Source organism: Mustela lutreola, chromosome 7 (genome assembly GCF_030435805.1).
Source record: "Mustela lutreola isolate mMusLut2 chromosome 7, mMusLut2.pri, whole genome shotgun sequence".
NCBI lineage: Eukaryota > Metazoa > Chordata > Mammalia > Carnivora > Mustelidae > Mustela > Mustela lutreola.
Window position 1 is genome coordinate 109,266,644 of NC_081296.1, and position 288,358 is coordinate 109,555,001.

General features: G+C 40.3%; 4 protein-coding genes, 1 long non-coding RNA gene and 1 pseudogene across 9 annotated transcripts; 3 read left to right on the top strand and 3 right to left on the bottom strand.

Annotated features, from left to right (window-relative positions):
• Positions 1-4,686: 4,686 nt before the first annotated feature.
• LOC131836599 (mitotic checkpoint serine/threonine-protein kinase BUB1-like) lies at positions 4,687-8,134 on the top strand. Its single transcript, XM_059182159.1, is given in 2 exon segments — positions 4,687-6,773; positions 6,776-8,134. Coding segments are annotated over 2 exon segments (3,252 nt in total). The 5' UTR covers positions 4,687-4,738; the 3' UTR covers positions 7,993-8,134.
• A 5,650-nt stretch (positions 8,135-13,784) lies between these two features.
• FBXO34 (F-box protein 34) lies at positions 13,785-148,095 on the top strand. Of its 5 annotated transcripts, none has more exons than XM_059182165.1 (2): positions 13,785-13,803; positions 144,856-148,095. In XM_059182165.1, the coding sequence occupies exon 2, from the start codon at positions 144,866-144,868 to the stop codon at positions 147,002-147,004; it is 2,139 nt and encodes a 712-aa protein (XP_059038148.1). In that variant the 5' UTR covers positions 13,785-13,803; positions 144,856-144,865; the 3' UTR covers positions 147,005-148,095. The 5 variants fall into 5 exon arrangements, with proteins under 5 accessions (XP_059038148.1, XP_059038143.1, XP_059038147.1 ...); XM_059182160.1 differs by lacking the exon at positions 13,785-13,803 and adding an exon at positions 64,273-64,414; XM_059182164.1 differs by lacking the exon at positions 13,785-13,803 and adding an exon at positions 64,693-64,888.
• Positions 148,096-153,977: 5,882 nt separating this feature from the next.
• Positions 153,978-158,577, top strand: LOC131836602 (uncharacterized). Its single transcript, XR_009355688.1, has 2 exons — positions 153,978-154,344; positions 157,818-158,577. It is a non-coding gene; the product is annotated as an uncharacterized LOC131836602 (long non-coding RNA).
• Positions 155,258-192,573, bottom strand: ATG14 (autophagy related 14). The gene is made up of 10 exons (XM_059182166.1): positions 192,324-192,573; positions 179,434-179,496; positions 178,207-178,249; positions 175,441-175,522; positions 172,402-172,639; positions 169,509-169,738; positions 167,663-167,780; positions 165,968-166,058; positions 165,804-165,889; positions 155,258-158,216 (listed from the first exon to the last, which is right to left on the bottom strand). The coding sequence occupies exons 1-10, from the start codon at positions 192,542-192,544 to the stop codon at positions 157,910-157,912; spliced, it is 1,479 nt and encodes a 492-aa protein (XP_059038149.1). The 5' UTR covers positions 192,545-192,573; the 3' UTR covers positions 155,258-157,909.
• On the bottom strand, positions 164,058-164,175 carry LOC131837312 (U2 spliceosomal RNA; annotated as a pseudogene).
• A 2,175-nt stretch (positions 192,574-194,748) lies between the features above and the next one.
• On the bottom strand, positions 194,749-220,377 carry TBPL2 (TATA-box binding protein like 2). Its single transcript, XM_059179691.1, has 7 exons — positions 220,324-220,377; positions 216,346-216,806; positions 215,438-215,525; positions 213,324-213,415; positions 209,234-209,401; positions 204,140-204,234; positions 194,749-194,825 (listed from the first exon to the last, which is right to left on the bottom strand). The coding sequence occupies exons 1-7, from the start codon at positions 220,375-220,377 to the stop codon at positions 194,749-194,751; spliced, it is 1,035 nt and encodes a 344-aa protein (XP_059035674.1).
• Between the last annotated feature and the right edge of the window lie 67,981 nt (positions 220,378-288,358).

The window sequence follows — 288,358 nt, forward strand, 5'->3', positions numbered from 1 at the left end:
AAATCCTTTGTCATATATATATGTATTTTGAATATATTCTTCCAGGCTGTTGATTGACTTTTTCAAAATAATAAACTTTTAGTATGATTTCAGATTAACAGAAAAATTATAAAAATCATAGAGTTCCTGTAAGTCCCACATCCATTTTCCCATTACAGTTTCTCAGAACTTTCCTTGTTTTTGGTAAACTTGACAATTTTGAGGAGTACTAATCAGATATTTTGTAGAATGCCCCTCAGTTGGAATCTAATGTTTCCCGCATGATTAAGCTGGGGTTATGGGTTTTTGGAAGGAAGACCATAGAGGTGAAGCATCATCTCCATTATATCACATCGAGTATGTAATATCAACATGACTTATCACTGTTAATGTTAAGCTTGACCACTTTTTTTAGGTGGTGTTTGTCAGAATTCTCTACTGAAAGATTACTAATTTTCCTCCTTTCCAGACTGTTCTCTTTGGAAGGAAATAACTATGGACAGCCTACTCTTAAGGAATAGGAGGTTATGCCCCATCTTCTGAAGGACAGACATTTTAAACATAAGCTATTTGGAATGGTTTGCATGGGAGATTTGTCTTTTCTCTATTATTTATTTATTTAATCACTTATATCAGGACCCATGGATATTTATTTCAAAGATTTATTTATTTATTTTAGAGAGAGAGAGCATAGTGAGAGGGGCAGAGGAAGAGAGAGTGAGTCTTAAGCTGGCTCCATACCCAGCACAGAGCCCTACATGGGGCTTGATCTCACGACCCTGAGACCATGACCTGAATTGAAACTAAGAATCAAACGCTTAACTGACTGTGCCACCCTGGTACCCCATGGATGTTATTTTATACTCTAACACTACTTTATTTTTATGCTCAAATGTTTCTAACTTTGGCCATTGGTAGCTTTTTCAGTTTGTTCTTCTGTCACTTTAATATATCTTCATGATCGAAGAACTTTTTTTTGGTTGTTTTTAATTTGTTTTTGTTTATTTTAGTAATTCCTTACTTTCTGACTCTGCAGGATGCTCTGAGCATACCTTGGATTTTCACTGCCCCACTACTAGGTCCAGTCATTGCTCTAATGAGCCTTGGTTCCTCTTATTGGAGAATGGTACTAGAAACCAAGTTCTGGATATGAGATGGGCTTCTTGCTACTGGATAGTCTCTCAGGTGACAAAAGGAAGAAATATACCGGTTTCTATTCTAAGGTATGCATATTTGTATCTATAAATATTTCTATACATAACCACCTGTATCTATATTAAATTAATCATGAAGTCATGCTGATGTCTCCAATTGTAATCCACTACCACATAAATCATTCTAGTTTTCTCCCTTTGCTTATCTGTAATCTCCCATTCTAAGAACAGAAAACTTGGAAAACCAACTCTGTTGGTTGCCTTTTCATTTTATTCATAGCATCATTAGTAGATAAAATGTTTTCAGTTTGATGGGTCTAATTTATCAATGTTTTTTTTTTTTATCTTAGTGCTTTGTTTATTTAAGAAATACTTGTCTACCACAAAGTCATGAAGTTATTCTCCTGTTTTCTTCTAGAAATTTAGTTAGAGCTCTTATATTTAGGTCTGTGATCCATCTCAAATTAATTTGTGTGTGGTATCTCTAATCTTTTTTCACTAATCTCAAAGGTCCAGCACTACATATAAATGAAATCTGTAAGTATGGCCATTCGGGCGATTTTTCTTAGTTAACTAAAACTGTAGTACTTTAGTGTATTAAGAAATATAAAACAAGGGCACTTGGGTGGCTCAATGGGTTAAAGCCTCTGCCTTCAGCTCAGGTCATGATCCCAGGGTGCTGGGATCGAGCCGCACACCAGGCTCTCTGCTTAGCAGGGAGTCTGCTTCCCCCTCTCTGCCTGCCTCTCTGCCTACTTGTGATCTATGTCAAATAAATAAATAAAATCTTAAAATATATATAAATATATATATATATAAATATATATATATATATATATATATATAAAACAAAGCATGGTATATGGGAAGGACACAACATTGCATGTTCAATCCATTTAGCAACAAGGAAGAGATTGGCAACTTTGGTGAGAATAATCTCAATTGAGATTAAAGGTGGCAGAAACCATAGTGGAATGAACTAAAGCTTCACTAGGAATTACTGAAACACAGGCAGAGAGTGTAAGTAAGAATTAATGTTTTATTGATGGAAAGGACTTTGAGGACTAATGACTTGTGTTAGATCCCACAGCTATTTAAGTGGCAGATCCACGACTCAAACCAAGGTATTTTTATCTTCCTAGCTGAAAATACGGCTTGTTTCAATGTTAATTTGAGGATGAAAAAGCACACGGGCTTTGGAGTCAAATAGATGCAAAAATTGCACCTTTAGGGGTACCTTGGTGGCGCAGTCAGTTAAGCCTCTGACTCCTGGTTTCATATCAGGTTGTGATCTCAGGGTCTTGAGATTAAGCCCTGCACCAGAGGCTCAGCGTGGAGGCTGCCTAAGATTCTCTCTTCTTCTACCTCTGCCCCTCCTCCCACCCCACCCCTACAGGCACACTCTCTTTCCTTCTCAGGTAAATAAATATATATATTTTTAAAATTGCAGCTTCACATTGGGAAAGTTCCCCAATTCTCCATGTCCTTATCTACCTCTTAGGAATGTTGGGAAGATTAAATAAAATAGTTGTAGTTCTGTTTCCTACCAAGATGCTGACCAAGTAAAATTGCTGCCTCCTTCTTCCAAGATCAACCTCAAAGGAGCTACAGAGGGGGGAAAATGCCAAGTTACCTAGTAAACACCCAAATACCAAGGAAAGAGGAAATTCTGGGGCAATGTGGCTGTTCTGAACTGGTGTTTATGGGAAGATGGATATGGCTTGGGACAGGAGGCAGTGGAGAGTAAAATAGGAAATGGTAAAAATTTGGCTTTCACGTCTCTGCTACCATTCTCTTAGGACAACAGAGCCTGTTCCTATATAGCAGCAGCTGAGAGCTCCAGGAGATTTAGAGAGGAATATAAAAATAGGTGTTTGGGGGTGCCTGAGTGGCTCAGTCGATTAAGTGTCTGCCTTCAGCTCAGGTCATGCATGATTTCAGGGTCTGGGATCAAGTCCCACATCGGGCTCCCTGCTCAGCGGGGAGTCTGCTTCCCCCTGCTTGTGCGCTCTCTCTCTCTCAAATAAATTAAAAAAAAAAAAGATTTTTGAAAATGAACAAACACATTAGTAATGTTTGTTGTTGTTTAAAAACTGCTAAGACCAGAGGAAAGATAACATACATTCACAATGACCTAGAAAGAAAGTTTCTAGATAATATCAAGATAAAGAAGGTAAGAGTAAAGAGAAAGCAAGGGATAATAGGGTGTACTCAAATTCTCATCTGATAAGGGGCTTTTACATATAATACTTTTTAAAAAGTAAGAAATAGAAAATGTGGGAGAAACTGAAATTACAGATTAAGATGATAGAAAATTTTATAAATATATCAACAAGTACAGGAAGTGTAAGTGGAATAAATCTCTAATCAGAAGATATATTGAATTTTAAAAATCCAAGTATGTGTTATTTATAAGACATATGCCCAAAGCACAGACATGAAGTGAAAAATAAATGGATGGTATAAATTATGGCAGGCAAATACTAGCCAAAAAGAAAGCTGATACATTGTTAGGGATGAAGAGAGTCACAGTGTCATGATGAAAGTTTCTATTCATTAAGGTAGAGTAATTTGAAACATGTATACATCTGATAAAATAGACTCAGAATGGATGAAGCAAAAATGTATAGAACTACAGAAAAAACTCCGTAAGTCCACTTGATTGTCTGTGATTCATCGCACCTCTGTCATTACTGATAGGCCAAACATACAGAATATTAGCAAGGATATACCAAGGGTCTGATCAAAACAATTCACAAACTTGACCAGAAGAACAAGGACCAATAAGAGAATCCATCTTTCTCAAGCACACATGGAACAGCTACAAATGATCACATAGCAGACCATGAAGAAATGTCAACAAACTTCAATGAATAGATTCCAATGAAGTTAGATATTAAGACCATAATGATAAATTAAGAAATTCCTGTTAAATAAACAAACAAAAAAATCTTCAGTAAATGAATAAACTTAAAAAAATTCCTGTTAAAGAACTCTTGCTTTAAAAAGAACTTATGAGGGGGGTGCCTGGATGGCTCAGTGGGTTAGAGCCTCTGCCTTTAGCTCAGGTCATGATCCCAAGGTCCTGGGATTGAGCCCGACATCGGGCTCTCTGCTCAGCGGGAAGCCTGCTTCCCCCCTCTCTCTGCCTGCCTCTCTGCCTACTTGTGATCTCTGTCAAATAAACAAATAAAATCTTAAAAATAAAAATAAAAAAATAAAAAGAACTTATGAGGGAGATTTTGAAATGCCTAAAACCAAACGGTCATTTTAAAAATGCAATCAAAACTTGTAGGAGAAAGGAAAATTGATGCTTTGAGGGAAATTTTGAGCCTTAAATGTTTAAATTAGAAAAGAAGAAAAAATATCAATATTAATAAGCTATGTGTTCCTCTCAAGAAATCAGAAATAAAACAATAAAGCCAAAGAAAATAGAAAGAAATGGGGCACCTGGCTAGCTCAGTCAGAAGAGCATGCAACTCTTGATCTCGGTGATGAGTTTGAGGCTCACATTGGGTACGGAGATTAATTAAAAAATGAAGTTTAGGGTGGCAGCTCCTCGCCGGCGACTCGGGTGGGCGGTTGCTGGCCTGCGTCCTCTCGCCATGGATAACCCGGAAAATGTCTTTCAAATGTTTGAAGCCCATATGCAGAGCTACAAGGGCGATGACCCAGTTGGTGAATGGGAAAGTTACATGCAGTGGGTAGAAGAGAACTTTCCTGAAAATAAGGAATACTTGACAACTTTATTAGAACATTTAATGAAGGAGTTTTTGGATAAGAAGAAATACCACAATGACCCAAGATTCATAAATTACTGTTTAAAATTTGCTCAGTACAACAGTGATCTTCATCAGTTCTTTGAGTTTCTTTACAACCACGGGATTGGAACCTTGTCATCTCCTCTCTACGTAGCCTGGGCAGGGCATCTGGAAGGCCAGGGAGAGCTGCAGCATGCCAGCGCTGTTCTTCGGAGAGGACTTCAAAACCAGGCCGAACCAAGAGAGCTGCTGCAACAACACTACAGGTTATTCCAGGCACGCCTCACTGAAACGCATTTGCCAACTCAAGCTAGGACTTCAGAACCTCTCCATAATGCTCAGATTTTAAACCAAATGATGACTTCAAAATCAAATCCAGGAAATAACTCAGCTTGCATGTCTAAGAATCAGGGTTCAGAAGTTTCTGGGGTAGTATCTACAGTTGGTGATAAAGAGTCAAAAAAGGAACAAAGGGTGATCGTGATTTCTAAATCAGAATATTCTGCACAAGCATCTTCAGCAGCTAGAGCTGACATTCAGCAGGTTGTCATGTATTGCAAGGAGAAGCTTATTCGCGGAGAATCAGAGTTTTCCTTTGAAGAGCTGAGAGCCCAGAAATACAATCAACGGAGAAAGCATGAACAGTGGGTGAATGAAGATAGACGTTATATGAAAAGAAAAGAAGCAAATGCTTTTGAAGAACAACTATTAAAACAGAAGATGGATGAACTGCATAAGAAGTTGCATCAGGTGGTGGAGACATCCCAGGAGAACTTGCCTGTTTTCCAGGAAAGGTCTGAGTTTAATCCAGCATGTATGGGACCAAGTGTAAGCTCCCAGGAGGACCTGAGAGCCCTGTCTCTTCCAGCTATCAATCATCAGACCTCAAAGAACATGGGAGAGAAACCCAGAGAGACAACTCCTGTTGTTCCTCCTATGGCAAATGCTATCACTGCCACTTTGGTGTCCCCGGCCATCAGTCAGAGTGTATCTCCTCCTGGTCCTTTGGCAGCCCAGTCAGACACAGACTCCATGTTTGCAGTGACCAGAAAAGATGACAGATGTGTGACTAAAAGTACTCATGAATTCAAGCCACAGAGTGAAGCCGAGATAAAAGAAGGATCTGAAACACATAAGGTTGTTAACACAGGCTTTTTTCACACAACTCCAAACACGTCGTTGGGAATGGTTCAGGCGACCCCATCCAGGGTGCAGCCGTCACCCACTGTGCACACAAAGGAAGCATTAGGTTTCATCATGAATATGTTTCAGGCTCCTACACTTCCTGATATTTCTGATGACAAAGATGAATGGCCATCTCTAGACCAAAATGAAGATGCTTTTGAGGCCCAGTTTCAAAAAAATGCAAGGTCTTCTGGGGCTTGGGGAGTCAATAAGATCATCTCTTCTTTGACATCTACTTTTCCTGTGTTCGAAGATGGAAACAAAGAAAATTATGGATTACCACAGCCTAAAAATAAACCTGCAGGAGCCAGGACGTTTGGAGAACGCTCTGTAAGCAGATTTCCTTCAAAACCCAATGAAGTACCTCACGCTGAAGAGTTTTTGGATGACTCAACCGTCTGGGGTGTCCGCTGCAATAGAACCCTGGCGCCCAGTCCGAAGAGCCCAGGACACTTCACGGCTGCCGCACAGCTTGCATCCACACCTTTCCACAAACCACCCACGGACACAGGGCCTTCTCTGGAGGATAAAGAAAATGTGGTTGCAAAAGAGTACGTCCATGTGACTCTGGATTCTTGTGAAGAAAACATGGGAGAACCCTCAAAAGACAGAAAGTTCAGCTCAATTCAAGAGAAAACCCCAGAACCAGCATTCCCTGCAGACATATCTTCAGCATCCTTGCTCTGTGGGAGCCAGCTGCAGCAGGTGGTGTGCTGGCCAGTGAGGTGGCACAGAGCCTTGAGGCTTGTAAACTCACAGACACTAACCTCACCGTCACAGAAGATCCACCCGGCGCTGGTGCCGGGCATCAAGCAGAATGGACGCAGACTAGTTCATTTGAGAATGTCAACGCTTCAAACTTGACTGTTGAGAATCCATGGGATGATACGTTGATTCTCAAACTTTTATCTGGGCTTTCTAAGCCAGTGAGATCCTATCCAAATACTTATGAATGGCAGTGTAAACTTCCAGCCATCAAGCCCAAGACTGAGTTTCAACTGGGTTCCTTGCTGGTCTATGTCGATCACCTTCTTGGAGAAGGGGCCTTTGCCCAGGTCTATGAAGTTACCCATGGAGAGGTGAATGATATCAAAAATAAACAGAAATTCGTTTTAAAGGTCCAAAAGCCCGCCAACCCCTGGGAGTTCTACATCGGGACCCAGCTGATGGAGAGACTGAAGCCAAGCATGCGACACATGTTCATCAAATTCTATTCCGCCCACTTCTTCCAGAACGGCAGTGTATTAGTAGGGGATCTCTACAGCTATGGCACGTTGCTAAATGCTATTAACCTCTATAAAAACACCCCAGAAAAAGTGTCACAAGCTCTGGTCCTGTCCTTCGCGATCAGAATGCTCTGCATGATTCAGCAAGTGCACGACTGTGAGATAATTCACGGAGACATTAAGCCCGACAATTTCATACTGGGAAACAGATTTTTGGAACAGGATGGTGATGACAATGATGTATCTGCTGGCTTGGCGCTGATTGACCTGGGTCAGAGTATAGACATGAAACTTTTTCCTAAAGGAACTACATTTACAGCAAAGTATGAGACCTCTGGTTTTCAGTGTATCGAGATGCTCAGCAACAAGCCATGGAACTACCAGATTGACTACTTCGGAGTTGCTGCAACAGTGTACTGCATGCTTTTCGGCACTTACATGAAAGTGAGAAATGAAGGAGGCGTCTGGAAGCCGGAAGGTCTTTTTAGGAGGCTGCCTCATCTGGACATGTGGAGTGAGTTCTTTCACATCATGTTGAATATTCCCGATTGTCATTATCTTCCGTCTTTGGATTTGTTAAGACAAAAACTGAAGAAAATATTTCAACAACACTATACAAACAAGATTAAGACCCTACGTAACAGGCTGATCATACTGCTCTTAGAATATAAGCGTTCTCGAAAATAAAATACGGACATTCCTTAAAAATCACTTCGTAAATGCTGGCCTGCTCACTCTGATCCTTGAGGTTTTCCATATTTCTTGTTTATGTAAATGTTTCTTAAAAATAAAGTCCACAAAAAATAAAAAAATAAAAAAATGAAGTTTAATAAAAGAATATAGAAAGAAATAGTTAAAGAAAAATAAGAAAACAATGAAATAGAAAGCAAAGATACATTAAGAAAATCAACACTGTTAAAAAAAAATCAACACAGTTAAAACTTGGTTCTTTATAAAAATTATAATAGAGGGGCGCCTGGGTGGCTCAGGTCATGATCCCAGGGTCCTGGGATTCAGCCCCACATTAGGCTATCTGCTCAGCAGGGAGCCTGATTCCCCCTCTCTCTCTCTGCCTAGCTCTCTGCCTACTTGTAATATCTGCCTGTCAAATAAATAAATAAAATCTTTAAAAAAAATTAAAATAAATAAAATGTTAGTAAGATGGATCCAAAAAAGAGACACAAATAATATCATGAATGAAAATATACAAGGGGGATTATATCAGTTATCTACTGCTGTGCAACAAACTATCCTAATGTTTGTAGCATCAAACAATATCCATTTTACTTGCTCTTGATTCAGTGGTTTGTGAATTTGGGCAGATATCAGTGGGACAACTCACCTCTGCTTCATGTCTGCAGTCTCATCTGTATTTCTCTCTTTTTTTTTTTCCAGCTGTATTTCTTAAATGTTTTCCTTTGCACAGATCTAAGTGTAGAGAAGTGTTGGTGGTATCTTCAGTGGCCTGAGACAGCAGCCCAGCATGGTCCATCTCATTCTAAAGTTAGTCAAACTTATGTTTTTCCTTAAAAATCATATTGATGTATTTTTCTCCATAAAATGTGAATTCTATATGGAATTTATTTTAATATTAAAGTGTTATGTTATTCTCAAAATTTTTAGCAAATGTAGATACCCCGGGAGAAAGCCCTGTAATTTCCTGTGATGAGGTATAGGAAATGTTTATCTTTAGCCAAATCACACCTGAACCTTCATGGTTCTGAAGCTTTGTCTTCCCATATACAAACCATGGGAGTGATCATGTCTACTTACATACACACTTGATAGAGTTGTGTTTAAGATGACATGGAAATAATACATGTGAAAATGTTCTGAAAACTGTAAAGCTCTGTATAGATAAAATCTGCTGTTGTTGTTAAAGTATTTTTTGATTGGCAAGAGAAAGAGAAAGCAAGAAAGGAAAGGATGTTTAGAAATAACATAGTCTGTATACACTATTTTCCCAAAATTACTAATTATGTTCTGATATAGGATCTTTGGGAGATATATGTTTTGTTTTGTTTTGTTTTTTAGAGATTTATTTATTTATTTTGAGAGAGAACAGGGATGGGGATGGACAAAGGGAGAGGGAGAGAATCTCTAGCAGTCTCTCCACTGAGCAGGAAGCCCATCAGGAGGCTCAATCTCATCACCCTGAGACCATGACCGGTTCTCAGATGGTGCCACTTTAGAGAACTACCCTGTGACCTCACCACCACGCCCTGGTGATTAAGGTCAGGACTGGGCAGAGAATAGGGCAGAGGAGGCTGAGTGGATCATTTGTCTACTGGATTTCCCTCCTGTCTGTAAGTTTCCCTGGATGAAAGTTTCTAAACAGTACGGAGCGGCTTGCATCATTTTTCTGTCTCAAAGTACTTTCTCAGTTTGGCAGATACACCACCTTTAATAGGGAAGATGGCGGGGATGAGCTCAATGACCTACAATTAACCAAACTGTAGTATTAATTTGTATTTATTTATTTACCTTTAAAAACATCTGTTATAGAAGCCACCAATGGTTACCTAACTTTTAAATCTTTTAAATCTTTTTGTAGAATTTAGTTCAACAGTCATTGAGCTGTAAGAACTATTTAAGCACTGGGGACATCATAAATGAGTAAGATACAGTTCTTGCCCTCAAATCATTCTTCCAACGGTGATCTTATAAATAAATACCTCGTATCAAATCCAGAGGAGCTAGGGAGATCCCAGTCGGCACTAATCACCTTTTTTAGCTAAGCAATCACTTAATCAGCTAACCAGAACTGCTTAGTGAAGGCCTGCTATTAATGACTAAACTAAAATTAGTGAGGTTTTAGTTACTTTATTATTTAGTTATTATTTTAATGTATACTAGTAACCTCTGAACATTGTGCTATTTTCAGTCTTTTAAATCATAGTAGTTCTTTTATGTTATATTATTATTATTTATTTAGGTAGTCTTCACACTCAGCTCAGAGCCCAACGTGGGGCCCAAACTCACGACCCTGAGATCATGACCTGAGCTGAGATCAAAAGTCAGATGCTCAACTGACTGAACCACCCAAGGGCCCCTAGAAGTTCTTTAATATTTTATAGTAAACATTTTTCTTTAATGAATACTATCTCAATTAGATACTGGTGAACTGTCCTCCATAAAAATCTCAAAACCATTTTTCCAAGAAGAGGATTCTGCTGCTACCGTGAGCAATAGTTTTATCAATGAGGCCTTAAAAAAAAAAAATATGGGAAAGTACTGTTAAAATAACAAAAAGTTTTTTTTTAAAAAAGCAGAATCCAAAACTATATAGTTTTAATCCAGTTTTGGAAAGTAAAATATCTATAATTATAGTGGCAGTCACTGTTTTGAAAGAGTTTTACCCATTTAGTCCTCACAAGAACCTTAGGAGGTAGCTAGGGTTAGGAAACTGAGCTACAGACAGGTAAGTGATGCCCCTTAAGGTTACCTGCCCTGGGTCACTCAGAGAAAGTGGACAAAGGGAAAAGGAAATGTCAGAATTCCAATAATTCTTAGATCTAGAGGGTATAATAAGAGGTAGTTCTCATTTCCTATTTTTGGTTACACAATTTCCTAATTTTTCTACAATGAACCTAAATTGTTTGGTAATCATAAAATTGTTTAAAAATAAAATATTCAAGTTTTATGGTCAATAAAATTGCTCAGTAAAGTAGCAAATATGGTGCTGTAAGCCAAGTCATCGCAATCATTTCAATGAGCATGCAAAGAGCATTTTTGTTTTTAAGAGAGTGAGCAAACATGAGAGTGGGGGCACATGGTGGGGGGAGGGGCAGTGGGAAGAAAGAGAGAGAGAGAGAGAGAGGAGAGAAGAGAAGATCTTAAGCAGGCTCCAAGCTCAGTGCAGAGCCTGTTTCAGGCTCCATCTCATGACCCTGAGATCATGACTTGAGCATAAACCAAGAGTCGGTCACTAAACTGTCGGAGCCAAGTGCCCTGCAAAGAACATTTGTATTGACTCTGATGACATTTTCTTATGGTTTAAGTGGGGACATGAAATGATGTCAGAATGTTCCCTACAGTGACTGTAAAAATCCTTAGGTTTGCATTTTGAGTCTATTGCCTGGTGCACACATACTATATACAATGTAACTTTATACAAAACTTCTTCAGGATAAATCTAATACATATTAATTGAATTCTGACCTAAAGAAACAGAGAATTGCAGACTCAGCAGGACTGCTCCTATCTGGTTTTTGACTCCAAGTCCCCTTGAAAGCCATACTGCTGAGCCATGTTAAAGGGATAGCACTTCTTCATGCCTTGATTACTTGACAGATTTGAATCTACACCTCTGACCTCAATGTTTATGCTCTTTCTAGAATACCAGGCTGCCTCTCAAAATGATCTTACCAGTGTTTCTCTTTGGTTTCTTGTATTCTGAAAACAAAAGATGTTCATGCAACATTGAAGCAAATATCAGAGTATACCTCAGAAAACCTGCTGATTAAAATTATTTACCAATGTTTCATAACTAGCCAAGGACAGAACTGGAACATGAATGTGGGTATACTTTTCCCCCATTAAGTCATCATGAGTTACACAAATGTCTGATCTCTGAGGCCCTATCTGCAGAGATGGAAGTAGATAGGAGGGCTGCCCACAGTCTGGCAAAACCCTTCAATGCTGACTCAAGGCACTTTTAATCATTTCTGTCCCAAAGAACCTAAAGTGTATCTTACTTGTAATGGCATCTAATTTCAGGAAGAGCTTTGAAAAACTTCATAATTCCTTTATGCTCTTAGGGACGCACTTGGAAGAAGTAAGAGATAATGCTCCTAGTTAACAACGATGAGGGAATCCCTGCAAAGGGGAGGGAACAGGGCTGATCAGGAGCCCTGAGATTAAATTTAAGGTGACCTAGCCTGCCCTGCAGCAGAAAAGAAAAACTGGAATCTAAGAAAATTGAGTTCCTTTAGTGTGGCAGAGCATTTGTGAATACAAAAAAGAAGGGATTAGTGTGGGGTCTCCTGATTGGATGGGGGCCACCAAATGTAGGGCAAACCTAGGTCTGGAGCTACTCCATTCCAACACGGTGGAGTGGAGGCCAGCAGCACAGAAGGAGAAAGAATTCACCCAAGGCAGAACAAAAGGAGATGGAAGTTTATTGAAAATACCTTAAGGAAGCAGCAGGCAGGATAGCAAAGTTGACACTGTCAAGAGGTGGGGGGGGGTATGGGAACCTTTGGAATTTTTCTTTTTTGGTACCTGTGTCTGGTGTAAGTAGACCATTGGTCAGCTAGGACTGCCCCCCAATGGGCCTGTTTGGATTCAGCCCAGTGGTCATGGGGGTGGGTGGCGGCAGAGGGGGGACACTGTGGGGGTGTGGGGCTGGGGGTGTTGGGGCTGACTTCTACTTTATTCAGGACTCCATTGTTCAAATTCGTTGCCTAAAAGAGGCCTCTACAAATAGGAGAAAAAAAGAACTAAGGATAATGGTGAACCTGTAAAATCTGCTTTTGTTAGTTATTGTCAAGGGCTTGGTGATGAGAAAATGTATTCTCTAAAAGCATACATACACCTGAGCTGTCCAAAGTGGTTGCCACCAACCACCTGTGGCTACTGAGCACCTGAAATGTACCTATGGTGACTAAGGACAAATTTTTTTAATTTTACTTAATCTCCAGTAGTTTAAATTTGATTCAGTTGTTGGGAAGCTTTTAGGTATATTTGTAACAACCTGGGTAGGTGGATATACTTTGCAACTCTAGATTTTATGATCTCTAAATACAGATCAAGCTTTCCCATGAAAATCTAAGTCCAAATTGAGATCCACTGTACTGGATTTGGGAGCCATGTTACCAAAAAAATAAAATATATAATATAATATTTATTTATATTCTGTGTTTAAATATTTTAGACAAATTGTGGATATATTGAGTTAAAACTCATTACTAAAATGAATTTCACTTTTTTTTTTCTTTTAATGTGGCTATTAGAAAACTTTAAATCACCTGTGTGGCTTGCATTACCTCTCTGTTGGGAAATGCTATCATCGTTATGAGAAACATTGCCATTTGAAATATCAGTGACAATGGAATGTCTCATTCCTACTCAGAAGATCTGAGTCCTGTGGGTTACTTTAATACAGGGAAACAGAATCCATTTCTAACCAAGAGCTTCAGATAAGAGGTTCTTCAACTGCAGTTTCCAAGGAAACAGGTAATCAGAGTAGAATATTCCTAGGAGAACTTCTAAAATGTTTCCAATGTAAGGCCAAGGCCATGTAAACAATGTTTCTCCTCTGGCTATACAGACTCTGTCCTTTGGAATGATTACTGACTTTTCTTTTCTTTTCTTCCCCCCTCCCCTTTATCAGTGATATCTGTTGTTCTGCTCTGTTCCTGTTGCCTCCAGAACAAAAACTGCAGAGAAACCTCAGTTGCTAAACTGCTCCTGCTTCATGACATCACCATTTCAGAGCCGATCCCCACTTGTCCCAGGCCCTTTTCAGAATCCTTCGGCACAGGCTCCAACTTTGAGGTAAGTCCCTTTCAAGTCTCTGATGCCCAGACATCCAAGGTCCTGGAGAGGCCTTATGCTCTCTGTCTTGCAGCAGCAGGTAAATAGCCCCAACTTTAACGAGTGTGTTCCTGGTGGTCTTCATCTGATGGACTTCATCTAGGGACATCTGAAAATGAAGTCTTAAAATCTTGAAATTGGATTACCAAAAAGGAGCAAGAGGAATTATTCATTGATTCCAGAAAAATTTGAAATGTAAACAGTGGAAAGCAGTTGTAGAGTCTAACCAACCTGGGTTCTAGTCCTGGAGCTACTCAATTTCTATTTTTAGACTTCATTAAACATCAAAACATCTATTTCAGGGGCGCCTGGGGAACTCGGTCTGTTAAGCGTCTGCCTTTAGCTCATGTCATGATCCCAGGGTCTGGGGACTGAGTCCTGCATCTGGCTCCCTGTTTAGTGGGGAGTCCGCTTCTCCCTCTGCCTCTCTCTCCCCACCCTGCTCATTCTCTCTCTTGCTCTCTCAAATAAATAAATGACCTTTTTAAAAAAATCTATTTCATAAGGTGGTAAGAATTTAAGGAAATACCCTACTTAAATTGCAGCTGGCACAGTGAACACTTTAAAATGGTAATTACCATTAGCTGCCCACAAAGGGGAAAGTTAGCAGTAGGACAGAATCCTGTGGGCATTTCTGAGTTCTCTGGACCAGCCCGGTTTCTGGCAAAGCAGGAAATGTGTGTGTGTGTGTGTGTGTGTGTGTGTGTGTGTGTGTGTGTAACTTAATTCATTAATTAATCAATTTTCCTGAACAGTTAAAGCTAAAGGAAGGTAAAAGGAGCTCTAAACTTTCCTTTGGAATCAAAAGATGAAGGAATTGCTGATAAAAGATTCTCCTTTTCAGAAATTTGTTCTGCTTTTGCGTGTTTTATTTTTAATTTTTAAAGATTCATTTGAGACAGAATGAGAGAGAGAAAGAGAGAGAGAGCGAGCATGCACCAGCAGGAGGATGGGACAGAGGGAGTGGGAAAGAGAATCCTCAAGCAGACGCCCCAGTGAGCGTGGAGCCTGATGCAGGGTTCACTCGTAGGACCCGTTATTAGGACCTGAGCTGAAATCAAGAGTTGGATGCTTAACCAACTAAGCTACCCAGGGGCCCCTGCTTTCCCTTGTTTTAAAGATGCTTTTATTTTATATGCCTAATAAACTTTTAATGTTTAGTGGCTCCAGAGTCCCTGTAAACCAAGCCTTGGATTAACAGGCTACCACAATGAGAATAGGATAGTGGTAAAAAGAGAGTGGGCTTTGGCCTCATAGAGACATGGGTTTAAATTCCGGTTCTGCCACTTTTTCAATCCATAGGTACAAGGCTACATATGGCCTCGGTCAAGAGATTTACTTCTTCCTCAGCTTCCCTTTGATAACAATACTTTCCTCATGGAATTTTAAGATAGATTAAAGGATTTGACAAATATAATAACAATATCCTTGGATCTTCCAACAGAAACTATGTGCATATCTGATTAAAGTATTGAGAAATGAAGAGCAAAGAGATAATGCTGTCAAAAGTTAGTGAAAATGGGGGCACCTGGGTGGCTCAGTGGGTAAAAGCCTCTGCCTTCGGCTCAGGTCATGATTCCAAGGTCCTGGGATTGAGCCCCACATCAAGCTCTCTGCTCAGTGGGGAGCCTGCCTGCCTCTCTGCCTACTTGTGATCTCTGTCAAATAAATAAATAAAATCTAAAAAAAAAAAAAGTGAAAATGGGAAAATTTACTGTTAATTGGTGACAACTATAAACTGATAGAGCTTTCTAGAAAACAAGCATTGAAGCTGTTTCCCAATCAGTCTTACTTGTGGTAAAGTGGGTAAGATTTTCCTCAATCCACAGCACTGTAAGCTTTGGAGCAGCATATCCCCCCCAACCCCCTAAGTCCATTTTGAAATTTAAAGAAAGTCAAACTCATTCAGATGTTTTTTCTCCTCCACTTATGGCTGCTTTCTTTCACCGATCATTAAAGGCTGTTGATTCTTCCCTCAGAACTAGTCTTAGAAAACATAGCAGAAATGTAAGAAATATTGATTGACATTTTTATTATGCAGATGTTCTATATAAAGTGACAAGACTTCATTTTTTATGCTGCTCTGAACTCATTTCAAAGTGATTGAAACCCCTTCTCATAATTTTCTGTAAAATTTAAGCACACACCTGCAAAATTATCTGTAAAAATATATAAATACAGAGTTGACAGATTGCAATTATTTAAAAGTTACATACATATTTTGACAAATCCTGGGTGGAACTGTGCAATGTGGTGAGATTGGGTGGAGCTTTCTTGTATTTTAATTCCTACCATATTGTATTGATAGTTTTTGTACAATAAATTATAGCTTAAAAATTCCTGCAAATAGTTCAATCTAATTATATGTCCTTAAAGATCTAATTTAATGTTAAAATCTTCAGTTATTTTTAAAAAACACATCTATCTTAAAAACCCCACATCTTTCTTTAAAAGAAAATGCTTGCTGAATAATGTATTATATTTTATATACGTTATAAATATCAAATTAATCATTCTCTTCTTATTAGCTAGCTAAGCTATTTTTAATTTCCCTATTATACATAATCTTTCAATTAACACCTTTTAAAATGTCAAGTGTTGTTCAAGCTTTTCTTTTATATCTCAACATTTTTTCTTTATTTGCCTCGTCTTTACAATGGGAGAAAGAGCAACATAATTTTTAAAAATTATTTTTAAAAACTGAAGGAAGTAAAAATACCTGTTAAAGCAAAATGTATATATTTACATCACCATCTGTCATTTCCCACTAGTGGCACCTCCTTCTTTTTTTTGTTTTTGAAGATTCTATTCATTTTGTGGGGGGAAGGGGCAGAGGGACAGACTCTCAAGCAGACTCCTAGCTGACTGTGGAGCCTGACACAGAGCTCAGTCCAGGGCTCAATGAGGGGCTTGATCTCCCAACTCTGAGATCATGACCTGAGCTGAAACCAAGAGTCAGAGGTAAGCCTCTGGCCAACTGAGCCACCTAGGTGGGCCCCACTGCTACCTCCTTCTGAGTGTGATCTCTTTCAGTGTGAAAGGGATCTTTAGGAAAAAAAAAAAAAAATATATATATATATATATATATATATATATATTTATTTGAGAAAGGGAGAAAGAGTGCAGGGGAGGGGGAGGGACAGAGGAAGAAGAAGAGAGAGAATCTCCAGCAGACTCCCTCCTGAGCACAGAGTCCTGCATGGGGCTCAATCCTGACCCCAGTTAAAATCAAGAGTTGGACTTGTGGGGTGCCTGGGTGGCTCAGTGGGTTAAAGCCTCTGCCTTTGGCTCAGGTCATGATCCCAGAGTCCTGAGATCGAGCCCCGCATTTGGAAGGGGAGCCTGCTTCCCCTTCTCTCTCTGCCTACCTCTCTGCCTATTTGTGATCTCTGTCTGTCAAATAAATAAATAAAATCTTAAAAAAAAAAAAAAAAGGAGTTGGACTCGCTTAATTGACTCAGCCACCCAGGGTGACCCAGTTTCTGATTATTTCTTAGGAGAGAATCCCAGATGGCGGTGCTTACTAAGTAACAAAGGCTTCAAGAATTTGGAAATTACAGAAACATTAAAGGAAATTGTTTTTGACAAGATAGAAAAATTCAAATACTGTCTATGTAAAGTGAGAAACATTTGTACAAAAGAAGACAAAGTCAAAAGGAAAAACAATGGAGTGGCAAAATGTTTGTAATTAATATGTTAGATGGAAATTTGTGATCTAAAAGGGAACTGATGATAAATTTCTCTGGACAATAACTAGCATCCCTTGGGTAAGTAAATATTTTTTAAAAATGAGAGCTAGGAATAAAGGAATTTTCCCAGTTCCTGAAGGAATTTGTACTCTGATACCTGTGCGAAGTCCAATTTCTTAGTGACTCAGTATAAACTTTCTCATATTCAGGACCGATGTGTATGTGTTATACATACACATGAGATTTTGTGACTAAATATATAATGTAATTTATATTGATTGAGAGTATAGATAGGAACTGTCGTTTAATTTAACAGTGCTAGAATAGATTATTAGAAATAGTTTTACTGGATGATTTTTTTGTGACTCTGATAATGAAATGTTTGGATGATTTCTTCTTTTGAGAGCCTGTGTACTCATTAATACTGCTTTGTTCTCTTGTTAATTTTTATTAGTGTTTTTCCTTCCAGTTGTTTTCCAAGTGTTTCTTTTTGGGTAAACTATTTGTGCATCCATATAAAAACAAGATTTGTTTTATAGTGTGGATTACTTTTAGCAGGTGTTTATAATATGAGAAGGAATTAACCAGCAAATTTTTAAAATAAAGGCCTAGTGTCCATAGGCAAATTTTAATGTGTGAGCTCTTTATTAAATACATCATAAATATTAATGAGACAGTGTGTTTAAAATAGCTTCATGTCTTTATTTTTAATTAATCTGTTTTTTTTTTGTTAGAAAAGAATTGCATGCACATAATAAAGAAGTTAGAATAAAAAAGCTTAAAATGTCTTTAAAGACTTAAAAAGTCTCCCTCCTCTCCCCAACTCTACCCTCTCCACCAGAGTCCCTAATTCATTTCCTAGGAATCACTCTTGTTAATAGCTTCTGCTTTTAGTTTATCATATTTCATGTCTTATCAAGTCTACATAGGATCTATCGATATTCTGTTATGAAAGATTAATTTGTTATGAACCAACTACCCTTCTACCTCTGGATTTTATTGCTTATATTTTCATATTTCTAAATGTCTTCTAGTGGCTGCCTTATTTACTTATTTACTTTAATAACACATTTAAATGTTTAATTCTGGATTTCTCAAGTTTAATGTGGCTTGAAGACCCATAATGAAAAATGAGAATATTACCTATCTTTCTACTTCTATCTACCTCCTAATTTTTCTTAGCTATATTAATGTGCCTGAGTATTATTGTATACTATTAATTAATATTTTCTCTTTTCCATTTTTCCATTCAAGCAAGTAAAGGGCTCTGCATTCTATCCCTTCAGGGGAGACTTTGGACAGGAAGGAAAGCAGAATTAACTTGTACAATTTTCCCTGGCTTTTGTTTTCCATAAGCCTAAACTCACTGAGTTGCATTGGAGTTGGAGAAAGGGAGTGTGATGCCTTACAGAAGCAAGAGACGGGGAGAGGCTTCTCCTGGAGATTTCATGAGGGTGGTGGTGAGAAGCTGTGTGAGACTCAAACTCTGCTGCATGGTGAAGCCCTTTGAAGGGGGGCAAGCTCAAAAGGGAGCCGTGTCAGGTATCTGGGAAGCATACTGGCACAAGCTTCCCAACCTCAGCTAGGACTCCCATATCACATGTGGAACCCCAAAAGAGCAGAGATCTGCTGCAGTGGAAACAATCATTTGTTGAGGCTCTCAGTGAACTGAGCACAGATTACTGATGACTGGAGCCCCCCCCTTCTCTCTGATGTTTTGGTAACTGTGTGCTTTGGGACCCAGGGAGGGCAGAGAAATCCCAATAATGTTTGTGTTTATGTTTCCCATCAAGCAGGTCTTAGAAGAGAGGTAGAGGGATAAAGGGACTATTCCCCAGAGGCAGACATTAAATTGAAGAGTAGAAGATAAAGTGATATTTCTTACATACTTGAATTTGTTGGCTGAGGTTTATATCCTGCCACATAATTTTTAAATTGCCAAGGTTTATGACCTCCATGCTACCCTGTAATAGAAATCTCCTACACTTTGGGCATTATTTGATACCCCAAAGTGAAGCCAATAAACCGCATGTATGATATTATGATTACATAAGTATTATTTACTATAAAGCAAATATTATGATTGGACTAATTTAGAAAGAAACCAAATCTTATGACATTAAAAATTTGTTGCTTAAGTGTGCCTGGGTAACCCAGTTGGTTAAGCATCTGCCTTTGGCTCCAGTTATGATTTCCCAGTCTGGGGATCAGGCTCCTTGCTCAGCGGAGAATCTGCTGCTCCCTCTCCTCTGCCCTCTCACTCTTGCTTGCTTTCTCTCTCTCAAGTAAATAAATAAATCTTGTTTTTAAAAAAATTCCTGCTTAAATCTTTCCTTTATTTTTTCCCCATTCTATTTAGTTGTCATCATTATTGTATAACCTGATGACTTGGGTTCCTATTTCTGTGCTGAAGTACTTCCTGTAGTAATTTTTTTCAGGTAGGGAGTATGAATGGTAAATGTTTTATTACCAGATGTCTTTATTTTGCCCTCATGCTTAATCAGCAATAAGGCTAAGTTAAAAAAAAAAACAAACTCCCTTTGGACCTTTGAAGTCATTAGTCTACTTTCTTCTATATTCTTAATTTTTACCCACTTGCTCTAACAGATTAAGGGAAGTGAATTGAAGTCTGTATCTTTTAGTGTTTCTATTGTTTCCTTGTATCTTCTACAGTTTTTTTGCCTTATGACTATTGATGCTATGTTATTTGGTGCATAGATTTTATATTTTCCTTGTGAATTCTGCCTTTAATATTTTCTTTCCTGTATCTTATATAAAGTATTATATAGTATTAAAAAGTATCTTGTTTATAAAGTATCTTGTTTATAGTATTATAAAGTATCTTGTTTAATGCTTTTATATATTAAGTATTATCAAGTATCTTGTTTAATCCTTTTTGGGCACAAATTCTTTTTTTTTTTTAAGATTTATCTATTTATTTATTTATTTGAGAGAGGGATAGTGAGAGAGAGCATGAGAGGCGAGGAGGTCAGAGGGAGAAGCAGACTCCCCATGGAGCTGGGAGCCTGATGCGGGACTCGATACCGGGACCCCGAACCGTGACCTGAGCCGAAGGCATTTGCTCAACCAACTGAGCCACTCAGGTGCCCACAAATTCTTTTTTTTTTAAAGATCTTATTTGTCAGAGAGATAAAGAGAGGGAGATCACAAGCAGGGGGAGCAGCCAGCAGAGGAAGAAGCAAGTGCTCTACCGAGCAAGGAGCCTGTAGCAGGACTAGATCCTAGGACCCTGGGATCATGACCAGAGCTGAAGTCAGATGCTTAACTGAGACTGAGTCACCCATGTGCTCTGGCACAAATTCTTAAGTTACTACAAGTCTGGCTTTGATTTTTCTCTCAGGCCCCAATAGTCTCACCAGGAAGCATCTTGAATAAATGACACTGAGAGTTGTTGTACAGCCAACTTTTCTCTTTGAATTTGCTGATACTGACCCTGGATCTTGTCTGAGGCTTTTTAGAAAGAAGTGGTTGGCCTATGGTATCCTGAGATGCAATTTCTTCTTTATTGATTTTTTTTTTCAGGAAATTCAAACCCATTTGCTTTCTATTTTCTAAGTAGTTCTCAAAATTTCTGATATACTGATGATACTACTCTAATTGTTTTCTACTGATCAGGTTTTGTGCTTTTAAAATGATTTGTCTTTGGAATTTCAGTGGGCTGTGGGACGGGGCAGGAGGAATCATGTGTCACAGTCTATACTTTGGTATGAAATCTTTCTTGTAACAGAATCTTAATCTCCACATTTATTGGAATAAAACACTTTTTAGTGCCCATCTATTTTCTTCTTCCCTCTCTTATTCTTCAACCTTCATTTGCATGCTGAAATTATTTAATCATTTAATTTATCATCAGTACACTTTTCCTTAATATTTACTAAAAATCTCAGTGCTAGATTTCTGTTTTTTCCCCCATCCTGAATATTTAAAACATTAAAAAGACCCATTTGACTGATGGGTATCTAGCAAGCATTCAAAAATTTTAGCGTACATTTTAAGGTGTTAGTGTTAGGTAGCCATGATAGAATGGTATAATTTTAAAGGGAATTATAGCAACTTGTAGTCAGAATATAGTACAATAATAAAAATATATATCACTAAATTCGAGAGCTTGAATAAATTACTTGCATGTAATTTTATTCTTTTTTTTTTTAAGATTTTATTTATTTGACAGAGAGAGAGAGACAGCAAGAGAAGGAACACAAGCAGGGGGAGAGGGAGAGGGAGAAGCATGCTTTCCTCCAAGCAGAGAGCCCAATGTGTGGCTGGATCCCAGGACCCTGGGATCATAACCTGAGCCACAGGCAGACACTTAACGACTAATCACCTAGGTGCCCTATTCTTTTTTTATTTTTTTAAATAACACTTTTATTTGCCCCAGAAACAAACTTCTCATGACAAGAAATCCTTAATCTCTAGATCACAATTTCCCAGTGGTACTTGAGAGGACCCAGGCTGTGTGTGATTAAGTGTTAAAATGAGTGATACCAAAAATGAGGGCTCTAGGGATTCAGAGACAGTGGTGCAGTGGATTCTAGAGCCTTCAGCTGGACCTTACAAGGGAAAAGACACAGAGGGCCAGAAGGAAGACAAAAAGCATACACAGGCCACATGAGGGTAGCGAGGTGACAACTTCTAAGTTCAGGAGAATCAGTACAGCATCATTGCCCAAGTCCAGCCATGGCATCTGTATAATGATACAGGCACTCCTCTGAGATAGTGGAGGCTCCATTCCAGACCATAGTCACTTCCCTTTATGGAAATGGGCAAGAGGCAGAGCACAGGAGTCAGGCCTGACATGGGTCAGCAGGAAAGGACTACACGGTCTGGCTGGAGACAGAAGACTCTGAGATCATTCTCCCTCATGCTAGGACAGGGACCAACTCAGATCAGGCTCTTGTAAACAAATGATCAGATCAGGCCAGCAAAATCCTCTCTAGATACACCCAGGGGCAAAGAGGTCACGTCTTCCTCATCTTTGGATCCTAGTGTTATGCTTTGAAGGACTGGGATGGGGGAGTCAGGGAGGAGGGTTGTAATTTTATTCTTATCCTTTCTACGCATTACCACCTTCAAGGCATTTCATAACTAGTGGCTAAAAGTATTTGTAGTAAGTCATTTTTTTCTTTATATGGTAAATATTCAAGCAGAAAGTTATATACTCAGTTTAGCTATAAATGATGTCATTATCTATATGATCTTAAATCCTCCTTTTTGAAGATGAATCTTTTTTTTTTTCTTTAATAGAAACATTAGCTCACCTACTTTAATGGTTGGCCTCATCAGAATCTGTGTAATTACTTTTCATTTTAGGAATCTAATTGCTTGAGTCCTTGTTTGAAAGAATCTAATAGCAGTAAACAGACTCACCACATGGTGGCAGCCAAAAGCCCGGAAACCAACATCAGGCAGGCTTGTATTAGGCATGTGTCCAAAAACTTAGGCAGACAGCTGCCTTGTGGGAATGTAAGACAGTCCTATTAAAAGGTTGCTGGAGGGGCACCTGGGTGTCTCAGTTGAGCCTTCAGCTCAGGTCATGATCCCAGAGTCCTGGGATGGAGTCCCGCATTGGGCTCCCAGCTCCACAGGGAGTCTGCTTCTCCCTCTGACCTCCTCTCTCATGCTCTCTCTCACTCTCTCTCTCTCAAATGGATAAATAAAATCTTAAAAAAAAAAAAAAAAGGCTACTGGAAATGTTCTCTACCTTGATCTGGACAGTGGTTCCATAGGTATATTCATATGTAGAAATTGATCAAACTATTTTTTTCATCAAACTAGTTTTTCAAACTATATTTAAGGTCAGTGCATTTTCCTATATCTATACCTTAAAACAAAATTTAAGAGACCATTAATGACAACCATTTTACATAGGTCATCTTCAACTTCACCCTAGTACTGTACTCAACAATAAATTTCAGAGGGGAGTACTCGGTATGGAAATTCCCCTAACCAGTAGAAAACTATTTTGTGACAGTTATTTTAACTTATAATAATAAATTTAAAGGATTCCAAGATTGTTAATTTAAGTGAAAACAGCACCATTAAGAAAATAGCACAAGGGTGCCTGGGTGGCTCAGTGGGTTAAATAAAGCCTCTGCCTTTGGCTCAGGTCATGATCTCAGGGTCCTGGGATTGAGCCCCACATTGGGCTCTTTGCTCAGCAGGGAGCATGCTTCCCCCTTTCTCTCTCTGCCTTCCTGTCTGCCTGCTTGTGATCTCTGTCTGTCAAATAAATACATAAAATCTAAAAAAAAAAAAAAAAAAAAAGAAAGAAAACAGTGCAATGGATGGATAACTCGTGGGCATAATCACATTTTGAAACATTATTTAGCAAGGAGGATTAAGCACAGCTGCATAGATAAATCTCACACGCACGGTGTTGGGTGAAAGAAATCACAAAGAGCATTGCCTGGGTGGCTCAGTCGGTTAAATGTCTGCCTTCAGCTCAGGTCATTATCCCAGGGCCCTGGGATCGAGTCCCACATGTCCCATGTTTGGTTCCCTGCTTAGTGGGGAGTCTGTTTCTCCCTCTCCCTTCGCTTGTGCTTTCGCTCTCTCAAATAAATATATAAAATCTTAAGAGAAGTCACAAAGATAACGGATACATACATTTTTATATAAAGTTCAAAAGCAGTCAATATATATTGCTTATTGATGCATACAAAGGTAGCCAACCTAAAGAAACACTAGAGACTGATAATAAAAGGGATAATGGTTTCCCTCGAGGGGCAGGAGAAGGAAGCCGTTAAGAGGAGAAGAACAGAGATGGCTTCTAAGGTACTGGCATTGTTCAGTTCTATTTCTTAACCTGGGTGATACTTACACAGGAGTTTACTTTGTAATTGCTCTTTAAATGTAAAAGAGGCAGATTAAAAAGTGAAAATCGAGCTATCAGATATTTTATTCTCCAGGAATTCCAGTGATTGACCCTTTGGCAAACTAAAGGAGTCACCGGCACTTGGTATTACGTGTAGGGGTACCAGATTTAACAAATAAAAACAAGAAACTATAGCAAATAAAAATATAGAATGCTTAGTTTGTGAATTTCTGAGAACAAATGACTTTCAGTGTAAATGTATCCCCATGGGGTATTTCGTCCCATGCACTATCTGGGACATACTTAGACTGAAAAATAATTCATTGTTTATCTGAAATTACATGTAACTGAGCATCCTGTATTTTGCCTGGCAACCCTAATTATGTGGCCAATTGCTCAGGCAGAAGCTGTTTTCTTAGTGGAGTATCCAGAGGAGGGTCAAAGGAAGAGGAGGAAGAAGTCTTTTTTATTCTTTGGATGAATTAATTTTAATTTTTTTTTATTTTTTGGAAGAAGTATTAAAATAAACTAGTCTGACCCTAAACCCCTGTTTGAAGAACAGAGTAATTAAATTTGCTGAGTTTACCCATTATTGCAGTAGTTTAGGAATAATGAATCCACATGATGTATTGCATAATTTCTATTAACAAAAAACAGCATCAGCAAATGTTTAAAAGAGGCATCAGTGTTTCCCGTAAAACTTGTGTGTCTCTCACTGAATCAGTCCTTCTTCTGATCACTTTAGTTAAAGATACTGTGAAAGACACCTGAAAATGTTCATTCTGTGGCTAATGTTTTTCTAGTTAGTAGCCAATGATTAGGAGTGAAGTTGAAAGGCAGGTTGCTTGGTTTTGTTTTTATTCTCAAACATTCTGACAACCTACCATGGGCCAGGAAACCATCTTAGACTCAGAGAAGAGAATAATGAATGACACAGACATAGTCCCTTTTTGTGAAGCTCAAAGTCTAGGCCCTAGGGGATGAGAGATTAGATAGATGGATAGATGATAGATAGATAGATAGATAGATAGATAGATAGATAGATAGATAATGTGCACTTGGTAAAACGTTACCCAGCAATAGTGGGTATTTGCTCTTTGCTGCCCAGCATTCCTCTTTATTTGGGGAATTCAGCCAGACCCCCTTCTGTATTATACGGTTTGGGCAGAATTGACCCCAAATCAATTGCCAAAATGACAATACTTGAATAAAGGATGGGCATATAATCCAATTAGAATTGATGACCCCAGTATGTAGAAGCTTCTGGAAAAGAGAAGCATTCAGTCTTGCCTTAAGTTATGGTCACCACTTTGCTAACGTGAAGGGAGCCATCCAGATGACCAATGCATCAGGTATGTTGCAGGGATGTCTTGGTGGCTTAGTTGTTAAGCATCTGTCTTCAGCTCAGGTCATGATCCCAGGGTCCTGGGATCAAATCCCCCAATAGGCTCCCAGCTCAGTGGGAAGCCCATTTCTCCCTCTCTCTTTGCTCCTGCTTGTGTTCCCTCTCTTGTCCTCTCTGTGTGTCAAATAAATGAATAAAATCTTTTAAAAAGTTACAGATTAATTGCAGCTTCTTCTATACTGCCACTAATCCCATTCCTGTCTATCTTTCCCCAGAGGTAACAACTACCTTGAAGGTGATGTGCTTGTTTTTGGAGACTAGAAACCTGAAAATTCCCTCATATGCACCGAAGGTTTAAATATTTTCTTGTCTCCCAGAAAGAAAAATAAAAGGCAGCAATAACAAATGGACTGTTAACAGTTGTTCTCAACTAAGTCTTCTCAACTAAGTCTCAACTAAGAATCTGCAGGCATATTTCTAAGAGATGTTAATTTCACATTATTGCAATAGGAAGGTTTGCAAAGTTCCCATGAGAAGCTGTTCACAAACTGTGCCAGCCTTCTGATTAATGTTGCTAATAAAGAACAGAGGAGAATCTGCCCATCAAACTTGCTTCAAATGAGGTCACTGCATTTTTGACAGGGTGTGCTAATACTATAATTTATTTTTAGCCCAGAAGAGGTTATTTTTAAAAAGGCCATCATACCTCTTTCGGCTCACTTTGGAGCAGACATTGTTGGGGTCAAAGACCTTGTGTCCATTCCATAACAAGTGAGCTTGTGGCAGTGAGTGTGTTCAGATCCCCTTGGACATATGAAAAATGAAGAAATTTCATAAGTAGAGTGATGAAATCAATGTGGTTATGCCTGAACATTGTTGCAGAAAGAAAAGACTGTTAAACATTCTTTGAGTAATCTCTAGTCTTTTGACTGAAACTTATATCTTCACTGTTAATTTTTAAAAGGACTCAAATTAAGCTTTGCCTAAACAAGGGAGTCACCTGTGATTTTGACAAGCACCTTAAATAGTATACTTTTATGGTTTTACATTTTTTTAAACAGATCTATATTTCTTTAAAAATTGTCTATAATATAATTTTGTAAAATTGCAAAGTTTATATAAATTTCATGATACTGTGCATAGCATTCTGCAATTTGCCATAGTTGTTCCAGTGTGACTTCCAAATTTATCCATGTTGATACATATAGATTGATTTTTTCATTTTAGCTAGTGCATACTATTCCCTTTCATGAATGTATCTATTTTAAAATTAACGAACATGTAGATTATGCACCTTTATTTCCTCTAGTAAAAATAATGCTGCATTGAATGTATCTCCTTGTGCACACATCTGAGAATTTCTCTAGTGTATCTGTTTAAGGGGGACATTGCTCGACTCTGAGTCCTCTGTACCTTTTAACTGCATATTGCCAAATTGCTCTTCAAAATAGTGTATCATACAAGTTGGACTTTCCCCAGCTGTAAATGACTGTTCCTCTTAGGAGGATTCTCATATCCTTTCTGTCTCTGGTATTTTTGCTTTGGGTTTGTATGAATTTGAGTAATAGCAGAATGTACCAAACTCTTGCCTTGTGGCCTCTGTGTGGGATGAGTGTGTTCTCATGTTTAGAGGGTGTTGGGGTTATGTTTAGTTGGGGCAATGAATGGTTATTGCTGCTTACCTTGGAAACACGGTGATGCTGTTCATTTTGTTTCAAAATGGTAAAGCTGAAACAGAAGAGCACTGATAGTCCAGGAACCTAGCAATCCTGCAGCACGATTCTACCCAGATCATACAACACTTTGCCTTCTGCATATTAAGAGGGGCTAACAGTAAAGTTATGTAAATTTTAAAAAATTGTGTTGGGGAAACCGTGCTGATCACTGTGTGTAATAGGCAGGTGTTTGTTCATTGAGAGGTTTTCCCTCACTGCACAGAACTGGGTTATGTAATTGTAGTGTTAATAACTGTATCAGTCCAGGGGCGCCTGGGTGGCTCAGTCGTTAAGTATCTGCCTTTGGTTCATGTCATGATCCTGGGATCAAGCCCCACATCAGGACTCCCTCTCCCACACCCTCTGCTTGTGTTCCCTCTCTCACTGTCTTCATCAAACAAGTAAAGTCTTTAAAAATAAAAAATAGAATACATTTAAAAAAAATAACTGTATCAGCACGGGGTGAATTGTTAATCTGGAGAATTCCAGGGTTAATGTTTCTCTTTCCCCATCTCCCTCGTCCTACTTCTGAATAGTAGTCACATTCCCTTCCTTATCAGATCAAATCTTAAAGTTTCAGGGAAGTCCTAGATATAACAAAGTTCAGGCTAAAAATTTTTGTGGCCTAAGCTTATCCATGGTATTAAACTTTCTTATACCATCCCAGCTAAAAATAAACAAAAACTCCAAACCAGTAGGATAACCAGATGTGACATCTGCTGAGCTGTCCTGTATAAATAAGCTATAAATTACAGAGTGAACAAGGAATTTGGCAGGTGTGGTAAATCAGGAATGGCTTTGTGACATAAACTGGTATTTTTACTTCTGGAACAATTGGAGGCATTTTCTTATTTTACATGTTCAATCTTATTTTTTTTTTTTATAAAACATATTATTTCATAGCAGTATAAAACCTAACAACAGTTTTTGATACTATCTCTGGGTGTGTGGGGATTTTTTTCCTTTCACCATCTAAATGTCCCTAAATGGAAAATTCTTGCCTCAAGATGTACATTCTTCCAATTACATGTGAAATTTTTTTTGAAAAGAGCCCAGCTGCTTTAGGAAAGTTTAAATTCTATGTAAGCAAAATCATTTTTAAAATTTATTTTTATATTTTTTTAACTTAAACAAAAAATTTTTTAAAGATCTTATTTATTTGAGAAAGAGAGAGTGAGAGAGAGCATGAGAGGGGAGATTGTCAGAGGGAGAAGTAGACTCCCCATGGAGCTGGGATCCTGACGCAGGACTCAATCTGGGATTCTGGGATCATGACCTGAGCTGAAGGCAGTTGCTTAACTAATTGAGCCACCCAGGTGCCCCAACTTTTAAAAAATTTTTAAGTTATCTCTATATCCAATGTGGGGCTCTAACTCACAACCCTGAGATCAAGAGCTGCGTGCTCCACCAACTAAGCCAGCCAGGCACTCCTTGTTTTGTTTTTTTTAATATTTCACAATTTTTAGAGGGTGAGAAAATCCTTAATCCCCTTTGGCCATATCTGAGGGTTTTTTTTTTTTTAAGATTTTATTTATTTTTTTGACAGAGAGAAAGAGAGAGAGAGCACAAGTAGGCAGAGGGGCAGGCAGAGGGAGAGGAAGAAGGAGGCTCTCTGCTGAGCAGGGAGCCCAACGTGTGGCTTGATCCCACCACCCTGGGATCATGACCCAAGCCAAAGGCAACCACCCCACATACCTGGGTTTTTAATGAGAGTTTAAGGAACTCAAATAAATCTTCACTCAAGACACATGGAAAGACATTCCTAGTTTACAAAACCTTCTCAGGCTCTTAGGGTGCTGTATTTGTAATGTCAGTTCTCTCCACAGCTATGTGTTGACAATAATTGTATTATAGTATCTCCCATTTATTATTACTTTAGGCTATTTAATTATTGGAGGTCATTGTTTCATAAATCTGTACCTGCCATTCACCTACCATCTGACTCCCTGACTGCTGACTCCTACCTTCCACTTACATCAGCTCTCAAGTGAAATGGGTAAACTCAGACTCAAAGAGGGAAATGGTTGTTGCCTTAGATGATAGAGATGCCGGGTTTAGAGCAGCCTCTGGGGAAGCAGGCATTTGTTTTGAGAAAGAAGGCCAAAGTTCCTTAAGGCAACTACTGTCACGGCCTGCGAGTAACATTCCATGGGACACTTAGATTGGTTCAAGATTGACTTTAATAACTATTTTTTTCCTGAATGTTCAGACTCCATCATTATTAACCCACTGTCTTTTGTCCCCTTTATTACATTATTTTTTTTAAGATTTTATTTATTTATCTGACAGAGATCACAAGCAGGCAGAGAGGCAGGCAGAGAGAGAGGGGGAAGCAGGCTCCCTGCCGAGCAGAGAGCCCAATGCGGGGTTTGATCCTAGGACCCTGGGATCATGACCTGAGCCAAAGGCAGAGGCTTAAACCACTGAGCCACCCAGGCATCCCCCCCTTTATTACATTCTTATGGAACTAGTCAAAGATTTAAAAAATCTTTTTAGAGAAGATGAAGTTACCTATAATTATTAATTCAGTTGCTGAATGACTACTTTGAAGAATACTACTGGACAAGTCCTGAAGCCTAGAGCAAAGATCTGGATTCAAAGAGTAACAACTGGTATAGCAGTGTTTCTTCTTTGTAGTTCCTACTAGATGCCAAGTAGCCAATTTATTAGCTTAAGAAAGTACTTTCCTGCATTGTAACTGTCAAGGGGTGAAAATGTTGGCTAGAAGCATTGGCTGAGCGGTGTGCTGCTGTGAACTCTTCTATGTATGAAACGTAAGTGAATGATCCTATTATATCAAAAAGGCACAAAGTCTTTTATGCAGTCAGTAGCGATCAAAGGCAAAAATTTAAAAAAAAAAAAAAAAAAAAAAGGGCGGCTCACTCAGTTGAATGTCTGTCTTCGGCTCAGGTCATGATTTCAGGATTCTGGGATCGAGTCCCGAGTTGGGCTCCCTGCTCATCCGGGCATCTGCTTCTCCCTCTGCCTCTCCCCCTGGCTTGTCTCTCTCTCTCAAATAAAGAAAAATAAGAATTTTAAAAAGACAAAAATCATTTAATGTGACAATATATGTATTAAGATACAAACTGAATTAATTACTTGTTCCTCTTTTGGTTACTGCCCTGAGTAATTTTTTTTTTAATTTTTAGATGCATAGTAACTATATTTTGAAGGAAAAGGAGTGTAACATAAACTTTTGAGTCCTGAAAAGAGCAAACTCAGTCAATACATTTAATTCCTTAAGCTGCTTGTAACATCATCTTCAGTGGTATAAGAAAAAATCCTCTTTTTCACATCTGGAACTTACAAATCAAACTTTTTCAGTAGTATGTGTCTCTCTGTACTCACTAGGAGCTCCTAGCAGCTGGTGCTTGGTATTAATCTCTTCTAATTAGAGAAGCATATGCTATAAATTTATCATTCCAAATGAGAGCAAAATGTTTCATCAGTTTCTCTGATCCTTCTTGCTTTACTGTCTGTTTAAGCACTGCCTGACTATTATGCAGCTTGTCATACAGGGTATGGGGTGATAGAATAATATGGGAATGGAAGGTTTATTGCTTTGATTGGAGTCTAGGCTTCTAACTAGCTGTGTAACTTCTGACATATTACCTAATTTCGCTGAGCCTCAGATTCTTTATCTGTAAATAGAATTATTCCAGTTATCTCACAAGACAGTTTCGATGATTAGATGAGATAATACATGGGAAAGCGCCACAAAAATATCTTTTTTTTTTTTTAAGATTTATTTATTTATTTATTTATTTGACAGACAGAGATTCCAAGTAGGCAGAGAGGCAGGCAGAGAGAGAGAGAGAGAGGAGGAAGCAGGCTTCCCGCTGAGCAGAAATCCCGACATGGGGCTTGATCCCAGGACCTCGGGATCATGACCTGAGCCAATGCCAGAGGCTTTAACCCACTAAGCCACCCAGGTGCCCCAAAAAACATTTCTTTTTTTTTTTTTTTTTTTAATTTGAGAGAGAGAGAGAAAGTCAGCATGAGCAGGGAGAGGGCCAAAGGGAGAAGCAGACTCCCTGCTAAGCAAGGGGCCTGATGCAGGGCTTGATCCCAGGATCCTGGGATCAGGACCTGAGCCAAAGGCCGACGTTTAACAGAATGAGCCACCCAGGTGCCCCTTAAGCTTTTATTTATTTAATCATTTAAGTAATCTCTGCACCCAGCATGGGCCTTGAACTCTCAACCCTGAGACAAGAGTCCCATGCTCTTCTAACTAGCCAGCCAAGAACCCTAAAAATGTTTAAATTATTTTTTAAAACATGACTGTCAAATCATTATCATATTTAAAAATGGGCAAATATCCAGTCAGTGTCCATTTCCCCATTTATGTCATTAATTTTTTTTACAATTATTTTGTTTGACTCAGGATCTACATAAGTCTCCATATAGCATTTGGGTGATCTTTTTGTCTAATCTACAATTGCCCTGTTTGATATGGTAGTCACTAGCTACATGTGACTCACTTTAAGCATAAACTAATTAAAAGTGAATAAAATTAAAAATTCAGTTCCTCAGTTACAAATAGCTACTTGGAGAGTGTAGATATAGAACATTTCCACCATTGTACACAGTATTATGGGATAGTACCGATCTACAAGTCTCTTTTCCCTCTGTTTTATTCTTTAAAATTTAATTGTTGAAAAAAACCAAGTCATTTGTCTTACAGAATTTCCCACATTCTGGATTTTTAAGTTGAATTCCCATGGTGTCATTTCACATGTTCCTCCATCCTCTGTATATAATTGATGGTTAGAGCTAGTGACTGAAATGTTGTTCACCTGGCTTGTGAGCTCAAGTTCAACTGTGTGACCTTGAGCACATAATCTGACCTATGTAAATATCAGTTCCCTCCTATATAAAATGTGAACAATAACAGTCCCGATACTGAAGGGCAGTTGTGAAGACTAAACAAGATCATTGATATAAAGCGCTCAGCCTGGCGCATGGTACATAGTATGGATTAAGTATATATTAGTTATTACTTGTGTTATTATACTTATTTTTTTTTAAAGATTTTATTTATTCATTTGACAGAGAGAGATCACAAGTAGGTAGAGAGTCAGGCAGAGAGAGAAGGGGAAGCAGGCTCCCCGCTGAGCAGAGAGCCCGACACGGGGCTCGATCCCAGGACACTGAGATCATGACCTGAGCCGAAGGCAGCGGCCCAATCCACTGAGCCACCCAGGCGCCCCTATTATACTTATTTTTAATCAGTGATTCTCAAATAGTAGTCCATGCCTTGGCTGCATCAAAATACTCTATAAACTTAAAAAAAAGTTCTAGAGATTTTAGTTCAGGAGGTTTCAGTGTGGTCCAAGAAAAATCTGTATTTGTAATAAGTTCTTGATGATTCTGATGAAGTTATGACTTTAAAAACTGATGATTTTGTGATATGTTGACTTGACCAGGCAGAATTTCAGTCCCCAGAATTTCCGTTCTAGTATGCTGCCTGTTAGAGTGGATGACAAGAGATCATCTCTTGCAAGAATTGGAGGAGTGCAGGGAGGCAGCAGTCATTTTGTAGCATGCACATATCTTCTTCTAGTTATTCAGTCCAACATACTTTAGGTGCTACTGTAAAGAGATTGTGTCATTGTAATTAAAACCCCTAATTAGTTGACCTTAAATTAATCAAAATGGAGATTATCCTTGTTAACCCTGACTTAAATCAATTGGAAAGCTCTTATAAGAGGGTTTAGGGCATAGTCCAGACCAAGCTGGCTTCACTGGTGAATTCTAGCAAATATTTTTTTTAAAGATTTTATTTATTTATTTGACAGACAGAGATCACAAGTAGGCAGAGAGGCAGGCAGAGAGAAAGAGGGGGAAGCAGGCTTCCCACTGAGCAGAGATCCTGATGCGGGGCCTGATCCCAGGACCCTGAGATCATGACCTGAGCCGAAGGCAGAAGCTTAACCCACTGAGCCACCTAGGTGCCTCTCTAGCAAACATTTAAAGAAAAATTAATACTGATTCTGCACAAACTCTTCTAAAATATGGAAGAGGAGGGAATACTTTGCAATTTATTCTATAAAGCCAGAGTTAACATGCCAAAATCAAACACATCACAAGAAAGCAAAATTAGAAAACAGTACCTTTAATGCGTATAGATGGAAAAATCCTTAATAAAATACCAGCATACTGAATCTAGCAACATATAAAAAGGATTATATACCATGACCAAGAGAGCTTTCTCCCAGAAATGCTAGGTCACTTTAATAAGTGAAATGAATGTATTATTAAGAGAATAAAGGGCAAAACCACCTAACTATTTCAATAGATGCAGGGAAAGCATCTGATAGAAATCACTGATTTATCCTAAAAGCAATCAATAAACCAGGAATAGAAGGGAACTTCCTCAGCCCGGCAGAAGACATCTACAAAAAACTTTCTCTGGGGAACTCATGCTTTCCCAGAAGGGAAGGTGGGGAGTTCTGGGATAGCCAAGTATCTGGGTCTAGGCAGGTGAGACTGTCTTCTCAGTGGGGTTCAGTTTTAAGAAGTCCACCTGCTCACAGGTGTATGAAATATTATCCACTGTAGTCTTTATTAATAACAAAGGTGATACTTTGCTGGCTCAGTTGGTGGAGCTTACAACTCTTAATCTCGGTCATGAGTTCAAGTCCCATGTTGGGTGTAAAGCTTACATAAAAAAATAAAATACAGGGCACCTGGGTGCCTCCGTCTGCTGGACATCTGACTCTAGGTTTCAGCTCAGGTCATGATCTCATGGGTGTGGAATCAGGCCCCACAATGGGCTCTGTACTCCGTGGGGAGCCTGCTTGAAGATTCTCTCCTTTTTGCCCCCGCCTCCCGCTCCAGCACTCCTCTCTCTAAAGTAAATAAATAAATCTTAAAAAAATAAAATAAAAAATTAGAAGTAAAAATAAAAATATTTAAAGGTGATACTTTGCCTCCCGCTAGTCCTTAATGTTTTAAACTTTATATTCTCAGCTGATTCAGAATTAGGGCACAAGAGAGGGATGGTAGTTGTTGACACCCTCAAAGACTCCAGCATGAAACAATGGAAGAAATAATTTATTGAAGTTTTAGACATGTACAATAGTAATCCTTGTAGTAATGATTAGAGTCTTAGACTTATTTTAAAAGTTGGAAAAGGTCTAGAGATCATTTAGCAGCTAGATTCTAACCCCAGAGATTAAGAAATGTGTACAAGACTACCTAGTCCTCTAGTGACATATCAGAACTAGAACCCAAATTTCCTTCAACCTGCCACACTTGCCACCACACCCTGTTGCTTCCTTAATATGTGGAGATAAAACGTTTTTATTATCTGCTTCCCCAAAGATCAGAATTTTGTCATTGCTATAAATGAAGAAATAAATGCAATTAAGTTAAACAATTTTCCCGTGATAATGGGACTTATCAAAGTAGCCCTGGAAATGAGAAATACTCCTCTAATTTTAGTTCAAGGCTGTGCCGATGAGATCATTTTCTCTGTCAAAATGCCAAACTGGAATAAATGGATGAGTGGTAGGTACATCGTGGAAACACAATTGCTATGGCAGAGTTTCCGGTTCACATGTTAATTCAACTGGTGATCTCTGGTTCCTTTTCTAGCATGATGTCATAGTATGTTATGGTATTAAAATTTCCTCCTGAAAGAATAGAAGGAAGTGAGTAGAATGGGGTGTTACTGCCTAACTCCAAAGCCTGTGATCTTAATTAACCATGATGTTTACTGCCTCCCCAGATCTGTAAGGTACAAAGGCAAGTGTTTGGACAGTAAGATGAAAGTTTAGTTGAATTCTAAATGTAGGTAATTTATGGTATGTGTGAAAGTAATAGAACCAAGCACTTGGCTCTTAGAGCTTTCTTTAAATAATCATCCCTGCAATTCTATTGGTGGAAATGCAATCACGTGAAAGATACACATTAAACCACCAAAATAACAGCGGATGTGCTTTATTAATCAGGCTATTACTGTTTAATTTTCTACAAAATCTACAAATGAATTTGACTTTGCTTTTCTACAACAAGATCTTTAATCTTATATGCTTTCCACATTGAGAAATCATTCATTCGTTCATCAAGTAGTTTTTGAGTGTCTATTGTGTATCAGGCACTGTTTTAGGTACTGGGGGGTAGAGTTATAAATAGAACTAGGTTCCTGATCTCACTGAGCAGAGGGCATTATAAAACAGTAACATCCTTTATTTGTTGCTGTTAGAGATAGGCATAATTCTACTTAATAAAGTTGTTATATTAGTGTTTTTAGAAAAGAAAAAATCAGTTTAGAAAATAATGCAATGATAACCTCTTCTTAATGCTTGAAATTACACACACTTATTAAAGGTCCAAGGATATTAGACAATAAAAATTTCTGCTTAACACTGTTTTCCTGACTTCACCATTTAAACTTTTCTTCCTTTCTCTTTCTCTCTTTTTTTCTTTTTTTCATTTCTGGAATAGTACCTATTAACCTCTAGTGGAATTAATATTCCAAAGAAGACAGTTTTAGAAAATGACAGACTGTAAGCGCTCTTTGTGTTGTTTCGTTTTTATATATGTTCTACATTTCTGTGTCAGTTGTAGTTCTTATTTTATATGGTTACATTTTGGAAGACACAAATGGACCTGAACTAGCTTAAATAATAATAATCAACTCTATTATAAGGGTGTATCTACTGCATGTACTTCTTTCTTACCATTTTCAGGTTGATTTGTCTCCTAAACCACTGTAACTTTTTAATACTTTTAAATTTTGGGTTTTTTTTTTTTTTTTTGACAGAGAGATAGAGAGCACAAGTAGGCAGAGCAACAGGCAGAGAGAGAGGGAGAAGCAGGCTCTCTGCTGAGCAGGGAGCCCGACGTGGGGCTTGATCCCAGGACCCCAGGGTCACGATCCGAGCCAAAGGCAGATGCCTAACCAACTGAGCCAGCAGGTGCTCCACTTTTTAACACTTTTAAATTACAAAATAAATAGAAACACATAGAAACAGGAAACTAAACAAATGTAGAGCTTAGTGAATAATTGTACGGTGAATACCCTTGTAGCCACAACCCATGTCAAGAAACAGAACTTTTCCAGTCATCTCGGGAGCCCCCCAAAAGCCCTAGACAATGCACAGCCATCCCTCTTCCTCCAAAATAACCTTGATCCTGACTACTAGCAATCACTCTCTCACATTTACTTACACTACAGTTTAGTCTTGCCTGTTGAAAAGAAAACACCTTGTTATTTTTTCACATTTCCTTTGATCTTCACATTCTCCTCTACTGTTTCTTTTCCTTATACTTTATCTGTGGTGGAACTCCCCTGTGACACAGAGAATTTCTTGCAGTCTGGGTTTTGCTGAGTGCACCCTCGTGATACGGCTCAACATGATCCTGTGTCTTTCGTGTGTCTTAGGAATTGGCAGGTGGAGCCAGAGTCCCATCAGGTTTAGATTTGATTCCTTTGTGTTCTTTTTTCAGAAGTCTGGTTTTCATTCCTTTTCTTTTTCTTTCTTTTTCATGCTAGCAGCCATTGATCTTCAATATTTAGATTTATTAACTGAAGCTTGCAAAAAGATGATATTCTGTTTCTACCATTTTGCTTTCATGTATTACTTTGAGATGCATCCCATGCATCCCAATGAAACAATTTACTACAGAAAAGGCAGGAAAGATGTTTGAGTTTTTCCCTTTTATTTCCCCAGGTTTTAAAAAGATGTATTTATTTGAACAAGAGAGAGAGAGCATGCACAGGGCAGAGGAGCAGAGAGGCAGAGGGAGAGAGAGAATCTCAAGCAGACTCTGCACTGAGCATCGAGCTGAAGGCAGGGCTCAATCTCACAACCCTGAGATCATGACCTGAACCAAAACCCAGATTCTGACCCTCAACTGACTGTGCCACCCAGACACCCCTCCCCAATTTTTTTTTAAGATTTTATTTATTTGACAGACAGAGATCACAAGTAGGCAGAGAAGCAGGCAGAGAAGCAGGCAGAGAGAGAGGAGGAAGCAGGCTCCCTGCTGAGCAGAGAGCCCGATGCGGGACTTGATCCCAGGACCCTGAGATCATGACCTGAGCCGAAGGCAGAGGCTTTAATCCACTGAGCCACCCAGGCGCCCCGTTCCCCAGTTTTTGATGCAACAAATTGATTCCCTGTCACCTTTCACAGATTTAGATTTTTAAACTATTACAATGAACTTAAGGACTTAAACATATTTGGGGAATTTCAATCCATTGCAGTTCTTATCTTTCTTTTTTTAATATTTTATTTATTTATTTGACAGAAAGAGACAGCACAAGCAGGGGGACTGGCAGGCAGAAGAGGAGGGAGATGCAGATTCCCCGCTGAGCAGGGAGCCAGATGTGGGACTTGATCCCAGGACGCTGGGGTCACCAATTCTTATCTTTCTTGAAGCTCCAACTGTCCCGTCTTTGGCTGTTGGTACTCTTCAAATTACCTCCTTGGATCTTATCCTAATAGTTTTTTTTAAATAGCTTTCTTGATAGCTGATATGTTGAGATATTCCATTTTCCTTCCAGACCTCAGTTCCTGGAATCAACCATTTCTCCAAGGACCCCGATCTCTTTCGATGGTATGTATTTCAAGATCACAATGTAATTGCTGTTTCTAAGCCTCTTTAGTGGAAGTGGATATATATATTACATGATGAGTTCATACTAATATTTCTGTTTTAAATTCAGAACTACCAGGTTTGTACTTAACCTCTTTTGTGTTATATCTTTATCTCCTGTCTTTCATACCAACAACCCTGTTTCTCAAGGTAACAGGGAATGGTAGAGTTAGAATAGTCCCTATTTTTCATTTACTTCTTTCCATATGACACCAACAATAGTCCAGAATTATAACACTAATACTACTACTGATGGTTAATATTACTAATATCACCACCAATTACTAAAAAAATTAAAATATGTGTATGCTATCTCCATTTCTCTCCATTTTAAAAATGGTTGTGGTGTGTTTGTACCATGCTGTATATGATCTACTTGGTGAGATCATTTAGCCATTGCACACTGTAATCTCCTCCTTTTTCAACTATTGTCTAACTTCTGCAAACAGCTGTATGTTTAATAATCACCTCTTATCCTTATATTAATAATTCTGTAGTCATTTTGGTTGGCTGAAACTCTCTATTCAATTTCTTAGGAAGAGCACAGAGGAACAATATTTTTTGAGATTTATCAAAAATAATTTGTACCAGGACACCTGGGTGGCTTAGTTGGTTAAACAGCTGCCTTCGGCTCAGGTCATGATCCCAGCATCCTGGGATCGAGTCCCACATCGGGCTCCTTGCTCCGCAGAGAGCCTGCTTCTCCCTCTGCCTCTGCCTTCCACTCTGTCTGCCTGTGCTCGCTCTCACTCTCTCTCTCTGACAAATAAATAAATAAAATCTTTTAAAAAAATAATAATTTGTACCTTTTATACATGCAGGTCAGCTTTGCAGGATATAAAATGTTTGGCTGATAATTTATTTTTCTGAATCTTGTAAAAACAGCCCTTACCTTTTTTCTGGCGTAATGGCTGCTGTTGAAAAGTTTGATGACAACCTAGTTATTTCTCCTTCGTAAGTCAAATGCTCTTTTTGCCTCAGTACCCAAAACTTTATTTTTTTAAAGTCCAGTAATTTTAGGGGCGCCTGGGTGGCTCAGAGGGTTAAGCCTCTGCCTTTGGCTCAGGGTCCTGGGATTTGGTCCTGCATTGGGCTCTCTGCTCAGCTGGAAGCCTCCTTCCCTCTCTTTTTGCCTGCTGCTCTGCCTACTTGTAATCTCTCTCTCTCTCTCTGTCAAATAAATAAAATAAAATCTTAAAAGAAAATAAAAAATAAAGTCCAGTAATTTTAGTAGAATACATCTTGGTCTTGGTTGTTCTGATCAATATTCTCAGGTACATAAACTGCTATTTCAATATTAATTTCAAATCTTTTTTTATTCCAGAAAACTTGTTGTGAATTACAGTATTTGTTTTGTTCTTTCTGTTGGTTTTCTTCTTTGGACCCCTTTTGTCTGCATGTTGATCTTCTTTGACAATCTTCCATATTGTCAACTTTTGAATCCCTTTTTAGTCTCTTTTTTTAATTTAAAAAACATTAATTTTGTTTTAGCTTTAAAATTGTCCATTTCATCTTTTATTTCTTATAAGGCATTATTTGTCAGTGTGTGTGTGTGTGTGTGTGTGTGTGTGTTTTGCTTTTATTTCTTCTAGTTTAGCATTTATTTCTAAAATGATTTTTTATTTTCAAATTCTCCTTTGAGAATTATTACCTAATTTGTAAATTTTTCTAATTATGATTTATGTTGTTTTCTCATGTCTTGTATTGTTTATTAAAATTCATTTTTAAATACTACGATTTGAACTACCATATTTATCTGTTTCTTGAGTATAGCCTTCTAATGTGCTTTTGTTTCTTTATAAGGATGCTATTCTCCTCCTTATTTTACTTATTTTGGGGGGGCAGTAACTGTGAGATTTGACCTTGATACTTCTCTATTGCTTGCTTTAAATAAAATTAGTTTTCCTGAACTTTCTGCAGGAGGCTTGGTTCAGTCAGATAGCTTTTTAATAAAACTTGACAGTGATGCTACTTCATGTTTTTGTATAATATTTAAAAAATAGGACTGTTTGCTTTTTGAGATTTTCTTTTTCTAATCTTTAACTTTTTTTGGAGATTTTTTAAAAAAGATTTTATTTGTTTAATTGAAATAAAGCAAAGCCAAGAGAGTGAGAGAGTGAGAGCACAGAAAGAGAGGGAGAAGCAGACTCTCTGCTGAACAGAGAGCCTAACTTGGGGCTCGATCTCAGGACCCCAAGATCATGACCTGAGCAGAAGACAGCCACTTAACTGACTAAGCCACCAAGGCGCCCCTCTTTCTGAGATTTTTCTGACCATTTCCCTCAACCACTCCCCCCTCAACTATTTTTGGTATGGATCTTCTCTTTACTTCTATGTTGTCCCTGACCTGATCAATTTTTATTACATGGCCAGTAGTTTCTTCTCAGAGCTACGTCCTAGAAGGGCATTTTGGTTGGTCAGTATCAAGAATTCATAGGGACGAGACTATTCCTACCCCTTTGGGTCTTATCAGGGCCCCCTTGCCCTTATCTGTTATAGGAATGGGCAAAATCATCCCAGGTATAGTCGTTATTCTCATATTGACCTAATGGGCTTTCTAGTAAATATCTGTTTCTTTTTGGGACTCTTCTGTTCTCAGGTCCATCAAACATCCCATTGATTCCCTCTCTTCTGCCTTTCATAAACTCTAGTATCATGGCCTTGTGGTTGTTAGTGATTTTCCTCCACCTGCTTATATTTGTGATTTGTGGAGACACCTTACTATCTTGTTTTGTTGTAAATGTTATCCACGAATTCTTAACTTTACTTTCTAATTTATTTTTTTATATGTAGGGATTTGAGAAGATCCAAACCTTATGTTGTCACTTTTTAGATGCTGACTATAATCTTCAATGAACTGAGAAATGATTATTTTTATATTATATATTACTTTTTTAAATACAACTTTATTTATTTATTTATTTTTAAGATTTTATTTATTTATTGACAAAGATAGAGAAAGCACAAACAGGGGGAGAAGCAGGCAGAGGGAGAGGGAAAAGCAGGCTTCTCGAGAGCAGGGAGCCTGATGTGGGGCTCAACCCCAGGACCCTGGGATCATGACCTGAACCTAAGGCAGATGCTGAACTGATTGAACCACTCAGGCACCCCAAAAATACGCTTTTAAAAATTGTTCCAACCTTACAGAAAATTGCAAGAACAATATAAAGGATTTTAGTTTACCCTTTACCCAGATTCTCTAATCAGTTATTAGCATTTTACCATATTTGACTTATCATTCTTTCTGTCTCTTTCTCTCTCTAAATTATTTTGTATAGCATATAGTAAAATCATTAAAGTCAAGTAATTGGCAAAATATTAAAATAAAAAAATTAAGATTGTTACAATACTACCATCCAATCCATTGGCTGCATTTACATTTATCTAATAATATGCTATGTAATCACTCTTTGCTTTTTAATGCAGGATCCAATTAAGGATCATGTGTTGTATTTAGTTGTTACATGTCTTTAGTCTCTTTGGAGCAGTTCCTTGGTTTTTCCCTGTCTCTAATGACACTGACTTTTTTTGGAAGACAACAGGCTAGTTACTTTGGAGAAGTTCTCAATCTGAGTTTACTTAATTCTGACTAGGTTCATGTTATTCATTGTTTGGGAGGGATACCATAGACATGATGCTATGTTCTTCTCAGTGTATCATCAGGGAGCAAATTAACAAATGTTAATTTGTCCCATTTCTGTCAGTGTTGACTTCTATCACTTTGGTAAGGTGTAAAATTAATTGTAACATTTGTAAGTATTACATTGTTATTAATCAATGAGTTATTAATATGTTTTTTTGAGAACTACTTCGATATTTTGTTAATATTTTGTTTCTCAATACATTTTCACTCACTGTTTTAGTGTCCATTGTTGGTTCTGCTTGGAGTCAGCTATTACTGTAACGGCTGACAAATGGTGGTATTCTAAGTCCACCATTCATTCCTCAGTCATTAGTCGGCATTGTACTATGAGGTAAAGCTTTCTATCTTTCTTCTTATTTATTTATTCACATATATTTATATCAAGATGGATTCATGAATTCCTATTTTATTCAATGGGTCATAATTTGTTATAATTTTTCATTTTATGTTCAATTGTCCCAGAGTTAGCCAATGGGAGTCCTTCAATCTGGCTCTTGTCCTTCTAACATGTCCTTATTGTTCCTTGAGTACTTCCTTTCATACTTAACAAGATGTTCCAGGAACATGTTGTACTTTCCCTGTCCCAGTTCTAAATTCAACTATTTCTCCAAGGAATTCTAGATCCTTTTAGTGGAGAATGATATTCAGAAGTTACCATCTGGGTGTAGGTGTACTCATTGCTACTAGGGGATCACTTCCTGTGGGTCTAGTTTTCTCCCTTTCCACATTGATAATTGGCAGTGAGAAGTCTGGCTCCCATTATCTTTTTTTTTTTTTTTAAGATTTTATTTATTTATTTGACAGAGATCACAAGTAGGCAAAAAAGCAGGCAGAGAGAGGTGGTGAGAAGCAGCCTCCCTGCCAAGCAGAGTGGCTCGCATAACTACATTAATGTAGTTACTTCATCTTCCTATATGTAACCAATCCCCTGACCTACTAGCTGCCTTGCAGATCAAGACGCCCCCCCCTTCCTACTTCTCCCCATTGAGGCTACTGTGTGGTGGAAATAAAGACTTTCTCAATGGGTCAGGTCCATTACTCTTCCCATTATAACTTATAAATTGCATCATCCAAGCAGATGAGACACTTAAAAAACTCATTTCTACTCTTTACAAAAAAAAAAAAAGAGTATATATGAAATTTGAGACTCTGTGTATGTAATTTATTACAATTCTAAATATTTTACTTTGCTGTAGAAATTAATGCCATAAATATTACAACTGGAATCTTTATGTGAAATTTCTGTCTTTGTGTTTAGGAGTTTGTTATGGCACAGTGGGAATATTTGCTCAGCTACTTTCTGGATGCACATCTAACAATTTGATAAATAAGACCTGCCTAGCAGGGAAGAAAACAGTGAGAATTTTTTAAAAAATTCAATTAACCACAAAACTCAGTTTCTTGTGTTTAAAAAGTGTTCTTAAAAAACTAATGAAAGTCTCACATATCATTTTTACCTCAATAAGTATATTTTACAAAATTAACCATGTTACCGTAAGCCTCATTATAATTAATAACAGTTTCATCTGAAGGAACATTATTGCTCACAAAGCACTTACCAACGATTATTTCAGGTCATCTTTTTCCAGTTTGGTGAAGTAGTTGATTTTTATCTCAATTTACAGATATCATCACAGTCTTCTAGAAGTTAGGCAATGTGTCGAAGATTGTGCAACTCTTAGATGGCCAAAATGGGGTGTAAACACTGTTTTTTAATGCATAATTTATTGTTTCCTTTTCACTATTTCAATCCTCTGAATTGGGATTTTTCCCCCTTTTTACCCCTGTCCTGTTTGCCAGATTACACATGGATAATTACTTTCCCAAATAATTTATTCATTAGTCATGTAGCCTGAGATCATTCAGTCAACTCCAACAGATCTTATTTCTTCAGAGTAGCAGAGAGTTCTTGTCCTCAATATTCATTTCCCTTCATTCCACAGAAATGGAATGGTTAGCCTGGAAAATAGTCACCCAGGATAAAGTTAATTCTTGTTATAGATGTGTTCCTTTGCCCCTTCTTTGTCACTTTCTCCATCTTGCTCCCTGGAGCAGAGATCCTCCCTTGGATAATGAAAATTAGGGCCTGCACCCAAGAAATGTCCCCAGGGTGGTGGGCTAGAAGGAGACTCCTGGGTCCCAAGGACTTTCTTTGCTCACTTCTTCACTTCCTGAAATGCCTTGCCCTTCTTAACATAGTTTAATCTCATTTCTCCCTTAAAGCTAAGCTCAATTTCTACTTCCTTAAGGAAGTAGTTTATAAGGTGGTGGATGGAGGTCTCCTTTCTACCTTCTTTCTTTTCCCTCCTACCTCTTCCTTCCTTCCTTTCTCTCTCTCTCTCTTTTCTTTCTTTCTTTCTCTCTCTCTCTTTTCTTTCTTTCTTTCTTTCTTTTTTTCTTTCTTTCTTTCCCAGAGTCAGATACATGTCTGGCCAGCTAAACAGAGGACACCTAGTCTTTAGCAAACCTTTCAGCAAGTTCAGCAAACACCTATAAGATGTTTAGCCTTATCCCCGCGCAATCTAATTACTGTACAGAGACCACAACCTGAGGGCAGGCCACTAAGAAGGACTCTTTTTTCTCTTCCCATCTCGAGTCTCCAGGGTTAAACCCCAACCCCGTCTGGCAAGAAACCTGACTATGTCAAAACACTGGCATTTGGGATGCCTGGGTGGCTCAGTCGGTTAAGCGTCTGCTTTCAGCTCAGGTCACGATCCTGGAGTCCTGGGATCGAGTCCCGAGTCGGGCTCTCTGCTCAGCAGGGAGCCTGATTCCCTCTCTCTCTCTCTCTGCCTGCCTCTCCATCTACTTGTGAGTTCTCTCTGTCAAATAAATAAATAAAATCTTAAAAAAAAAAAAAAGAGATAGAACGAGAACAGGGGAGTCACTCTGTATCTCCAATTCTAGAAGCAAACATTCCATATATTCTTTCAGAATGTGTGAACTTGACCTGTCTCCAAGTGGTAAGACTTTTTGGAGACAACTACAGTACCATCTCCTTTCTAGAATATGAGTATGATGTATCAGAGTCCTGGCTGGAAATAAAAAGTACACTCAATGGGTTTAACTGAGGAGTTTAAAAAGGGACTATTCCCAGTGGAAAGCCATAGGATAAGGGAGTAAAGGGCATGCAGTTCTTGGAGGTCATTTTTCTAAGACACAGAAAACAGGATGGAGAATAATAGACAATAGATCTGTGGTGAGGGGACAAACCCAGAATACCTAGCACAATGGAGCTGTAACTGTTCTCTCTTCCAAATCCCATAGCATTTACTGCTTATACTCTCATTTCAATTTCCAACAAACATTTCCTGGGTGCTTTGGGATGATATACAAATTAACCAAACATGGGGTCCCTTTAGAAGCTGAAATCTGGTGGACAAGCACTGGACACAGAATTCGCTATACTTTTGGTGGGTGCTGCATGTTTTCACGCTGCAGGTGCAGAGATGTGTTCAGGTCCTTTCTTATGATGTGAGTTTTGTTTCAGGTTCTGTATAAAACTAGAAGGTTGGTGCAGACACTGTGGCAAATTCTAGTGACGACCCAATGGGTTTTGCAAGAGTTGTCTCTGAACCAGGTGGTTGTGGCTCTTGGTTCCCTGCTCTTGTTCCTTTCCATTGTTGTAGCCCCACTCTCTCTGCTAACTGTTGACCTCTCTGTATGTTTCACTCTCAGATTGTATTGTCTGAGAGGATTAAATTGGGGCAGTTTGTCCCTCTCTGTCCCTATTAGAAAGGGTTCATCTATAAGCCACCTCCAAGGGTACCTATTTTTAATATGCTCCGTAATAGATGATAAGTTATGCCTGAATAGCCAGGTCATGTGACACAAGTATGGGAACTGTAATGAGTATCCATCATTCATGGCTGTTCAAAATTTTCTGAGCATTCTCTCCCCATAATTGTAGTTCTTCACGGAGGAAATCCTGCCTTCCCCATGTAGAACCGTTTCCCTTCCTCAGCTTTCCTTCTGGTTAGGGTGCAGACATGTGATATGGATTATGCTCATCAGATTTAAGACTTTCAGAATGGAGGGGAAGAGGGAGAATTAGAGTATATATTTTGCAGGTGCAGATCCTGGCAAAGATGCTATGGTTGGAGCTTGTGAGTGAACCAGAGAAACAGAAGAAAAGAGCATCTGTATCTGCTCTTACTCTATGTCCCAGTTCCAAACAGCCTTTTGTCTCTCTGAGGATGAGAACTTCATAGGAAGAAAAGAGAAGGCCATCAAGGCAGTTGTGGACATCTAATAGCCAAGGCAAACTTTATAAAATGTAAAAGGTCTCTTGTGCCTCTCCCATTGCCAAGGGATGACATGACTGAGCTTTTCTGCTGTCATGGGAGGAAGATGAGAGATGGATAGGGAGAGCTAGTGCACAGCTGGGTCCAATCTTCATCAGCTGATTCCCAGCTGACCCTTCGATACTTTGAGCTTGTCTAACCCAGCTCAGTCTACATCAGCTGACCCCAAAGCACATGAGCAAATCTAGGCAAAATCAGTAGCCCTGCCCAGATCAGCTGACCCCTAGGTAACCTTGAGACATGTGAACAAAGGCATCTGAGGTCAGCAGACCTACTCATTGCCTCCCTTTTAAAAAAAATCAGCCAATTCCCAACTGACTCACAGTTTAATTGTCAACAAGATTCAGCTGGACAAGGCCAGCATTCCCCACGCACCCGCTATGCTCAAGGACCAGGCTCTACGTTGAAGAGATGATCACATGGCCCAATACTCCTGCCACAGGGAGGAAAGCTCCATCCAGCACCCAACATCCCCTAAGATTCTCATTCTGAATAACAGCACCTTGAAGGGCCTCTGTGTTATCCAACATTTCACCACTATGTGCAGGAGTAGTTTGAATGTCATACATTCCTTGCTCACAGGTGGACTGCACAGTCTTGAAATGTGAAGACCTTGAAAATACCACTTGCTTCTTCCTTAGTTTTTAAAGGTAAAGTTAACAAAGTTAAGTTGAAACCCATTGTGGGTTCAGTAACCCCTATAGTATCCCTTCTCTCCCCCACCCACCCCTACCCACCCCCACTGCCACACACATGCAGAGGCCAATCAGGTATAAACCATGAGGGGAGCTGAGAATGGTTTTTAGTGACCTTTGTGGGCAGGACAAGGCCTCTAGGTTCTCAGAATTAAATATTTATTTAAGAAAGGGAGCATGATTGACCAGTGTCTTACGGTCTCCCTTCCCCACCTCCATTGAGGTCTGTGCCTGTTGCTAACAACTATTTGGTTCTGGGCTGTATGCTCACCAGTGTTCCCTGTCCTCCCAGCAGTGGCCTGGCATATTTTTTTCTTTAAATAAAATTTCATTTATTTATTTGAGAGTTAGACATAGTGACAGAGATAGCAAGAGAGAGAGCACAAGCAGGAAGGAGAGGAAGAAGCAGTCTCCCCGCCAAGCAGGAAGCCTGATTCAGGGCTCTATCCTAGGACCCTGGGATCATGACCTGAGCGGAAGGCAGAGGCTTAACTAACTGAGCCACCCAGGTGCCCCAGAGTCTCAGCATCCTGAAGGGGTCAAAGTAATAGCCATGATGCTCCATGTTATATTGGTCCTGGAGACACTGGCCAAGTGGTGGCAGCACAGACAGGAGACAGCAGATCAGACCCAGATCTTCATGGATTGTTGTGGGAAATGATGTATTTATATTCATAGTCATATTTTTAACTATTAAAATTTAACTTTAGGGGCACCTGGGTGGCTCAGTGGGTTAAAGTCTCTGCCTTCGGTTCAGGTCATGATCCCAGCGTCCTGGGATTGAGCCCTGCATTGGGCTCTCTGCTCAGCAGGGAGCCTGCTTCCCCCTCTCTCTCTGCCTGTCTCTCTGCCTGCTTGTGATCTCTGTCAAATGAATAGATAAAATCTTAAAAAAAAAAATAAAAGCTTACTTTAGATAAAGAAAAAGAATTGGCCACTGGAGTTTGTGCCCTTCTGTAGAAAGATAAACCAAGTTTTTGACAAGCTTAGCTTGGTTCAGTAAGAATAGAAAAGGCTACGTGCTGTATGATTTCAGCCACAGGACATTCTGGAAAAGGCAAAACTGTGGATACAATGACGAGATCAGTGATTGCTAGGGACTGGGGGGAGGGATGGATAGGTGGAGCACAGAGGATTTTAGAGCTATGTATTCTGTATATACTACAATGGTGGATACATGTTATTATACTTTGTCAAAACCCATAGAACGTATAACATCAAGAGTGAACCCTGAGTGAACTATGGACTCTGGGTGATAGGTCCATGGAAGTTTATCACTTGTAATAAATGTATCACTTTGGCGTTCCATGTTAATAATGAGGCTGTTGTATATGTGTGAGAGCATGGGCTATATAGGAGCTTTCTGTACTTTCTGTTTGATTTTGCTGTGAACCTAAAACTGATCTAGAAAACAAAGTTTATTAATTAAAAAAAATCTTTAAACTACAGAGAAGTTGCAAGTACAATGCAGATAACATTTGATCTTGAACTATTTAGGAGTAAGTTCTTTTTTTAAAAATTTTTATTTTTTATAAACATATAATATATTATTAGCCCCAGGGGTACAGGTCTGTGAATTGCCAGGTTTACACACTTCACAGCACTCACCATAGCACATACCTTCCCCAATGTCCATAACCCCACCCCCCTTCTCCTAACCCCCCTCCCCCCAGCAACCCTCAGTTTGTTTTGTGAGATTAAGAGTCACTTATGGTTTGTCTCCTTCCCAATCCCATCTTGTTTAATTTATTCTTTTCCTACCCCCTTAACCCCCCATGTTGCATCACCACTTCCTCATATCAGGGAGATCATATGATAGTTGTCTTTCTAGGAGCAAGTTCTTAACCTGTTGCCCCACACCCACAAATACTTAGGGGGTATATGGAGGACATTCTACTACATAATCCAGATATCACCTTCAAAATCAAGAAATTAACATTGATAATACTACCTACTCCTGAGACTCCATGAAATTTTATCATTTGTCCCTATAATATCCTTTATAATTCAGGAAAAGAAAAAAAAAAGGATTTAGAGGCCTTGACTCAACTTTGAAGGATGTCACATTTGAGGAAAAATAATCAGAAATATAAAAAATGGAGACCACTAAAAAGGGCTGAAAATTTCCATCTCTCTTCTTGGGCTTAAAATAAAGATTCTGAGAAAGGAACTAAATGAAGAAAAAACTGTTTAAAAGAAGTCAAGCTGGTGATTGACATTATAAGATTCATTCTTTAGAAGATGCATCAGAACACATAAGATTGCAAGTAGCTACAACCAAAACAGCCTTCAAAATACATGACAAGAGTGAAAATCAACTTTAGAAACACTAAAAGATGCGTTGAATAAGAGATCTGATATTTGGGGAAGCTTAAAACTGTACTCACAAAAACTCCTGAAGAACAGAAGGGAGAGTAACCAAATGAATCCAACAGAAAGAAAAAGTCAGAAAATGCTCAAGTGCACATGGGACAGGCGCTAAATCGTAAAGAACGTTGCAGCAAGCCTCTGGTGAGTATGTGCTGAAGATGGGACATGGGGCTGCCCTTCTTGGAGAAGAGAGCAGCGATGGTGGGAACTTGAATCTGGATATAGTGACTGCATTAGAAAATGACCACCTCCTAGAAGATGAATGAAAGGAGAAGATGAATGAAGAAATGAAATGAAACAGCTGAGTCAAATATTTATTTAAAATCTCTCAAGGAAAAAAAAAAACCCAAATGTCCACTAAATTAACTAAAGGGGATAATTAATGCATTGAAAGATCATGTTAGAAATCTCCAAATGAGTGTTTTGCATTTAGGGGGGAAAAAAAAAACTGAAAGGGAGAGGTCAGAGCTCTGGCAGAAATTTCTTCCTGAGTTGCATCAAGAAAATGAAATAAATTTTCACCAAATAACCAATGTGGAGAGAATTTACCCTGTGAAGATAGAGGAGAACCTTTTAAAACAGATGTGAAGATCACCCATGAGTATGGAGAGTGGAACACCTATAAAATAGAAACAAAAATTCTTCCAGAAAAATTCAAGAGAATTTCTGATTTACAAAACCTAGTTTACTTCCCCATGAAAGAAAGGCTCATACTAATGGTTGTTGAGAGCTCAGCTGGCAGAGATTAAACCTTGATAATATAAGAAGAGAAATATATGCATTGAGAAATTTTGGGGAAAATCCTTATGTTCCTTACATTCCAAATGAGGTGTTTGGAGAGGCCTGAGATCACTAGGGAATCCTTTTGATGACCAGATTCCTTAGGAAGAAGAACCATTTGTGATGTTGTGGAGATCCACGGTCCCAAGTTCTATATGGACTTGATGCCATTCTCATGGAGTCAGGATTCCAGAAAAAGGATCCTTCCATCAGATCAATTCCATCAACACAGATCCCTTAAAGGAGAAAGACAGAGCTTGTCCTCGTACTCCTCACACTGACAGAAGCTCAAGATCTTTTTTATTGTTGTTCAGTTATCTACCTGAACTGGGAGACTCTGACCCAGGTAATTTCTCTCTTATCCTCCTGTTAGGGGTGGGTTGTTGTAGAAGGGACAGAGGGAAATTCTTGTGAAGTAGGTTCCCCGCTTTTCCCCTTATTCTGGAAAGTGAGGCTGAAGGTTCTCAGGAATCCCTTCTACCCTCCTCCTAGGGACTTCTGACCCCAGGACATCTTCTGTTGGCAACAAGGCTAGACTCAGTCTCTTGTCCATGTAGCCTAAAAACAATGTGAATCACCTTCTGAAATGAACCTCCATTCCTTAACCCTACTTCTGAAGACCCAAGACTACAGCATGGTGCTTTTTTTCACTCAACTACAGTAAATCAGATTTTTTTTCTTTTAAGTGATTATACAGTGACTCAAATGGAAACTTGATAGGATTATAAATTCTTGGGATAATGTATGACAGTTATAGATTTTTTAAATGTGATCTTGAAAATTAGTTGCATAGTTAGTAGTCCAGTGTTTTTGTTTTTATTAATAAGTTCAGTAAAATAAATCAGAAACACATGATGTTTTATCTTCTAAAATAAACTTTTTGGGGGACACCTGGGTGACTCAGTTGGTTGGGCATCCAACTCTTGGTTTCAGTTCAGGTCATGATCTCAAGGTTGTGAGATCCCATCTGCCTAGGGCTCCCTGCTCAGTTTGAATCTGCTTGATTCTTGCCCCCCTCCCACTCCCTCCTCCTCTGCTCCTTTCCTGGCTTGTACATATGCTCTCACTCTCTCTCCCTTGCTCTCAAATACATAAATAAATAAAATCTTTAAAGAAAACAAAATAAACTTTTTCCCTCTTTTGGTTTTGTTGTTTACTTGATTAAACAGTAGCTTGAATGAAACTTAATAGGAGTATAATTCTTAGATAGCTTTTCTAAACACACACTACATAAGGTGCGAACCTTGTTGTGGCGCCTCTGAGGCTCCTTTGGTTAAGCCTCTGACTCTTGATTTCAGTTAAGGTCATGACCTCAGTGTTGTGAGATTGAGTGCCACATCTGGCTTGCACTAGGCAGGGAGTCTACTTAACAGTCTCTCTTTCCCCTTTCCTCTGCCCCTACCCCTCTAAAAAAAGGTGTGTATCTTGTTAGTAAACTATTTCCATCTTCTTTGATTTCTAGATAATGTATCATGTTTTGTGTTGCTAGTTAAGTGATTTTGAATTTTCGCTCATTTATCTTCTCTGCTATATGTTCAGTGATTATACAATTGCTCAGATATAAGCTCAGTAGGATTATAATTCAAAGGATAGTGTTTTTTAAATGTAGTTTATTTAAAAATGACTTTTACAAGTGAATTTTTTTCTTTCTCTTCTATTTCTAGAGGATATTAGGATAATATTTCAGCTGATGCTGTTTGAAAAGTCTCCCGTAACATGTACTCTTCTGACAGTGGTCACAACCAGAGACCAGCAATAAACTCAAAGTTTATTTCTATATACCGAACACTGAAGTTACTCTCGTTATAAGACTGATATGTCTAAGTAAATTTTTATTTCAAAAATGAGCTAATTTTAAGTATTATTAGTAAAGTAGAAAAAAATAATAATTCTATTTATGAGACTGATATTTTAAAATAAATTTTGGTTTTTAAGAACAGTGGAACAAGCGAAAGCTGATGAATGATAAACAAATCATTGATGTTAGTTTTTCCTTATATTCTCTGAGGAATTGAATCTGTGATGTGTAAAAAGACTAGGAATATAATGTATTGCTTTCTTACCCCTTCACTATAACTTCCTCACCCCAAAGGTGGTGCTGGAATGGGCACCCAGAAGCTCCTGAGAGCTGACTGCACACACCTCTTCCCATTAACTCCACATTAGCTAAACTTGGCTTTGGTGGGAGTATTTGAGCCACAACAAAGGCACACACACTAGCTAGTCAGAGCTCCAGGAGTAATCCAACCTCATCCCCAAGAGTCAGTTTACCGACATATCCCTGGCTCTAGGGCAGTAATTTTTAACCTTCCCTGTGCAACAAGATCACAAATGCCTCGGGTCCTCTTCCCAGAGACGACGATTCAGTGGGTCTGGGCTAGTACCTAGACATCCAACTGTTCAAAAGCTTTCTAAATAATTTTAATGTGTGCCAAGCTTCAGAACCACTGCCTGTAAATACTTTCAATCAGACTTTGATCTGTTTATTGTGGAAGAGACCTTTAGATGTTACCTTCATAGTGATTCAAGGAAAAATAAATCAACCTCATTAAGTTCTGAGTTCTTATCTTCTGGGGCTTCTCCCCCCCCAGGCAGTAAACAACAGTAAGTAAAAAAGATTATAGACTGTCTGGCACAGAGCTACAGGCATTTCATAGCTGGAAATCCCTCCTGAGTATATTTGGGTGTTACTAGCTCTTCTTGCCATGGGGTACTTAATAATGATCACAGAATGGTCTCTTTAGATTGGATGCTGCTTTTGACATAGGTCTCTGGCACTAACTCATTTGAAATAAGTGGCGGGACTTCTTTTTCTCATAAGATTTTTATATCTAGGCAAAATAAAATGTTTGAATTATTATTCAGCTTTTTGTTTAGAGCTTTGCTGAGTAAACAGAGAGGAACAACATATTTGAAATTTATATGAAGCATAGGGGTCAAGAATTGGGTACTTGATGTGGTGACCAAAGACAATGGCTTTGCCACAGCTCCATTAAAGACACATAATGGAATCATGTTGGTTTCTCTATATGTATGCCTTGGCTCCTAGCATTCTCCACTGCGGTGGGTCATTGAGTGGTACTGCTCTGTAACAGTTTAGCCATATATTTCTGTGCCTTCTTTGTGTACAGATCTGGAGGGTATGGAACCAACCACAAATTCATTAATGCAATTTAGTAATTTTCTAGAAGATTCACATCATTTATCTCAGACATCGGTGTGCCAAATTGCAGTCCAGTCCAGGATAAGGTCGAATGTGTTAACTTGGGCCATCAAGGTCTCTTGAGAGAACCTGTAAGTCATTTCATGTGAGCCTTTGGAAAGACCAGCAAGATCCATTCCAACAGCATCCCGGCCACAAAGACTAGTTCTAAAGAACTCATAAAAGGATCACAGAGCTGTGACTGTTGGAGAGTGTCATGTGCTTTAAATTAGTTTCACTTATTAAAGTTGACAAGTTTGGTCATTCAAATATCATTGCACTTGATGAAAAGGTAACTTTCCCTCTGAATGTTTTGACATAGTCACCAAACTCTTCTTAGAGATCATCTATTCTCTGATTCACTAAATCTTTAGCTTGGGTCCTTAAAGAGCTCACAAAGAAAGAAAGTAAGGTCTGTATATAAATCACATTAAAATATCTAAAGTGCGAGATGGCTGGCTGGTTCAGTAGGTGAAACTTTTTTTATTTTTTATTTTTTTAAGATATATTTATTTGAGAGAGAAACAGCAAGAGCAGGGGTAGGGGTTATGGGAGAGGGAGAAGAGTCTTTAAGCAGACTCCCCACTGAGCACAGAGCCAGCCAATGTGGGACTCATTCTCATGACTGAGATCACAACCTAAGCTGAAACCAAGAGTCAGATTTTTAACCAACTTTACCACCCAGGCACCCAAAGGAACATGTGACTTTTGATCTCGAGACTGTGAGTTCGAGCCCCATGTTGGGTGTAGAAATTACTTAAAAACAAAATCTTTAAAAAATAAAGTAGGGGTGCCTGGTGACTCACTGTTACGCATCTAACTTTGGCTCCAGTCATGATCTCAGGGTCCTGGAATGGAGCCCCTCTTCCGGCTCTGCATTCAGCGGGGAGTCCACTTGTCTCTCTCCTGCTACCGCTGCCCCTGTACAAGCTCTCTCTCAAATGAATAAAATCTTTAAAAATAAAATGTCAATTTAATAGCAAAAGTGCAGCAAAGTACCATGAGATGATATGCGATGGGGGTGAGTAATTCTGTTTACTTTTAGGGAAGAATATTACAATATTCTGATGATATTGTGGTAGGTGGATAACCTGTTTGTGTGGACTATGGTGTTCACCTCTTCTCTGGACAGCTTGATAGCTACCCATGTATAAGAACAAGCGTGGAAGCATAAAAAATGAAAATGACCAATTTCATTCATTTTATGGTTTGTGTAGCTTTTTGAAGGAAGCAAGCCTCAGCCGATAATTTTGGAGCTTGAAAAACATCTCTTTTTCTGTGATGTTCCAAAAGGGCTTCTATTATCAGAGCACAACTTCCTTCTCAAAGCAGGAGATTGGGAATCAGAAATGACAATAACATATGTAAAAACACAGTGAGGACATGTTTGAGATGTGTTTAGTGAACTTAACTGTTACCACACGTATGGATCACACGTGGGTTTTATTCATAGTGGAGGCTGAGAGCCTCGCTGAGCCTAGAAATGTAAAAAAAAAGGCAATGCACGCTGCCATGTGAAAGTAGCCTCTGAGTAGCAGAGAATGCAGGAAATGACTTAAGGGGAGAGGGCTCAGACCTGCACTCAGGATGCGGAGGCTTGAGTGGGAGTACGTGAGGATCAGGAGAGCCTCACCGAGAGGAGTCCGTGATCTTCAGCTAGTGATGCCTGTCAAAGTCAAGCTGTTTGCTAAGAAAGTCAAGATATATGGGAGGAGGAGGAGGCACAGAGAGGAGAGAAGGAACGCCTACAAAAGCTAGAGAGGTGTAGCAACAGCAAAAGCAACATATGGTAAAAGCCGTGGGAGCAATGAAGCCTTAAGGAGCTTGGAATCAGAGTGTGGAAATGCAGACTTTAGAGTAGCTCTGAACAAGGAGGAACAGTCAGATGCCCCTTCCTTTTACAGGGTCATCACTCTACCACCTTGAAGGCACACGCTGGCTTTGTTGAGGGGAGGGACATCAAGAAAAAGGACAAAACAGGTTTAATTTTTTTTTTTTTAAAGGAGAATTTATTTGAGAGAGAGCGAGCATGAGAGAGAGAGAGAGAGAGAGAGAGAAAGAGAGCATGAGTAGGGGGGAGGGGCAGAGGGAGAAGCAGGCTCTCCACTGAGCAGGGAGCACTCTGTGGAGCTTGATCCCAGGACCCTGGGATCATGACCTGAGCCAAAAGCAGCTACTTAACTGCCTAAACCACCAGGTGTCCCAATGTACTTTAACAATACATACATGTATTACTTTTCAGATCTTGCCGGAGGTGTCTTGCTGGAGGCACGCATACACACAAAAATTACACATAGCTCAGCAGTCTCAGAAGGCGGCAAGAGGGGAGGTGTGGTGAGATCAGTGGGATTCCGTTAGAGCAACAGTAAACTAGAGAGTGGAGGGACAGAAAGCATGCGGTGGGCATTCAAAAGAAGCCCAACCACTGTACACATTTCCAGGGAAAATCCAGTTTGAATACACTACTTAAATGATAAATGATTTTTGCAAGGAAATGCTGGTAACTGAGCTCTGTACTTTTTGATAAGCATCTTTGGTATTTCAGAGCAAGACTGGGCATGAAAAGCATAGCTATACTTGGTAGAAAATGTCAGCAAATCATAAAACTGCAGAAAAACTTACTGGCTTTCTTAAGAAACTCAATTCTGAGCAAAATCGATCCCCTGGACCAGGTTAGCAAAGCTGATATAGCTAGGTTATTTTAGCCTGGCTGTCTCTCCTCTGCTATAGCAGGAGCCTGTGAATTAGGTATATAGAACTTAGGAAGAATAAGGACAGACTGGCTAGTCCTAGGAAGACAAGCTCCCTCAAATTAAATTTCAGTGGTTGGAAAATGTCATTTTCTTAAAGATTTCAAGGTGTCATAAAAATTCTCTTCCTTTATTTAAATAATTCAAATATATTCATTGACAAAGATTTTGTTCCCACTGATTTTTATTTACTTCTGATATCATTAGTTTGATTACTCTGAGAGCATGGTAAAATAAAATTATTTTATAACAGACTATTGTAAAGCTTGTTCCCAAAGAAGTAGGTTAATGTCTTCACCTGCCCATTTTATTTCCTATACAGGCTCGCCAAATTTATATGTGTGTGCATGTATAGTGAATGATGTTTTCAGTTACTTTCCTATAAAATAAATGACTTAGATGGTTACAACATTGATTATCTTACATAACAAGGGGACTCAAGGGTAAGTCAGAGGTGCAGTGATGACCTCAAGGATGTGGGTTACTTATACCTTTCTGCTTGGCCATTCTCTTATGCTTTCTTCAGCTAACAACTCTCATGGTCCCCAGACAAACTGTAGTTCTAGACATTGCACACAGACATAATGACATCTAGCCACACAGAAGGGACTCTTTCTTTTTGTATGTTTCTCTGTCCCATTCTTGGTAAATATGGTTCTACTTAGGAAAGTAATGCATTGCAACAGAAAATGAGTATCTTCCTTTAATGGTAAGAAAAACCTTTCCAGAAGTAGATCAGTCGATTTCTCATTGCATTTTATTAGCTAGATTTGCATCACACCCCCATGTCTGAACCAATCCCTGAGAAGGAGATTGGGACCACACTGATTACCTTAAAGCAAGGTCTCTGAACCTTGGCACTATTGGCGTTTTGGAACAAATAATTCTTTGTTGTGGGGGACCAGCTGAACTGTATATTATGGGATATTGAGGAGCACCTCTGGTCTTTTCCTACTAGATCCAATAGCATTTCTCCTAAGATGTGACAATCAGCAATGTCTCCAGATGTTGCTGAATGTACCCTGGGAAAAAAAGTCATCAATCACCCTATTGAGAACTACTGGTTTAGGTCAATCATAATTCACTCCATGAGTCTGGGCTCTCTTCCCCTGAAGCACAGAGAAGGCCTGAGATCAGGATTCTGTTAACAAAGAAGAAAAAGGGAATTGTTATTTGAGAGGTAGTCAGTGGTCAGGGACACCCTACCCCACCCTTTTCCTTTCTTGCCATTTTTCAACAAACAGATCAAGGACTTATTGAAAATATGAAAGATAGAAGGATGAATTATCTGGTATTACCCAGAGAATGCTCGTTCCTGTCTAAATGCCAAGAGATAATACAAATATCCTTATAACCAATTGGTAATCTAGAAAATATAATCAAGGATAGTGTGTGTTGAAGCACCCAAATCGTGACTGGTAGGTTGGTTGGGTTCTATAGGTCTCTGACGTTCTTACTTTTGGTTCTGTTCTTGAAGCACTACCTTCGATTCTCCCTTAACTCAGGTCCTGTTTATGATGTGTAAGACTTTCTACTCTTGTAATTTTTGTCATCCACTGATGTTAAACACTTGCATCCTGAGTTAATTGTTTGGGGAGAAATAGTATGAATATTTTGATTAATTCAACAGCCATCTATTGAGTACCTTTTTTTTAAGATTTTATTTATTTGACAGACAGATCACAAGTAGGCAGAGAGGCAGGCAGAGAGAGGAAGGGAAGCAGGCTCCCCGCTGAGCAGAGAGCCTGATTCAGGGCTTGACGATCATAACCTGAGCCAAAGGCAGAGGCTTAACCCACTGAGCCACCCAGGCACCCCTAATAAGTACCTTTCATCAGGCATAAGCACTATGAAGGAAAGTGACAAAGCTGAAATACCATAGTTAGAAAGCTGAGGAAGCAACATCTCAGCCAAGAAAAGGGGGAGAATGGAGAGAGATTGAGGGAGGGGACATGTCTGATTATATAATGGGGTGTAGGAAGGAGTTCTGATTTTATGCTAAGGTCAGCCAGAAGAACTGATGGACTTGGGGATGCTGTGTGTGTGTGTGTGTGTGTGTGTGTGTGTGTGATGAATTGTTTTCCTTTTGCCTGTTGTGTTTTTGTACTTGGAATTTAGCAAAATTCTTGGCTAGGTTTAATTTCTTCTGTGTTATAATAATTTGTGGGATATGCAAACCTTCATTCTCTTTTTGTGATTTTTTCCCCCCTTTCTCTTTCTTAAGGCAGCATTGTTATTCCGCTTTCAATCTCCCAAGCAGAGTTTAGACCTCCTTGTTCTCTCAGAAGCCCCGCCCTCTAGCTTTAGACCTGATGTAGCTTTAGACCTGATGTTCCCACATGAGTGGCTTCAGGCTATAGGTCTATGGCCTTATCTGGATATAAGACTTTTGGTCTTACTCCACTGGCTACGGAGAGAACATCTCCTGGGGAAAATTTCACTAGGAAAACTCTTCTAGGAGCAGTGAAAATTTCACTAGGAAAACTCTATTTTTTTCTGCCCCACTTTCAAAAACGTCTTCTAGCTCTCATAACTGCTGGAATTAAACCATTCTTAATATAGATCACTGCTGTCCTTGCAGAAAATTAGTTCTAGGATTTAAAAGAGATCATTGAACCATTACTTATTGAGTAACTTCTGTCAGACACTGGGCTTAGCATTAGAATACGGTAATGAATAAAGTCCAGTCTCCATTCTTTTGAAGCTGCCCGCCTGCAGGGGATTATAATAATAATTATTTAAAAAATAGTGTAAATTGTGTAACACAATTTTTGAAAGGATGGCTAGGGACATCCTGGTTTGAAGAGGCTCTACCCACTTCCTCATGTCACCCCAAAGGAAAATAAAATCTAAGGAAAAATTAGACTTGATAGGGACATGATTCCCCAGCTTACCTCCTTCTTTCCCTCAAGACCCTCCTGAATATAAATTCCAGTGTTTCCAGTGCTCTGTGGAGACTTCAAGCCAATACCTAAGATTGTGTCAGGGCTAAGCAATTGCAGAGAGAGGAGAAGAACCTTCTAGGCTGAGGGACTAGCAGGCCCAAAGTCCTCGAGATGGAACAGAGATTGCCTGATTTGATAGAGTTAACAAAATGCTTTCATTGTCTCTTGCTGAACTGCATGACTTGGATTCTACGGACTACATGGAGTTTAAATAGAGGAGCATCTAGAATATACTGTTTATGTATAGATTTCTAGTAAAAAGTCAAACGTTAAGAAGGGACTTGGAATCCCTTATGGCCGGGTATCAAATCTACCCACGTGTTAATTATGATGATCAGAATACGAAGAGTTTGGCGGGGGAATTGCCTCTTTTATATGCTTCAGGAAGTGGGATACACAGAAATTGCTGTGGACCATAGGGTTGGTGTTATAGAAACCGTCATCTGAAATGTCAAGGGTGCTGAAAACAAGGAGAGCTTCTAAGGGCAATAGTACAGGGGGAGGAGAACTTGGGACCTTGACTGGGTTTTGCCATGGCATTTCACTGGAGGAGACTGTCAGTCACCACCCTGCATTTCTTTTACTTCCTTTCATAAGCATGCAGGGCATCATAAAGTAAGCTATTTTAAAGGACTTTTTTGGAGAAATTAAAATTATTTAAAAAATTATCTGTGTATCTATCAATACGTCTCCCCCTCAGCTCCGCCCCATAAAGAGTCTCTTGGTTTTTAGCTTTTATCAGATTTTCATGGGGCCACAGACCCCCCCCCAAAAAAAGGATAAGTAATAGGGTTTTCTGATTTCAATATTCAACTTTATGTATATCTCTCACAATCTACAACTCAATTGTGAGATACATTCATCTGTTGGCAGTTTGCTGCCTTTGTTCTTCTGTTTTTCCTTAGTTGTTCTTCAGTATATCATGAATGAAGTCATCTCTCATGACTGAGTAGCCTCTGCCCAGCTTCCCGGTACCACCTCCATGCCTCATACATGCATATGGGCTCAGAGCTTTAAGCATGCTCCAGTGACTTTTCCTTAGGCCTGTTTAAGTGCATGCCTTAACTTGGTGAACTTGAAAGCACTTTCCCTTTTTTTTCTTTTTTTTGACAGAGAGCGAGGGAGAGAGAATGGGAGTAGGGGGAAGGGGTAGGGTAGAGGAAGAGACGGAGAGAGAGAATCTTAAGCAAGTTGCATGCCTAGCATGGAACCCGACACTGGGCTTGATCTCACGACCCTGAAGCCATGACCTGAGCTGAAATCAAGGGTCAGATGCCTAACCACTGAGCCACCCAGACAACCTTCTTTTTTCTAATTTAAACTTCATAATAATACAGTTAAGTAGGTAGGGAAAGTGACCTAGTTCTATAGTGAAGATGGACCTAGAAGCAAAGTCTAATGGAGTCTGTCTCTGGCTTTCTTTTTTACTGCAGTGGAGGCTGTAGATTTGGTTAAGGATGAAGAGTTTGGGGGAATGGAGGGAGATGAGATGGTGTTTTTCTTTTAGAGGTAAGAGTGAGCTTGTTAAGGAATGGGTGGAAGGTTCTGAGTTTTATTTTGTTTTGTTTTTTGTTTTGTTTTTTATCTGAGCAGAGAGGAATAATGAAACCAAATAAAACCAAATAATGAAACCAAAAACAACGAAACCAAATGGGGCTACAAACAGCCCCATTTGATTTAATATGTTTGATGGCTTGAGATAATTGTTTTAATCATTGCTAGAATAAACAAAGTTGTATAAAACATATATTTAGGACTTTTCTGCCACTCTGCCATCTCAGGCCAACTTCATCTTGTTCCTCTTTCAGCTTCTTATCACTCACTGTGGCCTCACCGTGCCACACTGTTGCCTTTTTTGGGGAGCTCCCTTAGGAGAGTGTATCATAGGGTCTGTCACCTGATGGACTGCACTGGCTCTGGTAGCTGTGTTTTTGGGGATCATTCCCACTGTGTAAATGGAGAAAGAGAATCAAGGGAGCAACTAGCCTAAAATGGTTTCACTGCCCTCTCACTTAATCTTATTTCCCCCAAACTAGTCCTATACGAAGTGTGGCCCACTGGCCAGCTTTAGGATGAGTCTGTGATAAGAACAGAAATTAAGGGGGTGCCGGGTGGCTCAGTGGGTTAAAGCCTCTGCCTTTGGCTCAGGTCATGATCCCAAGGTCCTGGGATCGAGCCCCGCATTCGGGCTATCTGCTCAGTCGGGAGCCTGCTTCCCTTCCTCTCTCTGCCTGCCTTTCTGCCTACTTGTCATACCTGTCTGTCAAACAAATAAATAAATAAAATCTTAAAAAAAAAAAAAAAAAAGAACAGAAATTAAGAATGGGTGCCTGGATGGCTCAGTCAGTTAAATGTCTGACTCTTGATCTCAGCTCAGGTCTTGATCTCAGGGTTTCGAGTTCCAGCCCCATGTTGAGCTCCATGCTAGTTATGGACATACTGAAAAAACAACAACAATAACAACAAAACTTTGAAGAACAGAAATGGAAAATAAGTTTTAGAAATTTTACTGGCAATTTGACAGAGTAATTTTCCATGTGCTGAGTTTAATAATAAAGAATTTGGGCTTTTATTTTGTCTTTTTTAATTTTCATTTTTTAGTAGTTTTATTATATTTTCAAAACAGCTCACAGTGTATTAAGAAAAAAAGCAAACTGGTTATTAACCACAGACAGTTTGAGAAATTAGACCACAGAGTCTCTAATAGGACTTTTGAAAATGAAGGTGTGCTCTCCACATACAAACCATTGTCATTTTAGTTTGATGATCTCTCTGTAATGCTTTGTCATTTCATTGTTTTTAACTCATCTGAAATTCCCCCAAACAGTACAGTGACATGGTGAAAATGCTGGAGTCTTTACTAAATTTGGCTCTATGCCACCTACAATCCTGGGCAAATGGTTTAAGTTTTCCAACCCTGGCCTCCTCATCTGTAATATGAAACCTCAGAGAGGTGTTTTTCAGATTAAACAAAAGAATGTATGTAATACACAGAATAGTATGGATCAAACATTGTCAATGCAATAAATGTTGGGTATTAATTAGCTGTAGTAAATACTATTATAAAGTGGTGATCATACTTATCTACCATCATGAGAAAAGTACAGATTAACATATTATAATTACTCATTAAACATGAAACCATATCAAGTACAAGATCTTTTTTGGAATGAGGATATAATCTTTGTCCTCTAGCAGCTTAGAGTGCTGTGAAGTGTGTAAACCTGGCGATTCACAGACCTGTACCCCTGGGGATAAAAATATATGTTTATAAAAAATAAAAAAAAAAGAATCTAACAGATCTAACAAAAATTGAAGGAAATCAATTTTTTTGATTCCTCCAAGGAAGCAAAATGTTTAAACAGGACAGTATTTGCGATGAGCCTGAAAGGATGGATTTACATTTTAGAACTTTGAATCAAATATAACACAGAGGGCGCCTGGGTGGCTCAGTGGGTTAAGCCGCTGCCTTCAGCTCAGGTCAAATATAACACAGAGTAGTTTCAAATGATCATGATATATTAAGCTAATACTGATCGGATATTAAATCAGACATTAAGTTTGATGTCAATATGTACAGTATGATTCCTTCCCAATTTTTAAAAAAATTATTTGTACAGGGATGCCTGGGTGGCTCAGTGGGTTGGGCCTCTGCCTTCGGCTTGGGTCACGATCTCAGGGTCTTGGGATTGAGTCCTGCGTGGGGCTCTTTGCTGGGTCGGGAGCCTGCTTCCCCTCTCTCTGCCTGTCTCTCTGCCTACCTGTGTTCTCTGTCAAATAAATAAATAAAAATCTTAAAAAAATTATTTTACAGATAAAGGCCTAGGTGAAGAAATTAAATGATTATTTCTTGGAGGTGAGATTATGGGAAAATATTTGTTTTCTTTATTCTCTTAAAAAATTTTTTGGTACTTAAGGATTTTTTTTAAAGATTTTTATTTATTTGTCAGAGAGAGAGAGAGAGAGAGCACACAAGCAGGCAGAGTGGTAGGCAAAGGCAGAGAGAGAAGCACTCGCCCTGCCAAGCAAGGAGCCTGATGCAGTACTAGATCCCAGGACCCTGAGATCATGACCTGAACCAAAGGCGGTGGCTTAACCCACTGAGCCATGCAGGTGTCCTGATATTTAAGATTTTATACATATGTATTTTATCAGAGTAGTTTTATAATTGGACGAAACTACTTTTTTATTTTTTATTTCATATTTTACAAAACTACTTTTTAAAGGGCTGGCTCAAATCAAAGCCGCTAGTTTAAGTATAACTTGGTACAACCTTTAAAAAATCATTTTTTAAGTAACTATAAATGTATGGATAAACTTTTACCTAATGATTCCATTTCTGACATTAGTCTTAAAAAATCTACATTTATGAATGTCTTGTGATTTCTTTGTAATGGCAAAGAGAGGGGAATAAGTTATGTCCAAGAATAGAGAATTCAGTAAATTTTTCATGTCCAATTAATTTTATTCAGCTGTTAAAATGCTTATGAGGCTTACATAAAATATGAAAAACACTTATACATGTGAAAAAAGAGGACCCCCCAAATTGTGTGCACTTTATGATAACATTGTAAAATAAATACACACAGGACAAAAAGTCTAAGAGAAGATACACCAGATGCTGAGAGTGGCCATGTTTATATGAAAGGAATTTTTCTTTATTGTCTTCATGTTCTTTTTGTGTGTGTGTGTGTGTTTTGTTGTTGTTCTCATGTTCTACTATGCAGTTAAAATTATTTTTACAATGAAGGCAATGATCATTTTTAAAAAAATGATTTTATTTATTTGACAGACAGAGATCACAAGTAGGCAGAGAGGCAGGCAGAGAGAGAGGGGGGAAGCAGGCTCGCAGCCGAGCAAAGAGCCCTATGCGGGGCTCAATCCCAGGACCCTGGATCATAACCTGAGCTGAAGGCAGAGGCTTTAATCCACTGAGCTAACCAGGCATCCCAAGGAAATGATCATTTTAAAGCCTGGATATAAAAAGTTTCCTCACTGGCACTCTGATTTGAAAGTACTAAATTAATTTATTATTACCTATTCTATATATTCCTTTATAATTTCGTGAGCTTCTACAGACCACATTTTGAGGTTGTCAATCTCAAAAGTTTATCTATGTGCGGTAGTCCTGCCATGATGAAATCCAGCCTTCCAAGCTGGTAGCAGAACTAAAATTGGAACCCGAGTCTACGAGGATATCTAATAGCACTTAGTACCATTTGTAGCTCCAGATCCACCCATGAGTTCTAATAAACTGGTCCTGGCTGCAGACTGAACACTGGCCATTGCTACCTTTCTGACTCGCCAGCGGGTTTGATTCCTTTCGCTACAGCACGTCCCCGAGCTTTCGCTCTTCTCCACCACTTGGGGGCCCGCAGTACTTCACCGTTTTTAAGTCCCTCAGTCTTTCTGTCCCCAGCGTCCGAAGTACCGCAGAATGCCCGGCAGGAGTCGCTGCAACCCTCCCCCGGTACGGAGGCCCCTCCCCTGGCCAACCGTCGATTGGGCCGGCGCGTGACGTCACGCCGTTTTAGCCAAACAAATGGGTTTCGGGGCGAGCGTTGGGCTCTGCCGCGCCGTGCTGGGCGCTCGGTCCGCCTCAGCGGTGGGGAGCGAGCCAGGCCTGCAGCTGCCGCCGCCGCATCGGGGTGTGCAGCCCCGGGCCAGGCCCCGGCCGGGGCAGGAGCGCAGGTGGGTTGGGGCCGCGGTGGGGCGTGGCGTGAGGGCAGCGCGGTCGGGGTCCTGCGGCGGCGGCCACGGTGGCCGCTCCCCGCCCCCTCCCGCCTGCCTGCGCTCCTGGGGCGCGGGGCGGGTGGGGGCGGGGGCGCCGCCCGCGGGTCCCGGGCTCGCGGCGCGCTCGGGCGCGTCTGGGGCAGGGGCCGAGCGGCCCGCGCCTTCTCCCGGGCCGGCCTCAGCCAGCGCTCTGGCCGGGCGCTGAACGCCCCCACGGGCCACGGAAGGTCGAGCGGGCCGGCGGGCGACAGCCGGGTCCCCGGTCCAGGCTGAAGCCCCGGAGATCACGGATAGGCCGTGAGGAGGCGCTGGACCTGCTCTCTCAACCTCCGTGACCCGTGGCGGGTGAGAAAGTCGGGCTCTGGGTGGGGGTCGCGTCGCCCGGTCGCGCCCGCCTGGGCTAGCCACCCTGTCGGTTCCGCCCCGGCGCAGGTGAGCTGACGCCTGCCCTTAACCTTCCCCCGGGATTGGGCCGGACGGGGGCTCGGGAGCTTCTCTGGCCTCGGAGCAGGCGCGAGTCGACTGCGGGTCGGCCCCAGTCAGCCATGAGGTCATAGTGCTCTGGGTCCTCGTGTCTGTGACGTCAGAGGTTTCCAAGAGATGGGCTGTGATGTCACAGCAGGCCCGGGCTTGGACCTTGGCGCGCGGAAGGGCGGGGAAGACCGGGAGGGGAGAAGAAGGAAGTTCAGTCTTCTGTCGACGCCTGGAATCGCCGTGGATTTGAATCAAAAGTGGTTCGATACCAACATTTCATAGTTGTAATAGTTGTCAAGTTCTTTAACATCATTTCAAGCAAGTATTGTTGGTACAGTTCAATATAAGACACATTTGAGGGGCACCTGGGTGGCTCAGTGGGTTAAGCCACTGCCTTCGGCTCAGGTCATGATCTCAGGGTCCTGGGATCGAGTCCCGCATCGGGCTCTCTGCTCAGCAGGGAGCCTGCTTCCCTCTCTCTCTCTCTGCCTGCCTCTCCGACTACTTGTGATTTCTCTCTGTCAAATAAATAAATAAAATCTTTAAAAAAAAAAAAAAAGACACATTTGATATAGAAAAATCTAAGTCCGGAGGTTGGGGGGCGGGGGTTGAGTGTGCAACTGCCTTTCAGAAAGCTGAACTTAGAGTTTGATGGTTTGTGATTGGAATTGCTTTAAAAATGGAACCAGTTGGAGTGCTGATAATTCAGTTCGCCTCTCTCTCTTTAGCTTGGAATTATATCCGGTATCTGCTTGTTTGCATTTTTGTTAGAGTGGCTGGGAAAAGTGGGAGCAGATCCTAAATGAACTTTTTCTGTTGCGGAGGAGCCGGGAGGGAGATTTGATTAATCCAGTATTATTTTTAAGTAGCCATTACCTGATGATTTAATTGATTAAGTTGGGTTTGTCCTGTGCTATCATGGATAATTGAGGGTTTCCTATGGTTTTAACTCAACAAGCCGTTTTCTTGCTTTCCTACTAACACTGGGCTATGACAATAACATATCCCAGGATGGCTTGTCTGGACAAGTAACTAAAATTTTGTGTTTATTGCTTTCAAATATGAAACTAACAATTTCATTAAAGTTCCTTGTCTGTGAATACTGTGAGTCGCTTGCCATTACTAACCCTTTTCAGGTATTTCAACATATCAATATAATTTTTTCCTCTCTGTAGGATCATTTAAATAGAATCTAGTTTGAAAGGTAGTTGCCTTAAAATTGAAACATAATTACAATTTAGGGTCGTTAGCAGGAAGTTTGGGTAGGAGTCCTCAGTCCTTCCTTGTTGACTTTGACTTGAAGTGGTAGTTTTTCGTTGCTAATACTTCCTCTTCTCCATTTGCTCTTTAAAAGTGATCGATAAGAGATTGTCTCTATGTATTTTGCACCAGCATGCTGGTGGAAGTTATGCTGTGTCCATTGACACAGGAAATGAAAGCAAAAATTTACCCTCATTAATTACTGTTGGATTTGACTGAAAGTTCACCAAAGAAGGCTTTCTTTCTTTCTTTTTTTTTTAAGATTTTATTTATTTGACAGAGATCATAAGTAGGCAGAGAGGCAGGCAGAGAGAGAGGAGGAAGATGCGGGGCTTGATCCCAGGACCCTGAGATCATGATCTGAGCTGAAGGCAGAGGCTTTAACTGACTGAGACACCCAAGCGCCCCGAAGGCTTTCTTTTAAATCTCATTTTGATCCTCACTCACTATACCTTGGAAATTTGACAGCATTGTGTGTACCACTGAAAGTTATTTTTTTCTTTTAAGAAATTAGGAATTATATGTTAATATGTTGTTTGAAGGCTCTGAAGACAAAATTTGAGTGTTTGGATCCTCATAACTGATAGTTACAGAGTTAAGGCAAAACTGCTGATAGTGAGGGCTTTAGTCAGCCTACTCCAAGAGGAAAGGATCATGGCAAGATACTATGTAATGAAATTGAAGGAGGTTCAGAAGGACACTTGCTTGTGTCTTTTCCAAATAACCTTTCTGGGGCAGGCTATGCGGCTCTGTGTAAATTAAATGTACTTGTGTATATGGGAAGGGATGAAAGTCCAACTAAATGTGAGTTGAAAGACATATAAATGATGATAATAAAATAACCACTCCCTGGCAGTGCTTTTTTCCCCTCTATTGTGTTTAGTAGTTATGAATTTTTTTTTCCCTAATGGAAAATGAGATAATAGGTGGAGAATAATGTCTTTAGTGTATTCTGATGTGACTGAGGAACAATAACAGGTTTTTAAAAGCCAACTTATGTATACAGTTTTATAACTACTTAACGAGCCATAATTCTTCTGAAACATTTTTTTACAGCTTGTTTCCATCTTTGGCAGGATGTCTAGGAAGTAGCTTTTACTTCTTATAAATGGGAATTTATTTGAAATTGGGTTTATTATTATTTTAAAATGTTTCATTATCATATTTGGTTACTGCATTTGAAAGGACTAAATCATTCATTAGTGTCTATGGCATCTTTCAGACAGGTAAAGCAAATATGAGGAATGAAAGTGCTGTATTTTTTGAAATTTCCAAGTTCTTTGGAAATTCTATTAATTTAAATTCCTGTGCAAAATTTCTTTTTTCCTATGCAAAATTTTTACATTATTTTCTAAACTTAAATTTATGCTCAGTTTAATTTGGACAGTTTGGTTAATCTAGTAATCTAGTAATCTTGTTTTAATATTTGTTGGGGGAGAACATACTAATAGTTAGAGACATGATTTCGTGTTACCTTCCAAAATTTGCAGCTGTTTAGAACCAGATACTTGAGGGATGCTACTATGGTATAATGAATGCCTTCCTTGTTAAGTCATGTGTGACAAAGGCAAAATTCAGTAAATGCATAATCTACAGTCCTTTGGAAACAACAACAAGACAGAGCAAATTAACTCCAAATGCATTTAAGTTACTGGAAATTGAATTCCTGCCATTCTTTGTCTTTGTATAATTGAACTTCTCTTTAGGTGATGTTTATGGTATTTTGAAGCTGATGAATGTATTGTATTATCTAGGAGAGTACTAATGATTAAAATGTAGGTGTCTCTTAACATTAGCTGAAAGAGTTTATCAACCTGTCATTTCCAACTCCATCTTCTAGTTAGCTCTCTCCACAGAGGAAACTCCAGATCTTCTCCTTTTAAATATTCAGCTTCAGAATCCTAGCACATACATTTCCCACCCTCAGGACAATGTGGGTACAAATATGAAACTAAGCATTAATATGTGAGATTAAATATTATCATGAGGCGTGGGTTTCATTCATCTAACAGACATTTTTTGAGTACCTCTGTACCAGGTACTTAGCCAGGGACTGTGACATGCCATTTTGTCCTTGCTGCAAGGGTTCTTGACCTTGTTTTAATATTCCTTTGCCATGGAGGGCCATGGGTTTGAGGAGCCAGAATTGGGCCAAGAAGGTGAACCATTAACGTTATGCTAGGTTGGCCAAAGGTCTCATCTAAAGGTCAGTCTAAGGAGGTATTTAGGGGGTGGCTGGGTGGCTCAGTTGTTAAGCATCTGCCTTCAACTGAGGTCATGATCCCAGGGTTCTAGGATCTAGCCCCGCATAGGGCTCCCTGCTCCGCAGGAAGCCTGTTTTTCCCTCTCCCATTACCCCTGCTTGTGTTCCCTCTCTCGCTGTGTCTCCCCCTCTGTCAAATAAAATCTTTAAAAAAAAAAAAAGGTTTTTAGAAACTCAGGTGAAAAGAATGGGAACAGATTGTCATACAGGCAAAGGGTCTAGATGCCACGGATTTTGATTATTCTAAAATGAACGGAACTTAGTGAGTGAGCACTTTGTTTCAGTGAAGAACGAGCACTCAAGGCCAGAACTAGTCTGTGTAGGCAGTCTAAAATTAGAGCTAGAGTGAAAGGGTAGAATCCAGACTTCCCACTCTGAAGCATGCATATATGTTTTCTTTATTCTCTAAGGTTGTTCCTTTGTCTTTTGTTTTCATTCCTGTCCTTGACAAAACTGCAAAATATATGAGCATCTCGCAGCCTTCATTTCCACTTTATTTTTATTTTTTTAAAGATCTTATTTATTTATTAGAGTGAGCAAGTGAGAGAACACAAGCAGGGAGAGTGGCAGAGGGAAGAAAAGCAGGCTCCCTGCTCAGCAGGGCTTGATCCCGGGACCCTGGGATCATCACCTGAGCCCAAGGTGGACACTTAATGACTGAACACCCAGGTGACCCTTCCCTGACATTTTATTATGAAAAATTTTAATCACAGAAAAGTTGCAAGAATGTGTTGAACAGTTGATTCTATAATTTATAGATTCTATAATTTATAATTCATATTTTGCCATATGTACTTACTTATCCACCCATCCTACCCTGCCTCTTTCTACCTCTGTCCTTTCATCAGTCCATCTTCTGTTTAGTTGTATTTTTACCCCCAAATACTTAAGTGTGCCCATCCTGAACTATTTGTTTACTGAATTTTTTTTTTTTTTTTAAAGATTTAGACCACAAGTAGTCAGAGAGGCAGGCAAAGAGAGAAGGGGAAGCAGGCTCCTTGCTGAGCAGAGAGCCTGATGTGGTGCTTGATCCCAGGACCCTGAGATCATGACCTAGGCCAAAGGCAGAGGCTTAACCCACTGAGCCACCCAGGTGCCCCAATTTTTGTTTTTTTTTTTTTTTTCTTTAAGAGTGCATGAGCAGGGGCGGAGGGTGCAGGCAGAGAATGAGTGAGAATCTTTTCTTTTTTTTTTAAGATTTTATTTATTTATCACAAGTAGGCAGAGAGGCAGGCAGAGAGAGAGGAAGGGAAGCAGGTTCCACTGAACTGAGAGCCTGACGTGGGACTCGATCCCAGGACCCTGGGATCATGACCTGAGCTGAAGGCAGAGGCTTTAACCCACTGAGCCACCCAAGCGCCCCACGAGTGAGAATCTTAAGCCCCACACAGGGCTGATCTCAAGACCCTTAGATATGACCTGAGCTTATATCAAGCGTCGAATGCTTAATTGACTGAGCCACCCAGGCGCCCCTCTTAATTGTTTTTAAGGTAAAATTTATATTAAGTGAAATGTACAGATCTTTCGTATACCATACCTCTAGCTTGGATGAGTTCATCTTTGTGACATATAACCCTGTCAAGGTATTAAACATTACTGTCACTAGAGAAAGTTCCTTCATGTACCTTCCAAGTGTTACTTACACCACTTTATTCTGAAACTACCTCTTCAAAGGTCCTACTTTGTTAGGTGGCATTGTTCTAGGTGTTCAGAATATAAAGAAATGAAGAACACAGTTTCTGTTTTCTTTAAGCTTATTATTCATTTTAGGTTTTAGTTAGGTGTCAGTTTCTGAAAAGGGATAAGTAAATGTTATATGTATTTAGAGGAGGCAGCTGGGATTGCCAGAGAAAGCTTCCAAGGTGTGGGTCTTGAGTGGGGCCTTTATTTTAGCATCCAGAGAAGAGTTGGGTTTTGGCTTGTGTTTTATTTAAATAGAGCATATGATTTGATGTTAGAAGTTACTGTATTAAGGAACAGTAGCACTCAAGTGTGGTTGGGGCCTATTTTGGAGTGAGTATAAACAGTATTTTATACCCAATGATAATTTTTGAAGAAGGAAGTAATGTTTAAAAAAAAAAAAAACACAAAAAACCCAACAGATTAGGGGCACCTGGGTGGCTCAGTTGGTTAAGTATCTGCCTTCAGCTCAGGTCATGATCCCAGAGTCCTGGGATCAAGCCCTGCGATGGGCTCCCTGCTCAGTGGGGAGTCAGCTTCTCCCTCTTCGTCTGCCCTTCCTCCCACTCATGCTCTCTCCTTCTCAAGTGAATAAATAAAAATCTTTTAAAAAGACAGATTTAATTCGTATCTTGTTTGTTATCTCTGGTATTTAATTGTGTAGATGACTTCTTTATTTTTTGAGTTCTCTCCTTTCTTGGTTACTTGCCTATCTGGCTTCTCAGCAATGCTGGCACTTCTTTCTCTTCCAGATTTAAACTGTTGAAAGCTTTTTCTTGGCTCTATATTGTGCTCTTTGTTATCTGACCCTTAGCTGTTAGGGCTTCTCAATTATAATTCTTTCCAGGTCATGGATACTTCCATATCCATAAGCTGTTAACTCTTGTTAGGTTTCTGAATGCTGCTTTTTGTATATCCCAGTTTACTTTGTACTTGTTCAGGAGTCTGTAGCAACAGTATTTATTTAAGTAGTTGTAGTAGATAGGATTTATTGAGAAAGATATATTCTTTGGCTGAATGAACAGACTAGATAGAGCTTCTAGGAATAAACCCTAGAATGACACTGCAGACTTCCTGCTGAGGGAGCCACTGCAAGCCAACACTGCCTTGTTGAATCAGAAAGCTTCTGCCACCATACTTGGTGAAGTTTAACTTCCTGGAAAAAAACATAGTTTAACTTTCTTGGCCAGAACTATCATTACATCTTATTTTTTGCCTTATGTTTCTTATGCAGGTATGTCTGCTTAGCTGCACTTAGGACAAATGTGAAATCTTTGTTTTAAGGGCATCTGGAAAATGTAGTTTTTAGTTGTTCAGTCTCTGTAAAACAGGAAATCTATGTGAGAATGGATTGGGGTAAGTACTGAGTGACACTCAGTTTGTGGAAATCTAAACTCATTTTCCCCACATTCCCTCAATGTAACAAAGTCAAGTTTTCTATAATTTTGCTGTTTCAGTGCAAAGACCATGCATATTGTTCTAGTTTCCTGAGATAGAAGCTATTGAAATCAAGTGTACCATTTAGATTTTCATGTTCTGGATATAACAGGAAAACCAGCTCAAGTTTGCTAGCTCACAATATTGAAAAATTCAAAGGTGAAGCTTGATACACTTGTATACTTGTTTGTGATCAGAATCTATTTTTCTCTTTTTTCCTTTATTTAATGAGCTGTGCTTCTGATGTGTTTGTCCCTTTGTGGTCCCAGCATGTTTGTCAGCAGCTCAAGCTCTAGGTCTCATACCATTAGATCCAGAGGGGGGGAGGGAGGAGTGCTTCAGAAGCTGTAGGGGCAGGGGTCTTGATATTCGTTCCTTCCTCCACTTTTTTGGCAGTCTGAAGCCTACAGGACTCCTTTCATACGTTATTTTATTTTGTTTTATTTTTATTAAAAAACCAAATGGTTAAGAGTAACAGTATTTCATTGGCGGCCCTCAAGGCTGGCCAACCTCATCCGACCTTGTGGAGGGGATGGGGCACCAGTGGCCTCCCACTCATTCTGCACCTCTTATGTCACTTTACCATGCCAGACTAGAGTCAAGTTCAACAGGGTCATCTTTCCATGTTCCCTTGGCTGTGGTTTTACTGGATAGTAGATAGGGACAGTGGGACTCTTGTTCCTGAACATCACTAATTATTAGATGGTGAGGCATTTGGCTACCTTGAGAGAGTCATAGTTACTCCCATGATTTACCCAGGCTTCATTGAATTTCTTCATTTTGACATTTAGAACATTGGCCAGAAATCACAACATGTCAATAGCTGCCAAAGGCCTTCACTTAAATTAAGTACATAGGTCTAATAAAGAGCAGTTATATTAAAATACTGTTATCAAATTATTTTTTAAAAACTGAAAGCTAGTATGTACTTCTTTGTTAAATAGTAAGATTTATTGAGTCTAATAATTTCCAGGTAGTGATGAACATTGTCACTATTTGTGGGTGTCTGCAACCAATGATAATGTAAGGAAGCTGTGATTTCTGCTGGTGACAGAGTGACTGGTGTTACTGATATTATGGTCTGTTGACTGGATTCACAAAAGAAGGACATGGTAAATTTCAGTTAAATTCAGTGAAGTTGAAGATTCCTTTCATCCCTTTATCTGAGTTTACAGACACCCTGAGTTCTATAACCTAAACCTTTTAGGGGATCTGTGCACTTGAGTTTAAGAAGTGTAGCTAAGAAGAGACTTTCTCTTCCCAGGAGCCCCAGCAAATGTCTTATGCATTTCATTGACTTTGGGTTAAATTGACATTTCTGAACCAACCACTAAGGCCAGATAAGATTTGGTAACTGGTTTAGCCAGCCTGGACCTACCCCTGGAGCTGAGGTTGGGGTCATTGCTACCTAAACAACATGATGGCTTAGCTTTTTTGTCCTGAGGAAAATTCAGGGGCTACTGAATGCTGAGTAGCAAATAGTAGTTATCCATTATGTCATCTTAATTCATCCCCTCTCCTTTGCTCCCATAGTCAACAAATAATTAAACTTTAGTGAATCTTTTAGTTGGATTTGTCTTTCCCTTGATCGGTCCCTCTGCTAACATCCTAAACTACCAGAATGGGGCATATGGGATAGTCCACTGGGTTGCAAAAAGAAAAGTACTAGAACCTCCAGTTAATTTTTCATCCTTTTAGTATTTATTTTTGTGTTTGTTTTATACTGTATGTAAAATACAGAAGTTTGGTAGTGTATATATATATATATATATATATATATATATGTAAAATTTAGAAGTATGTACATTTATGTGGGTGCATGTTAAAATTTTTCAAATCATGGGAGTGGTCAGAAAAGTTGAGATAACCATAGAGCAGTGCTGTTCAGTAGATATATAATGTGAGCCACATGTAATTTAAAATTTTCTAGATTACCACATTAAAAATGGTAAAAAGAAACAGCTGAAAAGAATTTTAATAATGCTGTTTAACATAATATATCTCATACAGCATGATTTCAACAGGTAGTTAATTATAAAAAATTACTGAGATAGTTTGCATTCTTTTTTTCATGCAAAGTCTGAAATTTGATGTTCATACTACATGTAAATATCATCTCAGTTAAGGCAGGTGATATTTCAGATGCTCAAAAACCAAATGTCTCTAGTGGCTTCTGTACTGGATAGCACAGATTTAGACCAGTGATCATTCTAGGTTTAGATTTCTATAATAGTCTCTGTAGTTTTCGTAAATTCATTATTTACTCTCTTCAGTCTTTTTGTACACTTGTTGGGTTAATTGAACAAAAATCCCACTGGAATTTTACTTTCTGCATCACATTTAAAAGTAGCTTTTGAGACTTTTCATAAGGTGATTCATCCCATCTTTCTTCTTCACATGTTTCTAGGAGTGCCTGCAACAAACCTGGGGTTCAGTTAGGTAGTTTCCTGAGCTGTGCCTTCTCTTCCCATTTCTGCAGATGTCCTCATCCATTATGAGGAGCCTGTTTCCATAAAACCGTGGACTGTCCAGTCCCTCTGCAGTCTGTCCGGAACTCCGCTGTGTGTAATGAGTGCTCAGGCGCACCTTAGCTCTTCATCATGTACTGGCATTTCTTGCTTTTGTTTCATGAGTATTATTTGTCTTATCTCCCTTACTAAATACTAAGCTTCAAATCTTATGTCTTCAAATTGTAGACACATAGTTAAAGGCTTAGCTTTTCCCCCTCATACCCCCACCGCCCGTTTATTTATATTTACACCCAGTGCAGGGCTCAAACTCACAATCCTGAGATCAAGAGTCACATGTTCCTCTGACTGAGCCAGTCAGGTGCCGCATTTCCTCTCATCTTTAAGGGGGATTTAAATTTGTAGCTTTAAATTTTTTGAAATTCTGTTTTGTTTTCTACTCTGCTGGTTAACTTGGACACCTTCTAGCAAATTCAGTTGTAGGAGTTTGTGTATTGAAGTACTCATTTGGTTTTTAAAAATTAGTTAATTAATTAATTTTGGTTATAAAGTAGTCTACTTGAAGCTCTAAGATCACTCTTGGAGCTACAGTAAGGAATTATTGATTAGCTGGAGTTTCTGGAGATGAAATTTTGAGTTTAATAAGGAAGTTTGAAAGGACACATTTGCTCTATTGTCCAGGAACCAAGAGTGGCAAACTTGTTTCCTAAGTAGGCCAAGAGATTTTATTTCAAGTTCAGTCATCAGGATTATTCTCTGGAGGTTTGTGGTACTTTCTGCACAGTAGTCACTTTAGCCCTAGGAGATAGGTTTCTCTAGTTCAGGCAGTCTTCTGGTTGAAGAGCCCTACCATTCATTACAATGCTTTAGCTCATTTGGAATACTACAAAAAGAATGACTAAAATGGATCCTGAAAATAATTCTGAAGATCATATGTAGCTTTTTGTTTTATGAATCCTGTCTTTCATTTGATATTTTGCCTGTGTTATATTTAACATGTTATATGGTTATCTTGGTAAAATAGCTATAAACCAACATTTTTAACTTGTGGCATTGCAAGACCTATTTGTTTACTATTCATTTACTAAGAAAAGGGCAGTATGTTTAAGATGCCAGGCATTATGTTAAGCACATTAGTTAACTTCTGTCACTTTTTCTTTTAGCTTCTTTTACGAATCTTTTATATACTCTTTGGCAAATAGCCAAAAAATGGTCTTGTCTTGTCTTTTTTTTTTTTTTTTTCCTTAAGATTTTATTTATTTGTCGGAGAGGGAGTACAGGCAGCGGAAGAAGCAGGCTCCCCATTGAACAAGGAGCCTGGGATCAGGACCTGAGCTCTAGGCAGATGCTTAACCAACTGAGCCACCCAGGTGTCCATGGCAAATAGGAGTCTTTTTAAGAATATATTCTTTTGTCTTATTTAACACCTTGTAGGTTTTCCTGTCTTTTTGGCAAATATTAAGTAAAATTGTTTTTGTTTGGATATTTATTTATTAAGATATATTAACTTCTAGAAAGTTCACATTTTTTTTTAAATTAGCAGGAGGATATGTTTTCCTCAAAATATAACTTTACATATAAGTTGCATATATTTGTAAGACTGTAGTATAAAATATTTTTACCTTTAAAAATTACACTTAAAACATTTTAGAGCTACTAATTTTCTAAAAAAAATTGATGGTCTTGAAATTTAAATGAAAACTTAAGCTATGTTATTAGTAACTGTTATATTTCTGAATTGAAAAAATGAATTATTTCCCCCCTTCTTTATTTGATCTAGGGGCTTAGCTTTTGCATTACAGATCTTCTAAGTAACCCAAAATATCCTTGGGTATATTACAAAAAAAAATTACGTGATTCTTAACTGTAGTTGTTATCTTTTTTTGTGAATCTACCTTGTCTATCCTGCTTAAATTTTTATTATCCTCTTTTAGGAGAGAATGAGGAGTTATAAAGCTTTTAAGAATTGTTGCTTTATGAATATCTCATGGATTTCCCCTCTTTTAAGGAACATTAAAAACAAGGGCAGCCTGCTTCTTTAAAAGATATAATTAATTTTGAAGATTAAAATCTGCTTGCCAGCTCATTTGTTGTACTACTTAAATATTAAGATTTTATGTTTTTAAAGGTCTGTGCCCCTCCCCCAGTGTTTCTAAGGATTTCTTTTACCAAACACTTGTTAAATTTTTCTCTTGTTTAATGGCTTAATGGCTGTGGTTTAAATACATGTTACCTCTTGACCACAGTCCTATAATACAGTGGGAATTCCTTTAAAAGTCTTAATTGGTTTCTTCAGTAAATACCTTTAGGACTAGTTTGACAATTACTAATCTTTTTTTCTGTAGAATCAGGTAAAAATTTTTTACATTGCTAATACCAAGAAAAAGGTAACAGGATTAAAATACGCAAATTTTCAAAGTGTTGAGAAAAGAAAACCAGGGAAGGTCAGTTTGATAAATTTCTCAGAAATCCTCATTTTATTTCAATTTCTAATCTGGTTCACAGACTTTCACAGTTACTATTTGTAACTCTTCGTAATCTATACTTGCCCAGTAAAAAAGAACCTTTTGTATGATTGTTACAGTTAGTCAGAGGAAAAAGCCTGTTGGCCTTTTTGATTTTGCTAGCTGCTTTTGTTTGTTCTTACTGAAAGTAGATAATGAGAAATTAAAAGATAAATAATATATTTCCAGCAGTAGAATGACCCCAATGCCTTCCTTTTGGCTTAAAATGTTTTCTTGTCTTTTTTTTTTTTTTTTCCCTCGAAAGAAGAGTAGTCTCCTTGCCTTTTTCCTCCTCCTAACATATTCTTTTCTCATTTTTGTGTCTAGTGGTTTTCTGGGTAATTAGTCCAGTGTGAGATCTTTTTGAAGCTAAAGTTAATAAAAGTTCAAATAAAATCTGCATATACCAAAATTTCAAAAAATTTAAATGGAATATTTAATAGGACTAATGAGCATTGCTTACTTGGATAGGTAATGTGTTCATGTGGTTCAAAATAATAAAAGGTGCAAAAACTTGAGTTTTCTCCTCTCTCCTATCTGTTGGGCACACTTTTCCCCTCCCTACTTTTTAAAAAAACGTTAAGCTGTAGAAGATTCTGTATACTATTACCTTGCCTTTTTCACTTGATTTTTGTCTTTTATGTATTGTTATATGAAGAGTGTATTAGTGATAGAAAATCTTAACTAGCAGTGGGTTAAACAACAAAGTACTTCTCTTATTAAAGTTCAGATATGGGATCTACGGCTGATAAAGCACTCATGCTATTTCTTGCTCTTGTTTTGAGACATGATGAATACCGTAAAATGCACAGATATTAAGCAGATGATTTGATGAGTTTTGACAATTGTATATAACCAACCCTGCAGTTGAGAGCCAGCCCCTGCCCTCTAGCCTATCCTCATTCCTTACTCTACCCCTTGGGTCTTATCATACTATTACTACTCCACTGTTTGTTGTCCATGCCTTAATTGCCCTAGGTGGATCTTCAGCTATTGGAGCCTCTTCCACACTAAGATACAAGAAGGGGCAAAGGTTACATGCCAGCCTTTTTATTTGTTATTTCTTTCTTTCTTTATTTTTTAAAGATTTATTTATTTGACAGACAGAGATCACAATTAGGCAGAGAGGCAGGCAGAGAGAGAGGAGGAAGCAGGCTCCCCAGTGAGCAGAGAGCCCGATGTGGGGCTTGATCCTGGGACCCCAGGACCATGGCCTGAGCCAAAGGCAGGGGCCGAAATCCACTGAGCCACCCAGGCACCCCACATGCCAGCCTTTTTATAGGAAGATTTTAAGAAGCTGCTACTTCACTACATTTCCAATCACGTTTCAGTAGCCATACTCATAAATACAGGCATGCCTTGTTTAATTGTGCTTCACTTTATTGCACTTTGCAGATTTTGCATTTTTTACAAAGTGAATGTTTGTGGTACCCAGTGTTGAACAAGTCTGTCAGTGCCATTTTTCCATCAGCATTTGGTCAGTTTGTGTGTTTGTGTAACATTTTGGTAATTCTTCAATATTTCAGACTTTTTTTATTATTCTGTTTGGGTAATTTGCAGTGAGTGATTTTTGATTGTAATTGCTTTGGGGTGCCATGAACTGTGCCCATATAAGATGGTGCCCTCAGTAACTGTTGTGTGTTCTAACTGCTCCACTGAGCAGCTAGCTGTTCCTCTTTCTGTCCCACTCCTTGGGCCTCTCTCTATTGCCCGAGATATAAGGTAGTGGAATTAGGCCAGTTAATAAACCTACAGTGGCCTTTCAGTGTTCAAGTAAAGGGAAGAATTACATATCTCTCACTTTGAAATCAAAGCTAGAGGGGTGCCTGGGTGGCTTAGTGGGTTAAAGCCTCTAACTTTGGCTCAGGTCATGATCTCAGGGTCCTGGGATCGAGCCCCACGTTGGGCTCTCTGCTCAGCGGGGAGCCTACTCCCGCGCCCCCGCCTGCCTCTCTGCCTACTTGTGATCTCTGTCTGTCAAATAAATTAAAAAATAAAAAAAAAAGTTTGAAATCAAAGCTAGAAATGATTACGCTTAATGAAGAAGACATGTCCAAAGCTGAGACAGGCTGAAAACTAGGCCTCTGTGTCACACAGCCAAGCTATGAATGCAAAGGAAAAGTTCTTGAAGGAAATTAAAAGTGCTACTCCAGTGAACATACGAATGAAGAGAAGACAAAACAGCCTTACTGCTGATACGAAGGAATTTTTAGTGGTCTGGATAGAAGATCAAACCAGCTACTACTTTAAGCCTAATCCAGAGCAAGGCACTCATTTCTCTTCAATCTGTAAAGTCTGAAGGAGGTGAGGAAGCTGTAGAAGAAAAGTTTGAAACTAGCAGAGGTTGGTTTATGAGCTTTTGAAGCCATCTCAGTAACCTAAAAGTGTGAAGTAGAGCAACAAATGCTGGTGTAAAAGCTGCAGTAAGTACTCAGATGACAGAGCTAAAATGATTAATGAAGGTGGCTTACACTCAATAACAGATTTTCATTGAAAATGAAAAAGCCCTATATTGGAAGAAGATGCCTTTTAGTGTTTTCGTAGCTAGAGAGAAGTCCATGCCTGGTTTCAGGTCTTCAAAGGACAGGTTGACTTGTTAAGGGGCTAATGCTAATGATGACTTTATTATTTTTAAAAAGATTATTGATTTATTTATAATAATAAATTTATTTGTTAATGAATAAATATATAGAGAGAGAGATCACAAGTAGGCAGAGAGGCAGACAGAGAGAGAGGGAAGCAGGCTCCCTGCTGAGCAGAGAGCCCCCCCTCATCTTTTTTTTTTTTTTTAAAGGTTTTATTTATTTATTTGACAGATCACAAGTAGGCAGAGAGGCAGGCAGAGAGAGAGGGGGAAGTAGGCTCCTTGCTGAGCAGAGAGCCTGATGTGGGGCCCTATCCCAGGACCCTGAGATCATGACCTGAGCCGAAGGCAGAGGCTTTAACCCACTGAGCCACCCAGGTGCCCCCAGCCCTCTCCATCTTGATCCCAGGACCCTGAGACCATGACCTGAGCCAAAGGCAGAAGCTTAACCCACAGAGGCTTAACCCCTGTGCCAAAAACCAAGAGTTGGATGGTCAACTGACTGAGCCACCCGGGCGCCCCCTAATGATGGCTTTAAAGATTTTATTTATTTATTTATTTATTTGACAGAGAGAGATCACAAGCAGGCAGAGAGGCAGGCAGAGAGACAGAGAGGAGGAAGCAGGCTCCCTGCTGAGCAGAGAGTCCGATGCGGGACTCCATCCCAGGACCCTGAGATCATGACCTGAGCCGAAGGCAGCGGCTTAACCCACTGAGCCACCCAGGCGCCCCTAATGATGGCTTTAAATTGAAGCCAGGGCCTATGTACTATTCCAAAAATCCCAGGGTCTTTAAAAATTATGCTAACTCTATTCTGCCTGTGCTCTGTTAAATGGAACAACAAAGCCTGGGTGACATGACAGCGCCTCTGTTCATGACATGGTTTATCCAATAATTTTAAGCTCACATATTGAGTGAAACCTACTTCTCAGATATTGAAATAGCACCTCTCATTGGCCACTGGAGAGCTGTGATGGGGATGTTGTTTTTGTGACTGCTAACACAACATCCATTCTGTGGCCCATGGATCAAGGAGTCGTTTTGATTTTCAAGTCTTTTATTTAAGAAATTCATTTTGTAAGGCTGTAGCTGCCATTCCTGGGCAACATAAATTGAAAACCCCCTGGAAAGGAGTCCCCAGGACCCTGGGATCATGACCTCAGCTGAAGGCAGGTGCTTAGCTGGCTGAGCCACCCAGGTATCCCTCTGCTTTGCTTTTTAGACCTAACACTATTGCATACTTAATAGACTATAGTATAGTGTAAACGTAACTTTTGTATATACCAGAAAAGCAAAAAACTCAGTTGATTTGCTTTGTTGTGGTATTTGCTTTACTGTGGTGGTCTGAACTGAACCCGTAGTATCTCTCAGATATGCCCCTATTTCAAAGTAAACTGACAGGAAGATAAGTGAGTAATGTGTTTTTCAGGAGTTCCTCTTTTAAAATGTAGATTAGGACACAGGGTTAAAATGCGGTAATTTTTTTTCCCCCTCTTTCTCACATCACATTCCTTAGCGTGTAGAAACATGTTCCAGCTAATCTTTAAGTACCCATTAACTTAATTGGGGACAAAGAAAGTAATCAACCAGTATATTCAATTCAGTTCCTTTTTTATAATATTCCTGTGTTTCTCTTTCTAACCTTTTATTCTCCAGTTGCTGTGTGGGCTCAGATAAATTAGGTAAAATATACTCTGCTAAATTGTAATTTTTCATAGAATAATAAGTGTTTTTTTTTTTTTTAAGATTTTATTTATTTGTTAGAAAGTGTGCTGGGGGTGGGGGCAGATTATGGAGGCGGGGGGGAGAGAATCTCCAGCAGATTTCCTGCTGAGCACAGAGCCGAGGAGGGGGTCTGTCCTACAAACTGAGATGGTGACCTGAGCCAAAAACCAAGAGTTGGATGGTCAACTGACTGAGCCACCCAGATGCCCCGGAATAATAAGTGTTTTTAAAATATGTTTTTATCTCTATAAAATAAACTTCTGGTTGGAACTCGAGGAAAAAAAATTCATAGTAATTTTCCATACAACCAGGTGGTATTATGAGCTAGCTGTACTTAATTTTGAAGTAGGAAGTAGCAGGATGCCTGGGTGGCTCAGTTGGTTAAGCAGCTGCCTTCAGTTCAGGACAGGATCCCAGGGTCCTGGGATCAAGCTCATATCGGGCTCCCTGCTCAGCGGAGAGCCTGCTTTTCTCTCTCCCTCTGCCTGCCACTCTTGCCTACTGGTGCTCTTTAGCTCTCTGTCAAATAAATAAATAAAATCTTAAAAAAAAAGAAAAAAGCCCACACAAGTTGGATTTTATATTAAAAAAAAAAAAGGGAAATAACATTCAAAAAAGGATTGTATACATATGTTTTCCCAAACTACATGATCTCTCTTTTTTTTTTTTTTTTTTTTTTACTTTTAAAAAAAATTTTTTTATTTATTTGACAGAGATCACAAGCAGGCAGAGAGAGAGAGGAGGAAGCAGGGTCCCCGCTGAGCAGAAAGCCCGATGTGGGGCTCGATCCCAGGACCCTGGGATCATGACCTGAGCCAAAGGCAGAGGCTTTAACCCACTGAGCCATCCAGGCGCCCTCATTTCCATATACTTAATGTAGATATCCAATTTCACTGGTTTCTGGCTTAACTTTTTTTTTTTTTTAACCAGTACTCTAATTTTTTTGGGGGGGGGGAGGGGGTTTGGGAGAAGGGGGTGGGATTATGGACATTGTGGAGGGTATGTGCTTTGGTGAGTGCTGTGAAGTGTGTAAACCTGGTGATTCACAGACCTGTACCCCTGGGGATAAAAATATATGTTTATAAAAAATTAAAAATTAAAAAAAAAACTACATGATCTCTTAAGAGAGCAGAGACCTTTTACTCAGCTATGGTAGCATACAGCATTTGCATTTTTTTCTCTAATTGAAGTGTATCTTGGGAAAGTGGCAGAAAAATGATTAGATTCCCAGTAGCAATGTATTGGTCCTTCAGGGGCAGGGGGAATAAACTATTTATCTAATATCATTTTTTAAAAAAAGATTTTTAAAATTTATTTGAGAGAGAGGGAGTGAGAAAAAGAGCACACAAGCAGAGGGAGAGGGAGAAGCAGACTCCCCTGCTGAGCAGAGCCTGATGTGGGCTTGATTCCTAGGATCCTGGGATCAGGACTTGAGCCAAAGGCAGACACTTAACCAACTGAGCCACCCAGGCGCGCTGTATAATGTTATTGTTAGTACTTTTGAAATTTTCATCTATTTAGGTAAAGAAATTTAATGGGCTAATATCTATGTTCTAAAGATAGAGACTTTAAAGAGACTTTCAGTATAATATCCCATTTTATTTGGAGGTCAAGTTTTTGTGAATCTTTTTTTGAGCAATGAAGCCCTAAGAAGTTAAAGAACAGGAAAAAAAGATTTCCTTTACTTGATAAGCGGCATTTGTAGTCTTCCTGTAGTCTTTAGTAGTCTTTCTCAGGCCCCTTCCTGAGGTCTTCATAATTAATTAATTAATTAATTTTATAAAAGGATTTAAAAAATTTATTTGACAGAGAGAGATCACAAGTAGGCAGAGAGGCAAGAAGAGAGAGAGAGAGAAGGAAGCAGGCTCCCTACCGAGCAGAGAGCCCAATGTGGGACTTTATCCCAGAACCCTGAGATCACGACCCAAGCCGACGGCAGAGGCTTAACCCACTGAGCCACCCAGGTGCCCCAGGTCTTCATAATTTAGAACAGAAAGTGGTGTGTCTTGTTTTTTCCTGTGTCCTTAGCATAAAAGTAGTGTCTAGTACATGGCTGGTGTTCAGTAAACATTTGTTGAATGAATATTTATGAATTGATTTCTTTCTTTTGGTTTTGCTAGCACACATTTTTTGGGCAGAGAGGGAGATACTGTTGAGAGACTAAATTATAATAGCGGACGTTTTTGCTTGTTAGGTAGTGGTGGTGGTAATCAGGTACGCATGTGCTTGCCTTAGGACTTGTATTGGCTTTTTCCTGTGTCTAGAACACTGATCTCTTAGATATTCATGCCTAACTTCCTCCCCTCCTCTGAATCTCTTACATTTTGCCTTCTCAAGAAGCCCATATTGACCACTCCGTTTAAAATGGCAACTGCTCCCCTCTCACTGTACTTCCAACTTTCCTTATCCTAGTCTGTTTCTTCCCATAACAATTATCTCCTTGAAACATATACTATATAATTTACCTAAGATTATTACTCTCTCTCTCACCACCAGTGTTCTTGTGCCATTAGGGCCTTTAGATTATTTAGAGTATTTCAAGTGTATCATAGGTGCTCAGCAAGCATTTTTTGAATGAATGAAGGTAGGACAAAAGTAATACGTGAGAAAGTAAGTTATAAAATAATTTTTATTTTAAAAATCTGTATTTAAAAGTACTATTCCCATTACTTAAATGTTTTGCTTTTGGGGGCGCCTGGGTGGCTCAGTGGGTTGAAGCCTCTGCCCTCGGCTCAGGTCATGATCCCAGGGTCCTGGGATCAAGCCCCTTGTCGGGCTCTCTGCTCAGCAGGGAGCCTGCTTCCCTTCCTCTCTCTCTGCCTGCCTCTCTGCCTACTTGTGATCTCTGTCAAATAAAGAAAGAAAGTAAGTTTTGCTTTTGAAGACCACTGTGTTCCATTATGATACCAAGGCAAAACCTGTGTAGGTTTAAGAACTATATTCTCTAGGTGGAAAAGGGACCGAGTTTTAGCTTTGCTGAAATACATCACCTGCTTCAAGCCTCTACCATCATTTTTAGTGAAGTTGTCATGGCCTTTAGTGGTGATTCAGTTAAGACAGAGTCTCTAGGTTTGAGTGTGTTCCACTGTGTGGGCTTGGAGCATCTATTTCCTACTGGAGGTGGCTTTCCACAAAGTGAGGAATGACAATAGTAATACTTTCCTTCCTTCCTTTCTTTGGAGTAGGCCTTCTATTAAACATTTTATGTGAATTTTGTCTTTATTAAGACCCTGTGACGAATGTCTTCTTGTGCCCCTTTACTTGGGAAAACTTCAGAGGTTTTAGAGGTCAAGAGGTTTGCTTAGCCATAAGTTTGTTGAAGTTGGAATTCAAATCTGAACAGTACAACGTGTAGAGAAACTTCACTACCCAAAATGTTTTCCTGGTGTAGAGGACCTTGTAGTGAAGAAGAAATTAGAAACAACTTAGTGGAACCCTGATGTCCCAGAGACCTTTATCTTTATTTGCTCCAGCTTCGCATGACTTCAGTTGATTGAATGAGGCCACTGTGATTGAAACAGTAGTATTATGTTAAAGTTAATTAATGCAACTTAAATAAAGTGTATTTTAAATAAAACCAGGATTGGCTCCTAATCAGATCTTCTGTTCTTTGAATTTGGTTTGGCTTAGGAACAATTAATTATAATTTGCCTTAAAAACAACAGTGATTTGTGGAGGGTGAATTAGAATCTACAGTTGCAGGAAATTATGGTTAAGGATACATATTCATATGCTGCAGCCAGTAATGTGCTTCAAGTTGTAAGACACTATTGTGTAGGTAAAATAATTTTATTTTAAAAAAATGCTCCAGAGCAAGACATGAACTACTACTTTTGGAGATACATTGAGACATTTTTGACCTGAGATGATCACTGGGGTGATATTTCCCTTTTAGGTTTCTAAAACTGTGATGAGAACGTCCTGCTGAATGAGGTGCTTTTCTTGATGCTCCCATTCAGCTTTAGTGGGATAAAATACTGACAAAAGCTTTTTCTTTTTCTTTCTTTTTTTTTTTAAAGACTTTATTTATTTATTTGACAGAAAGAGAGATCACAAGTAGGCAGAGCAGCAGGCAGAGAGAGGGGGCTGGAAGCAGGCTCCCTGGCGAGCAGAGACCCCGATGTGGGGCTTGATCCCAGGACCTGAGACCACAACCTGAGCTGAAGGCAGAGGCTTAACCCACTGAGCCAGCCAGGTGCCCCTCAAAAGCTTTTTCTTAATACTTCTCTTTGCCCCTTTGAAGTAGCCAGCAGAGGCTCCTTTCTTGAATGCATGTTCATGGTGGGGAAAAAAATATAATGGTTCAGAAGAGTTTATGATGAAAGCAGTAATCCCCTTTCCTTACCCCCTCCTTGCCCCAGTTCCCCCTCCAGTGGAACCACTTCAGTTGTTTCTATGATTGATTTATAATTCCCCTTGTTAATATGCTTTTTCCATTTCTTGCTTTACCAATTTTAAGCATTATTTGTTGATGTTCTTCAGTGATCGTCAAGATGTAGCTCTCATATACCACCTGTCAAGAATTACTAGGGATCTGAGATTTTACCTTACTTGAAGCTAACAAGTTAGCCTACTGCCACAGTTTCATGGATGCTGGTGGAAGACTCTACAGAGTTAGAGATGAAGTACAGTTTATTATTCATAACAGTAGCAGTAGCCAGAGTATCAGCATTCATTCGTGCCCATGTCCTGAGCCTCAGTTCCCATAGGGTGCTGCAGAGAGGAGCACATAATACCTATTCACATAGTGGGTTTTGTTACTGGAGAAAACTCAGCTTAGAGATTTCAGATATTTTATTATAGATAGTCAGCATGTTTGCTCTTTGTTCCAGGGGGAGACTAAGCATGCCAGCTTTTTGTTCTTGAAGAAAACACTTCCTGTCTTGCAAGGCTGTATGTTATATGAACAGCCTTGAAAATCCAGTCCAGAACGATGAGCAGACAGTGTCTTGCCTGAAAGATACAGAGACCCATTACAGATCATTTCCCAACACCTCTATCCCATTTCCCATCTTCTTTCTGCTGTAGCTCTGTCATCATTTTTAGCTCTCTGGTTACCTTGGTAAATACTATGTATTTATTTTTATTATACTAATAGTAGGCGATATCTTTTGCCTTCCTGCTTTGAAAGAGGAGTATTTAAGAGACCTTGTGTGTGTTAGAAAACCAGTGCAGTCATAACTGTGAAAGAGAAAATTGGTTCCCAGAACTGAGAGTCCTGGAGGATAGAGTTGAAGAGCTGCTCTCTTGCTGTTACCAGTCTGATTTTCTCCTTTTAACTTTATTTTCAAGATCCTCCACACTGTCTACCACTTACCCACCTGTACAGATTCTAGGCTTTGTGTTTATTTCCAGACAAGTTGCAGCAAAGCAGAGAAAATGGATTAGAATAGTTAAGAGCCTGGTAAATGTGTGTACTCTTACAGATTGGTATGGGGTCAGCCCTGTATGTGTCATGTGTATTAGGGGTGGGGAGAAGGTAATTCTCCAAAGAGAAAACAGAATGTCCTCCCCATATCAGAATTCTCAGTTGTATTCTTTTGTTGGGGCGGGTATTACTTGCTTTTATAGCTTCCTTAATTTTTTCCATTTTTTAAAGATAGTGTCAAATTTCTAGTATGTCTCTTTTTCTTAGTTAGCTTCCTTGATACCCACTATCCTCCTGCTCTGTTCTGTGTGCTTTGTTTAGAATTGCTGCTCAACTGACATTTTGTGGCCTGCCTTCATTATACTCCTATTTCCCTTATAGTCCTCTTTCTTGGTTTTATTGCCTGTTTTGCTAGGGTACATACTAAGGTAAGATGTGTGGGAGGTAAATTTTGAACAATTCCTTGTCTGAAAAAGTTTTTATTCTTAAACTGTTGTTAGTGTGGCTGGGAATGGAAGTCTAGGTTGAACATAATTTTCTGTCACAATTTTAAAGCATTGCTCTCAGTTGTTAGTATCCTTCATTATTGATGAAAAGTCCTAGGCCAGTTTAATTCTTGTTTCTTTGTAGATGAGCTATCTTTTCTCTGAAAGCTTGTAGTATTTTTTTAAATCTCTGTTGTCTCAAATTCTCCAGTACTATGTCTTGGTTTGGGCTTCTATTCATTTGAGCACTGAGTGGACCCTATTAAGGATGTTATGAAGACTTCTGTAAATCTATGAACTTATTCATCTTTTGTGGAAAATTTATATTTCTTCAGAAGCTTCCTCCAATTCCTTTCTCCTTTCATTCTGGAATTCTTTTTTTAATTTTTATGTTTTTTTAATTGAAGCATAGGGGACACACAGTGTTACATTAGTTTCAAGTTTAGAACATGGTGATGCAACATCTCTGTGTTAAGCTGTGTTTCCTACTACTGCACCTGCCGTCTGTCTCCATGCAGCACTGTTACAGTACCATTGACTGTGTTTCCTGTTCTTTCTGGAACTCTTGCTAATCATGTGCTGACCTCCTGGACTGATGCTGTGTTTCCTTTGATCATTTTTTGTCTCTGTTTTTGTCTACTTTTAAAATTTCATCTTCACAACTTCAAACCTTCTGTTGCCTTTTTAAATTGTTTTTTATTTCCAACAGTCTTCTCTCAATCTTTTTTGCCTTTTCATAGCATCCTGTCTTGCTTCATGGATGCAAAATTTTGACTATTTCTGAGGATCTAAGTTAGAAGGCTTTAAACAAGATCTATTCTGTTTTATGAATTCTGTTTCTTCTTTTGTCACATTTCTTTAGCTTTGTGTTTCTTTATCTCTTTCATGATACAGATATTTGATTCTGATTTAACCAAGCAAGCGGAAGAATGAAACAGTATAAAATGGTTGGGATCTCTGTACCTACCTAGGGTCTGTCAACTGGTGAGCTTTGCATTAGGGTAAGCAGTTACATTATTCTTGATGAGTGGTGCTAAGGCCTATAATAGCTGCTGTTAATTCTCTTCAGACGGTTTAATTTTATTGAAGGATCTGCCAGTTAAATTATTTTTTAATAATGTAAATCTCAAAGATTATTAGGATTATGAAGAGAGTCAATGATCCAGGGTCTAGAAATATTCAAATAGTCATCTTTCCTATGTTTTAAAGTGAAAAGTTTTGAGGTATATAGTAGTATAGCAGAGAGCAGTCCAGATGTTGGAGCTAGACTGGTTGGGTTCAAATCTAGTTCTGCCACTTAGTTATAAGTTACTTAGTGTCTCAGTGCCCCACTTTTCTCATCTGTAATATTCAAACAATACTAATACTCACCTGGAGCACCTGGGTGGCTCAGTTGATTGAGTGGCTGACTTGGTTTTCAGCTCAGGTCATGATCTTGGGGTCTTCAGGTTGAGCCCTGTGTTGGGCTCCGTGCTCTATGAGGAGTTGGCTTGGGGATTCTCTCCCTCTCTCTCTGCCCTTCCCCAACCCTGAATTAAATAAATCTTAAAAAAAAAAAAATACTACAGGGGGACACCTGGGTGGCTCAGTCAGTTACTTTGTCAGTTACAGAACATCTGCCTTTGGCTTGGGTCATGATCCCTGGATCCTGGGATCTAGTCCCACAATGGGCTCTTTGCTCAGGGTTGAGCCTGCTTCTTCTGCCTGTAGCTCCTCTGCTTATGCTTGCATGCTCTCTCTCTCTTTCTTTCTCTCAAATAAATAAATAAAATCCTAAAAAAAAATACTAGGGTGTAGTTATGAGGATTTATTTAAAAATACATGTTAAATACTTGGCATATAGTGAATTCTCAGAAGGTGTTAATTTTCTTTTTGCTCTGCCAGTAATAATTATGTAATTTAGGTATGGTGGTGATTGCCCACAGCAGAAATTTTGGTAGGATTAGGTGATTTTAGAATGTGTTTTTCTCTTAAGAACCTCAAAAAACACTTGGTATCATTACTTAAGTGCTGAAATGTGTATGTGCAAATGTTTTCATAAAAGTCTTTGAAAGGTCCCCCCAAGGATCTTGCTAAAGATAACTTGATAAGAGAAGTAGTCTTGGAGCACAGCCAGAAAACTAGGAATGAAAAAACACTATTTTCATGCCCAGAAACCTCTCTGTACAATCAGAATCATATGTGCTCAGGATGTTAGGGAAGCTTTGTTCCCATACAAAACACACTGACAATCCTACTTCTTGGACTTCAGAAAATATTGAAAGGTTTTTTTATAAATGGATGTCTAGGGAAGGACTGGTAGGAGGAAATAATTCTTGAAAAAAAATTGTTTTTCTTCGACTATGCCCCCATTATGTTGGAACACTGTGAGACTTTCCTCACCACACTCTGCTGACTGTTTGTGAAATTCGGATGAATTAAATAAGAGAAAAACTCTTATGTGGTGGTTTCTGTCTCCCTACCCCCTCCAAACTTGACCCTTATTTAAACTGGGGGAGCTTTAGTTTGAAATATTTATCTTGGTTTTTTTTTTTTTTTTTTTTCCTCTCACTTCATGGAGGAAGTTCTTGGAATCTATTATTATTCCTGTTGTTATTTACTTTTTAAAATGCTAACACATAAGGAGAGTCAGTGAGCCCCTATATATTTACCAGTTAGTTTCAACATTTTGTCCCCATTTAAAAACAATTTTAAAACAAATTCTAGACATCATGTCATGTCTATCATATACTTAGGACATGTCATGTACTAAGTATATCATGTGTCTTTTGAAGAGATATTTTTCCCCATAATGACAATGCCATTATGTTATCTAACAAATTGCTATGATGCTTAACTTCTGAATTTTACTCTCCATATTAGTATCATCAAATTCCTTATATCATCTAAAACCCAGTTATATTCAAGTTACTGGTATCATTTTTAAGTGACCTGTTTTTTTTTTTTTAATTTACATAAACATTTGTTTTTGCAACTGCTTGACTTTAACTTAACATAGAAATTTTAAAACACATAAAAGTAGATGAAATCCATGTAATAAACCCCCATGCACTTATGACCCAGCTTTGACAATTATCAATTCAGTGCCCAGTTTTCTTGCATCTTTTCTTCTACTTTCTTCCTCCTGGGTTATTTTCAGACACATCCCAGATATTATTTCATTTGTACTCTAGATAGTGTATCTCTAAAAGATAATGACTCTTGGGGCACCTGGGTGTTTCCATAGGTTAAGCATCTGCTTTCTGCTCAGGTCATAATCCCAGGATCCTGGGATCACTCCCCCTGTTGGGCTTCCTGCTCAGTGGGGAGCCTGCTTTTCCCTCTCCTTCTACCCGGGGCTCCTCTTGTTTGTGCCCTCTGTCTCTCTCTCTGTCTAATAAATAAGTAAATAAAAATCTTTTTTAAAAAAAGATAATGACTCTTAAAATATATGTATGTATATATGTATTTACCTCCTCCAATTCCTTAATATCATCAGCTATCCAATATTTCAAATTTCCAGTTATCTCAGATGTCATAGTTTATTTATTTTTCAAATGTCAAAGTTTTAATCAGGATCCACATAAAGTCACTACCTTCCTGCTGGCTGGTAATAATTTTTAAGTCTTTTTTAATCTAGAGGTTCCCCCTCCCTAACACTCTTTTCCCTCTCCTTTGCAGTTTTATGTATCAAAGACACCAGGTTATTGGTCCTTTAGAGTTTTTGAGTCTGGATTTTAATGATTACATCAATGTGGCTTAATTTAACATGTTCTTATGTCCTCTCTATTAAGCTGGTACATCACCATTGAGCATACTAAATATTCTTGTAATCTGAAGATAACAAAGGTTATTATTTTGTAATCTTAGAATTTGATTTAATTACTATATATAATGCCACTCACCATTTAAAGTGTGGCCTTTTCTGTTTGGTGAAACAGTATTTGTAAGGTGAGTTTATAGCTAATTAGAAGTTGTAAGCCAGATTCCTTAGCACTGCAGTGGACTACTCTTCACATAATGAACAACATGAGAAGCAGCCCTGTAAGCAACATTAAAAAGAGTTTTGTTTCCTACTGTTACGCAATATCTCATATACTTCGCTTTCTTAAATGTGCAGATACTTAACTTACAGTAGTTCCTCACATAAAATGAGGGCAGCATGTTTATCAGTGGCCTTTGGTGGATCTTGAGAGAGAAAGCATCTAGCATAGTACTAAGTATGGAAGAGACCTTTGAATGTTTATTTTCTTTTCTTTAAGTGTGGCCGTAATTGTGAGACTCTTCTGTCTTCTGTAGAAAGTTTTAGGTATAAGACTGGTGCCAGGAAAATCATACTTGGTCTAAAGGGTTAAGTTGGGTCAAGAATAGGTTTGTCAGAGTGAACCAGGGTGTACAGTCTGAGCCACTTAGTTATGTATGTGTGTGTGTGTGTGTGGTGTGTTTATTAATAAGACAAACGAATTTGTTCAACTAAAGCAAACAACCAAATAAAAAGAACCTTTGTCCTTTATTCCAGTTGCAATTTTTGGTAGCTTTTGTTCTTTGATTTTCTGACCTATTCCAGGCTATTTTCGAGCTATCCTGTTATGCTCAGGTTATAAGAAATGGACCATCTTAGGTGAAAATGGCAGAATTCTGTAGCCTTAAATGAACTTACTGACTCATCATTTGCCTAGTGCAGCACCTCTTTTCAAGAAAAAGTAATTTGTTAAGATTACTGGGCTAGGGATACAAGCAAAGCATTATACTTTGGAAGATAGCGGCTGTTTTAAATCTTCGTCATTCTCTTTTGAAAATACTCAAAGTACAAAATAGCACCAAAAATGAGAGGTGCAAGGTTGCTTTGATATCACTGCAGAATTGAGTGTCTCATTTGCAAACACTTGTAAGTAACATTATATCATATAATGGGCTTTTCTTATTAACTTGTTTGAATATATTGGTGTTTTCTTTTTTTCCATCTATGACTGGTTCACCAGTGTCTCTGTGAATGGCTCTGTGAACAATAGACCTCACTCACTGGTTTGTGTTGTCTTATCCGTGGGCTAAATTTGAGCTACGGATCCATGATTCCAGTGATAGACCTATTTAACAACTTACACTCTTCCCTTTAGGAATCAGCTATAAGGATCTATATCAAGGGATATTTGGCAAAAGTAGGAATATAACTTTGAACCTAATTTTTGTAAGTTTACATTAGAGAGACTTAAAATATAAAAAAACTTTTTGTTAATAAAACAGCTTCAAGTGTTGATTCTGTTCAGAAAAGACCTCAGATGAGCTGAAATTCAAGTGTTTATAAAGATAGTTGCCTGTTTTTGAGTGTTCAGAGCATTTTTTTTTGCTAAGCATTTTACATGCCTATGTGTTAAGGACACAAAATTACTGTTGTCATATTATTAGACCTATAGTGAGGTGTTTAAAAAACAACAACAACACAAAAACAGAACTCCCCAGGAGGTTCTAATCTGCAGTTAAAGTTGTGAACAAGTACTTCAGGAAGATTCACAGGGAGCTGCCTTTGGTCTCTGGGTGGATGGTTATGCTTCTTGGAGAGAAAATATGGAAAGAAGGGGGCTTAGTTTATAAACGTCTGATTGGGCTGGCAGTTGGAAATAGGATCAGAAGCCTAGAGTCAGTCAGTTCTAGAGATGAGGTGTGGGAGAATTATTGGCAACAAGAGGATGTTCAGAGTTAGAGAATTAGGCAAAATTGCCCTGGGAGAGTTTGCATGATGAAGAGAAGACCCAGAATCCTGGAGAATCTTGAAATGTTTTGAGTGGGTGGAAGGAGAGGAACAAGCAAGCAGATACGTAGGTATTCAGAAAAGAAGCAGAAACAGTAAAGGAGTGAGTGGTATTTCAGAGGCCAAGATAGAAGATAGGGTCAGGTTATAGGGAACAGAGGTGCCTGGTATTTTGTGGGTGCTCATTAAATACTTGTTGCAAGTAGAATTTAGTTTTAGAAGTCATAAATTTCCACTGAATCATCAGTAAGCAGGTTACTGGTGACCTTGGTAATTAATTGTAGTAGCATTTCTCCTCATCTGCTGTAGGCTCCTCTCATACTCCTTTGTAAGTTCCTTATTCTCTGCTTAACTATCAGAGTTTTGTAGGGTTTTGATGTAGGCCGTTGGTTCTCCAGTTATGGTTCCCCAGACCAGAAACATCAACATCACCTGGGAACTTGTTAGACATGAAAATCCTCAGTCCCTTCCCAGTCCTACTGAATCAGAAACTCTGGGGATGACTTCCAGCCATTTGTACGTCAACAAGCCAACAAGCCTTCCATGTGATTGTGATGCTTGCTCATATTTGAAAACCAGTATCTTAAGACCTTTTCTCTGTCTATGCTTTCTTCTTAGGCATTTAGTTTATTATATTATCATAGCTTAAGTTACCGTGCTTTGTGCCCAGACTTCCAAATTTACCTCCTTGGTTAGTTCTTCTGAGGACCAGGTCCGCAGATCCAGTTGTGTGTTACTCATTTTGACTTGGCTGTCTCACAGTTTCTCCAGCTCAACTTGAAAAACGAACTCAGAATTTTTCTTCTAACCATTTTTTAAAAATTAAATTTTATTTTTTATTAACATATAATGTATTATTCCTGGACTCAGTAATAGGTACTGTCATCCATGCATGTATTTATCCTAGAAACTTAAGCTTGATTCACTTTCTTACACAAATACTAACAAGTTCTAAGCACATTTCACTATACTGGTTTAGGAGTCATACACACAGACAAATGAAATGGCGATAATGAGTAAGTGCCCTCCAAGTTAAGTCCAAGATCTAGGAAGTGTCAATTCTCAGAGCTGCTAATAAGTGATCGGTCAGCCTGCCTTAATGACTGTGATTCCAGAGTTTAACGGTTACTATTATAAACATGGTCTCTAAACTCAAGTAAACGTGTATAAAAGTATAATATATGTGGTTACTGTTACGGGATTGAAAATACTGTTGCAGGATTGAAAGCTATGTCTATTGTAATCCGTAGACAATTTCCAGGAAAAGATGGGTTATGAAGTGTTAGTGTGTAGGACTCTGGGGCGTGAATGTTTTGATTCAAGTCATGGTAGCACCATTTGCTGTGACCTTGGGCAAGTTAACTTTCCTACACAGTGTCTCCATTTTCCTATCTGTAAAATGGGGATAATAACATCCATACCTCAGAGTTATTAAGATAAAGTGTATTTGAGACTTTGGAGTATGCAGTGCCTGGCACTTAGGTAAAGGTTCAGTAAATCTAAGCCATGTTACTACTGTCTCTTCTACTTCATTACTCGACTCCATTTTTGTACTATTTTAGCTACTAGTAGCTATTTAGACATACCATGCACTTGGATGCTTTAAAATGGTTATGTGGGGGCACCTGGGTGGCTCAGTCGATTAGGGTCTGCCATTAGCTCAGGTTGTGATCCCAGAGTCCTGGGACTGAATCCTGTGTTGGGCTCCCTCTCTGCTCTGCAGAGAGCCTGCTTCTCCCTCTCCCTCTGGCCCCCAGCCCACCCCCCACTGCTCATGCTCATGCCCTTTCTCTATCTCAAATAAATAAAATCTTTTAAATTAATTAATTAAATTGTGGAGAGGGGGTGGAGAGAATAAGCAGGGGGAGCGGCAGGCAGAGGGAGAAGCAGGCTCTCCACTGAGCAAGGAGCCTGATGTGGGACTTGATCCCAGGACCCTGGGATCATGACCTGAGCTGAAGGCAGGTGCTTCACTGACTGAGCCACCCACGTGTCCCATCAACTAAATAAGTGAAATCTTTGAAATGCTTATGCATTCAGATGTCCATTTAATCTTTCTCTGATTCCTCAGATTAGATTAGGGATCCTTTTATATGTTTCTTTAATACTCTGTACTTCTTGGAGCACCCAATTGGCACAGTTGGTTAAGCTTCTGACTCTTGGTTTTAGTTAGGTCCTGATCTCAGAGTCATGAAATCAAGCCCTGCCTCAGCCTCTGTGCTCAATAGATTCTGCTTGAGATTCTGTCTCTCCCATTGTTCTCTCCCACCCCATGGGCACTCTGTCTCTCAAATAAATTAAATCTTTTTTTTTTTTAAAGATTTTATTTATTTATTTGAGAGAGAGAGACAGTGAGAGAGAGCATGAGCGAGGAGAAAGTCAGAGGGAGAAGCAGACTCCCCATGGAGCTGGGAGCCCAATGCGGGACTCGATCCCGGGACTCCAGGATCATGACCTGAGCCAAAGGCAGTCGTCCAACCAACTGAGCCACCCAGGCACCCCTCAAATAAATGAAATCTTAAAGAAAAATACTATGTCGTCTTCACAGTGCTTTGCAAGCATTTTTCGTAACAGCTTTATTGAAATATAATTCACATACCACACAATCCATTTAAAGTGTATAGTTCAGTGCTCTTCACAGAGTTGTGTAACTGTCACCAAAATCAATTTTAGAGCATTTGATTGAAGTTGTGAGAGTACCACTTGCTATTATGAAGATAGCAGAAAGATCCCCTGTACTTAGTAGCAATGACTTCACATACTCTTCACTCCTTCCAGGAACTGCCAGCCACTAAATCTATTTTCAGCCTCTCTAGTTTTGCTTTTCTGGACATTTCATATAAATAGAATTATATATGTGGTCTTCTGTGTATGGTTTCTTTAACTTAGCATAATGTTTTCAGGGTTCACCCATGTTTTGGTATATACCAGTACACCATTTCTTTCTATAGCTGAATAAAATTCCATTATATGGATGTAAACAGGTGGTTTATTCATTCATCAATAGATGGACATTTAGGTTGTTTCTACTTTTTGGTGGTTAGGAATAACGCTGTTGTGAATGTCCATGTACAGTTTTTATGTGGATGTACGTTTTCATTTCTCTGGAGTATATATGTATCTAGGAGTGGAATTGCTGGATCATGTGGTAACTCTGTGTTTAACCTTTTTGAAGAACTGCCAAATTGTCTTCCAAAGTTGCTGCGTGTTTTACATGTCTAACAACAGTGTCTGACAATTCCAGTTTATCCATATCCTTGCCGATACTTCTCATCTCTGAGATTCTGGCCATCCTAGAAGTGTGAAGTGGTAATCTCATTGTAGTTCTGATTTGCATTTTCCAGATGGCCAGGGATGTTGGGCACCTTTTCTTTTTAGAATTAATTAATTAATTAATTTGAGAGAGAGTAAAGAGAGCACAAGCAGGGGGAGCAGCACAGGGAGAGGGAGGAGCAGATTCCCCACTGAACAGGGATCCCAATGTGGGGCTCCATCTTCCAGACCTGAAGATCATGACCCTAGTGGAAGGCAGCTAAAGTTTAACTAATTGAGCCACCCACGCACCCTTGTTGGGCATCTTTTCATGTGTTTATTAGTTATTAGTAGATCTTTGGAGAAATTATTCATAATCTTTTCTCATTTTTTAATTGGGTTGTCTTTTTATTATGGAGTTACAAGAATCCATTGTATATTTTAGATACTAATCCCTTATCACATATATGATTTGCAGGTATTTTCTCCCCTTGTGGGAGGTTGTGTTTTTCACTTTCTTGATAGTGAAAATACAGAGTTTTTCATTTTGTCTGTTTTTTCTTCTGTTGCTTGTACTTTGGGGTGTCCTATCTAAGAAACCATTGCCTAATCCAAGGTTTATTGCCTAGTTTTTTCCAAGAGTTTTATAGTTTTAGCTCTCAGATGTTATGTAACTATTTTTCTGTCTTCTGTCTTAGAATGTCAGCATCATTGGAAGGCTGGGGTAGTGTTTGTCTTATTTGTTCCTTGGGTCTCATTTAAGGTTTAGAAAATACTAGGTGTACAGTGATGATTGTTAATGATTTTGGAAGGTCAAACTTTAAGGAGCTATTATCAAAATGTTTTAAAACATCTAACTTGAAACAGTATTTAGTTTTTTGTTTTTCTTTTAAAGCTGGGAACTAAAATATTTTGTTAATGTTGCCAGGAGTTAAATTAATACCTCAGATTGGGTTTAGAAGACTTTAAATAGTGTGTTTATTATGATTGCCTTCCCTAGTTCTCAGAACTTGCTTGTTTAGCATTACAAAACTGGGCTTTGTAGCGGAGTATTTAATGCATTTGCTTTTAGATTTGGAGAATTTTGTTTACTCTACTTGAAAACATCATTATTGATTCCTAAAGAATAAACCAACGAACAAGACCTGTGTTTCTAAACTTCTGTGTTTCCTTGGGATAAACAAAAATTTTATGCCACATTTTGAGAATCTGACATCACCCTCAGTAGGGGCTGATGAAAAACAGAACTTTTTTTTTTTTTTTTTTTGGTTATTTCCACAGTGAAGAGGATTTTGTGAAATTTTCTTTTGAGGGGAAGAATGGGCATTTTGATAATGAGTGATTTTGTACCTGACTAGAGTTATTTTTTTGTTTTTGTTTAGTGGATTGATGCTGTAATTTCAATATGAGAAATGTATAAGATAGTGCAGTAACCAGATGTAGGTACCTTGCTAGATTTCAGACAGAATCCTGGAGGTGAATTTTTAGGAGTAAGCTAAATCATGGGAGGGAAATACCACCTCATTTAACATTTAAAAAAAAACTGTGAATGTAAGAAGACCTCAGGAACAGGTATTTATAAAGAATATGTATATCGGGGCGCCTAGGTGGCTCAGTGGGTTAAAGCCTCTGCTTTCGGCTCAGGTCATGATCCCAGGGTCCTGGGATCGAGCCCCACATCGGGCTCTCTGCTCAGTGGGGAGCCTGCTTCCTCCTCTCTCTCTCCACCTACTTGTGATCTCTGTCTGTCAAATAAATAAATAAAATCTTAAAAAAAAAAAGAATGTGTATATGTTTGTATATATTAAACAAACTTAGAATTTTACATCAGAAAACTAAGTCAACCAATCTGATTCTTGTAAGGATACAGAAAGGAAAGAATAATATTTGGATTTATTGATGAGGTTACAGTGAGCACTAGCCCCAATCTCTTCAACACTATCACTGTCAATCTTGTCCATGAAAAGATCTTTCAGAATATGTAAGTTTGGGTACTGATTAGACATAATCCTAAATCATTGGGCGGTGGGAGGTGGTGGTGTGGAAAATTTCAGTGAATTTTCTATAGTTCAGTCTCCTCAATTCTCACCCACCAGTTCATTTTATTGTGAAGTTGAATAATTTTTTTTGAAGGATTTTTTTCTTTCATCCATAGCAATTAATTTCGAAACAAAAGCAACAGGCAGAGTATGCCAAACTGCAGCTTCTACAAATGTCAAGAGAATAGCCGAGTTCCTGTACTTCAAAGTAGTGAGGGTGGGTGAGGTGTGGGGGTTTGATTGAAATGAATGATTTATTAGTCTTCTATGTTCTGTTCAGTTAAGCTCTTTTTCTTTTGACCTTTATGTTCCAAATTCTTAAAACAGATTAAATTTTCTCATTTATATTTTATTTTGTTTTAAAAATAATTTATTACTTAATATAATTTAGAAAAGGTTTATAGTACTGTACATGTTTTTCCTTATTGTGTATGACCATATCCTCCCCCACCCCCAGAAGGGGGGCTATTACACAATCCTTTTTTAGAGATGAAGAGAAAAATGGGAGCCAATTTACAAAAATTTGATTTGGGCAGTCTTTTGGGAATGCTATTTTGAGACATGAGATATGCCTCTCTCTCTCTCTCTCTCTTTTTTTTTTTTTTTTTTTGTAGTGCTTTCTTGCCTCACGCTCACCTAATTTGCCAGATATGTTTAAAAGTATGGCCTCAGAAATTAAAGAATGTACTTGCAATGAGCACAGGGTGATTCATGGAACTGTTGAATTACTATACTGTAAAAAACCTGAAACTAATATAACACTATTATGTTACTGACTAGAATTAACTTAACAAAAATAAAATAAAATAAAAATACGGCCTCAGTCTTAATAATGATAAACCATTTTTTTTAAACTCAAGATAAACTGCAAATAATTTAGATGGCTAACCCATTTTTATTGTTATCTTTCTAGGTTCGGAGCTCTCTGTGAGACTGGTTTGTTTTTCAAAATACATTTTTAAGATTTCTTAAGAATATGGGTTTTACCTACTTTGTTCTTTGTAGCAAAAGTGATCATAAATGGTTCCTAGCACACTAAGGCAGTGGATGCTCTACCCACTGAGGAAGTGCCCAAGAGGAGCTTAAACCTTTGGGATTCTTTTAAGAACAGCTGGTCTGAGAAGACACTCTCCTTTCAGCTCCCCTTTCGTTTTAGTTTGAGCAATAGATAGCTCTACATTAGCAATTAATTGACCTAAAATATAAGTTCTAATTAATGTATTAGAATTCCATGTTTTCTATTAGAAAATAGTTTTCAAAAATAGAACTTTTAAAAACAAGCTATTAAAATTGTTTTGTAAAAATTTTCATTGAATTAGCTCAGTAGTGGAATTTCTCCCAAGACCTGAATTTTATCCACCATTTTTTCTCCACCTGGATAAAAGTACTGTGTGTATATAAAGGCCATGTTGATGTGATTATAAAATCATGTCAGACTAATGTCTTTTTCATACCTTTTCTGATTTTTGCCTTGAAGTCAGTTCATAAAGGATTAATGTAATTAATGTAGATTGAATAAAATATTGATAAACTATAATGACAGATCAAGTGCACATTTTAAACCTGTATAAGAGCAAGAGAATACTCCTACAAACCAAGGGGTTTTTTTGCTACTTATTGCTAACAGTGTATTTCCATTTCTCTTAAATGTTTGTGAAGCACATGGTTTTCCCTAGAGTTGCAGGGCTTATATTTAAAGGTTTCTACTTAGTTGTTTCTACACAACATCCTTTTAAAAATTATATTAGGTCACATCTAGGATTCAGTGCATATATTTTAAGTTTATAGATTATGGAAGGAAATAATCATTGTGCTTAAAAAGAGTCCATATTTAGGTGCGCACTTGGGTGGCTCAGTCAGTTGGGCTTCTGCCTTTAGCTTAGGTCATGATCCCCAGGTCCTGGGATGGAGCCCTATGTCAGGCTCCGGGCTTAGTGGGGAGTCTGCTTCTCCCTCTCCCTCTACCCCCTCACCCCCACCTTGTGTGCTCTTTCTCTTTCCATCTCAAGTAAATAAATAAAATCTTTAAAAAAAAAAAAAAATCCAGTCCATAGTTAGGACTTACTAAATGGAACCTTCTTCCCCTAGGCTTTTCAGATAATAAAAATTTTTATTGTGTAAAGGAGGAAGAGAATTTAGCATCTGCATTAGGATCATTTTTTCCTATATCCTATTAGCTAATTCCAAGATTGTTTAATATGGTATCCACCCATTTCATTTGGCTGCAACTTTTGCTTTCATGAAAGTAAGACTGATTGTTCTGAATTGCTGTGTATATGTGCTTTGGCACAGCATGAAGGTACCCTTAATAACATTGCCATTGTCTTTAAAACAGCTTGCAGTTTTGACTACAAATAAAAGGGTGCGACAGGAGGGCATAGCAGATAATGGTACAAATCTGCTTTGTACTATGAGCCTTTTGTGTGCCCTTGGACTACCTACTGTATTTTCTGTATATTGTTCCTAGTCAACTAAAGTGTTTGCATATTTGTCACTGTAACTTTGACATGTCTACAGTTGATTTCTTTTGTGGAGGCAAGCACAACAAAGTGTGTGGAAAGAAGTGGGTGGCCTTGCCTCTCTTAGCATTTATTTTTTCACCTGCATGTTTAAGTTACCTGTCTGAATTATTTTGGGTGACTCTTGTCCTCCTAACGTTTGTTTACGTTGGTCTGTTTAGAAATTTGGGAATGGTCTTTAGTTTTAATCCTTTTCCTTTTTCAGTGCATAGTAATACTATCTGCTGTGTGTAATTTATTTTTAAACAAGAATTTTCTGTTGAAAAAGTTGCTGGCTATTTGAATAGCTCTGTCTTAGATTGCTGAGAGATTCTGTACTGACCATTAAGGAAGGGTATTATTTCTGTTCTGCTTTATCTTTTGTTAGGTAACTATGAAGTGACGAAGGAGGAGAAAAACAAATATCCATAATGTAGAAATCAGAAAAGCTTGCTTACTGCTTTGCAAGGTTATCTTTGAATCTTCTTTTTTTTTTTTTTTAAGATTTTATTTATATATTTTATAGAGATACAGTGAGACAGGGAACACAAGCAGAGGGAGTGGGAGAGGGAGAAGCATGTTTCACACCGAGCAGGGAGCCCCCCATGCAGGGCTCCATCCCAGGACCATGGGATCATGAGCTGAGCCAAAGGCAGCCACTTAACAACTGAGCCATCCAGGTACCCCTATCTTTGAATCTTCTATTCCTCATTGGCCCCTTTAAGAGAAGAAGACTGACATTTAATGGCTTTCATGACAGTCATATATGGTTAGCATTTATTCCTGTTTTGCTGATTCAGAAATGGAGAATCAGAGAAATAAGTATTCACCTAGAATTGCAGGCATATAACTTCTAATAGTACGACTCCAAAGCCAAAACTTTTTTTTCTAAGCGTATCATTTTATACTTGAAGTGGCTTATTTTTAGGATCAGTTTTACCCTTTGGGTGATCCACTTAGTAGCATAAAATATTTAATGCATAAAATAAATCAGAATTCCGTGATGCTTAAGGTATACTAAGAAACAAGAATAACTTGTCTTTAATTTCTTATGGAATTCACTGGTAATAGCCTTACCTTTAAAGGTACTGCTGCTGTAGTACTTTAGCATGGATTTTTACATTTGATTTTCACATTAAGGTTTTTTCATGTTTGGATTATAATTTTCATTTTATAGATGCTGAAACTGATTCAAGCTTGAGGTAAGTGCTAAGTATTGCTAGATATGAAGTTCAGGTTTCAGAAGAAACAGTGATTTACTATAAACAGAACCCAGTGATTTGGAATCAAGATACTTCAGGCAGTAGTCACAGTTCCTCCTTAGTTTCCTATCTTTAAAATGAAGAGGTTGAACCAGGTGATCTGTAAATGCCTCTTGAAATGCTCCAGAATGATTGTTTAAAAAGCCATAGGGTCCATGAACTTGAATGAGAAAAATGCTAGATACTTCTTTTTACTAATCTCTAACTGAAATTTACATTTCCTTTAAACCACAGCAAATTAGCAAGCAGTCCCTGTGGCTTTGTGAAATCACAGATACTTTTATCATCTTGCTGTTGTTGCAGATATCTTGAAAATATCATTTATGTTTATTGTAACTTGGAAGCTATGGTAGTTAATAGACTTGCCATTAGAACTTTTTTTTTAATATATTACAAAAGTAAGAATGTATTTTATACTATATGAATTTTTTTAAAAAAATGATAACTGTATTTTAATGTAATTGGATTTCTTGAGATGGGGTCCATGATCATAGGAGCAAGACTAATACAAAGCAAAGGTCAAGCAAAGCTTTATTTCGCCCCAGCACCAAGAATCAAACTGACCGGTCGGGGCCGTCTCTTACGGAGAGAGCAACCCTTCTCAGCCTCACAGACTTTCATAGAGCAAAGGCCATGTGGTTGAGCCTGGCCACACACAGGAGGTCAGTGAAAGAGAAAGTTGCATAGTCATGCTAGGTCACACCCGGGTGGCCAATTGAATTACAATTCACCCTATAGTAGCTATTTGAACTAACCTATCACCTTGGTCAGAATTGGCACCCAGGTTTGGCGCCCAAAAGGCGGGGCCCACATTCTTTGGTAGTTAGGGAGATAGTATGTGCACTTTACTGATTGGATGTCTCCACCTGGCCTGACTCATCCTTGTATTTGGGCTCTGTTATCAGGGACTGGTCGACCATATTTTACTGGTTTCCCAGACTTGCTTTTAAGTAAGTTCTTTGGGGGGGGGGGGGCAGCGTCAGTTTAAGTTTTACTGCACAAACAACAAAATGTCTGTTTAACCGAGATGGAGTCGCTCAGGCTAAGTAGTCCCCTACACTTGGTGTGTATATGTTTGTGTGTTTTTGCTTTAAAAAAGTTAACAGGGGTACCTGGGTGTCTTGAGTCAGCTGAGTGTATGCCTTGGGCTCAGGTCATGATCCCAGGGTCCTGGGATTGAGCCCCACATCGGGCTTCCTGTTCAGTGAGGAGCCTGCTTCCCCCTCATTCTCCCCTCCACCCCATCCTTGTGCTCTTTCACTCTCTTAAATAAATAAATAAGCAAAATCTTAAAAAAAAAGTTTATAGTTTTCATATACTGCCAAGGGTATTTATGGCATGAAAAGGGTTAAGTACGCTTGAACTGCATGTTCTCCTCAGTGACTGCAGGAGTTATATGGTTGATGTGAAAGAACTTTTGGATACTGCTTTATGGGAGAGACTGTATTTGGTGAGGGGGGGCGGGGGATCATCTCTATATCACTCTCTCAGGTTTCCGGATTGATGGATTATGTGATTTTTTTTTCAGTAACACAGGGAAGCTAGATAGAACCAAAATGTCAATGATAGAAATAAACTTAAGATCCTCTCTATTTTGGGTATTCATTTTGCAGTAATTAAGTTTCTAAGTAGTTGTTCCATTTGAGGGATATAGGAAAAGACCTCTTCTTTGAGTTTATCTGCTCTTGATATTCCAAGCAAGGACTAGCTTGCCAAGAACAAAAGTTACCCACACAACACATGTACTGCACAAAATAGTTTTGAAACAGAAGATGAGTTGGAAGTCTATATTACCTTAGAAACATTAGGATTATTAGGACATTTGCTGTTGAGTTTTTGTGGGTGAGAGAGAGTGCATTTGTATTTTGCTCGCCTTGTTTGTTTTGCTTGTTGGGCTCTTAGTAATGTCTGTATTAGTATGAGGAAGGAAATTCTTCATGTTAGTAAGAATCAGGAATATGCACAAAATTCAGTACTGTAATTGGAACACAAAGCCTGCTGGAGTTCTGTCCTGGAGTCTGTTTTTCCATTTGAAATGCATTTATCTTTGGGTAGGGTGGGATATGCATTCTCGAAGTTACAATGAGTTTCCAGATTCTTATCAGTCAGTATTAGGAGTGACTGTTTTTAATAGTGATAATGAGGCAGCTATTCCCAGGGGGAGACTTAGTCACTGACAAAATTGTCAGGACCCTGAAATAGTTTGGGAAAACTCGGGATGGAAATAGCAAGCTGTTTCAAAAACAAAACAAAAGACTCAAGCTTCTTTTTTTGGGGACAGTGAGCTGGGGTAGGTGGAGGTAGCAAGAAACTAGATGAACTTCCCTAAGTCTGCAGGCTATCTAGAAGCCAGAAGAGATTAGTATTATTTACCTAAAGCACTCTAGTGTGAACAAGAAGTTTTGAGTATCATAAGATTAAAGTGGTTAACAGCCATTAATCTGAAATTTTTTCTGTGTACATTGGCAAAAAGATTTTGAAGAAAAAAATTCTCTTGGTAGCAGCTTGTTCTAGTTGCCAGTTTGAGAAAAATTTGGTATTTTATGCCAGATATTTTACTGGTGTTAGGTGGGGTGTGTGTGAGGGGAGTCTGCATGATCCTGAGGCCACACTGATATGCCAGCGTTTACTAATTAATAATGAAGACAAGATAATCTTTGTCATGATTAGGCAGGATGAAGATGAGAAATGTAGAACAGGTCTTTATATATGTCTAGCCTACCTTAATTTTAAGTGCAAAAGGAATCTTTTTCAGATTCGGATTTCTCCATGGCTCCCTGCCTGCCAACATAACAAGCTGTAAAACCTTGTTTAGTTTTCCTTAAATCCAGAAATGGTTCTATACCAAATCCAAACAAACCAAATCACTCTTAAGGGAATAAGTGAAAACATGTGTAGCTAGCTGCCTTGGCTGGCCTACATACGTTTGCAGATTGGCTTAGTTCTCTGTGCTAAGCAAATTCCTTCTTAAACATCCTGCGATGACCATGACCATTCGCGGCATTCATTGTGAAGGTGAACAGAGGATGTGACATTTATTTATCTGAACTGTGTTTCGCAAACTCTGACCATAATAACTTTTCTAGCTAGCTAGACAGCTGACAGCTAATAGCTGACCTGACAGCTATGTAAGACAGAATAAAATCAAATGCTCTCCAGTTGTGTTCAAATAAAACATATGGTATATTACAATTTCTGTGTACTGAAAACTTTTAATTTAGTGTCAGGCATGGTTAAGGTATGAAAGAAATTGGATTTGTTGCCACCTTAAAGTCACATTCTAGAGTTAATTATGTTTATTTGAATTTTTCACAGAGTTAAGTGGAAAATCTCTTTCTGGTGTTTGGAAAGAATGTAGGCTTGCCTAGGGAAATCCACTGTGAGATATGGGATCATTTGGTATCAACTGCTGAGCTAACTGCCTTCTGGAAGGTAAACCACCACCTTTTCCTGAGTTGTGCCAGATTAGGTATCATGTGACCCAGCAGTATCCTTAACTAGTAGTTAGAGTTACAGATGATTTTGAATATTAGGTGGCGTGGGAAAACAAAGGCAAAAGAAAAATTAAATTTCCATAGCTCTTACAGCCCATAGACAGGTTCTTGAAACAGGCAGAGTGATATTCCTGTAGAAACTCAGCTGCCTTGATGTTATTATTTTGCTAAAGGGCAAAAAGGATTCTTAATGATGTTTTTTTTTTTTTTTTAAGATTTTATTTATTTGTCAGACGGAGATCACAAGTAGGCCAAGAAGCAGGCAGAGAGGAGCAAGCAGGCTGAGCAGAGAGCCCTATGTGGGGCTTGATCCCAGGACCCTGGGATCATTACCTGAGCCAAAGGCAGAGGCTTTAACCCACTGAGCCACCCAGGAGCCCTGGCAAAAGTGATTCTTAATCTTAGCCTGACCCCCCAGGATCCTTTAAGTCTACTTTAACATATAAAAATTCCTTTGGAAACTTCCTTTATCTCTACCTCCCAAGATATATTTTTGCAGGCATCCCCCAAGCATATGACCCACTGATAAAAATCTGAAGGGTCTCATGACAAGGTTTTATTAGATAGCAATAGATGGCCTTTTCCTAACAACAACTAGCCCCTTCAAGGTCCCGGAAACCTTACTTCCAAAATTCCTTAGAGACTTAAGCTATCCCTATCTCTCTCCGAACTTCAAAGTATACAATCAGCCTCTCCTCATGACCCCAGTGCAGCTCTTCCTGCACATGGATCCTGTCCCCATACTTTAATAAAACCGCCTTTTTGCTCCAAAGACATTTCAAGAATTCCTTCTTGGCCATTGGTTTCAAACCTTAACATCTTTCCTACATCATTAGACAGTAGTAAGATGCTTAACTTTTTATATTTTTTGTAGAAAATTTGGAAAAACTACAACAAATGGAAGGAGAAATTTGTTGAGAAAACTTGTAATATGAAAGGGGAGTCATGATCTAAAACATTCTGAAGTTTTTCTGCTTGTTTTTCTCATGTTTTTATTTTGTATTTTTTATTAAAGTTTTAAATGTGCATAATGATGTAATAGCTTTATAAGATGTGTTTTGAAAGGCAGCAGTTCTCCTCCCACTTCATACCCACTCTCCCTCTCTAGAGGCATACGTTTTAATTTCTTGCAGCGGATTCTTTTTGTATTTATCTCAGTGTTCCTGTAGAGGAGGAAGATTTTTTTTCCTACTACCCTTCTAGGTTCTCCACCTGGGGCCCTGTAAGTTGAACTGACAAAAGACAGATTAACAAGAGAAAAGCATACAAATTTATTTAATAAAAGGTTTATATGACACAGGAGGCTTCATAAGGAAATGAAGACCTAAAGAAATAGTTAAGCCTGAGTATTTTTATACTACATTTGATGGAAGAGTGGAATGTCATAAAAATGTGATCGTATTGAAGAGTATAAACTAAGGGTATTAAACTGGAGAAACTTAGCAAAGCCATTTCCTTTGGCTTTCTGTCTGTATCCCTCCATCTTCACAGAAAGGGATGTTTCTTTCCTCCAGGTATAGGAAGGACATCTCTTACTTGAAGATCTTAGGCCCTGCTTCAGGAGAGAAGGGAAGGTCAGAAAGTCCTTGCTGCACCTGCTCTTTCTCACATTTCTTCAGTTTAAAATACTCAGTATGCCAAGGCACCATATTTGGGGGTAGCAGGTTCTGAATAAAACAGCATGTTTGTATTCTGATTTCTTAGCTTTAGACAGTATTTCTTGATTTCCCATTCTGCCAGGGTTTAGTTCTTCTTTGACTTCCCCAGATACCCTTTTTACTTTTTCTTCTCTGGTCCTAATGTAGTTGTTTATAACTTGGGTTAAATTGATATTCAGTGTGTACACAGTTAAGACAGAACATGTGGGGTGCTGGGGTGGCTCAGTTCATTAAGTGTCTGCCTTTGGCTGGCTTCATGATCTTAGCATCCTAGGAGCTTAGCCCCTAATTAGGGTGGGGGGGGGTCCCTGCTCAGCACAGAGTCTATTTCTCCCTCCCCCTTTGCTCCTGCCCTCCCCCACCCCTGGCTCATGCACACATGCACACACCACACACTGTCTCTCTCAAATAAATAAAATCTTAAAAAACAAAAAATTGAACATGCTATTCACAGTTAAGCCACAGAGTAATCTATGAAAATTTGTACTTTTCTATACAACTTTTGGGTTTCCCTGAAATTTTAATTTTTTTTTTTGTTAATTATTTACATTTAATTTGAAACTACTCACTAATGTAGTTCAGATTGTATCTTGTCCATATTTTCTTTCAGGAAGTTCTGACACTTCAGACATTCACTTAGTTTACCATATTCTTAAGGATGTGCTTCCATCTGGAGTGGTTGCCACTATTTTTATGCACAGCTCTTATCCTGGGACTTCCTCACCAGCGTCTTGGGTTTACATCTTACCTCTTTGTGTTGGATTTCTTGTTTTCTAGATCTCCTGTTTTCCTGTTTATTGGTTTATGCTTTTATTTTGGCAGAATATATTCAGATATGTTAGGTTCCTGATAATTTATGTGATTGGTTCTTTTCTTTGTTTCTCAGTGTTGGAAATTGCACGGTAAGGTGACTTAGTGTGAGTTTGGTTCTGTTCATTGTGCTGAGTACTGGATGAACCCTTTAAATCAGGGAACTACTTTGTTCATGACTTTCTCCCCACTCTCTTTATTTAAATTCATTTAATTACTCTCTACACCCAGCGTGGGGCTCAGACTTATGACCTCCAGATCAAGAATTGCATGCATGCTCGGGTGCGTGGGTGGCGTACTGGGTTAAGCTTCTGCCTTCGGCTCAGGTCATGATCTCAGGCTCCTGGGATCAAGCCCCCCATCTGGCCCTCTCCTCAACAGGGAGCCTGCTTCCCCTCTCTCTCTGCCTGCCTCTCTGCCTACTTGTGATCTCTCTCTCTCTGTCAGATTAGTAAAAAAAAAAATCTTAAAAAAAAAAAATGAAAAGAATTGCATGCTCATGGGACGCATGAGTGGCTCAGTCCATTAAGCATCTGCCTTTGGCTCAGGTCATGATCCCAGAGTCCTGCGATTGAGTCCTGCATTGGGCTTCTTGCCAAGTGGGGAGCCTGCTTCTCTCTAGGCCTGCCACTTGTGCTCACTGTTATGCATTTGCACTCTCTCTCTCTGACAAATAAATAAATAATATCTTTAAAAAATTTGCATGTTCTTCCAGCTGAGCTAGCCAGGCACCCCAATTTTCTCCCCTACTTTTTCCTTTTTTTCCCTCTTATTTTCTCTTGAACTCTGTTACTCAGGTATTGGACTTGCTGAATTGATCTTCCAGTCTTGTTTTGCTATTCTAATGAGTTTTTCATTTTGGCTATTGCATTTTTTAATTACCAAGAAGGCATGGTTTTGCTCACTTTCACTTAGTTTTTCTTTTCTTTTCTTTTTAAAGCTTACTGTTCTTTACATTTGTGATACTTTCTTTTATGTTTCTGAAAATATTCATGCTGTCTTTTTCCCCAGAGTTTTCTTCTGTTTGCATAAACTCTGTAAGGACTAGCTCTGTAATTTGCAGGGCCAAGTACAGAGTGACTGTGTCGGTCATTTATTGAAGAATTTCAAGACAATAACAGTAAAGAATTAAACCTAACACAGAGCTCTTCTAAGTGCGGAGCACTCTGACTGTGTAGGTCACACACCTATGAAGCTGACCCTGCTCTCCCTTCCAACTTGGTTTTTCTGTTTCATCTTTTTTATGCCAGAGAGGCCTTACAGTTCTTGGCTTTTGCTGATATTTAGTAGTGGGATCTTAGAAAGCTGATTGGAAGCTCTGAATATGTAGTAGGACTTAGCAGTTGTCAGCTTCACCATAGGAAGATCTGGCCAAACAAATTTTTTTTTTTTTTTAAAGATTTTATGTATTGGGGTGCCTGGGTGGCTCAGTGGGTTAAGCCGCTGCCTTCGGCTCAGGTCATGATCTCAGGGTCCTGGGATCGAGTCCCGCATCGGGCTCTCTGCTCAGCAGGGAGCCTGCTTTCTCCTCTCTCTCTTTGCCTGCCTTTCTGCCTACTTGTGATCTCTCTCTGTCAAATAAATACATAAAATCTTTAAAAAAAAAGATTTTATGTATTTATTTGTCAGAGAAGGAGAATAAAAGCGAGAGTGAGAGAGGGAGAGAAGAGAGAAAGCCTTTTGGGAAAGGGTATTGATGGGGGAGCTAGGGTTGGTGACTAGTATTGGCAAATCAGAGACAATTCTTAAATTTTTAGGAACTTTGTGAGTCATTTGCTAAATGTAACAGTTACTAAAGATTAAACAAACTTAAAATGAAATATTATATTAATCACATCAGTAATACTAAAAATTCACCACCTCCTAATTATTTTTTTACATTTTGTTATTATGGAAGCTCTTGGTGTTATTTACATCTAATTTATATGGTGGAAATACTGTTTAATGATAGGTTACCATGCATGTCTTCTGAACTCTGCCTATAGCGGTATTTTTTAGCTTGAAGCAGCCATGGTAAGAGTATTTATACCATAAAAATTTTAGCAGATATTACAAATAACTCCCCTTGTTCCTCCCCTGACACCCCTGCTCCCCCCAGGTAGTTGTTAAACATTTACTTTTACCAACACAGTGTGGATAGGGATCTAGTACATATATTAACTTAAACTGCCTTCATCTTATCTGGTGATTCCTTGGTCCATATAACTTTTTGTTTTAACTCTCTTTAGATTACCTTCAGCCTATTTTAAGAGTGAAGGAAGGGCATTTGCTTGCCTGTCTGAAAGACTGCATCTGGGAATTTCATTTTAGGAAGATTTTCTGTTAACCCTTCCCATTTTATCTTGCCTATCCTTTTGGGGGAGTGTTCCCTGATGCTTACCTTAGGATTCAGTTTTCTTGGGTCTTTGAGTCCTTTACCTTTTAGCCATTTATATTTCAGCTTTCCAAAATGTGTGGCTATAATCTCTAGTACTCTTTGTACAACACTACACTACAATACAATACATAGGTGTTTGGGGAAGGATCAGCAAATAGTGTTGTGTGTTTAGTCCACCATCTGGTATTACCCAGAAGTCTGGGATATAATTCTTGAAATAAATAGGTACATAACCTTAGCAATTTAAGGGTGTTCTGAATAGGCTTAGCCAATCCCCTGCTGGTTTGCAAGTCCTATAAATACAGTCAGGAAATAATTCTTCTGATTCTAGGAGATTTTTTCTTTTCATAAAGCAGGAAGTAACTATAAGTAGGTATTAAATCAGATGACTTGCTGTTAGGTTTTTATGTGGATGTGTGGGGGCGTAAGGAAACACATAGTGCAGTATCAGGTCACATAGTTTGGTTTGAGGGTACTTAATCATCCTACGTCTATAGTGATTCCGGTTGTCCTTCAGTGGCTCGATCTGGTGACCCTGGTCTTCTAATCCACTCTGAAGCAGGCAGACATTGATTACTCCATCATCTAGTGAGTCTTCTAATCTTAAGACTCTGTCTCCACTTGTAACCTCTTCTGCTCAAATTCAGTGCCCTTTCCCCACATTAGATTTGATGTAATTGGGTTGGTTGGACTCTCCTTTCCTTTAATTTCATACCAGGCCACTTCATAGTCCATTGAGATCCCCCCTTGTCTACTGATGGTTACCTTTGGAGAAGGTCAGAGTAGGAATGTCATAGGGTACCAGGGTAGTAGCTCAAGTAAAAACAATTGCCTGTAATCTCTAAGAAAGAGAATGTGGGCCACTCTAGCATTTAAGATACCTGAAAGGTTTTAGCTGTGGATAAAAAGAATAAATATGTAACAGGATATAAATACAGGAGTATCCAGTTGATAAATTAAGCATTTCTGGGGCGCCTGGGCGGCTCAGTTGGTTAAGCGTCTGCCTTTGGCTCAGGTGATGATCCCAGGGTGCTGGGGTTCAGTCCTACTTTGGGCTTCTTGCTCAGCGGGAGCCTGCTTCCCTCCCACCCCTCACCCGCCTGTGCTTGCTCCCACCCTGTCTTGCTCATTCTCTCAAATAATTAAAATCTTTAAAAAAAAACCCCAAAACATTTCTGCAAAAAGGGCATCTGGCAACCACTGCTTATTGCTCCTTTTTCTTGTCTCTACGTTCTTCACCACCTTTTGTGTTTTAATTAGAGGGTTTTGTTTTTGGTTTTTAAATCCAAGTCAGACTCTTCATATGTGCTAATGGCTTTTTTTCTTTCTTTTTTTTAGATTTTATTTATTTATTTGACAGATAGAGACCACACGTAGGCAGAGAGGCAGGCAGAGAGAGAGGGGGAAGCAGGCTTCGTGCTGAGCAGAGAGCCCGATGCGGGGCTTGATCCCAGGACCCTGAGATCATGACCTGAGCGGAAGGCAGGGGCTTTAACCCACTGAGCCACCCAGGCGCCCTGGCTTTTTCTTTTTGTTTGGTTGCATTTTTAAAAATAGTTTGTTAGGGGCACCTGGGTGGCTCAGTGGGTTAAAGCCCCTGCCTTCGGCTCAGGTCATGATTCCAGAGTCCTGGAATCGAGCCCCACATCGGGCTCTGCTCCGCAGGGAGCCTGCTTCCTCCTCTCTGCCTGCCTCTCTGCCTACTTGTGATCTCTATCTGTCAAATAAATAAAATCTTTAAAAAAAAAAATCGTTTGTAATTTCTGATCTCCTGCCTAGGAAGAAATGCATCTCTTTCTCAGGATTGGTCGAGAGGATTAGGTTAGGTTTTTTTCCATATGTTATGTGCTCAGGACCAAAATTCTATGGAGAGCCTGAAAAGCTTTTTTTTCCCATGTTTTGAACTTTATTCACTTAAAAAAACTTACATGAGTCTAACTATTAAATCATCACCACGTTTTTAACAAATCACCGTAGGTGAAAACAATAGAATACTGTGAAATTGGGACTGTCTTGAGATACTTAGGTCCTGTGACTAGTATGCATACCATACTTACCACACCATAAATGCAAGCCCTCAGAAATGGACTTGGGTTTACCTTGGTGTTGCCCACATCATGCATGTGAAATAGGAAATCTATAAATGAGGGACCTTGTCTGCATGGTGTGGGGAGAATTATGGTAGCACTGTGGTAGATTTAAGAAAAACTCACTCGGTAGTAGGCTTTGTCAAGATGACAGTGATTGCCTGCTGACCAGCAACCTCAGAAGAGCTCCTTTCCTCAGCCGTAGATGGTAAAGCAGCGAGCCTTAAAGTATAACTGAGCTGCTGCCACACTGCTCAGATTTTGAAATGTCCTAAGCCAAGTGGTAGAGTGAACTTTTCACCAAATTTATCAGCAGTTTCTTTTTTCTGCCTCCTTTCACTTAGGGGACACTTAAGTAAGTTTTAAGGTGAGAAAGTTTAAAAAATTTTTATGTACAGTCATGGTCTTTATTAAAACTTGTTAAAACTGGCTTGCTGTGAAAATAGCAGATGGCTGTGATAAAATGGGAACACGTCTAAAAAGAAACCAATGCAGATTAAGGCATAATTAAAAATATCTTTTATATGATTCACTAAAATGTTTTTCTTTTGGTCTGTTAATATTGTGTCCTCTTTTTATTCATCTTTGACAAAACCACGGAATTTTTAAAAGGACAGAAAATGACTAGTGAAGGCTTTGAAATTTCTTCTTTTAGAGATTTTTAGGACTTGGACTTTCCAAAGTCAAAGAATCTTGAAAATAAGACAGTTACTTTTAAGAGCAAGGCTGATACTGTTTTTTTTGCTTTTTTTTCTTCAGTGAGTTGTCAAAATATGGGTTACTTATCAGGAATACCTGGTCCTCTTGTAATACAAGGAATATCAGAAGGATTTTATCTACCGATGCCTTAAAATGACAAAAGTTTTACATATATCCCTTACTTCTCCTCCCACTAAAAAGAATAGGTATTTTCCTTTATTTCCTTTGCACCATTGCCCAAAGTAGGTATATATGACCTTTTGGAGGGATAGCTTGTGACATTTCTAACTGGTCCCAGTGCTTACCTCAGTGCCAAGACCCAGTAGGTGTTTAACATTCATTGAATGAAATGAAGCAATACTGATTCCAATCTGGTGTGTCTCCTGTCCATTCTCTATAAAGCTGCACCAGGGATCTGTCAAAAATACTGAACCAACCATGCTACTTCCCCTTAAAAATCCTTTAGTGTCCCTCAGCTACTTAAAGTTTGCCTCTCAGACTTTTTTCCTTCTTAAATTGTTTTTGGTATTATAAAATCAGTGTATATACTGTGGTCAGAAACCCAAACATTGAAAATAGATTTAAAAAAAAATGTCCCTAACTCGCCTCCCAACTGACCAGTTTGCTGGACATTAATGTATTTGCAAATTACACATAGTCTTTTCAGTTTTGTTTTACGCCAATAGAATTATACGAAAATACTGTCCCCTTTTTCCTTCTTCCTTTCCATTGGTTGGGTGAAGTTTTTAATATCATGGAAATTAATCCTTTGTATATATTACAAATACTATTCTCCTAGTCTTTTGCTTATGTTTTAACTTTATGGTGTCTTCTCCACAAATAGATATTTAGAATTTGTATTTAGTCAGATATGTCAGTATTTTGTATATTTAAGGAACGAGGAGTTACTTCCCACTAAGAATTTAGAATCATTCATATTTGTCAGAATTGGATTTTACTTTTTTTTAAAGTAGGCTCCACTCGGGGCATGAACTCACAACCCTGAGATGGAGACCTGGGCTGAGATCAAGAATTGGACACTTAACTGACTGAACCACCTAGGCACCCTTGGATTTTACATTTTACTCATTCTGGCACTTGTAAGTTTTTATGATGAAGTAGGCATCTACCTTTCACTCAGATATCCAATTTTCTCAGTCTATTCAAACATCCTGCTTTAATCATTTAGAATGTTGTTTTCTTGATCTATTTATTTCTGATCTCTATGCTGTTTTGATTACTCTAGCTTTTATGTATGTTTTGGGAATTTTATTTTTCCCACCACAAATCTTATTGACTGTTCTCTTTTAAAATTTAGATATAAATTCCATGCCATAAGATTCGCCTTTTAAGAGTATACAGTTCACTGGTGTTTAGTATAGTCACAAAGTTGTGGAACCATCACCTAATTTCCATAACCCCTTAGAAGAAACTTCACACCTGTCACTCCCTAACCTCCGACCCCTTGTCCCCACTTTCCAACAAACCCCTAGGCAACCATTAATCTACTTTCTATCTCTGTAGGTTTCCTATTCTGGACATTTCCTGCATATGGATCATAAAATATGGGATCTTTTGTGTCTAGATTCTTTCACTTAACATACTGTTTTCAAAGTTCATCCATGTCGTAGTATTGTGATGAGCATGCTGTGAAGGTGCCCTCAGAAGCTGTGTCTTTCCACAGTGTCGGCTTTATTCACTCAGGAAGCAGGGTTAACATAATTATAAAGCAGGTTTAGGATTCCAAACTCAATGACATTTCATCACATGATTCACTTGGCTTCTTACAGGGCACACAAAGCAGAACACAAGTCACACAACAAACATGATAACACAGGGGGCAGGGAGTTAACAAACCAAATGAGAAGTCTGCCTGAGCAGTCAGTCCGTGAGCACACAGTTGAGGTAAGTAAGGCCTCTGTCCTGTCTGGGTCAGCCCTTGGCACTTACTGCTTACAGTGTTCAAGGAGTGAATGATCTCAGTTTGAAGGTCAGTCAGGCAGAGCCTTTGGTGGCAAATGCCTTTTTTAAGTGATCAGACATAGAAGGGTCAATGTCTGAAGAATCTGACAGTTTGCTGCAAAAATTCTCTCTTTTTAAAGGGATTTAATCAATTTTGGACCCTGCAGATCTCCTCTGCTTCTGCTCGTTATCAGTTCTGGGGTGGTGTTAACTGGTACTTTTCTTGGTGATACCTCATAGCTATAGTACCCTTATCTGCTTGTGACGTTGCTTGACACAGTCCCCTGGTTGATACAAGTGACTCCATCTTGCTTTCTCCTGAGGGGTGGGCAGAGGGAGAGAGAGAGAATCTCAAGCAGACTCCCTGCTGAATGCAGAGCCCAACATGTGCCTTGCTCTCATGACCCTGCGATCATGACCTGAGCCAGAATCAAGAGTTGAATGCTTAAATGACTGAGCCACCCAGGTGCTCCCATCTTGCTCTCTACAAGTGCTTGTACCATCACTTTATTAATCTGTTGTATACAGATACCGTAGTTTATCCAGTCATCCACTGATGGACATCTGGTTTGTTTTCACCTTTCACTTTTTACCTGTTTTAAATAGTGCTGCTATAAAGTTTGTGTACAACTGTTTGGGTGTCTTGTCTTCAGTTCTTTGGAGGTATATCCCTAGGAATAGAGTTGTTGGAACATGTGGTAATTCTTTGTTTAGTGTTTTTTGTTTGATTTTATATTTTGATCTTTTGTCTGGTAAGTTTTTGAACTATTAGACCAAGTAATATTTAATTTGATTTTTAACAGGAAAACCCCATAGCCTGTAGTTTGCAAATAAGGAGAGATTTTTGTCTCTTCCCTTTGAATATTTTAGTTTCTGTTTTTTGGTAATGTGCTGGCTGGCATCTTTGTTTTGTTCCTGGATATAGGATGGGAATCTTTTTAATATTTTGCTATTGGATATGCTGTGTTCTATAAATTTATGTTAGTTTCCTTTTATTAAGGTCAAGTTTTCCTGTTTGGTAAGAATTTTTTGAAAATCAGGAATAGGCGCTGCATTGTTTCCTTTTAGGAATTTATTGCACTGTAGCATCTTTCCTTCAAACTGCTAATGGTTCAGGAGCATTGGGCTTGTACTACTTGGTTGACACCTGGTCAAGTGGATTTTTCTTCCCTTCCAGACTGATGGTTGTTACACATACACAAAACTCATTGTAGGAGATTAGTAGGAGACTAATGCAAGTGAGAAAACTAATGTGTTTTGTGTATGTGTGACCAATCTGAAAAACAGTCTAAGAACCTCTGTTCTGGAAAATCTGTAGCAGCGGCAAGTTCAGCAATGGTATAGAGCTGTTCATGTTAGAATATAGTCCAACATTTATTTCCTTCAGTCCATTTATTTCGCTCATTTTTTCCTGTAAACTAAGCAATTTAAAATCTTGCTATTCAGAATCAAGAAACACACTCCTTTTAAGTGTTTATAAATATATTCCATAATTGGTTCTACCGCTCCTCTCACCTTGTTCCTGATAAAAAACAAAGCTACAAAATGCTTTGAATTTTTTTTTTTTTTTTTTTTTTGGTTAAACAACCAGTGATTTCATTTATTTTATTTGATAGACAGAGATCACAAGTAGGCAGAGAGGCAGGCAGAGAGAGAGGGGGAAGCAGGCTCCCCGCCAAGCAGAGAGCCCGATGTGGGGCTCGATCCCAGGACCCTGAGATCATGACCTGAGATGAAGGCAGAGGCTTAAACCACTGAGCCACCCAGGTGCCCCAAAATGCTTTGAATTTTAAGCAAGTGGCAAATTGTCTCTGTTCACAGGGTGCTCATCACCATAGTAACAAGAAGCCAACTCATTTTTGAAGTGGGGCAGGATGCTGGTCCATCGCTTTTCAGAAGGACCTAAGACAATCCAAATACCTTTTTGTAGATTAAACAACAGGCCTGCTCAAGGTGTGTCTAAATATCTTCAGCAAACACAAGTCACAGATGAAATAGTTTGTAGAGGAAGTAAAATCCCCACTTAAGGTTCTGTCACATTGCAAAGACTCCAGAACAAATCTAGATGGGCTTTACTTTCTGCCTGATAATTATCAAGTGGCTTCCTCTTAAGGCTTATTAATGCACCCTTCACCTCCATGTCATACATGTTGAAGACAGCTGGTAGGGAAGGTCAGGGGGACTTAGGGAATTAAATGAGGCAAAGGTAAAAAGTGAGTTTTAGATTGGCCCAAATTGTGTGGGCAAGGGTCAAAGATGTAATCTTTGAAAATTTAATTTACGTGGTTAGATTTTGAATTGCCTTGTGTTAGATCTTGCTATGGAGAAAGGTTATTTGGGATCTGAATCTCAGAGATTTTCCTTAAGTATGTTTAAAGCTGTATTTAAAGCTTAGTTCTGGGGAGAGGGTTGGTGGAGAGAGAAAAATAGATCAGGATTTGAGATTTGTCACCTGAAACATCTACTATGACTTTTGGAGGGTGTCAGAAAACAAAACCAAATTTTCAGGTAGCTAGTAAAATATAGAGGACTATCTAATCCTTTAGATTATGAATAGAAATAGAGAGTTCAGGTAAATCAAAATATAATCTATTGAAGGGAGTCTGGCTGGTTCAGTTGGTATAGCATGCGACTCTTGATCTTTGGGGTTATGAGTTTGAGCTCCATGTTGGGTGTAGAGATTACTTAAGGATAAAATCTTTAAAAAAAAAAATCCATTTTGGACTAGCCAAATAATATGGATAGTGATGGCAAATAAAGCATTTTTAAAAAAGTAAACCACTGTACCCATCATGGGGCTCGACATCTTGACTCCAAGATCAACAATCACATGCTCTACTGACTGAGCCAGTCAGGTGCCCCTAAAAAAGCACAAGTTTAATAAATTACTATCAGGAAAACCGGCACGAAACACTCCTACTTATACAAACTCTGGGGACATTTTGATGTTTAGAACATTGAAGTTCTCCTGAAACAATTGGTGAGATTTTTATTCAACAAGTTTTGTCTATAATATACTCTTTTAGGCCTCATAAAGCAGTGAACAGAAGTCTTCTTGAGCTGATACTCAGTCAGAGGAAGATGCACCAACATGGATACATGTCAGGAGGGAGGGAGCAGTTGTTGCAGAGAATGTAAAGAAAGGATAAAAGGAATAGGAATGTGGGGACTAGCACTTCTTTATGTGGATATTCAAGGGGTGCCTCTCTGAGAAGATGACCCTTGAGCAGAAAGATGGAAATAGTCAGTGATACAGTAAATACCTGGGTGTTAAAAAACAAAATTCATCCAAATAAATTTGAAGATCTACTTGGCTTTATTAAGTGATTCATGAATCCGCAGCATCCCACCTAGTAAGTAAAGGAGAGCTCCAAGGATATGTACAAAATGGAAGGTTTTTATAGGAAGAAGGGTGGAGCAAGAAGGTTATTAGAAAAAAAAAAAAATGGAAGGTTTTGGGCTAGATCCCTTCCCTTAAAGGGAAGGGCAAGGGGTCTGATTATGCTGATTACTCCATCTTCCATTGGGGGACTGGAGTGGGTCCTTGTGACAGATTACTTCATTTCTCCTAATCAGAAAATTCCTGACTGACTGGATAAGACTGCATTTCTAGGGGAGGTCGATACTGCAATTAGGTCAGGTATTACTTCATTTGGTGACTGACTTCGCCTAGCCCAAGTGATGCCATTTTGGGCCTGTGGTTTTATTTTTAATAGGGGTTTGGTGCAGAAGAAAATGATAGATGGAATTTCCCTTTTCCTTTATGGGATTACACTGGCTGCTGGGTTTGAGAGTGGACCAGCAGGAGTAGAATTGAGAGAACTAGTGCAGGCAAGAAATCATGGTGGCTTAGAACAGAATGGTAGTGGAGGTGGTGGCTGGTACAAGTTGACCCTTGAACAACATGGGTGTGAACTGCATGGGTCTGCTTATGTTATTTTTATAGTACAGCACTGTAGATGTATTTTCCCAATATTTTCTTTTCTCTAGCTTTATTCTAAGAATACAGTATGTAATACATACACAAAATATGTGTTAAACAGCTGTTTGTTATTGGTAAGGCTTCTGGTCAACAGTAAGCTGCTAAGTTTTGGAGGAGTCAAAAGTTATACTTAGATTTTTGACTGTATAGAGAGGGGAGGTTGTCTGTGCCCCTAATCTCCCTCATTGTTAAAGGGTCAGCTGTAGTTGGAGTCTGAGTATATTTTAGAAGGAAGAGCCAATGGGAATTCCTGGTGTGGTTTGTGAGAGAAAAATGCGGTCAGGGATGACTCAAGGATTTTGGCTTTGGAAATTGGAAAAATAGGGTTGCTGTTCACCAAAATGGGGAGGACCGAGGAAGGGTGGTGTGGAATGTGCACAGGGAATCAGGATTTTGATTTTGGACATGTCAAGTTTGAGACATCCAGGTGGAGATTTAATAATACACAAACCTGGAGGTCTGGCCTCTTTGGCTGGCCCCTTAGTGCACATTTAGGTTGTATTTAGAGCCATTAGACTTGGATGGAACACTTTGCCAGTTTCTGGTCTGTCTGAGGAGCCCTGGAACATCTTAGTGAATTCACATGTGTTGCTGCAAAGTATTCTAAAATTTCTAAGGGAACATTATGGATGGTGTGTAGACTTGACATGTATTTAAAAAAAATTTTTTAAAAGATGTTTGACATGTGTGCTTGTGTTTTTTATATTTCTGTATTTCTATATAAGCTGAGTGCAATTTTTTGTTTAAGATTTTATTTACTTATTTGAGAAAGCGAGCACAAGTGATGGGAGGGGCAGAGGGAGAAGGAGAAGAAGACTCCCCACTCATCAGGGAGCCAATGTGGGGCTTGATCCCAGTAGCCCCCAGATCATGACGTAGCCCCCAGATCATGACGTGAGCTGAAGTCAGATGCCTAACCAACTGAGCCACCCAGGTACTCTCTGAGTGCAGTTTTGAATGTACACTTAGTGTTTCTAATAAAAGCAAACACAAAATTCACATTTTATTAAAACTGTTTCCCAATCAATCAGCCCCATATAGGGGAACTGATTGTACTTAATTAGAAATTTCGGGAGGGTGGGGTAGAGAATTTGCCCTGAAAACTATAGAGAATCACTGCATGGCAGCCCAGGAAAGGGCTGTTGGAGATTTGTGCAAAGTGTCTTTAAGAAGCAGTTTATTTCTAAAATTGATGCATATTTTGAATTTTTCTCTTGTTTTCTCTTCCCATTCTTAACATTAGAAATGTTTTTAAAATTAATTCCATGGAATAACATTTACTGCAAGAATGAATGTTCCAGTATGTTCTTCTCTTTAAAGTCAGTATACTATTCAGTTTTAAAATGTGAAGACTCAAAATTTGGGAGAGCTGGATGGTAATGGATGTAGTCAGGCATCTTTAGAAGGAACGTTCATCTAGGGGTGCCTAGGTGGCTCGGTCGGTTAAGTGTCTGAGCTCTTGGTTTTGGCTTAGGTCATGATCTCAGCCCCATGGGGCTGTGTGCTTGAGATTCTCTTTCTCCCTTTCCACTGCCCCTCCTGTCCCCTCGCTCTCAAATAAATAAATCTTTTTTTTTTTTTTTTTTTTTTGAGAGAGAGACAGAGCATGAGCAAGGAGAAGGTCAGAGGGAGAAGCAGACTCCCCATGGAGCTGGGAACCCTATGGGGTTCTCTGGACTCCAGGATCATGACCTGAGCTGAAGGCAGTCATCCAACCAACTGAGCCACCCAGGCGTCCCCAAATAAATAAATCTTTAAAAAAAAGAAAGAAAGAAAGAAAGAAAGAACATGGTCTCGTTAAATTAGCAGCTGAAGAGATTTAGAACAATTAAGGGAATTAGCTCAAGCTCAGAAGATTTATGAATACCTAGGAAGTTAAAATCCATTTGACCGTATTACAAGAAAGTATTTAATAAACTGAAGTTGATGAGGCTTTAAGGAGGAGCTTAAAAAAATTGTAAGCTATGCTTGTTCTGCCTTTAGGAAGGGGTGGAGGTCCTGAATTTTCTTGTGTTGAGGAAGTTCTTTTTTAAATTTTTTAAAAAATTTTATTTATTTGTCAGAGAGAGGGCACAGGTGAGAGCGCAGGCAGAGGGAGAAGCAGACTCCCTGCTGAGCAAGGAGATGGATGCGAGACTCATCCCACCTGGTATCCTGACCTGAGCTGAAGGCAGACACCTGACTAAGCACCCAGGCGTCCCAAGTTCTTTGGTTCTTAAGGGGGTATAATTAGTCATGAGTCAAAAACTGTATGTACATGAGGATTCATCATAACCTGGTTGAATTATTCCTTAGGTTATTTTTCTTTCTTTGCTTTTTTCACTTGTAACCCAAATCTTCTGATTTAATAATATTGGGACCAGGAGAGGAGACACATATGAATGAAGGACTCAGGTACTCCAATTTCTGAAATTGGAATTTTGATCCTCATTATGACTTAATAAATCTACACTAATTTTTAGTATAAGCTAACCTTTAGAGCCTTGTCAGCTCAAGAGTTCGGTGATAAAATTGGGTTTTCTGGTCCTGTCTAAAGACATGGCTAGATGGTCATCTCATGGTTCTTTGATAATTCCCACAGTAAGGAGGATTCTTTTCAGGAAACCAAATAAACATTACACTTTCTTTGTTTCTGTTTTATTTTGAGCATGAAATAACAAGATTGGATGATCTTAAAGGATGTTTAATCAAGTTTTAAATTTCTTGATGCCTTTGAATTGCTTCCTTTCTAAAATTTTAACATAATTCTATTCAGTATTATTTTGGATACTCACTGAATTTTTCTGTTACTGGATTTGTGGGATATGGGTAGAAATGTGATAGTGGAATAGGATTAAAATACCTGTGCAACTTTTATTTAGAAAAGGCATTTTGGGACTTAAGTCTTTGTTTAAGACCCAAAAGAAAGTTTACAATAATTTGATTTTCTGATAAAATTTGCCTTTTGAGCCTTCCCATTTCCTTTTTTCTAGGGCCATGCTTGAAAAATGTTAATTTTAATACTGCCTTTTTTTTTTTTTTTTTTTTTTTTTTACTTTATAGCTAGCCTTTATTTTTGTGTTACATTCAAAGATAATGCTTTTCCTGTTTGATTTGCCTGTTTTTTGTTCCTCTACTGATGTTTCTCTTTCCCCTTGCCATCTTCCCGAATAGGAACCTATAAGAAGGCACTTATCTGTAGTTTTGATTTGTATGTTTCCTGTAATCATGCAAGAAATTTAGAGCTGAATTGTATCAGATAGCTATGATATTAGTCTTCTCTTTCCATCAAATTTAATTTTAGTGTTTAAAACTTAGGAAATACTGTACTCGTATGCTAACAGTGAGTGACCTAAAGAATAATGTCTTGATTTTTTTAATGTGATTCCTAGGTGTTCTTCCTTTCCCTTATATTGTCTCAAAATCTCTTTGAAGTTTCTTTGTGTCTCTTCATAAATCTTCTAAAATTCGTTTCAAATCTATGAGTATTTCAGGAATGGTGTGAGCACACACCAGGATCTGATTCAGTTCCAAAAGAGACCTTGCTTAATGTGCCATTTTGTTTCTATTATACTGATGTTCTTTTTTTTTTTTTTTAAGATTTTATTTATGTATTTGACAGCGAGATCACAAGTAGGCAGAGAGGCAGGCAGAGAGAGAGGGGGAAGCAGGCTCCCTGCTGAGCAGAGAGCATGATGTGGGGCTCGATCCCAGGATCCTGGGATCAGACCTGAGCCAGAGGATAAGCCTTCAACTCACTGAGCCACCCAGGTGCCCCTATACTGATGTTTTTATCCCATTTCTAGATTTGTCATGTAAATGGACACTCATATTCTTTCTAATGAGTCCCTATTTATTAAGAATTTTTTTCACTTCATTATGTGGTTGACTGTAAAACGGCTTTCCAAATCTTTTGCATCAAATATATCATTTATGTATGATACATATGCTCAGTACTTCCTTTTCTCTCTATAAAGAGCTTTTATGTACATATGCTTTATTAGTCTATTTTCCAGCTAGAAGGTTTATTTAATGAGGATGAGAATTTTTATATTTTTTCACTACTATATCCCTCGTCTTTGGAAGAGTACCTGGGACATAGTAGATGCTCAGTAAATAATGAGTGAGTGAACGAAAGATCGAATTAGTATCTTAGCTCCCAAACTGAGATTTGAATAGAAGGAGAAATGATTGCTTGAATGTTCAAATTAGAGAGTGGAAATTATTTTATACTTGTGATGTGAAATGTAAGAAAATTTGCCAACTTAAAGGATTGGTGAAAACTCCCAGGAATAAGAAAGGCCCGATCTCTTTAGGCCCCACAGATAGTTGCAAAAAAAAATTTTTTTTAATTAAGTAGGCTCTGTGGCTTGAGCTCATATGGCTTGAGCTCATGACCCTGAGATCAAGAATTGCATGCTCGGGTTGCCTGGGTGGCTCAACTGAGTAAGCATCTGACTTTTTGACTTAGGTCATAAGCCTAGGACACTGGGTTCGAGTCCCACTTTGGGCTCCTTGTGCAGCAGGGTGCCTGCTTCTCCTTCTGCCTGCTGCTCCCACTGCTTGTGCGTTCTCTCTCTCTGACAAATATATAAATCTTAAAGAGAGAGAGAGAGAGAGAATTGCATGCTCTCCTGAGCCAGCAGGTGCCCCAATAGTTGCAGTTTGAGTGCAATGTTAGTGTTGCGGATTTGAATGAGGGTAGGTTTAGAGATCTCTACCTTCTGTGTTTTAATCAAATCTCTGTTGCATACACTCATAAATATATTAATAGTTTTTCTTACGCTACTCTCATCTTCTCTTGCACTGAATAATTTCAGATCTGGAGCAGTAGTTTAAAAATTTGAGTAACATGTGAATCCCATCCAAAGGAAATTTATTGAAACCCTTTAATATAGATAGAATTATAACATTTTTACGTTGCATTATTATGTAGTTACTAGTAAACCCTGTATGCTTCTAAATCTTATACAACTCCAAAGAGAAAACAAATACATAGCATATATAATACTTGAGTATTATTTTGACACTATTTTGAAGTCTGAAAAAACTTGGGTGGCTCAGTGGGTTAAGCCGCTGCCTTCGGCTCAGGTCATGATCTCAGGGTCCTGGGATCGAGTCCTGCATCGGGCTCTCTGCTCAGCAGGGAGCCTGCTTCCCTCTCTCTCTCTCTCTGCCTGCCTCTCCGTCTACTTATGATTTCTCTCTGTCAAATAAATAAATAAAATCTTGAAAGTTTGAAAAATTAAATTGATTACAGTATAAATGCTGACATTCACTCTGCAAATTCTTTTGTGTTTGTCATATTTTTATTTATTTATTTATTTATTTATATGACAGAGAGATCACAAGTAGGCAGAGAGGCAGGAAGAGGGAGAGGGAGAAGCAGGCCTCCTGCCAAGTAAAGAGCCCGATGTGGCCCCATCCCAGGATGCTGGGATCTTGACTTGAGCCGAAGGCTGAAGCCCAACAACTGGGCCACTCTGGTGCCCCACATATTTTAAAGATACTATGATAACTCATCTCTACTTTTCTCCTTTGGGTTGCTGCTAAAACCTTTGTTCACATACCGGCTTTCATTTTGCCTTCATTAAATCAGGGTTTCAAGCACATTGGAGCATATTTGTAGGTGTTAAATAATTATTTTCCAATTGAATTCAGGAACTGAAAAATTTCCTGTTTGACTATCCTTGGGTATTTAGTATTTTTCTCACCTATACATTTTACTCAGAGCAGAAGAATTATAGTAAATGTTATTCTCCTGGAGGGCATTGGTATATGAAACACTGAATGAACTGATATAAAGGGTCTGACTTATGCATGAACCTGGGGTTAGCACTGTCACCTCTCCATTAGATTCCAGTTAGGAATCTAAATTCCATACAGGTTAGCTTCTGGTTTGCCTCTGGGTGATATTTAGTTCTTTACTAATGACCGTAGAAGGCTTTTTGGATACAAAGCTCTTTCTCAGGTTGTCTTTTCCTTTGCTTTCTAAAAGTTGGAGGGAAATGTTTTAGATGGGACTCAGTTCCTAAAGTAAGACATGTTACAGAGTATTTTCATAGGGAGAATTTGGTGTACCTCTTTATTTGAATCTTTTATAACTTAAGATGTAGTGTTTTGAGTTTGTAGCATATCAGAAAATGCTGACCTTTGAAGTTACTGCTACATCACTGCTTGATTTTGAGCAAGTTTCAGTTTCTGGCTTTTATCTTCTCTTCTGACCGTGGTTACAGACTGCAATACAAAAACACTGAAGGTTATAGGTTTGTGGTGATATGTGGACCACAGCAGGGGAGGCGTAAAGAGACTGGGGAGAAAGGAAAGAAGGAGCAGCTGGTACAAAGGACCCAAGATGCAAATGATGTGAGGAACAGAAAGAGGGCCATATGAAATGTTTGCAAAAGTGCTTTGTTAGGTACAAAACATTCCTTACAGCTAAGGTGCTGGTATGTTTAGGGAAGATATTTGTTTTCTTTTTCCAATGGGCTACTGTTTGTTCTCTTGTAAGACCATCTTGCCTAGGGCATAGGATCCTGTTTTGGGGCTGGCAAGAGCTGGACCCATGGGTCACAAATTCAGCAGTCTGTGAATTACAATTATTTATACTAACAGTCTGTTTCTATAAGATTAGCAGTAGGAGAGAGAGGAATAGGCTTACTACTAAATATTTGGGGGTGAGGGAGTTTTGTATCATTTCTAATTCTTACTAAGTTTGGCTATGCTATTTGGTATGTATAATTTTGCCACCTATTAGCCTAGCAATGAAATCTGATCTTGGGTACCAGGTTCTTCTCTGTGGTTTGGTTTGTTAATAATTGAAGTACCTAAAGATTCTGGGTATGAACTCTGCATACTTGATAATTAATTTAGAAACAGAGAATTTAGGATTTTCTGTTGATGTAATTAATAACAAATTGTGGCTTTACAATTAATGTATGTATAACTGTTACACCAAAATAACCAAAACATGATAATAGGACATAGTTTATGTTTTTAGTGCCCTTTAAAGATGAACGTATTTTTAAACTTCTTGGTGTCCTTATTCTTTCAGGTTTGGGTGTGTACGAGTCTATTTATCAGAAATATTTTAGCACTAATGTTGGTTTGGCATTTTAAAAAATATATATGTAAACATGGCCCTATACAGCTGTGTTTAATATAGTAAAGAATCATGGGGAGACTTTACGGTGTTTCTTGTTGGGACTCAGTGTATGTGTATTTTGGTATTTAAAGGATGTGGTGTGGGGCTTTGAAAATGAGAGGGAGGTTGCCTAACTCATACCTGAATGCGTGGATATCTCAGTTGTTCTGTCTTAGAGGTTATTAGCAACATAATAAATGCGTGGATATCTCAGTTCTGTCTTAGAGGTTATTAGCAACTTGAAAGTTATTTGTACCCTGGTGAAACTGACAGTACTAAGTTAGAAACCTTTTGTGAGAGTATTTGCACATGCCTGGTGAGTAGGATTTTCTTTAAAATCTGACATTGCATCAGAATGTTTTAGGTAACTAGGGTGCTGGAAAAAGGCTGCTGTTTAAGCCAAACTACTTTTTGCTTTGCAGAAAGGTAACCAAGATTAAGAGTGACCATGACCTGGAGAGTAGCCTCTATCTTTCCACCTCATCCACCTCCCGTTTCTGAGCTAGCAGTGCACTAGATCAGGAAACAGTGGGTGGAGTTGCTTAATTGCATCAACTTCCTGGACTGCCCAACTACTCATGTTCCATTTAAAAGATTGTTGCTGATTGGCTGGTTTCTTTTAAATCTTTAGGTTTGACATTGATTCACTCTAATGAATGCTTTCCAAGCACAAGGCACTGCGCTGCATGCTCTGTGAGAGCTACAGAAAGGAATATGATTACTCATACCTTTCACTTTACATTATAGTAGGGAGAGGAAGACAAGATAGACAATGTTAAGTGTCCCAGGGGAGGCATATAGCAGCCATTCTGTAATATTGATAGGTGGGGCAGGGGATGCGACCTGGGCAGGGTGGGCCCCAGCTGAGTGAGCAGTTTTCAGTAGTTCCAGTGGGTAAAGAATGAAAAAGATGGTGGTAATGGGTAGGGAAAAAAGGCCAAATGGCCACTGTGAGGATGAAGGGAAAAATACAAGGAAGAACTAAGGCAGCAGCTGTTAATTAGAAGCCCTGAGATTTCCCAAAATTCTGTGCGGAATTTTTTGTTTGCTCTGGCCTTTTTTCTTGGGCAGAGAACTTTGACTTTTTCTCAGATACTGAAGTGTCCAGAATCAAAAAAGATGGAGAACCACTGCTAAGTTATCAGCCTTTGATGACAGAAGATACTGAGGCTTTGTAGAGAAATTAAGTCATGGGGTGTACAGTTTTTTTCTTGCAGGAGGTAGGATTTGGAGGAACGAGTTTATAAAATTGTTTCTGGAGCAGGGCAGGGATTGCTTTGTCCAACTGGGTGTCCCACCCAGCATGTCTGGTGGATCCATTAGATTGTGTGACAGTGAAGGGTAGGTGTTTTGAGTTAAAGGAGTTTCCTAAGTCATTATTTCCCCCCCTTTATTTGGAGACCAGATTGATGTAGATGTGGGCTGCCCAGATGCTGTTACAGAACAATTCCAAGTGTTTACTTTTCATGGAGCTCCTCTTATGTGTAAAGCGTTCTGTGCTTATCCCGTCTGTGCTTATCCCGTTTCGGGGGGTTGATGTATAAAATACCATACAGACATCCTTCCCTTAAGGAGTTGATGGTATGCAATGCTTATCTTTTGGCTTTTTGTTCAGCTTGGATCTATGTTTGTTCAGTTAATCTTTGAGTCTGATCATTTCCTGGGCAAAAAAAAAAAAAAAAAAAAAAAAAAAAAAAAAACCAAAAAACTGATTTCTATTAAAATGGACTCAAAATGACTTTGGTCTGTGACTTAATTTTCCTTTTAAAGAATGGAGAACAACTGGGATTTGAGGGTTTAGAAAATACCACCATAAATACACTGTACTCATAATTGGGAAGCTCTGCACAGCTGATTTGGTGACTTTGGGCAAATCATTGGACTCATCTTACTGTTGATTTTATATCAATATGTGCGTATACACACACAGCTTTAAAATGTTATAAAGTGCATTTTATTTGTTTTAATTTTTATTTTTTAAAGATTTTATTTATTTATTTGAGAAAGAGAGACAGACAGACAGACAGAACACAAACAGGGGGAGAGGCAGATGGAGAGGGAGAAGCAGACTCCCGGCTGAGCTGGGAGCCAAACATGGGGCTCAGTCCTAGGCCCTGAGATCATGACCTGAGCCAAAGGCAGATGCTTAACTGGCTGAGCCACCCAGGTGTCCCAGACTTAGTTTTTATTTATTTATTTTTAAAAATATTTTATTTGTTTATTTGACAGACTGTGAGAGAGGGAACACAAGCAGGGAAAGGGGAAGAGGGACAGGCTTCCCGCTGAGCAAGGAGCATGATGTGGGGCTCGATCCCATAACCCTGGGATCATGACCCAAGCTGAAGGCAGATGCTTAACGACTGAGCCACCCAGGCGCCCCCCAGAGTTAGTTTTTCATTTAAATAAATAAATGGTCCTTTAGGTCAGTGCTCTTTAACCTGAGTCCATGGACCCTGCTGAGCTTTAGGGAGGTGGTTTGTGAATCTCCTAAAACAGCAATCATGTCAGACTTTGTGGATATATGCCCCTTTTTCCAGGAAGATTCCTTTGCTTTCATCAGAATTTTAAAGGTCTTATAGTACCTGCAAAAAAGATTAAAAACTGTATTTTGTACAGATGAGATTTTAATTAATAAGAGTGGTAACATTTTTTTCCCTTCTAGACATATTTTGCAGGAAGACAATTTTCCAGGAGTTAATTATTGGAGCAGTGAATATTCTTGAATGATTTGAAGGGTTCTCTTAAAAAACTTGGAATGTATGAAGATAGGATCAGAATAGTATACTTTTCTGTTCTTTTTTTAAAAGATTTTATTTATTTATTTGACAGAAAGAGATCACAAGTAGGCACAGGGGTAGGGGGAAGCAGGCTCCCTGGGATCATGACCTGAGCCGAAGACAGAAGCTTAATCCACTGAGCCATCTAGGTGCCCCTGTTATTTTTCTTTTATGTGATCTTAAAACATCAAGCCTTAACCCCTGAGTTTCTTACATTTACCCCATTGTTATGGGCTGAATTGCAAGCTGCTCCCCTCTTCACATGTTGAAGTGTTACCTGGGAATGTGATTGAATTTGCCGAGAGGGCTTGTGTATGTGTGTGTGTGTGTGTGTGTGTGTGTGTGTGTGTGTGCGTGTGTGTTTAAAAGATCTTATTTATTTGAGAGAAAGAGAGAAAGCAGGAGCAGGTGGTGGGGCAGAAGGAGAAGCAGGCTCCCCAACAAGCAGGGAGCCCAGATATGTATACAATGCTGGGCTTGATCCCAGGATTCTGGGATCATGATCTGAGACGAATGAAGGCAGAAGCTTAACCAACTGAGCCACCCAGGTGCCCCAGGAGAGAGGTCTTTTACAGAGGTGATCAAGGGGACTCCTGGGTGGCCCAGTCATTTATGCGTCTGATTTTTTTATCTCAGCTCGGGTCTTGATCTCCGGGCTTGTGAGTTCAAGCCTGCTGTTGGGCTCCTCACTGTGTGTGGACCCTATTTTTTTTTTTTTTTTTAATTGAGTAAGTTAAAAGAAGTAGACAGGTTGGGCCTTAGTCTAATTTAACTGGTGTCTTTAGAGAAAAGAAGAATTTTGAACATAAGAGAAAGACACCAGAGGTATGTGTACCCAGAGGAAAGATCCTACGAGGATACAGTGAAAAGGTAGCCATCTACAAGCAAAGAAGAAAGGACTTAGGAAAAAAACAAAACAAAACCCACTGTCACCTTGATCTTGGGCTTTTAGCTTCCAGAACTGTGAAAAGTAACTTTTCTGTTGTTTAAGCCATGCAGTCCATGGCTTTTGTATCACAGCTCAAGCAAACTGACACACTCATGATGAGGTGGTAGTTGAATGTCAGTAAGAAATGCAGCAAGGTTTCTATTTCTTTTTGCCCCAGTGCATTTATGGGGTAATGATGAGATGTTGTGTATAGCTTCACATAATCTAGTACTGGAAAGAGATGGTAGGATCTATGAAGTCTAAATATAATAGATATTAATATTCTTTTGGCCTTATTCTTGATCATTTTGCAGTTTCCCATTTGCCTGTGGTTATATTTTAATGTCATATCTTCTGTTCTCTACCACTTCTCATTCGTTGGAACTAATTTTTATAATTAAGTCTATTATAAATCAATATGAGAGTAGTGCTGTATGTATTCTCCTGTGTGTTTTCTGTACAGTCATTCCGCTCAGCCTTATTCTCTGGTAATATCATCTGTACTACAGCCTCTGTTCCAGACTGTCATATTTGCATTCACTTTTTGAAGTTTCTCTTTGCCAGAAATAGAATTTGAGTGCTCCTAGTGATGTCTACCTTTATTCTGCCCATTTTTAAATTTGCAAATTAATCAAAAGCAAAGGGATCCATATATATTTCTCGAGTTTGCCAGGAGGTCAGGAATTCTGTCAGTTGTCTTCATGCTGAAGCCCCAAGGTCTAGTCTAACACTTAAAGGGAAGTTAAGTATTTTAATAAATGAATAGTTTTATTTTAGGTAGGTTATCAAATTTGGGCACCCAGAACTGAAGCCATAACCCAAATTCTTCTTCCTCTCACAGTTAGACTTCAGTCTTCCTGTCTGACATTGAGAATAAGCTTAGTGGTAGGGAGTGCCCCATCCCTGTGTTCCTCATTGGCTTCCCGTCCTCATTTCATAATGTGGTAGGTAAGAGCATACCTTGACTCCTAATTTCGAACATCCAGACTTCTTGATGTGCTTGCTGCAAGCTTCTTAACTCCCTCTGCTTTAGTTTTTTCATGTACAATGAGAGATAATAAGGGTATGCACTTGTTAGGTGTTTAGGGGGATTGTGAGCTTTGAACAGTGTTTGGCACAGTAAACATTTTAGAGCTGTTAGAGCTATTATTATTCTAGAAGTGAAAACAGATTTTTCGCATCTCACTTATTTGTGTCTTTTATCTCTATGTCTACATTTCTTTCTTTCGCTTTAAACAGCAGAACTTTTGCCCATTAAACTGGCATGATTTTCCCTGGTAGTGGCAGTGTAAATTAGCTCTACTAGAAAGTGTTTGGGCAAGGTATACCCAGTCATAAAAATAGTCACACTCTGACTCAGGAATTCCACTTCTGGGAATCTTCTGTGCCTAAGAGAGTGCATCTGTGAAGTTTACATTATAACCTCCAGGGTTGGGTGGAATAGTTTATTAAATTCTGGCACTTAGACATTTACAGTTGATTGGTTTCCAGACCATGTAGTAACATGGAAAATATTCGTGATGAAAAGTATAACATTTTATGTATAATATGATTACAGCCATGTTAAGTAAATACATACTTCCAGGAATTTCAGAGGATAGGACATAGAAGAGCCCTTTTAACCCTCTTGACTTGTCGGATTCCAGATTTATGTAAAGCTGGTCCTGAAGGCCCAAAGTTTACCCTGTAATTGAGAGTTCTATATACCTTGTTTGTAAACCACTATCTTTCCTGTTTGGCTTTAGCAATTCCAGGCTTAATCAAATTCTGCAGAACTGAATGGACATGGGGATATAAAGGTGAAGACAGACCCTCTGTATACTCAAGGGATAGTTTATATGAGATTTAAGACAAGTGCATAAACTCTGGTATGTGATTTTTTTGTCCAATAATAAGACAGTTTGGGCTCCTGGTGCCTAATGATTTGTGCATGTGTGTTTGTGTAGTGTGTGTGGGGGGGTATAGTATAGATTTGTCACATTTACTTTTTGGGAATACTCATTTTTAACACCAGGATTTAAGTTGGCTTTGGTAAACTCAAAAAACAGGCCGTAGAACAGCAACTTTTCCAGTTTTATTTTGACCATAAGCCTCATTTCTTTGTAAAGTGTACTTAGAACAGCCAGTGCATAGACTGCCATTTCAGTCTGGGTTCAACAGATCCTAGGGGAATGTGATAGAAAGAAGAGTAATTCCTGAACAGTTGGGCACAGGGCTGTGGCTTAGGCTTTATTTCTTCTGTGAATACCATGGGCCCTGTTTCTGAAGTAAGTCCCTCACCCCTTTCACCTCACCCAGGATTGCTGACAGAAGTCTTTATTTTATTTTATTTATTTTAATTTAATTTAATTTTACTTTTTTGGTGTCCCAAGATTCATTGTTTATGCACCACACCCAGTGCTCCATGAAATATATGCTTTTCACATATTTTGTCTGCATTGATACTGCAGACAGTTTTGGTTGGTGCATTAATATTTGTTACCATGAATTTTTACTTTTTTGCCTCTTTTTTTATTTCCTGAGGGATACGCCATTTTAAAATTCATTTGCACATCAGGGGCCAGCCTGTGCCCAATAGGCTGTTGTGGTACTTTGCTCAAGATCAAGGCCCAACACAGGGTATATGTATGTTGGCAGACTTGTGGTGTGCTGTTGCATATACACTTTAGATTTTGTGCTGTTCTCTGATTGTTCATATCAAACTTTATTTGGCATCTGATGGATTGTTGAAATGTGTTTGTGGTTGGCCTTAAAACCTTTAAAATTTATTTCCTAGGAGAGTTGACGTCTTTACGTCCAACTTATATTTGGTCAAATAGGATATATGTTAAAGCTCTGTTCAGTTCAGAAAGTATTGCCTTAAAAATATGTTAAATTTATATAAAATGTATATATGGAAGAATGCTTTCAAAGTAAAAAGTATCAGGTCACTCAAGGAATAAAATTTTGCTATGTGAGAGGGTAGAGATTTTCTTTTCCAATGTTTTCTTTAAGAACTATTAGAATAGGAAAATGAGGTTTTAACAGGAAAGCTAAATATCTGAAAATCTATGGAGGTGAAATTTTTATGGTAATGCTCAATTTACTTTTCAGTATATAATCAGTGATTGGGGGGCACTAAACTTTATTGGGTTTCATTGGATTTTGATGTTCATTCTAGTGGGAGCTACCAAATTGTAAATTTTTCATCAGCTCAGGTAACAATGAATTATGATACACCAGGGTTAGGTGTTTGGCATTATGTCACAGGAGCAATAGGAAATAACTTTGTAAACCATTAACTGGATTAATATAAACATGGTAAGCTTAATAAAACATAATATTTCAGTTTGTCTCTATCCGCAGCTGTTACTTAATAAATCAGAATAGCCTGAGCAAGCGTTCTTTCCTCCAGCCTCCTCTCCGCCGCCTTCTCTACTCCAGGAAAAGGGGAAAGGAGGATCCATGTAAACTGATCACTCAGTATTTTGCAGTACTGTGAAACTGTTAGGTATTTATTGCTTCTGTTGTTATCACAATAGAAGAGCAAAGTAGTAAGTATTGGCTACCCTTCCCAACTTGTAATACTCCTTTTTGGTATGTTTTAGATCATTTATTGTCCCATCAGGCTTATCATACACTTTTGTTTTGGAGAAGTTAGCTTTTTTAAATTTTTAAATATTTCATTTATTTGAGATAGAACACAAGCAGAGAGAAGGGTCAGAGGGAGAGGGAGAAGCGGACTCCCCACTGAGCAGGGAGCCCCCAGGGCTCCATCCTGATATGACCTGAGCTGAAGGCAGATGCTTAACTGACTGAGCCACCCAGGCACCCCCTTGGGAAGTTAGCTTTGTTTGGTCTTTAATCATGATACAGAATCTATATTAGATAACCATGAAGCATGTATGTGCTGTATTTCCTGTTCTTCCTCACTGAGTACTTCAGCTCCTTGCCACTCCCCAGGGACATCACTGGAACCCACAGCAAGCAGGGATGGTGTACCCGGCGAGAGATCCTATTCCTTGTGACCCCAGGGTTGATCGAGGACTTCTGGTAGCAACAACATTGTGACATGAATAAGGGTCTATCATCCTTAGAGCTGTGGCTTGAGCATCTTATTTTTGTTCATTTGATTTTTTGGTGGGGGATGCAGTATCAGAGTTTAGAGGGAGTTATGTTTTCTTGATTAACATGATTTTCCAGGTTGTTGCATCCAGGACACAGGGGCAACTTCAGCCTTAAACTTTGTTTCTGCTCCTACCCCCGGATCTCCAGGCAGCAGGGGGAGGGTCTGGCTGCCCTCTGCCCAGCCACCCTATTGTAAGGAAACTCCATCAGTAATTCAACTGGCTTCCAAACTGGGGGGAAAAAATTGTGAATTCTAAGAATGGTGAAAGCTGTGAGCAGTGAGTTCTGGAAAACTATGCACGTGCTTCCAAAAGCTAATCTCTTTATTGCTCCGTATCTTTTAACAGACAGTAAAGGATTTTTCAATTAAATTGTGCACTGTTAACCATCTAGCCCTCCCCAGGTGAAGTTCAAAGATCCCATGAAATGGCTTTAGAGATGTTCCTTGAAAAAAAGGAGTGAACTCTCTCCCCCCGAGAATGTTAGTCCCCCACCCGCAATATTTTGGAGGTCAGCTTGAGAATTACTGTCTTTTCTGACTTAGTTTGTTCAGGGTTTTTGTTTTGTTTTGTTTTGGTTTTGTTAAGAAACTCAGTGGGAGTTGGATGCATTCTGTCAGTGTTTAGAGACCTATGAAGGGAAGTCGTTTCTTATGCCTCCACCTGTATTCACGTCCTCCTGGTCTTGGAACTTTTTCTACTTTAACAGCCATAGAAGTCATTTCTACATATTTTAGATTATATGGCTTCTTATGTGATATGGTATGTGTGCTTTAATTCATTACAGATTTGTGTTGAGGTTTTATGTGGCACTGAAGAAAAACTGACCCAATTTGAAAGATAAAAAGCTCTTTGAATAGATGCTGTGAGAATTATTTAATTTTATTTGTGTCATAATTGGACCTAGTTTTTTAATATTTTTTGTTTGTTTTTGTAGCAAGGAAAATAGATCCAGGAGACTCTTACCTAATTCTCATCCTAATTCCACCACTATCTAGTTGTGGGGCTTCAAAAGTCATTATAATGGCTTTATTGCTTCATTTGCAAAAACAAAGATTTCATTATGTATACATGTAGTGTTCTGCTGGATTTGCTAATCATAAAAAGAAGTTGGTTTTAAGATGTTCTCTGAAGCTTTTTTTTTTTTTTTTTTTTTTTAAGACTTTTTGAGAGACTCAGCAGAAGCAGGGTGGGAGGGAGAGGGAGAAACAGACTCCCTGCTGAGCAGGAATACCCATGCGGGGCTCAATCCTGGGCTCAATCCTAGGACCTGGAGATCATGACCTGAGCCAAAGGCAGATGCTTAACTATCTGAGACCCCCAGGCACCACTCTCTGGAAGCTTTTACATTTTTTTTTAATTTTTATTTTTTAAAGATTTTATTTATTTATTCAACAGACAAAGATCACAAGTAGGCAGAGAGGCAGGCAGAGAGAGGAGGAAGCAGGCTCCCTGCAGAGCATAGAGCCTGATGCCGGGCTCTATGGGGGGAAAAAATTGTGAATTCTAAGAATTCCAGGACCCTGGAATCATGACTTGAGCCCAAAGCAGAGGCTTTAACCCACTGAGCCACCCAGGCGCCCCAGCTTTTACATTTTTAAAGAAACAGTGAATTTACTTACTGTATACTTTTATCCCCTCTAAAGGTATCATGGGAATGGTCTTTCAAGGACTGGTCTATTTTAATTCCTCTGGCCTTTTAAAGTAGGTTCCATGCCCAATGTGAGGCTTGAACTCAGGATCTTGAGATCAAGAGTTGCATGCTCTACTGACTGAGTCAGCCAGGCACCCCTCCTCTGGCCTTTTGTAAAGGAAGAGTGGCTCTTACTATTGTTTTTCTTTTCTTTTTTTTTTTAAAGGTTTTATTTGAGAGGGAGAGACAGAACATGGGTGTGTAGAGAGAGGGGCAGAAGGGGAAGGAGAAGGAAAGGGAGAGAATCTTAACCATACTCCGTGCTAAGCGTGGAACAGGACATGGGGCTTAATCTCAAGTGGGTTAAGACCTGAAATCATGACCTGAGCCAAACGTTTAATGGGCTGAGCCACCCAGGCACCCACCCCCATTACTAGTCTAGTAAAAGTTGACTCCTTTTTGGAGTGCATTCCTGTACCTTTAATGAAGTGGAAAGAAACAGGAAATATCTTCTAACCTGTTTTGATAGGCAAAGCTATATACTAAGAGTGACAAGTTAGAAAACAGGCATCTGCTTTTGATTTTTAGGCTTCCTGTTAGCACTAAGCCTATTATTAGCAGTGGGAGAAATCTCATCCCTTCTCCTGTTCTGATCCCATGTTGCCATTGTCATTGGTCAAGTCCACCGCCCCCAGACTAAAGTTAGTATGATTCTTTAAACTTTGGGATGTATCCAAGCACTTTTTTCTTCAAAGTTAAATTCTCTTCCACGGTTCCATTTTGGGATTGTATACTTTGTTTAAAGGCGAGAGTTTTTCTAGCTTTTTAAAACTGAAAACAGAAGTTAGAGTCTAAAAAGGGGGTGCCTGGGTGGCTCAGTCGGTTAAGTGGCTCAGGTCATGATCCCAGGGTCCTAGGGTTGAGCCCCACATCGGGCTCCCTGCTCAGTGGGGAGCCTGCTTCTCTCTCTCCCTCTGCTGCTCTGCCTACTTGTGCTCACTCTCTCTGTCAAATCAATCAATCAATCTATTTATTAAAAAAAAAAGAGTTTAAAGCAATACTGGAATTATTTGAAAACAATTTTGGCCTTCAGTGGAGGAAAGTTGTTCAAGTTTTAATTGATTTGTTGTTATAGCTCACCTTATTCCTGGAAAGGATTAAGGTGACAGGTGCATTCAAAGACTTTCTCCTTCACAGCCATGCTTTGTGAAGGAGTTGCTAAGGTTCACTTTATCACCTTTGAGTCACAGCTTCACCATGAACTTCTGGCTCTACCCTACTCACCCACTGTAGTTCGTACAGGGGGACACCAGAAATCCCCTTCAGTTTTTCTTGGCCAGACCTGTGTCAGTCTGTCTACTAGATACCTGTCTTGCGGACAGCACTTTTTTTTTTCTTTTTAAGATTTTATTTATTTGACAGAGAGAGATCACAAGTAGGCAGAGAGGCAGGCAGAGAGAGAGGGGGAAGCAGGCTCCCTGCTGAGCAGAGAGCCCGATGTGGGGCTCGATCCCAAAACTCTGGGATCATGACCTGAGCCGAAAGCAGAGGCTTTAACCCACTGAGCCACCCAGGCGCCCCACAGACAACACTTTTTAAAACCAAACTTACCAAGGGCGCCTGAGTGGCTCAGTGGGTTAAGCCTCTGCCTTTGGCTCAGGTCATGATCTGAGGGTCCTGGGATTGAGCCCCATGTTGGGCTCTCTGCTCGGTGGGGAGCCTGCTTCTTCCTCTCTCTCTGCCTGCTTCTCTGCCTGCTTATCAAATAAATAAATAAAATCTTTAAACAAACCCAAACAAAAACAACCAAACTTCCCTCTCTTTCCCTGCTCCAAAATGCTTAGCCACCTTTTGCACTATCTCAGTAAAAGGTGCCACTCTTCATCCAGTTGCTGAAACTATAAGCTGAGGACCCATCCTTGATACCTCTCCCTCAACCTCCACTTAAAACCAGCAGCTAAAGTTCCTGTCTGTTGTTGCTTATTAATCCATTTACTTGTTGTCTCTCTGCTCACAGCACCTTAGCTGGATTGACTCTTCCTCACTTACCTCAGTTTCCTAAAAGCCTCATCTACTTTTGAACCTCTTAGGACTTTGTCTATCCTCTTTTAGGGCTCAGCTTAGAAAATCAGGGATTCTCTGACCTATTTATTTCTGTACCCTCAAGACTAAGCTTGGTATTGGTGGTTCCATCTCGTCCCTTCCTACGCCCCTTCCATCTGGGTGTTGGCCTCCCCACCCCCATACATGGGCTCTCCCAGCACCCGTACTCTCTTCATAAACACACATCACATTCTACTGTAATTGCTTATTGACTTTCCTGTCGTCTTAAGGGCAGTGATTATGTCTTACTTACAAATTGCACAAGTAATATCCAGCCCAGAGTGTTCAGTAAATTCCTTATAATGAATAGATAGTCAGAAATGGGTGGTGGTTAGTATGAAAACAATGTTGAAGCTGTTATGTTAGTTTTATTGTTCTGGTTGCTTTAAAATTTGCATCTTAGGTGCTATGGTTGGCCTTCATCTACTACTGGGTCCTATAGTGGTTCTGTGTATAAGTGCCCAAAGTGTGAAGTATGGTAGGGCAAAGTGGGAGTGAAGCTGATAGGTGGGCTGGGTAGGTTCCACTTCTCATTCCATCAGTAAAGAGGTTAGGCTTTCTTATAAGTAGCAATCATGTAGCAGAGATAGGATGGCTGCTTAAACCAGGGCACTTGTGCCATAAATGAAGAAGAGGTAGCATTTTATTTATTTATCTATCTATCTATTTATTTATTTTGGGGGGCTGTAACTTTTTAAAAATTAACATATAATGTATTATTTGTTTCAGGGGTACAGGTCTGTGATTCATCAGTCTTACACAATTCACAGCACTCACCATAGCACATACCCTCCCCAGGGTCCATAATCCAACCACCCCATCCTTCCTATCCCCCTCCCCTCCAGCAATCCTCAGTTTGTTTCCTGAGATTCAGTCTCTTACGGCTTGTCTCCCTCTCTGGTTTTGTCTTGTTTCATTTTTCCCTCCCTTCCCCCATGATCCTCTGTCTTGTTTCTCAAATTCTTCATTTCAGTGAAATCACATGATAGTTTCCTTCTCTTCAGTTGACCTATTTCACTTAGCATTATATCCTCTAGTTCCACTGATGTCGTTGGAAATGGCAGGATTTCATTTTTTGATGGCTACATAATATTCCACTTTATATATATACCACATCTTCTTTATATATTCATCTGTTGATGGACATCTAGGCTCTTTCCATAGTTTGGCTATTGTGGATACTGCTGCTATAAACATTGGGGTGCAGGTGCCCCTTTGGATCACTACCTTTGTATCTTTGGGGTAAATACCCAGTAGTATAATTGCTGGGTCATAGGTTCGCTCTATTCTCAACTTTTTGAGGTACTGCCATACTGTTTCCCAGATTGGCTATACCAGCTTGCATTCCCACCAGTATAGGAGGGTTCCACTTTCTTTGCATCCTCGCCAACATCTGTCATTTCCTGACTTGTTAATTTTAGCCATTGTAACTGGTATGAGGTGGTATCTCATTGAGGTTTTGATTTGTATTTCCCTGATGCCGAGTGATATTGAACACTTTTTCATGTGTCTGTTGGCCATTTGAATGTCTTCTTTGCTGAAATGTCTGTTCATGTCTTCTGCCTATTTCTTGATCATATTATTTGTTCTTTGGGTGTAAGTTCTTCATAGATTTTGGATACGAGCCCTTTATCTTATTTGCCATTTGCAAATATCTTCTCCCATTCTGTTGGTTGTCTTTTGGTTTTGTTGACTGTTTCTTTGCTGTGCAAAAGCTTTTGATCTTGATGAAGTCCCAGTAGTTCATTTTTGCCCTTGCTTCCCTTACCTTTGGTGATGTTTCTAGGAGGAAGTTGCTGCTGCTGAGGTCGAAGAGGTTGCTGCCTCTGTTGGTTGTTCCATCAAAATCCTTGAGGATTCCTGTCTTACATGTAGGTTTTTCATTCGTTTGAGTCTTTTTGTGTGTGTGGTGTAAGGAAGTGGTCCAGTTTCATTCTTTTGCATGTGGCTGTCCCCAATTTTCCCAACACCATTTGTTGAAGAGACTTCTTTTTTCCATTGGGCATTCTTTTCCTGCTTTGCCAAGATTAGTTGATCATAGAGTTGAGGGTCCATTTCTGGGCTCTCTATTCTGTTCCATTGATTTTTGTGTCAGTTTTTGTGCCGGTACCGTACGGTCTTGATGATGACAGCTTTGTAATAGAGCTTGACGTTTGGAATTGTGATGCCACCAGATTTGGTTTTCTTTTTCAACATTATTCTGGCTATTTGGGGTCTTTTATGGCTCCATACAAATGTTAGGATTATTTGTTCCATTTCTTTGAAAAAAGCTGATGGTATTTGGATAGAGATTGCATTAAATGTGTAGATCACTGTAGGTGGCATAGGCATTTTCACAGTATTTGTTCTTACAATCCATTATTATGGAACATTTTCCCATTTTTGTGTCTTCCTCAATTGCTTTCATGGGTGTTCTGTAGTTTTCTGAGTATAGATTCTTTGCCTCTTTGGTTAGATTTTTTTCCTAGGTGTCTTACAGTTTTGGGTGCAATTGTAAATGATATTGACTCTTTGATTTCTCTTTTCTTCTGTCTTGTTGTTGCTGTATAGAAATGTAACTGATTTCTGTGCATTGATTTTATATCCTGACACTTTACTGAATTCCTGTATGAGTTCCAGCAGTTTGGAGTAGAACCTTTTGGGTTTTCCACATAAAGTATAATATCATCTGCAAAGAGTGAGAGTTTACTTCTTTGCCAATTCAGATACCTTTTATTTCTTTTTGTTGTCTGATTGCTGAGGCTAGGACTTCTAGTATTCTGTTGAATAGCAGTGGTCATAGTGGACACCTCTACCATGTTCCTGACTTTAGAGGAAAAGCTCTCAGTTTTTCCCCATTGAGACTGATATTTGCTATAGGCTTTTCCCATATGGCTTTTATGATATTGAGGTATGTTCCATCTTTCCATCTCTTTGAAGAGTTTTGATCAAGAAAGGATGCTGTATACTGTCAAATGTTTTTTCTGCATCTATTGAAAGGATTGTATGGTTCTTGTTCTTTCTTGTATTAATGTATTGTGTCATATTGATTGACTTGCAGATATTGAACCAACCTTTTAGCCCAGGAATAAATCCCACTTGGTCATGGTGAATCATCCTTTTAATGTACTGTTGGATCCTGTTGGCTAGTATTTTGGTGAGAATTTTTGCATCCATCTCCATCAGAGTTATTGGTCTATAATTCTCCTTTTTGATCGGGTCTATATTTTTGTGATCAAGGTAATGCTGGCCTCATAAAATGAGTTTGGAAGTTTTCCTTCCATTTCTATTTCTTGGAATAGTTTCAGGAGAGTAGGTATTAATTATTCTTTAAATGTTTGGTAGAATTCCCCTGGGAAGCCGTCTGGCCCTGGGCTCTTGTCGGTTGGGAGATTTTAATTACTGTTTCAATTTCCTTACTGGCTACGGGTCTTTTCAGGCTTTCTATTTCTTCCTGGTTCAGTTTTGATAGTTTATACATCTCTAGGAATGCATCCATTTCTTCCAATTTGTCTAATTTGCTGGCGTATAGTTGTTCCTAATATATGTTCTTGTAATTGTTTATATTTTTTTGATAAGTCTGACCAGGCAGTTAACAGTTTTATTAATTCTTTCAAAGAACGAGCTCCTAGTTTCATTGATCTGTTTTACTGTTCTTTTGGTTTCTCTTTTATTGATTTCTGCTCTGATCTTTGTTTTTTCTCTTCTCCTGCTAAGTTTAGGTTTTATTTGCTGTTCTTTCTCCAGCTCCTTTAGGTGTAGGGTTGGGTTGTATATTTGAGAACTTTCTTGTTTCTTGAGAAAGGAGGGGGAGCATTTTAGTGACTTAGTGATTTGATATGGTTCGGGGTGGGGAGGATCTTTAATTGACCCAACTTTCTGGCTTGATTCTAGGTACTTGATGCTTTCATTAACTAGTTGTGTTGATTTTTGAGATTGTTTCTGACATCCAGCAATGTCTGTGAGGCAGGCAATAGGATATGAAGTTTGGGATAGCACACCACTGGCGAGTCGTCAGTATGAACTACAAGACACACTTACATATGTAGCCTGAGTAATAATGGTCTAGAAAAAGAAGGAGCTCTGTGGAACATGGATGTTTAAGGCTGGGGAAGAAGAAAAGAGAGCCGGGAAAAATCAGTGTCAAACTGAAGAGTTGGTGTTAAAGAGGAAATTTGGCAATAAAAAGGCCATTGTTTTTGTGTGTGTGTGTGTTTTAAGGAAAACATAACAAGTAAGAAAATGGGCTTATCTTTTTTTGTTTTTTAAGATTTTATTTATTTATTTGACAGAGAGAGACACAGCGAGAGAGGGAACACAAGCAGGGGGAGTGTGAGAGGGAGAAGCAGGCTTCCCGTAGAGCAGGGAGCCTGATGTGGGGTTCTATCCCAGGACCCTGAGATCATGACCTGAGCCAAAGGCAGACGCTTAATGACTGAGCCCCCCAGGTGCCCTGTAAATAGTTTGTCTTTAACCAGCTGTTAGCATAGATGTTTTGGTACATGTTACCTGCAGGGCTTTCTGTTGGACAGTTCTTCCTCAGCCAGAACTCCACTGACACTTCTTCCACATCCAGAACTCCACTGACAGTCTTACAGCAGATCTAACAATGACCTTTAATCCTTGCCAAGTTAAATTTAATAAAACCAGATGGCAGAAATTCTGGATCCAATCCCAGAAGTTCTGAATCATTGAGCCCAGGGATCTTAATTTTTTATAAGGATATTTCTGATTGTCTAAGGAACACTCATGTGTAGGTAGGTGCTAGAGCCCTTCATTTTGTTTAATTGCAAGAGAGCAGGACTTTATTATGGTGAACATTAAAGTACAATTGTGATGGAGAGATTGGCAACCATGGAAACCTGACTGGAGCTTTCCATTGCACTGGTCTGTGTTTGTGGGGGTGAGGTGGGGGTGGGCACAGTGCCACCATCTGGTGTAATATGTTAGAGATGGAAATCAACTATCTTACAGGTTTTGTGGCAGATGCCCCTGGTGCCCTGCAACAGACTCTCCTGGTCTACACTGATTTCAACCCAGACTCAGATTTCCAGTTTCTCACTTCACTCTAAGTCTCGCCAACACTTTTCTGTTTTCTGCTTCAGGACCTTCAAGCCCAGCAAAAGAAGGAGGGAGGCTGATATTCTGTGCAGCCTTTAAGTACGGGACAAGAGCCCATACCTAATTGTTGTGCTTCTTCAGGGGTTCCACAGACTTGTTCCCCATGCCCCAGCAGTCACCCTGTTTGTATCCAATGACCTCACTGGCTTTTCTCCTTCCCAGTTCTCACGTCTATTCCCTGGGATCATCTCCTATTTTAATACTGCTAAAACCCTGTCCGCTAGCAATGTGTCAGTTGAGCTGACTTCACAGGTTAATGAATTCAAACAAAGCCTTCCATAATTACATTAGTTTCTTCTTAATGTCCCTGCCTATCAATAATAGCACCTAAAATAATGTGTGGGGGAAGAAGGCGAAGAGAACATACTGTGCAGTGCAGAACGGCACACACATTGCTGAAGTTTAAATTTATTCACAGACACTCTGTAATGAGATCATTTTGTGAGAATTTATTGGATTTTTCAACAACCTCCATTTCTTTTTTCACTTAGAGAAGAGTTGAAGGGAATATGAAAAACCAGAAAATCATTTACACAGAAAGTTAACACTAGATGTCTCTTTTTATTAATTAATCTGCTTTTTAAATATGTATTCATCTTGTTCTTGAATTCTCAGTGGGTCTTTTTGTAAAACATAAATATACAAATGATAGAAAACTAATAAAAATGCTATACTGCAGGAAAGGGGGGACATCACAGATTTAGGATAGAAATTGGGAAAAGTCATCAACAAACCAGTCTAGTCTATTTCAGGGATATCTATGAAAAGATTCTTTGTCTTGAATGCAAGATTTTTCTTCACTTCGCTAGAAGATATTCAGATTCTTGTTTCTTCTTATAGCTGAGCCCAGACTCAAGAAGTTAAGAGTTGAAAGGTGAAGAAACTTGTCCTGGATGATCACTTTCATCCTTGACAACTAGAATTAATATCTGAAAGCAATTATCATAGAGGCTGACATGTTACAGGCACTCACTAAATGTTATAAAGTGAACAATAGAGGAATATGACAAGTTGCCGAATTTGTGTGTCCTAGACTGGTGTCTCCACAGGTGAGAGTAGGGAAACTCCATATGCTTAGACTTGTGGGGGCTCTTGCCGCCAACCTTTGATTGTTGATGTTTATTGTATAGGTTTATTTTGTAGGAGGCCAGGCATCCCTACAAAACACTTTTTCTCAATTCTGGTAACATGAGATCATTAGTTATTTTAGTATTCTAAGCCCTCTGTCAACATTTCAAGTCAGACCCAGAGAGGAAGTGACTTATCTAAAGTAAACTCACCAAGTCTAGCTAATTAATGGTACAGCAAGGACTAAAACACGTATGTATGTAATCACATGTAATCATCTTTCTAATTTATAAGATGGCTCCCATCTCTTCCAGCCTTGGTCAGGGAATAAAATGGCATTTGAACTAGTTCAAAATGGCTTTTAGACTTAATCAGGATTGTGGGTTCTATATTTAAGGCATTTGGAGGAAATTTGATAGCTGAGCTTATATAAATAGATGATTTAGAAAATCAAGACTAGAGGCAATCAGGGACGCCTGGGTGGCTCAGTCAGGTAAACATCTGCCTTCGCCTCAGGTCATGATCCCAGGGTCCTGGGATGGAGCCCCCGCAGTGGGCTCCCTGCTCAGTGGGGAGCCTGCTTCTCCTCTCCCTCTGCCTGTTCTGCCTGCTGCTTCTCCTGCTTGTGCTCTCTCCCTCTTTCTAACAAATAAAATCTTAAAAAAAAAAAAAAAAAAAAAAGACTAGACAAGCCTGGGTGGCTCAGCTGTTGTAGTATCCAACTCTGAATATCAGCTCAGGCCATGATCTTAGGGTTGTGAAATCACATCTTGTGTTGGGCTCCCTGCTCAGTGAGATTTGGCTTGAAATTCTCTCCCCCCCCCCCCCCGCCCATCTCCCTGCTTACGCATGTGCATTGCACTTTCTTGCTCTGTAGCTCTCTCAAATAAATAAAATCTTAAAAAAAAAATCAGGACTGGTAGATGGGCAAAGTACATAAACAGGTGAAAAATTATAAACATCTAAAATAGTCAATAGTAAGAGAAAAGCTTAGAAAACAGCACAATATTTTGACAGACTGCAGCCAATAAAATGCTAGCTGTGATGACTTAGAAATAGTGTCAGTCCACTAGGGATTCTGGCCAGTTCTTTTAATCTTTTCCTTCTATACTGTACCTTGTATTTGGAAACTTTCAGTAAGTTATTTATTATTTTTTTTAACATTTAAAGGACCAATTTTATGTAAGAATGTTAACTAATGTCCATTTCTGAAATTCACTGTCTATTCAGCCTCAAATTTACCAATTTATTTTCTGACCTGTACACCACAAAAAGTGGTTTGCTCTTGTTATTCTTGATCTGTATATTAAAAACAGGCTGAAATGAGAGTTGGTATGGTAAAGATTTAATGACCTGACAAAATGTTTCTATTACTCGCTAGAACTCTCTGAGATTACATGTTAAAAAAAAACTTTTCTAAGAACAAAGGTACTATTTTAATCAAATACGTATTTCTTTCCTGTAGAGCCTCTGTTATGCACCTAAAGCCATACTGGAAACTCCAGAAGAAAGTGCGACCTCCGGAAATCAGCAAGGAAACTCTGAGAACTCCTATGAGCCACGAAGAAGCTATAAATGATGAAAAATGCAAAGCTAGCTACATGAAACCAAGTGTCTTCCCTTCACCCTCTCTTGGTAAAGCATCATCTCGAAAGCCTTTTGGGATTCTTTCTCCAAATGTTCTGTGCAGCATGAGTGGGAAGAGTCCTGTAGAGAGCAGCTTGAACGTTAAAACCAAGAAGAATGCACCATCTGCGACAATCCACCAGGGTGAAGACGGGGAAGGGCCGCTTGATATCTGGGCTGTTGTGAAACCGGGAAATACCAAGGAGAAAATTGCATTCTTTGCAGCCCACCAGTGTAGCAATAGGATAGGATCTATGAAAATAAAAAGCTCTTGGGATATTGATGGGAGAGCTACTAAAAGAAGGAAAAAATCAGGGGATCTTAAAAAAGCCAAAATACAGTTAGAAAGGATGAGGGAAGTGAACAGCAAGTGCTACCAGCCCGAGCCCTTTGCGTGCGGCATTGAGCACTGTTCTGTGCATTATGTCAGTGACAGTGGCGATGGCATCTATGCCGGGAGGCCTCTGTCAGTCATCCAGATGGTCGCCTTCCTTGAGCAGAGAGCCAGTGCCCTGCTAGCTACTTGTACGAAAAACTGCACCAGTGCGCCTGCTGTGCTGAGGCTTCCCGGGCCGCCCAGAGGCGTGCTCCCAGCCTCCGAGCCCTTTCCTGCTCCAGGAGCTTGTGAGGAATCCACGGAAAGAGGAAGTCCTGAGGTCGGCGAGCCGCAGAGTGAGCCAGTCCGTGTGCTTGACATGGTAGCCCGGCTGGAGTCCGAGTGCCTGAAGCGGCAGAGCCAGCGCGAGCCTGGGAGCCTCTCGAGGAATAACAGCTTCCGTCGAAATGTGGGCCGGGTGTTGCTGGCGAATGGCACTCCGGCTGATGGAGGCAAAGCTAACAAAGGCGCCTTGGAGGCACCAGACACTCAGGTGAATCCTGTGGGGTCTGTAGCTGTGGACTGTGGCCCCTCACGAGCGGACCGTTGTTCTCCCGAGGGGAATGAGGCATGGGACAGTGCTCCCCGGGGCTGTCCCCCGCTGCCAGCAAGTGTGAATTTCCTCACAGACAGTGCAAAGTTTGAGCCCCATCAGCACAGTGCTATGAAGAACAGCAGTCGGTATGATGTGGAAATGACAGAGGAACTTGCCGGGTCACCTTTTCCTCCTCACACCTGCTCTCAGGCCACAGAGTTGCGCACGGATGCTGTTGATTGTATGAGCGGAGAGCTCGTGCCACTTCCAAGCCAGGATCCCGAGCAGAGACGGAAGGAATCTTTGTGCATTAGTATCACTGTGTCCAAGGTAGAGCAGGGCCAGCCTTCTAGTTTAAAGCCCTGTGAAGACCCACTTCCAGGGATGTTGTTTTTTTTGCCACCTGGTCAGCACCAGTCAGACTGCTCCCAGTTAAGTGAAGGCACAAGGGAGTCTCCTGAGGCCGGCCGGCTTCGAGATGCTGCGGAGGGTGACAGCGCTTCTGAGGACAAAAGTGTTTCCGCTGATGCATTTGTCCTGCCAGCCTCTCCTGTGGAAAGTACGTTACCGGTGCTTGAGACGTCCAGTTGGAAGAAGCAAGTGTCTCATGACTTTCTGGAGACCAGGTTTAAAATCCAGCAGCTTTTGGAGCCTCAGCAGTACATGGCATTTCTGCCCCACCACCTCATGGTGAAAATCTTCAGGTTACTTCCCACCAAGAGCTTAGTGGCTCTCAAGTGTACCTGCTGCTATTTCAAGTTTATCATCGAATACTACAACATCAGGCCGGCAGATTCCCGCTGGGTGCGAGATCCTCGATACAGAGAGGACCCTTGCAAGCAGTGCAAGAAGAAATACGTGAAGGGGGATGTGTCCCTGTGCCGGTGGCATCCCAAGCCCTATTGCCAGGCATTGCCCTATGGGCCAGGGTACTGGATGTGCTGCCACCGGTCTCAGAAGGGCTTCCCCGGCTGTAAACTGGGGCTTCACGACAATCACTGGGTCCCTGCTTGCCACAGCTTTAATCGGGCAATCCATAAGAAAGCAAAGGGGACCGAAGCTGAAGAGGAGTACTGAAGTCTGGAGAGGTGACAAAAGGACAGATTTTTAAAATGGCGGAACACCACCTAGATCTACCATTCAAGTGAATGTTGCCTCTCAAAGCCCTCACTCCAGGAGAATCTGTACTTCCTCCAGCAGGACGGCCATTGATTGCTCAGGCATTTTTTTAAAATCTTGCTTTATGAGCTCTACAAGGAACTGATCTCATTGTTTTAGAGTGGCACCTCCTTTTGGTCCAGGGTGGTATCCCACAATTTGATTCACTTGCCTGTGAATATGCCTGTTCTCCCAAATCAAATCCACCCCCAAAGGACGAAGACTTGCTACCATCAAGGACATTCAGAAGAGTTCATTGCAGACTATGCAGGCAGTCCCCCGAAAGGGGTTCCAGAAATGTTTTAAGCACTGGCACCATATTTGAAATAAGCAAATAGCGTCCTATGGAAATAAGAGCAGCACTCTTGGATGAAAAGTATGCTTACAAAGGAAAAGTCAGGCACCTTACCTTAGCCCTTGTATGCTTGATCTGTGAGATTGAAGTTTGTGGTTGGAGATGGATTTCATGCCCTGTGGTGTTTACAGTGTATATAATGGTTGTGTTTTCATAGGGCTATGAAAGTGCACATTAAACCCGAGCGCCTTTACCTTAGATGAGTGCTTTTGGCCCCTCTGTAAATAACACTATTAAATCCAGTTGTATATAGTGGACAGCAGACTGAACATAATCCCCACAATGCAGCTAGGATAGTGTTGCGGCTACAGTTGTGTGGTTTTTTTTTTTTTAATTGTCTCGTCTTAAATTTGTACATCCTGTATAAAATATGAATGTTTCCCAAATAAACTATGAATGTTTCCTGTATAATATATGAATGTTTCTGAGAAGAAACTCTAAAATAGTTAAGAGGTTAACCTGTTGAAGATACCAAATAATGGTTTAACTGGACAACCTTATAATTAGCATAGAGAACAATCCTGTTATATTTTAGTGATCCATCAAGAATGAGAAGATATTATATAGTCAGATTATAACATTCTTGTCTACTTTACTCTTTGTCTGGTTACAAATTTTTTTTTTTAACTTCAATAAAAATGCATCTTAAATGGAACTGGAGTTGATTTTTTTTTACCCTCCTTTTTTGAGGTAATTAATAATGGAGAATTGTGTTGTGAATTGAATCGTAAGAATTAAAAAATTTTTTGAGTTGTTAGGGGATGGGGGAGAGAAAATTGTTTTTCTGCTGTGGAAAAAAGACCATCTTAACGTTATGAGCTTACATTTTTGTAACACTTTATGCTTACTTTGAATTTGTTGTCTTCCCAGTACCTGCTGCATCTCCTGATGGAGGATGTTCTCACAGCTTGTCTAGGCATGACTAGTTAATCATTAAGAAGTAATTGAGGATATGACCACCTAAATCTGTGGTCATGTAATGCTGGGTGGGAATGGAAGGTATTGGGCCCCAGAAGGCTCCTGAGAAGGACCTAAAAACTAGGTCAGTTTGAAATCTGGTACCCATCAGAACCCATCAGGTTCCTGCTGTGGAGAAGCATGATGAATTTCCAGGGGGGAGCTGAGGGGGAAGTGGTGAGTACAGGCTGTCATGGCCCCGAAGGACAGTTAAAGGTTGAGTATGCTCTGGCTAGGTCAGCCAAGCAGAGTGGGACAGAATGGTGCCAGGTGGAGCAAGGGTCACCTGTGGCGGAGGTGTTGGGTGGCCACGGAGCGGCTTCCACGCTGGAATCCGCCTTGGGCTCTTCTGCCACTTCTGCCCCTTATCGGTAGGCAAGCTGCTCCTCCCTGAAAAGGCAGGATACTAACACTGAAAAGTGTCTCTCAATGGTCTGACCCTGTCAGGCAATGATAAGGATGCTTCTGACTACACTGGGCCAGAGCCTGTGACCCAGAACAAGGAGGGGCTGAGGTGCCCTTCCTCACGTCTTGCCCCAGCGGAGGGAGGTAGGTGGGAAATGCTTTTCAGTTGAGTGTCCTGGGCTGAAGTTTCCAGTGCCTGCCCTCCTCCCCTGTGATTTGCTTTAGACTGGCAGTCTCTGCACGCCTTCCTGCTAGCTTTGTCATGGCTCATGACTTAGGATTAAAGCAGATCTGCACACAGGATTTCGAGTACAGCTGGGCAGGTGGGAAGCACCGGAAAACACCGCTGGCATTGTTACTGGCTGTCGGGTCTACCTTTGCCCAGGTGGGTGCACAGCATAAAAAATTGGTTGGTTGGTTTTCCCAAGTCAGCCATTCCGGATCTGGTTTTCGCATGGGACACAAAGCCATAACTCAGGGCTGCCTGAAAGCAGAGGAAAGGTAAGAATGCCCCAACCCCATCTTGGCATGTGATCCTCAGGGGCCTTGGAAATCAATGACAATGACCCCCCCCCCTTTTTTTTAAAGATTTCATTTATTTGACAGAGAGAGATCACAAGAGATCACAAGTAGGCAGAGAGAGAGGGAGGAAGCAGGCTCCCCGCTGAGCAGAGAGCCCAATGTGGCGTTCAATCCCAGGACCCTGAGACCATGACCTGAGCCAAAGGCAGAGGCTTAACCCTCTGAGCCACCCAGGCGCCCCTGACGACGACCCCTTTTGAACATTGCAGCCAGACCCGGTTCCCAGTGCTGTCAGAGAATGACGGAGGATTTTAGCAGGTGGCACCCCCTCTCTGCTCTTGCTGTAGACTTGTGTGACTTCTCTCTTCGGGGAAAGACGCTGTGCTTCAGAGCCCCCTAGTGCCAAGCTTCTGAAAACAGTCAGCCTTGCAGCACTCCCTGCTTTCCTGCACTGCTGTAGAATCATAGACTTGCAAGAAAGGAAGGAACAATATGGACACCAGGACTCTAGCCTCCTCCCTGCCCTGGGGACCCAAAGAAGACTTCCACCTTTCGGCTTTTGTTCAGAGGCTTTGATGTGCCTGGCCTAGTTTTCCTGTCCTACCATTAGAAAAAAATCAGAGAAGTCTGGAAGTCAGAGAGCCCTCTGCCCCTGTCTCTGGGACAGTTTGGCTTTGTCCCCTACTCAGCGGATGACATCAGATATCCAAGGCAGGGAGGAATTGGAAATGGGAAAGGGGCAAAGGTAAAAAATTTGTTTTCAGGCCTTATCAAAATGACTCGCATTAAAATGGCCATGTGAAAGGATCCTTCCAAACTGACCACGTACCCCGCCTGAGCATATTGTTAGCTCTGTGTTCAGGGGCACCTCTTCTGGGAGTGCCCTGCCCTACCCCACCCACCTCACTGAGCTGCCATCTGACATCGGCTGCCACTGTCCCATCTTGCGGGTCGATCTTGCTCCCTGACTACTCTAGGTTCAGAGCGAGTAGCTCCGTCCCGCCATCCTCTCCGTGCCTCACACATGGTACGTGCTGCTGGTGACCGTCTCACTGTAACGGGTGCTGGCGAGTTCTGATGGCCCTGAGTGATGCTGTAATTTTCCATCTGAAGTATGAGAATGCCGAAGTGGAGAGGATTATAGCTGGTCCCATGGGGGCCTTCTTGGTTAGGGACGTTCGCACAGCAGCCCCGAGTCTGCTGGGTAACTGTCCTGCATTTGATATGATCTGGCCTCTGTTGCCGGTGGCTCTCCTGACCACAGGCTGCTTTGGGCCTTGTGGCTGCAGAAGGCTGTGGGCTGATGGTTATGCATGATCTCGGAGCTCTGTTTCTGGGCTCTGTTCAACTATCCCTTCTAACTCGGACTTGTAAGGGCGTCTCTTCCTACCTGTCTGGACTAGCCTTGGAGACTCTTTATTACATGGGTATTCCCAGGCATCTTCCACACCTTTCACTGCCTTCATTCTTAGCAGACTGGCAATTTATCCTCTCCTTTGTCCCACAGAAAGAGCCTACCTCAAAACCAGAATGAAGCCCGTCTGCGCCAAACTTCTGGCTGTATACGGCGGACGGCACTAGTAAGATTCTCCCTGTTAGGTACCATTGAAATGCTTGGTCTCCTGTGCACATTGCCTGGCATTTGGAGAAGCTGATCTTTTCTATCCCTGTTTTCCCTCTGGGTTCAAACGAGCTAGTGTTGCAATCTTTGTGAGTTGGTAAAAGTGCCTCTGTGGGAAATGTGCAATCCCTTCTATTGACGGTCATGCTGTTCCGGAGTTTGTGGCCGTAGCTGCTGGTTGCACAACCTCATGGGAAGAGCAAACATCCTTGTGTTCGTGCTCCCTTGGGTGACTTCCAGTGTATTTATGCCTAAGCAAAACCAGTCAGGCAGCACCCCTATTCTGGGTGGCTCATTTGACTTTGGTGTTCTCTTAGAGGAGCAGAGCCACTAGTGTTGGTAGCTGGGGAGTCATGAACAGAGAGGTGACCGTCTCTTAAAATGCAACGAGCCTGGTGAGAGGTGATGCTCCTCTAAAAATCAAAATGAGCCCCCCTCAAAGGCCCTCCTGTTCATGCTTTAGTGAGCAGAGAAAGGCCTCAGGACAAGTTGGTTTGGGGACAATCTGTTTCAGATTCTCTTTGGAACAATGAAACACAGCAGGAATTAAGTTCTAAGGTTGGCATTTAGGGGGGGAGATGGCATATGGCTGAATTACTCTTGGAAATCCTTTGAGTCCATCACCCAGTAGAGAATGATCTAGGCCCTGCATGGTGGTGGGAAATGTGTAGGGCTTGAGAGAGGAGGTTCTTGCGGAGGCTGAGCTCAGCAGAAACTGACTTGAGGAATGGCACAGCCCATCTCCCAGCTCATCAGGGCAGTATCACCTGTGCTGCTTAAATGACTTCCTTTCTGCCCACCACCCCTGAACAGTTGATCTATGAACTGGCATCTTCAGGTGTCTGTTAAGTAGTATGAAGAGTATGATGCAGTTCTTCAGAAAGTTACCACTCAGTAAAATGTGGAGAGCAAGTTTGTATTTGTGTCAGTCCTCGTCTGGTAGGAGGTGAGATGTCCCATTTGCTCAACAGTTTGCAGTCCAGTGGGAGTAGGGGTGAAGCCAGGCCTGGCCCACCAGTCTTCCCCATCCTGGGACTCCGCTCTTGGCTTTCAGTCTGGTCATCCTCAGCAAGCCTCTGGAGGCAGCCGGGCAGGGTTTTCCTGCAGGGCACGGAGCCTGCCAAGGACAGCTCTTGCATTTCAGCCCCGGCTCACTCCCCCTTAAGTAGAGGTGGTAATGACACTGCCCCAGGACACAGCTAGGACCTTTCCCATTCCCTCTTTCACGGGGCCAGTAGTCTTGGCTTAAGGCCCCTCAATTTGTTCTGGTCTGTGCTCTGCAGAGGGTCTTAAGAGGAAACGGAGAGGGGAGAGGGGCACACCCAAAATGAGCGAATTCAAGGAGGACTTATTCTAAGGGTATAGGTATAGGGGCAAGTCTTCTCCAGTATATTTGTGGCTCAGGGCAAGAATACCAGTGTGACCTTTTGCAGATCCCCTCTTCTCTGGCTCTCCATCTTTTTTCACATTGATTACATGTTGAAATAATATTTTGGGGTATTTTGAATAAAATATAAAAATTTTTACCTACCTTTTTAATGAGACTAATAAAATTTAGTCACATGCAAATTCCATTATTTCCACTGAATGGTGCTGATTCTGATTCAGGGGTGTCCAAACTCTTGCATTTTTAAAATACACATATACACAGAGACTCATTTATAATTCCATCTTTTAAAAAATGTTTATTGGAGTGTAGCTGACAATGTTTTATTAGTTTCAGGTGTGCAACGTAGTGATTCAGCAATTGTATACCTTACTCAGGGCTCACCACAGGTAAGTCTACTTACCATCTGTCACATACAGTGCTGTTGCAGTATCTTCCGTTTCTGTGACTGCATTTTAAGTAAGCTCTATGCCCAGTGTGGGGCTTGAACTCACGACCCTGAGTGAGTTGTATGCTCTACAGATTCAGTCAGCCAGGTGCCCCTGTGACTTACTGACTGGTAAGTCTGTATCTCATCACCGTCATCTGTCTCATCCATCCCCTCTACCTCTCTGTCAACCACCATTTCTGTGTGTTCATTTTTTCCAGATCCCACATATAAGTGAAATCATGGTATTTGTCTGATTTCATTTAATGTAATACCTTCTAGGTCCATCCATGTTGTCACAAAAGGCAAGATCTTGTTCTTTTTTATGGCTGAGGAATACTCCATTGTGTATACAGACCATATCTTCTCTGTTCATCAGTTAGTGGACATCTGAATTGCTTCCATATGTTGGCTATAGTAAACAACACTGCCATAAACACAGGGTACCTCTATCTTCTTGAAACTAGTGTTTTCATTTTCTTTGGGTAAATACCCAGTAGTGGAATTACTGGATCATATGGTAATTCTATTTTTACTTTTTGAGGAACCTCCATACTGTTTTCCACAGTGGTGCTACCAATTTACATTTCCACCCAACAGTGCCTGAGGGTTTCCTTTTCTCCACATCGTCACCAGCACTTATTTCTTGTCTTTTTTATGTTGGCCATTATGATTGGTGTTGAGGTGATATCTCATTGTGGTTTTAATTTGCATTTCCCTGAGATGAGTCATGTTGAGGGTTTTTTCATGTATCTGTTGGTCATCTGTCTGAAGATTTTAAGTAAGCTCTACACCCAGTGTGGGAAACTCACAACCCAGAGATCAAGAGTTACATGCTCCAATGCCTGAACCAGCCAAGCAGTCCTTTCCCTGTCTTCTTTAGAAAAAATATCTATTCAGGTTGGGACTTGGATTGTCTTTTTTGTTTGTTTGTTTGTTTGTTTTTGGTGTTGAGTTGTATAAAGTTTATTTTGGATACTAACCAAAATAATTTATCATTTGTTAATGTCTTCTCCAATTCAATAGGTTACCGTTATGTTTGTTCATAGTTTCCTTTGTTATTCAAAAGCTTTTTATTTTGGCGTAGTCCCCAAATCCCATACTGTGTATGTGTTCTTTGAGTTTTATGGTTTCGTCTTGCATTTAGGTCTTAACTCCATTTTGAGTTTTCCTGTGTATGTCCAGTTTTCCCATAGAAACTATCTTTTCCACATTATGTTCTTGCCTGCTTAATAACATAGATCAATTGACCATATACAGGTGGGTCTATTTCTGGTCTCTTTATTCTGTTCCACTGATCTGTTTTGGTGCCAGTACCATCATGTTTTAAGTACTACAGCACTGTAGTCTATCTTCAAGTCTGGGGTTTATGATACCTTCAGCTTTGTTTTTCTTTCTCAAGACTGCTTTGGCTATTCAGGGTCTTTTGTGGTCCATACAAATTTTAGGATTATTTGCTCTTTTTTTTTCCCCAGGGTATTTTTTCCCCAGATCCTCGGAGTGTGCTGTTGGTGGCTTTCTCTCATTGAGCATTTCACAGCTGAAGTTTAGAGGACTTCCCTAAGGCCCGCTCCATTTCGCTGATGTAAGCTTTAATGACCACTAAGGACAGAGCTATTGTTCATGCTTCCCATTTGGTTCACCCTGTTTCCTGCATCAGTCATGACGTAACTCTGGGGTATGCACTAGACAGGAGCGTGTTTTTAAGTGTAGAAGGGCAGTAGAAGGTAGGTAGGAGGAGCTAGAAGGGCAGTAGCCCTGAAGCACATGCCCTATTTGGGAACCCTTCTGTTTGCTAGCCTTGGTTCCTCTTACTGCTGGACTGCAGGCAACAGTTCCGCCGTAATTACTCCTGGTATCCCTGTCTGCCTGCAGGTGGCCCCACTCTATAACCTGAAAGGGGTAGAGGGCAGATTGGAGGGGGTGATTCTCCAAACTACTTGGTTCTCCTCTCAAATGAACAGATCCCCTCTAACCTCCGATACTTCACTTTCTCTCTTGTCCTGAAAAGTCTGGGCAGATTCCAAAGGCAACCTCCTCACGGAGCTGTCTTTAAGACACGGAGTCACTGTAAAGCAATTAGTTCTCAGCTTACCAGAGATAGACCATTATTGTTAATCCACCATAAACTATAATTTTGGGGATTACCAGACCTTTTTCCTTACCTAGCAAAAAAATTCTTAAAAAATTACCCTACAGGGCGCCTGGGTAGCTCAGTGGGTTAAGCCGCTGCCTTTGGCTCAGGTCATGATCCCAGGGTCCTGGGATCGAGTCCCGCACTGGGCTCTCTGCTCAGCGGGGAGCCTGCTTCCTCCTCTCTCTCTGCCTGCCTCTCCGTCTACTTGTGATCTCTGTCAAATAAATAAAATCTTTAAAAAAAAAAAATTACCCTACAATTTGTATAAATTATTCCAGAGTTAAATTTCATTTTTGCTACCCTCGGTGTATCAATAGAAATGAGTAATCAGAGCTTGAAAAAGACACACATATTAGTAAAGTACTGTTAAAAGATTTATTGCAATAATACAATAAAAGTTTAGAAAACATTTGTTATGACTCAAACTGGTTTGGAAGTCGCAGAGTAATGGGAAATTCCTGCAACATTACACCACAAGGAGATTCTCAGACACTGTGGTTCTTTTAAAAACAGCATGGCCCTGAATGTTCTTTCCCAAATTATTGATACATGAATCCTTAAGTGAATCCTGTCCATATACCCAATGTTAACATACAGTTTTTCCCTTTAATTTACAGATGTGCAAAACTTCTCCTATAGTCCATCCCAAAAAAGAAGTCTTTAATCGACCATTTTAAGCAGTCTATTTGGTGCCTGTAGGTTTTTATTAGTATTACCTTGTTTCAACAAAATCATTTTATATGGAAAACATGACCCAAGTTCTATGGCTTTTGTTTAAAAAAAAAATACCAGCTTCAGTTTTTTAAAAAGCTGTTTACATATGGTTCTGGCACCTACATGAAAGATTTTAATGAGCAGCAAAGAGAGTAGGAAAAAACAGTGGTTGAAATGTGTATTTAAGAATATTTACAGAGTGGATCCAGTGCAAAATAATGAAAACCAAAATATCTCAGCAGTGTAAGCCAGTATGTTGGTGTTCCAAACCACTAAAGGGTTTGATCATTTAACCCTAAATAAAGTGCCTCTAGTTGATATAAAAAAACAACAAAATATACTCTATCAATCCCTACTTCCTGTGTCCTTTAAGTTTTGTTGACTTACTCTTTAGACAGGAGTTGTGATCTCTGGTTTCTATTCTTTACTGTAATCTCACACTCATGGTTTCTTAAGCGGCCTACGGGAGAAAAACCATGATAACTGTGCATCTTTTATAAGTCAATCTCTATCCCCAAGCCCCAAATCTGTCTTCCGTATTCTCTCAGCTTGAAACTAAACTCTTCTTGAGGATTTGAAGTGCCTAGACAACCCTAACCTCATGGGATTTTAAGTTCATTTGGTATTTGTTCAAGTCTACGTACCCATTCCCTACGAACTTCCGACCTGGGTGGTACTACGCTAGCTCAGCCGTCACGAAGCTGAGTACTGACACCAGCTACTAAGAACCCACATGGAGCAAAGCCTGTTACCTCCCTGAGTGGAAAATTCATAGAGTCCGGGAACTTGGAACTCCTGGATAGGAATAAACACCCTTCTTCTGCAACTCTACCAAACGTTAAATATACCAATAGCAAAAGCTATATAGCACCTCGGATTCGGAGGCAAAGTATCAACTATAATAATTACAGGAAGAAAAGAAGCTAGGGTAGGGTAGGTCTCTGAATGATTTATCTGAGGTACGGTCATGCTCATCACACTAACAAGATACGGTAATAATGCCTGTTAGAAATTTTTCCATAGGATTTCTTTTTGTAGTTGTTACATAGGAGTTTTTGCAATTATTAAAAATAAAAAACTACTTACACATTTGTACATAATGCCTCTCTACAGTTTTCTTGTGAGATTGTCACTAAGAGAATGACACGACGACACATTGGCTGAAAATGATCTCTTGGTGAGGGAAAATTCTGTCAGAGAAGAGTAGGATCAGCTGTGATTCGCTCTGCATTTCTGAGTGAAGGGAGTGTCCCTAGAGCAACAAAGACCTCTAAGCAAGCAAGCAGGATGGTTTTCCCTGGGAAAACCCGCCACCTACTGAATCCCTTAGAAAAAAACGGCGGACACCAGAAGAATGACCAGAGGCCATTTAGTTAAGTGGCTTTTAACCTGAGCCCAGGCAGGCATTTAGCTTACATAAGGGAACCACCTTAATGACTTTTCACTCAAAAAAATAAGTTCAATTTCAAAATGCACATAGTATAGATGGTAGAATTCAATAACCTAGGTGAGAATGAATTTAATTCCTTTCAGAATATAAGAATATAGTTTTTAAACCTCCAGCCATACTTGCAGCTGGGATTTCTTCTGTTCATGGATGTGGGTCCAAAAATAAAGACCTTCATTTCTTTGGCGTGTGGGAGAAAGAAAAACAGGAATGTCTGACAAGCTATGACAGCAGCAGCATGAGTGAAATAACTTTCTACTACCCCCTCCCCATAAGCCCCTCCCAAACAAAACCAACATCCTTGACCTAAAAAACAAACATGACCATATTCTAAAGAAATCAAGTATTTCAAATTGCCTGCTGGTGCTCCATACAAAAAATGATGGCATAAGCACAAACTCATATGAAACAGTTTTTATCTTTCAAGTCCTAATCATCAAGAATCACTGGCTTGTGATTCAACTTCTAAAACATAAAGTGTTCAGGAACAGTCTCGGCATCACAAGGACCAAAGTGTCAGCCTGCCTCTGCAGGCCCAGTGGCCCATGACCAAAGGGAGCCCAGGTGAATTTTCTGCTTCAGCAGACCAGCACACACACGCTCGTCTTCCACCAACACGGGTCTGGGCAGAGGGACCCCTGACCTAGCTAGCTATTCTAGCATAAGCATGTGGGTCACCCCATCGGCCATTTGATACATAGAAATGCTTGTCCTCCCTGCTTTAAAAAAAAACCAACAGTTTAACCTCTTTTTGTTCCAGGCACTATCTTAACGGAACACACAAAGTTTACTCGAGTGTAGCGGAAGAACAACTTTCTTGACACAAACCTGGCGCACTTCGGCCGGTGCGCACTAGCGGTGTCCAGTGTAAGCCTTAAACCAGGAGGTCACCGAGGCGGCGGCGGACGAGATCATCCCGCCCGCACTGCTGCTCGCGATGGGCGGGGACACCTGACTGCTCTGGCTCTGGGAGCCCTCCACGGGCTGGGAAGGGATATCACAGAAGCGGGGGCTCGGCAGGTTCTCCCAGTCCGTGCCCAGGTCTGTCTCCTCATCACTGACGCGCTCGTCGCCGCTCTCGTCTGATTCCCCAGCAGCGCTGGGGTCCACGAACTCCATGGACTCCTCCAGGTCAGCTCGCACTTCAAAGGGTCCCGACCTGCACGAGCACACAAGCAGCATTGTGACAACAGTGACCCAGGCCTGCCGGGACCGAGGAGGTCCAGAGCCTGCACTGTACCCCCTGGTGGTCTGTAACGGCAGATATTGACCCAGATAACTGCCCTGGGAGGAATGCACACCACCACGCGCCCACACTGTTCCTCGGTCCCCCGGCTTGACTGGTGGAGCTCCGGGATGCACAGAGACCAGCCGTCCTGGTCCCAGGAACGACTTCCTCTCTGAACAACTGCAGGATCCACGCATCTCGGGGGGACAGTCCCACCAACAACCGTCACTTGCTGTATACACTGCTGTATCACTTGGTGGCACAAGTAATAAATGGTATAGAAAAAAAAAAGTACAGCTGTTCTCTGCCTTATGGAAACTCCTCATTTCTACGTTCTTAGGACTCAAAAGAGCTAAGTGGCCCAGCTGTATGCGTGTTAGCAGTGCTTCCTCGGACTGCTGCCAACAGCAGGCTCTGCACACATTTTCAGACATGATCACAGTTTTCTAGGGGCGCATTTATAACAGAATGAGCTATAACTATTAAGAATATAGTCATCTGGAATAATGCATATTTCTGCACTGTACTTTAGGAGAAAACTATTCCCCAAAGGTCCCTGATGACATCATCCTCTCCAAATCTAATAACCCTTCTCAGGCCTCACCCTCTGGGACAGCTGCTGATGACCGCTGTGGGTCGGCGTCAGCAGACCCCACCCAGGCCCGCTGCTGCTCCTCCCCCGCCCCCTTCCAAGTGCCTGTCCGCCCCTGCCTCTGGAGAGCCCAGCTACACTCGCTCCGGGTAGGCAGTCCTCCCACAGACCCTGCTCTTCTCCCAGGATTTTCCTGGAGCCAAGGCCTTCCAGCAGCCCCTTTCTCTCCACCATTGCCCCCACGATAAGGACACACGCCTCTGATAATGACTTTGGGGGAAATGATAGGGGTTAGCAAAAATAAAATGAGATATCCTAGAATGGGTAGAGCTTGCCATTTTAGTCTGTCTAAAATTCTTTATGGCCTTAACAATGACAAAAGCCTAGCACTGGCCTCCAGTGTACCTCACCAGGCCTGCACCTTCCAGCTCACTTTCTCCTGGGTCAAGCAGCCTTTGTTCCTCCAAGACAACCTTGCATCCTGGCTGTACCAGCAATAGTTAACAGCGAACATTTCTGTCCCAGGCACTGTTTTTAGGGCTTTACCTTAAATTGGAAGATGTACCATGGGGTCTCCCCTTGGTCTCCCTCAAGCAATTTACATATCAAAAAGCCCCTCTGACCAGGGGTTCCCAAGTCCTATCTAGCCCAGAAGTCCTTACTTTGCAAGGGCTGAAGGCATTAAGAACCAAGAACCTCTCCCCTTGACCCCCTGCAGCTTTTCCAAACAAACCAACAACTGGCATCTTATCTGAGTATCCCTTTCCTGTCTCCTTAAAAAGCTCTCCTTACAGAAAGGGGAACCCTCCTACACTGTTGGTGGGAATGCAAGCTGGTGCAGCCACTCTGGAAAACAGCATGGAGGTTCCTCAAAATGTTGAAAATAGAACTGCCCTATGACCCAGCAATTGCACTATTGGGTATTTACCCTAAAGATACAAATGTAGTGATCCAAAGGGACACATGCACCCGAATGTTTATAGCAGCAATGTCCACAATAGCCAAACTATGGAAAGAACCTAGATGTCCATCAACAGATGAATGGATCAAGAAGATGTGGTATATATACACAATGGAATACTATGCAGCCATCAAAAGAAATGAAATCTTGCCATTTGCAACAACATGGATGGAACTAGAGCGTATCATGCTTAGCGAAATAAGTCAAGCAGAGAAAGACAACTATCATATGATCTCCCTGATATGAGGAAGTGGTGATGCAACATGGAGGCTTAAGTGGGTAGAAGAATAAATGAAACAAGATGGGATTGGGAGGGAGACAAACCATAAGTGACTCTTAATCTCACAAAACAAACTGAGGGTTGCCGGGGGGAGGGGGTTGGGGAGAAGGGGGTGGGATTATGGACATTGGGGAGGGTATGTGATTTGGTGAGTGCTGTGAAGTGTGTAAACCTGGTGATTCACAGACCTGGGGATAAAAATATATGTATATAAAAAATATATGTTTATAAAAAATAAAAAAAAAAAAAAATAAAAAAAAAAAAAAATAAAAAAAAAAAAAAAGCTCTCCTTACAATTCCTCTCTTTTCTCTCTTCCCCTCCCCCCACCCCTTGGTAAACAGGTCTACTCCAAAGATTTTCTTCCGAAGATGCCTCTCCTTCCTCCTAGCTTCATGGCGTGCCAGAGCTCTCCACGTGAGGGCTAACCTCTCCGGCTCATCTCAGGTTATCGGAGCCAGGCGACCCTTCTTAAAACAAGGCAGCTGGGCTGCCGCCTTCACGCTCCTGCCTGGTATCACCCAGTAAGTCCCCCCTCAATGCTCTGCACGTGTCCCAGCTCAGGTCCTCTCTGCAGCGTCTGCTTGCAGCCAGCGGCAGCCACCTCTTCCCTTCCGGCGTCACCTACGCACAAATGTTCACAGCATAGCACCTCAGCTAGGTTCCCTCTTTCCCTAAACACAGCGCCTGCTCATTCCGTTCTTTGAGCTTTGTTGTCCAAGGGCCTCAGCCCCTAGCGCCACATGAAGCCTGCCTCCCTGCTAGCTGGGAGGCATAAGCTGGGAGGCATAGCCTGTTTTCTGTTTCTCTTCCATGTTGCCTTACCTACATGGCACAGGACTGCCACTGTCCCCAGACCCCCTCTCAAAAGTTTTCCCAGGAGACAGACAGGAGTGATATTGGGTGGGGGGTGATACTCCCTCCAGGCAGAGCTCCGTGGGAAGTCACTTGGGACTCCAGTTCTCTGCTGGAATCCCACAGGGCAAAGTCTGGTGACATGCAGCAGACACTCAACGAAGTATTTCAACTGAAAAACCACTGGATGATCCCCAAAGTGGCCAGGTGCAGCAATTTTTGTTGACCAGCATATGCTGAGTCAGACACATCACACAAAATTAGCAAGACAATGAAATCTTTTATACTTAATGTCACCAGGGAATAAAAATTACTAATTTTCTCAAGATGCTGCAGGGCATTATTCTTATTGATTAAGGTAACAAAATGACCTTTTTGGTTTTAAAACTCTCTTTTGCAAAATATTTCAAAAATATTACTGGACAGATATACAACAACAAGAATGAGCTCTTTGTAAACTACACAGTCTGGATGATAACGATATTAATGTAGGCAACATCACAGTAAAGACTGAATCCGATAAGAAAAATCAACCAGTATTAAACCCAGGGGGAAATTCTGATGAGCACAATAACTGCATGGTCTCAAAGTGTCTCCGCACAGACTGCTGCTTAGTTGCAAGGAAGGAAAAAAAATCTAGGAATTAGACAGTGGAGAAGGTGGAAAGCATCGTGACTGGGTGATCAAATTAACATCACCAATGAGGGACAGATGGTCACTGTGGCCCCGAGTGTCCAGGAAACACTCCTGGCCCAGGCAGTATTCTACCTCGAATGCTTGGATTCTTGGAATCTCACTACGAAGAAATACCAAATTCAGAAAGAAAGTTCTAGTAATATGAAGGGAAAAGTGTTAATGTCGTAAAAGACAAAGTAGGCCATGGAAACGTTACAGATTTAAGAGGTTCAAGAAACATAGCAACTAAATCCAGCACCAGACTCTAGGTTGGATCATATATGGAGGTGAAAGTGCTATACAGGACATTAATCTGGTCCAGACAAAACGTGCAGATGGGCAGTGGATTAAACTACTGTATCAATGTGAAATTTGCTGATGTTGCTTAAAAGGAAAATACCCTTATTTTTAGGAAATACAGATATAAGTATTTAGGGGTCAAGAGCCATGATACATGTATGTAACTTACCCTCACAGGGTTCAGGAAAAAAAATGTGTGTATGTATGTCTTTATGGAGATTATACAAATGATAAGGCAAAACAGTAACAAGGTGAGTCTGGGTAAAGATATATATGTCTTTGTACTACTTTATTTTTTGCAATTTTGACTATTTTTGCAAGTCTGAATTTATTTTGAATAAGATTTATGTTGGATTCTGGATGGGATCCTCACTTCAGCTGGTCTCCATGGAAACAGGAAGTCCCACCCAGGCTCCAATATCAGTCTTTCTATAGCCTTGACTCTGACTGAGGCAGGTCTGGAAGGGGACTTCTGAAGCTCTAGCTCCTGGACTCCCGGCTCACGGACGACCAACGTGGATGTAATGAGCCCGACTGAGCATGTACACTTCACAATCATCACACAGACCCCTACCCTAACTGGAGAGCTGACTCAAGGGCAAGCCCAGAGAAAACTTCAGACCCTCCAAAGAAATCCACCCCTAGTAGGAGAGAGCCTTTTTTTTTTTTTTTTTTTTTAAGGACAACCACCAATACTGGGTATCATCCATCCTTTCCATTTTTGCCTAACTGATGGGTAAAAAACTGGAAAGCTGTTTTGAATTGCACTTCTTTATTCTTCACTGAGGCTGAAGACTTTTTTCATTTGGATACTGATTACTTGCATTTCTTTTGTGTGAACTGCCTGGATTAATCCTTTGGCTATTTTTCTATTAGGTCTGCCTTTCTTTTACAGATTTGAAATTTTAAGTGGTCTAGATTTTTAATCCATTGTCTGATATACAGGCTGCAAAACATACTGTTGCTTATCTTTTAACTTTCTGGTATCTGGTTTTTTCCAGAGGCATTTAGAGTTTTTACACAGTAAACTATGTAACTCTTTTCCTTCATGGTTTGGGGGTTTTGTGGCTTGCATGGGAATTCCCTCCCCACCCTGTGATTATAAAACACTGTCTTTTCTCCTCGCTATTTTATAGGTTTTTTTTTTTTTTTTTAAATAAAATAAGGTATTTTCTATCATCTGGAATTTATTTTTACATGCGGAAAGTAGTATGAGTCCAGCTTTGTCCCTGTATGAATACTCACTGGCCCGCTGCTATCGATCTATTATTATCTGGTTCAACATGCCGGGCCTTGTCGTGGTCCCCTCCCTGCAGGGACAGGGCCGGTCTCTGGACTCTCTTCTCTGTGTCTAGTTGCTCCACCTACCTGCATGCTAACAGCACCTGGTTTAATCACCTTTACGCTATGTTTTAAAAGGGGCCAAGCCCATCCTTTACTATTCTTTTCCAAAATTTCCTTGCAGCCTGTGCTTCTAGCTCAACTTCAGAATTAGCTTGTCAAAGTTCCGTGAAATATCTGTTGAAATTCTGATCAGGTTTCCTTTTGGGGAGAAGGAGCATTTTTATACTACTCAGCCTTTCTCTCCAAGAAAATCCTGAGGGTGTTCCCTGCCTCAGGCTTTCTTTCATCCAGGCCCACACCTCATGCGCTGCCTAGCAGAAATTCAAGAAATAGATGTTGAACCATTTTTTTCAAGTTTCCTATTTTCTATGGTTTGCACATGTTTTGTAAAGATTATTCCTACGTAATGTATAGTTGGTGTTGCTACAGTAAAGGGGAGCCTTTCCTCATTCTGTTATCTGACTAGCCGTCAGCACATAAGCAAGCAAGCTCTCCCGGATGGCCAGTTCAACCATTTGCAACAACGCCAACCTAGTTTCTTTCTTCCCGGCATAAACAGACCTTACTTCTTTGTAAAACTGTTCGGCTTCGCCTAGGCCTCCAGAATGAAGTGAACATAGCAGCGACAACAGACCTCCTCTTGTCCTCACTGTAGAGGAATGCCTTTATTAAACATCCACATAAGGAACATGTCACTGAAATAGTCTTTTCTGTAGGCTTAAGGCAGATATTCTTAATAATTTTTTAATTTGGAACTAATTTTCTTTAATTATTCACAGTTACTGAATTTTATTCACTGCTGTTCTGGCATCTATCAGGTTGATCTTATTAAACTGATAAGAACAGATACTACACTTGATCTTAGCCAAAAGACCGAGAAGCGATCAGGTTGATCTTATTATTATTATTTTTTAAAAATCTGTTCATGTGATTAAGTAGTGTGTACTGGTTAAAAGCACGAGCATCTACCACTTTGTGGAGTCAGATGCGGGCTGGGACTGGCTCTATTACTCTGAATGCCTCTGTGATCATGAGAACGAATTACTTGATTACGCTAAGCTTCAGTTATCAGCCAGCCCCTTCTGTAAAATAAGAATAATCAGCACACCTATGAAATATTGGCTCAATAAACATTAGCTCTTATTATTAAGGATTAATTTCCTAATGTTTAGGGGCACCTGCGTGGCTCAGTGGGCTGAGCCTCTACCTTCAGCTTGGGTCATGATCTCAGGGTCCTGAGATCGAGCCCAGCATCAGGCTCTGCTCAGCGGGGAGCCAGTTCCCCCACCCCCCTGCCTCTCTGCCTACTTGTGATCTCTCTGTCAAATAAATAAAATCTTTTAAAAAAAATTCCTAATGCTGAACTCTTCCTAATGTTGAACTCTGAAATAAAGTACAAAGAGGATGGCAAACAAACCCACAAAAATCAACCACTAAAAACTGGGGTGGATTTCTAACAGGTTCTTGTGCTTTGTCAACTAATGAATGCAATTTGAAGCAAGGAGCATGAACTCCCTATAAAACGGCACAGAATTCTAGATGTGTGTGTGCAGTTCCCCAGAGAGAGTGCACAGCTTTTTCCACAGGGTTCTAAGTCCCAGGTAAGTTACTGTTTTAGGTGGGGGTGGGGGGGGTGCAGAAAACACAAGCCAGTGGCTAAGGGCAGATTCCCATGGAAAGTTCCCTGCCATGGGGAGGAAGCCAAGCACCCTGGCCGGAGGAAAGACCCCCCCGAACCTTGGTTCCAGCTGTAAAGGCAAATGAACGATGGGAAGGGGACTCCCCAGAAGAACATCCCTGCCTTTTCTTTAGCCTCTTTCAAAAGTGCAAATACATTAACGAAGTCCTATCTCAGAAATGTAGGGACAGACTGTTAAGAGCATGGAAAAAGGGTATGTACTCAAGAGGGGTTACCTGAATGGTTCTAAAAAAAAAAGCTTCCTCTACGTTGGGCTGAGGGCCTAGAAGGATCCCACAGACCAGCCCTAGTTGGTTTTTTTTGTTACTGACTCTCGTTCTTAACCTAATGGATTTTAAACTAGTTCACCCCTGAAACTTCTAATACCCTTTATCTCCAGCTGATGGTGGCCAGAAAGACAAAAAGATGCCTGGGAAGAACTATTACGGTGGCAGGAGGCATGAAAGGAAAGGCACAGGAAAAGGGACAGACACTACAGAGTGCTCAGAAGAAAGGGACATGGAGTCCAAGAAATAGCTTCTGGTCTTCAAGTGTGGCACGAGGCGCCCCCCTCCGGGAACATCTGGGGTCTTCTATTTCATTTTAGGTGTTAAAAATGTCTGATATTAATTTTCCAAGAAATGATTATGTAAGGACCATAAAGGCTCAAACTTGACTAGCTGCTCTGCCCTTCTGTACAGGACCACATTATTTTTGTGCTTTGTGGAGACTCGGGGTGAGGACCAGGCCCCTGGGCTCTGCCGACACACACAACCACTAAGCTTTGAAGTACTCACAGCACTACCACTTAGAAAAAAGCAAGAAGCATTCTTACCTGCCCAGGTGTTCAGAGCTCGGACTGACCAGGTACATTAGGTTCCTGAGAGTATGCAGTGGTTGTAACTGATCTAAGTTTACATGCTAGAAAAAGCAAAAAACTGATTAACATTTTCAACCAAGTAACACATTAAAAATGAGCTCACAGCATATTTTCCATACCTGAGAAAAGCACAGGTAAAGAATATTTGCATTCAGTTTCTTCACTGCTCGAGTAAATTTCTGTCTACTGAGATTTTCCCCACAAAATTCACTGGAAAACAAACATACAGTTTGTAAAATTGTATCTTTCCGAGGAAATTCTATGGTAAAATGTCTATTTGGAAGAGTGTATTTTACACCACAGTTGAGTATAAAACATACCCCACATCCTTTGCTTCTTTATAAGTTAGACTCAACAGAGACTTTCTAAGAATGAACTGCTGCCCTCATGACGAGCGATTCCACCACATCTATAAAAATCACGAATGCATATTCCCTCTGACCAGCAATTCCACTTCTGAAAAGTTACTCAACACAAATACCTGCACACTAATGAAATGACAAATGTACAAGACTATTCTGTGAACAGAATTAGGGGACTGGTGAGATCGTGGCACACTACACCGAGAAACCTCTGCTAACTGTCCGCTCTGTGCAGAATGACAGCTGGAGGCTCACAATGGCCCCACGAGGCCCACCCAGTTTTTACCCCCACCTTCCTCACTGTCCTCGCTCTCCCCAGGGCTTTCTCTTGGTGCCAATGGACCCACGTGGTCTGCTCCCATCTTTCCTTCCCTCAGGGTCACAGGTGATTGCACACGGGCCCACTCACATACTGCAAGCCCCTGCCTCCCCGTCCCCCTCTCCTCCACTCTGCTTTTGTGTCCTCCACGGGCTTCATGACCAGCGGACACACCGCTCACTGATTATCTGTCCCTCTGTTAGAATGAAGGGCCAAGAGGGCAAGGATTAGGTTTTCATCACCACTGTACCCTCTCAGTGCCCAGAAAAGGGCTCAAATATTTGTTAAACACTCAAAAAGCAAGATGTAAAACACCCTGGCAACTTTTGTGTTTAAAAGGGAAGAGAGATGATAATACATATTTATTTGGCTTGAAATGTAAGGATGACTCAGCAGTGGTAGAAAGGGCTGAGCAGAACTTAGAACTGAGTATGCTGTAAATGTTTACATTTTTTTTTTTTTTAAAGATTTTATTCTGGGGAGCCTGGATGACCCAGTCAGTTAAGGATATGACTCTTGGTTTCAGCTTGGGTCATGATCTCAGGGTTATGAGACCGAGCCCTGTGTCAGGTTCCCCACGCAGGGCAGAGTCTGTTGAAAGGACTCTCTTCCTCTCCCTCTGCCTGCCCCACCCCCGGCCCCTGGATGCGCAAGCTCTCTCTCAAATAAATCTTAAAAAGAAAAAAAAAATTCATTTTTAAGTAATCTCTACACCCAACGTGGGGCTCAAACTCACAACCCAGAGATCAAGAGTCACATACTCCCCCAACTGAGCCAGCCAGGCATCCTTACATTTTTTTTGAATTCTAAGGCACTTGTTTTTTATTTTATATTCAGGTGTTATGATTTACCCAGTTCTTACACAGGAGCGTACCCTCTGAAGATCCTAGTTTTTCCTTCAATTACTTTCACAAGTGGGAGAATTCTCAGTGGTCTTCTCGAAGACTTCATGTGCAATTTTAAGATAATGAAACAAACTTGCACAGTAGGCTTTGGAAATTAATCTCAACATTTCCCAGTCGTTTTTCTGGCTTAATAATACTTAAATTCCTATTTTTGGTTTAATTAGAGTAAGTACTAATAGGAAAACGAGATCTGTGATAAAGAGGACTTCATCACCTTCGATTACTTGCCTGTTGCACAGCTTTTTAGGAAGATTTATGTCAAGTATATGAGACAAGATGTTGAGCAGCTGAGTCGCGTAGCACAAGGCGGCGCTGATTGTGTAAGCGGGGTTACTGTGCTCCATGTCTGAGGCAGAGAAACAACCACACACAGCTTTAATTTCGACAAAAAATACCAGGGAACCTAGATTTTATGATCTGTAATTTTATCATTACATTGTTGATGGTTCTGTTTTGCTCCTAATAGACTAATAACACGTTCCTGGCCGCACATTAACGTTTCGTCACTTCTGATTTTTGCAGTGTGGAATGTAACCCAAGCAAATGAGCCCAGACAGACCCAACATAAATGAAATTGAAGTCTGAACTGCTTGGACCTGATAATGTATTATTTATTAGAACAGTAAATGCCCAACTTAAATGTCACCTCCTCAGAAAGGCCTCACCTAGGCTACACCTGTCTTGATGACATCACTTTATCTCACCAGCACCTGGCACCATGCGTGACAGAAAGCACACACTATGTATTTGCTAAATAACTAAATGAACAATCTTTTCTCCACCAAAGAAAGCTACCAGAGTTTTAAAGGGTTTTTCTATTGGGCAATTTCTATCTCCGTTTTGGGCTGCTAAAAACAAGCTCTTTACAAAGATACTACAAAAATGACTCTACTGGATAAATATACTAATTAGTGAGGTCTTTTATATAAATAAAGCAGTAGCAGCCCCCCAAAAGTGAAATACCTAAAAATGGATATAACGTGGAATATCCACATTACATACAATGGAGTATGACCTAGTCATAAAAAGAATGAGATGCTAATTCATGCCACAAAATGGATGAACCTTGAAAACACTATGCTATTTAAGAAAAGCCAGACACAGGGTGCCTGGGTGGCTCAGTGGGCTAAAGCCTCTGCCTTCGGCTCAGGTCATGATCTCAGGGTCCTGGAATCGAGCCCCGCATCGGGTCCTCTGCTCAGCAGAGAGCCTGCTTCCTCCTCTCTCTCTGCCTGCCTCTCTGCCTACTTGTGATCTGTTAAATAAATAAATAAACTCTTTAAAAAAAAGAGAAAAAAAGAAAAGCCAGACACAAAAGGTCACACATTATCTGATCCCAATTCTAGGAAATATCCAAAATAGATACCTCTAGACCTACAGAAAACAAAATAATGGATCTTCCTTGACTTAGGATGGGGTTATGTCCTGATAAACCCATTGTAAATTGGAAATATCCTAAGCTGAAAATGCATTTAAGGCACCTAAATAACTACCACCATAGCTTCACCTGGCCTGCCTGACCCAGGCCCAGAACAGGGACGTCAGCCTGGGCAAAGTCATTTACTTATAAGAACATGCTGGATATCTCACGCAATGCACTGCATGCTGTACTGAAAGTGAAACATGAAACATTATCGGTGTCTCTACCGGCTGTGGACCCTCACAGCCGCAGAGCTGCCTGGGGGCCTCGGGGGCTTAGCACCCTGAGAGTACACATGCACAGCACCGGCCCAGGAAACGATCCAAATTCAAAATTCAAAGCGTGAACTCTACTGAACATGTATCGCTTTTGCATCATCATAAAATCAAAAAATTGTAAGCTGAACCATCATAAGTTGATCTCATCTGCAGGGGCTGCCCAGGGCAGGGAGCAGAGGGGACAGGGGCATGACAGCTACGGGCCCCGGAGCTCCTGTCTGAGGTGATGCCAGCGCTCCGGATACCAACACACAACACGGCAAATGTTGTGCCGCGGGATGGTTCGCTTTACAGCTGTTCGTCTCGTTACGTAAATTTTACCTCAATTAAAAAACTTATGTACTTCTAAGTTTTCAAAGACTATTCTGATTCTCACCAGGCCCCTGCGTGGTTTTCTTCTCTTCCACCCAACTGTAGTAGGCAGAGTAGTCCCCGTTGTTGGGAAGGCTAATCCAAGGCCCTGTGATGCTAATGCTGGTGTCCCCGTTGTGATCGTCACAGACCCATCTTCCCGAGAGGTAAGTCGTCCTCCGGGCTTCGGCAAGCTTGCTCACGGTGCTGGAGGTCATGGCACTGTCGCTCTCTGAGGACACATCTGCAGGATCTCTGAAAATCAGAACACACACACAGATTTCATGGGAATGGGTTTCAAAGAGCATCCAAGTTACCCACCTGACCAGCAGAACACTGAAAGATGCACACGCGAGGACAGGAGTTTAACTGGAATATACAGAGGTGAGTAACTCTGTCAGAGATGAAGCTGAAACCGCTGTGGCACAGAAGGCCGCACTGATGTGAGAGGGTGGCACCTGCCGCCTCACTATCAGGTTCTCGAACTATTTGGTCTCATGCTTACACACTTGCAATTTTTGGAGAACCCCAAAGAGCTTTTGTGATGGGCAGATTATTGATATTTGCCTGTATTAGAAATCTGAGAAAATTTTAAATGATTCATTCATTTGGAAATAATAAACCTATTATGTTAACACAGTATATTTTTATGAAAACAAAACCAAAAAAACTGCTGTACTTTTCAAAACAAGAAAAGTAGTGAAGAGTGGCTTTGTCTTTTAACCACTGAAACACAAAGCAAAACAGCACTGGTCAAGACTTCTGAAAATCTCTTTCACACTCAAGTCTTGCAGTAGTTCTTTCAAGTAAAAGCTGTGTCCTATGCACACAGCAGCTCGTCCCGCCTGCAACTCACTCGAGTGCTTTTTGATAAGCTGGCTTCGGCCCTTCAGAACAGAGCAAAGGAGCTTCTGCCCACTTCCCGTTTCATCGTGTGGTCTACTAAAACGATGTGTACACAAGGATCAAGACAGTAAAATTTAAATAAAAATATAATTTCCACTGCTTCATCAAGAGCGTCCTTGACATGAAATGCCTTTCTCTCAGAAAATGCAAGTACACGGTAGAATAATACAACAACAGGTGACACAGTTGGCGTCACTGCTCAGACATCTGTCAAGGCAGCAGTTTTGACCCACAATGGCTTCTGGGGCATCAGTGCAAATGTCTGCACCATGAAAAAGGGAAATGCAGTGTTACTATTCACACAGAAATACTTGTGACAGTGTGGATGGCGCTCTGAACTGAGGGCCAGGCGAGTGGGAAGGCGCGAGAAGTCAGCACGCCCCATCAGGGGTGGGGGGCAGGTGTGTGTGTGCGCGGGGGACAGTGTGTGCTCAGTGGTGGCGCAGAGACAAGACGATCCCTGCCGTTGGGTCGGTGTCAGTGTAGGAAAAGTAGGTGAGAAAGGGGCAAACTGGGGAGGGTGTCTGCGCTGCATTAAGCTGAGGTCCTGTTCTCAATTCTTTCTCCTCCAGCCACCCCATGCCTGTGGGGCGAGGGCCCCGGCAGTCACAGGGAAGGGGGGCAGGGCACTACGGCCAGTTCTGGGCGACACTTCTGCTTCTTCCTTTTTCCATGTAACAAGTTTTGAGAAATGTGAATGGACAAGAAACCTTTTTACAGAAGTAACTTCAGAACTATGGGCTTTAAAAAAGTACCAGCATATAGTATCATATACTGCTATAAAAGATTTAACAGCACAGAGAAGAGAAAGTTTTTCTCCGTGTTTTCTCTTCTGCAAGTTCGCACTCAGCTGCTGGTCTCCCTGGTCTCCTCCGATCTGAGACAGTGTCTTAAGACCGTGTCTTTGTTTACTGTTTTAACACTGATACCTTAGTCCATCAGAATCTAATTTAGCACTGGGGCTGCCCGGCCAGCTCAGCTGGAAGAACACACGACTCTTGACTCTTGGGGTGAAGAGCCCTATGGGTGTAGAGATTACTGAAAAAATAAACAACTTAAAAAAAAAAGATTCTAACTTATCATAATGTTTCTGTTTTATGAGCTTTTTCCTCCCCAAAGGCCTGGTCGCCTGTTCTCCCCACTGACCCAAAAGGCTACCTTAGAGTCTATTTCTGAACTTCCTATTCTGCTCTATTTTGAATCTGCCTTTTTATTTTTATATTTGCTTACTAATTACTAATTACTATTATTACTAATTAAAAATTACTTGGTAGAGAGCAGGGTTTCAAGCCAGAAGAACAATGAGACCTCTAGGCTTTTAGGAAGTTAACTCGGGCAGAGGCCGAAAAGACACAGTGAAGTAGAGGGAGCAGACAGAGTAATGGTCCTCACGAGTCATAGTCCACGGACCAGCCGGGGAAGGGTGCTGGGCAGTGAGGGCAACCAAAAGAGACAGGAAAATCCTCAACTGGAACAACCTGATGGTTAGTGAGAAAGCAAATGAACTCCTCCATAACAGTTTTCAAACATCAATTATCATCTTGGGAAGTTTAAAAAAAAAAAAAAGATATTACGAGATAGGCTGGGGACCGGATGATGTGTCCTCTGGAACCTCTATTTTTTTAAAGTTCCTGAGTGACTCTGATGAACATGCAGGTGGGGAACCATGGTCTTGTCCATCCAATGACTCCTGAGGGTAGCCACGCACTAGAGCCTAAGACTAAACTCATGGTCTTCACTGCTTGCCAGCAGCTAGTTACCAGGAAAAGGCTAAGTCAATAGGTCAGTCAACAAGTGAGGGCCCCACTTCTCTGAGGGCCACCACCCTCCACCTTGGCAGCCTCCCCAATTTCATGCAGCGTGTACTGTTTGCTGAAGCAGATAAGACTTTAGTTTCATTACCAGGAAAGCCAATGACCCCAGAATGAACCCAATAAATGAGGTGCTGCCATATTTGAAATATACTTGCTCTGAAACTTGATCTATTCCTAGAGTCGAAAGACTCACTGTACCTCACACTAGTCTTTACTTCCTCGATTGGAAAAATGACAGAGGTGAGCTCTAATATATGAGATCGCCGAAGTTTTGCCAGACGCTCATAATGACTTCTTAAGTCAATGGTTTTTTTTTCTACTAGGTCACCAAGTCTGCGATTGTGCCTCTGAATCTTCTCCTTTTTCTCCTGGTGCCGCTGTGCCCGAGTGTAGAGCTTCTGGTTCTTTTCCTTGGTTTTGAGAAGGCCTTCAGAATCTGAAATAAATCACACCCAACAATTAACTCTATAAATAGCTCCTGGAGACTACAGAACCCACCTCCCAAGGGTAAGCATCTTCCTGTGGCTTAAACCAAAAGCAAAACCTCCATCAGGTTAACTACATAATGTTCACTAAGTGAAAACTGGGAGTTCAGCTTATGTAAACAAATGAATCAAAGGGGCCCACCAATGAAAGGGCTCTGGGTCTCCATCTGTAGTCATCATTTCAAAGAATCACTCAACAACTATCAAGTTTACCTGACTTACGGTAAGCACTGAAGAATAACCATGGCGGGCAGAAAAGGTATCTAATCCAGTTTGAAAAACTTACTGGCTATCTGGCTATCTATTAGGCACTTCGCTGCAGGCCTAAGGTTTCCCGCAATTTTATTTCCCCTCACTTGTGCATTCTCTTTACCAGTCTTGCTCAGTGTGGATGTTCTAATGTTTAAGTCACTGGTTCCATCACGCTTATCTTCCAGCAAGCTCACTCATTTTCATGATCGCTACTGAGCTCTTTACAAGTGCTCAAATGAATGTCTGGCCAAGGCCCCCGGTCATGGTGGTCAGATTTTGTAAGAACAGTTTCCAACTTGATATCATGACCCTTCCCAGGTGGCAGGAGATCACCAGTCACCTAATCTGCACTTGTGCAGACTCAGCACTCAAGAGTTTTATTTGTCCTTCTCTCCATGCCATCTCTCCCTAAACATAAAAACACTCATGCTATTTCTGTCATCTACTGTTGCTTGTCTGGATAAGTAACTTTATAACACCGATCGACTCAACCTTAAAGTTCATACAATCCAACTTCCTTATCTATACCATATAACATATCTGTATTATTCTGTATCATGACACATAACACCAAAAGATTCTGGAGAAATACTCCTCAGGTTCTACAATTTATAATATATGACCTTTTCTGAATATATGTGGTATTTTTAACAGCAAAAATTTTTAAGAAATACTATTTGCTGAGATATGGGATACGTCTAAGGATACAGGGTTTCTAAGAGGACTCTCCTAAAATCTGACAACCATTTATGATGAAGGATGTGGTACACTAATACAATGTAAGAATAATACAGATTGAAATGTACATGAGACTCACTAATGGAGAGAAAAAGCCAATATTCTGTGGTTCTGGAGTGAACTAGTAATTATAACTGAGTACCAAGCTTCCTGTTAGCGAAGGCGAATGGGAAATATGTATTTAAGAAATACTATTTGCTGAGTAACAAGCTCTTCATCTGTGGACTTGAGACCATGCATAGCTTCTGGAATTCATGAACTCCCCTAAAATTGTTTGCAGAATTGTCTGAGTCTCGTCTAAAGGGTGGCAACTAGACTGCATTTATGTTCTAAAGAGCAGTGGTTCCCATCCCTTCGTAAGTCATCAGTGCCACCCAGAATAGTACTACTCAAAGTGTGGCCCCTGGATCTGGGCCCGTCAGTAAACTTTCACCAGTCAGACAAGAGAGGTACAGAAATACAGAGTAAGCTCAGCAACATTTCTCTCTGACATGGCAATATGACACGGACATACCATTCAAGTGTGCAATCATTTTCCTAGCATTTTATGGTATTTTACAAAAGTACTGGGATCAATTTATGACAGATGAGAAATCAGAGAGGGAGAAAATGGTCTTTTACTACAGACAGTTTGAGAACCACTGACCCCGGCCCCACGCATGAGACTTGAACTTCCTACATCCAAGGTGGGTCCCAGGATTCTCTCTCTAAATTGTACAAGCATCAAGAGGTGACTGAGGATTTGTAGGGATGGGAAGCACTCTCACAGGGTCCACTGCTCTAGGGCCAAATCTTTTCTGTGGTGGTCGTTTTGTTTTGGGGAGTTAGGAATCTGTGAAATTCAGCTCATCAAAGATTTAAACTTGCTCATCAGGCGAGGCACAAACTCAGTGAATCCAGCAGTTCCAGGACGGTCACAGACACCTGCGAGCACATGTGAGCATCACGGGAGGATGGGGAGAGAGGGGTCAGTCATAGGCTGCTACACTGCTGCTGAACCAGAGCCTCCGGAGGCGCAGGCAAAGCTCCGTGGGTAACCGGCTGTGTGTGGTTCTGAGCAGCTCTTCCCCACGCGGCCCTCCTCTCGGGCTGACTAATCCTGTGAAACTCCACAGGAGCCCTTTATGAGGACAAACATTTTCAAAGGAAGCTTTTGCTCTATTACATACCACTATAAAATACTTGCTTCTGAAAGCACAAGCAGACAAGAAAGGGAGTCATAAGGCATGACGGTGACTCACTCTGAACTTTAAACAATGATCTTCAGAAACAGACAGGATACGTCTAAGGACACAGGGTTTCTAAGAGGACTCTCCTAAAATCTGACAACCATTTACGATGAAGGATGAGCTACCTAATACAATGTAAGAATAATACAGACTGAAATGTACATGAGACTCACTAATGAAGAGAAAAAGCCAATATTCTGTGGTTCTGGAGTGAACTAGTAATTATAACTGAGTACCAAGCTTCCTGTTAGCAAAGGCGAATGGGAAATATGTATTCCTTAACCTTTTTAATTGAGAAAAGTACTTTATTCAAACGTCATTATATTTGTGTGTATGTGTGTATATAAAATACAGGTATTTGTGAAAATATTTACTTAAAATTCTTATACAAATGCTTGATAAGAGAAGCAAGTAGGAAACCTTTCCAGGTTGCTGTTGCCTCCCCCCCACTTCTGTCTCTCTAGCTTATGAAGCCAATGACATTCCACACTAGCCCTTTATTAGGTCTAGAAGAAGGGGGACAGATTACTTACTTATTTTCATTTCTTCATTCCCTTTACATATTGTTTGTTTCAGCTGTTCAATCCTCATCTTGCAGGACATTATTTTCCATCTCTTAAAAAAAAAAGTATGCAAAAAATATCACAAATGTTGGTCTCTTATGAGTAATAGGATTATCAACCTAGGATCACCATTATTTTGAGGCATATCTTAGAAAACATAATGAAGAAAAGACCAATATATTTATTATAACTTTTGTGGCTACAGTGGATTATGAAAAAACAAAGTGTTATTCTGGTTCAGTGCAGAAGCTGGTTGGAAATTAAGACAGAGAGAAAGAAATACACATAGTTCTTTTGTGTGTTAATGAGGACAGAGAAAAAATGGCAAAGTATATGCTCTTAACCTGCTCTGTCCAATATACAGCTAGTGACCACATGTGGCTATTTAAAAGTCATATGAAATTCAGTTCCTACTCAACACTACCCACAGGTCAAGTGTTCAACGCCACATGTGGCTAATGGCTACCATACTGGTGGCTTAAGACACAGAACATCTGCATCACCACAGAAAGTTCTACGGCTGCACTGCTCTAAACTCTTCATGCTGTTTACTAAGGAGAACATTAACATCACTGTATTATCTCACTAACACAATACACAATTATTACTAGCAAAATAATCAAAACTTCAATAAAAACAGAAGGTTTTCTCCCCCAAGACGAAATAAAAGATCAGTAAAAATGCAACCTAGTAGTCAGTTAAAAAGTAGGATTACCTATTCTATAATGCCTCTATAAATGTGGATAATTAAAAGCTTAAAACAGCATTCAAATATTTATGGTGTTTAATGCCGGCCTAAGGAGCCTGACAGTACAAGACAGAGCAGACTGCAGAGCTGCCGCAGGTACGAAGTGCCACCCTCCCTGGAGGGACACTTGAGAACAGACCCATGGGACCCCGTGGACTGACTCAAAGATGAAACAGCCAGAAGACGTCCTCACTTGTAAACAGTATTAGTCTTCAAGAAGCAATACTGACATTTTTGATAGAAAAATTAGAAAACAGTACATGGAATTTAGAAAAATGGGGATGGGATTCTTTATAAATAGTCTTTTCCCATACAGTGTATTTTGTTTTGGCAACTCCAAGTATTTAAAAATGATGAATGATGCTTATTGTGAAAAAAAAATTAAACATCACAGAAGAGAAAAAATAAAGCGATCACAAACTGGACTCCTTCAGGGGTAATCTCAACTAAACTTTGATATGTATGTTTTCAGATTTTTATTGTTTTTAATTTAATTTAATTTTTTTTAAAAAAAAGATTTATTGGGACGCCTGGGTGGCTCAGTTGGTTAAGCAGCTGCCTTCGGCTCAGGTCATGATCCCAGCGTCTTGGGATCGAGTCCCACATCGGGCTCCTTGCTCCGCAGGGAGCCTGCTTCTCCCTCTGCCTCTGTCTGCCATTCTGTCTGCCTGTGCTTGCTCTCTCTCTCTCTCTGATAAATAAAATCTTTAAAAAAAAAAAAAAAAAAAAAAAAAAAAAAGATTTATTTATTTCACAGAGAGAAAGATCACAAGTAGGCAGAGAGGCAGGAGGAGAGAGGGGAGGAAGCAGGCTCCCCACTGAGCAGAGAGCCCAATGCGGGGCTTGATCCTAGGATGCTGAGATTATGACCTGAGCTGAAGGCAGAGGCTTAACCCACTGAGCCACCCAGGCACCCCTCTTTTCAGATTTTTTGGATTTCAGATTTTTCAAAACACACACACAAAGGGAATCATACTTTATCCTAGCCTACTTTTTGTTTGCTCTATCATTAGAAAACTCTTGGATATCACTCCATATCAATACTTATGGACTGCGGATTCTTTTGAACAGCTACACAGTATCAGTTATCTCATCCTGTTTAATGAGCTTTTAAGATATTTATGGATCACTACCCACACTCTGGTCAATCAGTTTCTTTATCCATTAATCTCTGCCTTCATGTATTTTCTTAGGAGGAAACCTGCCGAAAATACCACATGTGTGAGAAAAAAACCATAAACACCCCAACAAATCACCAACTTGTTCTCCAACCAAATACATCGATGTATACTCACACCAACACGGAATAAAAGTGTTATCAATTGAACTCCTTATTTTCTTTTTTTAATTAATTGTTTTTATTAACATATAATGTATTATTTGCCCCAGGGGTACAGGTCTATGAATCATCAGGCTTACATACTTCACAGCACTAGCCATATCACATACCCTCCCCTGAACCTCTTATTTTTATATGCTATACTCATTTTTTCCCAGTTATGTTCATTTTGCCTAGAGTTTTCAACATACAGAACTTTAAAACTTTTATGCAGTCTGTGAAGATGTTTTCCTTTATGGCTTATAAAGGTCTGTTCATCAGTAGGTTACATTTATAAATACTCTCCCATATTTTAATATTTTTATGAGTTTACTTTTCACATTTAATCATCAATCTGTATAGGGAGTGTATGTTTACAATGAGTAAGTTTTTCCAAAAAGGATAGTTCGTCATTCTTGTATTCCTATGTCAATATCAGACTTTGTACTTACCCTTTATAATGGCTCTATAATTAATTGCCAGTACTCTGTGTTTGGCATCTAGATAAAATATTTGAGAGCCCACACTACAAATATATTCAAATAGAGGGCTGCCAAAAAATGATTAAAATAAAGTTAAATTCAAAGTGATATTCTAAGCACCACCAACTGAAAAGCATGTAACGTCAAGTATAAAGAATATTATTATTTAAATACTTCTTACAGCTTACCAACTGATCTGTTATCCATTTTCCTTCCATAGCTTTTAACACTCTGCACAGAGAAAAGACAATAATAAATGTTGTGAAGCTCAAAAATGTAAAATCAACATTTTTTTAAAGTAAGTTCTTAAAAATGTCTGAAAATACCAAAGTGAGACTCAAGCACTTAATAACGTTTTCCAGGGGGTCCCTGGCCAGCTCAGTCAGTGGAGCATGCAACTCTTGATCTTGGGGTTGTGAGGCTGAGCCCCACACTGGGTGCAGGGATCATTTAAAAATAGAATCTTTAGAAAAATAAAAAATAAAAATGTTTTCCAAATTCCAAATTCTCTATTTTTTTCTCATTTCCTTCTCTTTGCACTTTTAATGCTGCCGAGAACCTTTCTGTAAACATTTACAATTTCTAGTAATAGCAAGAGCCTTTGTCCTCAGTCATAATCAGTAATTTCTATCAGTCACATTTATTAACAGTAACAGTTACAAGAGAATTCATAATCTAAAATGTGATGCTCAGTTATCAAAGAAATGGCACAAGCCGGCATCTGTAAAAATCTGTTCTGTGGACTGAAGTGCTCTATGGAAGAAATAAAAGTTTCTGTGATTAGGTTAGAGAAATGACAAATAAATCTAAGCAGGGTTCTGTAACGCAGGGCATCTTAGAAAATTTTAATCTGCTCACAGATGTTTTCAGAGACCTGGGGTGCATCTGGAGAACAGCGACTAGGTCAGTTTGGGAGAGAAGATTCTACGGACGATGCTCAAATCAGCGGGTGGGATTCGTCAGGGGGGCAGATTCCAGGGCCTTCTCCTCCAGACCACAGAACAGCTGACGGTAGAAGATCAAGGATCTGCATTTTAAACTGTTACCTCAGCTAACAAATTCTGATGGTCTTGATACCAAGACCATGCTTAGGAAAATGCTGATCCAGAAAATGGAAGGCGTGACGTCTTACAGGAACTATCACTTGTCTGCCTGCTCTAGACCCACTTGCCGCACATCAGTTATCTGGGCCAGGGGTCTTGCTCATGGGTCTAGTCACTGAGCAAAGGGACTGGGTCTGATCTCAATGATTTCCAGGAACTTGAGAATCTCTATTTTGCTTCTCCCAGAGGCACTGTTCTTCCCCACTTTGAGACTGTGTCCTAAATTCGACAAGTCAGCCGTCCATGTGTCTGCATACCATAGCACTGAATTAAACCACACGGTGACAAGAGAAAAGCAAAAGGGAAACTCACTCTTTTTGAAATTCTTCTTGCTTGCTCTTAAGTTGGCTTAACCTTTCTTTCTTGTCTATAAACCTATAAGAAAAAAGTGTAATATTTTATTAAATGTTCATTTTTTCCAGTTCAGTAGATTATACAAATTCCTAAGAGCCAATCACTTCCACACTCTTCTGGAGATGCCAGGGTCCTGACGGTCAACACACGTCTTCTCAAGGGGGTGTGCACACAGCTGCTTACACCATTTGCTCATTTTAAAACGAAGTTCAAATTCTCAGCTTTAAAATACTTGCACGGGTTCAGGGGTGCCTGGCTGGTTCAATCAGTAAAATTCTTTCATGGTTTATAAAATATGTCTAGAAGCTACCCCCTCACCCCACCCAGATTAAATTATCTTCCAAAACAGGCACATCAGAGCACTAGAATGAATCTGCGTTCAAAGAAATTGAAGCTTCTCACATAAATATGATTTTAATTATTTAGTTTAATTCAATCCTTATCTTACCTATAAATTGGTTACTTATAATTTTTCAAGTACACTGTTGGTTTTTTTTTTTTTTCTTACTAATTTTATTGCTGATCCTTATGGGCTAACAAGTTACTGAGTACAAGTTATCAAAACGAAGAGATACCACATTGTAGTTCATTTTCTCTACAGTCTTCTCCTCTTATCCTTTTCTTCCTGTTACCTTAACTGGGGTTTAGTCCTTTTTTCCTTTGTGCAGTTTAAGACAAAAACTTAGATCATTCATTTTAAGCCTCTCCCTTTTAATTATAACCATATAAAGTTATACATTTAGTATATTGTGTTAGCTAAAGTATTGTGTTAGCTAAACCCCAAAGTGTCTGATAGGGTATATTTTCATATCCTTTAGTTTGGAATTCCTGATTTTCCAGTAATTCCCTCCTTGACCTCTAAGTTATTTAGAAGTATAGTGCTTAATTTCCAGATAGAGGGCTTTTCTAGGTAACTTGTTAACTGTTTTCCACTTTCTGACGTGGTCACAGAATATACTCTGTGAGATTTCAATCTTTTGATTTCAGAGTATCTTAGGGCCTTGCATCTGGTCTGCCCTGGTGAAAAGTATCCTGTGTACTTGAAAGAATATGTATTCTACGTTTGTTAAGTACTGTGTTCCAGAAATGTCAACCAGCTGAAGGTGATGAACAGTGACATTCAGATCTTCTAGATTTGTGCTACTAAGAGAGCCACCGGTCACATGTGCTATGAGTACCTAAAATGCGGCCTGTTGCCTAACAGGGATCTGCATTAAAAAAAAATATATATATATATATATATATAAAATATATGACTAACATCATGCAGCTGACTTTTAAACAAGCTAACAGTGGCTCGCTATTTAAAAAACACATGATAATGCCATATGCTATAGTAACATAGTATGGTGTCCAAGATTAGGTTTCTGGCAGTCTCCCAAATTCTTAGCCTAAATGAAAACTAAATATTTAACAGAATAGTAACAAACCTAGAAATTACTTCCTTAAAATGGTCCAGACTAATAGCAGTCTAAAATATTTCTAAAACCCCATTTTTGAAACATTTCCTAAGATACCTACTTCAAAATGGAAGGGATGGATAAAGAAGACATGGTAAATATATATGATAGAATGTTACCAAGAAAAAAGAATGAGACTTTGCCATTTGGGGCCACATGGATAGACCTAGAAGGTATTATGCTAAGTAAAATTAGTCAGTCTGACAAATACCGTATGATTTCACTTATGTCTAGAATCTAAACAAAACAAACAAGAAAATACTGAACTATATATAACTGGTGGTTGCCAGAGGGGAGGTGGGAGAGGGGAGAGCAAAATAGATAAAGGGGATTAAGAGGGACAAACTTCCAGTTATTCAGGAAATAAGTCACAGAGATGGAAAGTATAGCATAGGGAACATAATCAACAATATTGTAATAACACTGTATGGTGTATGTGACAGATGGTGACCACACTTACTGTGGTGAGCACTGAGTAACATATAGAAGTGTCAAATTACTGTGTTGTACAGTACGCCTGAAATTAATTTAACACTCTAAGTTAATTGTACTTCAATTTTAAAAAGAGAAAAAAAATGGGAGGGATAAAATATTCTAATTATGACCCTACCATTTAATAGGTAGTCACTGAAAATGTATAATGTATGTTAAACAAACAAAAAAGCAAATCAAGTGGTATTATATACTTGAGTGACTAAATTAAAATAAGATTAAAAATTCAGTTCCTGGGTGGCCCAGTGGGTTAAGAGGCTGCCTTTGGCTCAGGTCATGATCCCAGGGTCCTGGGATCGAATACCCCATTGGGCTCTCTGCTCAGTGGGGGAGACTGCTTCTCCTCTCCCTCTGCCTGCCACTCCCCCCGCTTGTGCTCTCTCTCTCGTTGTCAAATAAGTAAAAAAAATTTTAAAAAATTCAGTTCCTCCATTCCACTAACCACACTTAGCTAGCACCCATGGCTGGGAGTATCTCACTGAGCAGCATAGATACACAACACCAGCGTGGTAAGGTAGGAACTGCATGAAGCAGCAGAACACTCAGAAACCAGTGTGGAACTGAGACAAACTCATAGATTCATCCATGACTTTATCAGGCAACTTACAACAAAACATCTGTCCGAAGATCAATAAATCTAATTATATATTCTGCAGCTGTGTATTCCTTGACATACTGTTACGTGCTTCCATCTCCACATATCAAAAGTGAGAAACTAATGTGGTATTTACTTCTACCTCACTGATGCAATAAGGTGATTCACGTTCTGATAACCTGAAGGAAGTGATGAACTCACAAGACTCATCAAACCAGGCAAACAAAGACTGACATGGAAGACAAAATCTTGTTTTTAAAGGCTATAAAAGCTCTCCCTCAGATCTGTTGTAGAAATGCCACTCGGCACTACAGTGAACTGGAATGACAAACAACCCTATCCAGCTTTACACTGAGCTGGTTCTCTTGGGCTTCATTAAAAACAAACCAACTTAAAATGTAAACATACAGTCACCATCAGGGATAATAAACAAAAGATAACCATTCCTACTGTATCAACCACATCATGAGTAATGGTATTCTTCATGAAGGAGATTAAAAATAGGTGGTGTTCACAAAGCTAAACAGCAGATGAGGTCAAGGAATGTGGTGAGTCAGCATTTTGACAGCTCATCTGCACACTCATCCATTCTCTGCATTCTCTGTCCCCCTACTCATGGAAAGATAAATTCGTTCCACAATTCTGTGCTTTCTCAATAGGGTTTCCAAGAAATAGAAAGATTAATGCAGTCATCCGATTCAAACTAGATTTTCTTTAAAGCTTTTATTTACTCATTTGAGAGAGAGAGAGAGAGAATAGAAGTGGAAGGGCAGAGGGAAAGGAAGGAGACTTTGCACTGAGCAGGGAGCCCGATGCGGGGCTCGATCCCAGGACCCTGAGACCATGACCTGAGCCAAAGGCAGATGCTTAACCCACTGAGCCAACCATGAGCCCCCAAACTAGGTTTAAGGATACATATTTTACCAAAAAAAAAGAAAAAAAAAAAGGTGGGGAGGAAAGGAATATTTTATGTACTATCTTCCAAAAGTAAGGTTTATCACATAAAATATCTTGTGTCCTTTTCCATGTCGGGACATACCAACTAATTCCATTCTTCAACAATACACAGAATTTCAGTGAATGAACATCCTATAATTTATTTATGTGAACTCCTATTGATGAACATTGGCATCACTTCAAAATTTTCACTATTATCAGTAATGTTATAAGTGAACATCCTAGTGCACAAATCTTTAAAAGCTTTTAGGTTTCTCAGAAATTCCTATTAATAAAAGAAACTGCTGGGTCAGGTATTTACATACAAAATTCTGGCAGTTATCTTTAAATTTCCTCAGAATCATTTCATATAATTTACAACCCCACCAACATTGAGTATCTCACTCTCTCCAAATTGCACACTTTTTAGTCTTTGCTAAGCTGACCAGCCTCCCCCCTCCTCCCCCAAAGATCATAATCCGTCTTTTTGCTTTTATTTCACTTTAGAAATGTTGAATGCCCTTTCCTACCTTATTGGCTACTTTTCTTTTGTTGTTCCCGTGTCTCTTGTTCATTTTTCTGTAGCTTTTTTAAGGATTATTAGGAAAATTAGCCATTTTTCTTTCCAACATCTTGAAATTAATTTTTCTCACTTTGCTTTCTGACCAAAGTGTGTTTCTGCTCTACAGAACTTTTCAAACTCTTATGCAGATACATTTAGCAATTCTTTTGCTATTGTCGAATGGCTCTAGTTTTGGGCTGATTCCTGAAGGGAATCTGCCAGTGAAACTGTACAAGGCTCTGGGGATTTTACAATACCAGATTTTCTCTCCCAATTTAAAAATGCCTTGTATTTACCAAAAATCCTCCACATGTAGCATAGTTTTTTCCCTAAAAAAAGTACTTCCTTAAATGGACTTTGTCTCCTAAATTCTCCCATACTTTGCAACTATGATCCTCCCCCCCCCCCCATTAAAAAAGTACTCCCTTGGGCAAACCTGGGTGGTTCAGTGGGTTAAGCAACTGCCTTTGGCTCAGGTCATGATCCTGGGGTCCTGAGATTGAGCCCCACATTGGGCTCCCTGCTCAGCAGGGGGTCTGCTTCTTCCTTTCCTATCTGCCGTTCTTCCTGCTTGTGCTTTCTCTGTGTCAAACAAATAAAATCTTAAAAAAAAAAGAAAAAGTACTCCCTTAAACTAACTTTTAAAAAGTTCCCCTAACTTTTAAACAGTTCTCCACTCCTCTGCAGTGGAGACAGAGGAGAATAGGGGTTGGTGGTCCCACAGTACGGGGGTGGTCCCAGCATCGGCACACAGCCCAGCTCAAGGCATCATGCCTGTCTGGGCTGACTTGGGGATGGGTTAGAGCCAGCCCTGAGAAGGGAAGGAAGACATGACAGGCAGAGGGAATTCTGCCGTTTCACAAGACAAAGAGCTAATTTGTCCTGCATGAAAGCATTTCAACACAGCAGGCAGGGTAACAGGGTTAGGGGTGTGCTGCTGCTGCTGAGGCGTCAGCTAGGAGTGTGAGCCCTCTCTCTCTACACTGTTTCAGGGCCACAATCACAGGCAACTGAGTGGCTCTATCCACAGGCTGGATTATTCACACAAATCTGCTCCATACCACCAGAAAACCAGCACCAGGCTGTGTACTCTATCAGGGATCCCTTTCATTAATTCGGCTATTAAGTCTAGGTGATAACATCCTCATAACACCCACAAATTGAGTACTTACTATGTCCTAAGCATGTCCTTTCCTAAAATAACTAATCTCTCCACCTGCTTGCCCTGTCCTTGCCCTCATCCTAGCAACATAAGTTTACTTTGTGCCCAAGAATATGGCAAGAGAAAAGTCTAAGAGACAAACACTAATGGATTTTAAGAAAAGCAGGAAAGAAATAATAACATTTCAAATGTGGAGTTGAGAGCCTTAAAAATATTAAACCCTTTGAACCAGTTAATGCAGTTCAAAGAAACAGATCAGAGATGAGGAGGAAAATTTATATCTGAAGGCACCAATCATGAAATCGGTCATAATAGCAAAAATTGGAAACAACTTTGATGTCCAATAGGACAATTTATCAAATGATACTATATTGCCATGCAGGAGATTATAGTATTTTTGAAGATAAGTTTATGAGATGTTGAGTTAAAAAAAAAAAAAAAAGGTACAACACACCATACACATGGCATGTATATATTTTATTCTCCAAATGAAAAAAATCTGTAAGCACACACATACACATGCAGATCAACAAGTCTGGAAGGAAATATAACAAATTATTAACAGAGCTGCAAAAATATGGGTAAAATTATCCTTCTTTAGGGATTTCTGTATTTTAGTTTTCTACAATAATGACATGTCCATCTACAGTCAGAAAAAGAAAGATACCAATCAATCAAAATTTCTCGTGCTTCTCCTCAGAGGATCATATATTACCATAAAAATATATACATAATCCCCTAAAAGTACTTAAGTTCTTGGGTCTCCTGAGTCAGGTAATAGTCCTTGGGGTCCTTAAATTTAAAAGGGGGAAATAAGTACTAACAGTTTTTAGGTTGAAAGTGGAGAAGATTCCCCATCTCTGATTTGGGCACAGGTTTGTTAGAAGAATTAATGGTAATTTCTGGTTCTAGAAATAAGGCAGTGAGAGCACTGATCTCTCTCTTATGTAAGCAGAGACGGTTAGAGAACTAAATATTTCTTCAATTAAGATACTAACATGGGGGCGCCTGGGTGGCTCAGTGGGTTAAGCCTCTGCCTTGGGCTCAGGTCATGATCTCAGGGTCCTAGGATCGAGCCCCTGCATCAGGCTCTCTGCTTGGTGGGGAGCCTGCTTCCCCTCTCTCTCTCTGCCTGCCTCTCTGCCTACTTATGATCTCTGTCAAAAAAATAAATAAAATCTTTAAAAAAAAAAAGGATACTAACATGGTAAGAATTCCTAGTCATCAAATTTTTCTTCCTTAAATTTCTTAGGCATACAAGGGTATGCCTGAGGAAGGTTTACAGACAAATGCAATATGAAAAACAACAACAACAACATGATCCTTATCAGGATGGTTCTTTTATCATGTTAGACTACTTTGAATATGAGAAAATAGGATAAAAATATACTCTCCTGGCAGGAATGAAGGGTAAGTCATTAAAAGAAAATAGAAACAAAGCACTGCTTAGTTTCCTCACTCATAAAACAGGAACAAGGCTTATCCTACTTGGTTACAAGGATTAAATAAGATAAATGTGAACATTAAGGCATTAAGGTACAGGCAAGTTTGTACATAACATATGCTAGTTTCCCTTTTTCTTCATTGCAATGAGTGATTTTTGTACTTAATCTCACTAATGTATTAAACTGAACTACATATATAAAAATATAGTTCAGAACTGAAAGCGAGTTTAAGAATTAGCAGAGAGAGCCCAGGAGTAAATAAAGATACAAATACTCTATTTCCTCATGTTAAAAATAGGTTCATAACTCATGGGTTTGAGGTAGGGAACAAATGAGATCATAAATGTGAAAGCCTTTTACAAATTCTAGAAGGCATAATGATAAGAGTAGCCACTGATACCGACTAAAACAGAAACTGCTATCTTCTTAGCAGACGTACATATGTTGGTATAAACACAATTACTAAGCTTCACGGGATGGCAGCTGAGTTCCTTCCTGAAGGACACAGTCATAAAGAGAAGAGAGGTTGACAAACTGAATAGGGTATTCAAATGTGGGCTTGGAACTGAATTCTCAAGACAGTAGATTCTTATAGGCTACGTCAACTGACAACCAAAAAGATCTGGAGAACAGAAATATCTGAAGAATAATTCTGGGTGGAGATGGGAGGGCACCTGTGTGGCTCAGTCGGTTAAGTGTCCGACTCTTGATTTCAGCTCAGGTCATGATTTCAAGGTGGTGAGATCCGGCCTGGGGTCTGGCTCTGTACTCAGTAGGGAGTCTGCCTGAGATTCCTTCCCCCTCGCTCCCTGCCTCTTCCCTTGCTCTCTAAAATAAGTAATTAAATTAAAAAAAAAAAGAATAATTTGTGGACATTGGATGAGTCGTCCCTTTGAAATCTTTAATAACATTTAAAATTTTCTGCTTGTCTTATATCCCACCACCCAATTTATTTAGCACCTGTATTTTTCTGGTAAAAGTGTAACATATACTCTTAAAAGTCCTAAGTGAAGATAATTCTCCATCATTTCTGAAAACCTACTTATAAAAGCAATATTCATGGGCGCCTGGGTGGCTCAATGGTTAGGCCGCTGCCTTCGGCTCAGGTCATGATCTCAGGGTCCTGGGATCGAGTCCCGCATCGGGCTCTCTGCTCAGCAGGGAGCCTGCTTCCTCCTCTCTCTCTCTCTGCCTGCCTCTCTGCCTACTTGTGATTTCTCTCTGTCAAATAAATAAATAAATAAATCTTTAAAAAAAAAAAAAAAAGCAATATTCATATGCTTATAAATGTCTTTCTTTTCTGATCCATGAGTTAAAATAACTGGTTCCTAAACCAGCAGGCGGACTTTTGGGGATGCTACAGTCTCTGATTATCCTCAGATTATGTTCCCCATCTCATTCCTACACTTATCATTCACTTTATGGGTTGAGTGGAAAGATTAGTTTAACTTGTCAGTTATCTACTGGGTAACAGTATTATTTTTGGTGTCAAATAAATGTAAATCCAAAAATTATGTTCCAGTAAAAAGCACTGTAATTTTAAAACGTTAATCAAAATTCACATAAGACTGTGTTGAGAGGGCTGCTTAGTATCACTCCTCTTCATCTCTTAAAGAAGTATACAAGAGGCAGATAAAAATCAGAGAAGAAAGTGGGTATTGTTTTAGGAATGGGGCCAAAGTGGGAGATGAGGACAGGAGAGTGTTGGTGAGGATACCATTATTATAAATCTTCCCACTGAACAACAATAATAAAATATTCATTTAGATATTCTTCAATCAATCTATCTGCCAAACTCGTTCAGTCCACAAAATTATGTGAAGACCCATGTTCCCTATTTAGGAGTCAAAGGAACTAACTATTGTGAGGTAGACTGTTGATATCTAATTTTCTCTGAACTGCTAAACTATTAGAACCTTTACATTCAGCTAGTCTATTAATGAAGACTGAAAAAATAAATTTATAAGAACTCTGATACACATCATTGCATCCAAGATCCACAGAGGCACAGCTAATCCGGCTAATTTACCAAAAAGAAATCGGAGGTTAAACAAGGGTTTTCCAACCGTGCTGTAGTGTCCACATTCTATATCTAAGTGTTTTCCCGAAGCTAGTGAGGGGCTTCTTACAGAGTATGAGAGACTGAAGGCAGCAAAGCAGAGAATACAAAATTTTTCATAAATACTGAGAACAGGGGGCGCCTGGGTGGCTCAGTGGGTTAAACCTCTGTCTTCGGCTTAGGTCATGGTCTCAGGGTCCTGGGATCGAGCCCTACATCGAGCTCTCCGCTCTGTGGGGAGCCTGCTTCCCCCCCTCCCTGTCTACTTGTGATCTCTCTCTCTGTCAAATAAATAAATAAAATCTTAAAAAAAAAAAAAAAGAAAAAAATACTGAGAACAGGGGAATATTTCAAAATCAAGCTATGACCTGCACAACTTAAGGCTTATTAGTATTAAGTGTAATGCCTGGAGAGTAAGAGACCTTTCTCCTCTATAACTTGCCAGGGTATTTTGTGCAGATAGCTGTGCCCACTGAGAACACATTAAAAATCATTTCACAATTAGGACAGTGGTCCTGGGTCTTAAGAGATTCTTACATCCTACTGGATATTGGGCACTGTTCTGCGGAACAACAACAACAACAAAAAACCACACAAAACATTCCACTTATTAAGGAATTAAGGAATGCACAGTTGGGAAAGGGGAAAGATGGAGAATGAAGTGAAGCGGGATGGGCAGAACCCTAAAGTTTCTTTTTTATCTCTAAAAATTCTGGATGATTCTGGTATTTGCTCTTCATTTGTCTGCTTGGTCAGAAAAAGAAATCCATGATTGCAAACCCCTCTTCTGAAAATTCACTTTAATGTTCAGATTTAGCAAAAAATTTTGATCTCAGTTTTGAAAGTGGTATTGCCTTTGCCACTCTTTCAACAATATGCCTACCATGTGCTACCCTCGGCTGCCACACTCAGCACCAGTGATCTGACTGAAAAAAATCAGAATCCACACTGTCACGGAACTGCATTCTGGAGGCAGGTATCTTCCCTGAATAAATAACATCATGTATCATGCTCAGTACCATGAAAGAACAGAGTATTGCAACAGAAAATGACGGCATGGCGGAGGGGAGATGGAAGTGGGCATATATCTTACTGAAGGTCAGGGCAGGCCTTGCTGACTAAGTTACATTTAAGGTGAGAGTTGAAAGACAAAGTGGCAATCGGAAGGGAAAGTGTTCGGGCACAAGGAACAGCAAGGGAAAAGGCCCAGTGGTGGAAAAGTTTTGTATATTTGAGGATCTGATAGAAGGTTTCTGACTACAGAGAAGTATGAAGGAACATGGCATGAGTTTATTTTCTGAGCACTTAATATATGCTAGACATCATGCTAAGTACTTTAATGCACACTCTTACATCATCATTACCAAACCTATGAAGTTAGAGTTTCCCTCCCCATTTTCAAAAGGACCTAAACAAGCATAGGAGAGATTAAGAAACTTGTTCAAAATCACATAGCAAGTGGTGGAGTGTGGATTCAATTCAATGCAACATGAATCCAAACTTACAGCCAAAGTTAGAAGATAAGCAGAAGACAAATCAAATAAAACTTTATATGCCACAGTAAGGAGCTTGAATTTTTTATTCTAAGTGCAGTGGAAAGCCACCAAGAAATTTAAACAAAACTGTGACATTATCTGATTTACATTTCTGTGGCTGCTGTGTGGAGGAGTTATATGAGTAAATGAAAGGAAACCAATAAGGCATCAGGAAAGAAATGGTATTTGTCTGGACTAGAAGCAAACCAAACCGAGACCTGTTTTGGAGCAAATCAAATTAGCCCTGCCAATGACTTAAAGACATGGGATAAGAAAAAAGGGAAAGTCTAGAATAACTCCCAGGTTTCTGGCTTTAGTAACAAATAGATGACGATGGATAATCATGAAATAGCTTAGGATCAGACTAAGTTTAGGAAAAAGGGGTAGTGTCATTCAATTATTCAATAAATCTTTACTAATTCTAACATGTGAAGGTACAAGAGAGTACAAAACTGATGTAGTTCTGTCTTCCTACAGCTTCCACCACTGGAGTGTGGGGGGGTAGACAAATTGACATGTAAACCATAAGAGAGTGCTAAGTGCTATGGAAGACAACAAAGCAGGTGGGAAAGGAGGTTACAATTTTAATTAAATGGTTAGAGAGAGCTTCTCTAACATATGAGTTGAGGTTTGAAGTATACAAAGGAAGCAGCCCTGAAGATTTCTGGGAGAAAACAGCTCTTGGCAGTGTGAGTAAGACTGCCCTGGCCCTTAGGCAGGAGTGTTCTTCATATGTTTGAAGACTGGCAGGGAGGCCAGGGTAGTACAGCAGAGTAGGTAAGGGAAAAAAGAAATCAGAAGGGAACAGACAATATGGAACTTCTGTTAAGGATTTCACCTTTTTTTTACTTTGGGTAAAACAAAAACCCTTGCAAGATCAAAGATTTGTAGAGTAGAGGAGTGGTGTTACTTCAGCTGCAAGATGGAAATTACACTATAAGGGAGCAAGGGTAGAAGCAGAAACTCAAGAAGCAATATTCCTCTCGTGGATCAAACCAGGAAATAGTGAAAGGGTCAGATTTAGATAGGTTTTAAAGAGCAAACAGGATTTCTTGACAGAATTAGATATGGTGGTGTTAAGAAAGAAGTCAAGGAAGGCTAGGAGGTTTTTCTGACCTGTATCAAAGAACAATATAAGCTACCATTTACTGGGTTGGGCTGAGCATGGGAGGAAAAGATTTATCATGGAAAACCATGAGTTCAGTTTGCAATCTTAAAATGGAGATACTTAATTACAAATTTAGAAACAGATGTTGAGTAGGCAGCTGCTTACTGGATCTCAAAGAGGTCTGGGTTGGAGATACAAGTCTGACAGGCATCTTTAACGCATGGCCATTATTTAAATCATGGCAGCTGATCTGGGAAAAAATAGAGATAGAGAACTGGGGCCAGAACCAAACCTCGATAAACTCCATCAGTTAGACCCTGCCATCTCGTGCCTGGTAGTCTTATAGTGAAACAACTGGTTTAATTTTTAAAGCTATCACTTATTACACCAGCAATTTCTAAAGCCATCAAGAGCATCAATGAGACACAGTAATGAACTAAAAAATTACCATACAAAACTCAAAAGAGAAACTGCATTTATGATGAGAGAAATACTAGGAACTCAAAATGTCTCCAAATATAGAGATTGTACAATCCTGTAGTTAGGTACATGATATGCGATATACTCAGGCTGTCTGGATTTTAATTCTGGTTCCTGTGCTTATTATCTGTGCGACCAAGGCAAGGCACTTACTGTGCAGTGTCCTCAACAGTAAGTTGGAGATAAAAACCTACTGTCCTGTTGTAAATGAATACTTGAACTTTCGCTCTCAAAAAGTTACCTTACTGTCAATGACACTAAACAAAAGCTGAGATCCTGCGGTTAATCACACTAATTTTTCAATTATCTTAACCAGAGACCACTAGCTCTGTGTTTAGTTTCAAAACAAGGCCAAAACATGCTTTGATATTTAATTCTCTTAACTAAAGGCTTATGGCTCTCAGTCTGGATTTTTAAATAAAGCCAAAACATCGCCAAATGCCTTAATATCCAAAGTGATCTTTGGAGGCATAGAGGGGGAAAGAGAACAACTAGCTAGTCCTATTGAACACATCAGAATAAACATGTCTCCTAACAAGGTCCAGCTGTGACATAGGGCACCATGGCCCGAATCCTCCTCAGTCAGTTATCTGATTCTCTCCTGGTCTCTCCTCTAGAGAATGAACGTGCTTTCGAAGATAAAGAAAGGTTAAACCCAGCTTTTGAATGAAAATCCAGCAAAGTGCCGAGAATCCAACCCTATGACAGCAATAGGGGAAAACTCCTCCAGGGTCACCATCTATCCCTTACCTTTAGTACCCAGGAGCACCGTAGGGTTGGACTCCTCTCGGGGAGGTGGGTGCTGGGGGGAAGGATGCTGGTGGGGAAACCACAACCTTCCCTCTTCTGGTCCCCACCCCCGACCCCTGGGAGCAAAGCGGCTACCCTCCCCATATTCCCTCTCCTCTCGCGGGGCTCCGGGCCCCGGACCCGAGCCCCAGGCTCTAACCTCCATTCGCAGAGCAGTAGGAGACACCCAGGGAAGAAACAATAGAGCCGTGGCGGCTGCCGTACCTCTCCCGGTCGCGGCCGTCGAAGTAAACGAAATCGCCGTTCTGGACGCACTTGGCGCAGGTCAGCCGCCGGCGGGTAGTGTTGCACAGCGGACACCGCTCGACAGCCACGTACAGCCCCTCGGCGTCGTCCACAGAGTCCACCAAGTCCCGAGCGAGCGGCCGGGGCCCGCAGCCAGGAGCCTCCGGCGCCCGGGCTCCCTTCCCACTGGGAGACGCCATGATGGCCTGAGAGCAGAGCCAGTCACGTGGGATTTTGTTTTCAACCAGGTGCATCCTGGGCGAGGAGGAGGGGCCTGGGGAGGCGCCGAGAGCGCGGGCGGGGTCCGACGAGCCCCTTGCCCAGCCTCTCCGAGCTCGCGGCCGGGAGGGCGGGTCGCGCTGTTGCTCTTCCTGTCTGCGGAGGGGGAAGCCTGCCCGAAGCGTGGATGAACGTTAGAGGAGCGAGTCAGCCAAGCAAAATGTCATCATCCGTTTCTTCACGCCAAGGCTACAAGTTAAAGCCTCAAACTCGTGCAAGAAATAGTAATATGGTGCCCTAGGGATTCTGGGGAAACGGGAACAAAATAAGGGAATTTCTTTAATTCGCTATGGGTGGTTTTAAATTTGCTGCAAGTACAGCGAAGTCGGGTGAGGGGGCTGGGTCGTGGAGAGAGGCAGTATTTGGGCTCACCCACCTCCTTTATAGGTTTGTGATTTGGGTCAAATTCATAACTTCTCTGTACTTGCGTTCTTATCTGTTAAATGGAGATATTGCCCCTACCCAAAGTCGGGAGGATGAATCATACGTTTAACCGTACTCCGATAGTACTCTACTGATAATAGCGAACAAGTGGAAACAATCGTGCTAAACGTGGAAATCAACGTTCTCTTTCTGAAAACTGAATTTTAAATTAATGTCCAACATTCTTCTACTCTGGGCCATGCTCTGAGAAAGAAGGTGAACTAGGTAGAATTTAACCGAATTCGATGACTCCAAATTACTTTCTGTGGAGGTAAACAGGGTGCGTGGGAAGATTAAGGTAGAGTAATTCGTGTTTGAAAATGCCTCCAAACTACAGAAGGAAAAAAGAAAAGTGTGCCTATAAGTCAGTTTACCTAGACCAGTGACTCTCTGGGATTCTTCTGGTAGGCTGTCAAGTGATAACTGCCTTGAATTCTCTAGCTGCGACTTCTCGCCCAGGTATCACACCCAAAGATTCGCAGCTACCTCAGAGGCATAAAGCGATGGAAGGGGAACACCACAAACTTGGCAAGTCAGAAACTGACTCTCCCTCCTCACAAATCGGTTTCCTCATCTTGGTGCAAGACGTCATAGAATCCCTGACCACTTGGGAACCAGAGCCATGAGTCCTCTTAGCCCCATCTCTCCCTGAGAACCAGCACATCTCCATCAAATTCTGAAGATTCTGCAATCTAATTAGGTCTTGCATCTGAACCCTTTGCTCCATCCTCCCAATCTGGACTATTGTAATACCATGACATAGAATTTTAAAGGCACAAGAAAGCAAGAAGTCCCTAAGCTGTTTTAGCTTACGCTAAACCTGAATGGTTCCCCAAAGTTTCTTTTAAGCAAGAAGAATAATTTCCTCTGATCATTTCAAACAAAAGGATATATAATTTGTCTTAAGGTTTCAGACTTTCACGTTTCACTTGTATTCTGACAGGATCCTTCATAGTGCCTGTATAGTGGCCAGGACCATCCCTCAATATTTTATTTTATTTTTTTTTTATTTTTTTTTTTTAAGATTTTATTTATTTATTTATTTGACAGAGAGAGAGATCACAAGTAGGCGGAGAGTCAGGCAGAGAGAGAGAGAGAGAGAAGCAGGCTCCCACTGAGCAAAGAGCCCGATGCGGGGCTCGATCCCAGGACCCTGAGATCATGACCTGAGCCGAAGGCAGCGGCTTAATCCACTGAGCCACCCAGGCGCCCCATCCCTCAATATTTTAAAAGGCAAAAAAATAGACACAATTTCTACCCTGCCAGATGATGTTGCAGATATAATCTATTCTATGCAGTTATCTGAAACTTCTGTATATTACTGTGTATTTTCAGAGAACACATTAACAGACTAAATCTTTCACAAGAGCAGAATATTAAATTTTAATGATTAAACATCATTAACATCATTCTAGCAAGGCCCTAAATCTCTCAAATTCTGAAGTGTTTACTTTTTCCGTTTTTAAAATAACATACACGTCATTTTTGAAAAAGAAGTTTCTTCAGTTCTTAGGCATGGATACTCCCATAGAATCATCCTTTAACAAATAGAGTCAAAATCTGCGTGGAAAATCTACAATCCAGTGGTTTGTGCTGGGCTTATGCACACACTCAAAACAGTATAATGTGAGATGCTGAGTGACTTGCTCAGGCTTATGCACACACTCAAAACAGTAATAATGTGAGATGCTGAGTGACTTGCTCAGGCTTTTTTAAAACCCTTTAGAATAGGATAGATGTTTTCAAATGCTTCATAGATCTCAGAACGTTCTTTGGCACCTATAAAGAAACCCAAGTTGATACAATCTTTAATATAAAGACAATACCCAAATTTTCTTAGGACTAAAATTTCATTGTCATTTCCAAGTACTTTTAATACAAATACATCTCCTTAGGTTTACTTGGGAAGTGACATTTTGGTAAAGACAAAAGAATTTGCTGGTGACAGCCATATCCCACAAACACATACCCTAGATCAGAGTTTTCTAGTACTTCACTACATGGGCGTATCAGTTCATCTTTTGCCTCACAGAGCACAGTATGAAATATGGGGCTGTTATCACTCAGCATGCCATGAACAGGACCACAGAATATGACCTTCATCAGGACCTGTGGACACTTAGCTATCAGCAAATGGGACTTCCTTTGATCCACTCAGATCTAGTTAATATCTTGATTCCCTAATATTGACTAACAGGGTGAGACAAACTACAGCAAATGTTTTACATTTCATTGTATGAGAAGAGATTATTAGAGGAAGAAAACTGTACCCCTGTCACTCCTTAGTGACTTAAGTTTCAAGGGATCTTTCATTAGAACTGCTGTAGGGATTAAAATAGATAAAAACATGAATTAGACATGGTCTTTCCTCTTGAGAGGTGATCAGTCAGATGTGCATCTCTCCCCACCACCCACTGCCACTACTTCCACCATCAAGGCTACACAGGTACACTGTACAGAGCGGGGCGGTACCAGGTCATAGACCGGTAATACTGATGTTTAGATGGATCTCTCAGCTAATCAGGAAACTACTGCTTGATACCACTGGCAGGAGGTTAAGGAAAAGAATATAAAAACAGCATGAAGAGAAATAGAAAATAGCTTAAGCTGATAAAAGACTCTTCCTTGAGAGCCATAGAGCTAAGGCTCAGTAAGAGAGAAATTGCCAGTGAGAAGTGGTTATCTGGTTTAATCACAAGACTAAGAGGAGGGGCGCCTGGGTTGCTCAGTCAGTTAAGCATTAAGCATCGCCTTCTGCTCAGGTCATGATCTCTAGGTCCTGGGAGAAGCCTGCATCCAGTTTCCTGCTCAGCAGGGCATCTGCTTCTCCCTCTCACCTTGTGCATCTACCCCCACTCACGGTCTCTTTCTTTCTCAAATAAATAAAATCTTAAAAAAAAAAAAAAAAAAAGATGAGAGGAAATCACCAAAAGGAGGATCACCAGATTTGAGAATCAGGTAGAATTCCCAATTCAGAATCAAGGATGAGCTGTAATAATAATTTTTAAAATGGAAAATAAAAAAGTTTTGGCAAAGATATGGAGAAATTAGAACTCTCATACATTGGTGGTGGGAAGGTAAAATGATTCAACCACTGTGGAAAACAGTTTGGCAGTTCCTCAAAAATGTTAAGAATTACCATATGACCCAGCCATTCTACTCCCGGGTATACACCCCCCAAATTGGAAACAGGTACTCAAACGACGTGCATGCAGACACGTATTCATGTGTCTATTCGCAAGAGCCAAAAAGTGGAAATAACTCAAATGCCCATCAACAGATGAACGGATAAACACATTGTGATGTATACATACAATGGAATATTACTTAGCCACAAAAGGAATGAAGAATGAGGTTGTTATACATGCTATAGTGTGTGAACCTCAAAAACATTATACTAAGTGAAAGAAGCCAGACACAAGAGGTCACACGTTGTAGGATTCCATTTATATGAAATATCCAGAATAGCTAATTCCAGAGACAGAACGCAAATTGGAGGTTGGCAAGGGCTAAGGGGAGGTAGGCAGGGAGAGAAACTGCTTAATGATATGGGAATTTCTTCTGGAGTAATCCAAATGTTTTGGCACTAGCAAGAGGTGGTGGTTGCAGAAACTGAGTGTACTAAATGTCCCTGAATTATTCACTTTAAAATGGTTAGGTTTATGTTATGTGCATTTCACCTCAAGTGTTTTAAAAAATGTTAGAGAGTCAGTAAGTCCTTATAAGCTTAAATTTCTTTGAGAGGTTGGCGAAAAGTTACTTATTTGGGACACCTGGGTGGCTCAGTGGGTTAAGCCTCTGCCATCAGCTCAGGTTGTGATCTTGGGGTCCTAGGATGGAGCCCTGCATCAGGCTCTCTGCTTGGTGGGGAGCCTGTTCCCTCCCCCACGCTCCCACCTGCCTCTCTTCCTATTTGTGATGTCTGTCAAATAAATAAATAAAATCTTTTTAAAAAAAAGTTACGTATTCATCACTGATGAGTTTACTATGTGTGAGTCTCTGCCTTCAAAGAAGATGTGGGGTGGGGGGAAAGGATGAGGAAGACGGTGAGTTACTGACATGAGTAACAGAAACTCTGTACCTTGAGGGGTAGGGAAAACTCCATAAGCCTCAGATTTTTATTACAGGATGAATATTTTAATTTCTCAAGTGATCGTTTTTGTAGAAACCAGTGAGTTGGGAAAGCAGTAAGTGAAATACCGTAACAAAAAAATCCTGCCTCTGGCTTGATGGACCTTTTCTGCTTCTAGGTACATTTGAATGTGACAGCTTTCTTATTAAGAGACAGTGAAGTGGAGTAGATCTAGCAAACACCCACCTACCCATTCAACCTCCAATCCCACCCACCAAAATCAGCATTCCTTTTATATTTAATTAAGAAACAGAGGGTCTAGGTCCAACATTCTAGGTAACTATGTACTTCAGTTTTTCGTAACACTTAAATCATACTTACGAAAATTTTGATGTCCCTGTTTAGCATTCTGGCCTCTGCTAGAGAGCAGAAAACACCCATCGCCCAGGAGGAAACAGACACTGAGAATGATCATTATTCTATATCACAGAAAAACTTCTTTAGACACAAAAGGGCTTTATGGGAATTAACTAATCCAATTCCCTTCATTTCCTTCATGGGAAAACAAGGCCCACCAAGATGAAGTTCCCCTGAATCATGGACAGCAGCCATGGATGAAGTCCTCAGTATCTAGTATCCCTTCTAAAAGTCAGAAAATACTATGTACAGAAGAATGAAACTCAACCATTCTCTTACACCATACTCATGTTAAGACATGAGGCTGGAATCTATCAAAATCCTAGAGGAGAACATAGGCAGTAACTTCTTCAACATCAGCCACAGCAACTTCTTTCAAGACATGTCTCCAAAGGCAAAGGAACAAAGGTGAAAATGAACTTTTGGGACTTCCCCAAGGTCAAAAGCTTCTGCACAGCAAAGGAAACAGTCAACAAAGAGGCAATCCACAGAATGGGAGAAGATATTTGCAAATGACACTACAGACAAAGGGCTGATATCAAGATTTATAAAGAACTCTCAAACTCAACACCCAAAAAACAGATAATCATGTCAAAAAAATGGTCAGGAGACATAAACAGACACTTTTCCAAAGAAGACATACAAATGGCTAACAGACACATGAAAAATGCTCATCATCATTAGCCATCAGGGAAATTTAAATCAAAATCACATTAAGATACCACCCTATACCAATTAGAATGGCCAAAATTAGCAGGACAGGAAATAACAAGTGTTGGAGAAGATGTGGAGAAAGGGGAACCCTCTTACACTGTTGGTGGGAATGTAAGTTGGTGCAGCCACTTTGGAAAACAGTGTGAAGATTCCTCCAAAAATTAAAAATAGAGCTACCCTATGACCTTGCAATTGCACTACTGGGTATTTACCACAAAGATACAGATGTAGTGAATAAAAAGGGGGGGCCATATGTACCCCAATGTTCATAGAAGCAATGGCCACAATCGCCAAACTGTGAAAAGAGCCAGGATGCCCTCCAACAGACAAATGGATAAAGAAGATATGGTCCATATATACAATGGAGTATTACTCAGCCATCAGAAAGGACGAATACCCAACTTTTGTATCAACATGGATAGGACTGGAGGAGATTATGCTGAGTGAAATAAGTCAAGCAGAGAGAGTCAATTATTATATGGTTTCACTTACTTATAAGAGCATAAGGAATAACATGGAGGACATTAAGAGAAGGAAAGGAAAAATGAGTTGGGGGAAATTGGAGGGGGAGACAAAGCATGAGAGACTGTGGACTCTGAGAAACAAACCGAGGGTTTTGGAGGGGAACAGGGTGGGGGGTTGGGTGAGCCTGGTGGTGGGTATTAAGGAGGGCACATATTGTATGGAGCACTAGGGGGTGGTGCATAAACAATCTTGGAACAGTGAAAAAAATAAAAATTAAATTTAAAAAAAAGTCAGCAAATAAACATAGCCAGCATTTATAACTGGGTATTACCATGAGGGGATTTGGTCCCTTTAGTCAAATACTTCCTCACCAAAAATAAGTATCACAACTTTATGGGAACTGCCATTGGTCCTGTAGTCTTAATAATCTATAATCAAATATCTCAATCTGAAGCACCAGGCTCCAGCTAGAGGACTCTAGCTTTTACGCAAACCTGACCAGTCTTTTCCTTTAAGTAATAACGAGCACCACTGTGGGGGATAAACACCATTCCTCACCATGGTGACAGAGGTGGAAACTCTGTGGCCTGTGCAATAAAGAAAGGACTGGCTCTGAAATCACTCTGGATGAGCTTAAATACCAGCTCTACCATTAACTCGGTTTGAATATCACAGGCAAGTTGTTCAACTTCTGAGTTCCCATTTCCTTACCTGTAAAATAGCCTTCTCAGAGGGCTGCTATGAGTTTGATGAGTGAACATTTGTAAAAAGTCCTTTGTAAGCCATCCCATTTTATAAAATCTAAGCCATTATTATCGTCCTAGAAGAACAGGCTTCAGGATCAGGGATGTCGGGACAGCTAGCCCAAGCACACATGGTCTAATGTAAGAGCCAGTTCTCACACAATCTGTGTCCTTCCCCAGGGCTGATTCCTGGCGGGGACTATGGGGACTGCAGGAGATTTGCTTTTCCATCCTCAGCACCTAAAAACAGTATGGGTACCTGATGGGCACTCAAAGTTGATGAAATATCTGCCATCTGTCAAGAAGGTTTATAAGCTCATCCCTACCCACTTAGCCAGCCCAAACATCAATTTCCAATACTGCTTGGATTTTCCAATTCTATTTTTACGCCAAGTCATAACTACGTACCTTATTTTCCCTATGATACCATATGTGTATGCACACAAGGGAAAAGGCTTACAAATTGCAAGAGACGGCATTAAATCCTTCCAAGTATACATTTTACAGCGTATACTAACTTGCTTTATTGGGGGACTCCCAGTAATGACTGGCAGGGGTATGCTCTCTCGGGCCTACTCGCTAACAAGAACTGCGGATGTCTAGCTGATGGACAGTCCCCCGAAGTAACAAAGACCCAGCTTCTTAAGAATTATGCTGGAGGGAAAGAAAGAACTGTGAAAGCATTTTAGATGCTAGACTAAAGCCTCTTTAGATGTCAGATTCCCATCATCAGGACAAGGCAGCACAGCAAGACTCCAGTCTTCCAATGCTAAGGGGGAAACGAGTGGGCTTTCACCAAGGGAGCACCAGCTAACGTTTATAACACATTCACCGTCCACTGGTACTGTTCTTTGGCCTGCTCACACAGAGCAGGTAGTTTCTCTGGCCACCTGCCTTTTACAGGTGTGGAAATCAAGGTGAACTTAAACTCACCCAAGGCCACACAGCCAAGAAATGGTCGAGCCTGGATTCAAAGCAGACAGTTGGTTCCCAGAGCCCAGCCTCTTAGCCATCACATGTGCTACCTCTCACCACTAAAAGCATTTCTCTTTCCTTAAGCTGATGAGGAAGAGAAGGGAAAAGGTGACCTCAAAGACCACAGAGGCGTCTGCACAGACACCTAAGGAGCTGGGGGACAGGGTGAGTACAGGGAGGGTGGGGGCTCCGGAGCCAGGCTGCTCAAGTTCCCACCCGTGTCGTAGCACATACAGTTGTCTGACATTGTTAATGACTTCTCCACTGGCCCCATTTTCCAGGTGAGGAAACTGAGCTCCTCAGTGCAACCTCATAGAATTAACTAGAACCCACATAAAAGCTCTTATCACGGCACCTGGAACGGACACACCCAATGTATGTTCACTTTATGGTGTCTGACCTTAGAAATGAAAGCTGACATTATTTGCTGTTCATTGTATATCACTCCAGCAGATCCTAGCTATATTAGTTTTACTGTGGTTTGAGAAAGAAAAATCCTAGGTCCTAAATATCATACCAGCTACAGGAAAACAGCATGGGCTTGGGAAAACAGAGTTAAGCTTGGCTCAGGTCCTGTTGCTTTCTGCTGTCAGGGGGCACAATGCAGTAGGGCGGTAGGGCTTCTTTGCCATCAGCTCACTTAACTATAATTAGAACATTCAGATGTAGCCTTGGACATGGTGGCCCCCGCTTTGGCACCTCAGGGAGTAAGACAATTTTACACGGATAAGTTATTTTCAGAGGCCCTGAAAATGGCACATGATACAACGGTTTAGAATTGCACTTACGGTAGGTGTGCTGGTATTCTACAGTGCCTACCTAGGGAAGGGCTGGGACCCATCATTTAATTACAGCAGAACGCAGAGTGCATTTGTAATTTCAGTACTCTAACATTTTCTAGGCAAAAATTATTAACCCTTGTTGGGACCTTTCAAAACAGCTCTGCAGTCTTGCTGTGTGGGCCTCTAGGAGTCTCCTGGACACTCCACGTGACCATCTCCTGCTAAAATACTAGAAGCAAGGCTAAAGGGAGGCCTCCTTGGTCCCTTTCCTTAGGTTTATACCCAAAATTGGGTCCTTGCATTTTTAAACCCTTTGCAGGTGAAAAGTCTAGATATGCAAGGATAAGAGAAAAAGAAATATGTGTCTCAAAGTGTGAAGCAAACATAACCTAAACCATGGACTCTAGAGGAAGTGCTTTTAAGACAGTATAGTGCAAGCAGGGAAAGATCCCAATAGATAATTACTCCTATTTCAGTATCAAGACATCGGTTGTCTTTTTCTACATATTGTAAGCAGAAGTTTGGACTTCAGTTAATACAACTCATTCCTCCCTTCGCAAAACTGATGATCTGCACCTCGCAAGAATGAAGTTCAGCTTTGTTTGTTCTACATGCTGAACTCATAACAAGCTTTCAGGGAACGGTACTGCACTGTCTTTGGCATTGCACATAGACACCACTTCTGTCACTCGAAACTTGTAGCAAATGTGTACATGCAAGTTGTTTTCCTTTTTCCTTTTAATTGGGGTAAGCAGGAAAGCTGGTTTGAATTAAGGATATTTAAAGGGGCTTGTTTTGTGTATCTATACTAGAAACTTAGCCTGTGCTTGTCAACGGGCACTTTTAATAAGACTGATTAATAACGACACATAGCAAGTAGGTGAACGTGCCCTTCCCAGGATCTTCAAAAGTTTGTTCCTTTCCATAGGCTGTACGCTTGTTCCAATATTTATATTGTTCAACTTACTTGGCATACTTTCCCCCACTTCCTTCAGGACAGATAGGAGTAAACTTTATGTCAGTCACTTGGAGGTCTTGATTATTCTAGACTCTACATTCACGGTATCTGAGAAGCTGTAGGTTTGCTGTATTTGAAAGGCTCTTGAATTCCAAACAAGCTTTCCCTACTTCAAAGACTAGTTATTTGTTACAGTAAAACAAACAATGAAACTTTACTGGGAGTTCTAAAAGAAGACTTAAGAACAGAAATTCCATGTTTTTGGATGCTGAGTGATAACTTCATATAGAAATATAAAGGTCAAATGGAGTCATCATGAATTAATAATAAGGAGACTGATACATCATGGGAAGCTGGCTGGCTGGCTGTTTGACGTTGGGCGTAATCAGTATGGCCTCCTGCCGTACGAGGTCAGCATTCATCTTGATAGAGAATAGTAAAATGTGTAAGAAGTCAGACACAATTAGATAAAAGAAGCAGACTTCAGGAAGATGGTATGGAAAAGAGTCTTAACAATTTACCTCAAGAATTTTAACCCTTCTCTATGTAAAAATAAACCAACTGGAAAAAGCTATAAGTGTAACAAAGAGTAATTACTTTCAATATTATGGTGAACTCCTATAAATCCTTACGGGAAAAAATAATTTAAAAAGTAAGTAGACAGAAAGAAGTAAGTTATGTACACACTCTACAAAAGATAAAATGCTATTACTTGAAGAGGTTTTAAAAAATCATCAATTTCTATTTCTGATTACCAGTGAGGTAAGGCAGTGAGATCATTTTCACTTACAAATTTTCTTTTGTGCCATTTTTGTTTTGAATGCTACTGAGAGTTTGTAAAAGATACTTAAGCAGGAGCACCTGGGTGGCTCAATGGGTTAAGCCTCTGCCTTCGGCTCAGGTTATGATCTCAGGGTCCTGGGATCGAGTCCCACATTGGGCTCTCTGCTCAGCAAGGAGCCTGCTTCCTCCACTCTCTCTCTGCCTGCCTCTCTGCCTACTTGTGATCTCTCTCTCTCTCTCTCTCTGTCAAATAAATAAATAAAATCTTTTTAAAAAGGATACTTAAGCACATTGCTGGTAAGAACATATCATGGGAAAGAACTATACTGCGTATCCCTTTAAAAAAAACAACTTGGTAATTTGTACTCAGAACCTTAAGAATAGACCTATCCTTCAACAAAGTTCCACTTCCGAACATCCACAGTAATTATTCTCCACACATAAAAATAGCCAAATGTCTGTGCCATTATAAGCAGCAAACAAAGAAGGAGCATTTAAATGTTTTACAATGGAAAAATAAGTTTGATATGATAATATGTTAGAGCAGAAGTCAGGAAACAGACGGCTAGTCCTATTTTTGTATAGCCTATGAGCTAAAAATGGTTTTAAATTCAATCATTAAAAAAATGGATGGGGGCAAAACAAAACAAAACAAAAAACAAAGAAGAATATTGCATGACCCATGTAAATTATACGAGTTATATTAAATTTACATTTCAGCATACTTTCTTTTATGTAATGTCTATAGCTACTCTTGCAACGAACATGGCAGAGTTCCACTGTTGCAACAGAAACCCTATGGCCACAAAGCCTAAAATATTTAGTGTTTGGCCCTTTACAGAAAAAAGGTTTGATGACCTGTTAGAACACTGTGCAGCTGTGAAAAGTGTTCTTGAAGAGTTTGTAACAATGATCGAAGCTACGTGGTATAATGGTTAATAAAAATGCAGGATGTGAAGATAAGCATATATATCAAAAGGACGTAAAAACATGAAAAAATTATAATTTTGGGGGTATTGAGACCAATGAGTGATGATATAATCCTTCCTGCTTTTTTTCCCCCCAGGTGTTCTACAATATTAAGACTTACTTTATAATGGTGAACAAAGCTATTTAAAAGGAAAAGCAAAGCAACATGTAGCTATGGAATTTTATGAAAGTTAGAAAATAACCTTAGAACTTACCTGTCAACACAACTTTTCCAGATACAAAGATAAGCAACACAATCCGTGGTTTCACCATCCTATAAATAAGGCCAGGAAACAGTTCAGGTTCATAACTGTTCAGATATAAAAGGAAAAAGTTAAAAATAGTGCTATTCAACTACTTTCCCAAAACATTTGAGACCCAGCATGTTAAAGCTACTCTACCAAAAACTTTTGGCCATCTTAATAAAAATAGTCTGGAGTGCCCTATGCAGTTCCTTGTGACGATCAAGAACAGAATTCATCTTTGATCATAATATTTTTTCAAGTGCAGGCCATGCTAAGCTAGAAACTAAGGTAATGTAGGGCATCAAATTTAATGTATTAAGATCCTGTTGGTTAAAAAAAGTCTATCGATAATAATACATAAACACACTTTCTAAATTTCTTAAATTATCCAATTTTCCCAATAATGAGCATATTTTCTATATATTTATAAACTGCTAAAGATAACAATTTTAGAACCTATGAAGTTTCCAGACCACCATCATTTGTCTCTGGACAAGTGCTGTAAAGAAAACTAAACTACCCCAACACTTAAAAATTTAGGATTTGTAGGGCGCCTGGCTGGCTCAATTGGAAGGGCACTGGACTCTTGATCTCAAGGTCATGGGATCAAGCCCCATGTTAGGTATAGAGATTACTGAAAATAAAAAAATTTAAAAAAAAAGAAACTTAAATTTAGGATTTGGTCCTATAAATAGTAACTCACTCATATTTACTACTAAATGGAGGAGGAGGAGGATAGGGCTAAGAATTGCTTTAGTCTCCCCCATAGAGAAGTAGAGAGACTCTTAGAAAGGCTTAAGGAGACTTCAAAGAAGAAGTCAAGAGTTAAAAGGAAGCGGACAAAATAAATGCAATGGCTAAGAACAGATAAGGAAAAAAAAGAAGAAATCTGAGAAATGAAACACAACACACATAAATCTTTGCTTTTAATGGGTGAATCAGGACCACACAGAAAAAGTCTCTCTGTTTCATTCTGCAATGAGTAAGACCCATACAGCAGATGTGAAATCTCCTACTGGTACCAGAATGATGCGTTACAGCGGGGAGGCTACCCTTCTGAAGCATATGGAGTTGGCTCGGGGTAGACTTGTCTTCCTGGGATGTTACTCTTACTACAGAAGGCCTGTCAAGACTTTACCCATTTACCACCTCTCAACACGGGAGTCAATGATACTGGCTGGAGCCCTGGAAAATTTGTATGGGAGCAGAGGTTTGAACCAAGAAAGTGAAAGCTAGAGACACAGAAGGAATGCTTCCATTTGATCTTCCAACAGAATCTTAGCATTTTTAAGGGGAAAGAGGTGGGGGTGTGCCTTGTTGGCTCAGTTGGTTGAGAGTCTGATCTTGGTTTCAGCTCAGATCATGATCTCGCAGTTGTGAGATCAAGCTCCACATTGGGCTCTACACTCAGCAGAGAGTCTGCTTGGGCTGCTCTCTCCCTCTCCCTCTGTCTCTCCCCCTACTTGTGTTCGCTTTCTCTCTCTCCTCTCTCTTCCTCTTGAAAATAACTAACTAACTAACTAACTAACTAAATAAATAAATAAATCTTTTAAAAAGAAGAGGGAAAAGAGAAAACAAAGTCTTCGGTATGTAAGTGATGGCAGACTGCTGTTGGCTTTCACAACCATAGTTTTAAGATGCCAGCACAATAAACTTCCAAGGAGACACTTACTTCATTTTACTTATCCTCTGCCTCATTGCAAGAGAAAAGTTGAGGCAAGGGGGGAAAAAAGGAGATTTTAGAGAGGGATGGAGAATTTTGTAAGTTCAAGAATAACAAACTTTTGCCAATCTCTTGCCAACCCAACTTCAACTCACCATTCAAGTCCTGGCTTAAATGTCACTTCCCATGAGAACTTCAACCTGCACACTCCCCTGACCCTATTGTATTAAATATCCTGTTTAATGGTACCATGGCACTGCAAGGGGTGCCCACCTTGGAGTTACTGTGTTATCTTTAGTTACCATATTGTCTTTAGCTTTTCGGTCTTCCCTTTTAGACAGTGAGCTCCATGAGGGCAAGGAACAGTGGCCGTATTTTTTTTTCTTCTTTTTTCCTTTTCCCTTTTTGAGGTAAAGAGAGTGAACCAGCGTGGGTTCAGGGCCTGGGAGGGTAGGGATGGGGGTTGGGAGGGGGAGAGGGAGAGTAGGCTGCATACTCAGCTGGAGCCCATTGCAGGGCTCAACCTCACAACCCTGAGACCATGACCTGAGCTGAAATCAAGAGTCTGATGCTCAACTGACTGAGCCCCCTGGTGTCCTGAACCCTGGCTGTACTGACTATCATGGTCGCTGTAGCATCTGCTCCATGGTAGTCACCTAGGTATTATTCACTTAAGAAATAGTTATTATCAGGATAGCTTGGATTTAGAAACTGAAGGAAGGGAGAACAATGCTCAGGGAAAACTGGAAATAAATACGGTGTAGACATACTGACATCCCCCAGTGACAAGGGGATACTTGTGGTATCAGATGCTACTACACAAACTTGTAGAACCAGGGGAATTAAAGGAACTTGAGGTTTTAACATAGGCTAACTTTTTTTTTTTTTTTTTTTTAAGATTGTGTTTATTTGAGAGAGAATGAGCAAGCACGAGCAGGGTAGAGTAGCAGAGAAAGAGGGAGAAGCAGCCTCCCTGCTGAGCAGGGACCCAACATGGGGCTCAATCCCATGACCCTGAGATCATGACCTGAGCCCAAGGAAGATGCCTAACTCATGGAGTCACCCAGGCGCCCCTTGACATAGGCAAACTTGACCTAATAATTACAACTGATGTGGGCCATGGTTCCCCACACAGTTGCAGACACTTAAAGAGAGGCCTCATTTTTTTTTTTTTTTTAAGAGTTTATCTGGTCAGAGAGAGAAAAAGTAAGCACAAGTAGGGGAGTGGCAGGCAGGGGGAGAAGACCCCCCACTAAGCAAGGGGCCCCATGTTGTACTCTATCCCAGGACCTGGGGAACATGACCTGAGCTGAAGGCAGACACTTAACCAACTGAGTCACCCAGGCGCCCCATGAGAGGCCTCACTTTAAAGACACAAACCTGTTGGGAGAGAAGTGTTTTAATGCCCAGTGTCATCAATACACACACTGGAGCTGTAATCCATAACGTAACAGTAGAGCCTGAAGGGCAAACTTTTGGAGCAGGCAAAAGAAAGACTAGAAAGATAGTGGGAGGGATACGATGCAGGCTTTCTTGCTAAATTTTTTGAAAAGATGGATGAGATCATAAAACTGTTCCAGAATGAAGATAGAGCAGTGATGGACCCCTCCAAGTGGCTAAAGTCAGCTCATATGATGAACTCTCATCTTGCCCTGCTCTCCATTTTATCTCTCAGAACGTGGCAGTAGTGACAGGAGGCACTCCTGCTCTAGACTTAAACCCGAGCTACAAAGACGACAGTGTTGGAGAAAAAGAAAAAGAAAGGCACCTTGGGAGGAACAGCACAGATCATTTTAGAGCCCTTAAGAGCCAGAGAGTGGAGAGCTCAATCTGATGGAGACAGGCAGAATTCAGGCAGAGATCTTTCATACGTTCAGAAAAAGTGGGTTTGGAGAAGAGACAGACTGGTGGCCCATGGTTGGGAATCTGGAAGAAAAAATAGCTTCTGTGTTGAGATACTCTTAATAACAACGGTTATGAATTTATAAACCATCCCAAGATTGAAGAAAGAAAAAGATCCCTAAAGAGGCAATATTTCTTGCATGGGGAGCTTTGCAGTGAGCTCAACAGGCACCCAATAAGCACACATTGAAAGAAAAATTCATGCAGGGAGGAAAAAAAATACATTCAAGGGGAAAATAAACATTGCCTAAAGAATATCACCAAAGCCAAATCTCAGCATGAACTTGGATTTAAAAAAAAAAAAAAAACAACTAGGAAAAAACAATGCAATTTTTAACAGCTGTTCAGAGCATGTCTCAAAAAGAAGGCCAGTGAGTGTTAGAAAAAGCTCTGCTGCAGGACCCCTGCTCACTCTGTTCATAGGAATGACCACTCCAGGGCAAAGGGGAGGAAGAAGGGAGCAGAAGGACAGAAGTTGAGGCTAGAGAAGGAGAACGTTAAGAGCGTCTGTGATTCTGAACAGCTCAGTGGCCTTGAACTGGTATATGTGCCCCCAGGGTGGTGGGGCCCCAGGGCTGACCCATTCGCCTCTGTCACTGCTAAGGGCCCAACAGTCTGGGAGAAGCATCAAAGCAGCTGAGGGGAGAGGACCCTGAGCCTCTGCTGGTGAGACAGGAGGTTACGTGGGAAGCAGCAGCCTACAGAGGCTCCCTGAGGAGCAGGAGTCCACTAAAGAAGAAACTGGAGAGGGGGCTAGAACACAAAACCCCTGGAAATCAACAGGACAGTGGACACTCAATAGACTTGCCTTCGCAGAATGTGCTAGGCCACTCTTTCTTCATCCTCTCCAACCCTCTTCCCCATGCCAGCTGTCAGCCATCAGCCCCTTCAGACCTGCCTAACCCGTCTCATAAGCCTTCTCTTCTGGGGTCCCACCCTGCCCCCAAGGCAGGTGTGCCTGTCTCGGAAATCTGCGCGGTAGTGAATCTCAAGCCTCTGGTGAGCAGGACTGACACCACCTGTGAGCTTGTTAGAACTGAAAATTCAAGGGGTGCCTGGGTGGCTCAGTGGGTTGAAGCCTCTGCCTCGTGGTCCCAGGGTCCTGGGATAGAGCCCCACGACATGGGGAGCCTGCTTCCCTTCCTCTCTCTCTCTGCCTACTTGTGATCTCTGTCAAATAAATAAATAAAATCTTCAAAAGAAAAAAATAAAAAAGAACTGCAAATTCAAGCAACATCTGGGACGATGCAGCCCAGGTAGCAAAGTGTTTTCAGAAAAGCAGGCCAAGTGATGACTGTGCAGTTTAATTTTGAGAACCATGTTTCAGAAGACTGGACACATGCAGTAACCAGGAAGGAGTTAAGCTCAGCATGTTAACCCTCTCACCTACAGTCATGAAAAAGAAAAACTCCATTTTCTCCAAAAGACACACTATATATGGGGCCCATAACACAACTGCCGTATCTTTGTAAACTCAGAAAGTTACAGAAAGGTCATACCTACTGAACTGCTGGTGGGTTAACACTAGACCTTCCAGCCTGATGGCGAATCTCACATCGCAGCTTCCAACCATGTTCTGAACTTTAAAATCGAGGAATCTGGCTGGGAACCCCAGCTTCTGCACCACACGAGCATACTTCCTTGCTGCAAGTCGAGACTGCTCCTCACTGGGGAAGGACAAGTGTGTTTAAAGAGATCTTCATCATTCTATCCTCTATACTGCTTGAGCTGTGCTCACACACTTCCCTGATTGTACTTTTAGCTTTTTTTAGTACTAGGTCTATCTTTCAGTATATCTACAAACCTGTAGATGTGGAGGACACAGCCCAGCCTCCCCTACTTGTGTCCTTAGCACCTAGCCAAAGGTATGGCACAATGGTCAAAGCCAAGCCATATACACGTTTGCGTCTTACTTTGACATCTCTCATATATAGCGTATTTTTCTCCTTTACTTGTTTTAAATGCAATTAGATAAAATTAACTATTCCCCTGGTTCTCAAAGTGTGTGCAGCAGAGCAGCACCACCTGAGAACTTGCTAGAAATGCAAAGTCCCAGGTCCCAGCCACAGGCACTCTGGGGTTGGGGCCCAGCAATCTGTATTTTAACAAGCTCTCCAGATAAATAAGGACACATGCATTAAAAAAAAAAAAAAATCAACATAAGAAAATAAGAGGTATGCCAATTAAGTGGCAAAGAAAAACAAAGCTGAAGGTACCACAACACCAGATTTCAAGATACACCACAAAACTGTAGTAATCAAAACACACAAACAGGCACAAAAACAGACCTACAGATTAATGGATTCTGGAGAATCCAGAAATAAACCCATGATTATACGGCCAGTTAATCTATGACAAAGGAGATATGAATATACAACAGGGAAAGGAATAAATGAATAAATAATATATATATATATATATATATATAAAATAAATAAATCATTCAATAAATGAGGCTGGGAAAACTGGACAGCTACATGTAAAAAAAGTAAAACTGGACCACTTTAACACTTTTCACAAAAATAAACTAAAAATGGATTAAAGACCTAAATTTAGACCTGAAGCCACAAAAACATCCTAGAAGTGAATATAGGCAGTAATTTCTCCAACATCAATCACAGCAACGTTTTTCTAGATATGTATCCAAAGGCAAGGGAAACAAAAGCAAAAATAAGCCATTGGGACTACATCAAAATAAAAAGCTTTTGCACAATAAGAAAACCATCAACACACAAAAAAGTAACCTACTGGATAAGAGAAGATATTTGCAAATGACATATCAGTTAACGGGTTAATATCCAAAATATATAAAGAACAGATACAACTCAACACCAAAAAACAATCCAATTTAAAAATGGGCCTAGGACCTGAACAGACATTTTTCCCAAAAAAGCATAGAAATAGCCAATATACACATGAAAGGATCTCAACATCACTCATAATCAGGGAAATGCAAATCAAAACCACAATGAAATATCACCTCATACCTATTAGAATGGCTAAAATTAAAAAGACAGTAATAACTGTTGGTAAGGATGGAGAAAAAGGAACCCTTGTACACTGTTGGTGGGAATGTAAATTGGTACAGCTGCTGTGGAAAACAGTATAGAGGGCCCTTAAAAATTTAAAAAAAAAACCATTAAATTCAATAATTCCACTATTGGGTATTTACTCAAAACAGAAATGCTAATTTGAAAAGATAAATGTACCCCCATGTTACTGCAACAGTATTTATAATAGCAAAGATATGGAAGCAACTTAAGCATCCATTGACAGAAGATAAGGAAAATGAGATCTATATACACAATATATTATGCAGCCATATAAAAGGATGAGATCGTGCCATTTGAGACAACATGAAGGGCCCTCGAAGGTATAAGGCTTAGGGAAAAAGTGAGACTGAGAAAGACAAATACCACATGATTTCACTCACAGAATCTTAAAACAACAACAGCAACAACAAAACACAAACAAAAAGCAGAAGCAGTCCTATACATACAGAGAACAAACTCATGGTTGCCAGAGGAGAGGGTTGGGGTTTGGGCAAAATAAGTGAACTGGAGTGGGAGATACAGGCTTTCAGTTATGGAATGAAGAAACCAGAGGAATAAAAGGCACAGGAACATAGTCAACGCCATTGTAATAGTGAGGACAGGTAGTAGCTACACTCCTAGGGAATCTAGCATAGTGTCTAAATTTATTGAGTCACCTGAAACTAATGCAACATTGTGTGTCAACTATACTAAAAAACCATATATGGATTCTTCAATAAATGTATCAGGTCACTTACTGGCCATTTGCAAAGAAAAATATATAGTGAAACAAAATTCCAGGCCAGCTCTGCCCAGTATGGTAGCCACTAGCCACTTGTAGCTAATTTTTTAAAAAATTCTATTTATTTATTTGAGAGAGAGAGAACACAAGCAGGATGGGGAGGAACAGAGGGAGATGGAGAAGCAGACTCCCTGCAGAGCAGGGAGCCCAGCATACAGGCTCACCCAGGAGCCCCCGCATGTAGCTATTTATATTTAAACTTAAATTAAGTAAAAAATTATGTTCCGGGGCGCCTGGGTGGCTCAGTCGGTTAAACATCTGCCTTCGGCTCAGGTCATGATCCTGGGGTCCTGGGATTGAGCCCCGCATCAAACTCCCTGCTCAGTGGGGAGTCTGCTTTTCTCTCTCTCTCTCTCTGTCTCTCCCCCAGCTTGCTGTCAGAGAAAATCTTTTAAAAAAAGAATAAAACAAGCAGTTCCTCTGTGTATTACCTATACTTTAGTTGTTCAACAGCCACATGTAACTGGTGGTTACCACACTGGAGAGCACAAATGGAAAACATTTCCATCACCTAGAGAAAGCACTCATTGAATCAAAACATCAACATTATTTGCCAGAAAAATGTACAGAGGTCAATATTTGTATAATGTTGCGTAAGCAGAAGCTTTCTTCCTAAGCATGAAGCCAAACATCAAAACTGAAGAAAAATGGGACTGTACACACCCAAAAATGTTAATTGTAAAAAAAAATAATAAAACACCACTAACTGTAATTTGGGAAATAATATTTATAGTACAAAATGGTAGGAATACTTAGAAACAAAAAGCTGACAAAAGAGCAAGAACTCATAGACGATTGGGCAAAAGACACGGTAGGCCGTTTACATGCTTATGCAATATTCGTCTCACTAGCAAATCAAAGACATGTAATTAACACTTTTCTTCTTCTTCTTCTTCTTTTTTTGCCAAACCATTTGGCAAACTTTAAAAAAAATGTTAACACCCCGTGTTCTTGGGAGGAAATGAAGCTCAGTATATCTGTAGAGTGAAGACAAATTCACACAACCTTTCAGGAGGACAATTTACTACTCATCTTCTAACACTTAGAGGAACGAGCAGCGCTCCCACTGCAGTTTGATGGTGAAAGGCTCTGTATCAGCACAGGCCTTCCTCGGTGTGAGATCCAGGAAAAGGGAGCCTTTTCAGAGTTGCCTCCTGAGCTAATGCTCAAGATAATGGGCAAGGAGTACCTAATTTGCCACCTTTAAGAAGTTCTATCCAGGGGTGCCTGGTGGCTCAGTGGGTTAAAGCCTCTGTCTTTGGCTCAGGTCATGATCCCAGGGTCCTGGGATCGAGCCCTGCATCGGGCTGTCTGCTTCCTCCTCTCTTTCTCTCTGCCTGCCTCTCTGCCTACTTGTGATCTCTGTCTGTCAAATAAATAAATAAAATCTTAAAAAAAAAAAAAAAAGAAGAAGAAGAAGAAGTTCTATCCAATTACCTGCAATAAGGAAAATATACAATAACTATTTCTCCAGGCTTGTAACAGGTTTCATCACTATGGTAGTTTTTAAGTGCATCTTAAGATCAAGTTCTAACAGACCACCTATGTCCCCTCAGTTTAATGGGGGAACTGCAAAATGGGACAGGAGTCGGTATTACACAACTGAATGTTTTTAACCCCCATTTTGGCATTTCATGCAACTCTTCGGCAAAATATTTTGCTCCTCCTAGGTGTTTTGGAACATAAATTCTATCCTTCCCTGTTTTATACACTGAATTATTTGTCTGAGAAGGTTTGGAGAGTGGTTCCGCATACCTTTTGGCTCCCGTGCAGACCATTTTTCCAGAGCTAAATATGAGGGCGGTTGTTCTGGGCTCTCGGATCCTCATTATGACAGCAGCAAACCTCTATACACAGAAGTCAAAAGGACAATTAGCCTCTGCTAGGATGTAACACTATTCCAGCTGAAGAGTTGAACTGGACATAAAAGAGTCTTGAATAAACGGAGATCAGATGGGAAAGTGAAACAATGGTCTCCCCGCGCTAAGGTAAACAAAACAAGTACATTCTAAAATGTACTTAAAAAAAACCAAACAGGTAAAAATAATAACAATAAAGCTAAAATTTAAGTGCCTGTTCTATTTCAAGCCTGCTACCAAGAGCTTTACAGGTTTTGTCTCCTTTAGCTAAGGATAGAGCTCAACTGTGTCCATGATCATCACAATTTAGTGCATAAGGAAACAGAGTGGTTATTTAATTTTGCACATTACACAGACAATGGTAAAGTTGAGACTGGAAGCCATGACTAATTAGATGCTGTGGTTTTTTACCTGGAAATACTTCCTTTTTCTTTCAAAGACTATTTGGGGAGGGGAGAGTATAAAGTATGTTATAGTTTTGCCAAGACTCTAGAATGTATTAAAAAAAAAAAAGCCAAACTATAGAACAGAATATATATATTGATAGGCATGCTGAAGATGAAGGACACATTGATTTTCAGTTCTCAGTGTGATGCCCTGCCCTGCAGCATGGGCAGGTTCTCTGGAAGGTGCTGAAGCAAGGGGCACCAGAACTACTGGCCTGCCATACTGATATGTCATCAAAGACTTGCTACTCCTTTTGGTCCTACCCAGGCGGCCCCTTCTGTGTTCATCTTCCCCCAGCAAGCTGGGAAGGAAACCAGGGTGAGTATTCTGCACGACTGCAGCTTCCATGGGTTGGAGGGGGTCCACAGGACCAAGATGGGACTGCAGTTTCAGATTTGAAATGTGGACAGTGAAAGAGCCTTGAGTCAGCACTGCACAGAGCTGATTAAATCTGGTGAATGTTTTCCAAGTGTTTAAGGTAATACTCTAACCTGGTATGCATTTTTATTAAATTCTGAACAGAGCTTAAGTGCCAAACCAGAATTTCTCTGGCTGTCAAGTTCAAGTTTGGATAGATCCTATATACAAAAACAAAATGAGGGAGAGCAGAAGATGATGGACAACAAAATATGCTTAAATATGCTGACTTAAAAGTGTGGGCAATCATGGCTGTGGCCATAAGCATCCTAGCTTATCACTGTGTTTCTGTGCTCATCCTGGTCAAATATTTCCAGAAAAAGGAAATATTTGGCTAATATTCAAGTACATGTAAATTTAGAAATCAGCAAGAATACTCCCACAACAGCAAAAACGACTTCATCCATAAATAGCTGATGCTCACAAGGTCCTCTGTGTTCCTAGAAATACGACCTTTTCATCTAAGGCCGTAAATCCTCCACCATCTGAGACAGTGAACTTTTCCCTAATAGAGACAAGGCCTTACTCGTCTTTGCATTCATAGGTACAGAGACCAGCCAATTACTAAATGTTGATTGAATGAACAAAGTCTACTTCTTCGGTTAATAGGCCATTAAAATTGGATGTTTAGCCTTGGCAGGACACAATAGAGTAAATTTTATTAGACTTTGAGAGAAAAGAAATACCTGAATCTTAGATCAGAAAGTAGAAGCTTGAACATCACACTTGAAACAATTTACCTTTCTCAAGTAAGGGAAATTATAAATGGAAAAATATGTAGCAGGCAGGTGGGACAGCATTTAGGAAAAAAACTATGAACTCTGATGGCATTTTAAAGAAGGTTAGCATTTCCATGGGCTGAAAGGGGTCATACTGAAAAATCTTTTTGAATGACAAGGGGAAAACCTTAACTTTTAGGAACTGCTCAATCACTGCTTTTATTCGGCTTGGAGAATGAGGTAATTTTTTAGAACTTCAAAGCAGACAATGAGGCAATTAACCTCTTGAGTTGTCAAAAGTTCTGCCCTAACAAAATTTTCTTTTTCCGTTTTAAAAACAAAGACAAAGGAATGAGTCAATAACATGATCATATGAAGTAAATCTAAGTAGAAGCTAATTGTTGAAAGGAATACAGAGAAATCTCACCTTTGGGTTATACTCTGCATTTTTTGCGTGCAAAGCTATTTTCTTCAGATCCAATTTACAGGCCAGGTTTACAGTGGAAACTATATTCCTGATGAAATAAGTCATTTTAGAAATTACATAAGACATAACAAGTAAAAAAAGAATTAAAATGTATTAACTTCCTCATTTTATAGATAGTATATTAGCAACTTCCTAGGAGAATTAGTCTCAATGTGAATATACTATAACGTGATAAACCCTAGTAAAATGTAAAGATTCCAAAGCAAAGCACTAAAAATAGCTTCTAAAATGTCACGACTAGCTGATGAAAAGCAAGTTTTAAATCTTTTTCAAAACCAGGCCTCAAAACAGAAAGCATAATTCTAAATCAATTTTCAAACTGAATTCAAATTTTACATCTTTATATTCTGTTTATCCAATCCCAACCACAATTCTCAGCAATCACAGTGCTGTAACATAAACAATACAACCCTTCAAGAATATATATACTAGTCTTAAGTCTCTCTTAGGAGATCAAGAACTAGTACTTCATTTTACAGATAGCCAAACTGTGTAAAGCCACAAGAATGGACAAAAGAGTAATTAAACCTGAAATGCTCTTCCCTACACCATTACTCTGAAATTCGTCATCATTACATTTGGAAACTAAAATGTGTACCTGAGAGCATCACCCATTAAAAACACACACATACAGGGGCACCTGGGTGGCTCAGTGGGTTAAGCCTCTGCCTTCAGCTCAGGTCATGATCCCAGGGTCCTGGGATCAAGCCCTGCATCAGGCTCTCTGCTTGGCGAGGAGCCTGCTTCCACCTTTCTCTCTATCTGCCTGCCCCTCTGCCTATTTGTGATCTCTGCCTGTCAAATAAATAAATAAAATCTTTAAAAACACACACACGTAAACAACTTACTGTAGCTGAGGCACAATTCCAGAACATTCTGAAACAGGGGTCATTGGTGTCATGGGCGTTATGGACACCAGAGGCATGGAGTTTGGTTTCTCAAGAGAAGGCTGGACTGAGTCAGCATCACCAGGATGCAGATGTGAGTGGGAATTCGGTACATTGCTGCTGCTTATTAATCCCAGACCAATGTCCTGTTCTCTGGGTAATGACATCTTCCTTGGCTGACTTTGAGTTTTACAATTTTCTTCAATTTCATGCTTGCTTCTAACGACACTCTGGTCTTTATTTTCTTGGGTAAATTCATCCGGTAGGAAGCTAAGATCCACACATGAGAAATGGCCAGAGGTTTCTTGGACTACTTCAAGATGTGAATTAAACACAGTCTCTGGATGGGATGAATTAGGGATGTCCACAACATCAGGTGTGACTGGGCTGAGCAGTGGCGACCTGGGCGCAGTGAGGTCATCCTAGGCCATTCCCAAAACAAAAACGCAAGAAACAGAACACCAAGTCACACCAAAGGGATACCACTATTGCTAGCCAGCAGGGTGTTCAGGAATGCAAGCAGTCCAAGACAGCTTATGTTCATTCCTTGTCTCTTTCCATAAAGTACCACTAAAGTTATATTTCAGAGTTTCCGCATACTTAATAGAAACAGGAAAGTCGATCTTAAAATGCAGAGAAAGCATTTTACCAAAAAATGTTTTTCCTACATTTGATCCATAGTAAGTTGCCACTCTAATTTTGTAATAAAGGCAACTGAGCAACTACACTCTAAATTGTGTGTACTCTGGGTCCTCTTTCTGCCCTTTCTGTGCCACCAGCATGATGTACATGAATGGCCTGGCAGGTGCTCTTAGAAGCATTAACAACACTGGGAAGAGAAACAATAAGGCCAGGTTCTTATTAAGCCCTGCTCCAAAGTCATCGTCTGGTGTCTGTGATGATGAAGCCTGATTACGTTGGCAAATTTGAAATTGCTGATGATCACAGAGCTGGGAAAATTACTGTGAACCTCCCAGGCAGGCTAAACAAGTGTGATCAGCCCCAGATTTGATGTACAACTCAAAGATTTAGAAAAATGGCAGAATAATCTGTTCCTGTCCTGCCATTGTGTAGACAACCTCAACTGGCATCACGCATCATGAAGAATCAAGACAAAAACACACAGGAGGAAAAATCCTGGGATTCTTTTTCTAGGGATATAATATATATATGCAAATAAAATGCCACAATGGACAAAATAAAATTTTAAAAAATAATGTGGACTTTGAATAGACTTATTGTACTCCTTGATTATGAACTTCAGTTAAGTCTTTTTTTTTTTAAGATTTATTTGAGAGAGTGAGCACACACAAGCAGGGGCAGCAGCAGGCAGAGGGAGAAGCAGACTTCTTGCTGAGCAAGGAGCCAGATATGGGACTGGATCCTAGGACCCTGGGATCATGACCTGAGCTGAACGCAGACTCAACTGACTGAGCCACCCCAGTGTCCCAAATTAATTCTGAGTGGGTTATTTTCCCACTCTATCTTTTTTTTAAAAAGAGTTTTTAATTGAGAAAGATAATGGGAGGGGCAGAGGGAAAGGAAGAAGCAGGCTTCCCACTGAGCAGGGAGCCCAATCTGGGGCTTGATCCCAGGACCCCAAGATCATGGCCTGAGTCAAAGGCAGACGCTTAACCGACTGAGCCACCCAGGCATGCCTATTTCTTAGAGCCTTAAATTCATATTTTATAAAGAAACAAGTGCCGGGGTGCCTGGGTGGCTCAGTGGGTTAAAGCCTCTGCCTTCAGCTCAGGTCATGATCCCAGGGTCCTGGGTTCAAGCCCCATATCGGGCTCTCTGCTCAGCAGGGAGTCTGCTTCCTCCTCTCTCTCTGACTGCCTCTCTGCCTACTTGTAATCTCTGTCTGTCAAACAAATAAATAAAATCTTTTTTTTTCTTTAGCTCATTTTATTAATTTTTTATTTTTTATAAACATAAATAAATAAAATCTTAAAAAAAAAAAGGAGAAAGAAAGAAACAAACAAGTGCCTTGAGTGCTAATCAGTACTCCACTGAAGACCCAAGGTTATTCCTTCTAGTCAAAGGAGATAGAAGCAAATATTCTAGATTTGTGAATCTACAATAGGAAAACAGTCTTTGAAATTTAAATGGGAAGAACAGTTTAAATCAATGTATTGTACTTTCAGTCTGGGGAAGGCTGTTCAGCCTCCATTATCATCAACTCACGGAATGAGGTGTGCAACTGAGCAAAGCAGCTTCATGTCCAATTCACAGGCTTCCTTATTGGGGAAAAAAAAAATCGATTACCTTGATATAAATGTTACCACCTGCGTTGCCCAGGCTGTAAACCTAGATTCCAGATTTTGAGTGCTGCTAGCAGGAAAACCTCATCCCTTAGAAAATCTGACTTCTGAAAACTGGTTGTTTGTGAACACCTCATGCTGGATCCTCATGACAAAACGACCTCAAGCGAATATAAAATGTCTGGCTAGATCCTACTGAATTGTTCTATTACTCCAAGTCCAGCAGATGGCAGGGGTGACTAATTGTTCAAAGAAAACACTTCTCTAAAAGAAGGCAGCTATTCTCTTGAAAGAAGATTTTGGACAAGATTTTGGTCTGTATTTCGTTCTGAATTATATAATTCCCCCCCCCTTACCCCACTCCACAGATCAGCTTTATGAAAAGTGAGGTGGGGAACAGCCAGGATTCCTCTCCATGGTCCCACTGGCCTCTCCTATACTGGTAAAAGTGGTAAAAGACTCTCACCAGCCAGTTCAGAATATTTGCAACAATCCCTGTCTCCCCGCTTTCCCATCACAGCATTTGGGCAGGGAGGTGGCACTCACCCAAGGAAACCCAACCTCCTCCAGGAATCTAAGGCAGTGGCAGCAAGATATGGGATGTTTTATAGCAAAAGCAGCTTGACAGCCTCCTTTTCAAGTTCACCGTAGGAACACACCTTACAGGATGTAATTACAGCATATTCACTGCATCTTTGGCCGTCTATCTGCAGAAATGTTTCGTTAGACTGTTTTTGCAGAACCGTCAACTCATCTTTCCTGCGTGGGCTTTCATTTGCTATATTAAACGCAAGGAGGCTTCGCTATTTCTACTTTGGTGCGAATCCTTGTCTTTTAAAAATCCCCCACACAGGGCTCAGTGGGTTAAGCCTCTGCCTTCGGTTCAGGTCACGATCATTGAGCCCCACATCGGGCTCTCTGCTCAGCAGGGAGCCTGCTTCTCCCTCTCTCTGCCTGCCTCTCTGCCTACTTCTGATCTGTCCGTCAAATAAATAAATAAAATCTTAAAAAAAAAAAAAGAAAAATAAAAGAAAGAAAAGAAAAGAAAAAAAATCCCCCACACAGAAGGCTGCACTTTTTTCTTTTTGAGGACTCCTTGCTCTCTACAATACTTGACTCTAAGGATTTTTTAAATTGTAAAAACAAACAACTTAAGAATCGTGAATTGAAAGAAGCCACAGGTGTCTTCAGTTCAAATTTTGCGACACCCCCGCCCCACCTGTCCCTAGAGACTTTTTTTTTTTTTTTTGAGGCCTGTTCTTGGCATGGGAGGCTGTCACCCCTTACCACAGCTGCACGGGATAGTCTGCCTAGGTTTGCCATAGCACAGCAGAGACATTTGGAACCAGTGGTCCCCACGGGAGACACAGAAACGAACTCTCCATGTCTGCATCTTTATAACGGAGACGGGGTCTTCTAACCATGGCTCTGGAGTCACACCACACCGGGTTCCACTCCTGGCTGGCACCCGTGGCGAGTTATTTCCCCTCTTGAAGCTTCGAAGCTTCTATTTTTCAACTTAAAGACGAGGACCAACCAGCCCACCTCTGCAGTCGCTAGGAGTTCAGGGCCAGATAAAGAAGGCAAAGCCCTCGCGCTCAGGTGTGGGCGCGCTCAGCCATCGGGTAGGGACGCGCTTTGGCCCCAGGACAGTGGCGACGGCTTTCGCGCTCACCTGGGCGACACACTGGTCCAGGTAGCGCTCCAGGTACGTCTGCTCCTCCTCCATGGGCGGAGGCCGCACCGTTAGAAAGTCTGAGAACCGAAAAGTGCCGAAGCGAGTCGAGCTACAGCGAAACCCGACCGAGCGCACTGGGAGCGCAGACCATTTATCAGCCCCGCGGTCGCACGCGGTGGGCGGGGCGGGGCGGGTGGGCGGGGCAGGGGCGGGGCCGCAAAACTGAGCCCCCGCCCAAAGGCCTTTGGGAAGATGGAGAGAATGGGGAGCATGCAAGGACACTGGAGGGAAGAGGCCCCTCTCTAGGATGCAATCACCGCACTCCGCCCACAGCTGAGCCCAGCTTGGCCCGCAAATCTGGAGATTTCCTTCAGTCCCTGGCCTGCAGGACAGAGGTCTGGGTGTTAGCAGCATAAAAAGTGAACACGTGGGACAAGGAGGAAACGAAGGATATCCTCAACCCCTTTTGAAGGGATTTTTTTTCCCCCTCTCTCCTGAACAGAGCGAGGGGGAATTTGAAACACCCTTACCCAGTCAAGTGTAGTACTTTAACGCTGTGATTGCTTCTCACCTTCAAATCCCAGGTGTTTCTTCTCCGCTCACAGAGAATTCAGTCTAAAACCACATCGAGTCTGAAACTAATATAACACTTTATGTTAACTATACTGGAATTGAAATAAAATACGTAAAAAAATAAAGCGACGCACAATGGAATGTGCGCTGCAGTCTGAGGCAGCTCAAGCAGGTCCTACACAAACCAAATGTTCAGAGGTGCCTCTTTCTTGAAATCGTTGTTTTAATTTTCAGTGCCTCCGCTTTCCTGAGAACTTAAATGTGCAGATGGTTCTATACATAAAATTGACACTTTCTATGTAAGATATTTCAAAATGTACACGGAGACGCACATAAATTATGTCTTTCCTGTTAGACTATACCCTCTGAGAGCAGGAATTTTGATTACTCATCTTTGTGGCTCTGTACCAAGCTCAAAGATAATCCATCAAACTTTGCTGGTGAATGAAACTCAAATGGAGCATGGGGTGGCCCCTGCATGTCTTAGTGGGTTAAACAGCAGCCTTTCTCCCAGGTCAGGGTCCTGGCCTACGGCTCCCCCCTCAGCAGGGGGTTGGCTTGTCCCTCTGCTCCTCCCTCTGTTCGTGTTTGTGTGCACGCTACTTTTCTGGCTCTTGCTCTCACTCTCTGTGTCTGAAATAAATAAAATCTTTTTAAAAATGGAGCATGGGAAACACATCATGGTAGAGACAGATGGTTCTCACAATCAGATCACAATAGAAATCTTACAGAATTTCTAATCAAGAACAAGGAAACGCTTTGATAAAGCTGACTTTTATATAATGGTTTATAATGACATGGAATTTTTGTTACAATTCTGCCCACAAAAAATGTTTAGCATAGTTCCTGCCTGGTCACTGAGGTACTAGCTCTTGGTTTTGTTATTAGACTCTTAGGTCTGAATTGTGTTCTCTCTCAAATCCATATGTCAAAGCTCTAATCCAATATGACTGGTGTCCTTCTAAGAACAGAGAGAGAGATCAGACAGAGATGCATGTGCACAGAGAATAAGGCCATGCAAGGACACAGCGAGAAGGTCACTATCTACACGCTGAGGAGAGAGGCTTCAGGAAACCAAACCTGCCGACACGTCAATCTTGGGCGTTCATCCTCTGGAACTGTGAGAAAATAAATTTCTGTTGTTTAAGCTACTCACTGTGCTATTTTGCTGTGACAGCCCTAGCCAACTAATGTGTAGAATCATAAAGTGTCTCATCATATGTAGTGGGCAGAATTCTGAGATGGCTCCCCAAATTCCCACCTCTCTGATGCATGCACAGTTTCTCCCAGTTATTCAAACACTAATCTAGGTGCTACCATGAAGGGATTTTGCAGATCTAATTAAGTTCTGAAATCAGTCAATTTCTAGAAAGGCAGATTATCCTGGGTGAGCCTGACCTAATCAGGTGAGATTTTAAAAGAAACGAACCCAGTTCTTCTTCCTCATGTGGGAGATTCAAAGCATGAGAAGGAATTACAATGAAGGAGATTCTCCACTGCTGGCTCTGGAGATGAGTGGAGCCATGCTGCAGTGAAAGTGGGTGACCTGTATTTGCTGACAGTGGCCCACAGTTGACAGCCAGCAAGAAAATGGAGACCTCCTCCTATAGCTTTAAGGAACTGAATTTGGCCAACAACAAAGAAAGAAATCCCTGAAAGGAACTCAACCTGTTCAATATCATCATTTCAGCCTTGGAAGCCTTGGAAGCCCTGACCAGAGAACCCAGTCATGGCATGCCCAGACTTCTGACCCATACAACTGTGAACTTATAAATGGTGTTGTTTCAAGCCAACAAACTTATGGTAATTTTTTACTCAGAAATAGAAAATGAAAAAAAGAGAGAAATGGAAAAGGAATACATCATAAATTATAAATAAGAAGTAGGGACACAGTTTTGCAGTGATCTGCAGTGCAAATGGTAAAGCAAATGAATAAAATGTTAATAATAAGCAAATTTGGGTAAAGGGTTCATGAGGGTTCATAGTACTACTTTTCTTTTTGTAACTTTCTCTAGGTTTGAAATTATTTCCAAATCATGTTTCAGAATAAAAGAGACATGACTGTTTAGGTGAATATTTTCAGTTGTTTTGTTGAGAGTTAACTTGTCCAAAATCTTCAACTGTTTTATTTATGAGAATCAAAGATTGATATGGTTTGACTGAATAATAATTAAATGCTAGAATTCACTGAACTCTTATTATGTGCCAAGCACTCTTCTAAGTGTTTCAGACACGAACTCATTTAAACACAACAGCTCTTTTATTCCCATTTTACAGTAGAGAATACTGAGGCTCAGAGAGATTAGGAAACTTGTCCCAGGAAATGCCGCCCCATTCAGAGTATTTGACTCTTGAGCCACATCTATGTATTGTCTCCCATCAAAGTCTATGTATGCCATTTCAAATTAGTAGTTTGTTTTCATTTGAACTGTGTTTGTTAATCAGTTTCTATTCTGATTTTTTCTTCAGATTTTGTAATATTTTGTACTTTGGCCGAAAAAGAAGAAAAAGGAAAACAAAATAACCTTATCCAAAAACTTTAATCTATACTTTCTTAATTACTGTTGTGAAGATTAAATGGATTAAATGGGAGTATGGGTAAACTTTTAGGAACCATTTTGCACCTATAAAATATTGTTTTTAATGTTTTTAAGAGAATAATATCAAGACTTAGATGGACCACACCAATAGTTGTTATGAAAAGTGTTTAAGAGAGGTCAGCTCTTTGGAAAATAGGCCTTTACCTTTACCTCTTATTTTAATAGGCCCTGTCCCTCATCATAGAAAATATTAAAATAAAGCCATATCCCACATTAAATGTAATTTATAAATCACTAAGAGTTGAATTCCTTTGACCAGTTGATTTGTCCCATTTTGCAGACATTTAATCAAATTTACTAATTCAGTTTTGGAATTTAAAAACATTTTGGAGGGCGCCTGGGTGGCTCAGTGGGTTAGGCCTCTGCCTTCGGCTCAGGTCATGATCTCGGGGTCTCGGATCCAGGATCTCGGATCTCTGCTCGGCAGGGCGCCTGCTTCCTCCTCTTTCTCTGCCTGCCTCTCTGCCTACTTGTGATCTCTCTCTGTCAAATAAATAAATAAAATCTTTAAAAATAAAAAAAAATTAAAAATAAAATAAAAACAAAACATTTTGGAGCCAACAAATTATCCCCAGCTCTCAAACAATCAAGAGTACTGGGCCTTAGCCTCTAAAATGCAATTGCCTGCGTGGGACCAGATAATCAGTCTTAGGCAGGAAAAAAAAAAAGGGATGGAACTTCAGCGTTGAAGGAATATTGGGAAACATGTTTCACTAGGGGGCGCTCTTTTCTCTCCATAAATATCTTCAGGTTTGGGACACAAAGGACTTTCAGAATGAGATTACAAAGGGATCCACGCATGCCCTAGATGTTAAAATAAAAAGTGGATATTTCTCCGTGGCAGAAGACCAGGGGGTGCTTCCAAAAGATAAGATTACTCACTGTACCATCAATTCAAATACATTTATACATATTTATACAAAGAGATTCAATTTACAGTGGCTAAACCAACTAAAAGTGCGAGTAGAGTAATCCACACCCCACCACCTTGATGAGGGTTATATATGAGGGGCAATTTGGCTGCCTAGGAAAAATCTGAAAGGCAAGCATTTTCATGAATGTGATTAGGTTTCTCGAGGCCATGTTAGGAGAGCATATTTTGAATCCGTGGCCATTTTGCCAGACGCAGCCTTCTTTTTGTCTTAAGAGCTGTGGACATTCATTGAGATTAATCTCTATATTGAGCTGCCAGCTTCCTGACAGGGATTTTTATACACAAGAATATGAAGGTGGGTTTGAGCAGTGCCTGAAGGTCTTTTCTAGATCAAAACTTAATGAATTGTTGTCCTTTCAGTAATCATGGGACATAGAAATATCCCACAATAACTCATCCTTACCCTTCTCGCTGGAGATGGAGCCTAAGCATCAGCATCTGGGAAGGAGCCTGTGGGATGGCTCCATCAGGAAGGTGCTGAAGCATTGTCACGAGTGACCTTCTTAGTCACTGTAGCCGTGCCTCACCAACCTCGGTCCCCTGGAGATCTCAAATGTTCCCTCCCCGGGGATGCTATTGCTGCCCTTCTATTAGGTGAGGCCCTGCGCTGAAAGTAAAGAAGACTTGCTGTATTTTCACTTTCCCAGGAACATGGTTCAATCTCATGTAAAATTAAAGCCAAGAATTAAAATTTCACAAGCTCTCTTTTCTCTTTTGGATTAATCCCGATTATTTTCTTTCTGCGTGGACCTCTACCATCAGAGGGATTCTACAATAATGAACACATTATTTTTTAAAGCACGGTATAAACAGGAAGTGTTATTCACGGCACAGCTTTGGCAGCCCTTAAGTGAACATGAAGCTGAGTACGGCAGTCCCGATTCTGAGCAGGAGAGAGGTGCTCGACTGGTTCTCAAACTGAATGCCTCCAGGGCAGCCTGGCCCCAGAGGACAGCTGCCTGACCCCTGCCGTGCATGGTCGCTTAGGTTTTAAAGCAAATGCTCAGGAAAGTACGGACAAGGATTTCAGCTTCCTCTTCCCACTGAAGTGAACTTTGTACACACCTCCCTAAACTGGAATCTTTGTACATGCCCACACTTGCTTTCTGTGTCATTAGCGTCAAGTTGGGAATGGCTCTCTGATGCCGTCTTCCCCACCCTGAGAATTAACATCTTAACATTGAAAATCTTAATTCTGATAGACATTCTCATGAAACTTGAACCACGTTTACATTTACTATGTAAAGTCAAGAACCGTTCCCAGGCTGCAGCTGTTTGCCCACCTGTGAAGGGTCGGCCTCCATGTTTCTAACCTGGGAAATGCAAGAGGACTTATTTCCACTCAGTACTTCGATATTGAGTGGGCCTCTGTTTTGCACTTGTGGGGAGAGAAAAATCTGCCTTTCCCGTTGTGCACATGTGTCATCAGGGGCAGGAGAGTACGGTGTGTGAAGAGCCTGAATCTGAGACTTAGAACTCAGTTCAGGTCTTTGTGTAATCACGCCCAAGTCTTGTGACTTAAGGCAGGTTATTTAGTATCTGTAAGCCTTACCTTTCTCCCTTGTGAAATGGAGCTGACCCTAGGGTCACGGTCAGGATTACATGAGATGATCGGTAGAGCACTGAGTACAGTGCCCAGTTGGTGGGGGGTGGTGTTGCTAGAACATTCTGCAGTGAGCGGGGAGTGCCTCGTAGTTCTCCTTCCTGATAGTGAAAATCTTCTGGAAACCTTCAGAGTATATTCTAAAACAAAAGACAGAACCCTCCATCAAGAGCCTTTAGAAGGCAGCTTTACAGAGTAGCCCACGGGATTACGTGCAAACTTCATGCTGGGGGTAGAGAAGAACAGGCAGTACCAGTGAAAGCTTCCACAGCTCCTGCGAGGCCCTCGAGGGAAGCAACCTTTGGGAGCGGGCTGGAGGCTGAGGTGAGTCAGCACACCCACCCAGTTCCTGATAGAAGGCTCCCCGGGGCCACTGAGTCACTCTTCCCTTAAGCCAGGTGTCAGCCCCTCCCCCACCACTTTTTTCTTTCTGTTTCAGAGTCAAGTTAATGCTAAGAGGTATAATGGAAATAATATAATATAATTACCAGGATGACACATCTGCAAATGATGTTACTTATGAAAATGAATTCTCCTTCGGATACACTGTACTTACTCAGAAGGGCCACTGAGAGGCAAATCTCCAAGTGGTGCTTCTTTCTAAGTCAGAGGTAGGAACTGTTGACAGAAATGTCTTAGGAGTGACCAGAAGGGACTCTCCACCTTCACGGAAGATACCACTGCTGATAGGGGAATGCGCAAGGGACTCGCTCCCTTCATAACATTTCTGGATGCATCTCTGAGTTACTATCTTATATCTTTTCCCTTTTTTTGAGATGTACTTATTTATTTGAGTGGGAGGACATGAGTGGGAGGGGGAGCAGAGGGAGAGAGAGAATCCTCAAGCAGACTCCCCACTGAGTGTGTGGAGCCACCTCAGGGCTCCCTCCCAGGACTCTGAGATCATGACCTGAGCAGAAATCAAGAACCCATTGCTCAAGCAACTAAGCCACCCAGGCAGCCTGACTATTTTATTTCAAGAGAACTTATCTGTCTTTCCCCCCCATCCCAAAATGTTCACTCATCCATTACTGTGCACGAGATACTCCTTAGATCCCATCAAGGATAGAGAGATGGCGGTCTTTAAGTAACTTACAGCATGGCAGGGAAGACGACAGCAACAACAGTAATAAGGACAGTGATAATAACCACGTTTATGCAGCACTTACCATGACTTCCTCCGTCCAGGCCCTCTTTAAGCTCCTTAAAACCTCTTTTTTTAGTGCTCATGATCACTTGGCATTAGGGAAATATGGCTAAAATTAATGGCAGGAAACAAGAGGTGTTGGCAAGAATGCAGAGAAAGGGGAACCCTCCTACACTGTTGCTGGGAATGCAAGCTGGCACGGCCATTCTGGGAAATAGCATGGAGGTTCCCCAAAAAGTTGAAAACAGAGATATCCTATAACCCAGCAGTTGCACTACTGGGTATTTACTCCAAATTACTACAAAGGTAGTGATCCAAAGGGGCACGTGCACCCCAATGTTTATAGGAGCAGTGTCCACAACAACCATACTGTGGAAAGAACCTAGATGTCCATTGACAGATGAATGGATAAAGAAGATTTGGTATAGATATACAAAGGAGTATTATTCAGTCATCAAAAAACCAAATCTTGCTATTGGCAACAACATGGATGGAATTAGAGGGTATTATGCTAAGTGAAATAAGTCAGTCAGAGAAGGAAATTATCATGTGATTTCACTGATTTGAGGAATTTGGAAAATAAGATAGAGGATCACAGGGGAAGGGAGGAATACTTGAAACAAGATGAAACCAGAGAGGGAGACAAAACTTAAGAGACTCTCGGTCTCAGGAAACAAACTGAGGGTTGCTGGAGGGGAGGGGGGGTGAGAGGGATGGGGTGGCTGGGTGATGGACATTGGGGAGGGTATGTGCTATGGTGAGGGCTGTGAATTGTATAAGACTGATGAATCACAGACCTGTACCCCTGAAACAAATAATACATTATATGTTAATCAAAAAAATCTTTTTTAAAAAAATCAAAACAAGGTTATAAGTAGAGGTAATTATCATCTCAGTTTTAAAGATGAGGGAACGGAGGCCTGGGGAGTTAGGCAACTCAAAGATAAGCACTGCATGCAAACACGCAGTAACAATGAGCTGAATTCTGCTCTGTGTCCTCGCAGTTTATGAGGGAGAGATCGCTTCCTATGGCGAGGCATCAGAACCTAATGCACAGAGGAGGCACGGATAGAGCAAAGTCTTGAAGGGTGTAGGGGGCTGACCTGTGGCCCCTCCAAAAGACACACCTTCCCCAAACCCTTGAATGTAAGCTTATTTGGAAAAAGGTTATTGCAGATGTAATTAAAGAAGTTGAAATGAGATCATCCCAGACTTAGGTTGGGCCCTAAATTCAATGATAGGTGTCCTTATAAAAGAAACACAGAGGGAGGGACGCCTGGGTGGCTCAGTTGGTTAAGCAGCTGCCTTCGGCTCAGGTCATGATCCCAGAGTCCTGGGATCGAGTCCCACATTGAGCTCCTTGCTCAGCGGGGAGCCTGCTTCTCCCTCTGTCTCTGCCTGCCACTCTGTCTGCCTATGCTCGCTCCCCCCCCCAATAAATAAATAAAACCTTAAAAAAAAAAAAACACAGAGGGAGATGTGAGGGGCACAGGCACCAGGAGAGGAGACCCTGTGAAGACGGAGGCAGAGACTGACAGCCCAGGAAACATCCGATGTGGACAGACATCAAAAGCCAGGACCAAGGCCCAGAACAGACTCTCCCTCGGAGCCTCCTGGAAGAACCAACCCTGCCAACACCTTCGTTTTGGACTTGTGGCTTCCAGAGCTGTGTGAAAATAAATTTCTGTTGTTTTAAGCCACCCAGTCAGTGATAATTTGTTCTGGCAGCCCCGGGAAGCGAGCACAAAGGGTCAGCGAGAATCGCCTGGAAACACTGGCAGGAGCAAAGGCACCGAAAAGGAAAAATACGGAGGTTTGAGTGTGTCTATTTTGGTTTGCTTGAAGTATAAGGACCCTGAAAAGGAGCTGGCTTTTTAAGATGAAGGTCATAGTATGGAGACTTTGAATGTCAGATTAGGAAATCTAGATTTTCCTTGATTAGCAAAGAGGGATGCGGTGAGCAACGTATATTTAGAAAATCAAGGTGTCCCAGAGCTGGCAGGAGGTAACACAGGGCTGATTTAGGTCAAGGGTTGTGGGAATGAAGAGAATGGACAGCGGGAAAGGATCTTGCAGGGATCCAAGAGAATTAGTGATCCACAGATCCTCAATCTGGCTCCTGCTAAGTAGCTTGATTCTTATCTTACCTGCCATGGTGTAGCCATTTTTGTCTTCTAGGATGCCTAACACCCACACCTGAAAAGAGTTGTCCCAAGTCTTTTGGCTACCTGTCCAGTTGGATTATTAACTTGTCCTGGCTTCTTGGTAGTCAGGTTGAGCTCTACGTTGAGGGCTTCCTTTTCCTGAATCTTAGAAGAACGTTTCTTTTACCTTCTCTGGCCCTGTTTTTCCTACGTGAGCTACGCCTTTAGAAACTGTTTCAATACCCTTAGTCACCTCTTCTTGGCATCCATTCTGCCTGAACTGAGGGCAGGAGGCAGCGTTGCAGGGATGTGGGGCCATGGGACTGGCCTCTCTCCAGCATCTTATTACAGATCCTGTCTCACCATTCGATGCTAAGTGTGATGGAGAGGCGGCATTGATCAGGCTGTGACATCTGGAACAGATACAAATCTTAGAGCCATGTCAGAAGTTGGACGCTGCCAGTGCCCTGGAGACCTCTAATGGGGTCTGAACCTTCAAGCCTCATCAGCATCATATTCCTTTTGTTGGTTTCCAAATCACACTGACTCTCTTTAGCTGGCTTTAGGATATATGGGGCCAGTGGGAGGGAAAGAGGAGGAATGGTGCCCACGCAGGGCTCACTCATCCTGCGAGGCGCTTTGCCTGTGTTACCTCATTTCCTCTTCATGTCAGAACCATGAGGCAGGTGCTGTCATCCTCTTTTTTGGAAATTGAAGCTCAAAGCAATTAGGTCATACAGTGACTGGTGCTGCCAGGATTCAACATTTGGGCTTTCCCAGATACCACACTGCCTCCTACATAGGAGATTAGTTTTGTCCATGCCCATAGGATGGTACGATCAGTTTGTGGCATACGTACAGAATTTGCTTGATGCGTGCTAGGTTTTGACTTCAGGACTTCAGGACATGATTCTGTACCATCATGTCTCCCCATGTCTCCACTGACCTAACACTTCCAGGATACAGGTTCAAGAATGTTTGAGAACCTTCTAGGCTAATGAACTTGTGCTGTTTCCCAAAGGAACCGAAGTGTGGTTTTGTATCAGGTTACAGTCTGCAGTTGTCTGGTTTCATCTCTAGGTTTGATTGTATTGGAAAGAATGTTTTATGTATCCTCAGTCTCTACATTGGTGTGGCCAAAGGAATTGGCTTGGACGTGGGTGGTACCATCTGCAGTACCTGTTCCCATCTTCTAGTTTCCAAACCCAGGCTGATATCCTCAGGACTCCAAGCCCACCACCCTAACCACCTTTATTCATGCTGCTTTTGTCCCACCTTTCTCCTGCCCAACCCCAGAAGGTACTTCTCCCTTCTTTCTGCAATTCCAGTCCTAAACGTTGTTCGTGGCTTAGCACCACCAGATCGCTGCCTCCAGTAAGCCTCTCCTGGTCTGCTTTCCATCACTGAGTTCCTGCAGTCCGTTTGCTTTTATGGAGCTCTTCCCCAGCTTTCTTTTGGATTTTGGGTCTGTGCATTATCTCTTTAAAGGATTACAGCCTCTTAGCATAGGGAGTTCGGGTTTCCTTTTGGCCTCAGGGTGCCTGGCAGAAGCCTACAAGGGGAGTGTGGGGAGGAGACATTAATTATTGACTGAGTCTGTAAATTGCAGATACATTTCTAGAACACAGATTACCTTATAAAATCTGCATTGTATATAGAATAAATACCTTGCTATGTATAGAACAAAGTACAAATTTCTGAGCCTGGCATTAACAACAACAAAAGCAAAGAGCAAAATATAAAACAAAACAAAATAAAATAAAACCTCTCCACCATTAGCTTCCAAACTATACTTCCAAGCTCTGCACAGCACTAGGTCGCCGTTGCTCTTACAGTTCCCACAGGTGGGAACATCATTTCCAGACACTCTGTTCTGGAAACTCTTCCCAGCCTTCTGATGCTGCCTTCTGTGTGGAGCCCTCCTTGATCCCCCAAGATACAGCAAAGACCGTTTTTCTTCCACATGCCTGTACCATGTCACGGCCGTCCAATTTGGCCCATTTTTTACTTAACCTTGTCCTATATTTCTTTGTTTATGTCCCTCCTGGATTGCACACTGCTCAAGGAGTGGAAAGCTGTTGACTCGCTTTTGCATCCAGTTAATGCCTAATGCACAATAAGCAGTCTTTCCTTAAGGCTGGCTGTGCTTGGTGTAATTCCTGTCTGATAAGAATCTGCAGCAGCTCTAATGCTTTTCAGCAGCTTGCTCGCCTGTAGAGGAGCTAAAAGGGTAGCTAAAACCCAGCGGGAAGTGCACCTGCTCCTTCTTCCACACCTTCCCTGGTAGAAGAGACCAGGTTCTTAGGTCTGTTTCTGATGCTTTAGCTGACCTTCCTTAGCAACCTCTCTCTGCTGCGGAGGGTGGGGGATGGAAATCGTCCCCAATTCGAGTGCGCACATTGCCTCAGAGGCAGGCCAGGGCCCCTGTGTCTTATGAGTCAGCAGGCATTAAACCGAGCTCATCTCTCCTGCTTACTTCTAAAGCCCACAAAGCAGCAAACTCATTATCGCTGCACAGATGATAATGAACGTCGGGCCAAGGACAGAGCAGTCGGGACTATGGCGCAGGGCTGCTTTTTCTTAGGGATGGTGCAGAGAGTGATTTTTCTTCACTCTCTCATGACTTCCATACTACTCACTGACAGTGAACCTGAGACACCCCCTTGACATCATTATTGTGGGAACCAGATGTCAGCCACTAGATGTTGCTAACTTCCCCGGCTTGCTGAGCTCATCCGGTTCTTTATGATTTTGTAAAAATTGTCTCAAATCCCCACCCTTTATGCAGTAAGTAGCCCAGATGCTTTGCCAATAGCTCTGAGAATTTTTGCTGGCAGGATGTCTGGAAGGGACCTGGGTTCCCTCTGCCTTACTCTCTGCTTGCTCTGTTTCCTGGTCTTTTTTCTGCCTCTTGGGTGCCCTGTTTCTTTTGCAGGGAGCATCTGCTTACTGGACTCCTAACAACCTCTCAGTCCCCAGAGTGCCACTTTTCACCCACTGTGTGTGCTGCAGACTTTACTGAGGATTTGGGCAATAGAGCAGTGTGTGTGTGTGTGTGTGTGTGAGAGAAAGAGAGAGAGAGAGAACATCCAAGCATGCTTACCCATGCCTGTGGATTCCTAGGGCTGCTGTAACAAAGTAACATTGGCTTAAACAGCAATTTACTATCCCACAGTTCTAGAAGCTAGAAGTCTGAGATCCAGGTGTCAGCCAGGCTATCCTTCATCTGCAGGCACTAAGGAAGTATTCATTCCCCGCCTTTCTCTTAACTTCTGGTAGTTCCTTGGCTTGTGGCAGCAGAACTCCACTCTTCACACAGTGTTTTCCCTGTGTGTGAGTCTGTATCCAAATTTCCTCCTTTTTAGAAGGACACTAGTCACACATGAACAGGGGTCCACCCTTTTGCAATATAACCTTGTCTTAATTATGACAACCCTATTTGCAAATGTCACATTCTGGGTATAGGCATGTTAGGTCTTGAATGTGTGAATTTGGAGGGGATATAGTTCAATCCATAACTGTGGGTGTGGGTGTGTGCACGTGTTTGTGTGTGTGTGTATGTGTGTGTGAGGGTTGGGGTGCTACATGACAGAATAGAAAGGCAAAGCACTTACAATTGAATATTTAACCACCTCAGGTTTAAAAATTCCTCAGCCATTCCATCCTCTGGGGAGCTTTCTGGAGTCTCCCCCACCCCCCCACCCCCCCCCCACCCCCGCCTCCTGCCATGTGGCTGGGCCCCTTCTGATGCTCTCCTTGAACCTCTCCTCGCTCCTTCCTGTTTCATTCAGTTACCACTCCAAAACTTACAATGCATTTCTGAAGCAAAACAGTTTAACTATTTTCCTCTCTCCAGAGGAAACCAACCAGACTTGGCCTACAGAGCCATCCTGATCACTAAAAGCCCCATTTAAGATGTTTCTCACAGGGTACCTGGGTGGCTCAGTGGGTTAAGCCACTGCCTTCAGCTCAGGTCATGATCTCGGGGTCCTGGGATCGACTCCCACATTGGGCTCTCTGCTCAGCAGGGAGCCTGCTTCCCTTCCTCTCTCTCTGCCTGCTTCTCTGTCTACTTGTGATCTCTGTCTGTCAAAAAAAAAAAAAAAAATCTTAAAAAAAAAAAAAAGATGTTTCTCACAAAGACAGGTCTCTGGTTGAGGAGAAATTCTCTGATCAGCTCTGATAAAAACTGTTTTTTCCCTCCCTTCATCAGTAAATTAAATGAAATCATTTACTGATCTAAATATTTTTTGTGAACAAGTTTCTGTTTATATCTGGGTACATCAAAAAAAAAAAAAAAGGCTTCCTGCACAAATTGAGAAAAAAACAGACATAAGGTGAATGTAAGTTGTGCCTCACAGGCAAGGGAAGGAAAACTTATTATATTTCCTTCTATGACAAGATATACTGATAGCTCTGGCACCTTTTTCCTCCTGGGCAAGGACTTGGTTTTTGAGTCCTCTATGGAGCTGATTCAGGCTATTGTTATGGGTCCATTAGAGTTGATGTGAGAAATGAAGCCACTTTGCTACCATAGTTCCAGACATTCTATGGAGGGAGTTTTGTGCTTCTGCTGATTGCTTCTGTTTCTGTTCATTAATAGTTGCTGGTTTGGGGAAATGGATAGAGGTGGGGAAATGTGATTTCTGTATTAGTCAGCATAAACTGGGATATGCTATAGTAATGAATGACCCTCAAATCTTGGTATTTCTTGCTCATGCCACGTGGTTTTCAGGATCAGCAGAAGCTCTGCTCTATGTCGCCTTTACTCAGGGAGTCAGCCTCTCTCTGGAACATTGCTGGTCTTGTGGCAGAAGGAAACAGATACTGCTGAACCATGCACTGCCTTTTTTTTTTTTCCATAGATAAAGTTTTATTGGAACATGTCTATGCTCACTCATTGACGTGTGGTCTGGGGTTCCTTGTGTGCAAAGCCTAAAATGTTTACCATTGACCCTTTGTAGACTGTTTCCCTGGCTTCCTTTGGTTTGAGGCATTTTTTTTTCTTTTAAATTTTTAAAATTAACATATAATATATTATTTGCCCCAGGAGTACAGGTCTGTGAATCGTCAGGCTTACATACTTCACAGCACTCACCATAGCACATACCCTCCCCAATGTCCATAACCCAGCCACCCACTCCATACCCCCCTACCCTGGCAAACCTTGGTTTGTTTTGTGAGATTAAGAGTCTCTTATGGTTTGTCTCCCTCCTGATCCCGTCTTGTTTCATTTTTTTCTTTCCCTATACTCCCAACCCCCCTCGACTTTGCCTCTCAAATTCCTCTTATCAGGGAGATCATATAATTGTGTTTCTCTGATTGACTTAATTTGCTTAGCCTAATACCCTCTAGCTCCATCCTTGTCATTGCAAATGGCAAGATTTTATTTCTTTTGATGGCTGCATAGTATTCCATTTTATGTATATACCACATCTTCTCTATCCATTCATCTGTTGATGGACATCTAGGTTCTTTCCATAGTTTGACTATTGTGGACATTGCTGCTATAAACACTGGGGTGCACATGTCCCCTCGGATCACTACATTTATATCTTTAGGGTAAATATCCAGTAGTGCAATTGCTGGGTTGTGGGGTAGCTCTATTTTTAACTTTCTGATGAACCTCCATACTGTTTTCCCAGAGTGCCTGCACCAACTTGCATTCCTACCCAACAGTGTAGGAGGGTTCCCCTTTCTCTGCTCCCTCTCCAAAATTTGTCATTTCCTTACTTGTTGATTTTAACCATTCTGACTGGCGTGAGGTGGTATCTCATTGTGGTTTTGATTTGTATTTCCCTGATGCCCAGTGATGTGGAGCACTTTTTCATGTGTCTGTTGGCCATCTGGATGTCTTCTTTGCAGAATGTCTGTTCATAGCCTCTGCCCATTTCTTGATTGAATGATTTGTTCTTTGGGTGTTGAGTTTAAGAAATTCTTTATAGATTTTGGTTACCAGCCCTATAAATGACATATATGATATGTCATTTGTAAATATCTTCTCCCATTCTGTCAGTTGTCTTTTGGTTTTGTTGACTGTTTCCTTTGCTGTGCAAAAGGATCTTGATCTTGATGAAGTCCCAATAGTTTGTTTTTGTCCTTGCTTCCCTTGTCTCTGGCGATGTTTCTAGGAAGAAGTTGCTGTGGCTGAGGCTGAAGAGGTTGCTGCCTGTGCTCTCCTCAAGGATTTTGATGGATTCCAGGTCTCACATTGAGGTCTTTCATCAATTTGAGTCTATTTTTGTGTGTGATATAAGGAAATGGTCCAATTTCATTCTTCTGCATGTGGCTGTCCAAATTTCCCAACACCATTTGTTGAAGAGACTTTTTTTCCATTAGACATTCTTTCTTGCTTTGTTGAAGATTAGTTGAGCATAGAGTTGAGGGTCTATATCTGGGCTCTCTATTCTGTTCCATTGACCTATGTGTCTGTTTTTGTGCCAGTACCATACTGTCTGGATGATGACAGCTTTTTGTAATAGAGCTTGAAGTCTGGAATTGTGATGCCACCAACTTTGGCTTTCCTTTTCAACATTCCTCTGGCTATTCGAGATCTTTTCTGGTTCCATATAAATTTTAGGATTATTTGTCCTATTTCTCTGGAAAAAGTTATGGTATTTTTTAAAAGATTTTATTTATTTATTTAACAGACAGAGATCACAAGTAGGCAGATGGGGGGGGGGGAAGCAGGCTCCCTGCTGAGCAGACAGCCTAATGTGGGGCTCTATTCCAGGACCCTTGGATCATGACTTGAGCCGAAGGCAGAGGCTTTAACTCACTGAGCCACCCATGCACGCCAAAAATGATGGCATTTTGATAGGGATTGCCTTAAACATGTAGATTGCTTTAGGTAGCATAGAGATTGTCACCATATTGGTTCTTCCAATCCCTGATCATGGAACACTTTTCCATTTCTTTGTGTCTTCCTCAATATCTTCATGAGTACTTTATAGTTTTCTGAGTACAGATTCTTTGCCCCTTTGGTTAGGTTTGTTCCTAGGTATCTTATGGTTTTGGGTGCAATTGTAAATGGGATTGACTCCTTAATTTCTCTTTCTTCTGTCTTGTTGTTGGTGTATAGAAATGCAACTGACTTCTGTATATTGATTTTATATCCTGACACTTTACTGAATTCCTGTACGAGTTCTAGCAGATTTTTAGTGGAGTCTTTTGGGTTTTCCACATAAAGTATCATATCATCTGCAAAGAGTGAGAGTTTGACTTCTTATTTGCCGATTTGGATGCCTTTTATTTCTTTTTGTTGTCTGATTGCTGCGGCTAGGACTTCTAGTACTATGTTGAATTGCAGTGGTGATAATGGACATCCCTGTGGTGTTCCTGACTTTAGGGGAAAGTTTTTAGTTTTTCCCCATTGAGAATGATGTTCGCTGTGGGTTTTTCATGGATGGCTTTGATGATATTGAGGTATGTACCCTCTATCCCTGCACTTTGAAGAGTTCTGATCAAGAAAGGATGCTGTACTTTGTCACATGCTTTTTCAGCATCTATTGAGAGTATCATATGGTTCTTGTTCTTTCTTTTGGTAATGTACTGCATCACATTGATTGATTTGCAGATGTTGAACCACCTTTGCAGCCTTGGAATAAATCCCACTTGGTCGTGGTGAATAATCCTTTTAATGTACTGTTGGATCCTATTGGCTAGTAGTTTGGTGAGAATTTTTGCATCTGTGTTCATCAAGGATATTGATCTTTAATTCTCTTTTTTGATGGAGTCTTTGTCTGGTTTTGGGATCAGGGTAATGCTGGCCTCATAAAATGAGTTTGCAAGTTTTCCTTCCATTTCTATTTCTAGGAACAGTTGCAGGAGAACAGGTATTAATTCCTCTTTAAATGATTGGTAGAGTTCCCCTGGGAAGCCGTCTGGCCCTGGGCTCTTGTTTTTTGGGAGATTTTTGATGACTGCTCCAATCTCCTTACTGGTTATGTGTCTGCCTAAGTTTTCTATTTCTTCCTGGTTCAGTTTTGGTAGTTTATACATCTCTAGGAATGCCTCCATTTCTTCCATATTGTCAAGTTTGCTGATATATACTTGCTCAAAATAAGTTCTTATAATGTTTGTATTTCTTTGATGTTGGTTGTGATCTCTCCTCTTTCATTAATGATTTTATTTATTTGGGTCCTTTCTCTTTTCTTTTTGATAAGTCTGGCCAGGGGTTTATCATTTTACTAATTCTTTCAAAGAACCAGCTCCTAGTTTCATTGATCTGTTGTACTGTTTTTTTTTGGTTTCTATTTCATTGATTTCTGCTCTGATCTTTATTTCCCTTCTCCTGCTGGGTTTAGGCTTTCTTTGCTGTTCCTTCTCCAGCTCCTTTAGGTGTAGGTTGGGTTGTGTACTTGAGCCCTTTCTTGTTTCTTGAGAAAGACTTGTATCACTGTATACTTTCCTCTCAGGACCACCTTTGCTGTGTCCCACAGATTTTGAGCAGTTGAGAAGTTTTAAAATTCTTCTTCAATTTCCTGATTGACCCATTCATTCCTTAGTAAGATGCTCTTTAGCCTCCATATATTTGAGTTTTTTCCAACTTTCCTCTTGTGACTGAGTTCTACTTTCAGAACTTTGTGGTCTGAAAATAGGCAAGAAATTATCCCAATTTTTTGGTACCACTTGAGATCTGATTTGTGACCCAGGATGTGCAGTAGAGAAGAATGTGTATTCAGTTGCTTTGGGATGGAATGTTCTGAATATATCTGCGATGTCCATCTGGTCCAGTGTGTCATTTAAGGCCGTTATTTCCTTGTTGATCTTTTGCTTGGATGATCTGTCCATTTCAGTGAGGAGGGTGTTAAATTCCCTTACTATTATTGTATCACTGTCAATGTGTTTCTTGGATTTTGTTATTAATTGGCTTATATAGTTGGCTGCTCCCATGTTAGGGACATAGATATTGAATACTATTAGATCTTCTTTCTGGACAGACCCTTTGAGTATGCTATAGTGCCCTTCCTCATCTCTTATTATAGTCTTTGGCTTAAAATCTTATTTATCTGATATAAGAATTGCCATCCCAGCTTTCTTTTGATGTCCACTGGTATGGCCAATTGTTTTCCACCCCCTCACTTTAAATCTGGAGGTGTCTTTGGGTCTACAATGAGTTTCTTGTAGACCGCATATTGATGGGTTTTTAATCCATTCTGATTCCCTGTGTCTTTTGGTTGGGACATTTAGCCCATTTACATTTAGGGTAACTATTGAAAGATATGAATTTAGCGCTGTTGTATTGCCTGTAAGGTGACTGTTACTGTATATTGTCTCTGTTCCTTTCTGATCTACTACTTTTAGGCTCTCTCTTTGCTCTCTCTTTGCTCTTTCAAGATTTCCTGTAGGGCTGGTTTGGTGATTACAAATTCTTGTAGTTTTTGTTTGTCCTGGAAGCTTTTTTATCTCTCCTTCTATTTTCAATGATAGCCTAGGTGGATACAGTATTCTTAGCTGCATATTTTTCTGATTTAGTGCTCTAAATATATCATGCCAGTTCTTTCTGGCCTGCCAGGTCTCTGTGGATAAGTCTGCAGCCAATCTAGTATTTTTACCAGTGTATGTTACAGACTTCTTGTCTGTAATCCTGAGCTGCTTTCAGGATTTTCTCTTTGTCTCTAAGACTTGTAAGTTATACTATTAGATGACAGGGTGTGGACCTATTTTTATTGATTTTGAGGGGGGTTCTCTGTGCCTCCTGGATTTTGATGCTTGTTCCCTTTGCCATTTTAGGGAAATTCTTTACTATAATCCGCTCCAATATACCTTCTGCTCTCCTCTCTCTTTCTTCTTCTTCTGGAATCCCGATTATTCTAATATTCTTTTGTTTTATGGTATCATTAATCTCTCACATTCTCCCCTTGTGGTCCACTAGTTGTTTGTCTCTCTTTTGCTCAGCTTCTTTATTCTCTGTCATTTGGTCTTCTATATCATGAATTCTCTCTTCTGCCTCATTTATCCTAGAAGTAAGAGCCTCCATTTTCTTATTGCACCTCATTAATAACTTTTTTTTATTTCAACTTGGTTAGCTTTTAGTTCTTTTATTTCTCCAGACAGGGTTTCTCTAATATCTTCCATGCCTTTTTTGAGCCCAGCTAGCACCTTAAGAATCATGATGAACTCTAGTTCTGACATATTACCAATGTCCATTTTGATTAGGTCCCTATCCTTAAGACTGCCTCTTGTTCTTTTTTTGTGGTGAGTTTTTCCATCTTATCATTTTATCCAGATAAGAATATATGAATGAGAGAATAAAATACTAAAAGGGTGGCTAAGACCCCCGAAAAATGTATGCTAACCAAATCAGAAGAGACCCTAAATTGGGGGGAGAAAAAAGGGGGGTATAAAGAAATTTTAAAAAATTTAAAATATATGTATTTATATTAGACTGGTGAATAGAACAGAGCTACCCACTTGATTTTGGGCATATTTTGGTCTCTTAGAAGAAACTACCTCCCAAAATTTTAAAGAAAGAAAAACTTGTATATATACCACAATAAGAGTAAACATGATGAAGGGATGGAATATGACTGTAATGATGAAAATTTAAAAAAAAATTCTAAAAAAGGAATTGATAAGATAAGTTGGTTGGAAAAAGAAAGTGGAGAGAATTTGCTCAGGCTGGAGAGTAGAACAAAGCCCTGTGCTAGATTTAGGGTATATTTTGATCTATTTGAAGAAATTGTATCCCAAAATTTTTTACAAGAAAAAACCCTATAGGTACACAAAAATAAAGTTAGATACAATGAAGGATAAAATATGACTATAATAACGAAGGTTTTAAAAGATTTTTTTAAAGAAAGGTATTGTTAAGATAAACTAGTCAAAAAAACATTAAAAGAGGAAAGAGGAAAAGTTTAAAAATTAGAATAAGAAAAAAATAAAATTAAAAAAAAACCTAAAGAATCATGGGGAGAAAGCTATGAATTCCATGCTTTGCTTTCACCTCCTCTGGAATTCTACTGTTTTCCTTGATCACTGAGCTTGGTCTTGGCTGGATGTTCTTGTAATATTCTGGGGGAGGGGCCTGTTGCCATGATTCTCAAACGTCTTTGCCCGAGGCGGAATTACATCACCCTTGCCAGGGGCCTGGCTAAGTAATTTGCTCGGGTTCACTCTCTGGGAGCATTTGTTCCCTGAATGTTTTCCGTAGAACTCTAGAGGACAGGAATGGAAATGGCGGCCTCCCAATCTCTGGCCCACAGGAGCCAAGACCTCAGGACCACACTCCTTGGTGCACCCTCAGAGAAAAGCGCTCAATCACTCCCATCTTCCTGGTCTCCAGCCCCTCTCCAAACTCACCCCGCCTGTGACTGAGTGTTTCTGTCTCTGGTGCACAATCCTATTTGGATTCTCCAAATCCAGCAGATTCCTACCTCCAGAGAAGGAAGGTGAGTCTCCCCAGATCTACCGCTTGTGGGATCCCTGCTCAAAGGGCAGTGGTCTGACTGTGCCTCGGATCACAGTTTAAGGTAACCGTGAGCTGAGAGCTCACTCCTTTACTCCGTCTCTATAGTTGGCTTCCCCACTCTGATACCTGTGAGCTCTGCTACACTCAGAGACCCCCAGTCCTTCTGTGACCCTGGGGGACCTGAGACCACACTGTCCCCGTGAGGGTTCCACCCTCATTTAGTCTCTGGAGCGATGTCCCTTAGTGGAGCAGACTTCTAAAAGTTCTGATTTTGTGCTCCGTTGCTCCACTGCTTGCCGGGAGCCAGTCCCTCCCTGCCGTGGTCTATCTTCCTGTCACTTTAGATTCACTTCTCCACATGTCCTACATTTCAGAAAGTGGTTGATTTTCTGTTTCTAGAATTGTTGCTCTTCTTTTCGAACTCCTGTTAGGTTTGTAGGTGTTTGGAACGGTTTGATAGCTATCTAGCTGAACTTCTGCGACCTGATGTCATCTCAGTCTGCTATTCTTCTGCCATCTTGACTCATCTTTTTCTTTTTCTTTTTCTCTTTTTTTTTTTTTTTAGATTTTATTTACTTATTTGACAGAGAGAGACATAGTGAGAGAGGGAACATAAGTAGGGGGAATGAGAGGGTGTGAACAGAGAACCCAGTGATGCATGGCTTGATCCTGGGACCCTGGGATTCTGACCTGAGCCAAAGGCAGACATTGCTTAATGACCAAACCACCCAAGCGCCCCCATGTACTGCTTCTTAAAGCTTCTACTTGTAAGTAATGCTTGTCACTTCCACTCACATTTCATTGGTCAAGGCTAATGTCAGTGAGGTGGGCCAAGTGTAATCTTCCCTTAGGAATGGACAACAAAAACATTAATTTCATTTATATCAGATACCTCCCTTTTTTATTGTTCTTAAATGTCTGGGGAATGAAGTGAAAGGAAATGGAGATTTTCCCTTTTTATCAAATTTTAATGGCCATTCTTTATTCTTCTTACTATATATGGTAGAAATCTTATTATGAGGGTTAAAGAATAGAAATACATATTTGATGTGATTAACATCAAGACCTTTATGATTCAGTATCTCTTCTTCAGCTGGGATATAATTAGTTTTAACAGAAGGCTGCTTAATGGTCAAAATTAGGTCTATTAATGCAGACCAAGATAATAATCTTAGTGGTTAAATCTGGACTCTAATTATCCAACACAATAGTATGGTCTTTTATTTACCTTCACAGCAGAATAAGGTAAATTTAACAATGTTAATCTCAGGAACTACAGCCCTTTCAACATTTTAAAAATAGGTTGTACTCTTATACATACTTTTAATAGGAAAATAATCTTCCTATTGAAATACATTAGAGCAGATATAAAAATAATTATCACATGCTGTGGTAATTATTTACTTCATCCCATTAATGGAAGAGTTTCAGCATGTGACCTACAAAGCAGAGTTGCTGAAGGATGTTTGGAAGAGCACTAGCTTAGAAAAATGTTAATAGATGTTACACTAAAAAAGGTGTATTAATTCAGGGGTTCAGGGAGTTCTTAGTTAAACACAGTAAACAGGTTTTGTGATGCAAGTTATCTCAGAATTTTAATGATGCATTATTAGAACCTGAGCCATTTATCTGATCATATTCTTCAGAACACACTGAAATGCTGACTCACAGCATTAGACCAGTCCCATTACAACCACTTTGTAACCTAACTCAAACTCTAATCCTCTGAGCCTTCTGCTTACTTCTAATAAATAGCCCTCTGATTTCTTTAGTTCCTTGTTTACCCATCTGACTCTGAACATTCATCATTTTATTATCATGCTTGGCCAATTATCTTATCTTAGTTGTACCCAGGTGAACCCCTTGTACCCAGGTGAACCCACCCAACTGTGGGTGAATCCAACTTTCTACTTCCTCTGAGCCCTGTTGGAGAAAGCTGTATGACCATTTACTTCAAATAGGCTCCTAATATCTGACAATTCCCTGTATTTCCTGTCAACTCAGCTTTTACTCTCCTGCCTCCTCGTGATACTATTTCAAACTCTTTCTACTTCCTGGATTCGATAACCAGCTCTCTCCATCCCCACTGCACGCCCTACCCACCTAGCTCTTCTGCAGAGCACAGAGGGCCTGCTGTTCCCAGTCTTTCACCTCCAGCTGCTGTCCTCATTCTAGCTTTCTTTCCCCCTTTTGGGAGGGTAGAAATGCTTCATCTCCATCCAAGGACCATCTCTCCACCTGTACTTTCATCCCCACACCCTTCCCTCTCCAAGGAACTTGTGCTATCAAATATGTAGAGTCAATCTTCCTTTTCAACTGGTTTGGCTCATCAACCATTGGCTTACTACATATGCTGTAGTCTTTCCCATTAGGGGAAGGAAGGGAGAAAGGAGTTAAGGGAAGGAGCTAAGAAGTAAGGAAAGAAGAATATATTCAACATTATATTCTGTTCCAGCTAATGCTTCCTCTTCATGGCCAAAAATCTTACTGTTTCTGTTTCCTTTCCTCCCACTCTACTCAACCTGCTCCATCTATTTTTTGTAAATTTTAAATTGAGATTTCATATACATATGGAAGTATGGATTAATCTTAAATATACAGCTCAATGAAGTTTTGTATAATTACATACCTCATGTAGTTACCACCCAGATTAAGCTATAAAGCATTTCCAGGAACAAAAGTAACAATACCCTCAATGTTTCATAACTTGATCTCTTCACTTAACCATACATCCTGTTCATTCCACAGCAATATATTGAGACCCTCTGCATTTCTTTACTACTGAGTAGTGCTTCATTATGTAGCTGCATCATTATTTATCAAAATTCTGCAGATGCACATCTAGATTGATACCAGTCTTTTGGTATTCTAAATAGTGCTTCAATGAAGAGTTTTGTAGGCATAATTTCATATTTCTGCCACTGGAAGTTAGGTACAGATTCTTAGAAGTGGAATTACTGAGCCAAAGGTTAAATGCATTTGTAATTGTGTTAGATGTTGTCAAATTCTTCTCTGTAGAGGTTGTACCACTAGTATTCCCACCTGCACCGTATAAGGGGAAAACATCTGCTTTTCCACAGACTTGTTAACAACATGAGTTTAAAATTTTTTAAATTTTATATGCTTATCTTTTTAGTCTCTTTTTATTTTCTTTCAGCCTGATGTAATTGACATATAATATGTAGCACACAATTCGATGAATTTTACCATAAGTGTACAACTATGAAACCATCCCTACAATCAAGATAGTGAATGCATCCATCTCACCCCAAAGTGTCCTTATGCTCCTCTGTAATCTCTCTTTCCCTCCCCCCTTCCTTCTTCAAGCACAAGAGGTCTCAGCAATTTTATTCCCTATATGCCTTTTTTGAGGTATCTGGAGATGTGCCTTCCAACCTGAGGGAGAAAATGAAGACCGAATGAAAGAGCCCAGTAAACCCAGGAAAGAGAATATGTCAGCCTCAGCATGAAGGTGAGGGGAGGGCTGGTCTGTGGCCTGCTGCAATCTAGGCTTGGGGCACCAGCATGAGAGCAAGCAGTTTGGACTGGCAGCAGATCAGAAGACTCCAGGAGAGATGAAGATGAAATCAATCCAAAACCTGATATATCAAACGTGGAGTGAAGATTCAGAGACTTAAAGAGAACGTGTGGCTGAAAATCAAGCAAATGAGCAAAGAAAGATCAGAAAGAAAAGGAAATGTTGTGATATGCCAAATGACCCAACTGTGTAAATAGTGAAGTTGATTTAATGAAAATTATGATATGAGTTTCTGTGGGGAGTGGTGGAATGGGAGGGACAGGGCTTGAGGTAGGGATGAAAGAAGGCTAAACTCTTGCTTCCTGCAGGGCAAGGTGAAGGAGCATTCTTATAATTGAAAGATCAAGAAGGAGCAAAAGAAGCATGTTTTTGGGGTGCCTGGATGGTTCAGTAGGATACACATCCAGCTCTTGATCTCAGCTCAGGTCTTGATCTCAGGGTCCTGCATTCAGGCCCTGTGTTGGGCTCCACGTTGGCCAAGGAACCTACTTTAAAGAAAAACAAAGAAGAAGCATGTTCTCAGTAATTCCTACAAAGCTTTCTAGCTTGGCTCGAGTGTCAACTCTGCATGAGCCTTTCTCTGACTGCCCTTGGTGGCTCTCCTTCAAGGAAATCTTGTGCATACCTCTATTAGGGCAACTATCATAATTTTTTATTTACTTTTCTGTATACCCATGAGATTGTGAGGATCTTGGGGGAAGGACAGTATTTTATAACTCCTTGGTTTGACACACAGGAAGTGCTGAATTCGTGAACAATACTACAGAATATTGTGAAAGCAAAACTGACCAAGTCTTGATAAAACTAAGAGGAATTTAAAGAGTTAAGGACCACAGTATATTGAAATTTAAATCAAATCATAATGATTTCAAGGCATTGACTCATTTTACTCCCAAAAGTCTTAAAATATTCCATTTTCCAAGGTAATGAACAGTTAGCATGCATGTATCTCTACTTAACTCTTCAGGCTACTGTGAATTTTTCTTAATGAGATTAAGTGCTTGGGACCCTTTCGTGGGAACATTTATTTAACTTTTCCCATGCATTAATGGAAAGGTTTTTATATTCACATTTCTATTACTTCCTGCTGGGATAATTTCATAAGCCCTAGTTATCTCATTAAGAATAAGAAACCACTGTTTCCAGGAAACATGATGGAATATTAAATTGTGCTTAACAGTGCAGGTGTGTATTACTTTAAAAACTCAATATCAAACAAGTTGATTGATAAAATACATTCATTTTGCTGGAGGTAGAGAGCAGGTAGAAAAAGGAAGTTAGGCAGTGATTAATAAAAATAATTTTCTTTTTGCAGAACAATTTCCTTTACATTATGAGCTCCCCAAATGCATTGGAAAATATAGTTCAGTTTGCCACAATTCGACTTACATATAGATATTTTTCTAGGAGCACACCTACAATATAAACACGCCAATATGTTTTCCTAAAGCTACACTATTTTGAGCTATATGCTCCAAATGACAAAGGGATGGAGGAGGCACCTTTGACCATTACACTCAATGACCCAATGGGAAAATTTTCATTGCTATCTTCAAAGTTGCGTGTTTTTTTTTCATGCCCACAGGAGGAAAGCTTCCAGCAGCAGACACAATCCCGAATGGACGGGAAGGTGAGGTTTCCACATACCAATGAGCGAAAAGACCCCCCAAAAAAGATAGTTTGTAATGTTGTAATGTTGTTGGGGTGACTGTGCCTGCCTCCTAAGGAGCCATGGGACTGTGGAAAGCAAGGAGATGAGCCATCCAGATTTCTCTGAGGGAAAGACTTGTTCCCCTGCTATGCACAGTTGTGGTTAGCAGGCAGCTTCCAGCTATCAGGTCCTCTGGAGCTGCAGAGAGCCAGCTCGCTGGGGACCACATCCTTCCTGGGTTAGCCAGTGATGGAGCTTTGCAGCAACCCTCCCACTGGAGCTCCCCACCAGGCTGGCTGAGGCTCTGCCAGGTTTGCTCTGCAGTGTGAGTCTTCCGCTCAATTCTGCTTCTGTTCTCTCTCTTTTTAAAACTTTTATTTATCAGAAAGAAGCACACACAAAGGAACAGCAGGCAGAGGGAGAAGCAGGATTCCCACTGAGCGAGAGTCCAATGGGGGACTTGATCCCAGGATCCTGGGATCATGACCTGAGCCAGAGGCAGACATTTAACCAACTGAGCCACCCAGGCTCCCCAACTTTTGTTCTCTTAACATTATAGGTGTTGATCCCTAAACAATACCTTGCATCCCAGACTCTACCTCGGTATCTGCTTCCAGATAACCCAGTTGGCACATGTGGCTCACAGTGAGGGGATGAAGGACTGGGACCTAGCGGAACCGCTGTGCTGCCTCCTCTGTTGCCACTGGCACTGCCAATGGTACAAGTCAGTGCAACACTACAGTCACTCGATACAAACTGGACCACAAGAGACTCAGACGCCACAGAAATTAAGGTCAGGCTCACTTCATCACGTGAAAAATCCCCATCTGCTGAGATGCTTGTAGAATGCCAAGGAAACATGAGAAATAAGTCATAAATACCAACTACGGTATTTATACGCCATTACAAAGGGAAGAACAATTTCAGCAACACATGTTTTCTCCTCTGTTGTGTCATGCATATGCTAATGTACTTCAATTTTCCTTTCTTCTATCCTTTCCCCCGCAGCTACTTATGGGGCATATTGGTGGTCATTCACTTTAAATTTTAAATTGCATAATACAGACCGTCAATAAAGACTGTGATGGAACAAAAGAGAAATAGATATTCCCTGATATCCCAGACTTAAAGCTGGATCTAGCAACTGCTTAGGCTTTGAGACTTTTCTTTTACAAAAAGATTTCACTTATGTATTTGAGAGAGACAGAGAGCCCTCTGAGGGGAGGAGCAGAAGGGGAGGAGCAGAAGGAGAAGGACAAGCTGACTCTGCACTGAGCGGGGAACCCAATGTGGGGCTGGATCCCAGGACTCCCAGGTCATGAGCTGAGCTGAAACCAAGAGTTGGATACTCAACTGACTGAACCACCCTGGTACCCCAGCTTTGAGACTTTAAAGAAGGGCTGAATATAGTTTTGTTTGCATGAGTATACTTTAATTTTGTTAAAGAAAGAACATTTTGGGGACTATAAGTATGTGCAAAAAAGGTATATGTTGCTATTAGGCATTGAAGGAGTGGAATGTAAGAAGAGGAAGAAGAATTACTTTAATATCTCACATTTACTGAGCACTTGAATTAACTCATTTAATGAATTAAATCATTTAATCTTTGCGACAGCACTGAGAGTGGTGCTATTACTATCTCCATTTACAAATGAAACGGAGCCTCCTAAAGCTTAATTAACTTGGCTACAGTGGCAGAGCATTTGCACGCAGGTGTTCTGTGTATCCTATATGTGCTCTTCGTCTCCTTAAGTTCTAGCGTCTTATTTTACTATACAGGAGATGCGTCAGTCTTTCGGGTCGCCCGGCATCTAAATCCTCTGACTGTGTTTGGGAAATTCTCTTTGGGAAACTGGGTAGAAGGCAGAGCCCACCTGCCACTGCAAAGTTCCAAGTGCAGATATTTCCCTTCCATTTTCTCTTGCACCTTGGATGTGGACATGTTACTGATGCCATCTGGAAAATAACCTCTTAACCTTGAAAATAAAACTGTCAGGTTTTTTTTTTTTTTTTTTTTTTTTTAATATATATAGCAAAGGTGGGTTTAGCTAGGAATAGCAGAGTATGGCACCTGGGATAAGTGGGCTGAACAATTCCACAGAACAAAGGAGAGAAGGTCTTTTATGGAGGAAAGGATGGATAGTTGCGAGGCCTGCTTCAAAAAAATCTTTTGAGATAAACTAGGAGTTCTATGTATAATGGCTTCTCATTGGCTGGGCTGTGGCCGTCTCTCATTGGCTGGGCTGTTGCCAGGGTGAGGAAGAAAACTCTCTTCTTCCTGTTGGGATAGTAAAGGTGCACCTCTTCCAGTTAGATTTGGATTGACCAGCATTGAGTGTGAAAGCTCCCCCTGCTGGCTTCCCAAATCCATTATTTTATTGTTATTATTATTATTATTTTATTTATTATTTGTCAGAGAAAGAGAGAGAGAGAGAAAGAGAGAGAAAGAGCGAGCGACCACAGGCAGACAGAATGGCAGGCAGAGCCAGAGGGAGAAGCAGGCTCCCTGCCAAGCGAGGAGCCCAATGCGGGACTCGATCCTGGGATGCTGGGATCATGACCTGATCTGAAGGTAGCCGCCCAACCAACTGAGCCACCCAGGCGTCCCCCAAATCCATTCTATCACAGCTTTGCTTTTATTAATTTTCACAAGGCTTAGTGATCAGATGCACTTTCCCGTGGCTATTACAGCAAGATCAAGTTTCAAAAGCACCAGGGGCAGTGCTAGTGCTGGCCTTCACTGTCCGGTGCCAAGGGTGTTGGGGTCGTGAGTTACAGCTTCTGGTGCTTGGCAGCAGCCACAGGCTTGTCCTCACCAAACCAGCCTTGTATGATTTTTGGGTGTTTGGCTGTAAAGCTGTTAATGTTGTCTATGCAGCCTTCCCAGAAATTCTGTAGGTACCCAACATTCTGATTTGTGGCAACAGCCCTATGGTTGTGTAGCCTTATTTCTTAAAATGGAATACTAGCTTATACACACATAGTTCATGGCTCTTTTCTGTAAGGCACTGTGCTAAGTGCATTGCACACATAATGAAGCCTTAGAAAATTTTAGGTCTTAGGTTGGACTATTATTCTCAATTAACGATGAGGAGACTTAGGTACAGAGAGTACTAACCTGTCCCAGGTCACAAAGAGAGGTGATTCAAGCTCTGGTCGTCTGTCACCAGAGTTTCTCCTCACCACCAGTCATTTCACCAGGGTCCCCTCATTTCCGAATGGTTTTGATTCTACCGTCCCATAGATGGCTGGATTTTGTCCTCAAAGTTTTGTTTCTTTTTCAAGAATTGCTCCTAGGTATAGTTTTGTTTGGGTTCTCTCATGCTGGAGAGAGTTTATCTTTTGCCTTTAGATGAAGAGCAAACTTGCTGAGCATAAATTCCTAGGTCACACTTTGCTGTAGAACTCTGTAGGCATAGATAATTTTGGTGGTGAAATCTCAGGGTCACCATATTTTTCTCTCTTGTGTGTAACTTTTTCTTTTTTGCTTTGTATGTCACTTTTGCTTTTCTCTATATTGGTCTTTTTTCCTTCATTAGGGACATATTTTGACTTTGGGCATTCTATCTCAGTTTTTCCTGGGTTATGGTATGGCTTTTTGTCTGAAGACTCAAATCTTATTTCTGAACTAGTTTTCTCCTCTTGTTTTTTGAGGAAAAAATTAAAACTCATTTGGTTCTATTCTTCAGAAATATCAATCATGTGTCTGTTAAATCTACTATGACTTCTGTGTCTATTATCTCTAATATTTTTTATATCATTGCCCCTTTCCATCCTTTTCTGGGGCTTTAAAAAACCCTGTCAATTATGTCTTTACTATGTTTTTGATTGTGTTATTTCCACTCTCATTTCTCATGCACTATTTTTTGAGTCATGGTTTTCTATTTCTATTCCAGTGTTTTTTTCTTTCGAGTTCTGCTGGCTTGCCTTTTACCTTTATTGTTTTTTGAACTGTTCCTCTGTTTCTTTGGATAATTCCTCTTATGTATATGTTTTTATCTATAGGTCAACTTTATTTATTTATTTGCTTACTTACTTACTTACTTTCTTCCTCCAGTATATATGCATAGGGCCTAGATGGTTTATTTCTGATCTCAACAGGGGGAACCTAGTCGAGGCAGGTGGTGAACAGTGACATTGGGAACTTTTTAGCTTCCTATAACTACTACTACTTCCTCTTTCCTAAGTGATCATATACTCTTTGTATTTGATACTTAAGAGGTTAGTATGGTGTATAGTAAATCCCTTAAACTACCTCTGGAAAATCTGTGCTGTCTCTCAGCTACCAGGCCAGATTATAGAAATTATAACAAATTTATTGCTATCAGGGTCTCTCATTCAGCTGCCCTTCTGCCACTTTACAGTATAGAATGGTGTCTCCCTAGGACCACCTACTGCTTCTCTCATGGACTCCCCATGTCCCCTCCACCTTGGTGCTCTAATCAAAGACTCTTTGGAACTGTCACTTTTTCTCAGAAATACCTGTATCTTGCCTGAGGTCCAAAGCTGTCAGTGTTCACCATCATTTCTGTTCAAATTTGAAAGTGGTTGACAAGTTCTGTCAACTTGTAATAATTCTTTATGGTGGTTGTTTGGAGTTGTAGTATTTCCCTGTTTAAAGATGAGATTAGAGGACGTCAGGGTGGCTTAGTCTGTTAAGTGTCTACCTTCAGCTCAGGTCAGGATTCTAGGGTCCTGGGATCGAGTCCCACGTCAGGCTCCTCCAGGAGCCTGCTTCTTCCTCTCCCTCTACCTGCTACCCCCCCTGCTTGTGCTTTCTCTCTCTCTCTCTCTGACAAATAAATAAAGAAAATCTTTGAAAAATAATAATAATAAAGATGAGATTAGAAATCCAGGAAGGCTTACCTGGGAGGATCTGGATCAGGGTCTCTCATGAGGCTGCAGCTGTCTCAAGGCTTGAGTGGGGCTAGAGAATCTCCTCCCAAGCTCACAGTCATGATTGCTGGCCGGTCTCTGTTCCTGGAGGCTTCAGTTCCCTACCACATGGGTTTCTCCACAGGGCTGCTAAGACATGGCAGCATGCTCACCCGGAGAATGTGATGAGAGAGAGAGAGAACAAGAAAGCATCCAAAATGGAAATCACAATATAATTTTAGAAGAGACATATGATACTTCTCCTATATGTTATTGGTCATGTAGATTAACCCTGGTACAGTGGAGCAAAGGACTACTCAAGGGTGTGAATACCAGAAGGTAGGGATCATAAGGACTATCTTGGAAGCTGCCTATCACAAGTCTATGTATGGGTATGAAGATGTATATGCACACATATGTATGAATGTGTGTATATAATATATATTACACACATACACAAGTCAATTAGAAGGATGTTTATAGCAATTCTAAATTTAAATGCACTTAGTTATATAGGTTTGCAATATATGAATCAGAAATTGATAGTAATACAAAAAGAGGCCACTTAATCTCCTGTTATAGTGGGAAACTTAGCTCACTTACCCAGCAATAAACAGATCTGGTAGATGAAAATATCAGCAAACATAAGTTTTGAATAAGACAGTTAACAAGCTCAATCTTTTTTTTAAAAAAAAGATTATTTATTTATTTATTTACTTCACAGAGAGACAGATCACAAGCAGGCGCGGGTGGGGGGGCAGGGGCAGGAAGCAGGCTCCCTATGAGCAGAGAGCCCAATGTGAGTCTTTATCCCAGGACCCTGAGATCATGACCTGAGCCGAAGGCAGAGGCTTAACCCACTGAGCCACCCAGATGCCCCCTAATAAGCTCAATCTAATAGGCACGTATATAGGGCCTCATAAAACAGTTGGAGAATGGACATTCTTTTCATGCCACTCTGAACCTTATGAAATTCAATTACTTAATAGTCCACAGTTCAAGTATCAATAGATCTTAAAGAATTGGAACCACATTTCTGGCCACAATGCAATTGAAATTCAGATCAATTTGTAAAGAGATGACCATGAAAATCCTGTATGCTAGCGAATTTTAAAGTGTACTTCTAAATAATTCATGAGTCAAAGAAGAAATCATAATGGGAAACATAAAATATCTAGAACTGAAAGATACAAACAAATGCTACATATAACAATTTTGGAGACTCAGATACAGCAATGAATAGAGGGAAAGGTGTAGTTTTAAACTGACAATTTAGAAAAGTCCAAAGACCAAAAACTTATAAGCTAAGCAGCTATTTGAAAACTTATAAAATTAACAATATAGTAAACCCAGGAGTAGTGAAGTATGGAAATAATCCAGAATAGAGAAGGAATTAAAGAAATAGATAACAAAGGTAGAAAAGGATAAAAAAGTGTAAAATTTTGAAATGACTAATAGAGTTAATATATCTCTAAGTTTAGTTTTAAAAAAGAGAAAGAGTGGCACAGAAACACCATTTTGGGAATAAGAACTGGGACACAAGCCAAGAAACAGTAGAGATTAGATGGAAATTAAGGAAAAAAGTTCATGACAATAAATTATAAAACAAATGAAAACAAATGCCTATGTGCATACTTTAAAAAAAAAAAAAGACAAAAACAACCCGAGGATTTTCTTAAACATGTGGAAGTTTTTATTTTTAATGAGATCCTCAGAAAGAAAACAACAGGTCCCAGATAATTTTTTTTTAAGATCTTATTTATTTATTTGACAGACAGAGATCACAAGTATGTAGAGAGGCAGGCAGGGAGAGGCAGACAGAGAGTGGGAGGGAAGCAGGCTCCCTGCTGAGCAGAGAGCCCGATGAGGGTCTTGATCCCAGGACCCTGAGATCATGACCTGAGCCAAAGGCAGAGGCTTACTTAACCCACTGAGCCTCCCAGGAGTCCCCCAGATAATTTTGAGGACAAGTTGTAACAAACATTCAGTGCAATCTCTTCAAGAGAACTGAATGAACAAGAGCATTTATTTATTAAATGATTAATTTCAGAAGCTTGTAGTAACTAGCAGAATATACCAGCAAAACACTTTGTGACCTCTTCTGTTAAATATTTATATAAATAAATTGAGCCAGTCTCAGCTGTTGGGCTTATCGTGAGCTCTGTCTGGTTCAGCTGACATAATTGAACTTACCTCAGATGATAAAAGTCCAATAGATCTCTACTCCAAATTCTCTTACTCATCTTTGTTAGTAACAGTGGTCATCCCTCGTACGACCTTTTGAACTTTCCAGCAATCTCCTGAGAGTAGGTTGTTGCCGCAGCCATAACAGAGTGCGGTGTCAGCAGAGTCCCTAAGCTCTTCCCTGGGAATTACAGATGGGAAGAACTTCTTGTATTTGCCCGTATCAGCACAAATTTGCCCCAGTTTCCTTTAAATAATCTTACATGATATGATGGAGTTAGTTATAATCCCTCCTCTCTCTGAATTCAAAAGGGAAGTGAAATCTGGAATGCAATCTTTATGACAGAGCAGTTTAAAAGCAATATATGTAATTGACATAAAATGTAAATTCAACCCTTTATTTCTCTCTCCATTCTGCATGCTGTTGAAATTTAGACATCGTGCAAATCTGCCCACTAGTTTAGGATGCCTGAAAAATCATTTCACTCATCTCACCGTGACCTCTGATGCTCTTGCTGGTGTCCCAGGGACTGTCCTTTTCTTTCATGATCAAGTAAATGATCTCTGCCCCAGATGTCCATGAATCCCAGTTGTGAAATTCTTGATTTGTCTGTTTTCTCCCTTCTCGGAGTTTATCTTTTTACTTCCAATGGAGGTGTCACTTCCATTCTCTTATGAGGCCCTTTGTTTTTAATAGACCACAGAATCTTTCCTGCACTTACTCGTTTGGGACCTACAGAACTATCACGGGCCAAGAGTGATTTACTCCAGGTGTTTTGCTCCCGTTCTCATCAGTTAACTGGGAACCACGATTCCTATAATTTAGGGTAGCTGTTGTGAACTGAATGTTTGCATCCCTGCCAAATTCCTATATTGAAACCCTACCCTGTAATGCGATGGTATTGGAAATGAGGCCATTAGGAGGTTATTAGGAGTAGATGAGGTCGTGAGAGTAGAGCCTCCATGAATGGGATTTGCACCCTTGTAAGGGTCTCTGGAGAGTGCTCGCTTCGGCAGCACATATACTAAAAAAAAGGGTCTCTGGAGAGCTAATGATCTCTGCTCTCTGCCTTGCGAGGCTACAACTAGAGGTCAGCAGTCGGCAACCCACACAGGGGCTCACAGCAGGACTTGACTTGGCTGGAAACTTCATCTCAGACTTCTACAGTGAGAACGAAATTTCTGTTGTGTATAAACTACTCAATCTACGGTATTCCTGTTCAAACACCCAGAATGGACTAAAACAAAGCCTGTGGTACTGGCATTCCTTGGAAATATTGCAGGCTCCATTGCAGACCACCACAATAAAGCAAATGTTGCAACAAAGAGACTGAAATAAATGTTTTGATTTCCTAGGCCATATAAAAGTTATGTTTACATTATACTGTGGTCTATTAAGTGTGCAATAGTATATCAAGAAAGACAATATAATACCTTAATTTTAAAATACTTTACTGCTAAAAAAACAAAACAAACCACTAACAATTACCTGAGCTTCCGGTGAGTCATAATCACTGATCGCAGATCAGTGTAACAAATATAATAATGGAAAATTTTCAAATATTATGAAAATAACCAGGTGTGAGGCACCTGGGTGGCTCAGTCATTAAGCGACTGCCTTCAGCTCAGGTCATGATCCCAGGGTCCTGGGATCGAGCCCCGCAACTCTCTGCTCAGCAGAAAGACTTCTCCCTCTCCTACTCTCTCTGCTTATGTTCACTCTCTCGCTGTGTCTCTTTCCGTCAAATAAATAAACAAAATCTTTAAAAAAGAAAAAAAAAGAAGGTTTTAAATTAAAAAAAAAAATTACCAGGTGTGACATAGAGACACATAGTGAGGAAATGCGGTTGGAAAAATGATGCTGGTAACTTGCTCGGTGCGGGGGTGCTAGAAATCTCCCAGAATGAAGTATCTGTCAAGTGCAAAAAAGTAAAACACAATAAAACAAAGTATGCCTATAATAAGGTTAGAACGACATGAAGTGCTTACCACAGTGCTTAGAACTCAGCAAACACTCAATGCATGCCAGTCATTTTTCTTACCACAATCCCCTTCCCTAAGGCCAATCTTCTGTGTATTTTAGGGATAAATAGATCTTTCCATTTTTTTTAATTCTAATTTTGATGAATTGGCTATTGACCTTATGCATTTGGTGGCAGGGTACATTTTTAGATTTTGATACATGAATACCCTTTGCGATCTCTTGGAGAATGAACATAGTAGTGATGATTTGTGTCTCTAATTGCCTTTAATGCATACATAACCTCTCTGTGAATGAATACCAGGCCCTTGTGAGATATCTTAGCTATTAGTTTGGCAAAGCCTCTGACTTTAAGGACCCTCAGTAGTGAGTTGACATTTAAATCTGACAATTGATGATACCACAAGAGACCTTTGCTCTGTGATTATCTTACAGACATGCACAAGGCAAGCTTTCTTACACTTTAGTCTTCTTTGGATCCCTTATCACTGCTTGGCACACTCATGGACTGAAGATTTTAGGTGAAAAATTTTTAAAGCTGGCTCACTAACAAAAAGAATGTTCAAGGGACGCCTTGGTGGCTCCGTCGTTAAGTGTCTGCCTTCAGCTCAGGTCATGATCCCAGGATCCCGGGATCAAGCCCCGCATGGGGCTCCCTGCTCTGCAAGAAGCCTGCTTCTCCTTCTCCCACTCCCTCTGCTTGTGTTCCCTCTCTTGCTGTGTCTCTCTCTCTCTCTCTGTCAAATAAATAAATAAATAAAACCAATCTTCAAAAAAAGAAAAAATAATGTTCAAAATGTGTTATGTTTTATGCAATCTTTGCCAAATCAGCGTGATAATGGATAACTTGGTTTCTTTTCTTACTACTTATTTTTACTCAATTAGAAGACCCAAAGTCACAACTGTGGGTGGCTAAGGATAGCAGTAGGTGTTGGTTTTTATACCAGATAATTCTAGCTATTATTTGGCTTGATGTGGACCCTGTATTTTCAACCAGCAGCAGCCCCATCCCACAGCCCTCTGCAGTAACCTTTGCTACTGCTCTCATCAGGAGGCAAAGTCTGAACCCTAAGTATTAGTTTTCTCTTGCTGTGTAACAAATTACCACAAACTGCAGATTAAAGCAACACGCATTTGTTGTCCAACAGATTCCTTGTGTCAATAGTTCAGCGCATTTTAGCTGGGGCCCGGCTCCGAGTCTCACCAGGCTGAAATCAAGGCATCGGCCCCATGTATCCTCATGTAGAGGTTTGGCTAGGGAAAGATCCATTTTTAGACTCCTGTAAGTTGTTGGCAGAATTTTCTTCCTTCTGACTGGGGGACTCACATGCCTCTGTTTTACCAGCTACAATTCTGGGACCACTTTTTGTTCCTAGATGCCACCTTCTGATCCTTGACTGGTGTCCCCACCATCTCAACAATGGAGAACCTCCCCTTCATTGAATTGTTCTTCTGAACTCTCTGACTTGCCCTTCTGCTGTCACTCAGACCAAAAAAAAATCTCTGATTTTAAAGGGTTTATGTAATTAGGTCAGGCCCACCTAGATAATAGCTCTATCTTCAGGTCAATTGGTTACTGATCTTAATTATATCGCACATCCATTTGCCTTGTAACAAATCCCCTTTCCATGTAACATCTCCATGGGAGCAATGGGGGGCTGGGGGAGCAGAGATCATGAGAAGCATCTTGGGAATTCTGCTTCCAACCCTAAATCTGGGGTGGCCTATAATGTGCTTTGTACAAGACAATTTGCTCCTAGGACTCAAAAATTCTGCAAGCTTCCACTTCTGCCCTCTGAATTGCTCCATCTTGGAACCTAGCCACCATGCTGAGAATGTTGAAGCTGGCCATGTGGACGAGAACCAAGGTGTCCCAGGGCCAGCCCAACTGATAATTACTGTTTCAAGCCTCTAGGTTTTGGGGTGGTCCATTATGCAGACATAGAAAACTATTTTTAGGACTCCATCAGATGCTAAGACTGTAGAATTTCACACTCAAAAAATGAAGTTTGAATATATAGGATTAGGAGAGAGGTTAAATGGACTCCTCATTCTTTTTTTGGTTACAATAGAATTTGAACATGATTGATTCACTGTTGCAGCTTTTGAATGTGAGTTAAAATATGCTAAATAATACATCATTGATTTATCTCAAGAATGTCTGAAGAATCATCAAGAGTGAAAATTTGAGGTTTTAGCAATTGAGCCAATTGTATGTAATTCAGTCTTCTAAAAATGTCGATATTTTATTCTCAGCATTAAAAATCTAGATGATTCTGGCGCCTGGGTGGCTCAGTCAGTTAAGCACCTGCCTTCAGCTCAGGTCATGATCTCAGAGTCCTGGGATCGAGTCCTGCGTTAGGCTCCCTGCTTAGTGGGGAGGCTGTTTCTCCTGTTCCTCTGCCTGCTTCTCCCCTGCTTGTACTGTCTCTCTCTCTCGCTCGCTCTCTCTCTCAATCTCTCTGTCAAATAAATAAATAAAAATCTTTTAAAATATAAAAATAAAAATCTGGATAATTCTTACACTGCTAACGGGAATGGAAGCTGGTTCAGCAGTCTGGGAAACACTATGGAGTTTCGTCAAAAGGTTAAAACTAGAGCTACCCTATGAACCAGCAATTGCACTACTAAGTATTTACCCAAAGGATATAAACAGTGATCTGAAGGGGCACCTGCACTCCAATATTTAGAGCAACAATGTCCACAATAGTCAAACTATAGAAAGAGCCCAGATGACCATTGACAAATGAATGAGTAAAGAAGATGTGATGTATATATACAACGGAATATTACTCAGTCATCAAAAACCGAAATCATACCATTTGTAGTGATATAAATGGAACTAGAGTGTATTATGCTAAGCAAAATAAGTCAATCAGAGGAATACAATTATCATATGATTTCACTCATACTTAAATTTAAGAAACAAAACAGAGGATTATAGGGGAAGGGAAGGAAAAATAAAAGAAGACAAAATCAGAAAGGGAGACATACCATAAAGGACTCCTAACTATAGGGAACAAATAGAGTTGCTGGAGGGGAGGTGGGTGACGGGATGGGATAACTGGGTGATGGGCATTAAGGACAGTACTTGATGTCATGAGCACTGGGTGTTATATCAGACTGATGGATCACTAAATTTTATCTCTGAAACTAATAATACACTATATGTTAATTAACTGAATTTAAATGAAATAAATAAATTAAAAATAAATAAATAGATAAGTAAATAAATGGATAAGAAAAAGATTAGTTCTGTCCAAGTAGTATGCAATAGAAATATTTTTAAACAAACATGGTTTACTGTTAAGATTTTTAGAAATCAAAATATTCATTCACATAATTTCAAACTAAAGTCAAATATAATAAAACTGTGGTAATGTTTTTTTTGTTTTTTTTTTAAATTATTTTTGTTAACATATAATGTATTATGGGGTAAAGATCTTTGAATCATCAGGCTTACACACTTCAGCGCACTCATCATATCACATACCCTCCCCAATGTCCATAACCCAACCACCCTCTCCACACGCCTCCTCCCCCCAACAACCCTCAGTTTATTTTGTGAGATTGAGTCTCTTATGGTTTGTCTCCCTCCTGATCCCACCTTGTTTCATTTTTTCCTTCCTATCCCCCAACACCCCACTCTGCCTCTCAAATTCCTCCAATAAAATACTGGCTTTCTCTGATTGATTTATTTCGCTCAGCCTAATACCCTCTAGTTCCTTCCATGTCGTTGCTAATGGCAAGATTTCATTTCTAATGATGGCTGCATAGAATTCCATTGTATGTATATACCACATCTTCTTTATCCATTCAAATGTTGATTGACATCTAAGTTCTTTCCATAGTTTGGCTATTGTGGACGTTGCTGCTCTAAATATTCAGGTGCATGTGCCACTTCAGATCACTACATTTTTATCTTTAGGGCAAATACCCTGAAGTGCAATTGCTGGGTTGTAGGGTAGCTCTATTCTTAACTTTTTGATGAACCTCCATGCTGTTTTCCAGAGTGGCTACACCAGCTTGCATTCCCACTCAACAGTGTAAGAAGGTTCCCCTTTCTCTGCATCCTCTCCAGCACCTGTCTTTTCCTGACTTGTTAATTTTAGCCATTCTGACTGGTGTGAGGTGGTATCTCATTGTGGTTTTGATTTGTATTTCCCTGATGCCAAGTGATGTGGAGCACTTTTTCATGTGTCTGTTGGCCATCTGGATGTCTTCTTTGCAGAAATGTCTGTTCATAGCCTCTGCCCATTTCTTGATTGGATTATTTGTTCTTTGGGTGTTGAGTTTGAGAAATTCTTTATAGATTTTGGACACTAGCCCTTTATCTCATGTCATTTGTAAATATCTTCTCCCATTCTGTCAATTGTCTTTGGTTTTGTTGACTGTTTCCTTTGCTGTGAAAAAGCTTTTGATCTTGATGAAGTCCCAATAGTTCATGTTTGTCCTTGCTTCCCTTGTCTCTGGCGATGTTTCTAGGAAGAAGTTGCTGTGGCTGAGGTTGAAGAGGTTGCTGCCTGTGCTCTCCTCAAGGATTTTGATGGATTCCAGGTCTCACATTGAGGTCTTTCATCCATTTGAGTCTATATTTGTGTGTGATGTAAGGAAATGATCCAGTTTCATTCTTCTGCATGTAGCTGTCCAATTTTCCCAACACCATTTGTTGAAGAGACTTTTTTCCATTGGACATTCTTTCCTGCTTTGTTGAAGATTAGTTGAGCATAGAGTTGAGGGTCTATATTTGGGCTCTCTATTCTGTTCCATTGATCTATGTGTCTGTTTTTGTGCCAGTACCATACTTTCTTGATGACAGCTTTGTAATAGAGCTTGAAGTCTGGAATTATGATGCCACCAACTTTGGCTTTCTTTTTCAACATTCCTCTGGCTATTCAGGGTCTTTTCTGATTTCATTTAAATTTTAGAATTGTTTGTTCCATATCTTTGAAAACATTGATGGTATTTTGATAGTGATTGCATTAAATGTGTAGATTGCTTTAGGTAGCATAGACATTACCAACATATTTCTTCTTCCAGTCCATGAGAATAGACCATTTTTCTATTTCTTTGCCTCTTCCTCAATCTCTTTCATGAGTACTTTATAGTTTTCTGAGTACAGATTCTTTGCCTCTTTGGTTAGGTTTATTCCTAGGTATCTTATAGTTTTAGATGCAATTGTAAATGGGATTGACTCCTTAATTTCTCTTTCTTCTGTCTTGTTGTTGGTGTAGAGAAATGCAACTGATTTCTGTGCATTGATTTTATATCCTGACACTTTACTGAATTCCTGTACCAGTTCTAGCAGTTTTGGAGTGGAGTCTTTTGGGTTTTCCACATATAGTATCATATCATCTGTGAAGAGTGATAGTTTGTCTTCTTCTTTGCCAATTTCGATGCCTTTAATTTCCTTTTGTTGTCTGATTGCTGAGGCTAGGACTTCTAGTACTATGTTGAATAGCAATAGTGATAATGGACATCCCTGCCGTGTTTCTGACATTAGCAGAAAAGCTTTCAGTTTTTCTCCATTGAGAATGATATTTGTGGTGGATTTTTCATAAATGGCTTTGATAATATTGAGGTATGTACCCTCTATCCCTGCACTTTGAGGAGTTCTGATCAAGAAAGGATGCTGTGCTTTGTCAAATGCTTTTTCAGCATCTATTGAGAGTATCATATGGTTCTTGTTCTTTCTTTTGTTAATGTATTGTATCACATTGACTGATTTGCAGATGTTGAACCACCTTTGCAGCCCTGGAATAAATCCCAGTTGGTCATCGTGAATAATCCTTTTAATGTACTGTTGGATAGTATTGACTAGTAGTTTGGTGAGAATTTTTGCATCTGTGTTCATCAAGGATATTGATCTTTAATTCTCTTTTTTGGCAGGGTATTTGTCTGGTTAGGGGATCAAGGTAATGCTGGCCTCATAAAATGAGTTTGCAAGTTTTCCTTCCATTTCTATTTCTAGGAACAGTTGCAGGAGAATAGGTATTAATTCTTCTTTAAATGTTTGCTAGAATTCCCCTGGGAAGCTCTCTGGACCTGGGCTCTTGTTTTTTGAGAGATTTTTGATGACTGCTCCAATCTTCTTACTGGTTATGTGTCTGTCTAGGTTTTCTATTTATTTCTGGTTCAGTTTTGGTAGTTTATACATCTCTAGGAATGCCTCCATATCTTCCATATTGTCAAGTTTGTTGACATATACTTGCTCAAAATGTGTTCTTATAATGTTTATATTTCTTTGATGTTGGTTGTGATCTCTCCTCTTTCATTCATGATTTTATTTATTTGGGTCCTTTCTCTTTTCTTTTTGATAAGTCTGGCCAGGGGTTTATCATTTTACTAATTCTTTTAATGAATCAGCTCCTAGTTTCATTGATCTGTTGTACTGTTCTTTTGGTTTCTATTTCATTGATTTCTGCTCTGATCTTTATTATGTCTCTTCTCCTGCTAGGTTTAGGCTTTCTTTGCTCTTCTTTATCCAGCTCCTTTAGGTTTAGACTTATGTTGTGTACTTGAGACCTTTCTTGTTTCTTGAGAAGGGCTTGTATCACTGTATACTTTCCTCTCAGGACCATCTTTGCTGTGTCCACAGATTTTGAACAATTGTGTTTTCATTTTCATTTGTTTCCATTAATTTTTTTTCAATTCTTCTTCAATTTCCTGATTGACCCATTCATTCCTTAGTAGGATGCTCTTTAGCCTCCATATATTTGAGTTTTTTCCAACTTTCCTCTTGTGACTGAGTTCTACTTTCAGAACTTTGTGGTCTGAAAATAGAGAGGGAGTTGATCCCAATATTTTGGTACCAGTCGAGATCTGATTTGTGACCCAGGATGCGATCTATTCTGGAGAATGTTCCATGTGCAGTAGAGAAGAATGTGTATTCAGTTGTTTTGGGATGGAATGTTCTGAATATATCTGCGATGTCCATCTGGTCCAGTGTGTCATTTAAGGCCGTTATTTCCTTGTTGATCTTTTGCTTGGATGATCTGTCCATTTCAGTGAGGAGGGTGTTAAATTCCCTTACTATTATTGTATCACTGTCAATGTGTTTCTTGGATTTTGTTATTAATTGGCTTATATAGTTGGCTGCTCCCATGTTAGGGGCATAGATATTGAATACTATTAGATCTTCTTTCTGGACAGACCCTTTGAGTATGCTATAGTGCCCTTCCTCATCTCTTATTATAGTCTTTGGCTTAAAATCTTATTTATCTGATATAAGAATTGCCATCCCAGCTTTCTTTTGATGTCCACTGGTATGGCCAATTGTTTTCCACCCCCTCACTTTAAATCTGGAGGTGTCTTTGGGTCTACAATGAGTTTCTTGTAGACCGCATATTGATGGGTTTTTAATCCATTCTGATTCCCTGTGTCTTTTGGTTGGGACATTTAGCCCATTTACATTTAGGGTAACTATTGAAAGATATGAATTTAGCGCTGTTGTATTGCCTGTAAGGTGACTGTTACTGTATATTGTCTCTGTTCCTTTCTGATCTACTACTTTTAGGCTCTCTCTTTGCTCTTTCAAGATTTCCTGTAGGGCTGGTTTGGTGATTACAAATTCTTGTAGTTTTTGTCTGTCCTGGAAGCTTTTTTATCTCTCCTTCTATTTTCAATGATAGCCTAGCTGAATACAGTATTCTTAGCTGCATATTTTTCTGATTTAGTGCTCTGAATATATCATGCCAGTTTTTTCTCGCTTGCCAGGTCTCTGTGGGTAAGTCTGCTGCCATCTAATATTTCTACCATTTTATGTTACAGACTTCTTGTCTGTAATCCTGAGCTGCTTTCAGGATTTTCTCTTTGTCACTAAGACTTGTAAGTTTTACTACTAGATGACAGGGAGTGGACCTATTTTTATTGATTTTGAGGGGAGTTCTCTGTGCCTCCTGGATTTTGATGCTTGTTCCCTTTGCTGTATTACAGAAATTCTCTACTATAATATGCTCCAATATACCTTCTGCCCTCCTCTCTCTTTCTTCTTCTTCTGGAATCCCAATTATTCTAATATTGTTTTGTCTTATGGTATCACTTATCTCTGGAATTCTCCCTTCATGGTCCATAGTTGTTTGTCTCCCTTTTGCTCAGCTTCTTTATTCTCCATCATTTGGTCTTCTATATCACTTATTCTCTCTTCTGCCTCATTTATGCTAGAAGTAAGCACCTCCATTTTTTATTGCACCTCATTAATAGCTTTTTTATTTCAACTTAGTTAGATTTTAGTTCATTTGTCCAGAACGGTATTTTATTTATCTGGAAAGAGCTTCTCTAATATCTTCATGCCCTTTTTGATCCCAGCTAGTGCCTCGAGAATCCTTGTTCTGAACTTTAGTTCTGACATATTATCAATTTTCCACTTTTTCATTTTATCCAAATACGAATATATGAATGAGAGAATAAAATATTAAAAGGGTGGCAATGGCCGCAGAAAAGTGTACACTAACCAAATCAGAAGAAATCCAAAACTGGGGGTAGAAGAAAGAGGAAAAAGAAATAAAAATAAAAAATAAAGAATTTTTTATAGAACAGAGCTACCCACTTGATTTGGGGTGTATTTAGTTCTCTTAGAAGAAACTACCTCCCTAAATTTTAAAGAAAGAAAAACATGTATATACAAAACTAAGGGTAAACACAATGAAGGGATGGAATATGACTGGTTAGATAAAAAATTTTTTAAAAGTCTAAAAAAGGAATTGATACATTGGTTGGAAAAAGGAAATAAAAAGAGGAGGGAATGTGCTCAGGTTGGAGACTAGAACAAAGGCATGTGCTAGATGAGGGTAAATTTTGATCTATTAGAAGAATTGTAACCTAAATTTTTTTAGAAAAGAAAAAAGTATATGTATACAAAAAATAAGGTTAAATACAATGAAGGGATAAAATATGACTATAATGATGAAGGTTTTAAAATATTTTTTTAAAGGAAGATCTTGTTAAGATAAACTAGTTTAAAAACATTAAAAGAAGAAAGAGGAAAAGTTAAAAGGATAGAATAAGAAAAAATAAAATAAAATAATTAACTTTGCAAGACTAAATGATTGTGGGGTAAAAGCCATGAATTCTATGCGTTGTTTTCCTCTAGCTCTGGAGTTCCATGGTTCTCCTTGATCAGTGAACTTGGTCTTGGCTGGGTGTTCTTGCTGATCTTCTGCAGGAAGGGCCTGTTGCAGTGATTCTCAAATGTCTTTGCCAAAGGTGGAATTGCACTGCCCTTACCAGTGGTCCAACTAAGTAATCTGTTCAGGTTTGCTCTTGGAGCTTTTGTTACCTGAACAATTTCAATTCCACTTTGGAGGACGGGAATGAAAATGGTGCCTCCCAATCTCCAGCCTGGAGGAGCCAAGAGCTTGGGGCCCCACTCCTCAGTGTGCCCTCAGAGAAATGCAGTCAATCACTCTCATCTCCCTGGTCTCAGGCCACACTCCAAGCTCACCCAGTGTGTAACTGAGCATTTCTATCTCTGGTGCACAGCCCTATCTGGAGTCTCCAAACCCAGCAGATTCTTACCGCACTGTTCCTGCCAGAGGAGGAAGGTGAGTCTCCCCAGGTCTGCCACTTGTGGCATCCCTGCTTGAAGAACAGTGGCTCGACTTAGCCTTGGGTCACGGTTTAAGGTAACCCCGATCTGAAAGCTCACTTTTCAGCTCTGTTTCTGTAGTCAGCTTCCCCACTCCAATTCCTGGGAACCACACTTAGACACCCCCAATCTTCCTGTGACCCTGTGGGACCCGAGACCACACTGTCCCCACGAGGGCTCCACCCCTGCTTAGCCTCTGGAGTGATGTCCCTCAGTGGAGCAGACTTGCTGGGAGCCAGCCCTACCCCCATGGTCTATCTTCCCGTTGCTTCAGATTCACCTCTCTGCACATCCTGCCTTTCAGAAAGTGGTCGATATTCTGTTCCTAGAATTGCTGCTCCTCTCTTCTATCTTCTGTTGAGTTTGTAGATGTTTGCAATGGTTTGATACTTACCTAGCTGAACTCCTGGAATCTGATGTCATTTCAGACTCCTACTCCTCCACCATCTTGCTTCTCACTGTGGTAATGATTTTTCAAAAATCTGAATAGTTGACTTAATGCCTGAAGTTAGTTCAGATCAGTTCAGACATGTTTTGCTCCTCCTGAGATTTCCTTGGATGCCACACCTGAACCCTTAGTTACTTATTTTACCTTAGCCATAACTGAAACCCCCCAACTTCACTGTGGTCCACTTGGTTCTGCTTCTTGGGTCTGACTAGTCTCTCACTGAAATCTGGGTCACTCCCCTTGCTGCTATCCTGCATCCAAATCAACCACACTTGTTCCTGGGAGTTCCTGGTTCCTCCCCTCACTTCTAGATCTGGACATACACCGTACCACAGACCATGGGATGTACCTTCCCAAAAATCACCAGAGGAGCTTGTATTAGTCAGGGTTCTCCAGAGAAAGGGAACAATAGGGTGTGTGATCACTGAAGCCAATTGATTAAAGCTGTCCTTGTAACATATTTACAACTTTAAGAATGCAATGATTATTATGCATGAAATGAGATTCATGGGAAAATTATATTTAATTAATTAACACATTTGACATTTTAAATGTGGGTTCAACAGTTTATTAGATTTTTCTTGAGTCCTTAAAGTATGATAAGTTTCAGATAGCAAAAGTTCTGAGACCACCATGTAGAAATTTTATTTTTTTATTTTATTTTGTTTTTAAAAGATTTCATTCATTTATTTAGAGAGAGAGAGAAAGCACACACACAAGCAGGGGGGAGGGGAGAAGGAGAGAGAGAGGGAGAAGGAGAGAGAGAATCCCAAGCAGACTCCACGCTGAGCATGCAGCCTGACATGGGGCTCAATCCCACAACCCCCAGACCATGACCTGAGCTGAAATTAAGTTGGAGCTCAACCAGTTGAGCCACCCTGTCATCCCACCATCTAAAAACTTTAAAGTAGGTGTTCTAGAATCAATAAAACCTTCTACAATGATGAAAATGTTCTATGTCTATGCTTTCCACTACAGTAGCCACTAGCCTCATGTAGCTATTGAGCACATGACAATATGGCTAGTGTGACTGAATTTTTTATTTTACTTAGTTTTGATTAATTTACATTGAAAAAGTGGAGCATAGAACAGGGTTGAATGGCTCTAAAACCCCTCACCCACAAAGAGTCTAGACCGAGGGAGTTATTATGTGCATTCCCCAGCTGCCATCAAACAGCGGAGCTAGTGGGTAGATGTCTCTCAACTGAAAGTTAGTGAGACAGGCTCTGTTCTAGAAATCTATAAGTGAGTGGGACTGGCTAGCTGTGAATAAAGGTTTAGTGGGACCAAGAGGCGACTGGGTGGCTCAGACAGTTAAGCATCTGCCTTTGGCTTAGGTCATGATCCCAGAGTCCTGGGATCGAGACCCATATCCAGTTCCCTGCTCAACAGGGAGCCTGCTTCTCCCTTTACCTCTTCCCCTGCCCCTGCTCATGCTTTCTTTTGCTATCTCTCTCTCTCTCTCAAATAAATAAGTAAAATACTAACAAACAAACAAACAAATAAAAACAAACAAACAAACAAAAAGCCTGGAAAAAAAAAAAAAGTATAGTGGGGCCAAGCCTGGCCTGCTTGGTTCTCAAAACCTAAATGTGAGAAGATAAAAAGAGGTGTAGGTCCCTATCTCACACACTGTCTTCAGAATGTTCTGGAAGGGTGAGGAGGGCCTTACAGTGATTTCTGAGGAAATCTCCAGGTTTCCAGGGGCTACCAAAGGAGTAAGGAGCCACACAGATTTAAGATATAATTTCTCAAGGAAGGAAGTTGTATGTAAAAGATCTCTGATTGGGAAGTCTCTGAAGAAACAACAAAAAGTTACTCGTGCTCCTTGTCCTTGTTTTCAAGAGTCACAATTTTGTTCTGGTACCTAGTAGCCAGTGGCTTCAAGGTAATTGAAGCAAGAAGTGCTTCTTGATCAGTATAAGCTGATTATGTAACCCCAACCCTTACTAGTGATTTCTTTAAGAGTGAGACTTGCCTTAGTTTTAGCCAATGAGATACAGCCCAGAAGTTCCAGGAAAGAGTCCTTTTTACTGTAGGAAAGAAAGACAGAGGAAGAAAAAAGGGTTCTTTAAGGTAGAATCCCAATTGAGAGGCTCGAAGCTTATACAATTTGGGGGCCCTCTTTAAGAAAAAGTTCATAAAATTGTTGTAGTTTTTAAAAAGTATACAAAAACATATGATCAAGTGAATACATTGCAAGGGTACTTCCCAGAGCCTTAGGAAGTGCCTCTGACTATGAAGAGTTCTAAAGCTTAACCTTATTTAGTTTCATGGTAAATCACCACTAGTAGCCTTTTTTTTTTTTTTAAACATTGTCCTCATGGGACAACTGGAGCTATGGCAATCACCTTGGGACCATGAGGAAAATTGGGACAAAGGGACAGCCAACACAGTGGGGAAGGCACAGAACAAAGATGAATCATGTTGGAATCACAAAACTTGCCTTTCTCAACCTTGCAATGCCTTTAAGGGCAGGCTTCTTTCATGAAAATTGATGAACATGTTTATTATTTAGGCTACTCTTCAAAGATTTGTAGGCAAAAGCATCCAAACAAAAGCAACTACCACCTAGTCTCTCCATTGTTTCATGCACACACTAACACCTGCCTGTGCCCACACAAGTATGTGGACAGTGTAACCTTAAATATGTGAAAAGGAGGCAATCTCAGGGTATGGGATGGCCTTCTACTTCAAATTAAATTAGCTTTATGGAAAAATTAATTCACTATCCTAGTTTTTCTCATTAGCTGTATACCCAGGGGCAACTTTATCATGGTATCTGGGAAGCTCTGGTCTAGACTAGTGCTACTCAAAGTGTGGTCCTTAGGTTACTGCCAGTCCATGATGAGATAAGTACCAAAATTGAGGGTAAGAATTTAGGAACTTGTTTTTAAAAAAGATTTTATTTATTTGAGAGAGAGAATACAGGAGAGAGAGCATGGTAGGGGGAGCATCGAGGGAGAAGCAGACTCCCCACTGAGCAGAGAGTCCAATACTGGACTTGATCCTGGAAGTTCAGGATCATGACCTGAGCTGAACACAGTCAGTTAACCAACTGAGCCTTCCAGGCACCTAAGAATTTAGAAACTTTTTTTTTTTTTTTAATTTTTTTTTTTTAATTTTTTATAAACATATATTTTTATCCCCAGGGGTACAGGTCTGTGAATCACCAGGTTTACACACTTCACAGCACTCACCAAATCACATGCCCTCCCCAATGTCCATAATCCCAACCCCTTCTCCCAAACCCCCTCCCCCCGGCAACCCTCAGTTTGTTTTGTGAGATTAAGAGTCACTTATGGTTTGTCTCCCTCCCAATCCCATCTTGTTTCATTTATTCTTCTTCTACCCACTTAAGCCTCCATGTTGTATCACCACTTCCTCATATCAGGGAGATCATATGATAGTTGTCTTTCTCTGCTTGACTTATTTCGCTAAGCATGATACGCTCTAGTTCCATCCATGTTGTTGCAAATGGCAAGATTTCATTTCTTTTGATGGCTGCATAGTATTCCATTGTGTATATATACCACATCTTCTTGATCCATTCATCTGTTGATGGACATCTAGGTTCTTTCCATAGTTTGGCTATTGTGGACATTGCTGCTATAAACATTCGGGTGCACGTGCCCCTTTGGATCACTACATTTGTATCTTTAGGGTAAATACCCAATAGTGCAATTGCTGGGTCATAGGGCAGTTCTATTTTCAACATTTTGAGGAACCTCCATGCTGTTTTCCAGAGTGGCTGCACCAGCTTGCATTCCCACCAACAGTGTAGGAGGGTTCCCCTTTCTCCGCATCCTCGCCAGCATCTGTCATTTCCTGACTTGTTGATTTTAGCCATTCTGACTGGTGTGAGGTGATATCTCATTGTGGTTTTGATTTGTATTTCCCTGATGCCGAGTGATATGGAGCACTTTTTCATGTGTCTGTTGGCCATCTGGATGTCTTCTTTGCAGAAATGTCTGTTCATGTCCTCTGCCCATTTCTTGATTGGATTATTTGTTCTTTGGGTGTTGAGTTTGCTAAGTTCTTTATAGATTCTGGACACTAGTCCTTTATCTGATATGTCATTTGCAAATATCTTCTCCCATTCTGTCAGTTGTCTTTTGATTTTGTTAACTGTTTCCTTTGCTGTGCAAAAGCTTTTGATCTTGATGAAATCCCAATAGTTCATTTTTTCCCTTGCTTCCCTTGCCTTTTGCGTTGTTCCTAGGAAGATGTTGCTGCGGCAGAGGTCGAAGAGGTTGCTGCCCGTGTTCTCCTCAAGGATTTTGATGGATTCCTTTCGTACATTGAGGTCCTTCATCCATTTTGAGTCCATTTTTGTGTGTGGTGTAAGGAAATGGTCCAATTTCATTTTTCTGCATGTGGCTGTCCAATTTTCCCAGCACCATTTATTGAAAAGGCTGTCTTTTTTCCATTGGACATTCTTTCCTGCTTTGTCGAAGATTAGTTGACCATAGATTTGAGGGTCTATTTCTGGGCTCTCTATTCTGTTCCATTGATCTATGTGTCTGTTTTTGTGCCAGTACCATGCTGTCTTGATGATGACAGCTTTGTAATAGAGCTTGAAGTCCGGAATTGTGATGCCACCAACGTTGGCTTTCTTTTTCAATATCCCTTTGGCTATTCGAGGTCTTTTCTGGTTCCATATAAATTTTAGCATTATTTGTTCCATTTCTTTGAAAAAGATGGATGGTACTTTGATAGGAATTGCATTAAATGTGTAGATTGCTTTAGGTAGCATAGACATTTTCACAATATTTATTCTTCCAATCCAGGAGCATGGAACATTTTTCCATTTCTTTGTGTCTTCCTCAATTTCTTTCATGAGTACTTTATAGTTTTCTGAGTATAGATTCTGTGTCTCTTTGGTTAGGTTTATTCCTAGGTATCTTATGGTTTTGGATGCAATTGTAAATGGGATTGACTCCTTAATATCTCTTTCTTCTGTCTTGCTGTTGGTGTAGAGAAATGCAACTGATTTCTGTGCATTGATTTTATATCCTGACACTTTACTGAATTCCTGTATAAGTTCTAGCAGTTTTGGAGTGGAGTCTTTTGGGTTTTCCACATATAGTATCATATCATCTGCAAAGAGTGATAATTTGACTTCTTCTTTGCCGATTTGGATGCCTTTAATTTCCTTTTGTTGTCTGATTGCTGAGGCTAGGACCTCTAGTACGATGTTGAATAGCAGTGGTGATAATGGACATCCCTGCCGTGTTCCTGACCTTAGCGGAAAAGCTTTCAGTTTTTCTCCATTGAGAATGATATTTGCGGTGGGTTTTTCATAGATGGCTTTGATGATATTGAGGTATGTGCCCTCTATCCCTACACTCTGAAGAGTTTTGATCAGGAAGGGATGTTGTACTTTGTCAAATGCTTTTTCAGCATCTATTGAGAGTATCATATGGTTCTTGTTCTTTCTTTTATTGATGTGTTGTATCACATTGACTGATTTGCGGATGTTGAACCAACCTTGCAGCCCTGGAATAAATCCCACTTGGTCGTGGTGAATAATCTTTTTAATGTACTGTTGAATCCTATTGGCTAGTATTTTGTTGAGTATTTTCGCATCTGTGTTCATCAAGGATATCGGTCTATAGCTCTCTTTTTTGGTGGGATCCTTGTCTGGTTTTGGGATCAAGGTGATGCTGGCTTCATAAAATGAGTTTGGAAGTTTTCCTTCCATTTCTATTTTTTGGAACAGTTTCAGGAGAATAGGAATTAGTTCTTCTTTAAATGTTTGGTAGAATTCCCCCGGGAAGCCGTCTGGCCCTGGGCTTTTGTTTGTTTGGAGATTTTTAATGACTGTTTCAATCTCCTTACTGGTTATGGGTCTGTTCAGGCTTTCTATTTCTTCCTGGTTCAGTTGTGGTAGTTTATATGTTTCTAGGAATGCATCCATTTCTTCCAGATTGTCAAATTTATTGCCATAGAGTTGCTCATAGTATGTTCTTATAATAGTTTGTATTTCTTTGGTGTTAGTTGTGATCTCTCCTCTTTCATTCATGATTTTATTTATTTGGGTCCTTTCTCTTTTCTTTTTGATAAGTCAGGCCAGGGGTTTATCAATTTTATTAATTCTTTCAAAGAACCAGCTCCTAGTTTCGTTGATTTGTTCTATTATTTTTTTGGTTTCTATTTCATTGATTTCTGCTCTGATCTTTATGATTTCTCTTCTCCTGCTGGGCTTAGGGTTTCTTGAATTTAGAAACTTTTTATAGCACTTAGAGATTTGACAGAGTAATTTTATGTCGGTTGAATATAATAATTTAAAAATTTGGGGGCTTGGTTATTGTCATTATACTGAACCAATAACATTATTATTAATGAAGTTTATTTATTCATATTTATTCATATTTCCTTAGTTTTACCTTTTTCTGTTTCCTTGGTCTTTTTCTGTGCCAGAATCCCATCTTGGATGCCACTCTCCATTTTGTTGTCATGCCTCCTTGGGTTCTTCTGGGCTGTGACGTTTTTTCAGACTTTGCTTGTTTTCGATGGCCTTGACAGTTTTGAGGAGAACTTGTCAGATATTTTATAGAATGTCCCTTAATTGAGATTTGTCTGATGTTTCTCTTATGATTCATGTCTTTGTTTTTAATTTCATTTTCTAGTATTTTTTGTGTGCATATTTTACAAAAGTATCAATCTGCAACAGATTAGAAAAACCCTTCTTACAGATAGCTTGAGAAGCACTGGTCTAAACCATTATCGTTCCAATCTTAGCATTTACAATTCTGAAACAATTTCTCCGAATGAAGTCATTGGGTTATCTTTAGATACCACTCTTTTTCTGAATCAAAGTATTAGAAGTGGGGGCTTTGAAATTTGAATCCTTTTTTAAAAAGATTTTATTTATTTATTTATTTGACAGAGAGAGAGAGAGAGAGCACAAGTAGGCAGAGAGGCAGGCAGAGGGAGAGGGAGAAGCAGGCTTCCCGCTGAGCAGGGAGCCTGATGCAGGGCTCAAGCCCAGAACCCTGGGATCATGACCTGAGCTGAAGGCAGAGGCTTAACCCACCGAGCCACCCAGGTGCCCCTGAAATTTGAATCTTAAGAAAAAGTAAGATTTAGATTGCTAGAAGATGATCTTTTTGGCTATCTCTAGTGTGTCAGTAAATGCTTGATGGCTTAGAAAGCATTTGAAAGAACACAGACAAATGAACTTTCAACCATGAAGGAATGTAACATTTCTGAATCAAGACCTTTATTCAAGGGGTTTTTGTTAAATATAAGCCAGAAGCCCTAGAGGTATCATACTAATCCAAATATAGCCATAGTGACTACTCACCTACATTTTGCTTTGTTTTGCCTCCTTGTCAGCTGTTCTGTTTTCTTTTCCCTCTTCTTTCTTGATTTGACTATACCAAGTACCATGAGCATTGCCAGCCAAAATGTTTCCTTTCTACCAATCACATGCCCCACTAGGTTATCACGGCCATCTTCATCTTTTTGATTTCATGTCTCCTCTGATATACTCATTTTGGTGTTATAAGGAGTCCCCTAAACCTTCCTTCTTTGGGAATTCTCTCTTTGATCCTTGTATCTGGAAACCTTGTTATAATGAGCCCGCTTTTGGCTTTGATGCTAAAAGCTCCGTTTGGTATGTGTTTCCTCTTTGGAACTTAATTCTTCCAGTTGCAAGATGTGTGTTAAACAGTGTATATAGACTATTGTATGCCACTTCCTTTTGTTTATTTTTGTAATTCATGGAAGTAGTGCCTGTTTTTGTTGTCTTTGTTTAATGTCACAGCCTTTAATTTTTGGTTTAGATCTCCTTCTTGCTTTTGAAGATTTTTTTTAAAAGATTAGTTTATTTATATTTATTTGAGAGCGGGGAGGGGTGGGGGTGAGGGGACAGCAGAGGAAGGGGGAGAGAGTCCCAAGCAGACTCCACGCAGAGCCTGCAGCGGGGCTCCAACTCACAATCCTGAGATCACGACTTCAGTGGAAACCGAGAGGCAGGCGTCCAACCGCCTGTGCCACCCAGATGCCCCGCTTTTGAAGCTTTTGACTTCATTTTGAAAGGCTAGTTCTAATTTCTTGCCTCACTTGTTATGGTAGATAAAGCCATGCATTTAAGTTCATTTTGATTAGTTGTTCAATTAGTCAACTGAGTAGCTATGGAGGATTTTCAAGAACAGTTTCCCTTAAGACTCTTGAATCCATTTTGAAACTGGTAAGACAGTCCTTGCCCAGCCCCACCCGAGTCTTTCCATCCCAGTTGCCAACAAAGAAGGATGAAGAAAAGCACACGTAAGACTAGCCTTTCATTCCTTCAGTGAACGAATATGCAAGGTTCCTGTGCAGATACTGTTAGGAGCCCAGTACTGTGGGTCTTGCTTGGAAAGCAAAACGCTCCTGTTTATTGCGGAAATTCAGGAAAATTTTTTCCTGTATATGTTTCTTTGGCACCATTTTATTTCCTTGCTATGGTTTTGTCCATACTCGCCTCTGATCCTGAACTCTGAGTTTCAGATGTCTGTCACAATTGGTTTCTTTACTTCCCTTCCCATCTCATTTTAAACAACTCAAGGGAAGACAAATTATATATTATATATTCTCCTTGGGTCTGTGTAGCCAAATGTGATTTTGCCACATGGTCATCTGCTTGTTCACGTGTTCATTCACTCATTCTTTTATTCATATATTCGACAGATTTTTTTTTTTTAAGATTTTTATTTATTTATTTGACAGAGAGAAATCACAAGTAGGCGGAGAGGCAGGCAGAGAGAGAGGAAGGGAAGCAGGCCCCCTGCTGAACAGAGAACCCGATGTGGGACTCGATCCCAGGACCCTGGAATCATGACCTGAGCCGAAGGCAGCGGCTTAACCCACTGAGCCACCCAGGCGTCCCTCGACAGATATTTATAGCGATGTTATTAGGGGGCATTGTGAGTGCCAGGAAGGAGTGCAGTAGTGAAGACGGACGGACACGATCCTTGATAAGAAACTTGTGATTTCTTAGGAAAGCGACACAGGAAATACATATTTACATACATTATTAAAGACGAAATCCTGATCAAAGCTGTGAAAAATAAGTAGGACTGCGATTACCCCAGTTTTGTGATTGGAGATTGGGAGAGGCAGAGGCTTTCTTGGGGAGTGACATTCAGATGGAGACTTGCGGGACAGGGCTTCTTTATATCAATAATTAATTAGAAAAATGCTTAATAAAAAGCACTGAGGATTGAGAGATGAAATTATAAAGATGGGCAAAAAAGGGAATAATCATGAACGCATCAATAATCCTCCCTAGGGGGCGCCTGGGTGGCTCAGTGGGTTAAGCCGCTGCCTTCGGCTCAGGTCATGATCTCAGGGTCCTGGAATCGAGTCCCGCATCGGGCTCTCTGCTCAGCAGGGAGCCTGCTTCCCTCTCTGCCTGCCTCTCCGACTACTTGTGATTTCTCTCTGTCAAATAAATAAATAAAATCTTTAAAAAATAATAATAATAATCCTCCCTAGGTGTCACTTTCTTCATCTTTTTAAATTAAATTTTATTTTTAAGATTTTTATTTACTTATTTGACAGACAGAGATCACAAGTAGGCAGAGAGGCAGGCAGAGAGAGAGAGGATGAAGCAGGCTCCCTGCTGAGCAGAGAGCCCGATGTGGGGCTCGATCCCAGGACTGTGGGATCATGACGTGAGCTGAAGGCAGAGGTTTTAACCCACTGAGCCACCCAGGCGCCCCAGTTTCTTCATCTTTAACGACAATGGGTGGTACTAGACCCTGCACAAGGCTTCCCCCCAGCTTCAAGTTTTAGTGAGGAGCTACTAACTTTCAGTGTTTGCCCAAGAGAAGTAATTCTGACAGCATTATTACTTGGAATGTTTTACATGAAATGTACAAAAGAATTACTTCTGTGAATATAGTTTTGAATTATATGAAGATGTTTGCAAACTCTTGCTTTTATGAAGCCATCAGTAAATTTCTTATCCTTATTTATTCCTGTTTGAATTCACCAAACGCACTATTGCTTGAAAACTTGTACTCAAGAAACACTAAACTAATCAAGTGTACATTCAGGCAAGGGTAATCAGTTATGTAGTTAATTGTGTATATAAATTTCTTTTTGAATCCCTTGCTGTTTAAGACCTGAGATTTAAAACCGTTATTTGGAACTGGAAAGCAAAATTTAGTGCCACGCATCTGATCTTTTTTTTTCCTCCTGCTCAGTTGCAGAAAAGTATAAGATACTAAATCTTGACCTAGTAGTACAGTTATAAAATGTCATTATTTTCCATATAATCCTTTGTGCGGGCGCGCATGTGTGTGCACACACACACACACACACACACACTGGTCAAAGGGATATAAAATTACTGTTAATATGTATTACAATTTTGACTAGAAACAAAGCCCCTGGCAAAAGACTGAGAGAGTCTAAAGCATTTTGCCACTTTTAAACCTGCTCCTATTCCTCTCTTGATTTATGGCTGAAGCAGGAGCCGCCTTTACCGTATTGCATAGATGGCGTCAGCCTGGCTGTTCTCATCAAATTAATTAATAAAGATCTTAAATGAGTCATAATTTTATCTAGGAGTAATTTTGGCAAGATGACGACTTGGCTGAACTGTCTTGCTTCTCTTCCTCCAAAGAGAATATTAGTCTTGGAGTCCTGGCCACATTTCTGTAACGCATCCCTACGACCACGACCACTGGACAGAACGAGAGGTTTCTCTCCCCACTCTAAAGATGACAACACAGAGGAGAAAACCTCTGTTATACTTACAAGGGAAAAATCAAGGTACCAACTGTTTAGGTGGGAAACGGGTTCGGGATCCGATAAGTCAATATCAGAATACTGCTATCAGCGATTATTTGCTGTGTAACTTCAGTGCCCCGTCTGAAAATGGAATAATGATTCTGTAATCCACATGCGAGTAGTCCTTGTGGATTTCTCCAGACTTTCTTAAGATCCAGCTCAGTACATTGACATTTCTGGGGCGGGGGGCAAATCTACATTGAAAAGTAATGAAGACCTTGACTGAAGGTTCCTCAGAAACAAAAAAGGGGGGAGGATTACATTACACATCGTGCAGCAAGGCTCTCTGAATCTCCTCCTAAACATTTTCATTTTCCCCCAGATTTCAGTGCCTACATCAATTTCCATATGCATTAGTTGGGGCATTGACAAGATACTATAACATAGAGTCCCCAAATAAAGTGATTCAAAAATGGCCTGTCTTTCTGTCTCTATTCCCTAACAGCTAGGATGTCAATGGCGCTATTCAACAGGGCAGCTCTTCCACCTCGTTATTCAAGAACCCAGGTTCTTCCTACGGCTTCATTCTGCTCTGCATTGATATCACATGTGTAATCAAATCAGATGGATTCCAGCTGGAGGGAAAGGAGAAGAGAACGTGATGGCGGGAGAGCTCTGGGTCGGAAGACCCAAGCTTGCACCTTTCACTTCTGCTACCATTTTATTGGTGATACCTAATCACTTGACCATACCTAATGGGGCTGTTTGCAAATTGGCCACAGTCCTTCACTCTGCCTCGTATCAAACCCTTTTCAGGGTGACTCTGCAGGTCTTCCAATCAAGAGGTAGGGTTTGTTTCCGCCCCTCTGGAATTATTTCTGCTATTAGATGTGATATTGTAACAAACAGTTAAGAACCTTGACTCTAAGGGGACTTCTACTTTCTCTCTTGAAATCCTGTCCAGCTGCTGTGTGAACTAATGAACAAATACAGCTAGGCTGCTGCAGGACAGGAGACCATGTGGAGCAGTGAGAACCCATCCCAGCGGAGCCCGGCTCCAGTGGATGACCTATGGAATTATGAACGGAGTACATCATTGATCCTGGCATGCTGGGTTCTCTGGGAAGCTGATGCTGAGATGGAGTCAGGAATGGAAAATACCTGTGAAAGGAAAAGGGAAGGAAGCCGGGTGTGGCTGGGGGAGGGGGCAGGGGAGGAGCCATCAGAGCGTCATGCCCCTGGCAAGTCTCCATCAAGGGTTGCCTGTTAGCCAAATCCTGAACTGGACCGAAATGGCTAGACTTTTATACCACAGCCTTGTTCTGGCATCAGGTGGGTGCTACCCTGAGAGGAGAACCACCAGTTTGAAGGCTACCAGCCAACTCTACTTCATCCTGTCAAGCAGTGAGTCGTCCCTTGAAAAACAATCTGAGTGGTACATCTCTGGTTTTAATCCAGCAAGCTTTAGGGTCATTTGTTATGCAGCAAAAGCTAACTGAGTCATATAACTGCAAGGGAGGCTGGGAAATATAATTGAGCTGGACTATCTCAGCAAACAAAGGAGCTTCCTCTTTTAGAAAAGAGGGTGTGGGTGTAGGCATGTGTGCAGGTGATCATGAATAGTAATAAATTGTTTGTCTCTATTCCCTATCTTGCATAGTTGTGAAAATTAGAGCCTAGTAGACTTCTCTGAGGTGGATCCAGGTTTTGTCAGGCCAGAAGCTTATATAATTTGGAGGTCTCCTTTTTAAGAATACGAAATTACAAAAACAAAATTAAGTATAATACCTTGATCCTTCTTTAGCTTTATATAGTAAACCTGCCACAGGATGATGCCTGATGGATGATAGACATTGAAAAAAATTACATTATTATTTGTCCAATAAAAATGGCATCATATGGCCATTAATTTATTATCTAGTTTATTTGTGTATATATATATATAATAATTTATTAATTGTTATCTAGTCATCATTTGCACAAACAAGGTGTCAGCAGGTTCACATAGGTGCAAAACTTATGCCAACTTCGGTTTCCTTCTGAGAGGAGTGGGAGGTGTTCATCATGGGCAGAGGCCATTGAGTCCTTCTGTCCTTCCATCCCATGAACCACCTGTGACAGAGGAATCTGCAACAGGTCAGGCTCTAGAAGCTAAATATCCCAGAAATGCCCTTTCTGAGCCTCTTGTAGCTAGGGCTGAGGCACAGCACCAAACACTCAGGACACATACTCCAGACTCTGAGATGAAAATTACAGTGTGAAGAAGAAATCCAGCAGAATGCAGTCTGACAGATGTTTGGAGGCCCAGGGACAGCGTCTCTGGCATCAATGCCCAGTGGCCAGTGTCAGGCGGCCAGGGGCAGCCCCAGTGCTATGGTCCCTGCCCCAGTAAGAGTACAGATCCTGAAGAGCCCCTGAGGTGCCTAATATCTTCCAATAGATTTCCTTTCTTAAATCAGCCAAAGCAGGTTTCTCATGCTTTTGACTAGGACCCTGACTGACAGATAATCCATAGGTTTTTAATTTCAGCCCACACAACTGACACCAGGAAATGTTCCCTTCCAGTTTGTGGATTCCTACATCTGTGTAGGACCTTGGGCCACTCACGGTTTCTAAAAGTCTCTAAAATGTTGCTCCTAATACTGGGTTGGTGTGAGGCTTACTGTGATGGCCTATCTGAGAGCGATCTTTAAATTGTTAAGTGTTTAACAAGTGTAAGTTATTTTTAAATATAAAAAATGTCTGCCAAGCTCTTGCTCTAAACCTGATCCACTAATTCCCCCCTTTGGGTGGTTTGGGTAGTAATTAAAGTCAGTTTACGGGCTTGTACACATTCTTCACATAATTTGAGCCTGTTCCAACTTGTTTGTGTAATTAATTGGTGGCATTTCCCATGCTAAACGTACCTTTGTAATTTTCTTCTTGCTGCATGAGCAGTAGGAGTCACCCATCTCAGCAACTCTTAGGTAGTCTTCAAAATTTGTGAAGAAAGAAACTTTCTCATTTGGGTTCTTAAGAAAAAAGAAAGTAAATTTAATGTGGGTGAAAATAATAATTGCAAGATTATTTATGATCCACAGGTCAGTCTTCGTGGTTTTCCATTCTTAGTTTGGAGATTCAGAGTTTTTCTTCGGAGATTTCTTTATGGAATTTCTCTTGGGCAGAGACTTTGGATAAGATGCAGGAAGCCAATCTTGGAGAGAGCAGACCTATGAGTATTTTTGTAAGTATTCCTGAAATTCTTTGTAAAACATTGTTTGGCCTATACATAATATATATTTAGGCAGAGACATTGAAAATACAAAGAAGAAAACTTTCTAAGTCCCGTTTTTGCTACTTTGGCATTTAGTTATCTGTTGTTTAGTTGTTTATTTTATGTATAATTATCCATTGCTGCGTAACACACTACCCCAAAGCTAGTGACATAACACACTTCATGATGCACAGGTTCTGTGTGAAATTTGAAAATTCAGACAGAGGAATTCAGGAGTTCAGAGTGGAATGGCTGTCTCTGCTCCAGTGCCTTAGCTGACAGAACTGCTGGTGACTCACTAGCTGGGCTGGAATCATCTGGTGGCTTCTTCACTCACATGTCTACTGATGGAGCTGGGATGACCTGAAGGCTGGACATGGCTGGGGTTCTGACTGGAGTCTGAGCATCTAAATTCAGCCTTGCTGCCATGTGCATATGGTTTGGACCTTGCACAGCACGGCAGCTAGTTCTGAGAAATGTCTTAAGAGTAAACTTCTGGAGAGTATTCCAAGAGAACCAGGCAGAAGCTCCATGACTTATTATGATTTGACTTCAGAATCCATCTAGTATCACTGCCCCCACACTGTATGGGCCAAAACAGCCACAGGCTCATCCAGATTTGAGGGGAAGGGGACCCCACTGTCAGTGGGAAAAATAGCGAAGAATGTGGAGGCCGGGTTTAAAACACCTATCTTATAAGACCTTTCCACGTGGCCAGCACAGTATACTATATACAAACATGCATCTACATTCAGATGCATTTCTAAAACAAAAGTAGAACCGCATTGTATATTTAATATAGTTTTATGTAAAAAGGAAATGAAAATTTTATTGAGATGATCATTGATTTTCAAGAACTTTTAAATTCCAAGTTCTATACAAGGATCTTAAAATGATCACAAAAATATATTTTAGAGTTTCTTAAAAGTTAATTCAGTCAGGGGGTGCCTGGTGGCCTAGTCAGTTAAGACACAGATTCTTAGTTTTGACTTGGGTCATGATCTCAGAGTCCTGAGATCGCATTACCCCATACCTCCGTCTCCATGCTCAATGCGGAGTTGGCTTAGGTTTCTCTTTCCTCTGCCCCTCCTCGCCACATGCTGGCACACACATGCTTTCTCTCTCTCTCTCTCTCAAATAAATAAATAAACCTCTTTTAAAAAAGGTTAATTCAGTCAGAAAAATAAAATTTTGGAAAAACAATATCCATCAAGAGTTAAAAATATATAGGTATAAATAAGGATAATATTTTTAAGTTTCGAAGCTATTGTTTGGTTTATTTATTTTTTAAAAGATTATTTATTTATTTATTTATTGAGAGAGAGAGAGAGAGCACAAGCAGAAGGGGTAGAGGGAGATGGGGAGAGAGAATCCTAAGTAGACTCCATACTGCCCAAGGAGCCCAACATTGGCCTGATTCCACGACCCACAGACCATGACCTCAACCAAAATCAAGAGTCAGCTGCTTAACTGACTGAGCCACCCAGGTACCCTCAATATTTTATTTAAAGACAAATATAGGACTCTAAACCCAGCATATGTGTTAAAAAAAGAAAAAGCACTAAATAAAGTGTATTTCATCTCATAATTTTTTTGAAGATTTTATTTATTTATTTGACAGATAGAGATCACAGGTAGGTAGAGAGGCAGCCAGAGAGAGAGGAAGGGAAGCAGGCTCCCTGCTGAGCAGAGAGCCCAATTTGGGGCTCGACTCCAGGACCCTGGGATCATGACCTGAGCCAAAGGCAGAGGCTTTAACTCACTGAGCCACCCTGGCACCCCATCATCTCATAATTTTTAAGATAATGGGAGTTCCATGTAAATCATGGTTTGACTCTTTTGTGGTCACAGGGCTATGGAGAACCTTCCCTCAAAGTTGCTGTGCTTCAAACAATCTGGGGCCTATTCACCAGTTGACTTTGATTAGGAGGTCTGGGCTGGGTCCTAAATTCTACATTTCCAGTTAGATCTCGGGAAAAGCTGCAGCTCCTCTCCAGGTCAATTTTTTTTTTTTAAGATTTTATTTATTTATTTGAGAGGGAGATAATGAGAGAGAGAGCACGAGAAGGGGCAAGTTAGAAGGAGAAGCAGACGCCCCGTGAGCAGGGAGCCAGATGCAGGACTTGATCCCGTGGCTCCAGGGTCAGGGCCTGAGCCTGAAGGCAGTTGCCCAACTAACTGAGCTACTCAGGGGCCCCTCCAGGCCAATTTTTGAGCAGCAAAGGTTAGAACAGAGAGAAGACCTGAACAGAAATACACTTTGCATAGCTCCTATTCTTTAACTTTTTTAATTGTAAAAGAAATACATGTTCATGATATAAAGTCTTTGTATTTCGGACATATATAATCCCCTTAATGACCATTATCCTTAAGAGAATGGAAAATAATATTAATTAGCATTTATTTGTTTGCTTACATATGTATCTGTTTATTAAGCTCTAAGTGATTTACATGTATTTTCAGGCCTAACACTCAGACAATCATGTAAGGGAAATGCTGTTACTCTCACCATCTTCCAGATAAAGGAATGGAAATACAGAGGGCATAGCTTACTCACCATCGTAGCCAGAAGATGCCAGAGGTAGGATTGAGACTGACCACCTTGACTCCAGAGCCTTCCATCTGAACCACAGGGAAAATTTGCCTAGTCTGTTACTTTTCTTCTATGTGCATGCTAACATTAATAAATTCTAATCATAATTTTAAAACAAATGTGCAACTTTTCCATGCATTTAATTAATTAATTTATTTATTCTGCATGTGAGTAGTTTATTTGGAAAAGAATTCCAGGAAACTGGAGTCAGGGGTTCTTCTAAGAAGGAGATTAGGAAGGAGATGAAAACAATGCAATGGTAAGTTAGTGAGCTGGTTCTCACTCTGGGCACGTGAGGCTCCGTCCCACTGGAGACCCTCGACAGAACTGGAGGATATACCGGAGAGGCCCCAGGCAACAGGAAGGGAATAATCAATGGGGCCAAGAGAAGGCACTCTCTGGCTTTACCAGCACGTAGCTGGTGACGTGTAGTAATTTTTAAATTTTAAATTTTTTAAAATTAAATTTAAATTTTTTGAGTTTAAATTTTAAATTTTTGAGAATTTAAAATTTAAATTTTCATGCATGTAATTAAAGATTTAAATTGAAACCAGGGGGGCGCCTGGGTGGCTCAGTGGGTTAAGCCGCTGCCTTCGGCTCGGGTCATGATCTCAGGGTCCTGGGATCGAGTCCCGCATCGGGCTCTCTGCTCAGCGGGGAGCCTGCTTCCCTCTCTCTCTCTCTCTCTCTGCCTGCCTCTCCATCTACTTGTGATTTCTCTCTGTCAAATAAATAAATAAAATCTTTAAAAAAAAATAAAAAAATAAATTGAAATCAGTGTGTGGATTAAAAAAGTAAGTCTCTGACTTCTAGTCATCCAGTCCTCCTCCCCAGGGGCAACTTTTGTGTGTATTTTTGTGTGTTTCTTTTCAGAGGTATGCCATGTAGATGTAAATAAATCCTTAGTTCTCTCCCTTCCTTGAAGTTCTACTGGACTGTGCTTTTAAAAATTTCTATCTAAACATCTCGATTATTATTTATGTATATGTTTAGAACTCCATCTTCTTTGGAAGGACCACAGTACTTTTTTAATGTCTGTACCATAATTTACCTAACCCTTCACTGATGATACTGATATTTTCAGTATTTTTTTTTAAAGTCAAGATGATTGAGGTAACGTATGCAGTAGATTTCACCCTTCTATGTGTACAACACTATGAATTTGGGTAGATGCATAAAGTTCCATCACTCCAGAAGTCCAAGTACACCTTTGTGGACAGTCCCCAGCATTTCTTCCCAGTCCCTGGCAACCACTGATCTGATTTGTATTTTGCCTTTTCCAAAATGTCATATAAACGGAATCCTATAGGATGTAGCCTTTCAGGTCTGGTTTCTTTCACTGAGCACAACTGAGATTTATCTGTGTTCCTTATAACTGAGTTATAGTCCACTATGTGGATATACCACAGTTTATTCATTTACCGGTCATAAGATGTTGGGTTGTTTCCAGTTTGGGGTAATTATGGATGAATCTGCTATATCTGTGAGTATATCTGTAAGATACATTCTTAGAACCACAACTGTTGGGCCAAAGGGCTCAAAAGATTAATCGAGAGTGTCATGCAGCCTTCTGGGAAAGTGGAGCCAACTAGGCATGGCAGTGCATTCTCCCCCATCCTTAAAAACACATTGCGTTATTCAATCTCAGTACATGTTTTGAAGTGAAATTCTACTTTCTACAATCACTGTGCAAGTATCGACCTCATCAGTCGGTAGGGATCTAACTAAAAGCTTTTAGGGTGGCGCTTGCTGCTTAGAGAGTGGCAGAGGATGTTAATTATTGGCTGATCATCATTGTCAATTAATGAAGCACATTATTATTTGCTTTGCTGTGTTCTTTGTATATTCAGGCATGTTTTTCTGTGAAGATTTCAAACGTTCTATTTATGCTGGCTAGGAATTCAGCTACTATGTTGTTGTTGTTGTTTAATTAGTAAACTTTATTTTTTAGAGCAGCTTTAGGCTCATTGCAAAATTGAGTGAAAAGTATAGACAGTTCCCATATTCCTCCACCCTGCTCTCAGAATCTCCCCCACTATCAACACTCCCAGCTGGAGCGGTACATGTCTTATGATTGATGAACCCACACTGATACATCATTATCACCCAAAGTCACCTTAGTCTTCACTCTTGATGTTGTACATTCTGTAGGCTTTGACAAAGGTGTAATGACATGTATGCACCATTGTAGTGTCATACGGAATAGAGTCATTGCCCCAAAGAATCCTCTATGTTCTGCTTATTTATCCCTCCCTTCTCCCTACCCACTGCCAGCCAGTGATCTTTTTACTCTCTCCATAGTTTTGTCTTTTCCAGAATGTCATAGAGTTGGAATCACATAGTATGTCGCCTTTTCAGATTGGCTCCTTTCACTTAGTAATATGCCTTTAAGTTTCCTCTGTGTCTTTTCATGGCTTGATAGCTTATTTCTTTTTAGCACTAAATAATATTCCATTGTATGTACCAGTTTATTCATCCACTCACCTGTTAAAGAACATCTTAGTTGCTTCCAACTCTCAGCAATCAGCAATTATGAAAAAAGCTGCTATAAACATCCATGTGCAGATTTTTGTGTGTACATAAGTTTTCAGTTCATTTGGGTAAATACCAAGGAATGTGATTATTGGATCTTATGGCAAGAGTATGTTTAGTTTTGTAAGAAACTGCCAAACTGTCTCCTAAAGCAGCTGTACTTTTTTTTTTTTTTTTTTTCCATTCCCACTAGCTTTCTCTTCCTGTTACTCCACGTCCTTGCCAGCTTTTGGTGCTGTCATGTTTTGGATTTTGGCCATCCTAATAGGTGTGTAGTTGTGAGATAATAGAAAATACATGCACTGGCTTCAGCCCCTGCTTCCTGGCACAGAGCTTTAAAAAACCCTTGTAATTTCCTAAGTGATAAGAGCATGGGTGCATCGTTTGTTCTAATATTCTGTCTTTTACCCCCAATCCTGGTACAAGACTTGTAAGTCTCTTGGCATTTCCTGGGTGATAGGAGTGTCTTTTGTTTTAATAAGGCAACTCTTGGTGGGTTTCTGGAAGGGGGCTGGCCACCAGAAAAACCAAGCCATTATTAGAAGCTTGTGATTTTCAGCCCCACAACCTATTCTCCAGGGAGGAGAGAAGGGCTGGAAATGGATGAAGGGTCGATCATGCCTAGGTGAGGAAGCCTCCATAAAAATCCCAAAGAGCTTCCAGGTTGGAGCATGCCCATGGAGGTGTGGGGAGAGCAGTGCCCAGAGAGGGACAGACATAGAGAGGGACAGACAGATATTCCACTCCCCTTCCCACATACCTCGCCCTGCGTATCTCCTCTGTCTGGATGCTCATCTGTATCCTTTATCAAATCCTCTTATAATAAATGGGTAAGCGGTAAGTCAACTGTTTTCCTGAGTTCTTTGAGCAGCCCTAACAACGTAATTGAATCCAAAGAGAGAGTGGTGAGGGGCACCTGGGTGGCACAGTCAGGTAAGTGTCCAGCTCTTGGTTTTGGCTCAAGTCGTGATCCCAGGGTCTTGAGACCTGTTTTAAGGCAGGGAGTCTGTTTAAGTTTCTCTCTCCCTCCGTGCTTCCCTCCCCACTCTCTCTCACTTCCCAAGAGAGAATGGTGAGAACCTCCAGTTTATAGGCAATCGGCCAGAAACACTGGTGATAACCTGGACTTGTGATTGGCATCTGAGGAAGGGTGTCTGTTAAGGTCTTGACCCATTTCTAATTTTTTACTTTCTTTATTTTGTTTAAAGATTTTTATTTATGTTAGAGACAGAGAGCATGCCTGTGTGAGCAGGCGGAGGGGTGGAGGGAGAGGGAGAGAGAGAATCTTTTTTTTTTTTTTTTTTAAGATTTTGTTTATTTATTTGACAGAGCCACAGCGGGAAGGGGAACACAAGCAGGGGGATTGAGAGAGGGAGAAGCAGGCTTCCTGCCGAGCAGGGAGCCCCATGCGGGGCTCAAACCCAGGACCCTGGGATCATGACCTGAGCCAAAGGCAGATGCTTAATGACTGAGCCACCCAGGCACCTTAGGAAGAGATAGAATCTTAAGCAAGTTGCTCACTGACCACAGAGCCCAATACCAGGCTTGACCCAAAACACTGAGATCATGACCTAAACCAAAACCAAGAGTCAGATGTTTAACCAGCTGAGCCACTCAGGTGCCCCTGGCCCATTTTTTAAAAGCAGGCTGTTTGTTTTTTTAATTGAGTTTTAAGAATTTTTTATATATTTCAGATCATAGCACTTAATTGGATTTTATTTTGCAAGTGTTTCCTCCCGGTCAATGGCTAGTCTTCTCATTTTCTTGAGAAAATTTGATTTTCAATTTATTCCTTTCTCACTTAACAGTGCATCTACTACTCGATTATTTTTTTAATATCAGGCTTCATTCTGAGAGCCGCTTGCTTGGCACATACACTCTGGGCATAGGCTGGCACTCAGGTCCAGGTCACTCTCTTTAAAAATACTTGCGGACATTCTTTACTGTAGGGCTGTGATACACAGGAGGAAGATTAGCTACTTGAATCCATATTCTGGAATAACCTATGTACAGATATAGCTTAGGTATAATTATTTAGTATGTATAGAGTTATAATAATTTATAGCTAAATTAAATATGACTCCAATTTTTCTATTTTCTACATAGCACTTATCTCCAGCTCAAACATTATATTTTTGCTCATTTATATCGGTCCCTGTAATCTTAGATCTTCCAGTGAAATATAAGTGTAAGATTATAGGGAGCTATTTTGTTCACCACTGGGAGCCTAAAACAATACCTGGCCCATAGGAGGCTGTGTGTTCATATTTGATGAATCAATGTATGAATAAATTACGCTGGGGTCCTGTATCCCTCAGATATTGGTGAGACCTAAGGGAAATGTGTCTGCCTTGGTTCTGAGCCAATCTCTTGTCTGTTCAGATCTGCCTGTACCTGCCTTCAGATCTATCCTTCAGCCAGCGATGATCCCATTACTTTCTATTGTCAGAGCAGAAGCCCTCACTGCAGGGAATCCTTTGTTCCCATGTCTGGAATTGCTCAGAGTGCAGATTTCAAGTACAGAGTATCAAAGAATGGTATTTTTTAGGCTCTTGTTATAACATACTTGACCCTAATTCTGCAAAGTCCTTGCTACAGTTGCCAGGAAATGCCCGTGAATCCTGGCAGCCTTGCCTTCTGTAAGGGCTGTGGCAACTGGAAGGGTTTCAGCAGGAAGGGAACCACTTTCAGTCCTGGGCTGCCTGGGAAAGCCCCCCCCCCCCTCTGACTCCCTCTGCACAAGAGACTTCCTTTCCATTATCACCTTGGCTCTCTCCATCACAATGGGGTGAATCAAAAATAAAACCCAACTGGGCTTGTTATTGATCTATGCCAGGAATACATGTGTCTGAGGCATAGGAGAAGATATTCATGACATGCTAACAGATTAAGTCTGATTAAGATATAAGGTTGATAATTAGGAAATGTGTTTTTAAAAAGTTACATTACACCAAAGAAGATATACAAATGGCCAATACACACACGAAAAGATGCTCAACATCAGTAATCATTAGGAAAATGCAAATCAAAGTTACAAGAAGAGAGGTGCCTGGATGGCTCAGCCGGTTGAAAGTCTGGCTCTTGGTTTCAGCTCAGGTCATGATCTCAGGGTCATGGTTTCAAGCCCTACGTTGGGCTCCATGCTCAGTGGGGAGTCTGCTTGGTATTCCCCTTCTCCCTCTGCCTCTCCCCGCCCTTTCTCCAAAATAAATAAATAAATAAATAAATATATTTTTTTAGATTTTATTTATTTATTTGTCAGAGAGAGAGAGAGAGAGATCACAAGCAGGCAGAGTGGCAGGCAGAGGTGGAGAGAGAAGCAGGCTCGCCGCTGAGCAAGGAACCTGATGTGTGACTCGATCCCAGAACCCTGGGATCATGACCTGAGCAAAGGCAGTGGCTTAACCAGCTGAGCCACCCAGGTGTCCCTAAATAAATAGATCTTAAAAAAAAAAATTACAAGGAGACAGCCCTTCACACCCACATTAGTACACCTTATAAATTTATTTTTAAAAAATTTTCAAAAGATTTTATTTATTTATTTGACAGAGAGAGACACACAGAAAGAGAGAATACAAACGGGGGAGTGGGAGAGGGAGAAGCAGGTTTCCTGCCGAGCAGGGAGCCTGATATGGGGCTCGATCCCAGGACTCTGGGACCATGACCCGAGCTGAAGGCAAAGGCTTGACCCACTGAGCCACCCAAGTGCCCCTATAAATTTATTTTAAATAAATTATGGTTTTAAATAAAGTACGGCTATAAATTTTTTTTTTTTTTTTTTTAAGAAGGGGTTGGGGGCAGAGGGAGAAAATCTTAAGCAGGCTTCACAATAGCCGAAAGGTAGAATTAATTAATTCAAATGTCCATCAAGGGATGAATGGATAAACAAAATGTGGTCTACACATATAATTGAAAATTATTCAGCCGTAAAAAGGAATGAAATTCTAATACATGCCCTTACATGAAGGACATTAGGCTAAGTGAAATAAGCCAGTCACGAAAGGAAAATACTGTGTGATTCCATTTATAGCTCGTACCTACAGTAGTCTAGTTCATGGAGAAAAAGTACAATCCTGGTTTCCAGGGGCTGGGAGAAGGGAAGAATGGGGAGTTGCTGCTTAATGGGTGCAGTTTCTGTGGGATGATGAAGACGTTTCAGAGTAAGATAGTGGTGATGGCTGCACAGTAACACGAGTGTACTTAATGCCACTGAACTGTGCACTTAAACACGATTAGAATAGTCAATTTTATA

Excerpts from the sequence above, each read along its gene's own strand:
- FBXO34 (XM_059182165.1), top strand. The coding sequence starts at position 144,866 with ATGCACCTAAAGCCATACTGGAAACTCCAGAAGAAAGTGCGACCTCCG.
- ATG14 (XM_059182166.1), bottom strand. The coding sequence starts at position 192,544 with ATGGCGTCTCCCAGTGGGAAGGGAGCCCGGGCGCCGGAGGCTCCTGGC. Across the intron at positions 178,250-179,433 it reads CAAGAAGAATTTCAAAAAGA|AGTGTTAAAAGCTATGGAAG; the intron begins GTGAGTTTCCCT and ends TTCTCTGTGCAG. Across the intron at positions 172,640-175,440 it reads GAATGAAGAAATGAAAATAA|ATTCTGAAGGCCTTCTCAAA; the intron begins GTAAGTAATCTG and ends GATTTATTTCAG.
- TBPL2 (XM_059179691.1), bottom strand. The coding sequence starts at position 220,377 with ATGGAGGAGGAGCAGACGTACCTGGAGCGCTACCTGGACCAGTGTGTC. Across the intron at positions 204,235-209,233 it reads ACCCACCAGCAGTTCAGTAG|TTATGAACCTGAACTGTTTC; the intron begins GTATGACCTTTC and ends ATATCTGAACAG. Across the intron at positions 194,826-204,139 it reads TGGAAAAGTTGTGTTGACAG|GTGCCAAAGAACGTTCTGAG; the intron begins GTAAGTTCTAAG and ends GTTTCTTTATAG.